Source organism: Ranitomeya imitator, chromosome 9 (genome assembly GCF_032444005.1).
Source record: "Ranitomeya imitator isolate aRanImi1 chromosome 9, aRanImi1.pri, whole genome shotgun sequence".
Classification (NCBI taxonomy): Eukaryota; Metazoa; Chordata; class Amphibia; order Anura; family Dendrobatidae; genus Ranitomeya; species Ranitomeya imitator.
In genome coordinates this window covers 38407898-38615328 of record NC_091290.1, presented here as the reverse complement: position 1 = coordinate 38615328, position 207431 = coordinate 38407898, and the positions used below count along the sequence as shown (strand labels likewise).

The following is a 207431-nucleotide window of genomic DNA, read 5'->3' as shown; positions in this document are numbered from 1 at the left end:
CATTCAAGGTTCAACTTGTTAAAGTTTTATGCTTTAATACAAAAAAAAGGTTCAGTGCTTACAGTAAGAAAAAGGTATAAAAATATGATAAAGACATAAAGGTATGCAAAACAGTATAAAATAAACAGGAGAAAACTTACAGAAACGTCTAACTTTGTAGTCTGCTTTCTGCTCCCTGAGGGGGGTGAATATGGAGTTGGTGGAACACATCAGTTTCCGAGGCTTCCCTCACATGTGAACACTATGTATACAGGTCTAATTTATAGCTTTACTCTGGAGGTCAGATTTTTAGACCAGCCCCTCAGGTTAATATTATAATTCATAGTTTTTGATTGGACCACGGCTGCTCCCCAATGAATATATTATTTGCTCTGCGATTCCCTGTGTAAAAGTTCTCACAGATAGATGGTGTCAGGCTGTAATTTACGTCTCTCTTCAAAGAGTTAGGAGGAGGTGTCAAATGTTTCCCTTTTTCTTGGTTCCCAGCACGACCTCCTGGTGAGAGTGGAGACAGTAGTCTGCCTTTTGTGAGGCCTGCAATTTCAGGACAGATGTTCAACTACTGCTAGTTACACACACAACCCTAGACATACGTCACTACACACATATACTTTCTTGACTGACTAATTTTTCAAATGAGGAAGTGGAATTTCTGTTGACTTTGTTACAATTTCTGCTTACCCATAACTTTCATTTTTAATGGATCCCTCTACCTACAATTCCAGGGCACTGTGATGGGGGCGGCTTGTGCGCCCTCGTATGCAAATGTCTTCCTGGGGCTGTGGGAGAGGGATCTATTCACGTCTGATCGGGGTTTGTCGATGGAGCGGGTCATATTTTGGACCCGCTACATCGAAAATATATTCCTGATCTGGCGTGGTACCCCATCCCAACTTGATTTTTTTTTCAGTCTTTGAATAAGAATGATTATAATATACATCTGTCTTAGACTGCCGTCACACTAGCAGTATTTGGTCGGTATTTTACATCAGTATTTGTAAGCCAAAACCAGGAGTGGGTGATAAATGCAGAAGTGGTAACGTGTTTCTATTATACTTTTCCTCCATTTGTTCCACTCCTGGTTTTGGCTTACAAAAGAGACCTGAATGGTCTTCTACTCTCTGATGCCTTCCGTAAGGATACCGCGGTTAACTCTGTTCTCCATGCCAGCTCCTCCCATCCACCACATGTAATTAATGCAGTACCAGTGGGTCAGTTCCTTCGAATTAGAAGGATATGTTCCAATCTGGCTGATTTTGAGTCCCATGCAATGGAAATGAAAGCAAGAGTTTTGGAAAGGGGATACAGCAAAAGAAGCATAAAAAAAGCATATAACCATGCTAGGAACATGGATCATCATCAACTCCTGTATACCTCCAATAAGAAAGCAGCTAATAACCAGGTAAGACTGATAACAACATACAACTCCCAATAAGGGAAGCTCTCTGAAAGTATAGCAAAACACTGGCCGATTTTATTGGCGGATCCAGTGTTAAAACAATATTTGTCCCAGAAGCCTTCACTTACTGCACGAAGATCTAAGAATTTGGGGGATTTATTAGTTAGAAGTCTTTATGTACCAAAAGAGCACCCCTAATTGTTCCCTTCAATTAGGCAACATCAAAGGTCTCTTTGGGGATGTGAACCATGTGGGAAGAGCGTGGCGTGCCCTAATTTAGATACAGCAACAGATTTTGTGTCTTCTGATGGTCGTTATTTTAAAATCACACACACACCATAACATGCACTACGAGTGCGGTTATTATGCCTACTGTACATGCACTATAAAATATATGTAGGCTTGACAACAAGAGCACTGAAAGTGCATGTTAGGGAACATATCAGATGTTCTGGCTGCAAAAGAGGAAGACAATTTGGAGTTATTAAAGAGTATTCCTAGACATTTCAAACAGCACCATGCTTGTGACCCTTCTGCTCTCCGGGTTAAGGCTAGGTTGACATTGCGTTAAGTACATACCGTTAAACGGATCCGTTAAACGCATGTACAGAAAAGAGACGAAATTCTTGAAAATTTGGCTTCACGTTAACGCACGTGACTGCGTTTATGTCATTCTGATGTCCGTTCGTGAAGCATCCGTTTGTCTGCGTTTGGCACTGTCAATAAAGTTTTGTTTTTTCTTTTGTCATCGTCGGGTGTGGGTGCATACACATTCTCCATTTTGAAAGCATTGAGTGAACTTCTGCTAGCAAGATGTTTGTGTCTGAGCTCGATAGATTTCGCTTGATGCAGTTGCGACTTCGGCAGAGAAAGCGTATTTCTCAAAGGAGATATTGGATCCATTAAGTGAATTTCTTACGGAATACATATGGTTCCTTTCACACCCTGTATGTCCAGCTTCGGGATCATCTCTTCAAATTCCAACGTTATCTACGGATGTCCATTGAGACCTTTGATGTTCTGCTCTCGCATGTGAAGGATGAGATACATCTTCAGCGCAGCACTTTCCGTGAAAGCATTTGTGGGGAGCAACGTTTAGTGGTGACTCTGAGGTAATAATCATTTTTTTTTAACATTCTTCTATTGACAAACACAAGATGTAATTTATCGTGGGGCATAATTATGTACATTTAGGCAATTGTATTATTCCATTTTAACTTGCCTTTTTGTTAGTTCTCCTTTAAAATCCTAACAATTATTTTTTTTTTTCTTTGTGATTGCCGACAGATATCTGGCTACCGGAGATTCATTTGCATCACTGCATTTTCAATTTAGATTTGGGAAGTCAACCATTTGCCAACTGGTTCGGGAAACTTGTGATGCCATTTGGAACAACTTGCAACCACTTGTGCTACCGTACCAACCCCGACAACAGAAATGTGGCTAGCGATTTCCCAACATTTTGAGGATGTGGCTAATTTCCCCAATTGCATTGGTGCTGTGAACGGCAAGCACATTCGTATTCAGAAACCAGCGCATAGTGGATCCCTATACTATATAAAAAATACTTTTCTATTGTATTGATGACTATTGCGGATGCTAGATACCGTTTTGTTGCTGTGGATATTGGTGCGTATGGCCGGACGAACGATTCCAGAGACTTCAGAGACTCCAACATGGGGAGATGTTTGTACAGCAACAACTTTAACATACCCTCAGCACAACCTCTTCCGGGGACCGAAGGCCCAAGTTTGCCTTATGTTTTAGTTGGGGATGAGGCGTTCCAACTCTGACAAAATCTCCTAAAGCTGTACTCAAGCCGTACTCTAAACTCCACAAGACGCATTTTTAATTATCGCTTGAGCCGGGCAAGACGTTATGTTGAGTGTGCCTTTGGTATTTTGACCTTAAAATGGCGAATCTTACTAACTTGTCTAGAAAATTACTAATTTAGTCTAGAAAAAAGACGACTGAGGGGCGATCTAATAACCATGTATAAGTATATAAGGGGACAATACAAATATCTCGCTGAGGATCTGTTTATACCAAGGACGGTGACGGGCACAAGGGGGCATTCTTTGCGTCTGGAGGAGAGAAGGTTTTTCCACCAACATAGAAGAGGATTCTTTACTGTTAGGGCAGTGAGAATCTGGAATTGCTTGCCTGAGGAGGTGGTGATGGCGAACTCAGTCGAGGGGTTCAAGAGAGGCCTGGATGTCTTCCTGGAGCAGAACAATATTGTATCATACAATTAGGTTCTGTAGAAGGACGTAGATCTGGGGATTTATTATGATGGAATATAGGCTGAACTGGATGGACAAATGTCTGTTTTCGGCCTTACTAACTATGTTACTATGTTACTATGTATGCATGCAACTGCAAACTGAAAATGTGGACCGTGTAGTGAAGGCATGCATCTGTCTGAACAATTTTGTTTCCAGACATGAACCCCAGGTGGTTGACCCAGATGACTGTGATTCGAACCTCATCAGCATAGATTCGACTGCTGTTCGGTCTACAGTTGAAATTATGAGGATTTGTGATCAATTTGCTAATTACTTCACACATGAAGGCCTTGTTCCATGGCAAGACATATACGTGTGAAAATGTTGAAGCCTGATGTTATTGGTGAATTGTGTGGGGAAATTTTTGTTTGAGTTTCCATAACCTTATTTATCTAGTGTAAAAAGTTAGTCATATTATCAAGTGTAAAAAGTTAGTCATACAAGAATATGAAATTTTAAAGTAACAGTGTACTATAAATCTTAGAAAACATTCCAACCTCAGTGCTGGTAGACATTTTAAACATATGATATCCCATAGGGATGAACAAAAACATACACAAAAAATTGGGTGAAATGAATATAAACACAAAAAATGTAAACGCTGTAATTGCAACAGGTTGGTGACAGTGAACAGTACTTATAGACTGTGATTTTGCGCGGGCTTATTGTCTGCCCAACTGTACGATGGACTGCTACATTGCCTCTGCTGTTCCATGCTCGGTTCACCCCGGCCTCTGTATTGTGGGTTGTAGGCAGGCATGTCCATGCTTCTTGTGCTCGAGGAAGTGGGTTCCTGGGGGCCCAAAAATTCCTCAACTAGGTCATTAAGTCTTTGCCTAAATATAATGTTTCTGTGTGCCGGGATATTTTGAACTACAGGCACATAGGACAAAAAGAGGAGCTTCCACTCATTGGCTGCATATACAGACTCACGGGATTGCAAGTCCGTAATTTCCCACCTCAGGTCTCTGTGTTCACTGCGACACATATCCTCTACCTGTTGGAGTCCATCGACAATTATGGCATCAGCTTCATCTTTTTGGGATGCTCGCTTGCGTCCACGCTGTGCTTGCAAACAGGCACTGACACCAGAAGCCACAGTACTTCTCTCCACAGATCATGGCTCGCTCATGCCAGACACATCTTCAGCACCCGTCTGCTGGCTTGGTTCCAGTGGAGATGGCTCCGGTTCCTCTGCCTCTCTAGGCGCAGCGGTACTGCATATCGTTCCTTAACAAAAAAAAAAGTTAATTACCGTATATACTCGAGTATAAGCCGAGATTTTCAGCCTAAATTTTTGGGCTGAAAGTGCCCCTCTCGGCTTATACTCGAGTCACGGTAGCGATGTGGTCGGCGGGTGAGGGGGAGAGGGCGCTGAGGTATACTTACCTAGTCCCAGCGATCCTCGCGCTGTCCCTGCCGTCCCACGGGCTTCTGTGCTACAGCTTCTTCCCCTCTTCAGCGGTCACGTGGGACCGCTCATTAGAGATATGAATAGGCGGCTCCACCTCCCATAGGGGCGGAGCCGCCTATTCATTTCTCTAATCAGCGGTGCCGGTGACCGCTGATAAAGAATCTGCGGCACCGAAGACCAGCTGTGACAGGAGGGGACAGCGCGAGGATCGCCAGGACTAGGTGAGTATGTTATATTCACCTGTCCACGTTCCAGCCGCCGGGCGTCGCTCCATCTTCCCGCCGTCTGCGCTCTGACTGTTCAGGTCAGAGGGCGCGATGACGCATATAGTGTGCGCGGCGCCCTCTGCCTGATCAGTCAGAGCAGAGAGACGCCGGGACCGGACGCTGGGAGCTGCAATCAAGAGAGGTGAGTATGTGTGTTTTTTTTTTTATTGCAGCAGCAGCGGCCATGGCACAGATTTATGTGGAGCTCTATGGGGAGACATGAACGGTGCAGAGCACAGTATGGGGCAGAGCTATGGAAGACATGAACGCTGCAGAGCACAGTATGGGGCAGAGCTATGGGAGACATGAACGCTGCAGAGCACTGTATGGGGCAGAGCTATGGGAGACATGAACGGTGCAGAGCACAGTATGGGGCAGAGCTATGGGAGACATGAACGCTGCAGAGCACAGTATGGGGCAGAGCTATGGGAGACATGAACGGTGCAGAGCACAGTATGGGGCAGAGCTATGGGAGACATGAACGCTGCAGAGCACTATATGGGGCAGAGCTATGGGAGACATGAACGCTGCAGAGCACAGTATGGGGCAGAGCTATGGGAGACATGAACGCTGCAGAGCACAGTATGGGGCAGAGCTATGGGAGACATGAACGCTGCAGAGCACAGTATGGGGCAGAGCTATGGGAGACATGAACGGTGCAGAGCACAGTATGGGGCAGAGCTATGGGAGACATGAACGGTGCAGAGCACAGTATGGGGCAGAGCTATGGGAGACATGAACGCTGCAGAGCACTATATGGGGCAGAGCTATGGGAGACATGAACGGTGCAGAGCACAGTATGGGGCAGAGCTATGGGAGACATGAACACTGCAGAGCACTATATGGGGCAGAGCTATGGGAGACATGAACGGTGCAGAGCACAGTATGGGGCAGAGCTATGGGAGACATGAACGCTGCAGAGCACTATATGGGGCAGAGCTATGGGAGACATGAACGGTGCAGAGCACAGTATGGGGCAGAGCTATGGGAGACATGAACGCTGCAGAGCACAGTATGGGGCAGAGCTATGGGAGACATGAACGCTGCAGAGCACTATATGGGGCAGAGCTATGGGAGACATGAACGGTGCAGAGCACAGTATGGGGCAGAGCTATGGGAGACATGAACGCTGCAGAGCACAGTATGGGGCAGAGCTATGGGAGACATGAACGCTGCAGAGCACTATATGGGGCAGAGCTATGGGAGACATGAACGGTGCAGAGCACAGTATGGGGCAGAGCTATGGGAGACATGAACGCTGCAGAGCACAGTATGGGGCAGAGCTATGGGAGACATGAACGCTGCAGAGCACTATATGGGGCAGAGCTATGGGAGACATGAACGGTGCAGAGCACAGTATGGGGCAGAGCTATGGGAGACATGAACGCTGCAGAGCACAGTATGGGGCAGAGCTATGGGAGACATGAACGCTGCAGAGCACAGTATGGCACAGCTATGGGGCAATATGAACAGTGCAGAGCACTATATGGCACAGCTATGGGGAAATAATGATCTATTTTTGTTTTTGAAATTCACCGGTAAATGCTGCATTTCCACCCTAGGCTTATACTCGAGTCAATAGGTTTTCCCAGTTTTTTGTGGCAAAATTAGGGGGGGTCGGCTTATACTCGGGTCGGCTTATACTCGAGTATATACGGTATTTTAATTTAAACTATTTTGTCTCGCACACCGAAATCTTTTTACTAACGAGCGCTGCGACAAAGTTTTTTGTAGAAAGAGCAATTGCTCATAATGCACATAAGGGTTGACCCGTTTGCCACCAGATCCACTGGGTGTGTTTTGGCTGTTGCGGAAGTCACGTACAAAGCGATCCCTAATCGATCTCCAACGGGTATGGACAGCATCGGCTTTAAAGTAAAAAAAAAAATTAGATAAATAGATGATAGATAGATAGTAGATAGAGTGGATAGATAGATAGATAGATAGATAGATAGATAGATAGATACTGGATAGATAGTAGATAGATAATTAGTGGATAGATAGATAGTAGATAAATAGTGGATATGTTTGATTAGTAGGTTTTTAGTAGATTTAAAAAAAAAAAATATTACAAAAATTGACTGTTTGCAATCTTTACATTTTGCAAGTTAACTTCAACAATATTTACCAATTTTTTTCTTAGAGGATGCCGACTTCTCCATATATCGTGGGCCAAAATGGCATATGATTTTATCCCACAACTTCCTGTTTTTCACTATGTCGTGGTGGGAGCTGTCGCTTTGGTCCCATATGGATGGATTGGCTTGCACTAGAGCAGGGGTGTCAAACTGCATTCCTCGAGGGCTGCAAACAGGTCATGTTTTCAGGATTTCCTTGTATTGCACAGGTGATAATTTAATCACCTGCACATAATGATTCCAGCACCTTGTGCAATGCTAAGGAAATCTTGAAAACACGGATGGTTTGAGGCCCTCGAGGAATGCAGTTTGACACCCCTGCACTAGAGTGATCAGCGTCTCGTTATGAATGTCCAAGGGCTCTTCGTCAACCACAATTCTTTTTTTTTTTTTTATTTGTGGGCGGCTTGGACTATGTAAGCACAAAACGTTATATTGAAAGGTTAAATTTCATTTGCATTTCACTGGATAGATAGATAGATAGATAGATAGATAGATAGATAGAAGATAACTAGTGGATAGATATATAGTAGATAAATAGTGGATAGATAGTAGATAAATAGTGGATATGTTTGATTAGTATGTTTTTAGTAGATTTATTAGCTTTTTTAATACTAAAAAAATAGATTTTTTAATTAAAAAAAAAAGGGAAATTTTTTTTGTGTCTAAAAGGAACATTAATAGCGTGATATTTACCACTGGGAGGTGTGGCGACAACAGGTGGCGTGGCTGTTTTTTTTTTCTTGTGTCCTCCTTGTTCAACAACCTATGGTGTAGTTATAAAAAAAAAAAAATTAACTATTCTTGTATCAATAAATTTATGCGTGAAAAAAACAAAATGTGTGCCATGTACCTTTGTCGCTTTTGCCTGTTTCTTGGGGGGGCCTAGCAGGTTCAGGCTCCTATTTGCAATAAAAACATGATTATACACGTGCTTACCTCAATACACTGGAGTGACACACAACATTATTGTGGCTTTTTAAAGTGCAAGCCTACCGATTGGGAGGAGAACACCGCAGACACGCTGCTGCTGCTGCTTGCCTCACTATCCGACATCTATGTGCAAACAAAACAATACATTTTTAGTACACACACATCCGACGTGCACTACACACTCCCATGATGTATACAGAGATATATAATATAATAATACATAGAATTATACTTACATTGCCTCTGATCACTTGCAAGACACTCACTGTGATGCAGGCGTCTTGAAAATGTGTTGTAGTGTCACTCCTCCTAAAAATGGCTGAAATCCTATTTCCTGTCACATGACCACATGGACCACCCTCAAACGCAATTCAATCGTATGGTTTTATTTGGAAATTTTGCATGATTTGCGTCTGGCTACGTTTGCAATAGCCTTCAATGGCAGAAGTAACGCTTCCGTTGGTCTTGCGTTAGCTCGACCGGACCCGAAAACGCTGCAAGCCGCGTTCCAAGGTCCATCATAAAAAAACGTAATGTGATAAACGCATGCCAGTTTTGGCATGCGTCACTGCGTCAGACAATGCAACTCTATGGGTGCGTTACAATGTCCGTTACATTGCGTTTTCACTACTTAAAAACGTGTCCGTTAGACGGACTCACCTAGCGCAATGTGAACTTAGCCTAAGGGAAAAGCCTCCAACTGAAACTGGCTGGGAGCTGTAGTGGGATGCAGGAGATTCTTCTGTTAATGGTTGACTTGGAAAACCCCTGTGCACGCTCTGTACACACTCATAGGAGATGAGGTTGGAATACTTAACAGGTTTATTTATAGAGGGGGATAAATGGTGAATACTGTAAGGGGAACAGCAAGTAACAGCAAAACAAATAGAATTACACAATCTACAAATACAGACACAAGATGGGCTTGGCTGTAAACTTGAATGCTAGGGATGGCGCTTCCCCTTTAAATCACAACAGGTACACTACTATCACTTAAACTACAAATGACTGCAGCAATGGAAACTACACAATCTAATGTTGGCGCTCAGTTGCCACAGATGTTGGCACCCTTGCAGAAACAGTGCACTTAATATAATAAAAACAAAATTCCCTCCATGACTTGTCCTATGTTAACTCCTCGTGCATGGAACCACAAGTCCCAGCAATGCTCCCTTATAGCTAGCTTTAATATACTGCCCAACAGTGTATTCACAAGTCCCAATAGTAGCTACTCCGTAATGTAGCAGTTTGGTCATCACACAGGGTTCCAGCCTGTGTCTTCAGCTGTGTCATCATACTGACTATATTAATTTCATTCAAAGTGTCAAAGATACGAATTAGGGGGGCGTGGCTATGTAGCTGAAGAGAGAGAACGCACCCTGGCAGAGCTCCCAATATCCTGACTGCATCCTGTCACTTAGACCCCTTTAAAGTGTGGTCTGCCTGCTGATTTGTGGCCCTTTGGACCCTGGAAGGTGTGCCGCTGCTGCGGGGAACGCTGCGAGGTCCGGATGGGATCTGAGCGCCGGAGGAGCTTGCAGGAGTGACGAGACCCATATAAGGCGGCGGCCATTTTTACAAGCATGCACTCTCATGAGATACAGAGCGGCGCCAGCTTCTATCGGTGCAGGGACTCCCCCCTGAGCCTTGGGAAGTCCCCAGTACTTGCGGGTGTGTGCGGCTGGGCTCCGGTGCGCCGGGAATTGGAGGAACTCGGTCAATGGTGCTGGTGTGAGGCGGCGGTCACTGTACAAGTGCGCGTTCTGACAGCAGGAGACGCGACGCTGATCATCATACTTGCAGCACTGTCTGGGAGGTGAGCACGCATCCTGTACTATATTGAGGGAACAGGCGGTGAGTGCTCTGGAAAATTGGGCCCCGCATTCCCCTATCTGGAAGACACCCGCCCTACCAGTGCTAGTAATTTGGAGGGCTTGGCCCCCCTCCTTGCTGTTGCCTCTGTGGGTGCTGTGGGCCCCACCTGGTGCATACAGCTCTAATATAGACTGAGTACTGCTGCATTTGCTACTATGTGCACATCACTCTTAGTGCTGCCTAATGATATCATATAAACAATTCTTACCAGCTCTGCTATCTCTATGATTGGAACTTGGCGCTATTTCATATTATAACTTTGGCTACTTTGTTGCCTCTCACTTCTGTTAGCTATGCAGCACTCCAAGGGATCAGGAACTGCTGATAGACTGAAAAAATACACCAGAGGTGACCCTTCGGATGGTGTGCGAACCCTTAGGAATACTCTCTTGCAGGCTCACCGTAAAGGCCGCCCTTCTGATAGTAATGAGGAGGGGGAACAAGAACTAAGGGTACCGTCACACAGTGACATTTTGATCGCTACGACGGCACGATTCGTGACGTTCCAGCGATATAGTTACGATCTCGCAGTGTCTGACACGCTCCTGCGATCAGGGACCCCGCTGAGAATCGTACGTTGTAGCAGATCGTTTGAAACTTTCTTTCGTCGTCAAGTGTCCCGCTGTGGCGGCATGATCGCATGGTGTAACAAAGGTGTGCACGATATTGTATACGATGTGCGCATAGTAACCAACGGCTTCTACATCGCACATACGTCATGAAATTATCGCTCCAGCGTCGTACATTGCAAAGTGTGACAGCAGTCTACGACGCTGGAGCGATATTGTTACGATGCTGGAGCGTCACGGATCGTGCTGTCGTAGCGATCAAAATGCCACTGTGCGACGGTACCCTAAGTTGGCAGGGACTGTTGTAAAAAATCCCAAGAATCACAAAAGTTTGTGTTAACATTAGAGTTGAGCGACCTTGACCTTTTTAGAGTCGAGCCGGGTTTCGCGAAACCCGACTATCTCAAAAGTCGGGTCGAGTGAAATCGGCCGATTATGACGTAAAGTCGGGATCGACCGAAACACGAAACCCAATGCAAGTCAATGGGGCAGCATAGTCGGCAGTGAGTGGGGGCCAGGAAAACACCTAGAGTGCCCATTTTAATGTCAAAACCATCCATTCTTCTTAATGAAGCTTGTCAATCGTAATTTACCTTATAATAATTGGAAGGCATTTGAAATTGGGGGTCATTTGGCTAAAGTTGTGGTGGGTAGGGCTGGTTCAAGTAATTAGTGGGCCCAGGAAATCTGGACCACGTCACGGCAGTGGAGCAGGGAGAGGTAAGTATTTCAACTTTGCAAATGCTGTGAACCTGAGCAAGCAGGGGGGGCCCACTCGTTGGCATTGGCACTGGCACAGGGCCCCTCAAAGTACAGCGGTGTGTTTGCACGGCGGGGGCGCCTCCCACCGGCAGCAACACTTTTGCGTACCATGAGAGGCCCTGTGCCAGTGACGTCGCCAACTAGTATTCCTCCCCCCACCTGATGAAGGAACCTGCACTTTCATCTGCACCTTCCTGTTTGTCCCCGTGTAAGGTGGTATGGTATGCGGGAAGGGGGACCTGACTTTCAGCAGGGTCACAATCTTGCAGTGTAGCATGCACGGGAAATGTTGCGTTATGGGTCAATGTACCAGCAGACTCATCTATCACTGGCTGGGCAATGGGCAGGATGAGGAGGAAACAGATATAGGCCCAAAGAATAAAGTGGGCTAAATGCAGTTCAAAATTGGTAACACAGGACTAATCAGGGGGCATTGCAGTGGAGGACAACTGGAATGAGAGGCTGACACAGAGAGTAGGCCCAAATCAGTAAGTAGTCGAAATGCAGTTCAAAATTGGCAACAGTAGTAAACAGGCGGCACAGCTTTGTTCAGTGGAGGAGAACAGCAAGGAGTGGCAGACACCGATAGTAGGCCCCAACCCAACTAGTAGGCCAAATGCAGTCTAACATTAACAACTACTTAACGAGCGCCTGAAAACGGAATTTCAGGACAGGAAACCAGGAGAACAGCAAGGAGCGGCAGACACCAATAGTAGGCCCCAAACCAACTAGTACGCCAAATGCAGTTGTTCCGTTTAACCACAATTTAATGAGAGCCTGAAGATAGAAGTTCAGGAAAGGCAACCTGGAGAACACCTTGGAGTGGAACACACCATCTCTCTACACCCCATACCCAATTTGTAGGTCTAATGCAGCGTAGTTTCCAACAACTACTAAACGAGAGCATGATGATCGAAGCATTGGCGAGGAAACCTGGGGAACACCTTGGAGTGGAACACACCATCTCTCTACACCCCATACCCAATTTGTAGGCCTAATGCAGCGTAGTTTCCAACAACTACTAAACGAGAGCATGATGATCGAAGCATTGGCGAGGAAACCTGGGGAACACCTTGGAGTGGAACACACCATCTCTCTACACCCCATACCCAAATTTCATTATCATAGTCCTAATTGGTATTGTGGCTCAAAAAGTCACTCCAAAGTATGCATAACAACCATAATCCTCTGTGAGGTATATCAAGCAGAGGATAAGAAGTGAAGAGAACAAAAAATAATAAACGTAAAATAACTATTTATTGATACAAAAAGTTAAAAGCAAGGGGGACACAAAAAATACATATCATAAAAAAGAAAACAAATGGGACCTCCAAGTGGTACCGGGGAGAGAAGAGCCAGTCCAATTTATAAAATGTTATATATGCCGCATGAAAAATGCCTCCTTCTCAGATGCGGGTTATTAATATTCTGTCAACTACACATGTTACTGTATAGATATGGCTAACTGACGTAACAGGGAAACATAAACAGCCTTATAGAGCCATCGTATACATAATGTGTATAGTAAATTAGCCCGAGAGCTGAGTAATAATAAGGGGTATTTTCAAGTACACAGGACCGCTGGTGCTTGATAAGCTACTCTAGAGGTTAATGTGAAAATCCCTATATACTAACAGCATCGGTGGTTGTTAAAGGTAGATGGCAATGAATAAAGTGGATGTTGTTACCTGTGCAGAGCCGCAGAGAAAGTAAGGGCAAGTGCCCTGTGCAGAGCCGAGGGAGAGATAGGGAACAATGTCCTGGAATCAGGCGGGCATGTACCGGTATGTGGCTGCGCTCTCCCGACGCCCGACGAGCGCCGTTTCGCAGAAATGCTTCTTCCGGGGGCGGGTACAGGGGTTCGGGAAAGATGGGTGTTTTATGGGGAGTGGAGCGTGCTGATAGGAGGATAGGAGCATGGAGGCAGGGCTGTCTTGGCCAATGTGAGCGCCGGCGTCAGGAGACGCCCCCTGTTGCCAAGGGGACCTCCGGAAAGGCGCTCCTGTGACACGCAGTGGAACGCACTGCGGTCACATGTTGGAGCGCTTCCGGAGGTCAGAGGGGGCTCTGTATCTCCCGACGCATGCGCATCCAGGCGTCAGACATAACCACAGCGCCGGGGCACAGGCGAAGAGAGGTATATGCGAGATATAGACGCCCATAAGAGGGCGAGCGGCACTATGTCCATAGTATAAAGGCCCATAGGAGGGCGGGCGGCACTACGTGCTATACTACGGTGGTGGGTCCGATCACTCCTAGGGATAGGAGAATGGCATAGAGGGAGGAGAAAGGAGTCACGAACGGAGGAGGCGGATACCGGGGTGTAACTAAATAAAAGATGGGCATGAAGGGGAAATTGTCAATGTGCCATGTTTAAATATAAGGAAACTCCTGTTAGGAGCAGAAGTGTCACAAGTTCAGAAGTGACAAGTGAAAATAATGGTGATGGTGACAAAGGGGAGGAAAATAGACTTGATAAAGTCCCATGACAAGGATCAGGGAGCATCTAGTACTATATATAGTGGTAATTATTTTACAATAGTAAGATTGGGGAAGGGGGAGTGGGGAGCATCTAGTACTATATATAGTGGTAATTATTTTACAATAGTAAGATTGGGGAAGGGGGAGTGGGGAGCATCTAGTACTATATATAGTGGTAATTATTTTACAATAGTAAGATTGGGGAAGGGGGAGTGGGGAGCATCTAGTACTATATATAGTGGTAATTATTTTACAATAGTAAGATTGGGGAAGGGGGAGTGGGAAGCATCTAGTACTATATATAGTGGTAATTATTTTACAATAGTAAGATTGGGGAAGGGGTCCCATTTGTTTTCTTTTTTATGATATGTATTTTTTGTGTCCCCCTTGCTTTTAACTTTTTGTATCAATAAATAGTTATTTTACGTTTATTATTTTTTGTTCTCTTCACTTCTTATCCTCTGCTTGATATACCTCACAGAGGATTATGGTTGTTACCCATACCCAATTTGTAGGCCTAATGCAGCGTAGTTTCCAACAACTACTAAACGAGAGCATGATGATCGAAGCATTGGCGAGGAAACCTGGGGAACACCTTGGAGTGGAACACACCATCTCTCTACAGTGGAACACACCATCTCTCTACACCCCATACCCAATTTGTAGGCCTAATGCAGCGTAGTTTCCAACAACTACTAAACGAGAGCCGGAAGATCGAAGCTCAGGAAAGGCAACCTGGAGAACACCTTGGAGTGGAACACACCATCTCTCTACACCCCATACCCAATTTGTAGGCCCAATGCAGCGTAGTTTCCAACAACTACTAAACGAGAGCCGGAAGATCGAAGCAATGGAGAGGAAACCTGGGGAACACCTTGGAGTGTAACACACCATCTCTCTACACCCCATACCCAATTTGTAGGCCTAATGCAGCGTAGTTTCCAACAACTACTAAACGAGAGCATGAAGATCGAAGCAATGGAGAGGAAACCTGGGGAACACCTTGGAGTGGAACACACCATCTCTCTACACCCCATACCCAATTTGTAGGCCTAATGCAGCGTAGTTTCCAACAACTACTAAACGAGAGCATGATGATCGAAGCATTGGCGAGGAAACCTGGGGAACACCTTGGAGTGGAACACACCATCTCTCTACAGTGGAACACACCATCTCTCTATACCCCATACCCAATTTGTAGGCCTAATGCAGCGTAGTTTCCAACAACTACTAAACGAGAGCCGGAAGATCGAAGCAATGGAGAGGAAACCTGGGGAACACCTTGGAGTGTAACACACCATCTCTCTACACCCCATACCCAATTTGTAGGCCTAATGCAGCGTAGTTTCCAACAACTACTAAACGAGAGCCGGAAGATCGAAGCAATGGAGAGGAAACCTGGGGAACACCTTGGAGTGTAACACACCATCTCTCTACACCCCATACCCAATTTGTAGGCCTAATGCAGCGTAGTTTCCAACAACTACTAAACGAGAGCCGGAAGATCGAAGCAATGGAGAGGAAACCTGGGGAACACCTTGGAGTGTAACACACCATCTCTCTACACCCCATACCCAATTTGTAGGCCTAATGCAGCGTAGTTTCCAACAACTACTAAACGAGAGCCGGAAGATCGAAGCAATGGAGAGGAAACCTGGGGAACACCTTGGAGTGTAACACACCATCTCTCTACACCCCATACCCAATTTGTAGGCCTAATGCAGCGTAGTTTCCAACAACTACTAAACGAGAGCATGATGATCGAAGCAATGGAGAGGAAACCTGGGGAACACCTTGGAGTGGAACACACCATCTCTCTACACCCCATACCCGATTTGTAGGCCTAATGCAGCGTAGTTTCCAACAACTACTAAACGGAGCCGGAAGATCGAAGCTCAGGAAAGGCAACCTGGGGAACACCTTGGAGTGGAACACACCATCTCTCTACACCCCATACCCAATTTGTAGGCCCAATGCAGCGTAGTTTCCAACAACTACTAAACGAGAGCCGGAAGATCGAAGCTCAGGAAAGGCAACCTGGGGAACACCTTGGAGTGTAACAAACCCTCTCTCTACACCACGGAAGGGCTGATTCTTAGGAAGGAAGGCTGTCGGAAAGAAGCAGGGCGCGTCCGAGGGTGATTATATTCTTATTAGGTATATACTCACCCTCGGACGCGCCCTGCTTCTTTATTTGTAATGAATGTTTATTTGCAATGTGGTTTTGACTTACTCTATTTTTTTGGTAAATAATGATTTTATTATTTTCATTGTTTTGCATCTTCTTGGCAATAATATAAAGAAGACGCGACAGGACAACACTCGGTGGATGCCATATCTGTGTTTAAAATTGAAAAAACCTTTCAGTTAACTACTTGCAGGAGAAAGTTATTGTAGCTGGTGGCCATTTTTAGTACTGTACCAGATTTTTGTTGTATGTGTTTGTTTTTAATGTTAAAATGTCTGCATTTGATATCTCTCCAGTATTTTCTTTTTTATAAGCAAAATACTTATTTTTATATTTTCTGATGTTGGTTCCAGGGGTACACGGGCAGCAGTGGTGTGGTCAGTGGAGGCCTAGTGGAAGGAGTGACCGCAGACAGGCATCGAAGGCCTAAAATAATAACACATGGCTGTAGGCAATTTTAAATTGGTTCCAGGGGTACACGGGCAGCAGTGGTGTGGTCAGTGGAGGCCTAGTGGAAGGAGTGACCGCAGACAGGCATCGAAGGCCTAAAATAATAACACATGGCTGTAGGCAATTTTAAATTGGTTCCAGGGGTACACGGGCAGCAGTGGTGTGGTCAGTGGAGGCCTAGTGGAAGGAGTGACCGCAGACAGGCATCGAAGGCCTAAAATAATAACACATGGCTGTAGGCAATTTTAAATTGGTTCCAGGGGTACACGGGCAGCAGTGGTGTGGTCAGTGGAGGCCTAGTGGAAGGAGTGACCGCAGACAGGCATCGAAGGCCTAAAATAATAACACATGGCTGTAGGCAATTTTAAATTGGTTCCAGGGGTACACGGGCAGCAGTGGTGTGGTCAGTGGAGGCCTAGTGGAAGGAGTGACCGCAGACAGGCATCGAAGGCCTAAAATAATAACACATGGCTGTAGGCAATTTTAAATTGGTTACAGGGGTACACGGGCAGCAGTGGTGTGGTCAGTGGAGGCCTAGTGGAAGGAGTCACCGCAGACAGGCATCGAAGGCCTAAAATAATAACACATGGCTGTAGGCAATTTTAAATTGGTTACAGGGGTACACGGGCAGCAGTGGTGTGGTCAGTGGAGGCCTAGTGGAAGGAGTGACCACAGACAGGCATCGAAGGCCTAACATAACAAAAATGTCAATACAATGGTATTGTCAGTGGCAGGCATTGAAGGATGTCAGCGCATAGACTAAACATTGGTGGAGCTGTGAGATAATTTTGCAAGTGGTAGAGCACTGTTTGAGCTGGGGTGGGGGGAAACTGTCTTGTGGCCGGCGGTACAGGCCCAGGGCCCCTCATATTACAACGGTGTGTCTGACGTTGGGTGCGCACCACCACCGCCAGAGACACTTTATTGTACTAGGCGGGACCCAGTGGCAGTGCCGTCGACCAAAAGCGGGCTCACCCACCTCTTCAGACAAACTGCACTCTCACGGGTGCTGTCGTCAAGTGTCGATACCACGGCCCCGTGTGGGGAGTTTGGCCATTTAGTGAGGTGTAAACATGTCGTATGCTGGACAATCAGGTGCAGAAAATTACGAGATTGGAAAAGGCATTCAGAATAGTCCACAGGCAAGACCTTTTCATAGGAAAGCTAGGTGTCAGCCGGGCAAGGTGGGGCAAAAGATTTCGAAATCCAGTTGTGGTTAATTTTAATGAAGGTTAGATCATCTACATTTTGGGTAGCCAGACGAGTCCTTTTTTCTGTTAGTATTGAACCTGCAGCACTGAATACTCTTTCTGATAGGACACTAGCTGCCGGGCAAGCAAGCTCCTGCAATGCATATTCTGCCAATTCTGGCCAGGTGTCTAATTTTGATGCCCAGTAATTAAATGGGAATGACGGTTGAGGGAGAACATCGATAAGGGATGAAAAATAGTTTGTAACCATACTGGACAAATGTTGTCTCCTGTCACTTTGAATTGATGCTGCAGTACCTGTCCTGTCTGCGGTCATAGCAAAATCACTCCACAACCTGGTCAGAAAACCCCTCTGGCCAACGCCACTTCTGATTTCTGCCCCTCTAACTCCTCTGGTCTGCTGGCCCCTGCAGCTCGTGTGAGAACGATCACGGGCGCTGTGTGCAGGGAATGCCAGAAGCAAACGGTCAACAAGAGTTGATTGTTTGGTTGCTAACATTAGTTCCAAGTTCTCATGTGGCATTATATTTTGCAATTTGCCTTTATAGCGAGGATCAAGGAGGCAGGCCAACCAGTAATCGTCATCATTCATCATTTTAGTTATGCGTGTGTCCCTTTTGAGGATACGTAAGGCATAATCCGCCATGTGGGCCAAAGTTCCAGTTCTCAAATCTGCGGTTGTGCTTGGTTGAGGGGCAGTTTCAGGCAAATCCACGTCACTTGTGTCCCTCAAAAAACCAGAACCCGGCCTTGCCGCGCCACCAATTTCCAGTGGCCCCGGAAAAGCTTCCTCATTAAAAATATAATCATCCCCATCATCCTCCTCCTCCTCTTCGCCCGCTACCTCGTCCTGTACACTGCCCTGGCCAGACAATGGCTGACTGTCATCAAGGCTTTCCTCTTCCTCAGCTGCAGACGCCTGATCCTTTATGTGCGTCAAACTTTGCATCAGCAGACGCATTAGGGGGATGCTCATGCTTATTATGGCGTTGTCTGCACTAACCAGCCGTGTGCATTCCTCAAAACACTGAAGGACTTGACACGTCTTGAATCTTCGACCACTGCACACCTGACAACTCCATGTCTGCCATCCTACTGCCTGCCCGTGTATGTGTATCCTCCCACAAAAACATAACAGCCCGCCTCTGTTCACACAGTCTCTGAAGCATGTGCAGTGTTGAGTTCCACCTTGTTGCAACGTCTATGATTAGGCGATGCTGGGGAAGGTTCAAAGAACGCTGATAGGTCTGCATACGGCTGGAGTGTACGGGCGAACGGCGGATATGTGAGCAAAGTCCACGCACTTTGAGGAGCAGGTCGGATAACCCCGGATAACTTTTCAGGAAGCACTGCACCACCAGGTTTAAGGTGTGAGCCAGGCAAGGAATGTGTTTCAGTTGGGAAAGGGAGATGGCAGCCATGAAATTCCTTCCGTTATCACTCACTACCTTGCCTGCCTCAAGATCTACAGTGCCCAGCCACGACTGCGTTTCTTTCTGCAAGAACTCGGACAGAACTTCCGCGGTGTGTCTGTTGTCGCCCAAACACTTCATAGCCAATACAGCCTGCTGACGTTTGCCAGTAGCTGCCCCATAATGGGAGACCTGGTGTGCAACAGTGGCAGCTGCGGATGGAGTGGTTGTGCGACTGCGGTCTGTGGATGAGCTCTCGCTTCTGCAGGAGGACGAAGAGGAGGAGGAGCGAACGGCTACAGCCAATTGTTTCCTAGACCGTGGGCTAGGCAGAACTGTCCCAAACTTGCTGTCCCCTATGGACCCTGCATCCACCACATTTACCCAGTGTGCCGTGATGGACACGTAACGTCCCTGGCCATGCCTACTGGTCCATGCATCTGTTGTCAGGTGCACCTTTGTGCTCACAGATTGCCTGAGTGCATGGACGATGCGCTCTTTAACATGCTGGTGGAGGGCTGGGATGGCTTTTCTGGAAAAAAAAGTGTCGACTGGGTAGCTCGTAGCGTGGTACAGCGTAGTCCATCAGGGCTTTGAAAGCTTCGCTTTCAACTAACCGGTAGGGCATCATCTCTAACGAGATTAGTCTAGCTATGTGTGCGTTCAAACCCTGTGTACGCGGATGCGAGGCTAAGTACTTCCTTTTTCTAACCATAGTCTCATGTAGGGTGAGCTGGACTGGAGAGCTGGAGATCGTGGAACTAGCGGGGGTGCCGGTGGACATGGCAGACTGAGAGACGGTGGGAGATGGTATTGTTGCCACCGGTGCCCTAGATGCAGTGTTTCCTACTACGAAACTGGTGATTCCCTGACCCTGACTGCTTTGGCCTGGCAAAGAAACCTGCACAGATACTGCAGGTGGTGCGGAAAATGGTGGCCCTACACTGCCGGAAGGGATGTTGCGTTGCTGACTAGCTTCATTGGCCGAGGGTGCTACAACCTTAAGGGACGTTTGGTAGTTAGTCCAGGCTTGCAAATGCATGGTGGTTAAATGTCTATGCATGCAACTTGTATTGAGACTTTTCAGATTCTGTCCTCTGCTTAAGGTAGTTGAACATTTTTGACAGATGACTTTGCGCTGATCAATTGGATGTTGTTTAAAAAAATGCCAGACTGCACTCTTTCTAGCATCGGATACCTTTTCAGGCATTGCAGACTGAGCTTTAACCGGATGGCCACGCTGTCCTCCAACAGGTTTTGGCTTTGCCACGCGTTTTGGGCAAGATACGGGCCCGGCAGATGGAACCTGTTGCGATGTTGATGCCTGCTGCGGCCCCTCCTCCTCTGCTTCAGAACTGCTGCCGCCTGCACCCTGTTCCCCCAATGGCTGCCAATCGGGGTCAAGAACTGGGTAATCTATTACCTCTTCTTGTAGCTCGTGTGCAACTTCGTCTGTGTCACCGTGTCGGTCGGTGGTATAGCGTTCGTGATGGGGCAACAGTCTCATCATGGTCTGATTCTTGATCAGCACCCTGCGACGGCAATGTTGTGGTCTGAGTCAAAGGACCAGCATAGTAGTCTGGCTGTGGCTGTGCATCAGTGCACTCCATGTCAGATTCAACTTGTAATGGGCATGGACTGTTAACTGCTTCACTTTCTAAGCCAGGGACGGTATGTGTAAAGAGCTCCATGGAGTAACCCGTTGTGTCGCCTGCTGCATTCTTCTCTGTTGTTGTTTTTGCTGAAGAGGACAAAGAAGCGACTTGTCCCTGACCGTGAACATCCACTAACGACGCGCTGCTTTGACATTTACCAGTTTCACGAGAGGAGGCAAAAGAGCTAGAGGCTGAGTCAGCAAGATAAGCCAAAACTTGCTCTTGCTGCTCCGGCTTTAAAAGCGGTTTTCCTACTCCCAGAAAAGGGAGCGTTCGAGGCCTTGTGTAGCCAGACGACGAACCTGGCTCCACAGCTCCAGACTTAGGTGCAATATTTTTTTTCCCACGACCAGCTGATGCTCCACCACTACCACTACCCTCATTACCAGCTGACAATGAACGCCCCCGGCCACGACCTCTTCCACCATACTTCCTCATTGTTTTAAAAACGTAAACAAACTAACGGTATTTGTTGCTGTCACACAAATTACACGGTGAGCTATAACTTCAGTATGATTTAGCTACCCCTTTACAGGTGAGTGAGACCACAACGAAAATCAGGCACAATGTTACACACTCTGTTGTTGGTGGCAACAAATGAGATGCCACACACGCAGGACTGTCACTGAAGCACAAATGTAAATATTAATCTCCCACTGATTTGATTTTTTTTTTTTTTTAAGGGAGACTTTAGGAAAAAAAAATAATAGAATAAAATGATTTTTTCAGGAAGAATTTAGAAACCAAATAAAATGATTTTTTCAGGGAGAATTTAGAAAACAAATAAAACAAAAAAAGGCTTTCTATGGCCCACTGAGTGAGAGATGACGCACACAGGAGTCAGGAGTGGCACACAAGCCCAGAGGCCAATATTTATCTCCCACTTTTTTTTTTTTGTTCCAGGGAAAATTTATAAACCCAATAAAAAAAAATAATAAATAGGCTTTCTATGGCCCACTATCTGAGAGACAGAGAAAGATGGCACGCTTAGGACTGGCACACAAGCCCAAAGGCCAATATTAATCTCCCTTTTTTTTTTTAAGGGAGAATTTATAAAACCAAAAAAAAATAAATAAATAGGCTTTCTATGGCCCACTATTTGTGAGAGAGATGGCACGCTCAGGACTGGCACACAAGCCCAGAGGCCAATATTAATCTCCCACTTTTTTTTTTTTTTTTCCAGGGAAAATTTATAAACCCAATAAAAAAATAAAAAAATAAATAGGCTTTCTAGGGCCCACTATCTGAGAGAGAGAGATGGCACGCTTAGGACTGGCACACAAGCCCAAAGGCCAATATTAATCTCCCACTGATTGATTTATTCAGGTAGAATTTAGAACCCAAATAAAGCAAAAAAAAAAAAAAAAAAAATGGGCTTTCTATGGCCCACTGAGTGAGTGATGATGCACACAGGAGTCAGGAGTGGCACACAAGCCCTGAGGCCAATATTTTTCTCCCACTGATTGATGTAGTGATTTTTTCAGGTAGATTTTAGAACCAAAATCAAGCAAAAAAATAAATAGGCTTTCTATGGCCCACTGAGTGAGAGATGACACAGACAGAGATGGCACTCTAGCAGAAATGTCAATCTTAATCTCCCACAAAAAAAAAAAAAAAAAAAAAAACAGGGAGTGTCCTTCAATTACTATCTCCCTGCAGTAATCTCAGCCAGGTATGGCAGGCAGCAATAAGGAGTGGACTGATGCACAAATTAAATAAAAAGTGTGTACAAACCAAAAAGATAGCTGTGCAGAAAGGAAGGAACAAGAGGATTTGTGCTTTGAAAAAAGCAGTTGGTTTGCACAGCGGCGTACACACAGCAATGCAGCTATCAGGGAGCCTTCTAGGGCAGCCCAATGAGCTACAGCGCTGAGGGGGAAGAAAAAAAAAAAATGTAGCTTCCACTGTCCCTGCACACCGAAGGTGGTGTTGGGCAGTGGAAATCGCTACAGCACAAGCGGTTTGGTGGTTAATGGACCCTGCCTAACGCTATCCCTGCTTCTGACGAAGCGGCAGCAACCTCTCCCTAAGCTCAGATCAGCAGCAGTAACATGGCGGTCGGCGGGAACTCCCCTTTATAGCCCCTGTGACGCCGCAGACAGCAAGCCAATCACTGCAATGCCCTTCTCTAAGATGGTGGGGACCAGGACCTATGTCATCAGGCTGCACACACTCTGCGTTTACCTTCATTGGCTGAGAAATGGCGCTTTTCGCGTCATTGAAACGTGACTTTGGCGCGAAAGTCGCGTACCGCATGGCCGACACCGCACAGGGGTCGGATCGGGTTTCATGAAACCCGACTTTGCCAAAAGTCGGCGACTTTTGAAAATGAACGACCCGTTTCGCTCAACCCTAGTTAACATATCTAACAATTTTACACAAAGTTTGAGAAATTGCTAATCTTGTGTAGAAAAACATTCATAAGTTTGGTAAAGAATGACAATTTGCAAGCTGATTAACACAAAAGTAAGAAACGCCTGACATCAAGATTGGAAAATTAGTGAGCAGAGACTTAACCTTCACATGTCAGTTCTGTTAATCCCCCACTATTCTATATAAACAATAGCATGAGTGACTTCGGTGGAAGACAATATCATGATACGTTGATCTGAAACGAACAGATTTTATTAACTATTCACAAAGTTAAGTCACTACTACATACCTGGTAAGTGTATCCAAGCATGGCTGAACAACAATGTCACACCAACTGTCTAATGATGCCAACCTGGAAATAAGCTCAAGGCTCACCACCATGGTCATGTGGAAGTTGATATATTGCCTTGTTGGAGACACAAGGCTGTTATATTTTCCCACAGCTGTAGACATTTACTTTAAGTAAACATATTAATGCTACAACAGAAGCATCCCCCAAAGAAAACATCAGTTTTATAAGTTTGTTCTTATATTTGAATCCTAAATAGATGAGTTCAATAACCCTTAAGATGGCAACAGCACATATATACAAAATTAATGAAAATATATAATTATTATTATTTTTTTTTTTTTTTTTAAAAAAAGCTCCCTTCTTGGCTGCACACATTAGAAGTCAATTTATAGTTCAGAGCTTTTTTTTTCTCCTCTTGTGCTCCATGAGATCCATCACTCCACATGATTTGTGCATTGTGCACTATAAAGAGCTCCCCTTCCCGCACCATGTTCAGTGCTGTTGCATTGAGAATGAATGAGTAGTTTCACAGGTCAGATGTTTAAATACTACAATTTCACTTCTACCCCATAAATAAACCCGCCCCATTCACAATTTGCCACAGGAAATGTATAAAATAATTCTTCATGAGAAGGCTGGCTCTGCATGATTTCCTAGAAGGGCAGGTGGAGCACGAGGGCTCTGCCGGGGAGCCGGGCGCACAAGAGGTGGAGGACGAGGTTGAAGTAGGCGTCCTGGCTGGAGTGGAGGTGGCTGACGATGCAGCGTGGGAGCTGATGGAAGAGCTGGACGCAGTAGTGGAGGAGGAAGCGACAACGTGGTGGCGGCAGTGGCAGCAGCAGGTGGCGCAGTTGTAGTTGGCATTACTGTCTGCGTGGTGGAAGAGACTGATGTGATTTGTACCTGTAGACAAATAATATGGAAATGTTATAAATTTATGCATTAATGAGTCCAATGACCAAGAATAACGGTTATTGTAACCAATATTACCAAATGTGTGGCAAACATTGATGCAATTCATTATCAACAACTTGCCATTTAAAGTTGATTTTGAGGAAATTCACTCTAATATTAGGTGTTAAGAATTAATACTTTTTTTGTTAACAGAGAAAGGGTGAAGTGCGTGCTCCAGATAAATTAAAGAGCGGAGCAAGCAAATCTTCGCTCAGTGGATCATTTTGGTCACTGACTTGCACAATGTACACTGTAATGGCTTGTCTAATTAAAGTAATATTTTGCATTAAGAAAAGTGGAAAAATAAAAATCACCAATTCTATGAAAGCCTCAATGTGAGTCTCAAAACTTGCACTGAGAATGTGACTCTGCAATTGCAGGCCTGTATGTTTTATTCTGAAGTTCTGCAGCATTTCGGAGCCTGCATACTTTAACATGTTGGCTGGGGATAGGCAAACCTGCCGATAGTACGAGGGCCTCCTGAAAGGTCGATGGAGAGAAGGATCCGGGCCTGTTAGATTTCCAACAGCTGATTCTTTTGTTTTCCAGGAGACGAGCCGCCACCAGAGGAGTCTGGCAGAAGAACACTCATACAGAACAGAAATACACTCAGCAGAGGCGAGCTTTCCTGGGTATACGAGAATCAAGGAAGATAGCCGTCACTCAACATTAGTTTTCTAGTCTATATGGAGTTCTTTAGATGACGAGGCACAGATGTATGTCTCTGCGGGCTTCTCCTAATTACAGATCAGTTTACAGATTCCCTTTAAATAAATAGATTTTTCCCTCTATCTGGTTTGTTAGCCATTTGTAATGATCAAACGTGCTTGGATAAAGTGTTATCAGAGCATGCTTGGGTGCTAACAGAGTGACTTCAGCGTGCTCAAAAACTATGGCGGGGGGCCTGCATGTCTCATGGATGTTCGACAGTCGCAACACATGCAAGGATTGGCTAACAAACAGGAAATCTCTGCATGTGTTGCAGCTGTCCAACATCGGTGAGACATGCAGCCACGGGGACTCGAACATATTTTTGGAACACGTCGAAGACACTTCGTACATAAGCATGCTCAGATAACACCTTATCCCAGCACATTCACTCATCTCTATTAAGTCACATTTTTCTAAAATAAAATACCTTATGGTTTTTGTTTTTTTTTACAAATTCAGTAAAAACAGATGTCTCTCAAGTCTCACCTCATCTTCCTCTTCAGTGACTGTCTGAGAGGAGCCGGTGTTCTTACTTGTGGAGTCCAATGGTGAATTCGATGGAGCGATGTCCTGTTCCGCTTCCCATTCCTGAAGTACTTCCTCCAAGTTAAAACGTCTACGATAACTTATGAAAAACGTCTTCACCTGGGCTGGAGTTTTATTACCCAGAACTTCTGCAATAGCCTGAAAATCCTTACCATATCGCCTTACAGCTAGAACAGCAACAAGAAACTATTCTCTATTTGCACATTGCAAGGTGGTCCCCTCCCCAGTTACAAGTCCAAAGCAGAGTCACCCTCCAACCATCTTACAGCACAAGTTACGTCACATTAATTTTACCCCTTCCCAGACTTGGACATACCTTGTACAGCGAGGAGCTGCTCGTCTGTGGTCCAGCGAGCGTTCAGTTTCATATTTAGCTATTGAAAAAAAAATGTTTAATGAGACCCAGTAAAGCGAAGAGAAAGAAGAGCTCAGATGTTGGGCTGTCTCACCTCTGGGGGTCTCAGGTCACTTATCCCTTCACTTATAGTTCCTTTTAAGCCACTGTTCAACTGCTTAATGTTCTGTACCTGAAAAGCAAACAAGGTAGTGGGTACTTGCATTTTACAATACTAATACAGGTGGCTGTAAAATCGAAAATTATTTCAACTGCAACACAATCTTATAGCATAGGATTTTAGCATGACCACGAATGTATGATCTCTGTGGAAAAAGCCAAGGCCGGGTCTCATCACTTCAGTCCAGCGGTGGACTGTATGCTATATGCAGGTTCTAATATTGCCACCTAGTGGTCACACGGGGCACAGCACACAGCCTGCAAACTAGCGTAGTTCTACATTTCAAGCAAGTTAGATTAAGCAAAATCATAACACAAACTCATCTAGGCTCCAATCGGTACCGCTTTATGAAAAAAATAAAAAAACAATGATTTTCTTTCCTACCTGTCGCTTAAGTGAGACAAGCTGTGTGTCCAGCTGACTCAGAGTGAGTGACGGCATTTCTGGACTAGCGCACACAGCAGAAATATCACTTTTAATCAGATGCATGCCTTTTGGTGGCCTCCGACGTGATCGTAATGGGTGATGTCGATACTGAGACACCACAGGCTCCTTTTTGAGTGGTCCAGGCTTTTCACTAGATACCGATTTCTGAGAGTCCTAAATTCCAGAAACAATGAAGAAGAGAAGTGAAAATTTTCATGGGAGAAAGTTAAGTGCTTAATAAAAAAATAAAAAAATGTCCCAGATGAACATAGTGTAAGTAATGGAGGACAAAGAGCATTATCTCACCTCCTTCTTAACGTCGGCAGCACCCACATCATTCTCATTAATTTTCTGAACCTCTTCAGCATCTTCATTACTGTGAAAAAGATGTTCAGTGTAACAACCCATTATTGTTCTAGAATATGCATGTCCACGTAGTATATTGCACAGCCCACGTAGTATATTGCCCAGTCACGTAGTATATTGCCCAGCCACGTAGTATATTGCCCAACCACATAGTATATTGCCCAGCCACGTAGTATATTGCCCAGCCACGTAGTATATTGCCCAGCCACGTAGTATATTGCCCAGCCACGTAGTATATTGCCCAGCCATAGTATATTGCACAGCAACGTAGTACAGCACAGAGCCACGTAGTATATTGCCCAGCCACGTAGTATATTGCACAGCCACGTAGTATATTGCACAGCCACGTAGTATATTGCACAGCCACGTAGTATATTGCACAGCCACGTAGTATATTGCACAGCCACGTAGTATATTGCACAGCCACGTAGTATATTGCACAGCAACGTAGTATATTGCCCAGCGACGTAGTATACAGCAGAGCCACGTAGTATACAGCACAGAGCCACGTAGTATACAGCACAGAGCCACGTAGTATACAGCACAGACCCGTAGTATATTGCCCAGCTACATAGTATACAGCACAGAGCCACGTAGTATACAGCACAGAACCACGTAGTATATTGCTCAGTCACGTAGTATATAGCACAGCCCACGCAGTATATAACAGTGGCCACGTAATATCTAGCACAGCCCATGGAGTATATCACACAGCCCACATAGTATATAACACTGCCTATGTAGTATACAGCACAGAGCCACGAGGTATGTAACACAGCCCACGTAGTATACAGCAGTGTGGGCACCATATCCCTGTTAAAAAAAATAATTAAAATAAAAAAAGTTATATACTCACCTCGTGGGGTCCAGTGAAGCTCCGGCGGAGTGGCTGCCGCCATCTTCCGTTCCCAGGAATCATTGCGAAATTACCCAGATGACTTGGTGGTCTCGCGAGGCCGCTAAGTCTTCTGGGTAATTTCACAATGCATCGCCGGGAACGGAAGATGGCGGCAGGCGCGAGCGGCTCAGCGGACAACGGAGGGTGAGTATAGCAGGTTTTTTGTTTTTTTTTTATTATTTTTAACATTACATTTTTTACTATTGATGCTGCATAAGCAGCATCAATAGTAAAAAGTTGGGGACACACAGGGTTAATAGCGGCGGTAATGGAGTACGTTACCCGTGGCATAACGCGGTCCGTTACCGCCGGCATTAACCCTGTGTTAGTGGTGACCGGAGGGGAGTATGCGGGCGCCGGGCACTGACTTCGGGGAGTAAGGAGCGGCCATTTTCTTCCGGACTGTGCCCGTCGCTGATTGGTCGTGGCTGTTTTGCGGCGACCAATCAGCGACTTGGATTTCCATGATAGACAAAGGCCGTGACCAATGAATATCCGTGACAGACAGAAGGACAGACGGAAGTGACCCTTAGGGTACCGTCACACAGTGGCACTTTTGTCGCTACAACGGTAAGATCCGTGACGTTCCAGCGATATCATTACGATATCGCTGTGTCTGACACGCAGCAGCGATCAGGGACCCTGCTGAGAATCGTACGTCGTATCACATCGTTTGGAACTTTCTTTCGTCGCTGGATCGGTGTGTGTGACACCGATCTAGCGATGCGTTCGCTTGTAACCAGGGTAAACATCGGGTTACTAAGTGCAGGACCGCGCTTAGTAACCCGATGTTTACCCTGGTTACCAGCGTAAAAAAAAAACAAACAGTACATACTTACATTCCGGTGTCTGTCCCTTGCCGTCTGCTTCCCGCACTCACTGACTGCCGGCCGTAAAGTGAAAGCACAGCACAGCGGTGACTCACCGCTGTGCTGGTGCTTTCACTTTACGGCCGGCAGTCAGTGAGTGCGGGAAGCAGACGGCAAGGGACCTGACGGACACCGGAATGTAAGTATGTAGTGTTTGTTTTTTTTTACATTTACGATGGTAACCAGGATAAACATCGGGTTACTAAGCGCGGCCCTGCGCTTAGTAACCCGATGTTTACCCTGGTTACCCGGGGACTTCGGCATCGTTGGTCGCTGGAGAGCTGTCTGTGTGATAGCTCTCCAGCGACCACACTACGACTTACCAACGATCACGGCCAGGTCGTATCGCTGGTCGTGATCATTGGTAAATCGTATAGTGTGACGGTACCCTTAGACAATTATATAGTAGATGAACCATTGTCTTCATATTCCCCTCCCGAATGACAATTACTCCTTTACAAGCCTCCTATGCCTGACAGCCCTATATGTTTCATTGCTCTTCTCCCATGGTTCTTTGTCTCACCCCTCCTCCCGCTTGCTTTGCAGTCTCCGGGCCTGCCGATCCATCACACTGGTTCTGCTTCGTGTCTTCTTCCATGAGTAGTAGTACTTCACCAGACTGGGGATGAGTTTATCTGGCAGCTGGAACAGTAATGGAGATACTTAGCAGGACTTCTGGCACATCAGGCTGAAGATCACCACTAAATAAATATGGCAGATATTGGGTTGTCTTTCAGCCAAAAATGTACATAAGTGTGGAAAATAGGTCTAATTTTGTGCCTTTTGCCATTTTATGGCCTAAAAGGGAAGCTTTCACCAGGTGTTTGCTATGCAATCAGAAGCATAATATAGGGCAAGAGAGCCTGATTCCATTGAAGAGTCACTTGCTGGACTGTTTGATGCAGTTTTGATAGAATCCCTGTTTTCTCTGCTGCTGATCCTACAGTGCTCTCAATGCTGAGCTCTGTATAACACCACCCCTTTATACACTGTGCAACTGCCAATCAGTCGTGAGGGCGGGGTTATACAGATTAGCCTGACTGGTTTACAAGTGAGCCCTAGTCCAGCAGTGATAATCTCCTGCTGATAAAATACCGATTTGTATTGAAACTATAACACAACCTGGAATAAGGCTCTCTTATCCTATACTATGCTGATCTCAAATAATAGGAAAAAAAACCTGCTGACAGATTCCCTTTAAAATCAAATATATTGGAAAATGTCTTACTAACCCCATCTGTCAAATCCCACCTACTTGTACTTTTTCACAAGTGGTAAAAGTTACAAACGATGGTGAAAATATTGCATCACACATAATTCGCTACTTTTTAATGTCATAAAAGGGTCTCAAACTGAATAATAAATCAGCACCTTAGTCCCATAATGCTTTGGTCCAGACATATCTCAAAGTTATGTGCATAGAGCCTGTAAGGTAAATTGTGCACATTTTCAACAGCAAATGTAATAAACATAAAACGTGCACAATGAAAATATGTAATACCTCGCCACAGCTCACAGCTGTGATTTGGTCAGAGAAGGACATTATTTTATTTTAACCTTCGTCAGGCTGCATAATTTTACAACATTAACAGGCTGCAGAGGTACAATTGTACCTTCATATATATTTTATTGAAATTTGGCCAATATATTCTGGACCAAAACTGCAGAGATGTCACGAAATTTCAGCCCTCTACGGCTTTTCGAAAAAAAAAGTTATTGCAATTTTAAAACGGAATAGTTACAATTGTACCTACTCAGCCGGACGAAGGTTAAACCATAAAAATAAATGCTATAAACAATTGTTTTCAACTAGTTGAGAAAGAGATCAGAAGTTGTGAATGGCGACGGACCAGGGGCCGATCGATAACCTCCCCACTCCCCATTTGCTGGCCAATATGATTAGCTCTCAGAGAGAAGCCCATTACCCGGCAGATGACCATGGCCTCTTTGTGGTGGGAGTATCACACACCGTTCACAACCACAGATCTTCTTCTGTCATATCAAAGTTAAAATTGCAGCGACAGATCTATGGTGCAAGTGTATAACTAGTAAGGTTACCATTTGCTGTATTCGCTGGAAACATTTTCCATGAAAACTGAACGCCTGTTCAAAAAGAACTTTATCCTCCACACTCCACTCATCAGGAAACGGTGTAAAATTTGCAAGGTCAGCGAGAGAGCGCTCAACGTCATGTTTGTGCCAGAGCAGCATACCGAGTGCCTGTTAGTGTGCGGGTGATAGAGAGGAGTAGGAGTGAGAAAAGAAGCATGGCAGAAAGAGTGAATGACAGACCGGCGAGAAGAGTAGGGAGAGTGAAGAATGGAGGAGGAGGAAAAGAAAATTTAAATTAAAAAAAGTGCATAAGAAGAGGAAATGATTATAAAAAAAAAAAAAAAAGACAGAATTAGTAAATGTGCAAAACAACTTGACAGGTGTTAAAGGGGATTCTTCAAGGATGAGAAACTGAGGATGCATCCCTGGGATGCAGTCAGACAGCTGTATAAATCAGACCACAGTGAACAGACAGGCTGACGGTTCTCCCGACCCGAGCGTGATTACGTCATGTATATCTGCAGATGTCATGCTTGGCGTGGGCGAACCGCTGGAGAATCCATGCACTCACTTCCAAACTCGGACTGATTTATATGGCCATCTGACTGCGCCACTATGATTCCTTCTGGGCCATTCTAAACTTCTACTTCTTAATCGTTCAGGAAATGCACATATATATTAGCAGCAATAGGCTAACTCAGACCCTATTTATTGTATTGATGCATCTAATGAGCGTGTGCAGAAGAGGGTGAGGAGGTGAGCTGTGACATCCCCTATTGTCATTGATTCGGTCAGCTGTGTATAGAAGCCTTACATATCATTGTAATCCCACCATTGAGGATAAAAACTGAATTTTCATAGTTCAAGTTCTACACAGACTGCATCTCTATAGTTCTTAATTTATGACATGACATATTTTCTTGACACTGCCAACAGCTTCTCTACTAACAAATATATGGAACAGTGATTCTACTTTTTTTTTTTTGGGGGGGGACAAGTATCTACTAAGATAAGAAGAGTTTTTAGAAAATAAAGGTCTCCATTACCTGCTCCACGTTGTAGCCATGCTTCTCCTTTGCCATTGAGATGTATTCATCCACTACAAAACAAAATGCAAGCGGGCGTAAAGAACACAATGTAGAGGATCGCTTCACCTTTAACTCATTCCCTTCCTTCTAATATGAGGACTGTTTTATGGCAAGTGTCACATATAATAGAAAAGCCAGATGATTGCTTTAAAATTAAAATAGACCACATAGATACAAATTTTGGTGTATCTTTGGTATCTTAATTCTGGAAATGCAACAAACAGATAAAGTCAAAACAAAAAAGGTATATTTTGGCAGTCAGTCAACGAGCCAGTCAAGGTTTCCATTATTCTGATGATAAGAATCTTACAGTTTGTTGTGTTATTCTTCCCATCAAAAGTAGGTATGATACTGAAGTGTCCCAAGCAGCAGAGGGAATAAAAGAAACAAAAGGCAAACTTACATTTGGCATCTGACACAAAATGATTTGGTGACCAAACCAACATCCCCTTCATCTCCAAGTTAATCTGTGCTGCACAATCTGTAGAGAAAAACAGAATTTCTGATAATGGATTTGAATGTTGCAGATTATAAAAATACAGTAACTGATATAATTAAATGTGCTATACAGCGCTTAATATTAAAGGGGTTGTCCACTACTAGGACAACCCCTTCTTGATCCAAATGTTTGGCCCCCATAAAATAATAAAGTTTACACTCAATTATTTAATATATTTCTAAGAGGAGTAACAGAGGAACGGCACAACGCAGGTCCAAAATGGATTTAATAAACCAGGGCTTTCTATGCCAAAGATGTTCTATGGTGCAAACTGCACCCAGCTGATCTACATAAGCCATCATTTGGTCCATAGCTCAACGTGCACTAAAGAGGACTCTTCTTGTGGAGGGGTGAGAGTGACTGACAGACGGGGCCTCGTGCCTTTGATTGAAGTGATACATCAAAATAGGTTTTCCAGAATTTAACATCACCTGAAATAGGATTTACCTGATTTAAACTCTGGAATCTGAGCCTGGTAATCAGAACCCACACGGATCATGCTGTCTAAAAGAGAAGGAAAAACATGAGACAAAATAAAAACTCAAACCAAAAATGCAAAATAATACAATATGCATTCATACTGGCCAATGTAATGAAATAGTAGCTACTGAAGGAATGGTTAGCTAAAAGTAAATGCAACACACGAGCCTAGATTCATCAAGACCGGCGTAGTTCACGGGCCGTGATGGGAGTCAGACGCGGTGTGCACCTCTTAACGTATCAGGAGCGTCTGACAGGTGGTGTGCACCTTGCCACAAATCTTACTCCAGTCCCTGACAAGTAAAATTTACAGTGTATAGAATGACGCAGCCCGTCATGGATTGTACAAGTTTTGGCGTCACGCCCTCGTATCACCCCGGCTCTGTGAAAATCTCAAAAGTCGCAAGAGTTTTGCATAACACTGCTTTTCGCAAAACTTTTGCAATTTTTCCAAGAGATTTGCAACTCAATTCTGGCGTAATCACTTGATTTATCAGGGCCAAAGTTTTTTTTTGTTTTTTTTTTTAAGAAAATGTATTGTACACAGTAACATATAAAGAGGAGGGCTGACTATCTAAAAAAAAAAAAAAAAAAACAATGACAAAAGCTATGCCCCATTTAACCCCTTCAAGACCCAGCCTATTTTGACCTTAAAGACCTTGCCGTTTTTTGCAATTCTGACCAGTGTCCCTTTATGAGGTAATAACTCAGGAACGCTTCAACGGATCCTAGCGGTTCTGAGATTGTTTTTTCGTGACATATTGGGCTTCATGTTAGTGGTAAATTTAGGTCAATAAATTCTGCATTTATTTGTGATAAACACGGAAATTTGGCGAAAATTTTGAAAATTTCGCAATTTTCACATTTTGAATTTTTATTCTGTTAAACCAGAGAGATATGTGACACAAAATAGTTAATAAATAACATTTCCCACATGTTTACTTTACATCAGCACAATTTTGGAAACAAAATTTTTTTTTGTTAGGAAGTTATAAGGGTTAAAATTCGACCAGCGATTTGTCATTTTTACAACGAAATTTACAAAACCATTTTTTTTAGGGACCACCTCACATTTGAAGTCAGTTTGAGGGGTCTATATGGCTGAAAATACCCAAAAGTGACACCATTCTAAAAACTGCACCCCTCAAGGTACTCAAAACCACATTCAAGAAGTTTATTAACCCTTCAGGTGCTTCACAGCAGCAGAAGCAACATGGAAGGAAAAAATGAACATTTAACTTTTTAGTCACAAAAATTATCTTTTAGCAACAATTTTTTTATTTTCCCAATGGTAAAAGGAGAAACTGAACCACGAAAGTTGTTGTCCAATTTGTCCTGAGTACGCTGATACCTCATATGTGGGGGTAAACCACTGTTTTGGCGCACGGCAGGGCTTGGAAGGGAAGGAGCGCCATTTGACTTTTTGAATCAAAAATTGGCTCCACTCTTTAGCGGACACCATGTCACGTTTGGAGAGCCCCCATGTGCCTAAAAATTGGAGCTCCCCCACAAGTGACCCCATTTTGGAAACTAGACGCCCCAAGGAACTTATCTAGATGCATAGTGAGCACTTTGAACCCCCAGGTGCTTCACAAATTGATCCGTAAAAATGAAAAAGTACTTTTTTTTTTACAAAAAAATTCTTTTAGCCTCAATTTTTTCATTTTCACATGGGCAACAGGATAAAATGGATCCTAAAATGTGTTGGGCAATTTCTCCTGAGTACACCAATACCTCACATGTGGAGGTAAACCACTGTTTGGGCACATGGTAAGGCTCGGAAGGGAAGGAGCGCCATTTGACTTTTTGAATGAAAAATTATTTCCATCGTTAGCGGACACCATGTCGCGTTTGGATAGCTCCTGTGTGCCTAAACATTGGCGCTCCCCCACAAGTGACCCCATTTTGGAAACTAGACCCCCCAAGGAACTAATTTAGATGCCTAGTGAGCACTTTAAACCCTCAGGTGCTTCACAAATTGATCTGTAAAAATGAAAAAGTAATTTTTTTTCACAAAAAAATTCTTTTCGCCTCAATTTTTTCATTTTCACATGGGCAGTAGGATAAAATGGATCATAAAATTTGTTGGGCAATTTCTCCCGAGTACGCCGATACCTCATATGTGGGGGTAAACCACTGTTTGGGCACTCGGCAGGGCTCGGAAGAGAAGGCGCGCCATTTGACTTTTTGAATGGAAAATTAGCTCCAATTGTTAGCGGACACCATGTCGCGTTTGGAGAGCCCCTGTGTGCCTAAACATTGGAGCTCCCGCACAAGTGACCCCATTTTGGAAACTAGACCCCCCAAGGAACTTATCTAGATGCATATTGAGCACTTTAAACCCCCAGGTGCTTCACAGAAGTTTATAACGCAGAGCCATGAAAATAAAAAATAATTTTTCTTTCCTCAAAAATGATTTTTTAGCCTGGAATTTCCTATTTTGCCAAGGATAATAGGAGAAATTGGACCCCAAATATTGTTGTCCAGTTTGTCCTGAGTACGCTGATACCCCATATGTGGGGGTAAACCACTGTTTGGGCGCACGGCAGGGCTCGGAAGGGATGGCACGCCATTTGGCTTTTTAAATGGAAAATTAGCTCCAATCATTAGCGGACACCATGTCACGTTTGGAGAGCCCCTGTGTGCCTAAACATTGGAGATCCCCCAGAAATGACACCATTTTAGAAACTAGACCCCCAAAGGAACTAATCTAGATGTGTGGTGAGGACTTTGAACCCCCAAGTGCTTCACAGAAGTTTATAACGCAGAGCCATGAAAATTAAAAAAAAAATTATTTTCTCAAAAATGATCTTTTAGCCTGCAATTTTTTATTTTCCCAAGGGTAACAGGAGAAATTTGACCCCAAAAGTTGTTGTCCAGTTTCTCCTGAGTACGCTGATACCCCATATGTGGGGGTAAATCACTGTTTGGGCACATGCCGGGGCTCGGAAGTGAAGTAGTGACGTTTTGAAATGCAGACTTTGATGGAATGCTCTGTGGGCGTCACGTTGCGTTTGCAGAGCCCCTGATGTGGCTTAACAGTAGAAACCCCCCACAAGTGACCCCATTTTGGAAACTAGACCCCCAAAGGAACTTATCTAGATGTGTGGTGAGCACTTTGAACCCCCAAGTGCTTCATAGAAGTTTATAATGCAGAGCCGTGAAAATAATAAATACGTTTTCTTTCCTCAAAAATAATTATTTAGCCCAGAATTTTTTAATTTTCCCAAGGGTAACAGGAGAAATTTGACCCCAATATTTGTTGTCCAGTTTCTCCTGAGTACGGTGATACCCCATATGTGGGGGTAAACTACTGTTTGGGCACATGCCGGGGCTTGGAATTGAAGTAGTGACGTTTTGAAATGCAGACTTTGATGGAATGCTCTGCGGGCGTCACGTTGCGTTTGCAGAGCCCCTGATGTGGCTAAACAGTAGAAACCCCCCACAAGTGACCCCATTTTGGAAACTAGACCCTGAAAGGAACTTATCTAGATGTGTGGTGAGCACTTTGAACCCCCAAGTGCTTCATAGAAGTTTATAATGCAGAGCCGTGAAAATAATAAATACGTTTTCTTTCCTCAAAAATAATTATTTAGCCCAGAATTTTTTATTTTCCCAAGGGTTACAGGAGAAATTGGACCCCAAAAGTTGTTGTCCAGTTTCTCCTGAGTACGCTGATACCCCATATGTGGGGGTAAACCACTGTTTGGGCACACGTCGGGGCTCAGAAGGGAAGTAGTGACTTTTGAAATGCAGACTTTGATGGAATGGTCTGCGGGTGTCGCGTTGCGTTTGCAGAGCCCCTGGTGTGCCTAAACAGTAGAAACCCCCCACAAGTGACCCCATTTTAGAAACTAGACCCCCCAAGGAACTTATCTAGATATGTGGTGAGCACTTTGAACCCCCAAGTGCTTCACAGACGTTTACAACGCAGAGCCGTGAAAATAAAAAATCATTTTTCTTTCCTCAAAAATTATGTTTTAGCAAGCATTTTTTTAGATTCACAAGGGTAACAGGAGAAATTGGACCCCAGTAATTGTTGCGCAGTTTGTCCTGAGTATGCTGGTACCCCATATGTGGGGGTAAACCACTGTTTGGGCACACGTCAGGGCTCGGAAGTGAGGGAGCACCATTTGACTTTTTGAATACGAGATTGGCTGGAATCAATGGTGGCGCCATGTTGCGTTTGGAGACCCCTGATGTGCCTAAACAGTGGTAACCCCTCAATTCTAACTCCAACACTAACCCCAACACACCCCTAACCCTAATCCCAACTGTAGCCATAATCCTAATCACAACCCTAACCCCAACACACCCCTAACCACAACACTAACCCCAACACACCCCTAACCCTAACCACAACCCTAATTCCAACCCTAACCCTAAGGCTATGTGCCCACGTTGCGGATTCGTGTGAGATATTTCCGCACCATTTTTGAAAAATCCGCGGGTAAAAGGCACTGTGTTTTACCTGCGGATTTTCCGCGGATTTCCAGTGTTTTTTGTGCGGATTTCACCTGCGGATTCCTATTGAGGAACAGGTGTAAAACGCTGCGGAATCCGCACAAAGAATTGACATGCTGCGGAAAATACAACGCAGGGTTCCCGCGCGGTATTTTCCGCACCATGGGCACAGCGGATTTGGTTTTTCATATGTTTACATGGTACTGTAAACCTGATGGAACACTGCTGCGAATCCGCAGCCAAATCCGCACCGTGTGCACATAGCCTAATTCTAAAGGTATGTGCACACGCTGCGGATCGGCAGCAGTTTCCCATGAGTTTACAGTTCAATGTAAACCTATGGGAAACAAAAATCGCTGTACACATGCTGCGGAAAAACTGCACGGAAACGCAGCGGTTTACATTCCGCAGCATGTCACTTCTTTGTGCGGATTCCGCAGCGGTTTTACAACTGCTCCAATAGAAAATCGCAATTGTAAAACCGCAGTGAAATGCGCAGAAAAAAACGCGGTAAATCCGCCATAAATCCGCAGCGGTTTAGCACTGCGGATTTATCAAATCCGCAGCGGAAAAATCCGCAGAGGACCAGAATACGTGTGCACATTCCTAACCCTAACCCTAGCCCTAACCCTAGCCCTAACCCTACCCCTAACCCTAACCCTAGCCCTAACCCTACCCCTAACCCTACCCCTAACCCTAGCCCTAACCCTAGCCCTAACCCTAGCCCTACCCCTACCCCTAACCCTAACCCTATTCTAACATTAGTGGGAAAAAAAAAATTTCTTTATTTTTTTATTGTCCCTACCTATGGGGGTGACAAAGGGGGGGGGGTCATTTATTATTTTTTTTATTTTGATCACTGAGATAGATTATATCTCAGTGATCAAAATGCACTTTGGAACGAATCTGCCGGCCGGCAGATTCGGCGGGCGCACTGCGCATGCGCCCGCCATTTTGGAAGATGGCGGCGCCCGGGAGAAGACGGACGGGACCACGGCTGGATCGGTAAGTATGATAGGGTGGGGGGGGACCACGGGGGGGGGGGGGGATCGGAGCACGGGGAGGGGAATCGGAGCGCGGGAGGGGTGGAACGGAGCGCGGGGGGCGTGGAACGGAGCACGGGGGGGCTGGAATGGAGCACGGGGGGGTGGAACGGAGCACGGGGGGGGTGGATCGGAGTGCAGGGGGGGTGATTGGAGCACGGGGGGGTGATTGGAGCACGGGGGGAGCGGACACGAGCACGGGGGGGAGCGGAGCACTGGACGGAGGGGAGCCGGAGCAGTGTACCGGCCAGATCGGGGGGGTGGGGGGGCGATCGGAGTGGTGGGGTGGGGGCACACTAGTATTTCCAGCCATGGCCGATGATATTTCAGCATCGGCCATGGCTGGATTGTAATATTTCACCCGTTATAATGGGTGAAATATTACAAATCGCTCTGATTGGCAGTTTCACTTTCAACAGCCAATCAGAGCGATCGTAGCCACGAGGGGGTGAAGCCACCCCCCCTGGGCTAAACTACCACTCCCCCTGTCCCTGCAGATCGGGTGAAATGGGAGTTAACCCTTTCACCCGGTCTGCAGGGACGCGATCTTTCCATGACGCCGCATAGGCGTCATGGGTCGGATTGGCACCGACTTTCATGACGCCTACGTGGCGTCAAAGGTCGGGAAGGGGTTAAATCCACAGATTTATTTCAGGAAATGCAGTAGATGCAATTTTACACCGATTTATAGTATTAAAAAAAGGTTTTTCAATTAGCATCCATAATATGTTGCTTGTATTAGCTCAAGGTAACATGTCCAAAAAAAAAATAAATCTTGTTTGTTACTTTCCAAGTAATACATGTTAGAGTATAACACAGATTTGGTAGGATGCTAGTCAGATTACCTCCTGGTTTGCATACATATTAAAATAAAATCATCAAAAAAAAACCTCATATCGTCAGGGACTGGTCGACCATCTAGGTATATAGTAGCCTCCCTACACTCCTCAACGGACTACATCAATGGAGAGAAGGATCAGGTACTGAGCTACCTGGCCGCAGCGCTCACTCACCTGCTCATTCAGAACACAAACACTTGGCCAACACATTCATTCACAAGTATGGTGAAGTCGGAAGAGAAAAGTTGGCCTGAAAAACTATTTTGGTTAATCGACATCTATGTATGGGCCTCTTTAGTCCACACAGACTATAGATTTCTGTAGAAGTACAACGCGAATCTGGCATAATGATTAGACTTGGAAATTGTTGAAGAAAGAAAAACAAAATAACATTCTCATCAGTAATGAGTTTCAGATTTGGTTTTATCTTAAAGGTTTGCATAAACCTTCCTACAAGTGATAGAGATATTGGTGGTATAAATGCCAGGGGCGAGGCAGACCAGTGAATTAAAAACAAAAAACTACTAAAGAGAATTAGCCAGGGTTCCAGAAAGGAATCTTTCTTGGCATTAGTGTAGTCCTAGAGAAATCGGTACCTGGTTTACATCCAATTCATGGTGGAAGAACAGAGGCGTTTTGAAGAATTTCTCAAAAGCATTAGTTGTGCTGCGAAATTTAAAATGATCCGATTTTTTTTTTTTTTTAAAAAGCACAAAACTAACTAAGTGATGGTAATTATGGTTTCTTAAATTTTCTGGTGCTGGATGAAGGAGATATTCCCATCTACATAGATGGGAATCTGATAATTCTTGTAAAAACGAGCACTTTTGAAAATGCACTGTTTACCACCATTTGCCTTGGAGATCGACCACCGTTACTGTTTAGCACTGGTGGCCAAACATACACAGGATTTACAATCTCTTTATTGTTGAGCTTGTAAGCTCTGTACTAAAGATGGCCAGGATCCCCAGAGAGCACAGTTCTCTCCTAATCTCGGCTAGCATCAGAGTGGTGTTTATAAGCTAGATGGCAGTAGTGGTCGGTCTCCAGGGGAACGAGCAGGAAACAAAACAAAAAAGGGTTACTATCTCAACCACACTCCTTCATGAACATATGTAGTCCTTTAAATGAATTTCCCAGTAAACCAATGACCTTGCGTGAATATCAGGCCCTATTTTCAGGACCCTTAATCCAGAGACTGAAGGGACTGCATAACTGCAGATTTTCTGTGCAGGGAGCTACAGCACAGACCCATTTACTTTCACTGAAAAAAAAAAAGTCAAGGGTTCACGTTGCAAAACAAGCAGTGTGGCCCCTTCAATCTCAATCTATGTGGATCCTGGCCGTCTGACTACCATATGGTATACCCCATTAATTATGTACCACACTGAACATAACTGTCATTGATGCCAAGTAATGGATTATTCACAACACCATGGGGCTAAGGTGGCCATCCACTTTACATTAAACGTTGCCCAAACCTGTCCACCAATCATTTATTGTGCATCCGACTCTCCCAGACAGTACATGACAGGTGAAAGAAAGATCAGTCGGACATATGTTTGGGGTCAGTGGTCATATCTGGTTGGCAAATAAACATTTAGCCGACAGTAATATAAACTATGCTAGCTTTAGACCTACGGTCCTTTACAGAAGTAAAAAACAAAAAAAAAATCTCAAAAGAAGTACATTCTAACATAACTTCTACATATACACCTATCATAAAGAAAACTCTAAGGTCAAGGTCATAGCAGAATGGAGTTTCCCATTACAAAAGTAGCCCCCGCTCTGGTGGACCTAGGGGGAATTTGTCACCAGGTTTTTCCTATGTAATCCAAAAGCAGAATAATGTAGGGATATAGATGCTGATTCCAGGGATGTATCACTTACTGATCTGCGTCTAAGTGTTCGTCTACAGTAGGCGTACATCTACTATATAATTGTCTAAGGGTCACTTCCGTCTGTATGTCTTTCTGTCACGGATATTCACTGGTCGCGGCCTCTGTCTGTCATGGAAATCCAAGTCGCTGATTGGTCGTGGCAAAACGCCCATGACCATTTCCATTTCCACGACCAATCAGCGACGGGCGCAGTCCGGCGGCAACATGGCCGCTCCTTCCTCCCCGCAGTCAGTGCCCGCTCCATACTCCCCTCCAGTCAGCGCTCACACAGGGTTAATGGCAGCGCTAATGGACCGCGTTATGCTGCGGTGTAACGCACTCCATTAATGCTGCTATTAACCCTGTGTGACCAACTTTTTTACTATTGATGCTGCCTATGCAGCATCAATAGTAAAAAGATCTAATGTTAAAAATAATTTAAAAAAATAAAAAATCATCATATACTCACCTTCCGGCGCCTTTCCCCGCTCCTCGCGACGCTCTGGTGACTGGTCCATGCATTGCGATCTCACGAGATGATGACGTAGCGGTCTCACGAGACCGCTACATCATCATCCCGCGAGACCGCAATGCACTCTTGAGACCGGAGTGCGCGAAGAGCGTCGGAAAACGCTTCCTGGATCCAGGGGCCAATGGAAGGTGAGTATATAACTATTTTTATTTTAATTCTTTTTTTTTTTTTTTACAGGGATAGGATGCCCACATTGCGATATACTACGCGCGCTGCGCAATGTACTATGCGCGCTGGGCAATATACTACGTGGCTGGGCAATATACTACGCGGGATGGGCAATATACTACGCGGGCTGGGCAATATACTACGCGGGCTGGGCAATATGCTACGCGGGCTGGGCAATATGCTACGCGGGCTGGGCAATATGCTACGTGGCTGGGCAATATGCTACGCGGCTGGGCAATATACTACGCGGCTGGGCAATATACTACGCGGCTGGGCAATATACTACGCGGCTGGGCAATATACTACGCGGCTGGGCAATATACTACGCGGCTGGGCAATATACTACGCGGCTGGGCAATATACTACGCGGCTGGGCAATATACTACGCGGCTGGGCAATATACTACGCGGCTGGGCAATATACTACGCGGCTGGGCAATATACTACGCGGCTGGGCAATATACTACGCGGCTGGGCAATATACTACGCGGCTGGGCAATATACTACGCGGCTGGGCAATATACTACGCGGCTGGGCAATATACTACGCGGCTGGGCAATATACTACGCGGCTGGGCAATATACTACGCGGCTGGGCAATATACTACGCGGCTGGGCAATATACTACGCGGCTGGGCAATATACTACATGGCTGGGCAATATACTACGTGGTTGGGCAATATACTGTACTACGTGACTGGGCAATATGCTACGTGGGCTGTGTAATATACTACGTGGACATGCATATTCTAGAATACCCGATGCGTTAGAATCAGGCCACCATCTAGTGTAAAATGATGCATGGCAGAGCGCATGTTTGCCATGTCGGCACCATCATAGTCTATGGCTCTGTCAACGCATTCCCCCGAATCCCGTTTTTCGGGGGGTTCGGACACAAGTCCCAACGGTGCCACACTGAACGGGTGCTAGAATGCAGTGTTAAAGCGATCTAAAACCAAAGGAAAGATGGAAAATACAGCAAAAAAACATAGAAAGGATACAAGAAAGGAAATGGTGACAAATATCTGTAAAGGAGCAACAATAGGAATTTTAGGAGCCAACTGACATTTAGAAGGTGGATTCTCATCCCTCCCCCTCCTAATGGGTTAAGAAACAAAAGCAATGCAAAACAAAGGGAAGAGAAAATGGAAACCAGCAAGAGGACGCATACATAAAACAGGATACGGCTATGGTACAACTGACAGTAGTTCCTTCTCAAAAAACATATCCCCTTTAGTAAAGGCATCAACATTATGTGATGGGAAATCAGCTCCTGCATGACATGTAGTCACTTTTAATAGAAGGTACCCACCTAAACCTTGGAAACAAGGAATATTTTACTAATACATTTATTATGCTATTCTGAGTTAAGTGGGGGGATTCTCTGTTCATAATCCTTATATCTCTGTTCAAAAGTAAATTCATCTCCTGCTGTGAAGGACAATTATATCAATGGGCATGGTGTGATGCTTAATTTCCCCTGTGGGGGTGCTGCAGGGAAAATGAACACTTCCATTGTATATTGTGAGCTCCTTCTAGAGGCAGCTAGGACTTATTTATCTATAGCTGTATGAAGCGAAGCAGGAGTTTCGGTACTCCATCCCATGTTATGGCTTATGTACATGACTAATAATTTGATGAGTGTTCTCTATGGATTTCACAGATAGCACTTGTTAGCATGATTTTCAGTGGGGTTGGGCACATGTCCGAGTCTTTCCTCCGACAGAGTGGTTCAAGGGAAAATGAAAAAATATGGGAGACAGCAGATTTTGATCCAAGTGTCCTTGCAAGATCAGCAGTGCAAGTCTATGTGTACATGAAAAAAAAAAATAAGATAAATTGTGTCGGACTTTTCTCTCCATGCCTGAGAAATGCAGATGCAAAAGAGGTTTTAATTTCAATGGGGTAAAAGGGGGGTGATTTTATCTTTATAATTTTTTTTTATATTTTTAAAAACTTTTTTTTTTTTTACTTTTGGCATGCTTCAAGGGACACTGTCACCTGAATTTGGAGGGAACAATCTTCAGCCATGGAGGCGGGGTTTTTGGGTTTTTGATTCACTCTTTCCTTACCCGCTGGCTGCATGCTGGCTGCAATATTGGATTGAAGTTTATTCTCTGTCCTCCATAGTACATGCCTGCACAAGGCAAGATTACCTTGTACAGGCGTGTACTACGGAGGACAGAGAATGAGCTTCAATCCAATATTGCAGCCAGCATGCAGCCAGCGGGTAAGGAAAGGGTGAATCAAAAACCCAAAAACCCCGCCTCCATGGCTAAAGATTGTTCCCTCCAAATTCAGGTGACAGTGTCCCTTTCAATAGTCTCCATGGGAGACTAGAAGCTGCCATAACGCGATCACCTCTGCTATATACAGACGATTATCAGATTGCCTGTATGTAGCAGAATTGCTGACTTGCTATGAGCGCCGACCACCGGGCGGCGCTCATAGCAATCCAGCAGTGACAACCATAGAGGTCTACTGGAGACCTCTGTGTGTCACGCCAACTCATTGGCGACTCGCGGTCATGTGACACGGGCACCATTGGGTGGGATTTCCTGTGCAGTTTTCCGGCACATGTTAGCTGTTTTGAACAGCTAACATGTGCCCGCAACAGCAACGGGTGGAAACATGAACCAACCATGACTGTTAACCTGTTAAATGGCGCTGTCAAACTCTGACAGTGGCATTCAACACGCGCTGCCGGCAACTGCGTAAAAAGTAAAAAGGTTATGGCTCTGGGAAGGAGAGCGAAAAACGAAAACACAAAAAAAAGGGCTGCATCTTGAAGGGGTTAATGGAAAAATTAAAAAAAGTTATGGCTCTGGGAAGAAGGGGACTAAAAAATAAAATTGCTAAACCAAAAATACCTCTGGTCGTTAAGGGGTTTAAAAAAATCAGTGCTTGTCAGTTTTAGAAACAAACTTGGAATATTATTATAAATAATATTAAAAAAAAAAAAAAAGGAAAAAGAGTGTTCATGTGATAGCTGTACCAAGACCAGAAAGACCCCACAGACATTATCAGGAATCAGACAGCTATCTAGTTCTGGGGCAGCCTCCCAAATCTCCCCCAACATGTTAGGGGAGATAAGAAACAGGCATCCTGAATGAAAACATCTGACCCTTTTTTTTTCTCCAAGATGATAAGCGACCACCAGGGGAACATGGCAGCAGCAAACGTTGCTCTCCCCATAGAGAACACATGAACACTTGGCCAAGCTGAACGTTCCTGTCTAAAGGTGAGGGAGAATTAGTGCACAAGACAAAACCGTAAAGATGAACTAGACAACTTTTAAATCATTGAAATAATGAGAAAATAAAATGCAACAACAGTACTAAATGTTCTGAGGGAAGATCAAGGCCTATGATTAAGAGGGTGTTTTCCCTGTAGATTTTGTTTAGAGAAAGATCCCCGCTGTAAAAAAAAAACAACCAAGATGATCACTGGATTTAGGCTATGTGCACACGTTGCAGATTTACTGTGGAACTGCAGCGCTTTTTGCCACGCAGAAACACTGCAGATCCACAAGTGATTTACAGTACAATGTAAATCAATGGGAAAAAAAATGCTGTGCTAATGGTGCGGAAAAGAAGTAGCATGTCACTTTTGTGCGGACCTGCAGCGTTTTTGTACCCATTCCATTATAGATATCCGCAGGGGTAAAAAAAGCATGAAATGGGCACAAAATCGTGTAAAATACGCATCAAATCCGCACCTGCATTTTCTGCCAAGAGATGCAGAATCCGCGCAAAAAATTCCAGAGGCTAATCCACAACGTGTGCACATAGCCTTAAAAACAGGATGTATCCCACCGCAGGAATCCCCAATGAAATTGCAGGGCCAACACAGAGGAAATCAGGTATCACCTGGTGTCTATTGACATCAATGTTAATTCTAGGTCCTCCAGATAAAGACACGGTAACATTTTGTCATCTTAAGGCCATTAGAAATGCACTCATTTATCTCTAAGAACAGGAGACTAAAGCAAAAATTGTTCAAAATCTGAATGCAAGATATGAGAAACGGGGACATGCAAGTTGCCATGGTCGTGTTTCAGATATTAGACCCTTAAAGAAAAAAGGGAGGATAAAATGGGAGATCTAATCGATCAGATCAGACAACGAGGTGGGGCCGAGACATGAAGCTGTGGAAAAGCAAAGCTTCTGCATCCGGTCTAAAAAAAAACAAAAAACTGTGCTACTGTATGTGCGGCAGTCAGAACACATTTCTTTGCCACCCTTCATTACGTATCGGCCATCGGCTTACATTGTACCTGTAGTATTGTGAGAGAAATTGAGGATGAACATATGGTGCAAAAGAGCAATAAAGAGTGGGAAGATAATACACTGCAAATAATGAGCCAGGTGCTGGAGAGGTACAGAGACAGGACCAAAAAATGAGAAGGCTGGGAGAAAGTGTCTAGACTGGTCACCAGCAGAAACGAACGAAGAACACACAACGTCAAGTAGTCATGGGGGTGGAGGCTAGCTGGCATCAACTCATGGGAGAGATCCACCCAGGAAGCTATGCAGACCCAAAGAGATCAGTAGATGTGTGATCTACAAGTACTTAAGAGACAGAGGTCATTGTAAGCAGAAAGATAAAGCAGAGAAAGTCCAGAGGGCAGGTGCTTCTAGAAAAGAGAATAGAAGACATGGAAATTAGATGGACCAAGCACTAAAGACACACAGGATATAGAGAATGAGGGATAGGAACATATTAGGAAGCAAGAAGAGCTATAATAGCCAGCATATACCATGGGCAGCTGCAAGCTAACAAAGCTCCAGTAAGGGGTTAATTAACTAACAAAGACCAGACAGATATAAAATATGGCCTGCAGGCTAATAAGGAACCATCCCAGCATACAGGGACTCCTAACAGTCACACAAGGAGCTTTATGTCTAACTCATCCCCAAAACAGTCCATATAATAATCCCCATCACAGCCTCGCACTGCATCACTTCCCATCATTAATTACACTGATGCATGGCACCAACTAACCCCATCACAAGGTAATCCTGCAATTGCAGCTCTCAAACCCTTCCCCTGCCAAACAGCAGCGGCGGCAGCGTTTAGCCATTGTCCTGCCAGAGCTGCACTCAGCCTTCATCTTATTGGAGACCTGTGTGGCTGCATTCAGTCCTTGTCCTACCAGAAAGCGGCCCCCCATCTCTCCTGCTAGATGGCGGTTAGGAATCCCCCCAAACACATTTCCTGCCAGGGAACAGCATGACAGTACTCATTCCTTCATTTTTCTCCCCAGAAAATTACATGTCAGCCCTTAATCTATTTCCTTCCAGGGGGTACCAGGCAAACCTTATCCTTTTCTACCTTTTGGGAAGCTATAGCCAAACCTAACCCATTTCCTTTAGAGAGCAGGAAAGCAGACGTTAACCCATTTTCTGCGAGGCGGCTGTAGGGAAACCCTCAATGGCTACCAGCGGGATTAACCCTTTCTGGCTATGTAGCCGTAAAGCAGCTGCTACTAAACCCATTGGAGCAGCACTGGGGCCCTGGACCCCTGCAGGGGCCTGTAAAGCAGCCATTAACCCATTCCCTCTCAGAGGGTGGACAGTCCTTAACCCTTCCCCTTCTTAAAGCTGGGGGTAAACCCATTCCCTTTAACGCCTTCCATGCCACAGTAATGCAAAGCAGACTTTAATCCTTTTAGTTCCAGGTAGCTCCAAGGAAATCCTTAACCCATTAATTACCAGAGCAGCCTTTTAGCAAGACAATAAGCCCTAAGACATGTCCATTTTTGAGAGATTCCTGAACCCTCACCCCTTGGCGCTTCATCCTCGCTGCTGTCCTCCTCGGAATTGCTTCCCATGCTGTCTGATTTGGCTCTGTTACGAGAGAGGATTGCGGTGGAGCCTGGAGACTTTTCCATCACCGAGGGCATTGCTGGCTCCTTCAACCCTTCAGTTCTTGCCAAGAATGCCAGATCACCTTGAAAATCCTCAAAAAAAAAACACACAAAAATAAACAATGAACAAAAGTTACAATGTAACAAAGTCTAGACCCCGGTCAGGCCATCACTTCACATGGAGCCCATTTATTGCTTTATATGGCCTCTTTTATTGGAGAGCAGAGTTGTAGGGTAAAGTATGGAGGACAGCGATGACCACGAATGGTAAATGCCTGTTACTCACAGTAGATACAAAGTTTTTTGTTTGGTTTTTTTTTCTTAAGTGGTTTAAAAACAAACAAACATAAAATGAGCGGAAATGATTGTATCCAGCGCAGGACGGGGAGAGCAATAGACCCTGATAACAAAGGACGCCGGTGACACGGCTTTTAGGTGAGGAATCGGGGGGATGTGAGAGTTCAGATCTCCGGAGAGGCGATCACATAGCAGCAGTGTTCTCTATACCTGGAGCTCTGCCTCCTGTGCGGCACACAGAAAAGTTTGCAGAGGCAATGTCTCCCCTGGAAGCCCCAGCTCAGTGCATGGGATGGATGGAGAAAGTGTCCCAGGAAGGGGAGTCCGGCGGGTCCCTGTGCCGCTCAGCCACAATGAGAGGCAGCCACACACAGCAGCAGCCTGCTCAGTATCAGGATCCGGCCCGCCGCCTCACTCCCGCGGAGGCATCCCTCCGCCGTGCACACTGCCCTGTCTCCCACCATGTGAGTGCACAGCTGCCGGCAGCATCACCCAGTGTGACCTCCCGCACCCCCCAGCACGCCAGGACCCTCTCTCCTCCTCCCCCTGCCATTCAGTCCCTTTCCTTCCAAACGCCTTTTTTTTAACACCACCTCCTCTATCCCTATTTTCCAGTGTCTGTTACTTTGTTTCTTCCATTATGTCGCTCATTGTGTAGGATCGGCCGACAACCCTCAGATCTGTCTATTCACACAAAGATATATTTCCTGAATGGACTTTTTTTTTTTTTTTTACAGAAAAGTAGTTCCCTTAATAGCGAATCAAACCCCTCCAGTTACCTGTAGAGGACATTAATAAAGGGTCATAACTTAAAAAAAAAGATAAAGCAAATTATCCCCTATACAAAGGATTGAGGATAACCATGGGCATAACTTGCGGTGTAGGGACCCCAGTGACAGATATCCAACGGGCTCTTCCCTGTCACAGATCTTTAATAGAACTGATCTCATATGGGCTAAAGGAAGCTTTTGGGGCCCCTTAGGATCCAGGGCCGGGTGAGACTGCAACCCCTGCACCCATTTTAGTTACATCCCTGGGGTCTGACTCCCAATGATCCTGAAAATGGAGCAGAGCTGCACATGCTCGACCTCCGTTCCATTCATTATGTATGGGACTGCTCTGCTATTTGGGTAGATAAGGGAAATGCGGTAGATAAAGTATATCCCAACATCAGCAAAGCATTTGATAAAGTATCTCATACTATCCTTATTGAAAAAATGACCCAGTACGAGCTACGGTTAGGTGGATTCATAACTGGCTCAGTGATCGTACTCAGAGTGGTAATAAATCGTTGCACATCCAATTGGAAGAGTGTTTCAAGTGGGGTACCACAAGGCTGTGTCCTGACCCCAGTGTTCAACATTTTAATTAAATGATCTAGATAAAGGAACAGAAGGTAAACTAATCAAATTTGCAGCCAATGCAAAGCTAGGATGGATAGATAACACTAGAGAAGACAAAGAATTCAGAAGGATCTAGATAAGCTTGAACAATGGGCAGCGACTATTAAGGTACCGTCACACTCAGCGACGCTGCAGCGATATCGGCTCGTTGTCTATATCGCTGGAGCATCGCTGTTTAGGTCGCTGTAGAGACGCCAACCACAGCAGCTCCAGAACGATGCAGGAGCGATCCAGTGACGTAACGGCGACTCACTTCTCGTTCTCGCTGGTTGTTAGCTCCATGTAAAACGTTTCTGGCGTCGTTGCTTTTGATATCAAACATGACGATACACGCCGACCTGGCGACGAAATAAAGTTCTGGACTTCTAGCTCCGACCAGCGATGGCACAGCGGGATCCAGATCGCTGCTGCGTGTCAAACACAACGTGATCGCTATCCAGGACGCTGCAACGTCACGGATCGTTGTCGTTCTCGTTGCAAAGTTGCTGAGTGTGACGGTACCTTTAAAATGGTATTTAACAAGGAGAAAAGCAAGACTCTACAAATGGAAAAGGAAAATTACATGAACAGAATGGGAAGATCAGAACTAAGAAACAGCACGTGTGAAAAAGACTTGGGCATACTAATAGATCACAAACTACACAAGTCTAGATCACGTGAAGTAACTATCCTCCCCTCTACTCCTCATCTGGACTTCTGTGTCCAGTTGTGTGCACATTTAAAAAAAAAAAAAAAAAAAACATTGAAAAACTGGAGCAAGTTCAGTGAAGGCCTACCAGAATGGTGAGCGGACTGCAAAGTATGTCCTATGAGAAACGGTCGCAGGATTATTATTATTTATTTATATAGCACCATTGATTCCATGGTGCTGTACATGAGAAGGGGTTACATACAAGTTACAGATATCACATACAGTAAACAAACTAACAATGACAGACTGATACAGAGGGGCAAGGACCCTGCCCTTGCGGGCTTACATTCTACAGGATTATGGGGAAGGAGACAGTAGGTTGAGGGTTGCAGGAGCTCCGGTGTTGGTGAGGCGGTAGCTCCGGTGTTGGTGAGGCGGTAGCTCCGGTGTTGGCGAGGCGGTAGCTTCGATAGTGATGAGGCGGCAGCGGGGTCAGTGCAGGCTGTAGTCTTTCCTGAAGAGGTGGGTTTTCAGGTTCCGTCTGAAGGATCCGACTGTGGTTGATAGTCGGACGTGTTGGGGCAAAGAATTCCAGAGGATGGGGGATATTCGGGAGAAGTCTTGGAGGCGATTGGATGAGGAGCAAATAAGTGTGGAGGAGAGAAGGAGGTCTTGGGAGGACCGGAGATTGCGTGAGGGAAGATATCGGGAGATTAGGTCAGAGATATATGGAGGAGACAGGTTATGGATGGCTTTGTGGGTCAGTATTAGTAATTTGAACTGGATACGCTGAGGGAATGGGAGCCAGTGAAGAGACTTGCAGAGGGGGGAAGCGGAGGAGTAGCGAGGAGAGAGATGGATTAGTCGGGCAGCAGGGTTAAGGATGGACTGGAGAGGTGCAAGGGTGTTAGCAGGGAGGCCACAGAAAAGGATGTTGCAGTAGTCAAGGCGGGAGATGATGAGGGCATGCACAAGCATTTTAGTAGATTGGGGGTTGAGGAAAGGACGGATCCTGGAGATATTTTTGAGCTGGAGGCGACAGGAGGTGGAAAGAGCTTAGATGTGTGGTTTGAAGGACAGGGCAGAGTCGAAGGTTACTCCGAGGCAGCGGACTTCTGGTACGGGGGAAGTGTGATGTCATTGACTGCGATAGATAGGTCAGGTAAGGAAGCTTTGTGGGATGGAGGAAAGATGATGAGTTCAGATTTGTCCACATTGAGTTTGAGGAAGCGAGAGGAGAAGAAGGAGGATATGGCTGATAGGCACTCTGGGATTCTAGACAGCAGAGCGGTGACGTCTGGGCCAGAGAGGTAGATCTGGGAATGTTTAGCTTGCAAAAAAAGAAGGCTAAGAGGAGACTTAATATCTGTCTCCAAAATTTGAAGGGATGTCACAGTGTAGAGGGATCATCCTTATTCTCATCTGCACAAGGAAACACGAGGAGCAATGGAATGAAACTGAAAGGGAGAAGATACAGATTAGATATTAGAAAAAAACTTTTTGACAGTGAGGCTGCCGTCACACGATCAGTATTTGGTCAGTATTTTACATCAGTATTCGTAAGCCAAAACCAGGAGTGGGAGATAAATGCAGAAATGGTGCATATGTGTCTATTGTACTTTTCCTCTATTTGTTCCACTCCTGGATTTGGCTTACAAATACTGATGTAAAATACTGATCAAATACTGCCAGTGTGACGGCAGCCTGAGGGTGATCAATGAGTGGAACAGGCTGCCATGAGAGGTGGTGAGTTCTCCTTCAATGGAAGTCTTCAAACAGAGGCTGGACAGACATCAGTCTTAGACGGTGTAGCGAATCCTGCATTGGGCAGGGGGGGTTGGACCCTGGAGGTCCCTTCCAACTCTAACATTCTTTTCTATGATTCTATTTTCGGCAGTCCCATAGACAAAGAATGGAGCAGAGTTCGACCATGCGCATCTTCACTCTATTCTCCGGAGAACTGGGGTTCCCAGCAGTCAGGTCCCTAGCACTAAGCTATCTAAGGAATAACCCTGGACAACCCCTTTTGAATGCCCCCAGTATGCAGAGGGAAAAAAAAAAAAAAAAAAAAAACACGTTTACCTCCTGGACTGGCGCTGCTGCTCTGACGGTACTGTGAAGGCTGCATCCTATCAGCTGCCGCGCTCACGTGACATTGTCACAAGATTACTGGGGGACACAGCGCTTGGAGAGGTGGAGTGGTGCTGGTGGAAGGCAAGTGTTTCTTTCTTACTTTATTTTTTTCTTATTTTAGACACAGGTGGCATTCAAAAATGGGATGTCCGGTAGTTTACAACCCCTTTAACAATAATGATAGCTTTAATAGTGATCATGCTCATTTAGGCCATGTTCACTTTTGCACAAATGCTGCAGGTTATTTTTTTTTTCTGCACCAACACACACTAGCAATGTGCTCTGATTATTATTATTTTTTTTTTTTTGCATTTTCCCTTTTTAAGCATTTTTGATGTGGACTTCACATAGCATTTTTAATACATTTTAGCACAGAAACGCTGGGATTGCAGTGATTGCATTTTTTTACATGCATTTTTTTCAGGTTCCCCATAGAAGCTTCGAGGTTTTTTTTTTGTTTTTGTTTTGTTTTTTTACAGAGGCACAATGAGATGAGCCTTCATGAAATTACATCCATTTTACACACACAAAAATAACAGTGGGGGTCAAAAAATGTGTTTTGGCCTGAAACATAGCATTGTTTGATAATGCTAGGTTCCAGGAGGGGAAGAAACTGTGTAAAGACATGCACATAGTATGGATAACCCCTTTAAGACTTCATTATCCCTATGACGATCTGTATTGCTAGGCTTGGCTTGCCTGCTGAGCTACTGCAGAGAAAGTGAAGCTTGCGATGGCATCCATAGAACTCATTTGAGATAGATAGATAGATAGATAGATAGATAGATAGATAGATAGATAGATAGATAGATAAATAATGGATGCATACAACATAATTTGGCGCCTCAATAATTACAGAACAGAAGGGTCTGGCAAAAATAACTCCTGAAATCAGATTTCCAAGTGCTAAATCTTCCAGGTCACAAATTCCCTTTTCTCCTTCACCAGACTTCTGTATGCTAGAGACCACAACATACCTCCATCTATAAGGCTATGTGCACACGATGTGGATTTGCTGCGGATCCGCAGCGGATTTTACCGCACAGAAACGCTGCAGATCCGCATTGTCATGTACAGTACAATGTTAGTTAATGGGGGAAAAAAAAAAGATGTGCAGACGGTGCCAAAAAAATCAGTGCGGAATTGCTGCGGATTTCAAAGAAGTGCATGTCACTTCTTTTGTGCGGATCTGCAGCGTTTCTGCACCCCTCCATGTTAAAAATCCGCAGTGACAAAATCCGCAGCAATTCCGCATAAAATCCGCGGCTGCGGAATATGCCAGGAGATGCGGATTTTGTGCAGAAAATTCTGCACCTCTTTTTCCTACATGTGCACATAGCCTAAGTGCTTATTCCTCCAGCACATTTGTGCCCCTATTAATAATCCATGTATAATAGTCCCATAATGTGCGCCCATCCCCCTTCCAGCATGCTTCCTTCCAGTATCCTGACCAGTTGTATCCCTATAATGAAATCTCCTTTTCCTGTTATTTTTCTATCCACACACTGATACAATGTATCATTTTTGTAGTTTTATTTTTTCCCCGCCAAAAGATTACTTATAAAGGTTCATTATGTAAGGATCCCCTACTTTATATCTATCCATCTAAAAAGATTCAGGGGCTTAGAGGGACTATTTTTTATCCTTCCAGTGAGGGGTTTTAACCCTTAAGGGTTCCTGCTTCACCGCTGGCCAGGCATCTTTTAAATTAACTCCTTCTCTTCCAGCGAGTCACTAATGCATGAGAGTTATTTAAATCCCAGCATTGGTGCCTAAATACAGAAATGAGATCAGTGCATGTGCCTATATGTGATTAGGTTGTGCAAGGGTTGACTTTATCAGACAGTAACAGGGTGTACACAGGGGGGATTCAGTACAGTGCCTGCAGCACCACCGCATGCAAAATGTGCATGGATCACAGAGGAAAGATGTGCTGCACACAGAGGGAGGGAGGGTCTGCCATGCTTCAGGATCTGTGGAGGTGTCAGATTGCATACTGAGGAAGTTGACACTGCTTTTAGGGGGAAAAAATAGGCCTTTTTTGGAGTATGGTAGCATACTAAATAAGCCATATTTTCAGCAATTTGAAAAAAATTTATACTATGTATTAAAACGAATGATGTAGATAATGTATAAGAAAGGGAAGAAGATGCCTCTTTAGAAATGGTGCCATTTCTGATACAAGTATTTACTACATACATCAGGAATTGTGATTCAACATCGTGCAGATTGTGACATTATTTGGAAGATCTAGATCGATTCCTCAGAGCCAGAATTGAAAGCATGAACATTCAGCATTGAACTCAGAAAAGAATGGGTATGTGCGAAGGCGTTTTTTGCCACCTTCCAGACTACCAAAACCTTGAGACAATTATAATGCTTTATTTAAATGTTCAACTATCGGCCAAAATCAGTATTGGACTCTTATATAAATGTTTCTAAATCAATCACTATCATTGCTATGATCGTAAATGGTGATCGAGGGGGAGAATCAGGATTTATTTTTCTTTTCTTGGAATAGGAACGGCAGAGATATTCCCCATGTGTAAAATGTCCAGCTTGGACTAATTAATGGTGAGCATCTGTATAATTGGGGGCTAAAATCGGTGACTGTAAGCCCAGCATGGACAGAAGGGAGGCACCTTTGTCTGGGGGTGGCTGAGCATGGATGTGGAGGAGCAGACGTGCATATTTTCATATTTCTAGTGGGGTAGACAGAGCTGAATCTCAAGAGAGGAAATAAAGACATGCAAAGAAGAAATTACTGTCATGCTAAGAGTCATATGAACGCGTTCATTATTGCTGGGCAGGGTTCTCTAAAAAAAAAAAAAAAAATTATATATATATATATATATATATATATATATATATATATATATATATATATATATATATATATATATATATATATATATATATATATATATATACTGATCACTAGGGCACAGACATGCCAGTTCAAAGACTAAAAGGCAATACAATCTGAAATGGACATGATATAGAAGCTATGGGCATAACGTTCATTGTACTCTTACATTGAAAAGTGGGTATAAGGGCTGCAAAAGTGATACTCTGCCATTGTATCAACAGACCCCATGGCATTGAGGGGGTTAATCAAAGGGTTGACTGACAACGGAGACATCCATTTCAGAGAGCGTACATGCTTACGACACGGATCCCATATATCCAGAAGGATGATATAAACGAGAATCATTAGAAGTCTAATACATATACATAACATAAACCGCAAGTTTTTCTTCTGCGAGACTACAGTACACCCAACAGAACTGGGACTACATAATAAGCATTTGTATGCTGGTCACTAACACTTACAGATTTTTTTTTTGCTTTACTAGGGCTAATATAACAGATTAAATTGGCCAATAATATAAAAAGACTTGTTCCTGGATGGAAGACCCCCATAATGATTCAATCACACACAAAGAAGCGGATGTATCAAATCTAGTGAACAGAAAAAGTGGAGTAGTTGTGCATGGCCTCCTATCACATCACTGCTTTTATTATCTAAAGAGCCACTGAAATATGGGAGGTGGACAACTACCCCAAATGTTCACACACCACAGTCATAATAACCATTGTCATAAAATTGGTAAAATGTTCTCAGGTCATGGATCTGATGAATATGAGGACTATCACACAGCAAATATCACTACCTTTACACATACTATTGGACATCGAACGCCTACAATAGTCCAAACGCAAAACACTAACAAAAAAACATGTATAAAATAATATTTCTTTATTGGAGTAGAAAAAGCATTGGCAAAAAGCACATTGGATGGTGAGATGGAACATGCACAGCTACACTGGACATATGTTAGGTTTGTATTGATTTTTTTTTATTACTTCTTTTATATATTTGCCATTTATGAGGTTTACTTTGTTGGATCTACTACTGATAGTTCACCTTTGATACTTTATACCTTCCTGGGCATTGACCCATTATGTATTACTGCTGGGGTCATACTATGGATGTTATCTCTATTGATGATTTCTTCTTGACACTTTGTGGGCAGTTGCTCTTTATGTACTGTTGCCGCCTGTAGCTTTGTTTAACTTGATACCAGATATATTTTGCACATTGCATTGTTTGTTACCTTTCAACACTTTGTGACGCTGTGTTCTACCACCCTTGGTTGTACTTAATTAAAAGGCTATTCCCCCTCCCCCCCCCCAAAAAAAAAGCTATCCCCTAAAGCAGGGCTGGGGAACCTCAGGCCCCAGGGCCATATACGGCCCTCGATGACCTTTTATCAGACCCCCGAGCAGATTCTCAGGGACCACATTCTTGGGCAGGGAGGTGTATTTTGATTACAACCAGCTCATTAATTTCTTCTTGTTCTGTTAACACACACACACACACACACACACACACTTCACTACTGAACACTGAAGGGCATGCAATGAAAGATTACGTCCTGAAACCAGTGCCAGAGTCAGGATGTACTATGTGGGCAGAGTTTATACGGCCCCCGAAGGATGGTATAAATATCCAAATGGCCCTTGACAGAAAAAAGATTCTCCACCCCTGCCCTAAAGGATAGGGGATAACGTGCGGAATAGTGAGGGTCCAGCTTCTAGGACCCACAGTGATCCCAAAAATAGGGCTCTGCAGCTCTATTTTGGATGGAGCGAAGGTGTTCATGCTGAACCTCCACGCCATTCATCGTCTATGCGACTACCCAAAACTTGTGCTTAGCTCTCTCAAACAGTCCAATTTGCAATGAATGAGGTGAAATCTGAGCATCTCCGCTCCATTCAGGATGGGGCTGCAATGCCCTGCAAAATTGGCTGTAATCAATGGTCGTGCCATGTCACGTTTTGAGATCCCCTGATGTACCTAAACAGTGAAAAAAACCCAATTCTAACTTCAACCCTAATCCCAACCCACCCCTAACCCCAACCCTATGTTTAGCCTAACTCTAATGGAAAAATGGAAATAAATAAAAAATTTTATTTTATTATTTACCTAACTAAGGGGGTGATAAAGGGGGGTTAGATTTATTATTTTGTTTTATTTTGATCACTGTGATATGGTCTATCACAGTGATCAAAATGAACCAATAGCAATCTGTCCTGAATGCTGCAGCCAGGATCATATTCCTCACCAACCGTTACACCGATGCCTCTACCCTGTGCCAGTCATTACACTGGCTACCCATCCACTCCAGAATCCAGTACAAAACTACTACCCTTATCCACAAAGCACTCCATGGCTCAGCACCACCCTACATCTCCTCCCTGGTATCAGTCTACCACCCTACCCGTGCCCTCCGCTCCGCTAATGACCTCAGGTTAGCATCCTCAATAATCAGAACCTCCCACTCCCGTCTCCAAGACTTTACACGTGCTGCGCCGATTCTTTGGAATTCACTACCTAGGTTTTGAGCGTACCCTAAAAACTCATTTGTTCAGACTGGCCTACCGCCTCAATGCATTAACCTAACGATCCCTGTGTGGCCTATTTATAAAAAAAAAAAAAAAAAAAAAAAGGTTCCTCGCATCATGTTCTCATACACTTTATGCAGTATTAGCCTTCTGTGTCTGTACTGCTACATACTTAGGCAGATAACTGGTTCATGCAGCTTTACATGAACACCTGAGCCTTACACTATGGCTGGTCCGAATAACTAAAGCAATTGTTATCATCCACCTCTCGTGTCTCCCCTTTTCCTCATAGTTTGTAAGCTTGCGAGCAGGGCCCTTACTCCTCCTGGTATCTGTATTGAACTATATTTCTGTTATGCTGTAATGTCTATTGTCTGTACAATTCCCGTCTATAATTTGTAAAGCGCTGCGGAATATGTTGGCGCTATATAAATAAAAATTATTATTATTATATATTATTATAATTATTATTATAAATGTCCTATTGTTGCCAGATGCCGACCGGCAGATTTCGGCGCGCACACTGCGCATGCACTTGCCATTTTCTGCGCAGAAGACGCCACCGTCGGCTGGGGGACGTCATGGGGAGATGTAGGAGGATCCAGGGACATCAGAGATACTGGGGGGGGGGGGAATTGGGGGACCCCATTTCGCTTTCCTCTGATGTGTGATCACATCAGAGGAGAAATTAAATGGGAAATCAGATTTTTTTTTTTTGCGGTCACCATTATTCTGTTAACAGTGATCACAACACTGGGGTCAGTAAAAACCGACCCGAAACATGTTCTCTGGGGTCTCAGCTACCCCTGGCAACCAAGATCAAGAAATAATTCCAATGCTGGGGGGCGCTATACACTTATTTCTTACGGCCATTAAAAAATGGCGCTGAGGCATAAGTACCCTTAACCCCTTCATGACCCAGCCTATTTTGACCTTAATGACCTGGCCGTTTTTTGCAATTCTGACCAGTGTCCCTTTATGAGGTAATAACTCGGGAACGCTTCAACGGATCCTAGCGGTTCGGAGACTTTTTTCGTGACATATTGGGCTTCATGTTAGTGGTAAATTTAGGTCAATAATTTTTGCGTTTATTTGTGAAAAAATGGAAATTTGGCTAAAATTTTGAACATTTTGCAATTTTCAAATTTTAAATTTTTATTCTGTTAAACCAGAGAGTTATGTGACACAAAATAGTTAACAAATAACATTTCCCACATGTCTACTTTACATCAGCACAATTTTGGAAACAAATTTTATTTTTGCTAGGAAGTTATAAGGGTTAAAATTTGACCAGCGATTTCTCATTTTTACAACGAAATTTACAAAACCATTTTTTTTAGGGACCACCTCACATTTGAAGTCAGTTTGAGGGGTCTGTATGGCTGAAAATACCCAAAAGTGACACCATTCTAAAAACTGCACCCCTCAAGGTACTCAAAACTACATTCAAGAAGTTTATTAACCCTTCAGGTACTTCACAGAAGCAGAAGCAACATGGAAGGAAAAAATGAACATTTAACTTTTTAGTCACAAAAATGATGTTTTAGCAACAATTTTTTTATTTTCCCAAGGGTAAAAACAGAAACTGAACCACGAAAGTTATTGTACAATTTGTCCTGAGTACGCCGATACCCCATATGTGGGGGAGTGGGAACCACTGTTTGGGCGCACGGCAGGGCTCGGAAGGGAAGGAGCGCCATTTGACTTTTTCAATGAAAAATTGGCTCCAATCTTTAGCGGACACCATGTCGCGCTTGGAGAGCCCCTGTGTACCTTAACATTGGAGCTCCTGTTATGATCTGGTGGTTTGGGAGCAACATGGAACGAGCTCAGAAGGAAGTGGTAACTGTACTGACCGCAGTCCATAAGCTCAACACAACACTAGAAGTAGCTGTGGGATGCTCCTAACTCTCCCTAGGCACTTCGTCACAGCCTAAGATCTAACTACCCCTAAAGATAGAAACAGGAAAGCTATCTTGCCTCAGAGAAAATCCCCAAAGGATAGATTAGCCCCCCACAAATAATGACAGAGAGGAGAGGGAAAAAGACATACACAGAATGAAACCAGGATGAGCACAGGAGGCCAGTCTAGCTTGATAGAAAGGACAGGATGGAATACTGTGCGGTCAGTATAAAACACTACAAAAAGTCCACACAGAATTTACAAAAATCTCCACACCTAACTAAAGGTGTGGAGGGTAAATCTGTTTCCCAGAGCTTCCAGCAACACAGAATAAATCCATACTGATAAGCTGGACAAACATTGAATGCACAGAACGGATAAGTCCACAATCTGTGGACAGAAAAGAGCAAGCAAGAACTTAGCTTTGCTGAACTGGTCAGGATAACAGGGAAATCCAAAGATGTGAATCCAACCAGGAACCATTTACAAGTGGCACTGGCTGAAGGAAAGAGCCAGGCATAAATAGCCGAGCAGAAAAGACAATCAGTGGAAGCAGCTGCTGACAGCTAAATCCAAGGAGCAGCCATACCACTTGAAACCACAAGAGGGAGCCCAAGAGCAAAACTCACAAAAGTGCCACTTACAACCACCGGAGGGAGCCCAAGAGCGGAATTCACAACAAGCTCCCCCACAAGTGACCCCATTTTGGAAACTAGACCCCCCAAGGAGCTTATCTAGATGCATAGTGAGCACTTTGAACCCCCAGGTGCGTCACAAATTGATCCGAAAAAAATTTCACAAAAAATTTAATTTAGCCTCAATTTGTTCATTTTCACATGGGGGCAACAGGATAAAATGGATCCTAAAATTTATTGGGCAATTTCTCCTGAGTATACTGATACCGCACTAGTGGGGGTAAACCACTGTTTGGGCACGCGGCAAGGCTCGGAAGGGAAGGAGCGCCATTTGACTTTTTGAATGAAAAATTAGCTCCAATTGTTAGCGGACACCATGTCACGTTTGGAGAGCCCCTGTGTGTCTAAACATTGGAGCTCCCCCACATGTGACCACATTTTGGAAACTAAACCTCCCATGCCGTGAAAATAAAAAATCATTTTTCTTTCCTCAAAAATTATGTTTTAGTAAGCAATTTTTTATATTCACAAGGGTAACAGGAGAAGTGGACCCCAACATTTGTTGCTCAGTTTGTCCTGAGTACGCCGATACCCCATATGTGGGGGGGGACCACTGTTTGGGCACACGTAGGGGCTCGGAAGGGAAGTAGTGACGTTTTGAAATGCAGACTTTGATGGAATGGTCTGCGGGCGTCACGTTGCATTTGCAGAGCCCCTGATGGTCCTAAACAGTAGAAACCCCCACATGTAACCCCATTTTGGAAACTAGATCCCCAAGGAACTTATCTTGATGTGTGGTGAGCACTTTCAACCCCCAAGTGCTTCACAGAAGTTTATAACGCAGAGCCGTGAAAATAAAAAAATTTTCTTTCCTCAAAAATTATGTTTTAGCAAGCAATTTTTTATTTTCGCAAGGGTAACAGGAGAAATTGGACCCCAATAATTGTTGCCCAGTTTGTCCTGAGTACGCTGGTACCCCATATGTGGGGGTAAACCACTGTTTGGGTGCACGTCAGGGCTCGGAAGGGAGGGAGCACCATTTGACTTTTTGAATGAAAGATTGGCTGGAATCAATGGTGGCGCCTTGTTGGAGACCCCTGATGTGCCTAAACAGTGGAAACCCCTCAATTCTAACTTCACTTACCCCAACACACCCCTAACCCTAATCCCAACTGTAGCCATAACCCTAATCACAACCGAAACCCCAACACACCCCTAACCACAACCCTAACCCCAATACACCCGTAACTCCAATCCCAACCCTAACCACAACTTTAACCCCAACACACCCCTAACCCTAACCACAAGCCTAATCTTAACCCTATTTCCAACCCTAGCCCTAATTCCAACCCTAACCCTAAGGCTATGTGCCCACTTTAAAAAACTAGAGAACATGGAGTACAAAAAGCACCAACCGATTGCAAAAGTAAAACAATCATTTTATTGATACATTAAGACATACAAAAGCAGCCCAATCAAAGGGCACAATACAATAAAGAGGAAAAATTATTATATAAAGGGAACCTACTAGCACAGCAGACTCTATGGATCAATAATGCAATACAGTGGGGCAAAAAAGTATTTAGTCAGTCAGCAATAGTGCAAGTTCCACCACTTAAAAAGATGAGAGGCGTCTGTAATTTGCATCATAGGTAGACCTCAACTATGGGAGACAAACTGAGAAAAAAAAATCCAGAAAATCACATTGTCTGTTTTTTTATCATTTTATTTGCATATTATGGTGGAAAATAAGTATTTGGTCAGAAACAAACAATCAAGATTTCTGGCTCTCACAGACCTGTAACTTCTTCTTTAAGAGTCTCCTCTTTCCTCCACTCATTACCTGTAGTAATGGCACCTGTTTAAACTTGTTATCAGTATAAAAATACACCTGTGCACACCCTCAAACAGTCTGACTCCAAACTCCACTATGGTGAAGACCAAAGAGCTGTCAAAGGACACCAGAAACAAAATTGTAGACCTGCACCAGGCTGGGAAGACTGAATCTGCAATAGCCAACCAGCTTGGAGTGAAGAAATCAACAGTGGGAGCAATAATTAGAAAATGGAAGACATAAGACCACTGATAATCTCCCTCGATCTGGGGCTCCACGCAAAATCCCACCCCGTGGGGTCAGAATGATCACACGAACGGTGAGCAAAAATCCCAGAACCACGCGGGGGGACCTAGTGAATGAACTGCAGAGAGCTGGGACCAATGTAACAAGGCCTACCATATGTAACACACTAAGCCACCATGGACTCAGATCCTGCAGTGCCAGACGTGTCCCACTGCTTAAGCCAGTACATGTCCGGGCCCGTCTGAGGTTTGCTAGAGAGCATTTGGATGATCCAGAGGAGTTTTGGGAGAATGTCCTATGGTCTGATGAAACCAAACTGGAACTGTTTGGTAGAAACACAACTTGTCGTGTTTGGAGGAAAAAGAATACCGAGCTGCATCCATCAAACACCATACCTACTGTAAAGCATGGTGGTGGAAACATCATGCTTTGGGGCTGTTTCTCTGCAAAGGGGCCAGGACGACTGATCCGGGTACATGAAAGAATGAATGGGGCCATGTATCGTGAGATTTTGAGTGCAAACCTCCTTCCATCAGCAAGGGCATTGAAGATGAAACGTGGCTGGGTCTTTCAACATGACAATGATCCAAAGCACACCACCAGGGCAACGAAGGAGTGGCTTCGTAAGAAGCATTTCAAGGTCCTGGAGTGGCCTAGCCAGTCTCCAGATCTCAACCCTATAGAAAACCTTTGGAGGGAGTTGAAAGTCCGTGTTGCCAAGCGAAAAGCCAAAAACATCACTGCTCTAGAGGAGATCTGCATGGAGGAATGGGCCAACATACCAACAGTGTGTGGCAACCTTGTGAAGACTTACAGAAAACGTTTGACCTCTGTCATTGTAATATATCCTTTGTTGGCAAAGTATTGAGATGAAATTTTGTTTCTGACCAAATACTTATTTTCCACCATAATATGCAAATAAAATGATAAAAAAACAGACAATGTGATTTTCTGGATTTTTTTTTCTCAGTTTGTCTCCCATAGTTGAGGTCTACCTATGATGTAAATTACAGATGCCTCTCATCTTTTTAAGTGGTGGAACTTGCACTATTGCTGACTGACTAAATACTTTTTTGCCCCACTGTATATGTAGGTGCAGCTAATCCGGAGTCTGGTGAGGAGGGGGGGAAAAGGTACAATCTACCTGGGTCTAACATCCAGGCTCTACGTATGAACATCTGCGGATGCTACCTTCATTACAAAGATCCCCACACCCCCCACACATCTAGACCGGATGCCATCACTCACCCATAGTGACAAGTGTCCTAGGTCCTCCTGCTGACCCCTTGACGCACGGCTCCGGCGCAGGCGTACTTTGCTCTGCCCTGTTGAGGGCAGAGGATAGTACTGCAGTGCGCAGGCGCCGGAAAGGTCAGAGGCCCGGCGCCTGTGCACTGCAGTACTTTGTCTGCCCTCAACAGGGCAGAGCAAAGTACGCCTGCGCCGGAGCCGTGGCTGAAGATCAGAAGAGGACGTCTTGTAATAAAGATGGGAGGCGCCGCAGCGGACCGGAGACGCCCGTTTGACCTGACCAGCAGCAGGACCGCCCCTGGGTGAGTAGAATATAACGTCTTTTTCTCCTCTTTGAGGTAACATCGGGGGCTTATCTACAGCATTACAGAATGCTGTAGATAAGCCCCTGATGCCGGTGGGCTTACCTCACCCGCGAATTTCGGGGTGACAGGTTCCCTTTAATAATGAAATACATGTACAGTAAACTACACACACTGTATTAATTGTATAGTCACTGACATCTATATATCTATGTATTCTATGTGTATTTACTGAATTGCTGGCTTTTCTACTATGAAGTGTGTGTGTGTGTGTGTGTGTGTGTGTGTGTGTGTGTGTGTGTGTGTGTGTGTGTATGTGCGTGTCATCTATATACACACACACACACACACGTGGTCAAAATTGTTGGTACCCCTCGTTTGACAGAAAAACCCACAATGCTCACAGAACTAACTTGAATCTGACAAAAGTAATAATAGATAAGAAATATATGAAGATGAACAAATGAAAGTTAGACATTGCTTTTTAACCATGCTTCCACAGAATTAAAAAAAAAATAAAAAAAACTCATGAAAAAGGCCTGGACAGAAATGGTGATACCCTTAACTTAATGTTGCACAATCTTTTGAGGCGATCACTGCAATCAAACGTTTCCTGTAACTGTCAATGAAACTTCTGCTCCTCTCGGCAGGTATTTTGCCCACTCCTCAAGAGCAAACTGCTCCAGTTGTCTCGTGTTTGAAGGTTGCCTTTTCCAGACGGCATGTTTCAGCTCTTTCCAAGGATTCTCAATAGGATTTAGGTCAGGGCTCATAGAAGGCCACTTCAGAATAGTCCAATGTTTTCCTCTTAGCCATTCTTGGGTGTTTTTAGCTGTGTGTTTTGGGTCATTATCCTGTTGCAAGACCCATGACCTGCGACTGAGACCAAGCTTTCTGACACTGGGCTGCACATTTCTCTCTAGAATCCCTTCATAGTCTTGAGATTTCATTGTATCCTGCACAAATTCTAGACACCCTTTGGCAGATGCAGCAAAGCAGCCCCAGAACATAACAGCCTCCTCCATGTTTCAAAATAGGGACAGTGTTCTTTTCTTGATATGCTTCATTTTTCCATCTGTGAACATAGAGCTGATGTGCATTGCCAAAAAGTTAAATTTTTGTCTCATCTGTCCATAGGACATTCTCCCAGAAGCTTTGTGGCTTGTCAACATGTAGTTTGGCAATTTCCAGTCTGACATTTTTAGGATTTTTTTTTTTTACAATGGTGTCCTCCTCGGTCGTCTCCCATGATGTCCACTTTGGCTCATACAACAACAGACAATGATGTTCCTTGAGCTTGAAGTTCACCTTTAATCTGTGTAGAAGTTTTTCTGGATTTTTGTTACCATTCTAAATATCGGTGTCTTTGATTTGTCATCAATTTTCCTCCTGCGGCCACGTCCAGTGAAGTTGGCTACAGTCCCATGGATCTTAAATTTCTGAATAATATGTGCAACTGTAGTCACAGGAACATCAAGCTGCTTGGAAATGGTTTTATAACTTTTACATTTAACACGTTTGTCTATAATTTTCTTTCTAATCTCCTGAGACAACTCTTTCCTTCGCCTCCTCTGGTCCATGTTGAGTGTGATACAAACCATGTCCCCAAACAGCACAGTGAGGATCTGTAGCCCTATATACAGGCCACTCACTGATTCCAAGATTGTAGACACCTGTGATGCTAGTTAGTGGACACACCTTGATTTAACATGTCCCTTTTGTCACATTTCCAGGGGTACCATCATTTCTATCCAGGTCTATTTCGTGAGTAATTTTTTTATTTTTATTTTTTTATTTTCTGTGGAAGTATGTTTTAAAAGTGATGTCTGACTTTCATTTGTTCATTTTCGTAGATCTATTATTTATTTTTACTTTTGTCAGATTCAAGTTATTTCTGTGACCATTGTGGGTTTTTCTGTCATTAACCGAGGGGTACCAACAATTTTCACCACGTGTATATCTACCTATCCTATGTGTATATAGCGATTATGTTTTCTATTCTAACCTGTCATGCTGTGATTTTACTGTACACGGCACATGAATTGCCGGCTTTTCCAAGAAGATTTGTGTGTAAAAATCGGACAGAACTCGCATGGTCAGAGTGCTGTGCTATTTTTTTTTTTTATAAATTTTTTTTTCTAGCACCCGTTGACTTTATTGCAGGATGCGATCCAATTTCCGATTACAATCGCAGAATGCCGTAAGTTTTTTCCAGTCCGATCGTGATCCTATCTGAACTGGAAAAAAAAACGCAGATGAACACACAATGATAGAATAACATTGGTGCGACTGCAATCTGATTTTTAATCGGATTGCATTTGTCCAGTTTCATCGCAAGTGGGAATGAGCTCTAAAATGCTCATTCATTGGTAAAATTATCTTTTGTGCTGCACAAAAGCTTATTGTTTTTGGTAGCACATTGTCTTGTATAAACAGGCATCGCATTGCTGAACAATGGCAACTTATGCGCAGTGAGCGATCTATTACCGATAGTATTTATTACCGATAGTTCAGTGAGCATCTGATGAGCGGGCTGCTTGTATAAACAGGCTATTAACCACCGACCAGCAAATGGATGATCAGAGGTTGTATAAATGGATATTTAGTCTATGTTCTCACAATGAGTATTTGATTTTGGAGATTTTCTGCAGCATTTGAGCACCTATCAGGTAAATTCTATTACTTGCATTTTTTTCATGCATTTTCAGGTTGCGATTTTTGTCTCTGCCATATCATGCATTTAAATAAAGCAGCTTTGTTGTTGATACATTGATATTTGGGCTTTGCCAAAACTTTATTAAAACAGTCATGTGCAGATTACATGCGTAATTGGTGCATTTCCACTGCGAAGTACACATATGAATTTTTATGTGTGGATTTTTCGCATCTAATGCAATTGTATGGGGAAAATCCAAATATAAAATTTGGCATACCCGCAAGAGAAATTGCCTTGTGTAATTCAAACACACACCGTAGTACAGTGGGCATGAGACTTCTATAAATCCCATCTACTTTGCTAGAACTATAAGACACTTTTTTTGTGCACAGAAAATATGCAGTGTCAAAAACCCATCATGGGGACATAACCTAAGTCACAAGGCTTTACTCACTATTTTACAGGTTGATTTGGGATGTCCCTCTTATATAGGTGTATATTAACATACTATTAGACAATCTAATCCCTAATAATGATCTGGCCATATGTAGTTGTGAAAAAAAAAAATATAGAAAACGGATATAAAATAGTTGAATTAATTTAGCATCAAACTAACAAATGATAGGAGATCATAACACAGCTCCGATATAGTGGTGGCTGGTACAGAAACAAGATCAGGCGCTCAAATACAGCCATGATTGGAAAGGTCTCATTCATAGAAAACAGGGTGGCCACCATAACGTCTTGAACATGCAGTTTGACATAATAGTGGCTAGCATGCAGACATGATCACAGACGCCAGAGAACCAGGCATAGGGGGATGGACTAACACACACTAAGGGCTCCTATGTACGTTAGTTATGTTTCTCGTAGGCAGAAAAAAAAATTCATCAGTGTTTTTGATCAGTACCATCAGTTTGCTCTGTTTTTCTTGTATGAAAAAAAAAAACAAAACACCGATGGTTGGTTTCTCCAGCTTCTCCTATCAAACAGTCTGTGAAAAACAAACAGCATATGGATGGCATCTGAGTGCGATCCATTGACTTGCGTTGGAGAGTTTGATCTGATACCAGGATCAATATCGAACAGGTCTCTGTGCTTTTATGGAAAAAAAAAAACAGCCATGTGAAATGCTGCATAGATGGTGGTTACGACATAGGTACGAATGTTATCTGTGAAAAACACATAGCATTAGTACAAAAGAAACGGACATCTGAGCTCTTGTACAGCAGTGGCTGGTATGGAGACATATCACTAATGCAGATTTATTTCAGAAGCTGATATGGATGATAGATTATAGATTATGCACAGATACAGTGGGTGGCAACAAACCCTGGTCACACACATAGATCTGCAGAAAAAAAAATATTGGAGTGGGTGGTAAAGAGACTCAGTGGGTAGACAACACTAAGGAAATAGCATTAAGGTATGTGCACACAGCGTTGAGGTTTTAAAGCAGAAGATGCTTCAGGAAAACGCCAGTGATGTTTTTCCTGAAGCAGATTTTTTACGTCTCCCATGGACTTGTTTTGCAGCAGTATATATATATATATTTTTTAGACTGCATGTATTAATAGTGAGCGGCTTAAAAGTGGAAGCTGGCAGAAGAATGGACTAGTCATTAGTGATGAGCTACCATCTTCGGGGTACTCGGGTACTTCTAGAGTATCGCTGGTGCTCGAGCGCCATGCTCAGTCTCTGCCTCGCATGATTTGCTGCGGTTAGACAGCCATTAATCATGTAGGAATTGCCTGCCATACAATATTGTAGCTATGTTGGCAACGGCATTACTGTGTATGGTAGGCAATCCCCGGGGACTAGAGAATGGCACTTGAGCACCCCGAAGACACTTGAGTGGCGAGCATGCTCGCTCTTCACTACTGGTTGTGTCTTACTATCTTTAGCAGATTTGGAAGTGTGCAACAGTTAAAAGAATTTCTAAAAACTGAACATATGCAGCGCCCCAGGGTCCTGGTCGTTGCAGTACTATCATTCTCCTCTAGGGGGGAGTGATGTTACGTCTGATGGCAATAAAGGAAATCTTCTTACCAGGTATCACAAACCATACACCACACTTCACACTCCAGTCCGCCAGGGGGAGCTTTGCTCCTATCTATTAGGGCACTCTTCACAATTAGGTAAAACTGGTGGGCTGGATATGAAGTTAGGCAGAAGCCGACTGGGCTTCACCCAGGCAGCACCTGTTAGGCAGACAGGGGAAAGGAGGAACATCTAAGAGCTGCAGACAGAGTGGTCCCTGACAGGGGTGGGATACTGTCAGAGGCCTAGATAGAAGGCCACGGAGCTGCGCCTGCCCAACGTGCGACAGCATCCTAAGAAAGGACTCGAAGAGAATTGTGTTGTAGCGGGTGAGAAATGAAGTCATAGCACAGGGGAGGAAACCAGAAGGAGTTCTGCCCTGTAAAAGGCTGCCTCCTTTCTGAGGCGCAGAAGGCTTTACTTCAGAGACTGGCAGGACAGTTAATTCCACGTTGGCTGCTCGACCTTATACCCAGGAGGCCCGGTGGCGACTTGTGGGGGCTGGGGTGTGATAGGGTCCCTGTAAAAAGCCTCAGGCCATCAGTCATACGGGTTTTTCCTATCCATCTGGGGGACAGAGAGAAAGACTTAACATCTAGAACACCAACAACAGTTGTGAGGAACTTACCAAGAAGCTCAGCAGGGAGGGACTACAACACTCAGGCGTTAGAGGAAGGCTACTGATTTCTACCTGGATAAGGGGACTCTGGAATTGCCTTCAAACCGGCCGGACTCTGCCAGCCCTGTGATCTGGTGCTCTGGACTGTGGACGCTGAAGCATTCAGTAAAAAGGTAAAGAGGCTGCAACCTTTTGTCCTCGTTCTTCACTGCACCTCACACCATCCACCATCTACACTATGGGAAGCCCTGGGGATACACTTCACCTGTGGGAAGGTATACCATCTAGCTGCTATAACATCACCCCAGCGGACCCCTAAGCAGCGTCGGTCACCCTGACCAAATACCACAGGTGGCATCACGAACATTTCCCTTTTAAAGACCTTTCCCCCTTTTATCAACGGACGCCCCTAGGGCCACGGACCGGGTCAGCCACCGTGACATCCCTCTGTGAACTGCAGGACCCGGTATGGAGTACCCCACGGCCCTACTGGGGGCGCTCCAAACTTTGGCGTCACGAACAGGATCTACTTAAGCCTGAAAATCGGGTCATGTGCGCCTAAGAACTGTGCCAGAATCGTATTTGAACGGTTTGTGCTTAAAGACTGTGTATTGCCATTTGCCGCCAAAATTCCCACCAAAACCACCGCCATTACAGCGCCACGAGGAGCGCAGGAGAAAAAGGGCGTGCCAACATGGGAGGAGACTACCAAAGTGGCACCAAAAGTGACGACCGCCCCCTCCGACTACTGCTACGAGATGACGACGTGCCCAGGAGCCAAGGAGCTCCGCCCCCAGAAAATAGAGGAACAGCGTGCGTGTGCTGCCGAAGACCCAGGAGCAGAGATGGCGACCAGCGGATACCTGGGCGACGACGAAGTGACCCAGAGCTGTCTCGAACCACTGGAGGCGAACCCGAACTCGCCACTGCTGGAGTATCCGGACTTCCTAGAGTCGCCGGCGGAGGAGCAGAGGCACCAACTCCCGGACACAGAGCCGACAGCAGTGAAGAAATGGAAGTCGGCCCTGTGCAGGAAGATTGCGCTGGAAGAATTGCGGTCCGGGCAGCAGCAGACTCCAGCATCATCAGCGGAACAGATCGACATTGGTGGAACCACATCAGACGCAGGTACAGAAAACGCCCCTGCCCCACCGACCGATCCTGCTCTTGCGACCGCTCTTCCCCGCCTGCCGATCCTGCTCCAGTGACCGCTCCCCGCCCAGACTGTGCCCAACCACCAGCCGCCGCTCCAGTCCCAACGACTCCCCGCGCCACTAAAGAGACACCATTCCCGCACCTAGTGAACGAGGGCATACCAGTAGATGTGAGCCCTGAGGGGGTGATCTTTCGCTGGGACGCCCCGAGAGACGGAGTGAGCGGTTCCTATATTGACAATACTCACCTGGGAGGAGTACAAACAATGCCTACTCACACTGGAAAAATTGAAAGGAAACGGAACAGATTGCCCAAAGTAAAGGCCCCTTCACATTTAGCGACGCTGCAGCGATACCGACAACGATCCGGATCGCTGCAGCGTCGCTGTTTGGTCGCTGGAGAGCTGTCACACAGACCGCTCTCCAGCGACCAACGATGCCGGTAACCAGGGTAAACATCGGGTAACTAAGCGCAGGGCCGCGCTTAGTAACCCGATGTTTACCCTGGTTACCATCCTAAAAGTAAAAAAAAACAAACAGTACATACTTACCTACCGCTGTCTGTCCTCCAGCGCTGCGCTCTGCTTCTCTGCTCTCCTTCTGTACTGTCTGTGAGCCGGAAAGCAGAGCGGTGACGTCACCGCTCTGCTTTCCGGCTCACAGCCAGTACAGGAGGAGTGCAGAGCACAGCGCTGGAGGACAGACAGCTGTAGGTAAGTATGTACTGTTTGTTTTTTTTTACTTTTAGCATGGTAACCAGGGTAAACATCGGGTTACTAAGTGCGGCCCTGCGCTTAGTTACCCGATGTTTACCCTGGTTACCAGTGAAGACATCGCTGGATCGGTGTCACACACGCCGATCCAGCGATGTCTCCAGGGAGTCCAGCGACGAAATAAAGTTCTGGACTTTATTCAGCGACCAACGATCTCCCAGCAGGGGCCGGATCGTTGGTCGCTGTCACACATAACGATTTCATTAACGATATCGTTGCTACGTCACAAATAGCAACGATATCGTTAACAATATCGTTATGTGTGAAGGTACCTTAAGGTGCAGAATCATAAAACCAAACGCTGCATTAAGAGCTCAGTGAAGCAAGGGACAGTATTAGCCTTTCACCCGAAAAGGGGTTGGGGCTTTATACAGGAGCCAGGACTGCAAACCAAAATCTTTGTTACTAGCTATAACGTGGAAGCCCAGTTCCGCGACGGACACCCTAACCGAAGCTTGTGCAGAGGGGACCATGTGACCTACACCCGCCATTGGAGTGAGCTAGGCTGGTACGCTAAGAACGTTAAGCGATGTGAACCTGCAGCCACGACTAAGGCTAACGACATTACCCCTCTAGTTTCTGAACTAGCGGGTCCTAACACTACTACCACTGGTGGGCTGGATAGGAAGTTAGGCAGAAGCTGACTGGGCTTCACCCAGGCAGCACCTGTCAGGCAGACAGGGGAAAGGAGGGACATCTAAGATCTGCAGACAGAGTGGTCCCTGACAGGGGTGGGATCCTGTCAGAGGCCTAGATAGAAGGCCACAGAGCTGCGCCTGCCCGACGTGCGGTGGCGACTTGTGGGGGCTGGGGTGTGATAGGGTCCCTGTAAAAAGCCTCAGGCCATCAGTCATACGGGTTGTTCCTATCCATCTGGGGGACAGAGAAAGAGTTAACATCTATAACACCAACAACAGTTGTGAGGACCTTACCAAGAAGCTCAGCAAGGAGGGACTACAACACTCAGGCGTTAGAGGAAGGCTACTGATTTCTACCTGGATAAGGGGACTCTGGAATTGCCTTCAGACCGCTGGACTCTGCCAGCCCTGTGATCTGGTGCTCTGGACTGTGGACGCTGAAGCATTCAGTAAAAAGGTAAAGAGGCGGCAACCTTTTGTCCTCGTTCTTCACTGCGCCTCAGACCATCCACCATCTACACTCTGGGAAGCCCTGGGGACACACTTCACCTGTGGGAAGGTATACCATCCAGCTGCCATAACATCACCCCAGCGGACCCCTAAGCAGCGCCGGTCACCCTGACCGAATACCACAGGTGGCATCACGAACATTTCCCCTTTAAAGACTTTTCCCTTCTTTTATCAACGGACGCCCCTAGGGCCACGGACCGGGTCAGCCACCGTGACATCCCCCTGTGAACTGCAGGACCCGGTACCGAGTACCCCACTGCCCTACTGGGGGCGCTCCACATATGCAGTCTCTTTTACATTGGAGTGCATGATGCTCATTCTTTTATGGGGGTTTCGGATCGCTTTTTCAATAGTATTCCAGGCTAAATTTGCCTGGAAAAGATGTGTGCACGTACCCTCAGTGGGCATTGCTCTTTATACAGTAAAAGCTGTGGTGGTGACACTAATCTTATCAATATTACCACTATGCTGGGTGCAATTCTTTTCCTCAAGAGAAATATGGCATAAATCAAAAAGGCATGATAAAATGTAGCTGTATAATGCTGAACACTTTTTTTGGTGCATTAGACCAAAAAGTGAATTTTGCGTTTGTCAATTTATCAGCACTTCAATTTGTGTGCGATTGAATAAGGTTATTTGAGGCTCAATAAATATGGAAAGGACAATGAACTCTGTTTGCTGCACAGTTACAGTTAGCTGCTACATGGTGACGTGTAGTGTGACATCGCATCTAAAGACCGTGAGGTCACATGCGTTTCATGATGTAAGTTACACACAACTTTGCCTTTATAGACTTTAAAAGGGAGTCGGTCACCCCCAAAATACAATTTAAACTGAGCACATACTTGTATGGAGGACTTGGCACCAATACAAATCATACCATATACTGTATGAATCTGAACCCCGTTTGTGCAATAAAATACTGTTTATGCCGTTATGCTGATCAGGGGGGCTCAGTGTACCCTTGGTAGAGCAATTTCAGTGCACCCAGTCCACCCCCACCAGTTTGGATACCCCCACCTCCCTCTCTAGTAATGGACAGTGTTGGCTTGCCTAGAGCCTGCACTGTCTGGGTAAGTGAGTGCAGCACCAGCTTTCTCCTGTCAAAGTTCCTACATTGGAGTGTGTGCTCACAGCTCTCCTCTCACTGCTGCGGATGCACACTACAGAGATATTCAAATTCAGGAGGCTACATGGTGCACTAGAGTTGCTGAGCCATGCCAAGGGTGCACTGTCACCATAATTCGCATATGGAAATAAAGAACATTTTTATGCACAGCAGAAAGACGCATTTATACAGTAAATGCATGATTTGTAGAATACTAAGTTCCCCATATATGTATGGGCTCAGTTTAAATTGAGTTTTGGGGCAACAGACTCCCTTTAATCCAAGTGACATGCGACTTGCATAAGACCCGTCTGCAGTTTGGCTGTTTTTCTTGTCTAAGGTATGCTGTTGTGTGACTCAAATCACCAGGTTGCTACAGACAAATGATGGCAGTTTGCAGTCTGTTGCCAAGGCAGATTATAATAGACTAGCTATTGAACCCGTTCTACGCCCGGGTGGCGAGCATTTATATTGGTATATGGTCTCCATCCTGTCATGTGCTGCTCCATCCTGCGTCCCCATCCTGTCATGTGCTGCTCCATCCTGCATCCCCATCCTGTCATGTGCTGCTCCATCCTGCGCCCCCGTTCTGTCATGTGCTGCTCCCATCCTGCGCCCCCGTTCTGTCATTTGCTGCTCCCATCCTGCACCCCCGTTCTGTCATGTGCTGCTCCCATCCTGCGCCCCCGTTCTGTCATTTGCTGCTCCCATCCTGCGCCCCCGTTCTGTCATGTGCTGCTCCCATCCTGCGCCCCCGTTCTGTCATGTGCTGCTCCCATCCTGCGCCCCCGTTCTGTCATGTGCTGCTCCCATCCTGCGGCACCGTTCTTTAATTTGCTGCTCCCATCCATATGCCCCATACGCTGCTCCATAAGATGCTCCATAGTATATGCCCCGTATCAGGTGGCGTAAGTAACAAATAGCTGTGGCATGAAGTGCCACAGCCTCATGCCACAGCAATTTGTTACTTGCGCCACCTGATTCCTTTCCGCCGCCATTTTCTTGGTGTTCCTGCTGGCGGAATCGGCGCCTGCGCAGTCCGCGCTTTCCGGCGCCATTTTCTTGAAGACACACTGCAGTGTGTCTTAAAGAAAATGGCGCCGGAAAGCGCGGACTGCGCAGGTGGCGATTCCGGCAGCAGGACCAAGAAAATGGCGGCGGAAAGGAATCAGGTGGCGTAAATAACAAATTGCTGTGGCATGAAGCGCCACAGCTTCATGCCACAGCAATTTGTTACTTACGCCATTCCTTTCTGCCCATTTTCTTCGTCCTCCTGCTGCCGGAATCTGCGCTTGTGCAGTCCGTGCTTTCCGGCGCCATTTTCTTGAAGACACACCTGCAGTGTGTCTTCAAGAAAATGGCGCCGGAAAGCGCGGACTGCGCAGGTGCCGATTCCGGCAGCAGGAATCGGCGCCTGCGCAGTCCGCGCTTTCCGGCGCCATTTTCTTGAAGACACACTCCGGCTCCTCTGCCTGTCACTGGTAAGTCAGAGGGCGGCGCCGGCATGCATTAAGCGCGTCATCGCGCCCTCTGAACTGTCACAGCAGAGGACCCAGGAGATGGAGCCGCACGCAGCGCTGGAACGGGGAAAGGTGAATATACTTACCCTCCTGGCGGTCCCTGACTCTCCGGTGGAGATCGCGGTATGTGTTCAGTGCTTACGCATACCGCGATCTCCTGGGAGCGTCACTCTGTGGGGGCCAGACTGCGCCGGCGCTTGCGCCCGCGCAGTCTATAAAGGCTTCGGACAGAGTGACGCTCCCAGCGTTATATTATAGATGACACCACGGTCAATAGGTGATGACAACTCGGATCCTCCTCTCGTCTCCTCTTCCACGTCACAGAGCATGCTCACAAGTTTCCTCATAATGAATCATTTTCCAACTGCTTACCGTAATGCAGAACTATATAGCAACTCAGAAAAGAAGGCTGCCTTCCACAGGACTTCCGTGCCATAGTTGAAAATCATGCAACTTCTAGAAGGTGCCAGAATAGAGAGATTTGGCTCCATCCACTGTGCTACTGGACAAGAACCTCTGCAGGAATCTCCTCTCCAAGCAACAAGTTGGGGAATTGGCCCAAGTCTAATAGAAAACATGTTGAGGGGGGGAGAGAATCACCAGCCACATGTCTTGGTTGACAAAAACCAACTCTCTAATGAATGACCCATGGTAAATCTTTCTGTGGAGCCCCTCTTATGTATACTTGAACTGTCCTCCCAGCTCTCCTCCTTCTTCCTCTTTGACCGGTTACAATCTGGCTTCTGACCGCATCATTACACCAAAAGTGCCCCAACTAAACTCACCAATGACCTACTAACCGACAAAGCCAAGTGACACAACTCTGTCCTCCTCCTGGACCTGTCCTCGGCCTTTGACACAGTGGATCATTCTTACTAAAGATTATTTCATCTCTTGGCATCACAGACTTAGCCCTCTCTTGGATCTCTTCATATCTAGCAGACCGGACATTCATCGTCTCTCAGGGTACCGTCACACACTGCCATTTCGATCGCTACGACGGTACGATTCGTTACGTTCCAGCGATATCGTTTCGATATCGCTGTGTCTGACACACAGCAGCGATCAGGGATCCTGCTGAGAATCGTACGTCGTAGCAGATCGTTTGGAACTTTCTTTCATCGCTGGATCTCCCGCTGCCATCGCTAGATCGATGTGTGTGACACCGATCTAGCGATGTGTTCGCTTGTAACCAGGGTAAACATCGGGTTACTAAGCGCAGGGCCGCGCTTAGTAACCCGATGTTTACCCTGGTTACAAGCGTAAAACTAAAAAAAAAAAAAACAGCACATACTTACATTCTGGTGTCCGTCAGGTCCCTTGCCGTCTGCTTCCCGCACTGTGACTGCCGGCCGTAAAGTGAAAGCAGAGCACAGCGGTGACGTGTGCTTTCACTTTCACTTTACGGCCGGCAGTCACTGAGTGCGGGAAGCAGAGACGGCAAGGGACCTGACGGACACCAGAATGTAAGTATGTGCTGTTTGTTTTTTTTTACGCTGGTAACCAGGGTAAACATCGGGTTACTAAGCGCGGTCCTGCGCTTAGTAACCCGATGTTTACCCTGGTTACCCGGGGACCTCGGCATCGTTGGTCGCTGGAGAGCTGTCTGTGTGACAGCTCCCCAGCGACCACACTACGATTTACCTACGATCACGGCCAGGTCGTATCGCTGGTCGTGATCGTAAGTAAATCGTATAGTGTGACGGTACCCTCACTCACAAACCACCTCCTCATCTCATCCCCAATCTGTAATTCTAGAACCCCTGCACTTCTCCATTTACACCTTAGACAGTTCATAGAGTCCCACGGGTTTCAGTAGCATCTCTATGCTGAAGACACACAGATCTACCTCTCTGGACCCGATATCACCCCCTTAATAACCAGAATCCCACATTGTCTGCCATTTCATCCTTCTCTGTTCGATATCTAAAACTTAGCATGGACAAAATTCATCATCTTTCCCCCATCTCACTCAATCTCCCCCCAACAGAACTATCAAAGTCAAGAGCTGCTCACTCGCCCTAGTCCCAAAAGCTCACTGCTCGGTGTAACCCTGGACTCTGCTCTCTCCTTCGAACCATATATCCAAGCCCTTTCAACCTCCTGCAGACTCCAACTCAAAAATATTTCCCAGATCTGTACATTCATTAACAAAGAATCTGCAAAAACATGAGTGCAATGCCCTCATCATCTTCCGCCTTCTACTGCAACCTCCTACTCTGCGGCCTCCCTTCTAACAATGTTGCACCCTTTCTATCTATCCTAAACTCTGCTGCTCGACTAATCCACCAGTCCCCCCACTAAACCCCAGCCTCTCCTCTCTGCCAATCTCTTGACTGGCTCCCCATTGCCCAGAGACTCCAGTTCAAAACCCTGACCATGGCATACAAAGCCATCCACAACCTGTCTCCTCCATACAGCTGAGACCTAGTCTCCCAGTGTTTCTCACAAAATTAGAATTTCATTAAAAAGTTAATTTAAGTTCTTCAATACAAAAAATGAAACACATTATATAGTCATTACAAACAGAGTGATCTATTTCAAGTGTTTATTTCTGTCAATGTTGATGATTATGGCTTACAGCCAATGAAAACCCAAAAGTCATTATCTCAGTAAATTAGAATACTTTAGAACACCAGCTTGAAAAAGGATTTTAAAGTCTGAAATGTTGACCTACTAAAAGAATGTTCAGTAAATGCACTCCATACTTGGTCGGGGATCCTTTTGCATCAATTACTGCATCAATGTGGTGTGGCATGGAGGTGATCAGCCTGTGGCAATGCTGAGGTGTTATGGAAGCCCAGGTTGCTTTGATAGCAGCCTTCAGCTCGTCTGCATTGTTGGGTCTGGTGTCTGACAATACTCCATAGAGTCTCTATAGGGTTAAGGTCAGGTGAGTTTGCTGGCCAATCAAGCACAGTGATTCTATTGTTTGTAAACCAGGTATTGGTACTTTTGGCAGTGTGGACAGGTGCCAAGTCCTGCTGGAGAATAAAGTTTCTATCTCCAAAAAGCTTGTCGGCAGAGGGAAGCATTAAGTGCTCTAAAACTTCGTGTTAGACGGCTGTGCTGACTTTGGTCTTGATAAAACACAGTGTACCTACACCAGCAGATGACATGGCTCCCCAAACCATCACTGATTGTGGAAACTTCACACTAGACCTCAGCAGCTTGGATTGTGACCTCTTCGCTCTTCTTCCAGTCTCTGGGACCTTGATTTCTAAATGAAATGCAAAATTTACTTTCATCTGAAAGCAATGCCTTGGACGACTGAGCAACAGTCCAGTTCTTTTTCTCCTTGGCCCAGGTAAGACGCTTCTGGCGTTGTCTATTGGTCATGAGTGGCTTGACAGAAGGAATGTGACACATGTAGACCAAGTCCTGGATACATCTGTGTGTGGTGGCTCTTGAAGCAATGACGCCAGCAGCAGTCCACTCCTTGCGAATCTACACCAAATTTTTGAATGGCCTTTTCTTAATTTTTTTTTCAAGACTGCAGTTATCCCGGTTGCTTGTGCACCTTTTTGTACCACACTATTTCCTTCTACTCAACTTTCCATTAACCCCTTAATCCCATATGACGTACTATCCCGTCAAGGTGACCTGGGACTTAATTCCCAGTGACAGGATAATACGTCATATGTGATCGGCTGCACTCACGGGGGGAGCGCGGCCGGGTGTCAGCTGACTATCACAGCTGGCATCCGGCACTATGTGCCAGGAGCGGTTGGGGCGAGGGTTAGGGCTTCAGTTAGGGTTGGGGATAAAGTTAGGGTTAGGGTTATGGCTGGGGCTAAAGTTAGGGTAAGGGCTGGGGCTAAAGTTACGGTAAGGGCTGGGGCTAAAGTTACGGTAAGGGCTGGGGCTAAAGTTACGGTAAGGGCTGGGGCTAAAGTTAAGGATAGGGCTACAGTTAGGGTTGGGGCTAAAATTAAAGTTAGAGTTAGGGCTGGGGCTAAAGTTAGGGTTAGGATTACATTTACGGTTTGGATTACATTTACGGTTGGGATTAGGGGTGTGTCAGGGTTAGGGTTATGATTGGGATTAGGGTTAGGGGTGTGTTTGGAATAGGGTTTCAGTTAGAATTGGGGGTTTCCACTGTTTAGGCACATCAGGGCTCTCCAAACGCAACATGGCGTCCGATCTCAATTCCAGCCGATTCTGCGTTAAAAAGGAAAACAGGGCGCCATCCCTTACGAGCTCTCCCGTGCGCCAAAACAGGGGTTTACCCCAACATATGGGGTATCAGCGTACTCAGGACAAACTGAACAACTATTGGGGTCCAATTTCTCTAGTTACCCTTGGGAAAAATAATTTTGGGGGGCTAAAAAAAAACATTTTTGTGGAAAAAAAATTATTTTTGTATTTTCACGGCTCTGCGTTATAAACTGTAGTGAAACACTTGGGGGTTCAAAGTTCTCAGAACACATCTAGATAAGTTCCTTGGGGGTCTAAGTTTTCAAAATGTGTCACTTGTGGGGAGTTTCTACTGTTTAGGTACATCAGGGGCTCTGGAAATGCAACGTGACGCCTGCAGACAATCCATCTAAGTCTGCATTCCAAATTCCCTTCCGAGCTCCGCCATGCGCCCAAACAGTGGTTCCCCCCCACATATGGGGTATCAGCGTACTCAGGACAAATTGGACAAATTTGTGGTCCAATTTCTCCTGTTACCCTTGGGAAAATACAAAACTGGGGGCTAAAAAATAATTTTTGTGGGAAAAAGATTTTTTATTTTCACGGCTCTGCGTTATAAACTGTAGTGAAACACTTGGGGGTTCAAAGGTGTCAAAACACATCTAGAAAAGTTCATTAGGGGGTCTACTTTCCAAAATGTTGTCACTTGTGGGGGGTTTCAATGTTTAGGCACATCAGTGGCTCTCCAAACGCAACATGGCGTCCCATCTCAATTCCAGTCAATTTTGCACTGAAAAGTCAAATGGCGCTCCTTCCCTTCTGAGCTCTGCCATGTGCCCAAAAAGTGGTTTACCCCCACATATGGGGTATCGACGTACTCAGAACAAATGGCACAACAACTTTTGGGGTCCAATTTCATCTCTTACCCATGGGAAAATAAAAAATTGGGGGCGAAAAGATCATATTTGTGAAAAAAATATGATTTTTTATTTTGACGGCTCTGCATTATAAACTTCTGTGAAGCACTTGGTAGGTCAAAGTGCTCACCACACATCTAGAAAAGTTCCTTAGGGTGTCTACTTTCCAAAATGGTGTCACTTGTGGTGGGTTTCAATATTTAGGCACATCAGGGGCTCTCCAAACGCAACATGGCGTCCCATCTCAATTCCAGTCAACTTTGCATTGAAAAGTCAAATGGCGCTCCTTCCCTTCTGAGCTCTGCCGTGCACCCAAACAGTGGTTTACCCCCACATATGGGATATCAGTGTACTCAGACCAAATTGTACAACAAATTTTGGGGTCCATTTTCTCCTTTTACCCTTGGTAAAATAGAACAAATTTGAGCTGAATTAAATTTTTGTGAAAAAAAGTTAAATGTTCATTTTTTTTTAAAGGGAACCTGTCACCCCGTTTTTTCAATATGAGATAAAAATACCGTTAAATAGGGCCTGAGCTGTGCTTTACAATAGTGTATTTTTTTGTCCCCTGATTCCCCACCTATGCTGCCGAAATACCTTACTAAAGTCGCCGTTTTCGCCTGTCAATCACGCTGGTCAAATGGTCAAATGGGCGTGGTTCTAGAATATGCATGTCCATGTAGTATATTGGCCAGCCACGTAGTATATTGGCCAGCCACGTAGTACCGTATATACTCGAGTATAAGCCGACCCGAGTATAAGTCGACGCCCCCTAATTTTGCCACAAAAAACTGGGAAAACTTAATGACTCGAGTATAAGCCTAGGGTGGGAAATGCAGCAGCTACCGGTAAATGTCGAAAGTAAAAATAGATACCAATAAAAGTAAAATTAATTGAGACATCAGTAGGTTAAGTGTTTGTGAATATCCATATTGAATCAGGAGCCCCATATAATGCTCCATAAAGTTTATGATGGCCCCCGTAAGATGCTCCATATTAAAATATGCCCCATATAATCCTGCATAAAGGTTAATAATGGCCCCATAAGATGCTCCATAGACACATTTGCCCAATATAATGCTGCACAAATGTTGATTATGGCCCCATAAGATGCTCCATAAAGATATTTGCCCCATATAGTGCTGCACAAACGTTATGGCCCCATAAGATACTCCATACAGACATTTGCCCCATGTAATGCTGCACAAACGTGAATTATGGCCCCATAAGATGCACCATACAGACACTTGCCCCATATAGTGCTGCCCAAACGTTATGGCCCCATAAGATGCTCCATACAGACAGTTGCCCCATTTGCTGTTGCGGCGATAAAAAAATAAATAAATTAAAAAAAAATCACATACTCACCTCTCGTTGCTCAGGCCCCCGGCACTTTCAATATTCACCTTTCCTCATTTCCTCATTCCGGTGCCGCTCCATCTTCAGCGTCTTCTGCACTGACGTTCAGGCAGAGGGCGCGCACTAACGATGTCACCGCGCCCTCTGACCTGAGCGTCACTGCAGAAGACGCATCCGGAACGGGGAGCAGGTGAATATCGCGCAGCGCAACGCTCCCCTCCCCGTTATACTCACCTGCTCCTGGCACGGTACCTGCAGGTCCCTGCTTCCCCGGCGCCACAGCTTCTTCCTGTACTGAGCGGTCACCGTTACCGCTCATTACAGTAATGAATATGCGGCTCCACCCCTATTACTCATTACAGTAATGAGTGGTACCATGTGACCGCTCAGTACAGGAAGAAGCTGGGGCGCCGGGGAGCCAGGGACCTGCATGTACCACGCCAGGAGCAGGTGAGTATAATTAGACAGCCCCTGCTCCCCCTCCCCTGCCGACCCCTGGGTATGACTAGAGTGTAAGCCGAGAGGGGGACTTTCAGCCCTAAAAAATGGGCTGAAAATATCGGCTTATATTCGAGTATATACGGTAATTGAGATCTATCAGTCTGGAAAAGGTTATAAAGCCATTTCTAAAGCTTTGGGACTCCAGCATACCACAGGGAGACATCCGCAAAATGGCAAAAACATGGAGCAGAGGTGGATCAGCATTACCCCAAGAGCGCAGCGACGATTCATTCAAGAGGTCACAAAACAACAACAACATCTAAAGAACTATAGGCCTCACTTCCCTCAGTTAACGTCAGTGCTCATGACTCCACCATAAGAAAGAGACTGGATAAAAATGGCCTGCATGGCAGAGTTCCAAGACTAAAACCACTGCTGAGCAATAAGAACATAAAGGCTCACCTCAGTTTTGCCAGAAAACATATTGATCCAAAACTTTTTTGGAGAATACTCTATGGGCTGATTCGACACAAAAGTTTCTCCTTTTGGAAGGTGTATGTCCCATTACAACGGTTTGTTTGTGTAAAAAACAAAAAAACAAAATCCCATGTGAAATCCACAGGGACAAAGAAGCATAAACACTGAAATAATTAAAAAAAATATATAACTTTAATTGTAATATTAAAAAACAATATTCAGCAAGGGAAATTTCCGTATTTACATATAGCCTGGAGCGACCACCAATACAAGTAAAGAATATACCTAGCAGCAATTTAAATTCCGCAACATGTACATATATATAAATCTTGAAATCATACCAAACAGCAACCTGCTAAAGCAATTCCACCCAGTGTATATAGCATAGTGCACAGATTTAGGGGGAACTGCAATAAATAGCCAGCTGTGGCCCAATGACTGCATTTAATAAAATCAGTTAACGGTTGCCCTATAGATAACTAGTATACTAGCTGCCAATAATATATATGGAAAAAAGGTTTTTCCTAAATACTTACATAACAACTGTCCTGGTTAGAGACGCTCCTTGGCTGCCCCGACAGCGCCGTTTCGCCTGACTGGCTTCTTCAGTGGGGGGCCCATTACACCTGGTGTAGAAGTAACAGCATTTCAGGAAATGAACATCATACAAACAGTAAAATATGTTGGTGGTAGTGTGATGGTCTGGGGCCATTTTGCTTTTTCAGGACCTGCAGGACTTGCTGTTGTAAATGGAAATACTGAAATAGAATGTCCGTCCATCTGTTCGTAACCTCAAGCTGAAGCACACTTTGGTTAAGCAGCAGGACAATGATCCAAAACACACCAGCAAGTCCACCTCTGAATGACTTAAGAAAACAAAATTAAGACTTTGGAGTGACCTAGTCACAGTCCTGACCGTGATCCAATTGAGATGTTGTGAAATTACCTTAAAAAGACAGTTCATGCTCGGAAACCCTCCAATGTGGCTGAATTACAACAATTCTGCATATATGAGTGGGCCAAAATTCCTCCAGAGCGTTGTAAGAGACTCATTGCCAGTTATCGCAAATGCTTGATTACAGTTGTTGCTGCTAAGGGCGGCTCAACCAGTTATTAGGTTTAGGGGCTATCACTTTTTCACACATGGATCTATAGGTTTGGATTTCTTTTTCCCTGAATAATAAAGACCTTCATTGAAAAACTGCATTTTGTGTTTACTTGTGTTATTTTTGGCTAATATTTAAATTTGTTTGGTGATCTGAAAAATGGAAGTGTGACAAACATGCAAAAGAAAAGGAAATCAGAAGGGGCCAAACACTTTCACACAACTGTACCACAGCTGGGGGGGATGGTTTGGAGGGGGGGGGGGATATACAGGTATTACAACATGTGATGGCAAATTATCCTTTGAAGTAAAGCAGGGTTTAAAATCAGGCAGGGAAATGGTTTATTCTCACAGAAAGAATCAGCTGCAGGGCCGGACTGGGATTAAAATTTAGCTCTGGCATTTGAAGTTACACAGGCCCACTTGTCGCATGGTGACTGTATAATATCTTTGTACGCTTGTAGGTTACAAGAAGTGAGGGGAGTGTAACACGACTATATAACAATTACAGCTGTATCCAGCATTACAGCTCAGTCCCCATAGAATGTAATACCGCACAGCCCCCATAGAATGTAATGCAGCCTGCCCCCATAGAATGTAATACAGCACAGGCCCTATAGAATGTAATGCAGCACAGCCCCATAGAATGTAATACAGCACAGGCCCCATAGAATGTAATACAGCACAGGCCCCATAAAATGTAATACAGCACAGGCCCCATAAAATGTAATACAGCACAGGCCCCATAAAATGTAATACAGCACAGGCCCCATAAAATGTAATACAGCACAGGCCCCATAAAATGTAATACAGCACAGGCCCCATAAAATGTAATACAGCACAGGCCCCATAAAATGTAATACAGCACAGGCCCCATAAAATGTAATACAGCACAGGCCCCATAAAATGTAATACAGCACAGCCCCCATAAAATGTAATACAGCACAGCCCCCATAGAATGTAATACAGCACAGCCCCCATAGAATGTATTGCAGCCAGCCCCCATAGAATGTATTGCAGCCAGCCCCAATAGAATGTAATGCAGCACAGTTCCCATAGAATGTAATGCAGCACAGCCCCATAGAATGTAATACAGCACAGGCACCATAAAATGTAATACAGCACAGGCCCCATAGAATGTAATGCAGCACAGCCCCATAAAATGTAATACAGCACAGGCACCATAAAATGTAATACAGCACAGGCCCCATAGAATGTAATGCAGCACAGCCCCATAGAATGTAATTCAGCACATCCCCATAGAATGTAATTCAGCCAGTCCCCATAGAATGTAATACAGCACAGCCCCCATAGAATGTAATACAGCACAGCCCCCATAGAATGTATTGCAGCCAGCCCCCATAGAATGTAATGCAGCACAGCCCCCATAGAATGTAATGCAGCCCCCCCCCCCCCCTCCCTCCAGTTATCACTCATTGATGTATATATAAGAAGAAAAAAAAACACTCTACTCACCTTTCCCCTTGCTGCTCCAGGCTCCGGTCTCCACAGCTGCAGTCTGCCCACCCGACACACAGCAGGTGCGCAATGATATGACGTCATCGCGCACCCGCAGTGTCAAGAGGCAGAGCAGGGAATGATGGGAGAGGGAGCGACAGCAGACGCGCTCTCCTCCATCATTGCATTCAACTGTACCGGCGTCATAGACCATCGGCATGTAAACAGAAACCAAGAGGGCTGCAGGAAGATTAAATAAAGAAGTATACAAAAGAGCAGTCTAAAGGCCCCCATACACATTAACCCCTTCATGACCCAGCCTATTTTGACCTTAAAGACCTTGCCGTTTTTTGCAATTCTGACCAGTGTCCCTTCATGAGGTAATAACTCAGGAACGCTTCAATGGATCTTAGCGGTTCTGAGATTGTTTTTTCGTGACATATTGGGCTTCATGTTAGTGGTAAATTTAGGTCAATAAATTCTGTGTTTATTTGTGATAAAAACGGAAATTTGGCGAAAATTTGGAAAATTTCGCAATTTTCACATTTTGAATTTTTATTCTGTTAAACCAGAGAGTTATGTGACACAAAATAGTTAATAAATAACATTTCCCACACGTCTACTTTACATCAGCACAATTTTGGAAACAAAATTTTTTTTTGCTAGGAAGTTATAAGGGTTAAAATTTGACCAGCGATTTCTCATTTTTACAACGAAATTTACAAAACCATTTTTTTTAGGGACCACCTCACATTTGAAGTCAGTTTGAGGGGTCTATATGGCTGAAAATACCCAAAAGTGACACCATTCTAAAAACTGCACCCCTCAAGGTGCACAAAACCACATTCAGGAAGTTTATTAACCCTTCAGGTGCTTCACAGCAGCAAAAGCAACATGGAAGGAAAAAATGAACATTTAACTTTTTAGTCACAAAAATGATTTTTCAGCAACAATTTTTTTATTTTCCCAATGGTAAAAGGAGAAACTGAACCACGTAAGTTGTTGTCCAATTTGTCCTGAGTACGCTGATACCTCATATGTGGGGGTAAACCACTGTTTGGGCGCACGGCAGGGCTTGGAAGGGAAGGAGCGCCATTTGACTTTTTGAATGAAAAATTGGCTGCACTCTTTAGCGGACACCATGTCACATTTGGAGAGCCCCCGTGTGCCTAAAAATTGGAGCTCCCCCACAAGTGACCCCATTTTGGAAACTAGACGCCCCAAGGAACTTATCTAGATGCATAGTGAGCCCTTTAAACCCCCAGGTGCTTCACAAATTGATCCGTAAAAATGAAAAAGTACTTTTTTTTCACAAAAAAAGTTTTTTAGCCTCAATTTTTTCATTTTCACATGGACAACAGGATAAAATGGATCCTAAAATTTGTTTGGCAATTTCTCCTGAGTACACCGATACTTCACATGTGGGGGTAAACCACTGTTTGGGCACATGGTAAGGCTCGGAAGGGAAGGAGCGCCATTTGACTTTTTGAATGAAAAATTATCTCCATCGTTAGCGGACACCATGTCGCGTTTGGAGAGACCCTGTGTGCTGAAACATTGGAGCTCCCCCACAAGTGACCCCATTTTGGAAACTGGACCCCCCAAGGAACTTATCTAGATGCCTAGTGAGCACTTTAAACCCTCAGGCGCTTCACAAATTGATCCGTAAAAATGAAAAAGTACTTTTTTTTCACAAAAAATTTATCTTCGCCTCAATTTTTTCATTTTCACATGGGCAACAGGATAAAATGGATCCTAAAATTTGTTGAGCAATTTCTCCCGAGTACGCCGATACCTCATATGTGGGGGTAAACCACTGTTTGGGCACACGGCAGGGCTCAGAAGGGAAGGCGCGCCTTTTAACTTTTTGAATGGAAAATTAGCTCCAATTGTTAGCGGACACCATGTCGCATTTGGAGAGCCCCTGTGTGCCTATGCAATGGAGCTCCCCCACAAGTGACCCCATTTTGGAAACTAGACCCCCCAAGGAACTTATCTAGATGCATACTGAGCACTTTAAACCCCCAGGTGCTTCACAGAAGTTTATAATGCAGAGCCATGAAAATAAAAAATAATTTTTCTTTTCTCAAAAATGATTTTTTAGCCTGGAATTTCCTATTTTGCCAATGGTAATAGGAGAAATTGGACCACAAATGTTGTTGTCCAGTTTGTCCTGAGTATGCAGATACCCCATATGTGGGGGTAAACCACTGTTTGGGCGCACGGCAGGGCTCAGAAGGGAAGGCACGCCATTTGGCTTTTTAAATGGAAAATTATCTCCAATCATTAGCGGACACCATGTCGCGTTTGGAGAGCCCCTGTGTGCCTAAACATTGGAGATCCCCCACAAATTACCCCATTTTGGAAACTAGACCCCCAAAGGAACTAATCTAGATGTGTAGTGAGCACTTTGAACCCTCAAGTGCTTCACAGAAGTTTATAACGCAGAGCCATGAAAATAAAAAAAAAAAATTATTTTCTCAAAAATGAATTTTAGCCCGCAATTTTTTATTTTCCCAAGGGTAACAGGAGAAATTTGACCCCAAAAGTTGTTGTCCAGTTTCTCCTGAGTACGCTGATACCCCATATGTGGGGGTAAACCACTGTTTAGGCACATGCTGGGGCTCGGAAGTGAAGTAGTGACGTTTTGAAATGCAGACTTTGATGGAATGCTCTGTGGGCGTCACATTGCGTTTGCAGAGCCCCTGATGTGGCTAAACAGTAGAAACCCCCCACAAGTGTCCCCATTTTGGAAACTAGACCCCGAAAGGAACTTATCTAGATGTGAGGTGAGCACTTTGAACCCCCAAGTGCTTCACAGAAGTTCATAACACAGAGCAGTGAAAATAATAAATACGTTTTCTTTCCTCAAAATAATTTTTTAGCCCAGAATTTTTTATTTTCCCAAGGGTTACAGGAGAAATTGGACCACAAAAGTTGTTGTCCAGTTTCTCCTGAGTACGCTGATACCCCATGTGTGGGGGTAAACCACTGTTTGGGCACACGTGGGGGCTCAGAAGGGAAGTAGTGACTTTTGAAATGCAGACTTTGATGGAATGGTCTGCGGGCGTCACGTTGCGTTTGCAGAGCCCCTGGTGTGCCTAAACAGTAGAAACCCCCCACAAGTGACCCCATTTTGGAAACTAGACCCCCAAAGGAACTTATCTAGATGTGTGGTGAGCACTTTCAACCCCCAAGTGCTTTACAGAAGTTTATAACGCAGAGCCGTGAAAATAATAAATACGTTTTCTTTCCTCAAAAATAATTTTTTAGCCCAGAATTTTTTATTTTCCCAAGGGTTACAGGAGAAATTGGACCCCAGTAATTGTTGCGCAGTTTGTCCTGAGTATGCTGGTACCCCATATGTGGGGGTAAACCACTGTTTGGGCACACGTCGGGGTTCGGAAGTGAGGGAGCACCATTTGAATTTTTGAATACAAGATTGGCTGGAATCAATGGTGGCGCCATGTTGCGTTTGGAGACCCCCTGAAGTGCCTAAACAGTGGAAACCCCTCAATTCTACCTCCAACACTAACCCCAACACACCCCTAACCCTAATCCCAACTGTAGCCATAACCCTAATCACAACCCTAACCCCAACACACCCCTAACCACAACCCTAACCCCAACACACCCCTAACCCTAACCACAACCCTAATTCCAACCCAACCCTAAGGCTATGTGCCAACGTTGCGGATTCGTATGAGATTTTTCAGCACCATTTTTGAAAAATCCGCGGGTAAAAGGCACTACGTTTTACCTGCGGATTTTCCGCGGATTTCCAGTGTTTTTTGTGCGGATTTCACCTGCGGATTCCTATTGAGGAACAGGTGTAAAACGCTGCGGAATCCGCACAAAGAATTGGCATGCTGCGGAAAATACAACGCAGCGTTCCCGTGCGGTATTTTCCGCACCATGGGCACAGCGGATTTGGTTTTCCATATGTTTACATGGTACTGTAAACCTGATGGAACACTGCTGCGGATCCTCAGCCAAATCCGCACCGTGTGCACATAGCCTAATTCTAAAGGTATGTGCACACGCTGCAGAAAATGCTGCGGATCCGCAGCAGTTTCCCATGAGTTTACAGTTCAATGTGAACCTATGGGAACCAAAAATCGCTGTACACATGCTGCGGAAAAACTGCACGGAAACGCAGCGGTTTACATTCCGCAGCATGTCACTTGTTTCTGCGGATTCCGCAGCGGTTTTACAACTGCTCCAATAGAAAATCGCAGTTGTAAAACCGCAGTGAAATGCGCAGAAAAACCGCGGTAAATCCACGATAAATCGGCAGCGGTTTAGCACTGTGGATTTTTCAAATCCGCTGCGGAAAAATCCGCATAGGACCAGAATATGTGTGCACATACCGAAACCCTAACCCTAACCCTACCCCTAACCCTACCCCTAACCCTACCCCTAACCCTAACCCTAGTTCTTACCCCAACCTTAGTGAAAAAAAAAAAAATTCTTTATTTTTTTTATTGTCCCTATCTATGGGGGTGACAAAGGGGGGGGGGGGGGTCATTTACTATTTTTTTTATTTTGATCACTGAGATATAACCTATCTCAGTGATCAAAATTCACTCTGGATTGAATCTGCCGGCCGGCAGATTCGGCGGGCGCACTGCACATGCGCCCGCCATTTTGGAAGATGGCGGCGCCCAGGAAAGAAGACGGACGGACCTCGGGCGGCCAGGTAAGTATAAGGGGGGGAGATCAGGGCACGGGGGGGGGGGCGTCGGAGCACGGGGGGTGGATCGGAGCATTGGGGGGGTGGATCGGAACACGGGAGGGAGGATTGGAGCACGGGGGAGGATTGGAGCACGGGGTGAGGGATCGCTGTGCGGTGGGGTGGATCGGAGCACGGGGGGGGTTTGATTGGAGCGCGGGGGGTGTGATTGGTGCACGGGGGAAGCGGACAGGAGGACGGGGGAGCGGAGCACAGGACGGAGGGGAGCGGACCACAGATCGGGGGGCTGGGGGGGCGATCGGAGGGGTGGGGTGGGTGCACATAAGTGTTTCCAGCCATGGCCGATGATATTGCAGCATCGGCCATGGCTGGATTGTAATATTTCACCAGTTTTTTAGGTGAAATATTACAAATCGCTCTGATTGGCAGTTTCACTTTCAACAGCCAATCAGAGCGATCGTAGCCACGAGGGGGTGAAGCCACCCCCCCTGGGCTAAACTACCACTCCCCCTGTCCCTGCAGATCGGGTGAAATGGGAGTTAACCCTTTCACCCGGCCTGCAGGGACGCGATCTTTCCATGACGCATATGCTGCGTCATGGGTCGGAATGGCACCGACTTTCATGACGCAGCGTATGCGTCAAAGGTCGGGAAGGGGTTAAACTCAAGTCATCTGAACACGTCGATAATGGCGGGATTTGTCACTTTAATGCGTATTGGGGGCTCACGACTCTCCATTGACAGATTAAGTTGCGGGACAGAAGCATTCGGTACATCGAACTTCTGACGACCAATATGGGAGAAAAGCCACACCCCAGAACGCCCCCATGTGTATGGGGAGCTTAAAGGAGCTTTCAATCTTTTTTTTTTTCATAGAAAAGTGTACTCCAAACAATTCACGTAACGTTAAATAGCAAAGCCAGACAGTTCTCACTCTCCATGACTCCAGCTCCCTACCACTACTCAGGGTCTCTGTATATTGGCTGCAGTGGAGCCATAAAAAAAAAAAAAATAAAAAAATAAAAAAATCAACAGCTCAGATCATCTCTGCAGCCAGTTATCAGCTCTGCCATGTTGGCATGCTACGGCCAAAGCAAAGACACCATAGCAGCATTGGAGAGCCAGGAGCTGGACCGGAAGTACCAACTGACTGGATTTGTTATTTTACATTACAGGAATCTTTTGGGGTCCACTCTACAAAAAGTGGAAAAACTTTTTACGATTATTGAGGCATATATTACCGTAAGTTTAGAGAATGGATATGATAGAAACAATTAACCATGGATAGTACAGAGAAACACTGGGGAAAGTGATGAAGTGGAAAGACTAAAAGGAGATAATAAAATGCTTAGGTGATAACACACTAGAAATAAATGAGAATTTGGAACCATGGTGGGGAAGTGATTTAAACCTAAACTTATGGCACGAGTTAGATAAATCAATAATAATAACGCCTAAAAAAAAAAAAAGAAAGAAAAAACGAACTACAGTCACTGCGTGGCAAGATAAAAGATTTACATTAAGTACTTGGGATAATTGATATAAGTGGTGCACCCCTGCACAACAAATGGAGATGGGGTGCAAAATCTGGTCAGTAAATGGAATGCTATAAACACAAAAGAAAAAAGACTCGACCAATGATGGTATGCACACCCATAAAATATGTGAAAATATCAAAAAATATTTAATTACACCTCAAAAAACATAAAGAATACACATATATACAACAGTAACGTATAGCATGCATCACAAAATGATATTAAACCTACAACATAATGCACAACTCAAAGAATCATGATAAACAGAATTTTATTAATCATAAAAATTGTCACATAACATATATAAAAGGGAAAACAAAAACCAGGTGGAAAAAAGTACGGAACGGCATGAACACTGAACAATGGTATACCATGAGCCCACATACCTAATGGAGACAGGAGACAGGCTTAAGGGGTGAGGCGAGAGCCCCACGCGTATCGCTGCGAACGCAGCTTCGTAAGTGTTCAGTGTTCATGCCGTTCCTTTGGAATATTTTTTCCTCTCTTTACTCCCCCCCATTTTTTCTTACATCTTGGCACCCATTGGGTTATTATTTGATTGCAGGGGAGTACCAGTGTATGCCTATTTGAGGCTCTCTGGCACATGCTTGTACCCCGCATTTCAACCTACTGAACAGCCGCACAGCCAGCTCTTCCCTCTCCTAGTGTATCCTCACCCACCCCCTGCAGACTGTGAGCCCTCGCGGGCAGGGTCCTCCCTCCTTATGTACTCGTGTGCCTTGTTATCTGCTCATGTTTAATGTATTTGTCTATATTTGCCCCGTATTCACATGTAAAGCGCCATGGAATAAATGGCGCTATAAAAATGTATAATAATAAATAATTTATATACCTATCCTGGTATTCTATCATCTTGGCTAAACAGCATGCTGATATAACACTTTATATTGTTATATACCAAACACTGAATTGCAGTAATTTTATTGCTAAATTATCTGTCAGTGCATGACTACGGGTTACGTATGCATTTGTTCGCCCTTTATATATTCATGTATGTCATATTGGACCGTTACATGTTTAGACAGGATACATCTTGTATATACAGTGGGGCAAAAAAGTATTTAGTCAGTCAGCAATAGTGCAAGTTCCACCACTTAAAAAGATGAGAGGCGTCTGTAATTTACATCATAGGTAGACCTCAACTATGGGAGACAAACTGAGAAAAAAAAATCCAGAAAATCACATTGTCTGTTTTTTTAACATTTTATTTGCATATTATGGTGGAAAATAAGTATTTGGTCAGAAACAAACAATCAAGATTTCTGGCTCTCACAGACCTGTAACTTCTTCTTTAAGAGTCTCCTCTTTCCTCCACTCATTACCTGTAGTAATGGCACCTGTTTAAACTTGTTATCAGTATAAAAAGACACCTGTGCACACCCTCAAACAGTCTGACTCCAAACTCCACTATGGTGAAGACCAAAGAGCTGTCAAAGGACACCAGAAACAAAATTGTAGCCCTGCACCAGGCTGGGAAGACTGAATCTGCAATAGCCAACCAGCTTGGAGTGAAGAAATCAACAGTGGGAGCAATAATTAGAAAATGGAAGACATAAAAGACCACTGATAATCTCCCTCGATCTGGGGCTCCACGCAAAATCCCACCCCGTGGGGTCAGAATGATCTCAAGAACGGTGAGCAAAAATCCCAGAACCACGCGGGGGGACCTAGTGAATGAACTGCAGAGAGCTGGGACCAATGTAACAAGGCCTACCATAAGTAACACACTACGCCACCATGGACTCAGATCCTGCAGTGCCAGACGTGTCCCACTGCTTAAGCCAGTACATGTCCGGGCCCGTCTGAAGTTTGCTAGAGAGCATTTGGATGATCCAGAGGAGTTTTGGGAGAATGTCCTATGGTCTGATGAAACCAAACTGGAACTGTTTGGTAGAAACACAACTTGTCGTGTTTGGAGGAAAAAGAATACTGAGTTGCATCCATCAAACACCATACCTACTGTAAAGCATGGTGGTGGAAACATCATGCTTTGGGGCTGTTTCTCTGCAAAGGGGCCAGGACGACTGATCCGGGTACATGAAAGAATGAATGGGGCCATGTATCGTGAGATTTTGAGTGCAAACCTCCTTCCATCAGCAAGGGCATTGAAGATGAAACGTGGCTGGGTCTTTCAACATGACAATGATCCAAAGCACACCGCCAGGGCAACGAAGGAGTGGCTTCGTAAGAAGCATTTCAAGGTCCTGGAGTGGCCTAGCCAGTCTCCAGATCTCAACCCTATAGAAAACCTTTGGAGGGAGTTGAAAGTCCGTGTTGCCAAGCGAAAAGCCAAAAACATCACTGCTCTAGAGGAGATCTGCATGGAGAAATGGGCCAACATACCAACAACAGTGTGTGGCAACCTTGTGAAGGCTTACAGAAAACGTTTGACCTCTGTCATTGCCAACAAAGGATATATTACAAAGTATTGAGATGAAATTTTGTTTCTGACCAAATACTTATTTTCCACCATAATATGCAAATAAATTGTTAAAAAAACAGACAATGTGATTTTCTGGATTTTTTTTTCTCAGTTTGTCTCCCATAGTTGAGGTCTACCTATGATGTAAATTACAGACGCCTCTCATCTTTTTAAGTGGTAGAACTTGCACTATTGCTGACTGACTAAATACTTTTTTGCCCCACTGTATATAGCACTTTATCCATGCAGTGTTATTTCATGGTTTTGTTTGTCATGTTTTTTGAGGTGTAATTAAACATTTTTTGATATTTTCACATATTTTATGGGTGTGCATACCATCATTGGTCGAGTCTTTTTTTCTTTTGTGTTTATTACATTAAGTACTGTCATGCAGAGTTAAGAGAAGGAAACAATACGGGTCATTCCCATTACTATAGGATATTGTTCTCTCGTCTTGTGTTTCTCCATAGCTCCCAAACTGCTCATAACACGTCTCATTTTCCCGGCTTTACTTATTCTCCTTTTCCCCTTTCTATTGGGGATTCCTCAGATTTCAGTCTCAGGTCCACTCTTCTCGTCTCTCTCCACAGCCTCAATTGGAAATATCATCTCCACACTAATTACTTCCAATTAAATACTTCTTCCCATGACATCACCCCACCATATGACAAAACACCAGTGATTGTCTGTCTATTGTCTCAACCATCATGTCCTCTCTCTATCTTAATTGAATCTTACAAAAAGTGAACTTTTGCCCTTTATTTTCTTTTCTAAACCTGGCATTTCCAGTTCAGTGTGTGGAAGCACAAAAAAAAAAATATACAAACACACACACACCTTCCCTTACCAGGGCACTGCAAGCTGGGTAGTGGTCCAAAATGTAATGTTGACATAAGATGGAATGCAAGAGAACACATTTTATTTAGGTGTAAATGCAACTTGTTTCCATAACAAGAACTGTGATTTTCATCCGGATGATCCCATTACCGCAGGTAGTCCTCGCAATGCAATCACCTTCACTAACATCTGCGACAGAACGGCTGGTTGTGCAGAGCTCCTGGACACCAGCGCAGTCCAGTAATAGGTGCCACCGATGCAACAAGACCGTTCATGACATTTCTCCCCTCCTAAATATTCCAACATCATTTGTAAGCGATATTATTGGGAAGTGGAAGGAGCCAAAGCAACTCCGCCATGAAGTGGAGGCCACGTAACATTACAGAAGAGTGGGATCACCAAGTGCAGAAAAGTCACCATCTCTCAAGAGATCCAACCCCTCAGGCATCAGCATAAAAACTGTGCGCCAGGAACGTCATGGTATATCAACTGAATACAAGCCTTAAATCACCAAGCGCAATGCCAAGCATCAGACGGAATGCTATAAACCAGCCACTGGGATCTGGAGCAGTGGGAAAGTGTTCTGTGGAGTGAAGGATCACACTTCTCTATCCAACAGGATAAAGTAACTTGCCTGACTACAAAATCTGGTGGAGGAGGGATAATGCTATGGACTTTTTTTTTCAGGGCTAGCCTACACCACTTAGTTCCAGTGAAGAGAAATCTTAAAGGGACACTGTCACCTGAATTTGGAGGGAACAATCTTCAGCCATGGAGGCGGGGTTTTGGGGTTTTTGATTCACCCTTTCCTTACCCGCTGGCTGCATGCTGGCTGCAATATTGAAGTTCATTCTCTGTCCTCCGTAGTACATGCCTGCACAAGGTGCAATCTTGTCTTGTGCAGGCGTGTACTATGGAGGACAGAGAATGAACTTCAATCCAATATTGCAGCCAGCATGCAGCCAGCGGGTAAGGAAAGGGTGAATCAAACACCCAAAAACCCCGCCTCCATGGCTGAAGATTGTTCCCTCCAAATTCAGGTGACAGTGTCCCTTTAATACATCAGCGCAAGACATTTTGAACAATCGTATTCTTCCAACTTTTGTGGGAACTGTTTGGTTATTTTCTGTTCCCCATGCACAAGTTTCATAGAGGCCATGGGGGGCGGGGAGGAGAACTTGCTGGCTCTGACCTCAACCCTATTCAACACCTTTGGAATAAACTAGAAACAATTGTGAGCCTGGCCCGCTCCCTAACATCAGAGTGTGACCTCACAAATTATCTTTTGGGTGACTGAGCAAAATATTTTGTACTTTTGCCCGTATATTGTATGTCTCCCATTATTTGGTCAGTGTAAAAGTGATGTTATGACACTGATGATTAAAGATCTATCTCCCACTCACCATCATTCCCCAGAGACACTGGAGGGGGAAGGGAGAAGAGGTGTGCAGTGGGAGGAGGTATAAAAAGATGCAGCCAGCAGACTAAAAATCTCCTCTGCAGAAGCAAAGCTATAGGCAGGGGAGGAAATCACAGAAACCTAGATAGGTGATGGGAGAAAAGAGGAGAATGTAAATAGATTGCAAGAATTCGTCAATATTCACATACCGGTACTTTTGGTGCAGATGCGTAATATGGTTGCCATAATCACTATATATAGATATATATATCTGCAATTTTTGCACATAGGCAAAGTATTTGATAATGGCTTTATATACATTTGTGAGAATAAATGGTATTACAGAGAAAGAGAAAAAAAAATACTGCACCTTACAGAGCCACCTTAATGCAGTAATCAATAGTGCCTATGAAAACATAATATAGAACTGCAAGAAATGTGTGCTGTTGACAGGGCCCTTCTTAGGCAAAGTGGGGCCCTAGGAAAAAGTTTAACCCCTTAATGACCGCCAATACGCCTTTTAACTGACCTGAGATATAAGAGAATAGCCTCCCCATACAGGTGACAATCCAGCATCTGTCAGTTTTACACTATAGCTGACAACTTGCTGTACCAGCCACGATCAGTATTTGCACCATCTAAATCTGTTTAACCCCTTAGATGCTGCTGTCAATAGTGACTACATCATTCTAAATGGTTAACAGAGCGTGGGGGCTTCTTCTTTGTCCCAATTGGTACCCTCATATCATGATTTTGTTGTCCTGATGTTTGCCATGGCAATTCATGGCCAAATAGCGGCCTTAGAGTCTGACGGCTATAGTAATCTGTTTAGAAGTTAGAGACATTTAGGTGGTAAAAATACACATTTTCATTTCTGTCATACCACTTTGCATTAATTCCTGTAACGCACCTGAAGGGTTAATAAACTACCTGACCGCAGTTTTTGATATGTCAGGGGGTGCTGTTTTTAAAATGGTATCACGTTTGTGGGTTTCCCAATATATGGGACCCCTAAAGTCACTTCAAACATGGATAAGTCCCTAAAAAAATAAATTTTGTAAATTTCTTTGAAAAAATGAAAAATTGCTGCTACATTTTTAAACCTCCTAAACTGCTAACAAAATAAAATAATATTTTACAAATGGTCCTGATGTAAAGCAGACATGTGGGAAATGTTATTTATTAATGGTTTGCTGTGGTATGACCATCTGGATTAAAGGGATAATCATTCAAATTTAGAAAATTGCTAATTTTTTAACATTTTTCTCAAATTTTTGATATTTTTTATAAATAAACACAAAAAATGTTGAACAAAATGTACCAATATCATAAAGTATAATGTGTCACGAAAAAACAATCTCAAAATCACTGGGATTTGTTGAAGCGTTGCAGAGTTATTACCACATAAAGTGACACTGGTCAGATTTCAAAAATTTGGCTCGGTCACTAAGGGGTTAAAATGGGGCCCCAAATGCTCACATATTGCACATCACACAGAAGCATTTCTGTTGTATTTACATGCGCTGATCTCAGGCCGCTAAACGAGTGTGATCAACAATATTGAAATCGTTCAACGCTTGTTTCCCGGCCTTTTTACGCCAACTGAGAAAGAATGATGGGAACAGAACAATCACTAAAGGTACCGTCACACTAAGCGACGCTGCAGCGATACCGACAACGATCCAGAGCGCTGCAGCGTCGCTGTTTGGTCGCTGGAGAGCTGTCACACAGACAGCTCTCCAGCGACCAACGAGGCCGGTAACCAGGGTAAACATCGGGTTACTAAGCGCAGGGCCGCGCTTAGTAACCCGATGTTTACCCTGGTTACCAGCGTAAAAGTAAAAAACAAACAAACACTACATACTTACCTTCCGCTGTCTGTCCCTCGGCGCTCTGCTTCCTGCACTGGCTGTGAGCACAGCGGCCAGAAAGCACAGCGGTGACGTCACCGCTCTGCTTTCCGGCCGCTGTGCTTATACAGGGCAGAGAAGCAGAGCGCCGAGGGACAGACAGCGGAAGGTAAGTATGTAGTGTTTGTTTTTTACGCTGGTAACCAGGGTAAACATCGGGTTACTAAGCGTGGCCCTGCGCTTAGTAACCCGATGTTTACCCTGGTTACCAGCTAAGACATCGCTGAATCAGCGTCACACACGCCAATTCAGCGATGTCAGCGGGACGTCCAGCGACGAAATAAAGTGCTGGACTTTCTGCAGCGACCAACGACATCACAGCAGAATTCTGATCGCTGCTGTGTGTCAAACTGAACGATATCGCTAGCCAGGACGCTGCAACGTCACGGATCGCTAGCGATATCGTTTAGTGTGACGGTACCTTAACAGATCAATCTGTCCCCATACAGTATCATGTTATCAGCAGAACATCTACAGGTGGTTACACCAGCGATGTGCTGCTGAGAACAAGGATTTTTGTTCCCAATAAACAATCACTCGATGAATGTGCAGCATTTTGCTTGCTTAGTATAATACACCCCATAGTCCTCCACACAGTATAAAGTGCACCACAGTCCTCCATATTGTAAAACTAGCTGTTTCCAGCCAGCTAACGCTTGGCACGATCATTGCTATCTAATTAACGCTGCTGGTGATTAAACTAAAGTAAATAATGACAACATTCAATAGCACTTACACAGGTGTTAACTTAAAATGAAGTTAATAACAATAATAATCATTAAAAATCTGAATAATACATTTTATTCACAGTGTAAAATCAAAAACAAACTGGATTCAGTAAGATGTGCGTATTTTATTCATTCCAGCATCTATACAAATTTCATATCGAAACATAAATTAAGTTAAAATTTCTCTGTAAACACAATCACATGTGTGGGGACGGAGCCTCGTGTGGTAATGTGTGGGGACGGAGCCTCGTGTGCTAATGTGTGGGGACGGAGCCTCGTGTGCTAATGTGTGGGGACGGAGCCTCGTGTGCTAATGTGTGGGGACGGAGCCTCGTGTGCTAATGTGTGGGGACGGAGCCTCGTGTGCTAATGTGTGGGGACGGAGCCTCGTGTGCTAATGTGTGGGGACGGAGCCTCGTGTGCTAATGTGTGGGGACGGAGCCTCGTGTGCTAATGTGTGGGGACGGAGCCTCGTGTGCTAATGTGGGGGGGCGGGATTATGTGTGATGTGGTGGGGGGGCGGGATCATGTGCGGTAATGGGGTTGGGGCGGGATTGTGCATGGTGATGTGGTGGGATTATGTGTGGAGATGTAGTGGGCGGGCGGGATTATGTGTGGTGATGGGGCAGGATTGTGTGGTGATGTGTTGGGGGCGGGATTGTGTGTGCTGTTTTTGGGGGGCGGGGTTATGTGTGGTGATGTGGTGGGGGCGGGATTATGTGTGGTGATGTGGTGGGGGGCAGGATTGTGTGTGGTGATGTGGTGCGGATTGTGTGTGGTATTGTGGTGGGGGCGGGATTGTGTGGTAATGGGGTGGGGTTGTGTGTGGTGATGGGTGGAGCTACTGTGCAGGGGGCGGGATTAGCGAGTAATCACGATGCCTCATATATATAGATGCACACCCCATACTCCTCCATATAATATAATGTGCCCCATAGTCCTCCACATAGTAGAATATACTCCCCATAGTCCTCAATATGGTATAATACACTCTCCATATATTAAAATACACTCCTCGGTCCTCCATATAGTATTATACACTCCTCAGGCCTCAATATAGTATAATACACTCATCAGTCCTCCATATAGTATTATACACTACCCATAGGCCTACATATAGTACAATACACTCCTCATAGTCCTCCATATAGTATATTATTATTATTATTATAATACATACACTCAGTCCTCCATATAGTATAATACACTCCTCATAGTCCTCCATATAGTATAATACACTCCTCACAGTCCTCCATATATTAAAATACACTGCTCAGTCCTTCATATAGTATAATACACTCATCAGTGTTCCATATAGTATAATGCACCACCATAGTCATCCAGGTAGTACAATTCACTTCCCATAGTATAATGCACCCCATAGTTCTTCATATAGTATAATGTATTCCCCATAGTCCTCGATACAGTATAATGCAGCCCACATATAGTATAATGCTGCCACCCCAGAGTATAATGCAGCCACCCCACAGAATATAATGTAGCCCCCTGAGTATAATGCAGCCCACCATACAATATAATGTAACTCCCATAGAATATAATGCAGCCCGCTCATATAGTATAATGCAGCTCCTCCATAGAATATATGGTAGCCCCCTCAGAGTATAATGAAGCCCCCTCAGAGTATAATGCAGCCCCTATAGGATATAATTCAGCCCACCATAGAATATAATATAGCCCCTCCATAGAATACAATGTAGCCCTCCTCAGATAGTATAATGCAGCCCCCCCATAGAATACAATGTAGCCCCCCCATAGAATATAAATGTAGGCCCCCATAGAATCTAATACAGCCCCCCCATGGAATATAATGTAGGCCCCTATAGAATCTAATACAGTCCCCCACAGAATATAATGTATATCCAGAAGATCATCTTAGTTTAAAAAAAAAATATTTATAAAGTCATGTATGTATGTTGGCACCCGTGAAAGGGTTACTGAAAATGAATGATTTTTCCCCAGAAAATTATAATTACACATGTTTAGTTATACATGTTTATTTCCTTTGTGTTTATTGTAACAGCACAAAATAGAAAAAAAGAAGACAAAATTGGGCATAATTTCAAACAAATTCCAAAAATGGGCCTGACAAAATTGTTGACACCTTTCCAAAATTGTAGGTAAACAACTTTGATTCAAGAATGTTAACACACCCTACATGCGATTAATAGCCCTCTGCAGGTACGGACTGGGGCTGAAATTCAGCCCTGGCATTTGAAATCACATAGGCCCATGCTGTCCCCATCTCCAAGCACCAGATGGAATATACAGTATTACTAATATTACCCTGGATAGGAGGAAATCAAGATTTACTACAAGACCAATATTTCTAATGATATCGGTGGCCTGGTGGGGTAAGTGACTGAGTCAGCGACTTGTGCTTTGTCACAACTCTTATGGGTGTCTTGAGAACACCGATTCTGTTAACAACGTTGCAGGCAAGGTGGCCCACAACCAGACTGATAGATTGTGAGCCCCAATGGGGACAGCAACAATAATGTGTGCAACCTGTAAAGCGCTGCGGAATATGTTAGCGCTATATAAAAAGATTATTATTTATAGAAAAATTATTTTTGCATTGCTTTATTCTGAGGACTATAACTTTTTAATTTTTTTCGCTGATGATGCTGTATGGCGGCTCGTTTTTTTGCGGGACAAGATGACGTTTTCAGCGGTACCATGGTTATTTATATCCGTCTTTTTGATCGCGTGCTATTCCACTTTTTGTTCGGCGGTAGGATAATAAAGCGTAGTTTTTTGCCTCTTTTTTTACGTTGTTCAATGAAGGGGTTAACTAGTGGGACAGTTTTATAGGTCGGGTCGTTACGGACGCGGCAATACTAAATATGTGTACTTTTATTGTTTTTTTATTTAGATAAAGGAATGTATTTATTGGAACAATATTTTTTTTTATTATTATTTATTTAGGATTTTTTTTTTTTTTTACACATGTAAATTTTTTATTTTTTACTTTACCCAGGGGGGACAGCAGTAAAAGTGACAGATCGCTGATCTGACACTTTGCTGTGCACCGTGTCAGATCAGCGATCTGACATGCACAGCAGGAAGGCTGATAAGCCACCTCCCTGCAGGACCCGGATGCAGCCCCGTGGCCATTTTGGATCCGGGGCCTGCAGGGAGAGGAAGGTAGGAGACCCTCGGAGCAACGCGATCGAATCAAGTTGCTCCGAGGGTCTCAGGGAAGCCCGCTCCCTGCGCGATGCTTCCCTATACCGCCAGAACACTGCAATCATGTTTGATCGCAGTGTGCCGGGGGTTAATGTGCTAGGGGTGGTCCGTGACTGCTCCTGGCACATAGTGCCGGATGTCAGCTGCGATAGTCAGCTGAAACCCGGCCGCAATCGGCCGTGCTCCCCCCCGTGAGCGCAGCTGATCGCGCTGGACGTACTATCCCGTCACTAGGAATTAAGTCCCAGGTCACCTTGACGGGATAGTACGTCCAATGGGATTAAGGGGTTAACACCCATCAGCCCCCAAGCCTGTTTGCACCTTCATGACCAGGCCAAATTTTACAATTCTGACCAGTGTCTCTTTAGTGGCAACTCTGCAACGCTTCAACGGATCCCACTAATTCAGAGTTTGTTTTTTCATGACATATTGTACTTTAGGATAGTGGTAACATTTCTTTGATATAACTTGTGTTTGTAAGAAAAAAAATGAAAATCTGGCAAAAATGTTGAAACCTTTCCCCATTTTCATTTTTTTATTTTTATGCCCTTAAAATCAGTCATGTCACACAAAATAGTTACTAAATAAAATTTCCAACATGTCTACGTTACATCAACACAATTTTTTCAACAATATTTTTTGTTAGGAAGTTAAGGATTAAAAGTTGACCAGCAATTTATAAGTTTTTCAACTAAATTTACAAAACAATTTTTTTTATAACGACCACATTAGATTTGAAGTGACTTTGAGGGGTCTATATTACCTCAAGGTGCTCAAAACCACACTCAAAGTTCATTAACCTTTCAGGTGTTTCACAGGAAGTTTTGAAAAAAAAAAAAACATTTTTCCCCTAAAAATGTTATTTTTGTACCGATTTATTTTATTTTTATAAGGTAACAGGAGAAATTGGAACCCAAAAACTTGTTGTGCAATTTCTCCCAAGTACGCAGATACTCCATATGTGGGGGAAAACTACTGCTTGGGCGCACAACAGGGCTAAATAAAAAAGGAGTGATGTTTTAGAAACCAAACTTTGATGGAATAGTCTACCGGTGTCATGTTGCGTTTGGAGAGCCTCTGATGTGTCTAAATAGTAGAAAACCTCCATATGTGACCCCGTTTTGGAAACTAGACCCCTCAAGGAATTTATGTAGATGTGTGGTGAGCATCTTGAACCCACAGGTGCTTCACAGAATTTTACAACGTTGTTCTGTGGAAATAAAAAAAAAAAACAACAAAGTTTTTTTTCCACCTAAAAATGTTGTTTTAGCCCCAATTTTTTTTATTTTCACAAGGATAGCAGGAGAAGATGGACCCGAAAATTTGTTGTGCAATTTCTGAGGATGCCAATACCCCATATGTGGTATAAAACTACTTTTGACGCACAGTGCACAGCTCAAGGGAAGAAGCACCATATTGGAGTTTAGATATTGCTGGATTGAATCACATTGGCAGAACCCATAAGGTGCCAGAACAGCAGAACCCCCCATATGAGATCCCATTTTACAAACTACACCTCTCATTTAATTCATCTAGGGGTGCAGTGATCATATTGACACCACAGGTGGGTCACAGTATTTTATAAAAACACCAAAAACAGGCAAAGATGCTTACCTGTCTAAATAGGCCTCAATACAAATGCTTGTGCATTTGTATTGAGGCCTATTTAGACAGGTAAGCATCTTTGACTGCTTTTGGTGTTTTTTCTTGAATGTGTCCTTTTTTGGTGTTTTTCACGGTATTTTATACCATTGGTCAGTGAAGACAAAAAATTACTGCCTTTTTAAACCATCAAAATTTTGTTTTAGACCCAGATTTTACATTATCACACTGGAAAATGGGTAAAAATTGCACCAAAATTTGTCCCATAATTTCTGCCGAATGTAGAAATAACCTAGATGTGGCTGCACAGTACTGCTTAGCCTTACAGTGAGACTCCGGAGGGAATGAGCGCTATTTGCCTCCTGGAGCGCAAATTTACCTAGAATAGTATGCAGACTCCATATACAGAGCCCCTAACTGCTAGACGAGCAGAATCCCCCTTTAAGTGACCCCATTTTGGAAATTATATCCCTACAGGTTGTCGTGAAGAGCAGAACAAAAATGATTACCTCAATGAACAAAAATAAAAAAAAAGAATTTGTGATAAATATTGACCTGTCCATTCAAGGACATTTTAGCTATAGTATGAAATCCTGTTTTTCTTGTCTGTGGAATTGCCTTTGTACTGTTTGTTGTGAAACTGCCGCCCACGAAACTGTTTTCTTTTCTTTCTTTCCTGTTTTGTCTCTTTGTTTAAACATGCAAAACTTGTATAACCACTAAACCTACTGAAACAACTATATAAAGAAGGGATAGCACCTTGAAGGCAGGCGTGCTTCAGAGACTTCCCAGTGATACACTATACAAGACGTGTCTTGTGTATTATTTCTGGTGATTCCCCACTTCCAAAGGCTGCTCCGACTGAGTGTGATCCCGACATTTCCTGGCGCCCGAACAGGGACCCGAGGTCTGTGTATTCCTTCAAGAACACCGGCAGAATACGAACGAAAAGAGAATCTGGGATAATGGACGGCAGATGAACAAAAACCTGGCCAGGTAAGAGACACTGTTAGATCTCTTATATCTGCCCTGCACTGTCCGTAAGATTTTCTGTGTCGTGTTCTTTAGCGGGTAGTTCTAGTAGAGGAGGATACCTATAGCTCGGGTTCTTGAACTATTTAGGAATTGATCACCTCACGGAGTACGGCATTGAATGAGAGTGAATGTGAATAGAAGGTGTGTGGAAGTTGGGAATAGCCCTATAAGCCGCCCAGGGGGTTGAAACAGAAGAAGTGACTGTCCCACTGGGCAACGTGGTTGCGTCCTTTCGGGGAGACCTCCGCGCCTATGTTCAATCTCTGATCCTGTCTTTGACAAAAACCTGGTGACGGATAAGTGTATGATAGTATGAGCCCAGGACAGATAAATTAGCCTGGGACAAGATACGTTGTATGTTCTTTTTCTTTTTCTGTCTGGTTGCATTTGTGTTTTTTGCTATAGGTGTAGGAATCAGGATTTTCTTACATCAACACAGTTTAAACATCCTAGCTCCTTAGGAAGAAGGCAACGAGGTATTCTCATACCCAAACGCCACCTAGGGCAAGAAAAAGACATCCTAGCTCCTTAGGAAGAAGGTAACGAGGTATTCTCATACCCAAACGCCACCTAGGGCAAGAAAGCTCAGGATAAGAAAATGGGGAATAAGCAAACAAAGTCGGAACCAGAAGAATTAGATATCTATACTATCATAAAGGAGAGAAGTGGTGAAGATGCCACTAAGGGGCTGAAAAAGATTTTTAGTAAGTTTGGAGTTACTAGGGCAGAAGCTTTTAGTAGAAAACTATGGGAAGGAATTCAGGAAAGGAAAAAAGGCATAATCAGAGACAAGAAATGGATAGATCAGATCCAAGCATTGATTGATGTCTCTAGGGTAGCAGAAAATGAGGGATGGACATATAATCAACAGAGTAAAAAGTGGTGTATTAGACCCACAGGCTGTGGAGAAAAACAAAATGTGGAATCTAAAAATACCCCACCCCCATACCTTAACCCACATGCCCCATCTTTTCTCCAAACACCACCTCAAAGTTTAGCAGGACCAGGAGGATGGGTATGTCCGCACTGTGGACAACAAAATCCAGACTGGAGAAATGATTGCCTAGCCTGTGGTACACCTAGACATGGCGCTGTACTTGCCCCTGTTAGGGTAGTACCAAGACCCTTTAGGGAACCTGGTGCTGACGGAGTAATGGGAACTAGATATCACCAAACTCGACAATATTTCCCTTGGTCCCCCGCTGAAGGCATGTCTCTCTTGCATAACGCACCAGATCCCACCCAGTGTCCAGTTAGATTTGCACAATATATACAGAAAATTATGCAGACTCACGCTGGAGTTTGGGCAGATGGAGAAGAATTATGTAGAATGAAAATGGCTCCTGGACTCTTCCAGGAGCTATTAGCAAATCTACAGGTACATAGGCCCCAAGCAGGAGATGGTGCCTTACAAACGATAGAATCAGGTACACAATTTGTAGATCACTTAATGGTTTTCATGAGGGAGAGACAGAGGCAGAGAGGAACAACGGGAGTGGTGGCTCAGAAATCTGGACAATCAGTAGACGAATATTATCTAAGTGTAGAAAATAATTTCAGAGATGAAGGCATGGATCTAACCGCTCCAGGAATGATGAGGTTAGTTACAAAAACCTTTATAGATGGATTGTCTCCAAAAGTGAAGGAAAAGCTTAAGGCCGCAACCCCTGATTGGAGAACCTTGGAAGACCCACACCTGGCTAGACAGAAAGCTGTAGGGATAGAAATGGACTTAAGAGAAAATTCTAAGCCAGTAAGAATTGCACAGGCTAATACTGGCTCTGCTAATCAAAAGTTTACTTGTCATTACTGTAAGAAGCCAGGACATTTCCAAAGGGAATGTAGGAAGAGAAAAGCAGATATAGATTCAGGAACCTTTGTACCCAAAAATAGGATAAATAACCCAGTGCCTGATCAAACAGACAGCTCAGAATGACTGAAAGTTATGCAGGTCTCTCTTCCTTCTAGAAGACCAATAATACAAGTTGAAGTTGAGGGTAAAAATGTACCTTTTCTGATAGATACGGGAGCAACATCCTCCATTTTAAATCAGGACTTTTTACCATATCCTGACAATATATCCTCAAAGGTTACATATGCAGAAGGGTATGATGGTAAAATTCAGGCGTTGCCCTTTACAAAACCTTTAAATGTGAGCTTTGGCCCTAAAACTTTTGTATCCAAATTTTTATTTGCTAAAGGTGCACCTACCTGCTTGTTGGGTACTGATGTCTTAAGTAAAATGCATGCAAACATCCATTTTAGAGAAGATGGCACAGTTATGCTGACCATCCCTGAAGATGCAGAAACTCTGGAACCATATGTTAGAATACAGGCAATGGAGGATTTTCCCGAAATTTACACTCAACAAGCAAAAATTGACTTGTCTCGGGTTCCTGACAGCCTATGGGCAAAAGGAGACACTGATGTAGGATTTTTATCAGTAGCTCCTATACTGTTAGAAACTGCCCCGGGAACCATATTACCTCAGCTTAGGCAATACCCCATCAGCGCCCAGCAAGAACAGGCGATTTCTCAACAAATTCAGGATTATGTGTTACAAGGTGTTTTGGTAGAAATCAGGTCACCCGCCAATACACCCTTATATCCTGTTAAAAAGAAAGTGTCCTCCAAAGAAACTATGGTGAAATATCGCATGGTGCACGACTTACGGGAAATCAATAAGGTTTTGGCACCGGTCACCCCTGTGGTACCGAATCCTCATACCTTACTGTCTCAAATTCCCAGCACTGCTGCATATTTTACGGTAATTGACTTATCAAACGCATTTTTTTCTGTGCCACTACATAAGAACTGTTGGCATTTGTTTGCCTTTACATTCAAGGGTAAACAATTAGCATGGACAAGATTGCCACAAGATTGCCACAAGGTATGGTACACTCACCAACTTTGTACTCTGAAGCAATGCAGACCGTGCTAAAAAATTTCATCCCAGAACCAGGAGTAGTCATTCTACAGTATGTAGATTACTGTTAATTTCTTAATTTTCCTAGCGCAAGAAGGCTGTAAAGTAAATAGACAGAAACTCCAGGCTTGTCAACAAACAGTCGTGTTTTTAGGTCACTGCATATCACAGGGCATCAGACACCTCACACCTCAACGTACGGAAGCCATCCGTAACATGCTTGAACCCAGGAATCACAAACAGCTGCGTGCTTTCCTAGGTATTGTTTCACACTGTAGACAGTGGATCATACATGCAAGTCAACTCATGCAGCCTTTATATGACTGTATTGCCAACACACCATATTCACTCAGTGAAGAGGCTAAACAGTCATTTTCCTCTTTGAAAACAGCACTGGTATCAGCTCCGGCTTTGGGACTCCCAGACTACACTAAACCTTTTCAATTGATGGCAGCTGAGATATCCTCACATGCTACAGGGGTGCTCACACAAAAACATGAACCAAACAGAGACCTGTGGCATACATATCAGCTCATCTGGACCCTGTAGCTAGAGCCGCACCTTCTTGTGTAAGAGTAGTAGCCGCAATTTCACTGTTATTAGATAAAGCTTCTGAGATTGTTCTTGATCACCCACTTCTAGTTCAGACCACTCATGATGTACATGGCATTCTTAACCAGGTCAAACCTAAACATATTTCAATGGCCAGACACCTCCGTCTCCAATGTTCCCTACTACTGCCGCCCAACATTTCCTTTGCCAGGATTCAGACTCTTAATCTCGCGTCTTTGCTCCCTTTAGAGTCTGAGGGGGGTACCATACCTGAGGAAACTGCACTCTCCAACTCCTTTGAAACTGCACTCTCCAACTCCTTTGACCCATCAAAGTCAATGCATGATTGTGTACAATTAATGGAACAAGAGACTTAGGGCTTATGTAATGTACGTGACAAGCCACTCTGTAATGCTACATTTGAACTTTTCATAGATAGCAGTAGATATGCAGATATGAATGGACAATTTCATACAGGTTATGCGGTAGTAACTCAGCATGAAGTGCTGAAAGCAGAACCTCTCCCTGCTAATCAGTCTGCACAAGAAGCAGAACTTACGGCATTAGTTGAAGCTCTAAAAATAGCCAAAGATCAGACAGCAAACATATACACTGATTCTAGATATGCACATGGCATTATTTTCGATTTTGGCGTAATATGGAGAGCCAGAGGTTATATGACTGCTTCAGGCCAACCTGTTAAACATGCCTCCCTCATTAGACAGATTCTGGAGGCAGCACAAGAAACTAAAGAAATAGCGGTGATAAAGGTAGCTGCACATGTGAGACTCGACACCGAGGAAGCCAGGGGTAACGATAAAGCCGATAAGGCAGCAAAACAGGCAGCACGTAAACCCTTACATCATGCCCACACACTAGATAGCTCTGAAGATGATGAGGAAAGATTGAAGGAAGCTCAGAAACAGGTAGACGACGAAGAACGAGGGCAGTGGCAGAAAAAAAGGGGCAGAAGATCAGCAAGGATTATGGAAAAAAGGAACTTTGTTGTGTTTACCCAGAGCCTGGTACCCCGCAGTGGCAAGTGACCTCCACCTACCCACGCATGTGTCGGCAAATGGTATGACGGTCAAGGTAAAAGAAAGGTGGTTGGCTCCAGGCTTTGGTAATTTTGCTCGGAACATGTGTGCTGCATGCGCTATATGCCTGGCACACAATCCAGGTCAGGCCATTAAAACCCCAACCAAGCATCATGTAAGACCACTGTATCCCTTTCAAAGACTCCAGATCGACTACATCCAACTTCCTAGGTACAATGGATACGAATATGTGCTTGTGTGTGTGGACATGTTCTCAGGGTGGCCAGAGGCTTATCCAGTTCGTAAAGCCTCGGCAAAAACTACTGCCATTAAAATAGCACATGAACTGATACCCCGTTACGGCATGCCTGAGGTGATCGAGTCAGATAGGGGTACCCATTTTACTGGGGAAATATTCCAGAATGTTATGAAAATGTTGGGAGTAGAAAACCAGTTTCACACTCCATATCATCCACAGAGTTCAGGTAAAGTGGAAAGATTAAATGGGACAATAAAATTAAAAATCCAGAAGGCCATGGCAGAAACAGGAAAGCCTTGGACCGAGTGTCTACCACTTGCCCTGTATTCCATCCGAAACACCCCAAGGGGGAAGGCTAAGCTGTCACCACATGAGATTCTTTTTGGTAGAGCAGCAAATTTGGGTTGTTATTTTCCACAACAACTGATGTTGAATACTGAGACTTTAACTGCTTATGTACAAGAATTACAAAAACGTTTAACTAAAGTGCATTCGCAAGTTTTTGCTTCCCTTCCAGATCCAGAAAATCTCGAAGGAGGCCACAAGTTGGAACCTGGTGATCAAGTCTACGTGAAAAGACACACCAGAAAGACTCTGGAACCGAGATTTGACGGACCTTTCCAAGTCCTGTTAACAACTCCAACAGCAGTCAAGCTTGAAGGAAAGGCATCATGGATACATGCAAGCCATTGCAAAAAAGCAGTATAAGACTCATGATATTGATGTTAATAATGTTAACCTCAACGGAGGCATGGGAAAGACTGAATTCTCTAGCCCCTTTGAACAATAGATTCGTACAACATCATAGAAAATTAGTGCATGACTTGTTAAATAATACGCAACCCCTGGCAGATTGTTGGATCTGTACCCATTCACCAGTATCAGCCACAAGTATACCTTTTCTAGCAGTTCCGTGTCAGCTGAAGAAATATTCGCTTGGCCTAATTGTTCAGACAACCTGGCCAACAACCAACCTGGCAATACTAGACTATGGAATACTACAATCGCCATACCAATTGTGGGATGGGTAGAATTTCCTTGGTGGCAGGGCAATCTTACAGGAAAAATAGACAACTTACAATATTTAGCATTCAAGGGAGGAAAATGGGTACCTAGGAATAAGACTGGATTAACTGATTTAGGACAGGTCCCCACTGAAAATCTACAGCTCAGTTTCAGTACAACCACCCCTTCCTCTGATGCTTTCAAACCTACAGTATTGGAAAGATACATACATAATAGAAAATGGGAACATTCTGAGTTGTTCCCCCAAGGTGATGCAAACAGTTGTACAAGTAAGCCGGGGAACCTGGTTTGTAATGAATCCAATGAGTATGTCAACGGAATGCATGTATGTGGGAATCCCGCAGCCGGGTACTGTAGCCCCTTGGGACAAAAACCCTCTTGGTGTATGCTTCAGAATGTATCTAGTTTTGTGGATTTGGCTCACAGATTGGTATTGCAGCACTCAGCTTTGTGGGATCTGCCTGAGGGTACATTTTGGATATGCGGAGAAGGAGCATATAAATGGCTTCCCGTAGGTATAAAGGGTACTTGTACATTAGGACGCCTAACCCCGGCTACTTTCATAATTTCAAATAAACAAGTGAATATGCAAGCCGTGCCCAAGCACACACTGTATAAAAGAGCTGCAGATAACTCACCACGTCCCTCAGGGAGGCCGCATATAGTACAAATGGGAATTCCCAACAAAATTGCTAGTACCATTTTTATTTATCCTATGTTAACACAAATGTGGGATAAATTAGTTAGAGCAACGGATTATCTAGATGATCAGATTTGGGATATATTGGACATATTAAATACTAGTATAGCTGTACAGAATCAGCTTATAATAGTCACTAACCAACATACCCTGGTATTGGATTACCTAACTGCCTCACAAGGGGGTATGTGTCAAATCATCGGACCCACCTGCTGTCATTATATAGACCCGAATAGTACTATGAGTATGAGATTTAAATTAAAAGACGTACAACGACTCAGGGATCAGTATGACAAAGACAATGACCAAAATAAGGATAGCTGGTGGTCAGATACCTTTTCTTTTCTTAACCCGGCCAATTGGTTCAGAGGGATCGGTGGGTGGGTTACCGGGATTATGCAAAGCCTAATACATACAGTTATGGTTATTGTAATTATATATGTATTATTCAAGGTTGTACTCAAGGGTATCTCGGTATGCACAAATAAATTTTGTGTAATGGATGCGAGAATATAAAGTTTTTTTTGTAATATCACAAAAAGAATGACTAAAATGATCGACAAGGTTTTGAATGGAATATGTCAAAGGGGGGATTGTGAAGAGCAGAACAAAAATGATTACCTCAATGAACAAAAATAAAAAAAAGAATTTGTGATAAATATTGACCTGTCCATTCAAGGACATTTTAGCTATAGTATGAAATCCTGTTTTTCTTGTCTGTGGAATTGCCTTTGTACTGTTTGTTGTGAAACTGCCGCCCACGAAACTGTTTTCTTTTCTTTTCTTTTCTTTTCTTTCTTTCCTGTTTTGTCTCGTTGTTTAAACATGCAAAACTTGTATAACCACTAAACCTACTGAAACAACTATATAAAGAAGGGATAGCACCTTGAAGGCAGGCGTGCTTCAGAGACTTCCCAGTGATACACTATACAAGACGTGTCTTGTGTATTATTTCTGGTGATTCCCCACTTCCAAAGGCTGCTCCGACTGAGTGTGATCCCGACATTGTAGTAACCATTTTGGCTACATGGGCGTTTTCCAGAAACAAGCAGAAGTGGAGGTTGGTGAGTGAAAATTGCAAACTGCCATTGTAGTGACCAGTACATTATGCCCAACTCATGCTTTTGGAGATATGCACCCATAAATTAGGCGGGCTCTCATCGCTACAGAAATGCCAAACATGTGGACGCCAAAAGTGGTTTAGGTACACTGTGGGGCTCAGAAGGGAGGGGGAACATTTGGATTTGGGAGCACAGAATTTGCTGGATTTCTTTTGGGGGTGAGGAGCAATTTTGCTTTTCCACAGCCTTTATACTACCAGTAACGTGGAAGCCTCTATATTTCCATTGACAGATGATGGACCTGAGAAGAGACTTGCTTTTTCGTGAATTTGAAGCTTATTTATTTTTTTAAGGAACATTTTACATGCTTGGGATCACATTTATCCGGTGCTCTATGCTGAGCACTTGCATTAGGGTTTCAATCTAAATCTCCAGCTAATGTGATTCAAATTAAACCACTGAGTGATCCATTCACTATAATGAGACAGCAGAGTTACTCCGGACTCCATCTGGCCTCTGTTCAGCATTGTCCTTTTCAGAGGTGCACAAAACTGTGGCGGACCACGCTTTTATGCACGCCTAAGAAGCCTGACACAGCCGGATCACAGGTCAGGCGGCATCAACAGTGCCTCCATCTGCCTCACTGCAGGTAATTTCCCTGAGCCATCCTACGATCTTTGGGAGGTAGAGTGAACAAATCAACAGCAGGTGAATAATTGGTTTTAATTTTTTTCGCCATTCCTCATGCGGTATAAGTGATTAGTCTATTTTATTCTTCGGGTCGGTGCGATTACAGTTATACCAGATTTATGTAGTTTTTTTTTTATGTTTGGCTGTTGTCAAACTAAATGATACTTTTGCAAAATGTTTTTGCATCGCCGTATTTTGAGAGCTATTTTTCCATATTTCTGACGACAGTCATGTGACAGCTTGTTCTTTGCCGGATGAGTTTATGTTTTTATTGGTACCATTTTTGGTCACATGATATTTTTTGATCAATTTCTATTCCAATTTTTGAGAGGCAGAATGAACAAACACTAGCAATTTAGAAATAATTTTTTTTGTTTTTCTATGCTGTTCAGTGTGGTAAAATTGTTAAGGCAGCTTTTTTCTTTGGGTCAGTACGATTACAGCGATACTACATTTATATATTTTTTCTGTGTTTTGGCGCTTTTACACAAAAACTATTTTATAGAAAAAAATATATTTTCTATAGTTTATCAGTGTTATTAATTGTTTCTTGACATTTTGTTTGTAATCTTTGTAATTGGAGGTGTAACACTAATGATGTCTCATTTTAACATCCTGAATGTCTGATACACATGCATATGAATACAAGACCCTTGCAGTGGATGATACCTTCCATGGAGGCAGAACATGTGACTGCTATTGGGTGTGGTAAATTTTTACTGCTCATTTTGTTTTTTTTTCTGTAATTACTTGCAATAAGCTTCCAGGGGAGGTGTCTGGAGGCAGCCAGGGCCTTAAACCTTCCCCAGGTTAAGTGTAGTCATAAGTCCAGGTCGCTAGCTACTTATGGGCTTTGGACGTATGGATACGTAATGGCAATTTTGTGCACACAGAGGCAGTGCACGCACAATGCAGGAGCTGTGCCCGCATTGCTCCCGGCACTCTAACCCCCTAAATTCTGCTTTCGGAAGAGATAGCAGCATTTAGCCTGATCGTTGCCATAGTGATCCGATGGCATCATGATGATATCCGGGTCACCAGGCACTAGCAAGTTAGTTCAATCATGCGCAATGCATGATCTAACTACCCTATAAACTTGAGTATAAGCCGAGATTTTCAGCCCAATTTTTTAGACTGAAAGTTCCCCTCTCGGCTTATACTAGAATCATGGTCAGCGGTGGGGTCGGCGGGTGAGGGGGAGAGACGACTGTAGCATACTTACCTGCTCCTGGCTCTGTCCCTGCACGTCCCATGGTCTCCAGGCGCCTGCAGCTCTTCCTCTGTTCAGCAGTCACGTGGTACCACTCATTAAAGTAATGAATATGAACTCCACTCCCATAGGGGTGAAGCCGCATATTCATTACTGTAATGAGCGGTACCAGTGACCGCTGAACAGAGGAAGAAGCTGCGGGCGCCTGAGATCATCTGTCCGGGAGAAACTGCCAGAGACCGCGCCAGGAGCAGGTGAGTATTTCATATTCACCTGTCCGCATTCCACCGTCGCCCCATCTTTCCTGTCCTCTGCAGTAACTGCTCAGGTCAGAGGGCGCGATGCCGTATTAGTGTGCGCGCCGCCCTCTGCCTGAACAGTCAAACCGGGGAGACGGGACCCTGAGGAGCAGCGGGCAGCATGAGAGGTGAGTATGTGATTTTTTTTTTTTAATTGCAGCAGCATTACATGAGGCATATTTTTATATGGAGCGTGTTATGGGGCCATAATGAACTGTATGGAGCATTATGTGTGGCACATTTTTATATGGAGCATCACATGTGGCACAGTTGTATGGAGCATCTTATGGGGCCATAATGAACTTGTAATGCAGCATTATATGTGGCATAGTTTTGTATGGAGCATCTTATGGGGCCCATCATGAACTGTATGGAGCATTATATGGGGCTCCTGATTAAATATGGTTTTTCAAAAACACTTAAACTATGGATGTCTTAATTAATTTTACTTTTATTGGTATCTATTTTTATTTTTGAAATTTACCAGTAGCTGCTGCATTTCCCAACCTAGGCTTATACTTGAGTCATTAAGTTTTCCCAGTTTTTTGTGGCAAAATTAGGGGGTCGGCTTATACTCGAGTATATACGGTAACTTGTGTCTGAAGGGCTGATAGTTCTAATGCATTTCAATGCTGGTGCATTACAATGCATTAGAACTGCGATCAGATTGCAGAAAGTGAAAGTCTCATAAAGGGAGTGAATATAAAAAAAAAAGATTCTTTTTTTAAAGTTAAAAATTGTAAAAATATATATTTTTTAAATCACCAAATAAAAAATAAATGTATAGTGCAAGAGGGACAACAGCACTGGTCAATAGTCTCATCAGCTGTCTGCAGGATGTGGCAGTCAAGACAGGCTCAACTACTTACAATGGGACTGGGAACTAGGCTTTCTTGCAACCAATTATTGTGGTTCAACAATGTGGTACAACAAAAAGATATATATATATATATATATCAGGTTAATAGTTTGCTGTTGCTTTGTAATTTACTAACCGGTGTGTTTAGTTGTAAGGCAAATAAGCTGGGCTGAACCCCATAATAGATGCATGTACACCCATCAGCCATAACATTCAAACTGGTAATGTGAATAGCAATTATTAAGGAGATGAATATATTAGGCATCAAGTGAACAGTCATGTATGGAGCTGATGAGTTGTAAACAGAACATAATTTGTAAGGCATAAGGATCTACACAACTTTGCTGGTGTAAAAATTGTGATGTTACATGACGGAGTCAGAATGTCACCAAAACACAGTGTCTTGAGTTTATGCAGTTGTTAGTACCTAACAAAAATAGTCATAAAGGGGAAAAAAGAGAACTGAATACCGTCATATGAACCCAGGGCTCACTAATGCAAGATTTAGTTAAAATAAAAAAAGGCTGATGTCAGCTATGTGCATCACAGCTTGTTGCATACAGGGTTGCATGTAGGGCACATTATAAGATGGGCAGTTTTAAATCTAGGTAAGATATTTTTTGTGTCCGTAATATAAAAACAATACAAATAGTAAAGGCAAAAAAAGGTCTCATAAAGGACTAAGAAGATTTACCATTCTTTTGTTTTAAACAAGAACTCTATGTTTTACAAAAGACCATCTGCTCTCTGAGTCATAACACATTACCAGCACAGATTGGGTTAAACAGACATCATTCAGGACTTTCATGGCCAGCTGTCCTGCCCTCTACCCCCATCTCTCTCCTGAGCTGTCCTTGTCCCAGCTACCCTGTAGGGACAGACAAACCAACCCTTCCCCCTACAGGAAACTCTAGTAATGTGGAGTCATACACTGAAAGTTAGCAGTTATGACACAAAACATTGGTACCTCATTGGATTGGTTATAAGAAGCAAGCCTCCTCCCAAAAAGGCATATAAATTGCACTCATAATTACAGTTACCTGACGCTTATTTATACATTTTCATCAGTGCACCCAATTCAAAGCCAGACACGTTACTGCCATCCGCAATCATCACTTTCCTCACTGGTACCACAGAATAAACCTTGCAGACAAACTATAAGGGGTATTAATACTGCTAAAATTGTCATCTGTCCCCACCCTGACACTCCATGATGGGCCTAAATGGCATCTATTTACAGCAGGGTGTTCACTCTGGGCACTTTCACATTGCCACCCGTCGGGGCCAAAGTCTGCACCCTCCTGCATATGCACAGATGGGGCCAGAGATTAGAATAGTACCGACAGAGTGAACATGTACTCTGCCATGCATCAATTTTAGGGGTATACATAGACACAGTATTACGTCTACATGTCCGCCTCCAGTAGGCTTTTTGGTTCCGCTTGGCCCTGTGTTGCCTCACACAGGTAATGCTCTGCAGAGACAACAACTGCTCTGCCTGCAAGACCAAAAAAAACTTGCACACCCAAACCTCTGCTTCATGGGTTTACTGTTGTGAATTCCGCTCTTGGGCTTCCTCCGGTGGTTGTAAGTGGCACTTTGTGACTTCTGCTCTTGGGCTCCCTCTTGTGGTTTCAAGTGGTATGGCTGCTCCTTGGAGTTAGCGGTCATCAGCTGCCTCCACTTATAATAATAATAATCTTTATTTTTATATAGCGCTAACATATTCCGCAGCGCTTTACAGTTTTGCACACATTATCATCACTGTCCCCGATGGGGCTCACATTCTAGAATCCCTATCAGTATGTCTTTGGAATGTGGGAGGAAACTGGAGTGCCCGGAGGAAACCCACGCAAACACGGAGAGAACATACAAACTCTTTTATCTTCTCTTCTGCTATGCTATTTAGGCCTGGCTCTTTCCTTCAGCCAGTGCCACTTGTAAATGGTTCCTGGTTGGATTCACATCTCTTTGGATTTCCCTGTTATCCTGACCAGTTCAGAAAAAAGCTAAGTTTTTGCTTGCTCTTTTCTGTCCATAGATTGTGGACTTATCCGTTCTGGGTTCTCTTTGTTTGTCCAGCTTATCAGTATGAATTAATTCTGTCTTGCTGGAAGCTCTGGGAAGCAGATTTACCCTCCACACCTTTAGTCAGGTGAGGAGATTTTTGTAAACTGCGTGGATTTTTGTAGTGTTTTATACTGACCGCACAGTATTCCATCCTGTCCTATCTATTTAGCTAGACTGGCCTCCTGTGCTCATCCTGGTTTCATTCTGTGTATGTCTTTTCCCTCTCCACTCACAGTCATTATTTTTGGGGGTTAATCTATCCTTTGGGAATTTTCTCTGAGGCAAGATAGCTTTCCTGCTTCTATCTTTAGGGGTAGTTAGCTCTTAGGCTGTGACGAGATGCCTAGGGAGAGTTAGGAGCATTCCACGGCTACTTCTAGTGTTGTGTTGAGCTTAGGGACTGCGGTCAGTACAGTTACCACGTCCTTCAGAGCTCGTTCCATGTTGCTCCTAAACCACCAGATCATAACAGTTTACACAATAACCTGTGGCTGTAGGCCACATGTAAAACCTGGCCAGGGGGAGGAAATGGACCAACCCCACTACCTTCCTGTAGTCAGTTTCAAAAATAAAAGCCCATGACAGATTTTCCTAAATCTGCCTTGAACAAATAGTTTGCCCAAAGCCAACACTCAGTTTTATTCTGCATTGCAGCCACAGCTATACTTGTGAATGCAATTAACTCCCATAGTCTTAATCTGCTTCTTTGCACATCCTGGGGGACACATAGCGACACTCGCATATAACACCGGTCACTGCCTCACATACCCCCCTCTGTTCAAACTTGTGGGGTTGAACATTTGTCACCATACAGGGGGCCCATGACAGGGCATCTGTATTTCCCTGTGACTTCCCTGCCCGATGTTCCACCAAGAAACTAAAGTTTTCTAAGGACAGGAACCATCTGGTGACCCGAGCATTCCTCTTTTTTGCGTTTCTCATCCAGACGAGAGGTGAATGGTCTGTTACTAAATGAAACTGACGCCTGAGCAAAGAGTAGCGTGGGGACTCCAAGGCCCACCTAATAGCCTCCTCCCCCATTCTCTGTTAGCTCGTCCACCCGGGGCATTGGATAAAGGTGAAACTTAGATACCTCATTCAACTTCCTGAAGTCATAACAAAAACGTAAAGATCGGTCTGGCTTTGGAATCCGCACAATGGGGCTAAGCTCGCTCACTCACTCCGGGACTCCTCGATGACTCCCAACTGAAGCATTTGCTTCACTTTAGCTGCGATGACTTGTCTCTGGGCTTCTGGCACCCAGTATGGCATCATCCGTACCCTTACCTGGGGCTCGGTGACTGTCATGCTGGATCACCGAGGTCCGCCCCGCCAGCTGAGAATACGTCTGTATTCTGTTGCACCAGAGCCCGCTCCTCCCGTCGCTGCTGTTTACTTAGAGCATCATAAATTTTAACCTTACCCCCAACAGTGTCCTTGGCCGCTGCCAGTGGGTTCCCCTGTGGTACGACCAGAATCGCCTCTGTGCCCAAACATTCCCAGTCCTTCCAGGCTTGTGGCATTTTGACATGGTATAATTGCTCGGGTTTCCTTTTTCCAGGTTGGTACACCCTATAATTTACTTCTACCTTCCCCCATATCTCATATGGCCTTTGCCACTTGGCCATGAGCTTACTCTCTGGGGTGGGCACTAGTACCAACACCCCGTCCCCTTCTTTAAAGGTCCTGACCGTGGCTCTTTCATTGTACATGCAGCTCTGCTCAGCCTAGGCATCCATCAGCTGCTCCTTTACAATGGGCCGTACTGCCGCAATCCAGGCCTGCATGCTTGCCACGTGCTCAATTAAGCTTCAATGCGGAGTAGGCTCCTGTTCCCATATCTCCTTAGCTACATCGAGCAGTCCCCTCGGATGACTGCCATACAAGAGCTCAAACGGGGAAAAACCTGTGGAACCCTGTGGTACCTCACAGATAGCGATCATCAGATGGGGCAACAATATGTTCCAATCCCTCCCATCCTTGGCGACCACCTTTTTGTGCATGGCTTTGAGGGTCTTATTAAACCTCTCCACCAACCCGTCGGTTTATGGATGGTACACTGACGTACGTAGCTGTTTAATCCAGAGCAGCATACATAGCTCCCTGGACACCTTGGACATAAGCCCAAGGCGACAAAACATTGCAAACAGCTCGATTAGCTTGGCCGAGGTGTGGCGAAGTGGTATCACCTCTGGGTACCACGTGGCGTAATCCACTACGACCAGAATATGTTGGTGGCCCCGGGCGGATTTCACCATGGGGCCTACCAGATCCATTGCTATCCGCTCAAATGGTACCACTATAATGGGAGAGGTAGCAACAGACTCCGGTTGTTGGCAGTGGTTGAGGATAGTTGGCACTCTGGACAAGTGTCAGAGTACCTCTGGACCTCCGCATAGACCCCAGGCCAAAAAAAAAAAAAAAAGCTGCAGAATGCATTCCTGAGTCTTTTTGGCCCCCAAGTGCCCTCCTAGCATGTGGGTGTAAGCCATGTCGAGCACCGCCTGACGGTAGGATTGGGCACCACCAGCTGTTCCACCACCTCTACCCGGACTTAATCCACCCGGTATAACAGCTCCCGGTGGATAGCCATGCGGGGAAAAAGTTTCAGCACCAGGTTGCTGAGCTACTCCATTAATTCCTCGTGCGTAGGCCAGGGTGGGACACTGGAGCTGAGCTGTACCGAGCTTACCAGGAGACACCTCCAGCTCAGGGATCGGTGGGGTCTCCCCGACCTTGCCTGCCAATACCTCTAGGGGAAACCTATCGGGGTGAGTGTCTGTCCCTAGGTGGGCAACCCCTACGGCAGGTATCCCTGACTTGGGATCTTCGGGTTCCACGCCTGGAATAACATTTACCTTGTGAGAGTTAACCCTAGTTTCCCACAGGGACCAGAACAGGGGCAAGTCTCTTCCCAACACAGTCCCATAGGAAAGGGTCTTCACCACTCCCACCACATGTTTAATGTCCCCACACGGTGTAGAAAAATTAACCTTCGCAGTCGGGCATTCTCCGAGCTCCCCATTTATGCACACCACCCCCACTTTATGTACAGTGGGGTTGTCCCCAGCAAGAAGGAACCCATGGACCAGAGTCACTAAGCTCCCAGTGTCCAAGAAAGCCTCCGTATAGTACCCGTTGACGATTACCTAGCACATTTGGGGCTCGCTGCCTTCATTGACTGTAGTTGCAGTGCACACGGGCGGGGCGCACATAGACACTCGGTGAATATACCTGCAGTCCATGGGTTCAGTCGTTAAGGGGCAGTTGGTAGCCACATGTCCGCCAACACTTAATAGCTGCGACACGAGGGGACTTTGGGGCCAATTTAGGGGACACAAGTCTGTTGTCACTCTCCTTTCGGGATACCCCCTCAGTACGGTCTCGGTCCGTAGAGAACAGGAAGGAAGAAATTGAAGCAAAAATAAAATCAGCTTCAATTACATGTGCTTCTTCGGAGGCAACAAATAGATTAAAGGATGTGGACAGGGCATCAGCCATGTGATTTTTTTCCTGAGAGGACGGTGAGGATGAAGTCAAACCACGAAGAGTGACCATCGAGCTTGATGGGGAATCAACCTACAGGCCGACTGACGATATCCAGATTTTTTTTTTATATTCCAATTAGATGGTAACTGGGACACTAACTTTCAAGCACATGCCATTCCTGAAGAACTAATTTTATTCTAAGAATTCACAATTACCTTTAGAATAATTCCGCTCTGCCGGAACAAAATTCTTGCAGAAAAACTGGCATAGAGGATTTCTCGATGTAGATGAATTTTGAGATGGAACTGCTTCTATAACAGGAAAGACATCCACTTCAAGAAGAACGGCCTGTCAACATCAGTAAGGTGTAGATCAGGAGAAGTGGAAAAACAAGCTTTAAACTGCTTTAAGATTTGAACAGTAGAATTCAACCATTAGAGCCCTTCAGAGTGAGGGCTGTAAACGAAGAACGAAGCTACCACTTGAGAATAATTTTTAATAAATTAGCAACAGATATTTGCAAAGACGAGGAATCTGTGAAGGACTTGGAGACCAGCAGGTTGTGGCCAAAGTAGCAGAAACTTTCTCTGGAACTATAAACAGACCTCCAGATGATAGGATATCTGATAAAGCCAAGAATCTGTAATTCATGACTCAAAAATACATTCTTCCAGCTTGGCATAAAGATGATTCTATCACAGTCTTTTCAAAACAAGCGAACATGAAGACTATGAAAATCCAGGGCCCTGGAGAAGAATAGGATTTCATCCAGATAGACGAATACATACTGATTCAGAACATTGTAGAATATTTAATTGATGAAATGCTGGAACACAGAACGGTGCATGTTGTACAAACTGAAAGGCATAACAAGATATTCATAATGGCAATCTTAAATGTAGAACATGGTCTTCCACTAGTCACTCATACGACCACCAGAAATTGTGGATCCATTTTTGGAGATAGTTCCAGAGCCAAAGATGGTAAATCCATCCCTATCAGGAAGTTTTAACATTGGCCCGACTAGATAGATAACCAAGAGTTGGTCATTGTTCTAGGTCAACATAACTTATATTCCACTAAATCAAGGGCAGTTCATGACAATACAACAACTCAATCTCTCTCACACACACACACACACACACACACACACACACACACACACACGTGTGTGAGAAAAGGAAGATATCCCAAAATAAAAAGTAAAAAAAAAGTACCATAGGGGACACCACAAAAAAAAAAAAAAAAAAACCCACACCAGAACACATATGCTACAATACAGGTGTATTGTGCCTATAACTACCCAGGGTAATGTATGTAATTAGGGGGATTCCAAGTGTCTTGAATACATATAAAATGGTCTAAATAAATACCAACATATGGCAAATACAAATTAGACACCGCCAAAACAATGAGAGAGAGAGAGAGCACAGTGGCTAATGGGTTAAACAATCCACCTCCATAAATTCTCCAAATGTTTTTAGGTTATTTACACGTGTCCAACCCTCTTATTCTTAGACCACATATGTTACCATCTGTCCCAAAACCTCACATGGTAGAATGCAATTACCTGGTGCAAGTGCTGGTGCCCGTGGTGTCCCCTCACCCCGACGCGCATTTCGCCTCCTGCTTCTTCCGGGGGCGTGAATAATTTATATATTTGTATGTGTTTTTACAACTGATTAATAATTATTATTTTACTTTTATTTTGGGATCTCTTCCTTTTCTCACACGTGTGTGTGTGTGTGTGTGTGTGTGTGTGTGTGTGTGTGTGTGTGTGTGTGTGTGTGTGTGATTGTTCTACGTCAATTGAGAAAACTGGATGGCATAAGGTTAGTTCTTTGTCAAAGCCAGAGCACGTAGTCGGTAGTTGAATGAACATTACCTGATTTGTCAAACACTCTACAGAAGTTAGTTGTCAAGTAGGATGGTAGAGAATCAACTATATGATTGTCTTGTCTTGTTCCCATAATGGTACAGCCAAATCCAAAGTGTCTATAGATAAAGAATAAATATATGCTACTTTCAAATCACACAGAAAAAAAAATGTTGGGGGCAAAGTTCAAATGGTTCCAATATGGTGTATTGGTTTGCAAAGGTCCAGCAGGCCATTGTATGTACTTTAAATGGACAGTAATAGGCAGATGTGGAGATGGTCTTCAAGAAAAATGTCCTGGATAAGAACGCAACTGTGGCAGTTGAGGAACTGAAGGTGTAATAGCAGTGATTTGAGGCAATGCGTCCATACAGGCTGAGAAGTCACGCACAGCCTGTAGAACCTCCCACTGGCTCACAGCAAATTACATATCCAGTTCAGTTACCTTTAACTCCTTGATATCCAAAAGCATTAGTATTGATGCCATTACAACTTTGGAATTATTATTTATATAGCACCATTGCTTCCATGGTGCTGTACATGAGGAGATGTTACATACAAATAATCACTTACAGTAAGCAAACTAACAATTACAGACTGATACAGAGGTGGCGAGGACCCTGCCCTTGCGGGCTTTCATTCTACAGGATGGTGGGGAAGGAGACAATAGGTTGAGGGTTGCAGGAGCTCCAGTGTTGGCGAGGCGGTAGCTTCAGTAGTGGTTAGGAGGAGGCAGCGGGGTCAGTGCAGGCTGTAGGCTTTCAGGTTCCGTCTGAAGGATCCGAATGTGGTTGATAGTCGGACGTGTTGGGGCAAAGAATTCCAGAGAATGGGGGGGATATTCGGGAGAAGTCTTGGAGGCAGTTGGGCGAGGAGCGAATAAGTGTGGAGTAGAGAAGGAGGTCTTGGGGAGGACTGGAGATTACGTGAGGGAAGATATCGGGAGATTAGTTCACAGATATATGGAGGAGACAGGTTGTGGATGGTTTTGTAAGTCAGTATTAGTAATTTGAACTGGATACGCTGAGGGAGTGGGAGCCAGTGAAAAGATTTGCAGAGGGGGGAAGCGGAGGAGTAGCGAGGAGAGAGATGAATTAGTCGGGCAGCAGAGTTAAGGATGGACTGGAGAGGTAAAAGTGTGTAAGCAGGGAGGCCACAGAAAAGGATGTTGCAGTAGTCAAGGCGGGAGATGAGGGCATGCACAAGCATTTTAGTAGATTGACGGTTGAGGAAAGGACGGATTCTGGAGATATTTTTGAGCTGGAGGCGACAGGAGGTGGAAAGAGCTTTGATGTGCTGTTTGAAGGACAGGACAGAGTCAAGGGTTACTCCGAGGCAGCGGACTTCCCGATACGGGGGAAAGCGAGATGTCGTTAATTGCGATAGATAGGTCAGGTAAGGAAGATCTATGGGATGGAGGAAAGATGACGAGTTCAGATTTGTCCACACTGAGTTTGAGGAAGCGAGAGAAGAAGGAGGATATGGCTGATAGACACTCCAGGATTATGGACAGCAGAGAGGTGATGTCTGGGCCAGAAAGGTAGATCTGAGTGTCATCAGCATAAAAGTGGTACTGGAATCCATGAGATTTTAGGAGTTGTCCCAGGCCAAGTGTATAGATTGAGAAGAGTAGGGGTCCTAGAACAGAGCCTTGGGGGACTCCAACAGAGGGAGGGTGGGATGAGGAGGTAGCGTGTGAGTGGGAGACGCTGAATGTGCGGTTGGAAAGGTATGAGGAGATCCAAGATAGGGCGAGGACTTTGATGCCAAAAGAGGAGAGGATCTGTAGTAGGAGGCAGTGGTCAACTGTGTCAAAAACAAAGGACAAGTCTAGAAGGAGGAGAACAGAGTATTGTCCGTTAGCTTTGGCTGTAAGTAGGTCGTTAGTGATTTTGGTCAGGGCTGTCTCAGTTGAGTGATGGGGGCGTAAACCAGATTGTAGATTGTGATTGTCAAAGAGCAAGTTAGATGAGTGGTGGGAGAAAGTTCAGCGTGGACATGCTGCTCCAGGAGTTTGGAAGCGAATGGGAGCAGCGATATTGGGCAATAGCTGGATCGAGGGTTGGCTTTTTAAGGATAGGTGTGATTGTGGTGTGTTTGAAAGCAGAAGGGAAGGTGCCAGAAGTTAGTGATAGGTTGAAGAGGTGGGTTAGGGATGGGATAAGAGTGGTGTTGAGGTTGGGGAAAAGGTGGGATGGGATGGGGTCGAGCGCACAGGTGGTGAGGTGCGCTTTGGAGAGGAGACAATTAAGCCCCACCTTCAGTGCGGTTGGATAGAGAGGTTATGGGGTTTGGGCATTGGTCTGGTATACAAAGGGGTTGTGGTGGTTGAAGAATGAAGACTTGCCTTGTTTGGTCGAACTTATTTTTAAAGTGTGTGGCAAAGTCCTCAGCAGAGATGAGGGAGGTTGGAGGGGGTAGTGGGGGGCGGAGGAGGAAGTTAAAGGTTTTGAATAACTTTTTGGGGTTGTAGGATAGGGAAGACATGAGGGTTGTGAAGTAAACCTGTTTAGCAGAGTCCATGGTCTTGCTATTCTAATATAGGCTCGTTGGTGAAGTGGATGTTCTAAGCTGTAGGTTTAGGTAAGCAGCACAGACCTAGTTGATTAACCAGCTGAGCAGATCTTGCCGGATGGCACATTAATTTATAGTGGGCACAGTCAGCAGGGTAGGCAAGTTGGGAGACAGGCAAGGCGGAGCTGGAAGTGCAAGATGAAGCAGAGTCAGGTGTGACATTACAACCGAGCACAGCAGATGATGCATAGGAATCTGATATCCAGCAGGGATGCAATTAATCACATGAATAACACAGAAGTATATGCAGTCTGGTAACAACTTGCAGCAGAGATGTGTTACCTTTATTGCAAAATTTGTAAGTATGAACAACACCTACAAAAAAAAAAAAAGCAGAATGTGCATGAAATTTCAGAAATCTCATTTTACTGGTACTGTAAAAAGCTGTTTTTTTGTCCACGGCAAAAACGTGTGTAAACAGGCGCTAAGGTGAGATTACATGACTCTAAGAAAATACATAGAAAAGAATGATTACGGTACTTCCTATTTAAGAATCAACAAAACACCTAATGTATCTTTACTCCACACAGTTTAAAACTAAATGGTATATTCTTTCAAAGTATTCTTTGGAACGAATATCTCTGATAACTACCATAGCTGCGAAGAAGTTGAAACTTGTACAAATCAGAAAGGCCATTACTCTGTAAAAAGTAAATTTCAAGCAATGCAAATAACATAAAAACTATCTTTGAAACTATGGTAAATCATTATTCAGATGAAAAAAAAGTCAGTTCCAGAGACATGGAAGACTATTTGAAAAAGGTTTATATTCTTGGAAGGTATATAAAAAAAAAAACTTTAGATCATCATCAACCTCTAAATCAAGGCCAATAAGAAGTGGATTTAAAGAGTAACTGTTTGAATTTGTCTGCCATAAATCAATAGTATACATGAAATAACACACATTGTCATAGATCTTATTAAAATATTCGGGCTTCTTTCTTTTCCTGAACCAATCATTTATTCTCAAAATTTTCAATTCACAGGTAAAATCTGTTTCCAGTGGAAACAGATTTTCCCATTAGTGTGGTAATAGTTTGTACTCAAAGTTAAAGGACTCATTTCAAAATTGCGGCAAAATGTCTGTCTGCCTCTCATTCCTTCTCTCCACCAAACTTTAAAAGCACAAACTGTCATTATCTCAGTAATGGGTAATTCTGTCTTCACTGAATACAGATTTTACAGCGTTTACTGAAAAAATTGAGAGAAAGATCAATCCAGGAGGTGAAAGAAGCACATTTCCCTGGTAACTTTGCTTCAAAGTTACTTATTTTGATGTGCACTTCTGATTAACGAGAAAAAAAATTGAACCGACGCTTACATTTTAAATATAACAACAGTCAATCTGCATATGTCTTCAGATATTATCTGAAATCAATTTTTGGACTCAAAGTTATTCTGTCAAGTAAGTACAATATTCACCTTTTTTTTTTTTTTTATTTATTTATTTTTTAAAAGGAACCTACAAGCAATAAGACAAATAAAAAAAAAAAAGCATACACAGAATGGTGGAAGATGAAAATATGAGACTACAAAAAAGGCAAATAAATTAGAAGATTCACTCAATATTGTTGTTGTCCAGTCTTCTATTGCTTTCCTTCGAACAAATAGAATTGCTATCTAAGGCAATGTGCGCACGTTGCGTATTTGGCTTGCAGAAATTTCTGCAAGGTATCTGCATCTCTTGGCAGAAAAACGCAGCTGAAAATACGTGTTTTTTTATGCATTTTTGTAAATCCATAGAGCTAAATATGATATTAATGACCTATAAAATAACGTCAATTATTTGAAATGCCACCAAAGGAGGTGCCTTAGTGATATTGAACACAACATTATATGGTGAATTTAGCTTATCAAATATTGGATAACAATAATACCCATCGTAAGTAAAAACAAAAAAAACAGTAGATTTTCAAGGATTATACACTAGAAAAACAGATTGGCGCACCTAGGGAGTGACTGAAAAAATGAAAATACACTGGCGTTTTACCAGTTAGGGCTTTGTGGCTGCAGGTGAAAGGAACAGGTTCTGTGCAAAACCTGTGCAATATAGTGGTTGCAACAATAAAGAATAAAAAGATTTTCAAGGATGTTTATACAGAATCCTATAAGAAGGCACTTCTCTGGGTAAACTCAACACAAAATAATTCAAGTATAACTCCAAAACTCCAGGCCACTTCCAAACTACACAAGAACATTTTTACACATCCATTGAGAATTATGAAAGCGGTGACAAGATCTCTTAATTATGACATCCAACTACAACCTTTTTTTCGACTAATTCCATTAGATTTAAAAAGGACAGTGGTGATGATGTACACAAAACCTATGGATTTTCCTGGCCTCCAGACTTCAATTGGATTACATGTGATGTTGAAGCACTTTATTCCTGTATCCACCCCCCATGATGTAGCAGTTATGGCTATAGAATTCAAGCTACAAAATTGTTGTCAGTACTCTGAAAATATGAAGCATTTTGTTAACAGTGCTATTCAGCATTTGTAGAAACTGAATTACTTTGCTTTCAATAATTACATTTACAAAAAGAAGACTCCCCAATGGGATTGAGGTTCTCCCCCTCCCTTGCAAATCTGGGTTGTTTGGTCGAAGGAAAATTTAATCTATATTGAGTTCAATCTTTAAATCATCCATTACTTGTTATGACCAATTTATTGACAATTTGTTGATTCCTCAGTGGAAGGGGGTTAGCATCATTTAGACTTATGTTTATTATTATCGTCATCATATTCCAAAAGTTATCTAAATCTTAAACTCACTTGGGCGATTAATAATTACATGACATCAAATCGATTCCTGTTGGGTAATTATTTTGATCCAGGAAAGCATAGACCAAAGATAGTATACAGTATATAGTCAACAATGTGTTAGTATCAATAATAGACTACAACTTGAGCGTAAAATGTGGATGCTGGCAAAAACATCCAATTTAATGAAAAGAAAAAAAAACCAGAAGGAATATTGCTTAGTGGCAGGAAAGAAAAAAAAAAATAAAAGACCCATACAAACAAGCAAACATTAACCTTTTCAATATAAATACAGAGAAATAACAAGATATTATCAGTGAGGGCAGAATGGTGGTTCAGGGGTTTCCACTGTTGCTTTGCAGCGCTGGGGTTCTGGGCTCAAATCTGCACATTGTAATGAGGTTACATGTCAAAACTAGAAAAACTAAAACTAGAAAATCTAATTGATAACTATTGGCAGGGCATTTTTTTACGAATTAGCAACATTTTAATATTGTAGGTAATCATAATTCATATGCAATTTAAAGAAGCACTCCTCCGAAAGTTTTTATCCTCTTAATACATTGCAGTCATCATATTATATAGCGCTGTGTACATACAATTGCTCATTTTTCTTTTTTACCCAGCTAATTCTTCTGTTTTCTCTGCTCTATGTAAAAATAGGAAGACTCTTGTCCATATATTCATTATTGCCCTCTTCAACTCCTGACCCAGCTGCTCATACATGAAGACCAACCTTAAAGCGAACCTGTCACCAGGTTTGGCCGTTATAAGATGTGGCCACCGCCTTTTCAGGGCTTATCTGCAGTATTCTATACTGCTCTAGATAAACCCCGATCTGACCTGAAAGATAAGAAATATAAGTTTTAATATACTCACCCGTAGGGCGGTCCGATCCGATGGGTGTCGCAGGTCTGGATCCGGCGCCTCCCATTTTCTTATGATCGCCGCCCTCCTGCTTGCTTCATGGCTCCCCAGCATCTGAGAGGCCCAGTGCCTGCGCACTGAAGTACTTCGCTCTGCCCTCAACAGTGCAGATAAGTACGCCTGCGCAGGAGCACGATGCCGGGGAGCCTGTGAAGCAAGGAGGGCAGCATCGCAAGAAGATGGAAGGCACCGGACCCGGACCTGTGACACCCATCGGATCAGACCGCCCATGGAATAATGGTTAGTTGGTGGATGGCCACCATATCCAAACAAAGGTGTGTGTCACAACTCTGTACGCTGAATACCCGGGGCAAGGCGCTCCTTCCCTGTCCCCAACGCTAAGGGCACCCTAGCTATCCCTGTTCCCTGTATCACTTCGGATGGTGAAGACACGGAGGCCACGTACCTTGCTGACCTCCGGAATTAGTCCTATATCTGTGCACCTCCCCACGCCGGGAAGTGAGGAGTAATAGTTTATGTTCATATACAAACCAGACTAACAAGGGAGGACGTACAGGGATAAATTTAAATACCAAACATACAAACATGCACTCACAGACAACAGAGAGGAACGCTCACTAGGGAGAAAAGCGCAGCAAACGAAATAGGGGAGGATGAGGAATTGCACACAGAAATGCATAAACTGTATGATAAGCACCACTAGCTAGAATGCAATTTAGAAATTATATAGAACTGTTAACTTTTAAAGGGACGCTATCATCAGGAAATAACCTATCATTTAAAATCAGGTTTTGTATTCAATCTATTTTTAGAATATGTTCTCTCCCACCCCAACCACACACACACACACACACACACACACACACAATCTGTTTTATGGATTACAGAAACATTTTGAAATTTTCACACTGGCCACTGGGGCTTCATTAGATTAGCTTAGTTTCAGGAAATTCACATGTAGATTACCCACAATGAAAAGACAATAAGCCTATTTTTGTATTGAAGCATCTAATGAGCATGTGCAAAGGTAATTGTAAAGAGAGTGGGAGCTGTGATATTACCTGTTTGGATTGTGGATCCTCTGTTAGCTGACTATAGAGGTGTTACCCTTACCTGTCATTATAAACCTACCCCTTATTATAAGCAGCCTGCTGAAAATGCTTCCTGAAGGACATGATGGAGTCTACAACAGCCACAGTGGCTACTGTGAAAATTACAAAATTAAATACTTTTTTTTTTTTTTTTAAATAAAGACCTATTAAGGTCAGTTAATAGTTTTTAAACTTTTCAAATTGAGGATTTTCAAGCACGTTCCAGACAAATAATAAGAACAGGTTATTGTCAACTTACAGTTGGGTTCTTCATTCTTACAATATACACCTTACAAGGACAGTCAGACCTGGAAGCAAGTGACAGGTATTAAGGTAGGTACACGCATATTTAAAAACAAATATTCAGCCAGTTTTATTGTGGCATTTTTCCTGACCTGTCATCTGTATGCAGGATGATTTTTTTGGTTTTTCTATAGCAGCAGCTATTCAAGACATTTTCCATTACTTGGACAACTTCTCATACCCCTCGCTTTTCCCTTCACTGTGCAATAGGCTTGTTATAATTCACTGGGTATTGGAGGGGCACCATCTAATATGTTTTGATACAATATAGTTGTTGGGAAGTATTCATGAAGGTTTGCTTTAATTGTCTGAGATAAAAGGGTGATCTAGCTTCCCCAGGTTTTAAAGGGAACTTGTAACCAGAAATAACGCTATTAACCAGCAGATATGGGGTTAATCTGCAGGTTAATTGCACACAGCCGAATGCAGTGGGGAGAAAATTAACTTTATTCTCCCAGCCAGCATTCTGTTTGTCACCTCTCTATAGTGGCACATGTAACCGTGCCCTCAGCCCTGACTGACACTCTCTTTGCATTGAGACACAGCTGTCAGTCAGGGGCAGGGCTGCCACCAGGAATTTCTGGCCCTATACTGGCAACATTTTCAGGCCCCCTTAAGACACTGCCCAGGTTCCACCCCAGATCCGCATTGCTTTTGGACGCGCGGAATTGAATCAAATCCGCAGTGTCGTGCACAACCAATGTTATTCTATGTGAAATGAAGAATTGTTGTGCACATGCTGCGGAAAAATCAGAGCAGATTTGCAGCGTTTTATTTTCTGAAGCATTTCAATTCTTTTTGTGGATCTGCAGTGTTTCTGCACCCATTGAGTCAGGCACATCTGCAGCAAAACCGCAGGTGTAAAAAAGATCTGCGGATTTGCTGCGGATGTGGGTGCGAGAAACGCTGCAGATCGGGAGGAAGAGTGTGTGGGCGGAGACTGTGTGTGTGGAGACTGTGTGTGTGCGGGGGGTCTGCGTTTATCTGTGTGTGTCTGCGGGGCTGTGTGTGCGGAGAAGATGTGCATGTCTGTGTGCGGGGGTCTGCGTGTATATGTGCGTGCGGGTCTGTGTGTGTGTGCGCGTCTGTGTAAGCAGCCATTGTCTGATGGGACTACTGCTCCCACCCGGCTATGAATGCTCACAGTGACAGCTAGCCGATGATAGGAAAGTAGTCCCATCAGACAAATCACCTGTAATGAAAACAATATAATAAACCAACCTATACTTACCTTTCCGCCGTAGTCCAGTTAATAACGAGTGTCCCATGACGATATCCCAGGTAGAACAGTGATCAGTGCTCTACAGGGCCTCCGTGATAAACTGAAAGGTGGAGGTAATCCTCTGTGATGTATCCCTCTGCCGGGAGAGAGGTCATCCGAGTTCATTCTCTCACTAGCAGCGCTGTGTGAGAAAATTCCCACACAGTATTGCCGTAAAGTGAGCCTGAACTCAGGTAACCTCTTCAGCAATGTACTGCAGGAGCCATTATCTCCTGTCAGTGCTTGGTGGGACGCCCTGTAGAGCAGTGACATCACCCGATGTCACTGTTTGATAGGGGAGATTGTCGTGGGACACTCATTATTAATTGGACTACGTCAGAACAGCTAGTATACTGTTGGTTTATTTTATTTTTTATTTTTTGCAGGTGAACGATGCCTTTGGGGAATTTGGCGTGGTCGTAAGTATAGTGAAATTAAGAATATTAACCCCCTAATCCCCAAGGGTGGTTTGCACTTTAATGACCAGGCCAATGTTTACAATTCTGACCACTGTTCCTTTATGAGGTTATAACTCTGGAACGCTTCAACAGATCCTGATGACTGACAATGTTTTCTCGTGACATATTGTACTTCATGATAGTGGTAAAATTTATTTGATATGACCTGCGCTTATTTGTGAAAAAAAAATGGAAATTTGGCAAAAATGTCGCAATTTTCCAATTTCGAATTTTTATGCCCTTAACTCACGGAGATATGTCACACAAAATACTTAAGTAACATTTCCAACATGTACTTTACATCAGCACAATTTTGGAACCCACGTTTTTTTTTTTGTTAGGGAGTTATAAGGGTTAAAAGTTGACCAGCAATTTCTCATTTTTACAACACCATTTTTTTTTTTTTTTCTTTAGGGACCACATCACATTTGAAGTCATTTTGAGGGGTCTACATGATAGAAAATAACCAAGTGTGACACCATTCTAAAAACTGCACCCCTCAAGGTACTCAAAACCACATTCAAGAAATTTATTAATCCTTCAGGTGTTTCACAGGAATTTTTGGAATGTTTAAAAAAAAAAACAAAAAAAAAAACGAACATTTAACTTTTTTCACAAAAAATTTACTTCAGCTCCAACTTATTTTACCAAGGGTAACAGGAGAAAATGGACCCCAAAAGTTGTTGTACAATTTGTCCTGAGTACGCCGATACCCCATATGTGGGGGTAAACCACTGTTTGGGCGCATGGTAGAGCATGGTTTGACTTTTCAATGCAAACTTGACTGGAATTGAGATGGGACACCATATTGCGTTTGGAGAGCCCCTGATGTGCCTAAACATTGAAACCCCCCACAAGTGACATCTAGATGTGTGGTGCGCACTTTGACCCACCAAGTGCTTCACATAAGTTTATAATGTTGAGCTGTAAAAATAAAAAATCATTTTTTCACAAAAATGATCTTTTTGCCCCCAATTTTTTTATTTTCCCAAGGGTAAGAGAAGAAATTGTACCCCAAAAGTTGTTGTGCCATTTGTTCTGAGTACGCCGATACCCCACATGTGGGGGTAAACCACTGTTTGGGTGCATGGTGGAGCTCGGAAGGGAAGGAGCGCAGTTACACTTTTCAATGCAAAATTGACTGGAATTGAGCTGGGACACCATGTCGCGTTTGGAGAGCCCCTGATGTGCCTAAACATTGAAACCCCCCACAAGTGACACCATTTTGGAAAGTAGACCCCATAAGGAACTTATCTAGATGTGTTGTGAAAGCTTTGAACCCCCAAGTGTTTCACTACAGTTTATAACGCAGAGCCGTGAAAATAAAAAAATCTTTTTTTTTTTCCACAAAAATTTTTTTTTAGCCCCCAAAATTTTATTTTCCCAAGGGTAACAAGAGAAATTGGACCCCAAAAGTTGTTGTCCAATTTGTCCTGAGTATGCTGATACCCCATATGTGGGGGGGAACCACCGTTTAGGCTCATGGCAGAGCTCAGAAGGGAAGGAGCGCCTTTTGGAATGCAGACTTAGATGGATTGGTCTGCAGGCGTCACATTGCATTTGCAGAGCCCCTGATGTACCCAAACAGTAGAAACCCCCCACAAGTGACCCCATATTGGAAACTAGACCCCAAGGAACTTATCTAGATGCTTTGTGAGAACTTTGAACCCTCAACAACTTTTGGGGTCTAGTTTCTCTTATTGCCCTTGGGAAAATACAAAACTGAGGGCTAAAAATAGAATTATTCTTACCGTTAATTCGGTTTCTAGGAACCTTCCACGACGGCATATGGAGGTTGTCTCTTTGCCCTAATGGGGAACAGGAAACACAAGAGAGGTTAAAAGCACCTCCCACTCGCCAGTGACTTATAACTGAAACCATAGCACCGGTTTACCTTCTGAGTCCCAGAATTAATCCAGGAAATATAGAGGGTGGGAAATTAGCGCCGTCGTGGAAGGTTCCTAGAAACCGAATTGACGGTAAGAATAATTCTATTTTCTCTAGTCACCTTCCACGACGGCATATGGAGGAATACCAACTAATTGGCACTAGGGAGGGACAACGGCCTGAAGAACCTTGCGGCCGAAGACTAAATCTCTATTGGATAATACATCCAACCTATAATGTTTGGAGAAGGTATGGAGTGACGACCACGTAGCTGCCCTGCAGATCTGCTCTGGAGATGCGCCTGCTCTCTCTGCCCAGGGGACCGACGTAGATCTAGTTGAATGGGCCTTGATTCCTACTGGAGGTAGTTTATTTTGAGCAAGGTAAGCTTCTGTTATGGCTTTTTTAATCCATGTAGCAATGGTACTCTTGGCTACCTTCTTCCCTTTATTTTGACCTGAGGAGTGGACAAAAAGGTTGTGATCAACTCTAAAGGCACGGGTTTGATCCAAGTAATGTAGCAGGATACGCCTAACATCGAGAGTATTAAATCTTCTTTCCTCAGAGTTTGCAGGATTATTGCAAAAGGTTGGTAACACTATTTCTTGAGAACGATGGAATTCAGAGACCACTTTTGGGAGGAAAGAGGGATCAAGACGGAGTATTATTGAGTCTTCTCTAACCAGTAGATAAGGTTATCTAATAGAGAAGGCCTGTAATTCACCCACTCTTCTAGCTGAAGTAATAGCTACCAAGAAAACCGTTTTGTAGGCGAGATTTTGTGGGGAACAGGTAGACAAAAGGTTCAAATGGTGGACCTGTAAGGCCTTGAAGCACAATATTGAGATCCCATGGAGGAACTATAACTTGCTTCCTAGGGTTTATTCTATTTGCTGAGGTCATGAAACTTAATCCAGCGATGTCCTGCTAGATCTTGATCAAAGATGGAACTGAGCGCAGAGACCTGGACCTTCAGAGTACTGGGTTTCAGACCAATTTCTAGGCCTCTTTGTAAAAAGTCTAATATCTTAGGTATATCTGGCATGAGAGGGTCTGGAGGATTAGGCAGACAAAAAGATGAACATTTTTTCAAAATTTTATTATAAATAGCATTTGTTACCGGTTTTCTGGATTTTTGTAGAATAGCTATAACAGGGTTTGATAACCCTTTCGCTCTCAGCACATTGGCTTCAGAAACCACGCCGCTAAATTCCATTTCTGAGGGTCTGAGTGAAGAACTGGGCCCTGAGAAAGGAGATTGACCTTTATCGGTAACATTACCGGTCCGTCCACCTGTAGTTGGATAATCAGGTTGAACCAACTTCTCTTGGGCCAAAATGGAGCAACTAAAATAGTCGGAGTCTTTTCTATCCGAATTTTCCGTAGCACCCTTGCAAGAATCGGGATGGGCGGAAATGCATAAGCCAGATGAAAGTGCCAATCTTGAAGTAAGGCGTCTACTTCTCTGGGATTTCCTCTTGGATCCAGGGAAAAAAATGTTTCTACTTTCACATTTTGGTGAGAAGCAAAAAGGTCGACCTCCGGGAGACCCCATCTGTTTACCAGTAAGTTGAATGTTTGCCGATCCAGACTCCATTCGCCTGGGTGAAAATCCTGTCGGCTCAGATAATCTGCCTGAAAATTGGCAGTACCTTTTAGGTGAGTTGCCGTCAGGGACAGTAAGTGTTTCTCGGCCCAGGCAAAAATTCGGGCAGAGATCTTATTTAGACTGGTGAATTTTGTACTGCCCTGATGTCTGATATGAGCCACCGTGGTCATGTTGTCCGAGTATATCTGGACATGTTGTCCAGAGAGCTGACGATTTGCTGCTAGGAGAGCTTCTTCCACAGCTTTGAGTTCTCGGAAGTTTGACGATCTCTCTCTGATTGACGGGTCCCAAAGACCCTGATAGGGAACATGATTTATCATGGCTCCCCAGCCCCTCTTGCTGGCATCTGATTTGATCGTGGTTAACAGGAATAGAATCCAACTCACACCCCTGCGAAGGTTTTCGGATTTCATCCACCACGTTAAGGCTGCTTTCACTCGACCTGGAGTGTGAATCCTTTTGTTTAAAGAGCCAGGACGACCATCCCAATTGTCTAGCACATGGGTCTGGAGAATTCTTGAGTGGGCTTGAGCCCAAGCCACCGACTGAATGCAGGCTGTCATGGAGCCTAATAGCGACATTCCTTCCCGGAGTGTGGGAGATCTCATCTCTTTGTATTTCTTGATCTTTACTACTAATGGTAGTCTGATCTTCTGGAAGGAAGGACATCTGTTTTTTCCCCGAGTCCAGAATTACTCCCAAAAACTTTCTGGTTTTTGAGGGTTGAAGCTGGGATTTCTTTATGTTCGGTATCCAGCCCAGAGACTTCAATATCTCTAATGTGGTTGACACATGAGATACCAGGGTCATTTTGGTGGGAGCCACTATCAGCAGATCGTCCAGATAGGGCACTATACAAACCCCTTGACTCCCAATGAATGACACTGCCTCCGCCATTATTTTGGAGAATACTCTCGGAGCTGATGAGATTCCGAAGGGAAGGACTCCAAACTGATAGTGCTCCACCTGATGATTCCCCTGAATCGCAAACCTGAGATATTTTTTGTGTCTCGGGTGAATAGGGATATGAAAATACGCATCCTTCAGGTCGATTGTCGCCATAAAGGCGTGCTGATCTATAAAAAGGAATGGCTGATTTTACAGACTCCATCTTGAATCTTCGATATTTTACATATTGATTCAGACCTTTTAGATTTATGATGATACGTACTTCCCCCGATGGTTTGGGTACCAGGAATAAACGGGAATAATGTCCCTGACCCCATTCTGATTGTGGAACTGGGGAGATCACATTTGATTTTAAAAGGTCTCTGAGACCCAATGTTAACAATTTGTGATCCCTCATTGAGGGGGTAGTAATCTTTAGACCCTGAGGGGGGGGGGGGAGAAGTTAACTCGATCAATAGGCCCTCCTTGATAACATTAAGGACCCAGTGGGAGCTGGTGATATTTTCCCACTGATCCACATATTTTGAGAGTCTTCCCCCCACCGGGTCGGAGTCATTGTTTATCTTGCTGGAATGACTGCTGCTGCTGCTGTTGTTGAGGGACGAAGATATTTTTCCCTCTGCCTTTAGCATAGCTCCACCTGCCGGTCTTGCCTTTACCCCTCTGCTGAGAGGGCTGAGACAGTGGGGCATGAAAAAAACGTTTCCTCGGTTGTTTTTGCTCCGGGAGCGCCTTTTTCTTGTCGGTCGCCTTATCCAAAATGTCGTCTAAAGCTGGACCAAACACAGTCTCCCTTAAAGGGGATGGCACATAACTTGGCCTTAGACGTGATGTCACCACTCAATAGTTTAAGCCAGAGAGCTCTTCTGGCAGAGTTAGAGAGCACTAAAGATCTGGCGGCAATTCTAACGGACTCCAGAGAAGCATCCGCCAGAAAACCAGTAGCCTTATGTAAGATAGGGAGAGAATCCAACATCTCACTTCTAGAGGTACCCTGAGAAATGTGCGATTCTAATTTCTCCAGCCAGCAGGAAAGGGTCCTCGCTACACAGGTAGAGGCGATATTTGCCTTGAGGACAGAAGAAGACTCCCCCAGGACTTCTTCAGGAGACTCTCAATCTTCCTGTCCATAGGGTCTTTTAACTGCGACGCATCCTCAAAGGGGAGTGCTGTTTTTTTGGCGACTCTGGCCACCTGCACATCCACCTTGGGAATGTCAAGTTTGACAAGGTCGCCTTCTAGAGGAAATCTATGTTTCATCTCAGAAGACATACTAAGGCGCTTTTCAGGGAGTTCCCACTCTTGCTCAATCATATTAATAACATTAGCATGAACTGGGAATCCTGCCTTTTTCTCCGATCTAAGACCACCAAACATATGATCCTGTATGGACTGTGGTACAGGTTCCTCTTCAAGCCCCATAGTGTTACGAACAGCAGACACCAGGTCCTTAATATAATCCGAGGAGAAGAGGTATTTCCTGACCTCAGCCTTAGGGGATGCTGGATCTTCCCAGCCAGCAGATGAAGAAACCGAGTGGTCTGAATCCGAATCAGATTCTACGACCTGAATCTTCCTCTTCTTAGCTGGGGAATGTGGTGGCGGAGGTGGGGGTGGAGGTGTAAAAGCTGCTAAGGAAGATTGTACCTCCTGTTTAACAAGAGAGCGTATCTCATCTAGAAGGGATGGTTGCTTGGCTTTAACTATCCTGTCAGTGCATGGCTGGCAGAGTTTTTTATCCCAGGTAGGAGGGAGCTTTGTAGAACAGACCGGACACTTCTTCCTAATAGTAGCTCTAGGGGCAGACTTTTCTCCCTGAAACAGAGGGAGAGAAGAATGAGGAGCTACCCCTAAGAAAAACTACCTCCCGGATCCAGACCCTGCATACTCACAGTAGCAGGGGCAGCGCTGGGCTCTGCAGATGCAGGGCACAAAGAACCATCCATACTGAAGAGATTATAGTCTTACCTTCAGTGGTGATTCAGCAGGCTTTTATGGAGTAGCTCTCCTAGCACCTGCCTCCAGCGGTAGGATTTCCCCTCCTCCTCCTCCAGGATCCACGTGTGGGACGCCATTAGCACCGACACCGCCGCCGTCGAAACCCGGAAGTGCCAGCTTCAGGGTGATACGAAAACCGGAAGTGATGCGCGCGCGACCGCTGACGTCACTTCCGGAACGCCGAACCGAGCAGCATGGAGGGAGGAAGCCGGGAAGCTTCAGAGAGGATCCCGGCTGGCGATTGGGGATCCCGGCCTGCTTTACCCTCGTGGGGGCGCAGGAAGGCCGGGAAGGGTCCCGAGGTACCTGCCAAGCAGGACGACGAGAGCAGCCCACGGAGAGGCACAAGGCGACCCCAGCTGCCCGGCTGAAAAACAGGTAAGACCTGAAAGAATGCCTGTAGTCACCGGCTACTACAGCATATAGGAACCTCTCCTTGTCCCATGGGGAACAGGAAAGACACTGGCGAGTGGGAGGTGCTTTTAACCTCTCTTGTGTTTCCTGTTCCCCATTAGGGCAAAGAGACAACCTCCATATGCCGTCGTGGAAGGGGACTAGAGAAAAATAATTTTTGTGGGAAAAAAATATTTTTTATTTTCACGGCTTCGTTATAAACTGTAGTGAAACACTACAGTTTATAATGAAGCCGTGAAAGTAAAAAATATTTTTTTTCCACAAAAATTATTTTTTAGCCCTCAGTTTTGTATTTACCCAAGGGCAATAAGAGAAATTGGACCCCAAAAGTTGTTGTCCAATTTGTCCTGAGTACGCTGATACCCCATATGTTAGGGTAAACCCCTGTTTGGGCGCACGGGAGAGCTCGGAAGGGAAGGAGCACTGTTTTACTTTTTCAATGCAGAATTGGCTGGAATTGAGATCGGACACCATGTCGCGTTTGGAGAGCCCCTGATGTGCCTAAATAGTGGAAGCCCCCAATTCTAACTGAAACCCTAATCCAAACACACCCCTAACCCTAATCCCAACTCTACCCATAACCCTAACCACACCCCTAACCCCAACAGACCCCTGACCCTAATCCCAACCCTAACTCCAACACACTCCTAACCCTAATCCCAACCATAACCCTAACCACACCCCTAACCTTAATCCCAACCATAAATGTAATCCAAACAGTAACTTTAGCCCCAACCCTAACTGTAGCCCTAACCCCAACCTAACCCTAGCCCCAACCCTAATGGGAAAATGGAAATAAATACATTTTTTTAATTTTATTATTTTTCCCTAACTAAGGGGGTCATGAAGGGGGGTTTGATTTACTTTTATAGCAGTTTTTTTTTTTTAGCGGATTTTTGTGATTGGCAGCTGTCACACACTAAAAGACGCTGTTTATTGCAAAAAATAGTTTTTGCGTCTCCACATTTTGAGCGCTATAATTTTTCAATAATTTGGTCCATAGAGTCATGAGAGGGCTTGTTTTTTGCGGGACGAGTTCACGTTTTTATTGGTACCATTTTCGGGCATGTGACTTTTTTTGTATCGCTTTTTATTCCAATTTCTGTGAGGCAGAATGACCAAAAACCAGCTATTCAAGAATTTCTTTTAGTTTTTTTTTTTGTGTGTTTTTTTTTTTTTTTGGGGGGGGGGGAGGGGAAGGGAGGGCTTTTATACTGTTCCACGTTTGGTAAAATTGATAAAGCAGTTTTATTCTTTGGGTCACTACGATTACAGCGATATCTCATTTATATAATTTTTTATGTTTTGGCGCTTTTATACTATAAAAACTATTTTATAGAAAAGATAAATATTTTTGCATCGCTTTACTCTGGGGACTAACTTTTTTTGCTGATGATACTGTAGGGCGGGTCGTTTTTTGCAGGACAAGATGACGTTTTCAGCGGTACCATGGTTATTTATATCCATCTTTTTGATCGTTTGTTATTCCACTTTTTGTTCGGCGGTATGATAAAGCGTTTTTTGCCTTTTTTTTTACGGTGATCACTGAAGGGGTTAACTAGTGGGAGAGTTTGAGGCTATGTGCACACGTTGCGGATTAGCCTTAGGATTTTCTGTTGCGGATTCTGCCTCTCCTGGCAGAAAACGCACCTGCGGATTTGTTGCGTTTGTGCGGTTCCGCAGTTTTTTTTGCGGATGTGCTGCGTTTTTTACCCCTGCGGATTTCTATAATGGAATGGGTACAAAAACGCTGCAGTTTCGCAAAAAAGAAGTGACATGCTACCTCTTTTAAACCGCAGCGTTTCCGCAGCGGATTTTCCGCAAAGTGTGCACAGCATTTTTTTTTCTCATTGATTTACATTGTACTGTAAATCAATTGCGGATCTGCAGCGTTTCTGCACCGCAAAAAACGCTGCGGATCCGCAGAGAAAGCGCTACGTGTGCACATACCCTTATAGGACGGGTCGTTACGGACGCGGTGATACTAAATATATGTACTTTTATTGTTTTGGTCTTTTTTAGATGAAGAAATGTATTTATGGGAGCTATATATATATATATATATATATATATATATATATTTTATTTTTATTTTTTTTTTAAATGTGCAAATATTTTTTTTTTCACTTTATAACATTGCCCCGGGGGGTGCAGAGCACTGTCCAAATATTAGAAAATAGCCGACAGCACAACTGATATAGGGATGCCCGTCCTAGTTCCACTGGACCCAAATGGAAAAGTACATACCACAGCAGAGTGAAGGACAGCATCCAATCCAGGTGAAGTATAAAAAGTCCTTTATTGTGCCATATGCAACGTTTCAACCATATAGGTCTTTTCCGAGCATGCTTAAAGACCTATATGGATGAAACGTTGCATTTGGCGCAATAAAGGACTTTTTATACTTCACCTGGATTGGATGCGGTCCTTCACTTTGCTGCGGACTGCAGAGCACTGTGTCAGATCAGCGATCTGACAGGCACTGCAGGGACGCTTGCAAGCCCTTTCTCTGAGCAGGAGCTTGCAAGCCACCCCCCTGCAGGACCCGGAAGCAGCCCCGTGGCCATATTGGATTCGAGGCCTGCAGGGAGGAGGTAGGAGACCCTCGGAGCAATGCAATCACATCACGTTGCTCCGAGGGCCTCAGGGAAGCACGCAGTGAGCCCCCTCCCTGCATGATGCTTCCCTATACCGCCGGAACACTGCGATCATCTTTGATCGCAGTGTGCCGGGGGTTAATGTGCCAGGAGCGGTCCGTGACCGCTCCTGGCACACAGTGCCGGATGTCAGCTGTGATAGTCAGCTGACACCCGGCCGCGCTGCCCCCATGAGAGCGGCCGATCGCATATGACGTACTATCCCGTTACTGGGAATTAAGTCCCAGGTCACCTCAACGGGATAGTACGTCATATGGGATTAAGGGGTTAAAATACTTTTTTCTGTGTCTTTAACGCTTTCACTACTATAGGATTAGTAATGGATAGATGTCTTATTGACGCCTCTCTAATACTAAGCCGGATTGATGTCACCTTACAATCAAAGGTGACATTAGCCCCTTATTACCCCATGTGCCACCACTACAGGGCAGTGGGAAGAGAAAGGCTAAGTTCCAGAACTGGCACATCTTACAGATGCGCCAATCCTGGGGCAGATGGGAGCTGGTATTTGTAGCCGGGGGGGGGGGGGGGGGGGGAGGGGCAATATCCATGGCCCCACTCTAGGCTTTGAATATCAGTCCGTAGCTGTCTGCATAGCCTTTCTGGCTATTAATTATAGGGGGACCCCACGTAATTTTTTTGGGGGGTCCCCCTATTTTAATAGCCACTAAAGACTAAACATACAGCTGTGGGCTGATATTCATAGCCTGGGAAGATCCATGGGTATTACCCTCTTTCTAAGCTATAAACATCGGCCCCCAGTCGCTGGCTTTCCCTCTCTGTCACAGAAAATTGCGCGGGAGCCCACAACATTTTTTTAATTTTAAATTAAACAGATATTGCGTTTAAGGGCAGGGTCACACTTGTGAAAAACTCCCACGAGTCTCACACCTCAATACCCGTCATTGTCGCCGGCACTTGGGATCGGAGTGTGCGGCTGCATGTATTTCTATGTAGATCAACACTCCGGTCCAAGTGCCGGCGGCAGTGCCGGGTACTGAGGTGCGAGACTCGTGTGAGTTTCTCACAAGTGTGACCCCAGCCTAACTCCAAGTGTGTGTGTGTGTGTGTGTCTTTATTTAACTCTATGTACCATTTTATTATGTTTATTACTAAACATTGGGCTTGGTATTATCCATCGATATATCTATCCATCTATCTATAGATCCATCTAGCCATCTATAGATCCATCTATCAATCTAGCCATCTATAGATCCATCTATCAATCTAGCCATCTATAGATCCATCTATCAATCTAGCCATCTATAGATCCATCTATCAATCTAGCCATCTATAGATCCATCTATCAATCTAGCCATCTATAGATCCATCTATCAATCTAGCCATCTGTAGATCCATCTATCAATCTAGCCATCTATAGATCCATCTATATATCCATCTATCAATCTAGCTATAGTATCATCTAACTATCATCTATCTATCCTGGACCATTTCTCTGCCTGGTTGCCACACTTTCTGTCCTCAGAACTACCAACCCTTATCCTGGAAGACTTCAACATCCCCATTAACAGCCCCACTTCCACATCTGCATCCCAGCTTCTATCACTAACCACTTCTCTAGGCCTCTCACAGTTCTCAACCTCTGAAACACACAAAGACGGTAACACCCCTGACCTGGTCTTTGTCCGGCTCTGTTCAATCTCCTACCTAGATAACTCGCCGCTTCCCCTCTCTGACCACAACATTCTCTCCTTCACACTCACAATTACTCGCCCACTCCAGCACACTCCTACCTACCACACATTCAGAAATCTACATGCTATTAACCCTCATACAATTTCAGACTCCCTACACTCATCATTGTCCCCAATCTCTTTTTCCTGTCCTGATCTGGCTGTACATCACTATGATGACACTTTTAGAAGCACCCTGGACCAAGTAGCGCCCCTCACCCTCAGAACCTCCAAACACTGAGTGAAACAGCCCTGGCTCACATCGAAAACCCGATTTCTCCAGCGATGCTCTGGGTGTGCTGAACGCTTATGGAGGAAAACTCGCACACCAGAAGACTTCATACACTTCAAATTTATGTTAAAGGGAATCTGTCACCCCATTTTTGGCCTATAAGCTGCGTCCACTTCCATCAGGGGCTTATCTACAGCATTCTGTAATGCTGCAGATAAGCCCCCGATGTAACCTGAAAGATAAGAAAAACAAACATAAGAAAAACAAGTTAGATTATGTTCACCCAGGGGCAGTCCCGGTGCGATCCAGTCCGATGGGCGTCGCGGTCTGGCGCCTCCCATCTTCATGCGATGACATCCTCTTCCTTGCATCCTGTTGTGGCTCCTGCGCAGGCGTACTTTATCTGCCCTGTTGAGGGCACAGCAAAGTACTGCAATGCGCAGGCGCCTGGAAAGGTCAGAGAGGCCCAGCGCCTGCGCACTGCAGTACTTTGCTCTGCCCTCAACAGGGCAGATAAAGTACACCTGCGCAGGAGCCGCAACAGGAAGCAAAGAAGAGGACATCATCGCATGAAGATGGGAGGCGCCGGACCGCAACGCCTATCAGACCGGACGGCACCAGAACCGCCCCTGGGTGAGTATGATCTAAGGCTACGTTCACATTAGCGTTTTGCGGGGCTGCGTCGGGCGCAGCCGCGGCGACGCATACGTCATGCGCCCCTATATTTAACATGGGGGGCGCATGGACATGCGTTGTGCTGCGTCTTGCGATGCATGCGTTTTTTTTTGCCGCAAGCGTAGAGCGCAGAGGACGCAGCAAGTTGCATTTTTTTTGCGTCCAAAATTCGGCAAAAAAGGACGCATGCGTCGCAAAACGCTGCGTTTTAGCGTGTGTTTTGTTGCGTTTTTGTTTGCGCTGTGCGTTGCGTCTCCGACGCAACATCACACAACGCAAATGTGAACGTAGCCTAACTTGTTTTTCTTATCTTTCAGGTTACATCGGGGGCTTATCTACACCATTAGACTTTCGACTAACCTCTGCACTATTCCGTACCGCCCACTCCCGACTACAAGACTTCTCCCGCACTGCGCCAATCCTCTGGAATGCTCTACCCCAAGATATTAGGACCATCCACAATTTGCATAGTTTTAGGCGCTCGCTCAAAACACATTTGTTCAGAGCGGCCTATCACGTTCCCTAATCAAAGTCCGTGTGTGTGTGTGTGTGTGTGTGTGTGTGTGTGTGTGTGTGTGTGTGTGTGTGTGTGTGTGTGTGTGTGTGTGTGTGTGTGTGTGGCCCATTCACTATCTCCATCTATTCCCCCACCCCCTGAAGATGGCTGTACCATCATTGTAAATACATCATTGTAAATACACACCTGTGTAGTTTGTATCTCCCCCACCTCATTGTAGATTGTAAGCTCTCACGAGCAGGGTCGTCTGATTTTGCTTTAATTATTGTATTGTTAACGTTGTTACTTATGACTGTTGTGTTTGAAACTGTTAAACCTGTAAAGCGCTGCGGAATATGTTGGTGCTATATAAAGATTATTATTATTTTTATTTATCTAATATCTATCTACCGATTTATCTACGATTTATCTAATATCTATCTATAGACGGCAACCCTGGGACCCCGCTTCACCGCAGCCACACCCCCCCCCCCCCCCGGTAAGCAATAAGACACATGGATTATAAGAAGCACCACCATTTTATTAAAAAAAAGTTTTTTTTCTCCTCAAAATTTGGGGTGCGTTATATTAACCGATGCGTCTTATAATCCGCAAAATATGGTAGGTTATGTTCATACTAGACGTTTTTTTAATGCCAATTTTACGCTGCATTTTACAGTAGCAGCAATGTCCATGAGACTTCAGAAATCTCACACACCTTGTTTTTTTTGTCATCCGTATTTTGTGCTTTCCTTTGTTTTTTGGACATAGAGCATGTCACTTCTTTCAAACACACCAAAAATGCAGGTATCAGGTTTTGCTGCGTTTTCTTGTGCCAAAACCTGATTCTAAGGAATAGGACTTTTTTTCAACAATAAACTTTATCAGCATGCACAAGAGACAAATCTAGCAAAACGGCAGGAAAAAAACACACACAAAAAAAAAATTCGAAAAAAAAAACATGCTTTTTTTTCTGCAGCTTCTTTCCTTCCAAGAGATCAGGTTTTGCTGCAGAAAAATAAATCCTAAATAGAAAAAGATTTTTTTTTTTGCACTAAACTTTATCAGTATGCACAAGAGACAAATGTAGCATGACAAAAACGTAGCAAAACACCACAAGAAAAAAAAATAGTCAAAACCTGCTTTATTCTGCAGCTTCTTACCTGCCAAGAGAGCAGGTTCTGCTGCAGGGAAAAAAAAAAAACACGCTGAAAAAACGTCCAGTGTTAACATAGCCTAAAGCTTCACTTTCTAGATAATATATACCATATATTTGTATTGTCATAAAAATGCATGCCTGTGTATGAATTAAGACAATTTATGGCTCCAATGGTCACTGTGCAGTAGTCTGCTGCCACCTAAAGGAGATGAGGTTTACCAAGCTATACGTAAATGACAAGGGACATTATATGGGAAACATGCGCAAACACTTAAAAATGCTTGTAATTCCTCCTTTTATAGCATTATCTACATCCTATTTAGCTTAATATTACAATAAAAAAACATTTTTTTCCCTAAGGCCCTATGCAGTTGCTAACTAACCTTTAACTCATCTTCCAAGAGCATGTTTTTGTTGATATAAGGGTATAAAAAGGAACACATTTTTCTATGGAATCTTTTACTTTACCATACAATGTAATGAAAAACAGGAAAAATATATTTATGGGGTGAAAGCAATTCTGCTACTGCTTTTTACAGTATTCACAGTGTGGTAATAATGGCAAGTTAACTCTGTTCTGGTGGTCAATAAAACTTATAAATGTTGGGGGAAATATAGCTATTTGATAACTGTTGTGTCATTTTTGGGGAGAGTAGGGGAGAGAGAACCAAAAATGGCAATTATTGCATTTTATTTATTTTATTAAAAATGTGGGGGGTTTTTTCATTTCTTTTTCCCTTTGGGAGCTTAAACCTGCAGTCACTTTTGATTGCTTTTTAACCTTCGTCAGGCTGCATAATTTTACAACGTTAACAGGCTGCAGAGGTACAATTGTACCTTCATATATATTTTATTGAAATTTGGCCAATATATTTTGGACCAAAACTGCAGCGATGTCACGAAATTTCAGCCCTCTACGGCTTTTCGGAAAAAAAAGTTATTGCAACTTTAAAACGGAATAGTTACAATTGTACCTACTCAGCCGGACGAAGGTTAAAGGGAACCTGTCAGCAGGATTGTGCACAGTAAGTCCTAATTCACACTTCCGTCTTTCTTTTTCCGCAACAATGCGTCGTTTTGTGAAAAAAAACAGATCCAGCAAATGTCTCTGCTGGATCCGTTTCTCATAGACTTGTATTAGCGACGGATTGTGATGGATGGCCTTCCGTTTCATCCGTCGTGTGCTGGATCCGTCGTAAAACCTCTGTCCGTCGAGCGGAGACAATGCACAGAGGAATGTTTTTTGTGTACGTCGGAAAATCGCTCATCGACGGATCCTGCGCTGTCCGCCGTTGGCTATAATGGAAGCATATGGACGCAGGATCCGTCTCTGACTGTCAAAAGCAGGAATCCAGCGACGGATGCCGTCTTTTGAAACTGAGCATGCGAGGAAGAATTTCCAGTCAGGGAAATTCTCTCTCGCTCTCTTTTTACTATTGATGCTGCCCATGCAGCATCAATAGTAAAAAGATATGTTAAAAATAATGAAAAAAAAAAAAAATCATGATATTCTTACCTTCCGGCGTCCCCTGCAGCCTTCCCGATGCTGCTGGCAGCTCCCGTTCCCAGTGATGCCTTGCGAAATGACCCAATGACGTAGCGGTCTCGTGAGAGCGATACGTCATCACAAGTCATTGTCTCGCAAGGCTTTACTGGGAACGGGAGCTGCCGGCAGCATCGCGAGCATTGGAAAGCCGCGGGAAGGCTGCACGGGACGCCGGTAGGTAACAATATCATGATTTTTTTTTTATTATTATTTTTAACATGGGTTGTGTTGTGTATGCGTTTTCGCAGCGGAAAAACGCGGCGGACGCATACACAACGTGTGCACATAGCCATTACGGATCCATAAAAAAAAAAAAAACAGACCCGGTGCATCCGTTTTTTGCAATCTGCACAGGATCCATCTTTCCAACATTTTGACGGATTGTGACTGTTTGTAAAAAACGGAAGTGTGAAAGAAGCCTAACCTACAATGTCAGTTTGGTGCAGTTATACTGAGCAAAATGATACCTGGGTGATGAAATCCGTCTTGTGGTTGTGTTTAATCTTTATTTTCCATTAATGAGATTCTTGCGCTCTGGGGCAGCCTGTAGGGGGGGTTTTATGTGGTGCTGATTACATATTCATCTGTATGGGTTATGACAGGTCACTGATCCCTCACTGATCTGCCCCCTATTTTACATAGTGAAAATTATACGTACTTAAGGAAAAAAAAATTAAAAAATTCAGCAGGCAGGCGCCGGAGCATGATCGCATGTATAATGGTTTTATTTGCTGATATAAATTTATATAGAAAAAAAAAATCGTCTCAAAATGGCATCAGCCTTGCTTGTGCAGTAGCATCTATCAGCGATCGATAGATTTGACCGTGCAGGCGTCTAAATCTTAAGAAAAGAAATGTCTCCACGAAGATGGTGACAGCAACGCCTGCACAGTAGCATCTATTGGATTGCAAATATGACAATGTAACGCATATTATGGATGCGATCCTGCTGCAGCCCAGGTGCCACCTGCCTGCTGAATGTGATTTTTTTTTCAGCAATACATATAATATTCAGTATGTAAAATAGGGGGCAGATCAGTGACCTGTCAGAAAGCCAGACTGATGAATAACTAATCAGATACCACATCCTCACAGCCTGCCAGAGCACAAAAAAGTCATTAACTGAAAATAAAGATTAAACAAGAACCACAAGACGGATTTCATCACCAGGTATCATTGTAATCGGTATAACTGCGCCAACCTGACTCTCTGTTGGTTACGGAGCACAATCCTGCTGACAGGTTCCCTTTAAGCCAGGGGTGTCAAACTGCATTCCTCGAGGGCTGCAAACAGGTCATGTTTTCAGGATTTCCTTGCATTGTACAGGTGATAATTTAATCACCTGCAGAGAATGATTCCAGCACCTTGTGCAATGCTAAGGAAATCTTGAAAACACGCATGGTTTGAGGCCCTCGAGGAATGCAGTTTGACACCCCTGGTTTAAGCAATGCCAATGTCTAACACCTTCAAAACATGGGCCTTCAAGAGGACCTGTCACTTGCCATGAACACCATATGTAATTTTTTTTTCACCTAGTGTAACTGCTGATGTTCTCCTGACTGCCATTATTTTTTGTTCCTGACATATGGACCAGTCTTCCCTGTATGTAAAATAAATCTAGTCTTTTTAGCTATCTGGGTGTGGCCTTTTAACCATCTCAAGTGTGGCTGACGGGAGTGGCTAACAAAAAAAAGTTTGAAAAAATATTTTGGGGTGGAAAACTAAAAAAAGAATTAGATGCCACCTGACAACACACAAATAAAGTAAAATCAAAATATGGAAAACCCATCCCCCCCCAGCCGCAGTTTGTGTTAAAAACAAACTTCGCTTAACTTCCCCCCTCCCCGGGTCCAACGCTGAGTCTCCTCCGCTGCTCCTCGGGTCTTATCGACCACAGCCCATTGCTGAACTCTGCCCAAGCCGACAGCACGAGCCCCTGCGCTCAGTGATTGGCTGCAGCGCTGTCTGTCGATGTGACGTCAGCGATGGAGACAATAACTGACACAGGGAGCAGCGGCGGAGACTCGGTGCCGGATCCAAGGAGGGCGAGTAAAATACAGGGTTCAGGTTTTTAGTTATGTTTTAATCAAAAGTGGTGACAGTTTACAAACCAGTAAAGCCCCTTTAAGCCACACCCCCTTGACAAGCGTGAAAACAAAAAAAAAGTGTCTATTTTTTCTGAATTATAAAACATGGTGCGCACACTCCAGAATTAGGGTGACTAATAATAAATCTGTCCCGTTGTCCCATTTTCTGAGAGTCTTTAAGACACGCCAGGTGAGTTGGCAAAAGACGGCCATGACAGACCCTTACTACACATTCTCCTTGGAACCGCCGCATATGACTCCTAGGGAATAATGCTCCACACATCCTTCACTAGTGCTAAAAAAGAAACAAATGGCCGCTTACATGTGGTGGTCAGCCGGCTGTACCTCACACAGTTACCTAGGTTACACCTCACCACTAGCTCCATGGAAACAGCACCCCAAAGTGGCGCTGCGCCAGCTGCCACCTCATAGTCGTATCACTCCATGATGTGACGTCACGCCCGACGCGTTCCCTCACCCAGACAAAGACTCAGACAGAGTGGGCGGGATCTCTCAGTTTCCCCGCCAACTGCTGACGAGGTTTGAAACGCAGACGCAGGTCACGCTCTGCGTTCCATTCAGCTTCGCTATGCCGCGAGCTACACAAGTGGGCGTGCTGGGTCTGGTGCGTGATGATATCATCACTGAGCCCCCTTACCCTGCTCTGCTCCCCCTCCAGCACCGAACCGAACCGGGATTGAGAGTCTTACGTCACCGGCTACGTCATGGGGGTGAGGAGGGAGGGGACATGGGCAATGGAAGAGGTTGGGGGTAGTTGTCTTGATTGTGGCAGATGGGCTTGGATGCCGGTATATAATGGGGGGCAGTAGATTGTGCCCCCGAGCACTGGCCGTGGCTTTTACTTGGGGTTATTGTCAGCCGGAGTGAGAGCGGCGGCGGCTGCTGTGGTCCCGGTGCAGGGATGTGTGTGTATAGAGGATGTGATCTATAGGGTCTGTATATAGAGGATGTGATCTATAGGGTCTGTACAGATATTGTGTATATAGAGGGTGTAATCTATAGGGTCTGTATATATAGTGTATATAGAGGATGTGATCTATGGTCTGTACACATAGTGTATATAGAGGATGTGATCTATAGGGTCTGTACAGATATTGTGTATATAGAGGGTGTAATCTATAGGGTCTGTATATATAGTGTATATAGAGGATGTGATCTATAGGGTCTGTATATAGAGGATGTGATCTATAGGGTCTGTATATAGAGGATGTGATCTATAGGGTCTGTACACATAGTGTATATAGAGGATGTGATCTATAGGGTCTGTACACATAGTGTATATAGAGGATGTGATCTATGGGTCTGTACACATAGTGTATATAGAGGATGTGATCTATAGGGTCTGTATATAGAGGATGTGATCTATAGGGTCTGTACACATAGTGTATATAGAGGCTGTGATCTATAGGGTCTGTACAGATATTGTGTATATAGAGGGTGTAATCTATAGGGTCTGTATATATAGTGTATATAGAGGATGTGATCTATAGGGTCTGTACAGATATTGTGTATATAGAGGGTGTAATCTATAGGTTCTGTATATATAGTGTATATAGAGGATGTGATCTATGGTCTGTACACATAGTGTATATAGAGGATGTGATCTATAGGGTCTGTACATATAGTGTATATAGAGGATGTGATCTATAGGGTCTGTACAGATATTGTGTATATAGAGGGTGTAATCTATAGGGTCTGTATATATAGTGTATATAGAGGATGTGATCTATGGTCTGTACACATAGTGTATATAGAGGATGTGATCTATAGGGTCTGTACAGATATTGTGTATATAGAGGATGTGATCTATAGGGTCTGTACATATAGTGTATATAGAGGGTGTAATCTATAGGGTCTGTACACATAGTGTATATAGAGGATGTGATCTATAGGGTCTGTACAGATATTGTGTATATAGAGGGTGTAATCTATAGGGTCTGTATATATAGTGTATATAGAGGATGTGATCTATAGGGTCTGTACAGATATTGTGTATATAGAGGGTGTAATCTATAGGGTCTGTATATATAGTGTATATAGAGGATGTGATCTATAGGGTCTGTACACATAGTGTATATAGAGGATGTGATCTATAGGGTCTGTACAGATATTGTGTATATAGAGGGTGTAATCTATAGGGTCTGTATATATAGTGTATATAGAGGATGTGATCTATGGTCTGTACACATAGTGTATATAGAGGATGTGATCTATAGGGTCTGTACATATAGTGTATATAGAGGATGTGATCTATAGGGTCTGTGTATATATAGTGTATATAGAGGATGTGATCTATAGGGTCTGTACACATAGTGTATATAGAGGATGTGATCTATAGGGTCTGTACACATAGTGTATATAGAGGATGTGATCTATAGGGTCTGTACACATAGTGTATATAGAGGATGTGATCTATAGGGTCTGTACAGATATTGTGTATATAGAGGGTGTAATCTATAGGGTCTGTATATGTAGTGTATATAGAGGATGTGATCTATGGTCTGTACACATAGTGTATATAGAGGATGTGATCTATAGGGTCTGTACAGATATTGTGTATATAGAGGGTGTAATCTATAGGGTCTGTATATATAGTGTATATAGAGGATGTGATCTATGGTCTGTACACATAGTGTATATAGAGGATGTGATCTATAGGGTCTGTACATATAGTGTATATAGAGGCTGTGATCTATAGGGTCTGTATATATAGTGTATATAGAGGATGTGATCTATAGGGTCTGTACACAGTGTATATAGAGGATGTGATCTATAGGGTCTGTACACATAGTGTATATAGAGGATGTGATCTATAGGGTCTGTACACATAGTGTATATAGAGGGTGTAATCTATAGGGTCTGTACACATAGTGTATATAGAGGATGTGATCTATAGGGTCTGTACACATAGTGTATATTGAGGATGTGATCTATAGGGTCTGTACACATAGTGTATATTGAGGATGTGATCTATAGGGTCTGTACATGTAGAGGATGTAATCCATAGGGTCTGTACACATAGTGTATATAGAGGATGTGATCTATGGTCTGTACACATAGTGTATATAGAGGATGTGATCTATAGGGTCTGTACACATAGTGTATATAGAGGATGTAATCTATGGTCTGTACACATAGTGTATATAGAGGATGTAATCCATAGGGTCTGTACACATAGTGTATATAGAGGATGTGATCTATAGGGTCTGTACACATAGTGTGTATAGAGGATGTGATCTATAGGGTCTGTACATATAGTGTATATAGAGGGTGTAATCTATAGGGTCTGTACACATAGTGTATATAGAGGATGTGATCTATAGGGTCTGTACATATAGTGTATATAGAGGGTGTAATCTATAGGGTCTGTATATATAGAGGATGTGATCCATTGGCTGTACACATAGTGTATATAGAGGATGTGATCTATAGGGTTTGTACATATAGAGGATGTAATCCATAGGGTCTGTGCACATAGTGTATATACAGGATGTGATCTATAGGGTCTGTACATATAGTGTATATAGAGGATGTGATCTATAGGGTCTGTACATATAGTGTATATAGAGGATGTAATCTATAGGGTCTGTACATATAGAGGATGTAATCCATAGGGTCTGTACACATAGTGTATATAGAGGATGTAATCCATAGGGTCTGTATATATAGAGGATGTGATCTATGGTCTGTACACATAGTGTATATAGAGGATGTGATCTATAGGGTCTGTACATATAGTGTGTATAGAGGATGTAATCTATAGGGTCTGTACACATAGTGTATATAGAGGATGTAATCTATAGGGTCTGTACATATAGTGTGTATAGAGGATGTAATCCATAGGGTCTGTACACATAGTGTATATAGAGGATGTAATCCATAGGGTCTGTATATATATAGAGGATGTGATCTATGGTCTGTACACATAGTGTATATAGAGGATGTGATCTATAGGGTCTGTACACATAGAGGATGTAATCTATAGGGTCTGTACACATAGTGTATATAGAGGATGTGATCTATAGGGTTTGTATATATAGAGGATGTGATCTATATAGTCAGTTCATATACACTGTGTGCAGAATTATTAGGCAAGTTGTAGTTTAGAGGATTGTTTTTATTATTGATCAACAACTATGTTCTCAATCAACCCAAAAGACTCATAAATATCAAAGCTTAATATTTTTGGAAGTTGGAGTGGGTTTTTTTTTAGATTTGGCTATCTTAGGAGGATATCTGTTTGTGCAGGTAACTGTTACTGTGCAGAATTATTAGGCAACTTAATAAAAAACAAATATATTCCCATCTCACTTGTTTATTTTCACCAGGTAAACCAATATAACTGCACAAAATTTAGAAATAAACATTTCTGACATGCAAAAACAAACCCCCCCAAAATGAGTGCCCAATATAGCCACCTTTCTTTATGATGACACTCAGCAGCCTCCATCCATAGATTCTGTCAGTTGCTTGATCTGTTTACGACCAACATTGCGTGCAGCGGCCACCACAGCCTCCCAGACACTGCTCCGAGAGGTGTACTGTTTTCCCTCCCTGTAGATCTCACATTTTATGAGGGACCACAGGTTCTCTATGGGGTTCAGATCAGGAGAACAAGGGGGCCATGTCATTATGTTTTCTTCTTTGAGACCTTTACTGGCCAGCCACGCTGTGGAGTAGTTGGAGGCATGTGATGGAGCATTGTCCTGCATGAAAATCATGATTACTGACTTCTTCTTGTACGACTGCTTGAAGTCTTCCAGAAACTGGCAGTAGGTCTGGGAGTTGAGCTTCACTCCATCCTCAACCCGAAAAGGTCCCACAAGTTCATCTTTGATGATCCCAGCCCATACCAGTCCCCCACCTCCACCTTGCTGGTGTCTGGGCCGGAGTGGAGCTCTCTGCCCTTTACTGATCCAGCCTCTGGCCCATCAAGAGTCACTCTCATTTCATCAGTCCATAAAACCTGTGAAAAGTCAGTCTTAAGATATTTCTTGGCCCAGTCTTGACGTTTTATTTCATGTTTCTTGTTCAAAGGTGGTCGTTTTTCAGCCTTCCTTACCTTGGCCATGTCCCTGAGTATCGCACACCTTGTGCTTTTTATTACTCCAGTAACGTTGCAGCTCTGAAATATGGCAAAACTGGTGGCAAATGGCATCTTGGCAGCTTCACGCTTGATTTTCCTCAATTCCTGGGCAGTTATTTTGCGCCTTTTTTGCACAACACACTTCTTGCGACCCTGTTGGCTATTTGCCATGAAACGCTTGATTGTTCGGTGATCACGCTTCAAAAGTTTGGCAATTTCAAGACTGCTGCATCCCTCTGCAAGACATATCACAATTTTGGACTTTTCAGAGTCCGTCAAATCTCTCTTCTGACCCATTTTGCCAAAGGAAAGGAAGTTGCCTAATAATTAAGCACACCTTATATAGGGTTTTGATGTCATTAAACAACACCCCTCCTCATTACAGAGATGCACATCACCTCATTTACTTAATTGGTAGTTGGCTCTCAAGCCTGAACAGCTTGGAGTAGGACAACATGTATAACAAGTATCATGTGATCCAAAAAACAACTTGCCTAATAATTCTGCACACAGTGTAGAGGATATAATCTATAGGGTCTGTACACACTGTATATAGGGAATGTAATCTATAGGGTCTCTACATGTAGAGTATGTAATCTATAGGGTCTGTACACTGTGTATAGCAGATGAAATCTATAGGTTCTGTACATATCGTGTGTGTATATAATCTATAGGGTCTGTACACAGTGTATATAGGGGATCTAATGTTTAGGGTCTGTACATATGGTGTGTGTATCTAATATATAGGGTCTGTACACATTGTGTAGTATCACCTCTATAAGGTGTGTATATAGGGGATCTAACATATGGTCTGCGTGTAGTGTATATATGTATAGGGTATGTAAATACAGTCTGTTTAGGGGATACAATATGCAGAGGATGTACATTTAGCTGATTTAATCTATAGGATCTGTAGATAGTATGTATAGGGTATGTAATAGGGTTTGTACATATAGTGTGTAGCGGAGCAAATCTACAAGGTCTGTACAAAGTGTGTATATAGGGAATCTAATGTATAGGGTCTGCATGTAGTGTTTGTATATAGGGATCTAATCTATAGGGTCTGCACATACAATGTCTATAGGGGATCTAAACTATAGGGTCTATATACACACCCTAAAAATTAGATCCCCTGTATACACACTGTGTACCAACCCTATCGATTACATCTTCAATACATACTATATACAGACCTAATAGATCCCCTATACACACTATATGTATATACACTATAGATTAGATCCCTATACACACTGCATGTACGGACCCTATAGATTAGATCTGTATATACACTACATGTAGACCCTATATATTAGATTCCCTGTATATACACTTTGTGCAGACCTTATAGATTTGTTCCACTACACACCCTTTTACATCCCCTACACACACTTTGCACAGATCCTATATATTAGATCCCCTATACGCACACTATAGAGTATATATTATACTTTTTTTTTCTACTTTGCAACACCAAGAAGGAAAATCATAAAATTATGGAAGTCGCAGTATGCAGACAGGTTACTGCTGTATACATGATGAAGAAATGGAAACGACATTTTCAATTTATTCAGTATCTTGTATAAGCGTCATGTGCAGAAATCCCCGCACTTACAGCCTTGGCCGCCATATATGCGGCTATCAATGGTCAGCTGAGGAATGTCCGGCTGTGGTGAATTCACTTGAGTACAGAAATCCTCAAGATCCGCTGCTGGCAGGAAAGTGTAGTCACCGACCAATGAGGTCCCAGATGTGCTCGATGGGAGACAAGTCTGGAGACGCTGCAGCCATGGGCGCACATTTAGGCCACTAACAAGATTGAGGAACAGACTCATGGAAGAAGAGCCGACAGCCAGTTTGAGCGTTGCAATCCTCCTCCGAGTTATACATTCTTCTGACTCTTCCCTAAAGGTACCGTCACACTAGACGATATCGCTAGCGATCCGTGATGTTGCAGCGTCCTGGCTAGCGATATCGTCCAGTGTGACAGGCAGCAGCGATCAGGCCTCTGCTGTGATGTCGCTGGTCGGGGAAGAAAGTCCAGAACTTTCTTTCGTCGCTGGATCTCCCGCTGACATCGCTGAATCGGCGTGTGTGACGCCGATTCAGCGATGTCTTCGCTGGTAACCAGGGTAAACATCGGGTTACTAAGCGCAGGGCCGAGCTTAGTAACTCGATGTTTACCCTGGTTACCATCCTAAAAGTAAAAAAAACAACCACTACATACTTACCTACCGCTGTCTGTCCCCGGCGCGCTCTGCTTCTCTGCACTCCTCCTGCACTGGCTGTGAGCACAGCTGCGGAAAGCAGAGCGGTGACGTCACCGCTCTGCTTTCCGGCTGACCGGCGCTCACAGCCAGTGCAGGAGGAGTGCAGAGAAGCAGAGCGCGCCGTGTTGTGAATTCTGTGGCAGAGCTCCCTCCTGTGGTCACAAGTGGTACTTCGGCTGATTCTCTCTGGGAGCTTCCGTTTGTGGAGGAAACTGGTACTGCTGCTTATGAGTTTCCTTCCTCAGGTGACTGGTGAGGTCGTTAGGTGCTTCTCTACTTAACCCCACCTAATGCTTTGATTCATGCTTCCTGTCAATGTTCCAGTGTTGGACTTGTGTTTCTCTGGATCATTCCTGTGGCCTGCTGCTCTGCATAGCTAAGTGCTTCTTTGCTATTTGTTGCTGTTTTTTCTGTCCAGCTTGTCTATTCGTTTTGCTGGAAGCTCTGGGACGCAAAGGGTGTACCTCCGTGCCGTTAGTTCGGTACGGAGGGTCTTTTTGCCCCTTTGCGTGGTTTTCTTTAGGGTTTTGTGTAGACCGCAAAGTTATCTTTCCTATCCTCGTTCTGTCTAGAATATCGGGCCTCACTTTGCTGAATCTATTTCATCCCTACTTTTCATCTTACTCACAGTCATTATATGTGGGGGGCTGCCTTTTCCTTTGGGGTATTTCTCTGAGGCAAGGTAGGCTTATTTTTTCTATCTTCAGGCTAGTTAGTTTCTCAGGCTGTGCCGAGTTGCATAGGTAGCGTTAGGCGCAATCCACGGCTGCCTCTAGTTGTGTTTGGAGAGGATCAGGGATTGCGGTCTGCAGAGTTCCCACGTCTCAGAGGTCGTTCTATTATTTTGGGTTATTGTCAGATCACTGTATGTGCTCTGACCTCCATGTCCATTGTGATACTGAATTGCCTTTCAGAACAGTACAGGAAGCCAAAAGTACTAATGATTCTCAATAGAGGGAAAAAAGAAGTTCTGAGACCATTTTTTTTCTTGGCTTTGTGTTTTGTCTTTTTTTTCCCCTAGACATTTGGGTGGTTCAGTACACAGGTGTAGCGATGGACATTAGAAGTCTGTCTTCATTTGTGGATCAGCTCTCGGCAAGAGTACAAAAGATTCAAGACACTATTGATCAGAAATCTATGTTAGAACCAAGAATTCCTATTCCTGATTTGTTTTTTGGAGATAGAACTAAGTTTCTGAGTTTCAAAAATAATTGTAAGTTATTTCTGGCCTTGAAACCTCGTTCCTCTGGTGATCCAGTTCAACAGGTTTTGATTATTATTTCTTTTTTGCGCGGCGACCCTCAGGACTGGGCATTTTCTCTTGCGCCAGGAGATCCTGCATTGAGTAATATCAATGCGTTTTTCCTGGCACTCGGATTGCTGTACGATGAGCCTAATTCAGTGGATCAGGCAGAAAAGAATTTGCTGGCTCTTTGTCAGGGTCAGGATGAGATAGAGGTATATTGCCAGAAATTTAGAAAATGGTCAGTGCTCACTCAATGGAATGAATCTGCGCTGGCAGCTATGTTCAGAAAGGGTCTCTCTGAAGCCCTTAAGGATGTCATGGTGGGATTTCCTATGCCTGCTGGTTTGAATGAGTCTATGTCTTTGGCTATTCAGATCGGTCGACGCTTGCGTGAGCGTAAATCTGTGCACCATTTGGCGGTATTACCTGAGCTTAAACCTGAGCCTATGCAGTGCGATAGGACTTTGACCAGAGTTGAACGGCAAGAACACAGACGTTTGAAGGGGCTGTGTTTCTACTGTGGTGATTCCACTCATGCCATCTCTGATTGTCCTAAGCGCACTAAGCGGTTCGCTAGGTCTGCCACCATTGGTACGGTACAGTCAAAATTTCTTCTGTCCGTTACCTTGATCTGCTCTTTGTCATCATATTCTGTCATGGCGATTGTGGATTCAGGCGCTGCTCTGAATTTGATGGACTTGGAATATGCTAAGCGTTGTGGGTTTTTCTTGGAGCCCTTGCAGTGTCCTATTCCATTGAGAGGTATTGATGCTACGCCTTTGGCCAAGAATAAGCCTCAATACTGGACCCAGCTGACCATGTGCATGGCTCCTGCACATCAGGAGGATATTCGCTTTCTGGTGTTGCATAATCTGCATGATGTGGTCGTGTTGGGGTTGCCATGGCTACAAGCCCATAATCCAGTATTAGATTGGAAATCCATGTCAGTGTCCAGCTGGGGTTGTCAGGGGGTACATGGTGATGTTCCATTTTTGTCAATTTCGTCATCCACCCCTTCTGAGGTTCCAGAGTTCTTGTCTGATTACCGGGATGTATTTGATGAGCCCAAGTCCGATGCCCTACCTTCGCATAGGGATTGTGATTGTGCTATCAATTTGATTCCTGGTGGTAAATTCCCAAAAGGTCGACTGTTTAATTTATCCGTGCCTGAGCACACCGCTATGCGCAGTTATGTGAAGGAATCCCTGGAGAAGGGGCATATTCGCCCGTCATCGTCGCCATTAGGAGCAGGGTTCTTTTTTGTAGCCAAAAAGGATGGTTCGCTGAGACCTTGTATAGATTATCGCCTTCTTAATAAGATCACTGTTAAATTTCAGTACCCCTTGCCTTTGTTATCTGATTTGTTTGCTCGGATTAAGGGGGCTAGTTGGTTCACCAAGATTGATCTTCGTGGTGCGTATAATCTGGTGCGAATCAGGCGAGGCGATGAATGGAAAACTGCATTTAATACGCCCGAGGGTCATTTTGAGTATCTAGTGATGCCATTCGGACTTGCCAATGCTCCATCAGTGTTTCAGTCCTTTATGCATGACATCTTCCGAGAGTACCTGGATAAATTCCTGATTGTGTACTTGGATGACATTTTGATCTTCTCGGATGATTGGGAGTCTCATGTGAAACAGGTCAGAACGGTTTTTCAGGTCCTGCGTGCTAACTCTTTGTTTGTGAAGGGATCAAAGTGTCTCTTTGGTGTGCAGAAGGTTTCATTTTTGGGGTTCATCTTTTCCCCTTCTAATATCGAGATGGATCCTGTTAAGGTCCAAGCCATCCATGATTGGACTCAGCCGACATCTCTGAAAAGTCTGCAAAAGTTCCTGGGCTTTGCTAATTTTTATCGTCGCTTCATCTGCAATTTTTCTAGTATTGCCAAACCATTGACCGATTTGACCAAGAAGGATGCTGATTTGGTCAATTGGTCTTCTGCTGCTGTGGAAGCTTTTCAAGAGTTGAAGCGTCGTTTTTCTTCTGCCCCTGTGTTGTGTCAACCAGATGTTTCTCTTCCGTTCCAGGTCGAGGTTGATGCTTCTGAGATTGGAGCAGGGGCTGTTTTGTCACAGAGAGGTTCTGATTGTTCAGTGATGAAACCATGCGCTTTTTTTTCCAGGAAGTTTTCGCCTGCTGAGCGTAATTATGATGTGGGCAACCGAGAGTTGCTGGCCATGAAGTGGGCATTCGAGGAGTGGCGTCATTGGCTTGAAGGAGCTAAGCATCGCGTGGTGGTATTGATTGATCATAAGAACCTGACTTATCTCGAGTCTGCTAAGCGTTTGAATCCTAGACAGGCTCGTTGGTCGCTGTTTTTCGCCCGTTTTGACTTTGTGATTTCGTACCTTCCGGGCTCTAAAAATGTGAAGGCGGATGCTCTGTCTAGGAGTTTTGTGCCCGACTCTCCGGGTTTATCTGAGCCGGCGGGTATCCTCAAGGAAGGAGTAATTGAGTCTGCCATCTCCCCTGATTTGCGGCGGGTGCTGCAAAAATTTCAGGCTAATAAACCTTATCGTTGTCCAGCGGAGAAACTGTTTGTCCCGGATAGGTGGAGAAATAAAGTGATCTCTGAGGTTCATTGTTCGGTGTTGGCTGGTCATCCTGGAATCTTTGGTACCAGAGAGTTAGTGGCTAGATCCTTTTGGTGGCCGTCTCTGTCGCGGGATGTGCGTTCTTTTGTGCAGTCCTGTGGGATTTGTGCTCGGGCTAAGCCTTGCTGTTCTCGTGCCAGTGGGTTGCTTTTGCCCTTGCCGGTCCCGAAGAGACCTTGGACACATATCTCTATGGATTTTATTTCAGATCTTCCCGTCTCTCAAAAGATGTCAGTCATTTGGGTGGTCTGTGATCGCTTTTCTAAGATGGTCCATCTGGTACCCTTGTCCAAGTTGCCTTCCTCCTCTGATTTGGTGCCATTGTTCTTCCAGCATGTGGTTCGTTTGCATGGCATTCCAGAGAATATCGTTTCTGACAGAGGTTCCCAGTTTGTTTCGAGGTTTTGGCGAGCCTTTTGTGGTAGGATGGGCATTGACTTGTCTTTTTCCTCGGCTTTTCATCCTCAGACTAATGGCCAGACCGAACGAACCAATCAGACCTTGGAAACCTATCTGAGATGCTTTGTTTCTGCCGATCAGGATGACTGGGTGTCCTTTTTGCCTTTGGCTGAGTTCGCCCTTAATAATCGGGCCAGCTCGGCTACCTTGGTTTCGCCGTTTTTCTGCAATTCTGGGTTCCATCCTCGTTTCTCTTCAGGACAGGTTGAGTCTTCGGACTGTCCTGGTGTGGATACTGTGGTGGACAGGTTGCAGCAGATTTGGACTCATGTAGTGGACAATTTGACTTTGTCCCAGGAGAAGGCTCAACGTTTCGCTAATCGCAGACGCCGTGTGGGTCCCCGACTTCGTGTTGAGGATCTGGTTTGGTTATCTTCTCGTCACATTCCTATGAAGGTTTCCTCTCCGAAGTTTAAACCTCGTTTCATTGGTCCTTATAGGATTTCTGAGGTTATTAATCCTGTGTCTTTTCGTCTGACCCTCCCAGATTCTTTTTTCATACATAATGTCTTCCATAGGTCATTGTTGCGGAGATACGTGGCACCTATGGTTCCATCTGTTGACCCTCCTGCCCCGGTTTTGGTGGAGGGGGAATTGGAGTATATTGTGGAGAAGATTTTGGATTCTCGTGTTTCAAGACGGAAACTCCAGTATCTGGTTAAATGGAAGGGTTATGCTCAGGAAGATAATTCCTGGGTTTTTGCCTCTGATGTCCATGCTCCCGATCTTGTTCGTGCCTTTCATGTGGCTCATCCTGGTCGGCCTGGGGGCTCTGGTGAGGGTTTGGTAACCCCTCCTCAAGGGGGGGGGTACTGTTGTGAATTCTGTGGCAGAGCTCCCTCCTGTGGTCACAAGTGGTACTTCGGCTGATTCTCTCTGGGAGCTTCCGTTTGTGGAGGAAACTGGTACTGCTGCTTCTGAGTTTCCTCCCTCAGGTGATCTGGTGAGGTCGTTAGGTGCTTCTCTACTAAACCCCACCTAATGCTTTGATTCATGCTTCCTGTCAATGTTCCAGTGTTGGACTTGTGTTTCTCTGGATCATTCCTGTGGCCTGCTGCTCTGCATAGCTAAGTGCTTCTTTGCTATTTGTTGCTATTTTTTCTGTCCAGCTTGTCTATTTGTTTTGCTGGAAGCTCTGGGACGCAAAGGGTGTACCTCCGTGCCGTTAGTTCGGTACGGAGGGTCTTTTTGCCCCTTTGCGTGGTTTTCTTTAGGGTTTTGTGTAGACCGCAAAGTTATCTTTCCTATCCTCGTTCTGTCTAGAATATCGGGCCTCACTTTGCTGAATCTATTTCATCCCTACGTTTGTCTTTTCATCTTACTCACAGTCATTATATGTGGGGGGCTGCCTTTTCCTTTGGGGTATTTCTCTGAGGCAAGGTAGGCTTATTTTTTCTATCTTCAGGCTAGTTAGATTCTCAGGCTGTGCCGAGTTGCATAGGTAGCGTTAGGCGCAATCCACGGCTGCCTCTAGTTGTGTTTGGAGAGGATCAGGGATTGCGGTCTGCAGAGTTCCCACGTCTCAGAGCTCGTTCTATTATTTTGGGTTATTGTCAGATCACTGTATGTGCTCTGACCTCCATGTCCATTGTGATACTGAATTGCCTTTCAGAACAGCGCCGGGGACAGACAGCGGTAGGTAAGTATGTAGTGGTTGTTTTTTTTTTACTTTTAGGATGGTAACCAGGGTAAACATCGGGTTACTAAGCGCGGCCCTGCGCTTAGTAACCCGATGTTTACCCTGGTTACCGGCATCGTTGGTCGCTGGAGAGCGGTCTGTGTGACAGCTCTCCAGCGACCAAACAGCGACGCTGCAGCGATCCGGATCGTTGTCGGTATCGCTGCAGCGTCGCTTAGTGTGACGGTACCTTAACGCCGAGCTGTTAGTGCAGCTGAAATGAAGACTAGAGGGGTCCGGCTACCGTACACCATAATCCTGGGAGTAGGACTGGTGTGACGTTCCCTCATGAAGAGCAAAAAGAAGGACTCTTCATAGGTGGCCTCCAGACCAAACACCCACAATAAGTGCATCCAAGATCAGAGTGGAACTCCTCACTGAAGAGGATAGACCTCCATTCCAGCCACTGTGGACAACGCCATCGGGCCACCATTAATAGCAGCTAAGGCTATAAGTGCCGGGAGTTTGAATAAATCAAGATGTTTTGAAAACTTTGTTTCCATTTTTTCCATCGTTTGTATATCAGTAACATGTCTATCCATCATGGGATTTCCATAATTCTAAGTTTTTTTTTCCTTTTTGGAGATATACTGAAAGTGCGTGTGGATATATAGATAATATTTTATATTATGCATATGGGATGTGTGTACACAGGAAATCTGTACTAAACAATTAGTAATAATTTTATTTCTATAGCGCCAACATATTCCGCAGCACTTTACATTTTAGAGAGGACTTGTACAGACAATAAAGACATTACAGAATAACAAGTAGCTAAAAATAATACATACGGTATTTTTTCCATTTACAAAATTCTTATTTTTGTTTCCATTTTCTGACGCCCTTAACTTTATTTTTCTATCTATGGACCTGTGTGAATGCTTGTATATTTGTTATTTTATTTATTTTACTTGCTGTTTTTATTGATACATTATTGGGGAACATACAAAGTTTTGATTGTGTGTGTGTGTTTTTTTTTAGTGTATTTTTTGGGCGTTAGTGCAGCGACGGAAAAATGACAGTTCAGGTGTTTAAATAATTTTCTGTTTGGTGTTTAACATTAATTTTTTTATAATCTGTGAATGTAATTATTTTATATTTTGATCTGACCAATATTTATTCTCCTTCATCTTTGTTTTCGAAATGCTGAATGGTGGATGATGCAAACTTTGGGATTTGTATTTCAGCATCGTGGTTACGTATGATCACTTTGCCAGGGAGGTGCAGCGAATGAAAGCTGGTTTGTTTAAATGATGCTGTCCGTGATTGATAGTGGTATAGTTATAAGGCCGGGACTTTTATACTGGTGGTCTATCCTTAGGCCTCATCAGATGTCCGATTATCACGTACAAGCTTTTTTTCTTTCTCGCGGATGGCACTCGTTCGTGTGCTGGCCTATGGGGCCTTTCACATCTCTGTGATTATTCTCTGACCTAGCAGTCTGCAGAAAGTTGTAGAGACATGTCAGATCAAAATTGGCAAGTCAATGGGTCTGTGAAAAAATCGGACCGCACTCAGATGCCATGCCAAAGGAGAAAGTGGAGAAACGTTTTTCTTTTTTCTCCACGTAGCTGCGCCACAATAAATTAGTGGGTGGAAGCGGTAAGAAACATCCAGAGGCCTCTCTAAGGCTACGTTCACATTTGCGGTGCGTCTGGCGCAACCGCGGCGACGCATGCATCATGCGCCCCTATATTTAACATGGGGGCGCATGGACATGCGTTGTCTTACGTTTTGTGACGCATGCATCTTTTCTGGCGCAAGCGTCCGGGCGCAGAGGATGCAGCAAGTTGCATTTTTTTGCGTCCAAAATCGGCCAGAAATGAACGCATGCATCACAAAACAATGCGTTTTTGCATGCGTTGTGCGTTGCGTCGCCGACGCAACGCACAACAACGCAAATGTGAACGTAGCCTAACTCGTGCGCGAGAAAAGTGATATCTAAATATTTTGATCCTCTGACGTTTTCATTTTTGTAAGTGTTTTAATTTTCTTTTGTTTGGGGGGTGTTATAAAGTGTGTATATGTACTTACTGTATTTCTCGCTTTGTAAGACACACTTTTTTTTCCCAAAATTTTTTGGGGGGGATAATGGGGGGGTGTCGTACAATGCGGATATACCACTTAGGCCTCTTTCACACTTCCGTCTTTCATCTCCCATCACAATCCGTCGAGTTTTGAGAAAACAGGATCCTGCAAATTTTTCTGTTTTTTCTCATAGACTTTTATTAGCGATGGATTGTGACGGATGGCCATCCGTTTCATCCGTCTTTCACTGGATCCGTCGGCAAAAAAACGGTCCGTCGGGCGGAGAAAACGTTCAGAGTAACAGGTTGGCTATAATAATCAAAATGTGGGGTGCGTCTTATAATCCGAAGCATCTTACAAAGCGAAAAATATGGAAATATGGTATATACTACCACTATTATACTTGGTCCATAATAGACTATTTTTTATTTTCAAAAGGTCTGATAAGTAGAGTTATAATATCAGTATTCAGGATCTCGTTATATCAGATCATTCACCTATCTTACTTTCTTTATCCGATATTTTCCTGAAAGGCACGGATATTTTATGGAAATTTCCAACTTATTTGACAAAAGACGAGAATTTTCAAAGGATTATTAAAAGATGGTGGCTTGAATTTAGTCTAAACGATAAGGAACATGAAGAGGATCCCCATTTATAATGGGGCCCATAAAAGCCGTATTAAGAGGCAGAATAATGGGATTTGTAAGAACTATAGAAAATAAAACACTAGCGGCTTTCAAAAAGGCAAGCAAAGAAACAAGACGCTCATATACAACCTACTTAAAATATCCCAATATAATGAATCGTGATAGGTGGGTGAAAGCAAAATTGTAATTTGATTTATGGTTGGAAGATTAAAGGGACAGCCGAAATCAGCTGAATTCTTTAAATATGTGAATGAGGCAGGATCAATTCTGGCTAAGATGGCCCATGGAAAGAGATTCATACAGCCTGAGGGACTCTGGTGGAAAACTACAAAATGACCCCCCAAAAATAAATGAAACTCTTAGCAAATTTTCCTCAACGCTTTATAAACAAGATAAAGCAGATGAAGATAGAGAGTGAATGTTTTCTAAATACACTGGCATTGCCTACCATAAATGTTTCAGATAAGGATTCACTTAAAGCACTGATAAAAGAGGAGGTGGTTAGGACAATACAAAATATTAAAAAACTAGATGGTGGCCCGATTCTAACGCATCGGGTATTCTAGAATATGCATGTCCACGTAGTATATTGCCCAGCCACGTAGTATATAGAAGAGCCACGTAGTATATTGCCCAACCACGTAGTATATTGCCCAGCCACGTAGTATATTGCCCAGCCACGTAGTATATTGCCCAGTCACGTAGTATATTGCCCAGCCACGTAGTATATTGCCCAGCCACGTAGTATATTGCCCAGCCACGTAGTATATTGCCCAGCCACGTAGTATATTGCCCAGCCACGTAGTACGGTGTATTGCCCAGCCACATAGTATATAGCAGAGCCACGTAGTATAATGCCCAGCGACCGAGTATATTGTCCAGCCACATAGTATATTGCCCAGCGACGTAGTATATTGCCCAGTGATGTAGTATATTGCCCAGCCACATAGTATATAGCAGAGCCGCGTAGTACGGTATATTGCCCAGTCACGTAGTATATTGCACAGCCACATTGTATATTGCCCAGCGACGTAGTATATTGCCCAGCCACATAGTATATAGCAGAGCCACATAGTGCCCAGCGACGGAGTATATTGCCCAGGCACGTAGTATATTGCCCAGCCACGTAGTATATTGCCCAGCACAGAGCCACGTAGTATAGAGACTTTAAAAAAATAAATAAACATATACTCAGCTTCCGAAGGCCCGTTGAAGTCCTGCTATACTCACCATCCGCCGCCTTTACCGCTCCTCGCGACGCTCCCGGGACGGCTCCATTGCAAGCGTCAGCTTCCGGTCCCAGGGCTGGTGTGAGCAGGACCTATGATGACGTCACGGTCACATGACCGTGATGTCACGGCAGGTCCTTGTCGCACACCAGCCCTGGGGCCGGAAGCTGCTGCTTGCAATGGAGCCGTCCCGGGAGCGTGGCGAGGAGCGGGAAAGGCGGCGGATGGTGAGTATAGCAGGTTTTTTGTTTTTTTTAATATTTTTAACATGACATATTTTTACTATTGATGCTGCATAGGCAGCATCAATAGTAAATAGTTGGGGACACACAGAGTTAATAGCCGCGGTAACGGAGCACGTTACACCGCGGGCCGTTACCGCTGCCATTAACCCTGTGTGAGCGGTGAGTGGAGGGGATTATGGAGCGGGCGCCGGGCAGTGAGTGGAGGGGAGTAGGGGAGGGACTAATCGGACTGTGGCTGTCGCTGATTGGTCGCGGCAGCCATGACAGGCAGCTGCCGAGACCAATCAGCGAATGAATAACCATGACAGAAGGACAGACAGACAGACGGAAGTGACCCTTAGACAATTATATAGTAGATAGCAGAGCCCGGGCTCTGATGGGTTCACGGGTGAGCTCTATAAATTATTAAATGAAGATCTTGCACAAACTTTGATACAAGTATTTAATCACACGTTACAAGAAAAGTCTCCTAAAATCAGGAAATCTGGCATACATGCAGTTGCTACATAAACATGGAAAAGATATAACAGATCCTGGTGTGTGTGTGTATATATATATATATATATATATATATATATATATATATATATATATATATATATATATATATATATATATATATATATACATACATATACTACGGCCCTTTTTTTTTACAAATCCTATGTGGTGTGGATAAGTGAGGGTAGTATATCTGCTAACCAATCAGTATTTTTGACAATCTTAATGTCTTGATTTATCGAAGATATAACATAGTAACATACATAGCAAGGCCAATAAGACATTTGTCCATCCAGTTCAGCCTACATTCTGTCAGAATAAATCCCAAGATCTACGTCCTTCTAAAGAAACTAATCACTGTAAGATACAATATTGTTCTGCTCCAGGAAGACATCCAGGCCTCTCTTGAACCCCTCGACTGAGTTCGCCATCACCACCTCCTCAGGCAAGCAATTCCAGATTCTCACTGCCCTAACAGTAAAGAATCCTCTTCTATGTTGGTGGAAAAACCTTTTCTCCTCCAGACGCAGAGAATTCCCCCTTGTGACCGTCACCTTCGTTGGTATAAACAGATACTCGGAGAGATATTTGCATTGTCCCCTTATATACTTATTAGATCGCCCCTCAGTCGTCTTTTTTCTAGACTAAATAATCTTAATTTTACCAATCTCTCTGGGTATTGTATTTCCCCCAACCCCTGTGTTAATTTTGTTGCCCTCCTTTGTACTCTCTCTAGTTCCATTATATCCTTCCTGAGCACCGGTGCCCAAAACTGTACACAGTTCTCCATGTGCGGTATAACCAGGGATTTGTACAGAGACAGTATAATGCTCTCATCATATGTATCCAGACCTCACTTCCGTCTGTCTGTCTGTCTGTCCTTCTGTCTGTCTGTCATTCGCTGATTGATCTCGGCAGCTGCCTGTCATGGCTGCCGCGACCAATCAGCGACGGGCACAGTCCGATTAGTCCCTCCCCTACTCCCCTGCACTCACTGCCCGGCGCCCGCTCCGTAATCCCCTCCACTCACCGCTCACACAGGGTTAATGGCAGCGGTAACGGCCCGCGGTGTAACGCGCTCCGTTACCGCTGCTATTAATCCTGTGTGTCCCCAACTATTTACTATTGATGCTGCCTATGCGGCATCAATAGTAAAAATAGGTCATGTTAAAAATAATAAAAAAAAAAACCTGCTATACTCACCCTTTGCCGCTCCTCGCCACGCTCCCGGGACCGCTCCATTGCAAGCGGCAGCTTCAGGGTCCCAGGGTTGGTGTGCGACAAGGACCTGCCGTGACATCACGGTCATGTGACCGCGACGTCATCATAGGTCCTGCTCACACCAGCCCTGGGACCGGAAGCAGCCGCTTGCAATGGAGCGGGTCCCGGGAGCGTGGCGAGCAGCGGGAAAGGCGGCGGATGGTGAGTATAGCAGGAATTCCAACGGGCATTCGGAAGGTGAGTATATGTTTTTTGTTTTTTTTAAGTCTCTATATTACGTGGCTCTGTGCTGGGCAATATACTACGTGCCTGGGCAAAATACTATGTGGCTGGGCAATATTCTCCGTCGCTGGGCATTATACTATGTGGCTGGGCAATATACTACGTGGCTCTGCAATATACTATGTGACTGGGCAATATACTATGTGACTGGGCAATATACTATGTGACTGGGCAATATACTACGTGACTGGGCAATATACTACGTGACTGTGCAATATACTACGTGGCTGGGCAATATACTACGTGACTGGGCAATATACTACGTGACTGTGCAATATACTACGTGGCTGGGCAATATACTACGTGGACATGCATATTCTAGAATACCCGATGCGTTAGAATCGGGCCACCATCTAGTATATATATATATATATATATATATATATATATATATATTATATATTTCTCTATGGGGTACTTCCGTCTGTTTGTCTGTCTGCAACGTAAATCCTGCGTGACCAATCAGCGACAGGCACAGTCCGGCTGCGAATTGGCTGCCCCCCTTCTCCCCTCCAGTCAGTGCCCCCTCCATACTCCCCTCCAGTTTAGCGCCAACATAGTGTTTTAGCAGTCCGTTAAACATACTGCGGCATAACGCGGTGTAACACAGTCCGTTAACGCTGCTATTAACCCTATAAGTGTGACCAACTTTTTACTATTGATGCTGCCTACATGATCACGGGTTATTGCTGCAAGGCATTACTGGGAAAGGAGCGTCACGAGGAGCATCGGTAAAGGCCTCGACTGGTTCCAGTGGCCGACGGAAGGTGAGTATATAACTATTTTTTATTTTAATTCTTTTTTTAACAGGGATATGGTGGCCACTTTGCTATATACTACGTGGGCTGTGTTATATACTGCGTGGCCTGTGCTATATACTACGTGGCCTGTGCTATATACTACGTGGGCTGTGCTATATACTACGTGGGCTGTGTTATATACTGCGTGGGGTGCGCTATATACTAAGGGGCTGTGCTATATGCTACGTGGCTGTGCTATATGCTACGTGGCTGTGCTATATGCTTCGTGGCTGTGCTATATGCTACGTGGCTGTGCTATATGCTACGTTCCTGTGCTATATGCTACGTGCCTGTGCTATATACTACGTGCCTGTGCTATATACTACGTGCCTGTGCTATATACTACGTGCCTGTGCTATATACTACGTGCCTGTGCTACATACTACGTGCCTGTGCTATATACTACGTGCCTGTGCTATATACTACGTGCCTGTGCTATATACTACGTGCCTGTGCTATATTATTATTATTATTATTATTTATTTATATAGCACCATTGATTCCATGGTGCTGTACATGAGAAGGGGTTACATACAAGTTACAAATATCACATACAGTAAACAACCTAACAATGACGGACTGATACAGAGGGGCGAGGACCCTGCCCTTGCGGGCTTACATTCTACAGGATTATGGGGAAGGAGACAGTAGGTTGAGGGTATATACTATATACTATGTGCCTGTGCTATATACTATGTGCCTGTGCTATATACTACGTGCCTGTGCTATATACTACGTGCCTGTGCTATATACTACGTGCCTGTGCTATATACTACGTGCCTGTGCTTATACTACGTGCCTGTGCTATATACTACGTGCCTGTGTTATATACTACGTAGCTGTGCTATATACTACGTGGGCTGTGATACTCTTTCGCCCGGGGCCCTCAAAAACCTGCAGCTGGCCCTGGCTTCAGTGATTGGTCGCGGCCGGCAAGACGTGAACAATCAGCGACAGGTGAAGTCCGGACGCGAATTGACGCGGGATTTGAACCAAGTTTCGCTAATTGGTCGCGCCCGGCCGCCCAAATCCTGTGTATTCATTGCATTATTCTGAAATCTTCATAAATAAACTACATGCATATTCTAGAACAGAGGTCCCCAACTCCAGTCCTCAAGGCCCACCAACAGGTAATGTTTTCAGGATTTCCTTAGTCTTGCCCAGGTAATAATTGCATCACCTGTGCAATGCAAAGGAAATCCTGAAAACATGACCTGTTGGTGGGCCTTGAGGACTGGAGTTGGGGACCTCTGTTCTAGAATACCCGATGCGTTAGAATCGGGCCACCATCTAGTCTTTAATATGAGAACGGTATTGGCAGTCTGAGGCTATGTGCACACATTGCGGATTTTGCTGCGGACCCGCAGCGGATTTGACGCTGCAGATTCGCAGCAGTTTTCCCTGAGTTTACAGTACCATGTAAACCTATGGAAAACAAAATCCGCAGTGCCAATGCTGCAGAAAAAAAACGCGCAGAAACGTAGCGTTGTTTATTCCGCAGCATGTCAATTCTTTGTGCGGATTCCACAGCATGCTCCATAATAGAAAACCGCAGGTGGCATCCACACAAAATCCACAAAAAAAACGTAGTAAATCCACAGTGCTGTTTATCTGCGGATTTACCAAAATCAGTGTGGAAAAATCCACACCACTTTCCGCAACGTGTGCACGTGGCCTGAGATGGGATAAAATGGAGGGGATAGAGCAGGAGATTAGTTTTACGATCACTCATTGGAGTTACAAAAAGGGACGAGACCGAGTTGTCCACTATCGCTTTTATTGCTTGATTTAGCCATCTAACCCTTCGCTCAACACTTGCTGGTCTCAAACTGTTTTTCGGGAGTAATTGTGGGAAGTACTGTAGTGTTATTATTTTTATCAGAGCCAGATAGTCACAATACAACAAGTCTTAGATGAACTCTCACATCTTGGATCTTTCTCAGGATATAAAGATGTAATTCTTTTGGTTATTAAATGTATTCTCAGACACTGGCCGGAAAAACAGACTCCAAAATTATCAGAAGTAACAGAGACACGGAAAACGCTGATGATACATGATAAATTAGAATCGGAAAAACTTAAGGAAAAAAAACAACAAAGCTTTTTCAGAGAGTGGAGAGCTTTGATTGAACACCGTTACACACAATCAGAACTATCTGGGTTGATGCGGGTGTTTAGATATATATCGTGGTAGAACTATGAAGAACTGCGAGGGACCTTGTGATTTCTGAGGTCTCGGAGGATAATATGGTTTTCGATAGGAAGTTAATGTGTTCCTTTTTTCTTTCTTGCATATTTGCAGTTAAAGAAATTGATTATCCTGAATGTATTCCTATGTAAAATTGTTAAGAACCGGACCTTCTGAAAAACATGACATGTAAATGCTTTTCAAATTTTTTCTGTTTTCGTCAAATTAAAAATTGTTTAACAAAAAATCTGAAAAAAATCTGAAATTTATAGAAATACGGTACTTCTAAATGATTTTGTTCCCTTTTCGTCCTCAGAGAAAATCTGTAAGGGCAAAAGAGAAAAAGCAAAAGCGCCAAGAGGAGCGCGCCGCCATGGCCGCTGTGTTCGCCAAGGTGCAAGCGGCCAATCAGGTAAGCTGCCTTTAGTCACAATTTTTTTTTATTCTTTATCTTCTTGCCTATCAACATTTTCTCACCTTTTGTTAATTTTATCCTTTGTTTTTTTTTCTCTCTGCAGCTTGGTGACCCTCTTGGAGCTTTTCCAGTCTTTAAAAAATTTGACAGAAACGGGTAGGTTGTAAGGAAGGATAACAAAATGTTTTCCTGTATTTAACCTGACATCTTTTTTTCTAACCCCTTGGTCGTTCTTTCCATTCTCAGGTTGAATTTGACTATACAGTGCTGCCGAGTAACCGACTTGGACCCCAAGACCATAGACTGGGCCTTTGAACTCACAAAGACAAATATGCAAATGCTGTAAGAATCTCTTTGTAATATCATAAAAAGGCTCCGTGGCCAGGGCACATAATTACGTTGTAAGTTCAGTCCATCCATAGCTGTTTTTGCCTCGCTCCTTGAGGATAAAGGTGTTATTCTTAAGATACGTTTCTTAACCCCTTTACCCCCAAGGGTGGTTTGCACATTATGGACCAGGCCAATTTTTACAATTCTGACCACTGTCCCTTTATGAGGTTATAACTCTGGAACGCTTCAACGGATCCCTGTGATTCTGACATTGTTTTCTCGTGACATATTGTACTTCATGATAGTGGTAAAATTTCTTTGATATTACCTGCGTTTATTTGTGAAAAAAACGTAAATATTGCGAAAATTTTGAAAATTTCGCAATTTTCCAACTTTGAGTTTTTATGCAATTAAATCACAGAGATATGTCACACAAAATACTTACTAAGTAACATTTCCCACATGTCTACTTTACATCAGCACAATTTTGGAACCAAAATTTTTTTTTGTTAGGGAGTTATAACGGTTAAAAGTTGACCAGCAATTTCTCATTTTTACAACACCATTTTATTTTAGGGACCACATCTCATTTGAAGTCATTTTGAGGGGTCTATATGATAAAAAATACCCAAGTGTGACACCATTCTAAAAACTGCACCCCTCAAGGTTCTCAAAACCAAATTCAAGAAGTTTATTAACCCTTCAGGTGTTTCACAGGAATTTTTGGAATGTTTAAATAAATATGAACATTTAACTTTTTTTCACAAAAAATTTACTGCAGCTCCAATTTGTTTTATTTTACCAAGGGTTACAGGAGAAAATGGACCCCAAACATTGTTGTACAATTTGTCCTGAGTACCCCGATACCCCATATGTGGAGGTAAACCACTGTTTGGGCGCATGACAGAGCTTGGAAGCGAAGGAGCGCCATTTGACTTTTTAATGCAAAATTGACTGGAATTGAGATGGGACGCCATGTTGCGTTTGGAGAGCCACTGATGTGCCTAAACATTGAAACCCCCCACAAGTGACACCATTTTGGAAAGTAGACCCCCTAAGGAACTTATCTAGATGTGTGGTGAGCACTTTGACCCACCAAGTGCTTCACAGAAGTTTAGAATGCAGAACCATAAAAATAAAAAATCATTTTTTTTTTTCACAAAAATTATCTTTTCGCCCCCAATTTTTTATTTTCCCAATGGTAAGAGAAGAAATTGGAACCAAAAATGGTTGTACAATTTGTCCTGAGTACGCTGATACCCCATATGTGGGGGTAAACCACTGTTTGGGCGCATGGGAGAGCTCGGAAGGGAAGGAACGCCGTTTGACTTTTCAATGCAAAATTCACAGGAATTGAGATGAGACGCCATGTTGCGTTTGGAGAGCCACTGATGTGCCTAAACATTGAAACCCCCCACAAGTGACACCATTTTGGAAAGTAGACCTCCTAAGGAACTTATCTAGATGTGTGGTGATCACTTTGACCCACCAAGAGCTTCACAGAAGTTTATAATGCAGGGCCGTAAAAATAAAACAAAAAATTTTTCCCACATAAATTATTTTTTTAGTCCCTAGTTTTGTATTTTCCCGAGGGTAACAGGAGAAATTGGACCCCAAAAGTTGTTGTGCAATTTGTCCTGAGTACGCTGATACCCCATATGTGGGGGGGAACCACCGTTTGGGCGCATGGGAGGGCTCGGAAGGGAAGGAGCGCCATTTGGAATGCAGACTTAGATGGAATGGTCTGCAGGCGTCACATTGCGTTTGCAGAGCCCCTAATGTACCTAAACAGTAGAAACCCCCCACAAGTGACCCCATATTGGAAACTAGACCCCCCCAAGGAACTTATCTAGATGTGTTGTGAGAACTTTGAGCCCCCAAGTGCTTCACTACAGTTTCTAACGCAGAGCCGTGAAAATAAAAATAAAAAATTCCCCCCCAAAATTATTTTTTAGCCCCCAGTTTTGTATTTTCCCGAGGGTAACAGGAGAAATTGGACCCCAAAAGTTGTTGTCCAATTTGTCCTGAGTGCGCTGATACCCCATATGTTGGGGTAAACTCCTGTTTGGACACACGGGAGAGCTCGGAAGGGAAGAAGCACTGTTTTACTTTTTCAACGAAGAATTGGCTGGAATTGAGATCGGACGCCATGTCGCGTTTGGAGAGCCCCTGATGTGCCTAAACAGTGGAAACCCCCCAATTATAACTGAAACCCTAATCCAAACACACCCCTAACCCTTATTCCAACGGTAACCCTAACCACACCTCTAACCCAGACACACCCCTAACCCTAATCCCAACCCTATTCCCAACCGCAAATGTAATCCAAACCCTAACCCTAACCCTAGCCCTAACCCTAATGGGAAAATGGAAATAAATACATTTTTTTAATTTTTTTATTTTTCCCTAACTAAGGGGGTGATGAAGGGGGGTTTGATTTACTTTTATAGCGGGTTTTTTAGCGGATTTTTATGATTGGCAGCCGTCACACACTGAAAGACGCTTTTTATTGCAAAAAATATTTTTTGCGTTACCACATTTTGAGAGCTATAATTTTTCCATATTTTGGTCCACAGAATCATGTGAGGTCTTGTTTTTTGCGGGACGAGTTGACGTTTTTATTGGTAACATTTTCGGGCACGTGACATTTTTTGATCGCTTTTTATTCCGATTTTTGTGAGGCAGAATTACCAAAAACCAGCTATTCATGAATTTCTTTTTGGGGAGGCGTTTATACCGTTCCGCGTTTGGTAAAATTGATAAAGCAGTTTTATTCTTCGGGTCAGTACGATTACAGCGACACCTCATTTATATCATTTTTTTAATGTTTTGGCGCTTTTATACGATAAAATCTATTTTATAGAAAAAATAATTATTTTTGCATCGCTTTATTCTGAGGACTATAACTTTTTTTATTTTTTTGCTGATGTTGCTGTATAGCGGCTCGTTTTTTGCGAGACAAGATGACGCTTTCAGCGGTACCATGGTTTTTTATATCCGTCTTTTTGATCGCGTGTTATTCCACTTTTTGTTTGGCGGTATGATAATAAAGCGTTGTTTTTTGTCTCGTTTTTTTTTCTTTTTTCTTACGGTGTTTACTGACGGGGTTAACTAGTGGGACAGTTTTATTGGTCGGGTCGTTACGGACGCGGCAATACTAAATATGTGTACTTTTATTGTTTTTTTTTTTATTTAGATAAAGAAATGTATTTATGGGAATAATATATATATTTTTTTCATTATTTAGGATTTTATTTTTTTTTTACACACTTGTAAAAAAAATTTTTAACTTTTTTACTTTGTCCCAGGGGGGGGGACAATACAGATCGGTGATCTGCCAGTTTGCACAGCACTCTGACAGATCACCGATCTGTCTCAGAGCGCTGCAGCATTACCAAGTGCCTGCTCTGAGCAGGCACTTGGTAAGGCACCTCCCTCCCTGCAGGACCCAGATCCGCGGCCATCTTGGATCCGGGACTTGCTGCAGGGAGGAAGGTAGGAGACCCCCGGAGCAACGCGATCACATCGCGTTGCTGCGGGGGTCTCAGGGAAGCCCGCAGGGAGCCCCCTCCCTGCGCGATGCTTCTCTGCACTGCCGGCACATCGCGATCATGTTTGATCGCGGTGTGCCGGGGGTTAATGTGCCGGGGGCGGTCCGTGACCGCTCCTGGCACATAGTGCCGGATGTCAGCTGCGATAAGCAGCTGACACCCGGCCGCGATCGGCCGCGCTCCCCCCGTGAGCGCGGCCGATCGCCTATGACGTACTATTCTGTCCTTGGGAAGTAGGGCCCGCCCCACATGGACGGAATAGTACGTCTAATGGCAGAAACGGGTTAAATGCGCATGTAAGGCCGGATTCGCACGTTCTACATTCACTGCCTGAGTTCGGCCCATGATGTCCAAGACAGCATCAGGTCCTTAATGTCAGGAGATCCGGGGCCAGTCTGGACATGGCGGTCCTTTCCGATCTTAAAAGAAACCCGTCACCAGGTTGTTGTTGTTGTTTTGTTTTTGTTTTTTTTATTCTTAGGGTCACCTGTCTGCTGTTTGTGGAAGATTTAGTGGGACTGTGAGACACTTTAAAATTAAGTTAAAAAAAATTACTTTTTTAACCTGTTATAAACCCTCTAGTCCAGGTTTAGACTTTTGTAAGAATCCTGCCTTTTTCTGCCTACAATGTCCTCTATTTGCAATAATTATTGGTAATGCAGTTGAGTTGCAATGTTGCGCCCTGTCATTAGTCCTGAAGGGAACCTCAGATGATGCCTCTGGAAGGAAAGCCGTTAACGTCTTCCTTTGATGTCTTTGTAGTTATGAACAAAGTGAATGGGGATGGAAAGAGAGAGAAAAACGAGAGGAGCTGACAGACGAACGTGCCTGGTATCTTATTGCCAGAGATGAGCTTAGCATGCCCGTTGCTTTTGTGCACTTCAGATTTGACGTGGAATGTGGAGATGAAGTGCTCTACTGGTAAGGAACATAAGGGTTGTCCGATATTTTTTTTTTTTTGTAGGGTCTCTTTTTTAAAATTAGTTCACAAGATGGTTTAATAGATGAGCTCACTTAAAGTAAATCAAATAGTCATGGCCAAAAGTGATGACACCCTTGAAATTGTTCCATAAAATGAAGTATTTCTCCCAGAAAATTACTGCAATCATAGATTTTGTTATACACATGTTTATTTTTTGGGGGGTGTCTTGAAACAACAGAAAAAAGGCAAACTGGACATAATTTCACACAAAATACCAAAAATGGGCTGGACAAAATTGTTGGCACCTTTCCAAAATTGTTGTTAAAATGAATAATCACACCGGAGACCAGATAAAAAGGGGAGAAGTGGACTCAATCTTTGCTTTGTGTGTGCATGGTGTGTCACAGAAAGCATGGTGAACTGAAAGGGGAGAAGAGAACAGTCTGATGACTTGAGAACCAAAATTCTTGAAACAATAATTAACAATCTCAAGGTCACAAGTCCATTTCCAGAGATCTTTATGTTCCTGCGCAACATAATCAACAAGTTTACAACCTTTAGCACTGTAGCTAATCTCCCTGGACGTGGATGGCAGAGAAAAATTGATGGAAGGTTGCAACGCAGGATAGTCCGGATCGTGGATAAGCAGCCCCAATGAAGGTCCAAAGAAATTCAATCTGTCCGGCAGGCTCAGGGTGCGCTGACACTGATGCACCCTATCTGTCAACATTTGAATGAAATGAAATGCTATGGCAGGAGACCCAGGAGGACCACACTGCTAACACAGAGATCTAGAAAAAAGCTGGACTGCGGTTTACCTAAATGTATGTGACTAAGCCAAAATCTTTCTGGGAAAACATCTTGTGAACAGATGAGACCAAGAAAAAGCTTTTTGTTAAAGCACATCATTCTACTGTTTACCAAAAAAGGAATGAAGCCTATAAGGTAAAGAACAAAGTACCTACAGTGAGACATGGTGGAGGTTCAAAGATGTTTTGGTGGTTGTTTTGTTGCCTCTGGCACTGGGTGCTTTGACTGTGTACAAGATATCTTGAAATCTGAAGGTTACCAAAGTATTTTGGATCACATTGTAGTGCCCTGTGTCAGAATACTGGCTTTGCTTCCTAGGTCATGGGTCTTCCAGCAGGACAATGCCCTCAAACATACTTCAAGAAGCACCCAGAAATGGATTGAAACTAAGCGCTGGAGAGTTCTGAAGTGGCAGCAATGAGTCCGGATCTAAATCCCATTGAACACCTGTGGAAAGGTCTGAAAATTTCTGTTGGGAGAAGAAGCCTTCAAATGTGAGACTGGAGCAGTTTGAAAAGGAAGAGTGGTACAAAATTCCAGTTGAGAGGTGTAAGAAGCTTGTAGATGGTTATAGGAAGCGATTGATTGCAGTTATTTATTCCAAAGGGTGTGCATCATATATTTAGTTTAGGGTGCCAACGATTTTGTCCAGCTCAATCTGGAGTTCTGTGTGAAATTATGTCCAATTTGCTTTTTTTTTTTGTGGTGTTCCAATACACACAGAGGAAATAAATATGTGTAATTGCACTAATTTTCTAGGAGAAATACTTCATTTTCTGGAACAATCTCAAGGGTGACAACATTTTCAGCCATGACTGTATATTTGGAAAAAAAGTTAAGTTTTTTGCTACACTGTTTGTATATACAGTTGAAACCAGAAGTTTCCATACACTATATAAAAAGACACATCTGCATGTTTTTCTCATTATCTGATATGAAATCAGAATAAACCTTTCCAGTTTTAGGTACTATTAGTATTATTTGCCTAATGTGAAATTAATGATAGAGAATGTACTAAGGCATTTTTATTACTTACTGCAAAGTCAAAAGTTGACATACATTTCATTAGTATTTGGTACCATTGCCCTTAAACTGAATGACTTGGGTCAAATTTTTGGGATTTCCTTCCACAAGCTTCTCACAATTGTTGGTCGGAATTTGGGCCTATTCCTCCTGACAAAACTGGTGTAACTGATTCAGATTTGTAGGTCATCTTGCTCGCAGCGGCCTTTTCAGGCTTTCACATAGATTTTCAATATAATTGAGATCAGAGCTTTGTGATGACCACTCCAAAGCATTGACTTTGTTATCCTTAAGCCACTTTGTTACCATTTTGGCAGTATGCTTCGGGTCATTGTCCATTTGAAAGAACCCTTTCCACCCAAGCTTTAACTTCCTGGCTGATGTCTTGAGATGTTGCTTCAGTATTGTCACATAATCTTCTTTTCTTGTGATGCCATCTATTTTGTGAACTGCACCAGTCTCTCCTGCACAAAAACAACCCCACAACATGATGCTGCCTCCACCATTTTTCACAGTTGGTATGGTGTTCTCAGGCTTCCAAGCTTCTCCCTTTTTCCTCCAAACATAACGATGGACATTATGCCCAAAAAGTTCAGTTTTAGTTTCATCAGACCACAGTTCATGTCTCCAAAATGAAGACCTGTGTTCCTGTGTGCATTTGCAAACATTAATCTGGCTTTTTTGTGTTTCTCTTGGAGTAATGGCTTCTTCCTGGCAGAGTGGCCTTTCAGCCCATGTTGGTACAGTACTCATTTCACTACGGATATTGACACAATCTTGCCAGTTGCCACCATCATCTTCACAAGGTCTTTTGCTTTTGTCCTTGGGTTGATATGCACACGTCGGACCAAAGCACGTTCATCTCTGGGACACAGAACCCATCTCCTTCCTGAACGGTATTGATGGCTCATCTTGTTTGTACTTACGTATAATTGTTTGTACAGATGAACGAGGCACCTTCAGGTATCTTGAAATTCTACCCAAGGATGAGCCAGACTTGTGCAAGACCGTAATACTCTTCCTGATAACTTGGCTGATTTCTTGAGACTTCCCCATGATGCTACACAAAGAAGCAGTGTGTTTCAGGTGTGCATTAAAATACATCCACTGGTGTGTCTCTAATTAACTCAGATGTTGCCAAAAAACAAACCAGAAGAAAATCAGAAGCTTCCAAACACATGACATCATCATAGGGAAAGTCCAGAATTCTTTAAAGGCATGGTAATCTTAAGGTACCGTTACACTAAACAATTTACCAACGATCACCACCAGCGATACAACCTGATCATTGGTAAGTCGTTGTGTGGTCGCTGGAGAGCTGTCACACAGACAGCTCTCTCCAGCGACCAACGATGCCGAAGTCCCCGGGTAACCAGGGTAAACATCGGGTTACTAAGCGCAGGGCCGCGCTTAGTAACCCGATGTTTACCCTGGTTACCATTGTAAAAGTAAAAAAAAAAAAAAACAGTACATACTCACATTCCGTTGTTTGTCACGTACCCCGGCGTCAGCTTCCCGCACTAACTGTGTCAGCGCCGGCCGTAAAGCAGAGCACAGTGGTGACGTCACCGCTGTGCTCTGCTTTACGGCCGCCGGCGAAAAAAAGGTCCTGATCATTCCCAGCGACCAACGATCTCCCAGCAGGGGCCTGATCGTTGGTCGCTGTCAAGCATAATGATTTTGTTAACGATATCATTGCTACGTCACAAAAAGCAACGATATCGTTAACGAAATCGTTATGTGTGAAGGTACCTTTAGTGTATGTAAACTTTTGACTTTGCAGTAAGCAATCACAGGTGTCAATCACCTGTAGCAGCATCGGCTGGGGGTGGAACCAGACTTGTGTAGACTTTGGCTATAGTTCTCAGATTTTCTAACTAAATATTCTGTAAAACACCACAGCATTTCAGAGAAAACAAAATACCTGGCTGCTCTGATTTATGCTGCTTGAAGCATAAATTAGATAACAGGTTCGCCATAAAGGGGTTGACTTTTTCATTGAAAAGGACATCATTTTCAGATCTTTAGTGGTCAGACACCTGGATCCCTAATGATTAGATGAAAAGTGCACCAATTTGAACACATGGAACATAGCTACAGAACATAGCACTACTCAATACATAGAGGCAGCTGCCAGGTGCCGCAGGACACCTTCTTTTTTTGTGTGCCTATAAATTGTATGACAGCATAACCTCTTTTTAACCCTGCTGTTCTGTTCGGTCTGGGGAGACCTATTTTGAACTTTGGTATTTTTTGGGGTGTTCAAGATGCGGTTCTGAAACTTGTGGTTGATTGACTTAAATGAGGATGGGTCGGTCGGCCATGGGTTTCAGAGCCGCATCTTGAATATTTTAAAGAATATTGAAGTTCAAAGTCGGTCATTTTTGACCAACAGAACAGCAGGGTTAAATGTTTCATGCAATTTTTCTTTTCCAGTTATGAGGTCCAGTTAGAAATCCGTGTCCGCAGGAAAGGAGTAGGAAAATTCCTGGTACAGATTTTGCAATTGATGGCAAATAGGTGAGTTTGATAGATAAGCACCTTTCCATAAATGTGCTTTATTCTCATACTGTACAGATATAGAAAGGAAAAAAAACTAACATTTGTTTACTTATTGTTTATCTATCTAATTTCTGTTTTGTTGAAACATAAATCGCTGCCAATGCGTCAATAGGAACACGGTGACTCCTTTCCACCTCTCAAAAGTATTGAATACTATTTCTAAAGTTTGAAGGGTTCTAGCAACAGTTAATTAAAAATTAAAATAACGGTTATTGTTTAATCAATCTAAAATAACGGTTATTGTTTAATCAATCAATAGTACATGTGAAAATAATATATATATATACACACACACACACACACACACACACACACACACACACACACACACACACACACACACACACACTAGATGGTGACCCGATTCTAACGCATCGGGTATTCTAGAGTTTGCATGTCCACGTAGTATATTGCACAGCCCACGCAGTATATTGCCCAGCCACGTAGTATATTGCCCAGCCACGTAGTATATTGCCCAGCCACGTAGTATATTGCCCAGCCACGTAGTATATTGCCCAGCCACGTAGTATATTGCCCAGTTACGTAGTATATTGCCCAGTTACATAGTATATTGCCCAGTGACGTAGTATATTGCCCAGCAACGTATGTCACAGGTTAAAAAATAAACATATACTCACCTTCCGAGGGAGCCCTTGTAGTCATGTCGCCTGTGTGTGCAGTGCACTTGGCAGCTTCCGGTCCCAGGGTTGGTAGCACATGACCGTGACGTCAAGGCAGGTCCTTCTCACGCAGACGTGCAGGACCTGTGATGAGGTCGCGGTCACATGACTGTGACGTCATGGTAGGTCCTTGTCGCATACCATCCTTGCCACCGGAACTTGCTGCTTGCATGGAGCGGTTACCGGAGCGTCGCGAGGAGCAGAAAAGGCGGCGGAAGGTGAGTATATAATGATTTTTTATTTTTAACATTAGATCCTTTTACTATTGACGCTGCATAGGCAGCATCAATAGTAAAAACTTGGTCACACAGGGTTAATAGCGGCAGTAACGGAGTGAGTTACCCGCAGCATAACGCGGTCCGTTACCGCTGGCATTAACCCTGTGTGAGCGGTGACTGCGGGGAGTATGGAGCGGGCGCCGGGCACTGACTGCAGGGGAGTAGGGAGGGACTAATCGGACTGTTGCCGTCGCTGATTGGTCGCGACAGCCATGACAGGCAGCTGGCGAGACCAATCAGCAACTTGGATTCCATGACAGACAGAGGCCGCGACCAATGAATATCCGTGACAGACAGAATGATGGAAGTGACCCTTAGACAATTATATAGTAGATATACAGCCAAAAGTTTGGACACACCTTCTCATTTAAAGATTTTTCTGTATTTTCATGACTATGAAAATTGTACATTCACACTGAAGGCATCAAAACTATGAATTAACACATGTGGAATTATATACTTAACAAAAAAGTGTGAAACAACTGAAATTATGTCTTATATTCTAGGTTCTTCAAAGTAGCCACCTTTTGCTTTGATGACTGCTTTGCACACTCCTGGCATTCTCTTGATGAGCTTCAAGAGGTAGTCACCAGGAATGGTTTTCACTTCACAGGTGTGCCCTGTCAGGTATTATAAGTGGGATTTCTTGCCTTCTAAATGGTGTTGGGACCATCAGTTGTGTTGTGCAGAAGTCTGGTGGATACACAGCTGATAGTCCTACTGAATAGACTGTTAGAATTTGTACTATGGCAAGAAAAAAGCAGCTAAGTTAAGAAAAACGAGTGGCCATCATTACTTTAAGAAATAAATGTCAGTCAGTCCGAAAAATTGGGAAATCTTTGAAAGTGTCCCCAAGTGCAGTGGCAAAAACCATCAAGCGCTACAAAAGAAACTGGCTCACATGAGGACCGCCCCAGGAAAGGAAGACCAAGAGTCACCTCTGCTTCTGAGGATAAGTTTATCCGAGTCACCAGCCTCAGAAATCGCAGGTTAACAGCAGCTCAGATTAGAGACCAGGTCAATGCCACACAGAGGTCTAGCAGCAGACACATCTCTACAACAACTGTTAAGAGGAGACTTTGTGCAGCAGGCCTTCATGGTAAGAGCTGCTAGGAAACCACTGTTAAGGACAGGCGACAAGCAGAAGAGACTTGTTTGGGCTAAAGAACACAAGGAATGGACATTAGACCAGTGGAAATCTGTGCTTTGGTCTATTTTGGTCTAAATTTGAGATCTTTAGTTTCAACCAACCGTGTCTTTGTGCGACACAGAAAAGGTGAACGGATGGACTCTACATGCCTGGTTCCCACCGTGAAGCATGGAGGAGGAGGTGTGATGGTGTGGGGGTGCTTTGCTGGTGACAGTGTTGGGGATTTATTCAAAATTGAAGGCATACTGAACCATCATGGCTACCACAGCATCTTGCAGTGGCATGCTATTCCATCCGGTTTGCGTTTAGTTGGACCATCATTTATTTTTCAACAGGTCAATGTCCCCAAACACACCTCCAGGCTGTGTAAGGGCTATTTGACCAAGAAGGAGAGTGATGGGGTGCTACACCAGATGACCTGGCCTCCATAGTCACCAGACCTGAACCCAATCGAGATGGTTTGGGGTGAGCTGGACTGCAGAGTGAAGGCAAAAGGGCCAACAAGTGCTAAGCATCTCTGGGAACTCCTTCAAGATTGTTGGAAGACCATCCCTGATGACTAGCTCTTGAAGCTCATCAAGAGAATGCCAAGAGTGTGCAAAGCAGTCATCAAAGCAAAAGGTGGCTACTTTGAAGAACCTAGAATATAAGATATAATTTCAGTTGTTTCACACTTTTTCTCTAGTCACCTTCCACGACAGCATAGCATAGGAGGATGTCTCCATTCCCTTATGGGGGACAGGAAGCACAAGAGGTTAAAAGGCTCTTCCTACCTTCCATTCACCAGTGTCTTTCCTGTCCCCCATGGGGCATGGAGAGATTTTCGTATGCTGCGTGGCCGGCGACTGCAGTGTACCTGGTTTTTCCTGCCAGGCAGTGTTGGTCGTGGGCTCTGCCTTCCTCCTCATTCTGCTGCTCCCGTCTCCCTGGGATTCGGGACCTTCCTGGCCCACCTGCGCCTCTGTTGGGGTAAAGAGGGCCAGTGGTCCCCAGCGGTGGCCTCCATGAGCTCACCGCCTTTTCCTCTCCTGCTGCGGTGTTCGGCATCCTGGAAGTGACGTCATCGCTGCGCGCGCGTCACTTCTGGTCCTGTGTTCCACTTGCTTGAACGCATACACTTCCTGGATTTTCTGCCTCCTACGGCCTCCGGACCTCTGACGCCGCAGAGAGCACGCCGTTCCACATTGAGGCCTGCTCTAGGACTCGGGGAGGAGGAGGGGAACATGCTTCAGCTGCGCTGGGGGCTGGGGTTTTTTCTATATAAACCAGCCTGAAGACACTTCCAGGTAAGACTAGTCCCTCTCAGATTGGATGGTGCTTCCTGCCCAGCGCTGCCCCTGCTCCAGTAAGCCTGTTGCGGGGTGGGTCCGAGCCCAGAGATAGTAAGGGCCCTCCTGTTTTCTTTCTCCACTCTCCCTTTTTCAGGGAGACAAGTCTGCCCAGAAAATCTTGGCCAAAAAGACATCAAAATGCGCAATCTGAAGCTTCCCTCTCTATGGGAGAAGAAGCTGTGTCAGGGGGTGTACGGATAAAGTTGCAGAGCCGAACAGCCTTCTCTCCTTGATGAAATCCGTGCCCTAGTCGAGCATGAAGTACAATCCTCTCTAGCCGCCTTCAATCCTCCACCTCCGCTGCAGGGTCCATCTCCTTCTGAAAAAAGGAAAATACAATTTGAGGACTCGGGCACTGAGTCTGATCACTCTTATTGATCCTCTTCGGAGAGATGGGGTGAATCTTCGACTTCTAAATTTGCGGAAGCGAGAAAATATTTTTTCTCTTCTGATTATATTGATGAGCTAGTAATGGCTGTACGTAACACAATGGGGTTACAGGAGGAATCTGTTCCTCAATCTATGCAGGATGAAATGTTTGGAGGATTGAAATCGGAGATACATATGGGGTTCCCGGTACATAAAAACATCCTAGATTTAATATCTCAGGAGTGGGAGCTCCCAAGGAAACGCCTATCCACCGCCTCTGAAATGAAACACAGGTTTCCCTTAGTAGCGGGTTCTCCTTCATGGGATATACCTAAAGTAGACATTCAGGTGGCGAGAGTAGCAAAGAAAACCTCTCTCCCACTTGAGGACTCCTCACAGTTGAGGGATCCTTTAGATAGAAAAATGGATAATTTATTGAAGAAGTCATGGGAAACATCCACCTCCGGGTTAAAATCCAATATTGCTGCTACCTCTGTTGCCAGAGCCCTCTCTCGATGGATGGATGAGCTGGAGAAACATATTTCTCAGGGTACCTCGAGAGGGGAACTATTGGATTCTCTTCCCATGCTCCAAAAGGCCTCAGCTTTTTTAGCGGACGCCTCTATGGAGTCTATTAGAATTGCGGCCAGATCCTTAGTCCAATCTAGTTCTGCCCGTAGAGCCCTCTGGCTCAAGATGTGGAGTGGCGACATTACTTCAAAAATTAAGCTGTGCTCAATTCCTTTTACGGGCGATATATCTTTTTGGTCCCGCTCTATATGAAATTCTGGAAAAGGCCACAGATAGAAAAAATGCCCTTCCAGAACAAAAGCCGGTCAGAAAACGTTTTTTTCATGCCTCCCAATCTAATAACCCTCAAACAAGAGGTAAAGGGAAAACCGGGAGATGGAGCTATGCTAAGGGCAAAGGAAAAATATCCTCATTCCCCAGCAGCAGGACAAATTACTCCGTCCCGGTGGGGGGGGGAGGCTCTCAAATTTCATCCAACATTGGTTGGCCGTTACCAATTGTCAGTGGGTTCTCAATGTTATTCAAGAGGGCCTTCTCATAGAATTCATATTACCCCCCCCCCCCCCTTCCCCTCGGAATCTGAGAATTACCTCCTTGACATCCAGGGGAGCACATACAATGATGATGACAGGCCTTGAGGATCTCTTAAAATCAAATGCAATCTCCCCAGTACCCCCCGAGGAATGGGGTTCAGGCCATTACTCTCGTCTCGTCCTGGTAAAGAAACCATCAGGGGAGGCGCTAGTCATAATAAATCTAAAAGATCTCAATCGTCATATTCTATACCGCAGATTCAAAATGGAATCGGTGAAATCTGCTATTCCCCTGATAGGTCAAAAAAATTTTATGACAACCATCGACCTAAAGGATACGTACTTTCTCGTGCCGATTCATCCCTGGCACAAGAAATATCTCAGATTTGCAATACAGTACAACCAACAAGTGAGTCACTTCCAATTCAACGTGCTCCCTTTCGGCATTTCTTCAGCGCCGAGAGTATTCTCCAGGATAATGGCAGAGGCGGTGTCGCATATCCGGAGACAGGGAGTCTGTATTGTCCCTTATCTGGATGATCTGCTACTTATAGCCCCCTCGGCTTAGACTCTCAGCAATCATGTTTCAAAAACTCTCGACATTCGCAGAACCTTGGGGAGGCTCCCAAATCTGAGGAAGTCCCAGCTACAACCTTCCAAATCAAGGAGGTTTCTGGGGGTGCTGTTAGACTCAGTGAAACAGAAATCGTTTCTCCCGGAAGATCATCGCCGGGCTATAATAGAAAAGGTTATAGATCTCAGAGAAGACAGATCTCCAACTCTACGGAAAAGCATGTCGGTCCTAGGCTCCATGACGGCCTGTATTCAGTCGGTGTCCTGGGCTCAGGCCCATTCCAGAGTCCTTCAAACCCACATTCTCGCAAACTGGGACTGACATCTCTAAACAAAAGAGTACACACTCTGAGGCGCGTGTAGGCATCCCTAACGTGGTTGTTGAACCCCAGGAATATCCGCAGGGGTGTGAGCTGGTCCCAATCCCCCCTTGTAACAATTACAGTCGACGCCAGCAAACGTGGCTGGAGGGCCATAATATTTCATACTCCTTTCCAGGTACACTGGAATCAGGCAACAAGCGCCAGGTCCTCCAACTTCAGTGAGATGAAAGCAGTGGAGGAGGCTCTCCTAGCCGCAGACAGCCTAATATCGGGAAGTCATGTCAAAGTTTATTCAGACAACACGACTACTGTTGCTCACCTCAGGCACCAGGGGAGCTCAAGGTTCAACAGCCTAAGAAGCATCTCAAACAGAATATTCTGTTGGGCCGAAAAGCACCTTCTCTCCCTCACAGCCGTCCACTTAAGGGGTCTTCCAACCTGTAGGCGGATTTCCTGAGTCGCCAGGACATTAAACCAGGAGAATGGAGCCTGAACAAAAGAGTCTTCAGGATGTTGGTAGACAGATGGGGTCTGCCAGAAGTCGATTTTGTTCGCCTCAAACCAAAATACTCAGGTCCAAACCTTTTTTTTCCCTGAATCCCAGGGACAATTCCAAAGGAGTGGATGCTCTTTTCCAGCCATGGAATTTCCGATTAGCCGACGCCTTCCCGCCAATCCCAATATTGGCGAAAACCCTTCGGAAGATCCGAGAGGAACAGTTGCCAACCATCCTAGTGGCTCCAGCATGGCCGAAAAGAAGCTGGTTTCATCTGATCATCGAACTACAGATCTGCCAGCTGAAGCCGATCTTCTCCTTCCGGGGCCCTTCCAACATCAGAATCTCCAAAAGTTGAACCTAGCGGCCTCGTTACTGAGGCCTAGGTCCTAAGTGCTAAAGGGCTGTAGGATGCTGTAATTTCTACTTTTTGCAAAGTTCCAGGAAGCCTGTTACTAATGCAATATACAGTAAAGTGTGGAAAACATTCTCGTCTTTCTGTCTACCTAATAATCCAGATCCACTCCATCCAAATATATTGCAAATATTGGACTTCCTTCAGTGTGGGTCAGAGTTAGGCCTTAGACCCAGCACACTAAAGGTTCAGTTTTTTGCTCTAAGCGCTGTTTTTGACAAGGACCTGGCCAACCACCGTTGGATCAGAAGATTTATGGTATCAGCTCTAAGATCGCAGCCCAGGAAACAACCCATGGTACCCTCATGGGACTTAAATCTAGTCCTCAGGGGGGGCTCACACAAGCACCATTCGAGTCCTTGACTTCCTGTTCTTCTCAATCCCTGTCATACAAGGCTTCCTTTCTGGTAGCGATTACCACAGCAAGATGTGTGGGGGAGCTGCAAGCCTTATCGGTTAGAGAACCCTATTACAGGTCCTTCTCAAAAAATTTGCATATAGTGTTAAATTTCATTATTTACCATAATGTAATGATTACAATTAAACTTTCATATATTATAGATTCATTATCCACCAACTGAAATTTGTCAGGTCTTTTATTGTTTTAATACTGATGATTTTGGCATACAACTCCTGATAACCCAAAAAACCTGCCTCAATAAATTAGCATATCAAGAAAAGGTTCTCTAAACGACCTATTACCCTAATCTTCTGAATCAACTAATTAACTCTAAACACATGCAAAATATACCTGAGGCTTTTATAAACTCCCTGCCTGGTTCATTACTCAAAACCCCCATCATGGGTAAGACTAGCGACCTGACAGATGTCAAGAAGGCCATCATTGACACCCTCAAGCAAGAGGGTAAGACCCAGAAAGAAATTTCTCAACAAATAGGCTGTTCCCAGAGTGCTGTATCAAGGCACGTCAATGGTAAGTCTGTTGGAAGGAAACAATGTGGCAGAAAACGCTGTACAACGAGAAGAGGAGACCGGACCCTGAGGAAGATTGTGGAGAAGGACCGATTCCAGACCTTGGGGAACCTGAGGAAGCAGTGGACTGAGTCTGGTGTGGAAACATCCAGAGCCACCGTGCACAGGCGTGTGCAGGAAATGGGCTACAGGTGCCGCATTCCCCAGGTAAAGCCACTTTTGAACCATAAACAGCGGCAGAGGCGCCTGACCTGGGCTACAGAGAAGCAGCACTGGACTGTTGCTAAGTGGTCCCAAGTACTTTTTTCTGATGAAAGCAAATTTTGCATGTCATTCGGAAATCAAGGTGCCAGAGTCTGGAGGAAGACTGGGGAGAAGGAAATGCCAGAATGCCTGAAGTCCAGTGTCAAGTACCCACAGTCCGTGATGGTGTGGGGTGCCATGTCAGCTGCTGGTGTTGGTCCACTGTGTTTCATCAAGGGCAGGGTCAATACAGCTAGCTATCAGGAGATTTTGGAGCACTTCATGCTTCCATCGGCTGAAATGCTTTATGGAGATGAAGATTTCATTTTTCAGCACGACCTGGCACCTGCTCACAGTGCCAAAACCACTGGTAAATGGTTTACTGACCATGGTATTACTGTGCTCAATTGGCCTGCCAACTCTCCTGACCTGAACCCCATAGAGAATCTGTGGGATATTGTGAAGAGAAAGTTGAGAGACGCAAGACCCAACACTCTGGATGAGCTTAAGGCCGCTATTGAAGCATCCTGGGCCTCCATAACATCTCAGCAGTGTCACAGGCTGATTACCTCCATGCCACGCCGCATTGAAGCAGTCATTTCTGCCAAAGGATTCCCGACCAAGTATTGAGTGCATAACTGAACATTATTATTTGTTGGTTTTTTTGTTTGTTATTAAAAAACACTTTTATTTGATTGGATGGGTGAAATATGCTAATTTATTGAGACAGGTTTTTTGGGTTATCAGGAGTTGTATGCCAAAATCATCAGTATTAAAACAATAAAAGACCTGACAAATTTCAGTTGGTGGATAATGAATCTATAATATATGAAAGTTTAATTGTAATCATTACATTATGGTAAATAATGAAATTTAACACTATATGCTAATTTTTTGAGAAGGACCTGTAATTACAGATGACTCTATAATTCTCCGTCTTGATCCATCTTTTCTGCCGAAAGTGGTGTCTGATTTTCACCGTTCACGGAACATTATTCTTCCTTCCTTCTGCCAGAATCCGGCAAACCCAAAAGAAGAAGAGTTCCATACTCTTGATGTTAAACAAACTATTCTACACTACCTTGAACAAACTAGCTCTTTCAGAGTTGATCAAAACTTGTTTGTCCATCTGTCAGGTCAGAATAAGGGGAGGAAGGTGGCAAAAAGTACTATATCTAGTTGGATCAAGAGGGCCATAAATGAAACCTATCTGGCGCTGAACTTGACACCTCCAATCGGGGTCAAGGCCCACTCTACAAGATCTACTTCAGTTTCATGGGCAGAAAAAGCAGGCGCTTCCATCGAGCAGATCTGCAGGGCCGCAACATGGTCTTCACCTCATACCTTTACCAAACACTACAGATTGGGCTTATTGACCAATAGGGATCTAGTCTTTGGCCGGAAAGTTCTCCAAGCCATTATCCCCCCCTAGTGCAGAATTGATTGGTACTCCTCCTATGCTGTCGTGGAAGGTGACTAGAGAAAATAGAATTAGACTTACCGGTAATTCAGTTTCTAGGAACCTTCCACGACAGCACTAATTGCTTCCCTTTCCTTGGATAAATCCTGGGTTTAATAAGGTAGCTAGTGCTATGGTATCCGTTATAAGTCACTGGCGAATGGGAGGTAGGAGGGGCCTTTAACCTCTTGTGCTTCCTGTCCCTCATTAGGGAATGGAGACCTCCTCCTATGCCTTGCTGTCGTGGAAGGTTCCTAGAAACCGAATTACCAGTAAGTCTAATTCTATTTTTGTTAAGTATATAATTCCACATGTGTTAATTCATAGTTTTGATGCCTTCAGTGTGAATGTACAATTTTCATAGTCATGAGTATACAGAAAAAATCTTTAAGTGAGAGGATGTGTCCAAAATTTTAGTCTGTACTGTGTGTATGTGTGTATATATATATATATATATATATATATATATATATATATATATCAAAGCTTCTATTGAAGAATACGCACCTCGATGTATACCTCCAGTGGAAGCCACAATATAGCGCTATGTTTTCAATCTCCCCCTGCTTTGTCTCCTATAGGCACAATATATGAGACAGAACAGCCTCCCAGATTTCCATCTTCCTATTGTCCCTTGTCATCTGCAGCCATTGAATGTAACAAGGCATAAAAGACCTGTTGCTTGCTCACAGCTATTGTGACCTATAGGGAAAGGTTTTGGCTGCATGCTAAAAGAAGGTTTTTTTTTAGTGCATGTTCACACTAGTCCAGGTAACAAAGGGACAGTGTGAATTTGGACAGCGGCTCCTTTTCCTGTTATCACTGTTTCTGGACCCCCAGCCATAATCCTCACTGCAGTGCGATTCTCACTTCTCTTGTTTCTTGCTTTCTACTCTCTATAAAAAATAATTAAATAAAGGAATGAATCCATTTTTATTTGCAGCACACAAATGAAGAAAGTTGTCCTCACAGTCTTTAAACACAATCACGGTGCTTACCAGTTCTTCAGAGATGCTTTACAGTAAGTCTGATGTCTTTCCGTTGCTCACCTCCCACCATCTGACGTGCATTTTGGAATTTATTTATTTTTTCTTTTTAATTCCTACGTTTATAGGTTCGAAATAGACGAGACTTCTCCCAGTGTATCGGGCTGCTGTGGTGATGACTGCACATACGAGATTCTGAGCCGCAGAACAAAGTTTGGAGATGCCCCCCATTCACATTCAGCACAGTGTGCTGGCTGCTGCCATTGAACGAAGGGGGTGGATTGACACCTGAGGACTGTGGAGGATCCTAATGGACAAAATGATTGTCTTTTATCTAATTTTTTTTGTTTGTTTGTTTTTTTTTGTATTTTTTTTATGTATTTTTTTTTTTTTTTTTTTTTTTAAACCTGGTGATGTTTAATGCAACACTATTGTGGACATGCGTGTAACTCATGTCTCTATTAGTCCTTTTAACGGTAAATAAATTCCTGTTTGACTTCAAAACGCCCTGATTGATTTTCATTTTATGTGACGGCATTTGTTTTTTAAAATTCTTTTAAAGGGTGTTCTCGCATTGTGTTTTTTTTTTTTGCCGAGTTATTAGAGCAAAAGCGACAAGGAATTCCAAAGACTGAAAGTTTTAGTGGGAGGGTTTCAGGTTGCAGAACTCCAGGCCACGATTCACCATTACATTTCTGCCAGTTTTTCTCTTTTTTTTTTTTTTTTGCCTGACTATCTCTCAATTGGTGAATTTGTTGCAAATCAGAAAATCACTAAACGATTTGTGCCTTTTTTTTTTTTCCAGGTTTAATTTTTGGGGTTTTATTTCTGATGTTTTAGACCTGATTCATGAAATGCCACATGTCTACTCCAGTCCCTTTGGCAAGGTCTTGATGCTCCTATAAGAAGATCAATCTTGTGCAAGCCTAGATAGGTCCACCATGGTCTTATCCGCTGTTATCTTGATACTATCAACCCATCAGGTTGCTGGGTCTTCTTCTTATTCCTTCTATTCTTCAGACCATGATGTCCTTCTCCGGTGATTGCTCTCTTTGTTTGAGGTGTCAAAAATAGGAAAGTCGTGACTTGATGATCCTGACTTTGAGTGACAGCACTAAAAACTAGCAAAAATTATTATAGGCAGGAAAAAAACTACCGTATTTGGGACTCTATACAAAATTCTTTAATTAAATGCAGTGTTTTGATGATTTTGGTACCCAAAAAAATAAACCGCCAGTGAAAACCACAAGTCAAAAAAGAAAAATTATATTTATACGGAAAAAAAAAAGCAAATGATGAATCGGGGACTTTAGTGTGAACACATCCTAAAGCGGTTGTCTTTCTTTTTTGTTTTGTCTTGAGAGCTGATGATACTTGGTAACTATTTGGCATGGGTATCATTTATTTTTTCGTTCTGGAATAATGATAATGTTATACTGACGTATTTTGTGTGATATTTGTTCCCTGTTTTATAGTGCAAGCGTATTCTGCAGCACTTTACAATTTGGAGGGTGCATGTACAAACCATATCAGACATTAGAGTATCGCATAATTCAATAATTAAAGAAGAGGAGCGGATACTGTAGAGCATCAGAATTCAGACCTAAAAGTTAGAACAAACACTGATCATTGTGGCTGTAACCAATAGTTGTGATTCTATGGAGATAGAATACAAAGTCTTCTTACACATTAGATAATTCTAAGCGATCTTTGTATATATCATACACCATACACACCACTGAAGGCCCCTACAATCTATACTGCCCCTGAGCATGTGCCATGTTAGGACATAATGCCTCCTCCATTCAGCAGAGTCGTCTAAGTTATATCTGTACCCCGGATGTTGACCAGGACTTTGATTGTTCAGGTCCAGGACATTATCATTACTAGATAGGACCATGGCCTCTGCTACAGCAGGCAAGGAGTCCTTCTCTACCGATATCCCTGGAATAAACCCACCAATCCTGTCATATCTCGCTATGAATTTACCATCTTTGCATTTGACTGAAGGCTGAGCATTTTCCCTTTTTTTTTTTTTTTTGCATCTGTACCCTATTACAGTGTGAAGGATGTCGACAACAACAAAAAAAATATTCTGCTCTCTTCATATTTGTTTTTGCAAACTGCCGAATTTGAGGTGGCAGTGGATTCGTGGTTTTGTACATACTGTTAAAACATGCATTTTTGTATGCATAGATCAAATCTAGATCTCCTGTGACACTAAAGTTATAGGGCCTGGATGCATTCCTTTATAATTATAATATTATAAATTATGGGCACTAGATTCTGGGATGGGACATTGATCCATGGACGAGGAGTCGGGAAGGAGGAATATTTCTGCTAATATGTGGCAATTGGTCTGTGCTCTCAGAGTTTAGTTTTTGGAGAAAAAACTTCAAATCCTGCTCCAAAATTTTTTGAGTTTTCTGCTCCGAGAATACAACAACAACAACAACAAAAAACAACTCTGCGTGCACTTAGCCTTAGGGTGTTTTTTTTTTTTTTTTGCATTCTTTTGGATCAACACGTTGGGGTATAGGTTGAACTTGACGGATTTATGTCTTCGGTCAGCCTTATCTTAGATGCTAGTACTGTACCATGTAGCATGGGTGGCGCCAAAAATGCTTATTTGAACTCAGCTGAAGAGCACTATTGCTCATAAGAACCATCTTACCCATCAGGTATTTTCCTGTGCATGATGGATGCCCAACTGCGTCCAATATCGGCTACCCAATCACTTGCCTGGCAGCCATTTTTTTTTTTTCCCCTAAGGCAGTTAACCTGTTGCCCTTAATTTGCTGATAGGATTTTCAATGTTACTACTCAATAATATTGTTGGATAATCATTGAAAACCCCCAAAGTTTTATTATCTTTATTTAGCCCAGTTTTTTTTATCTCTTTCACAATCTGAAGTATGAATGACAAACAAAAAAATATTCAAAAGGTTTAGTTTATTATTTGTAGGAATAGGAGATGATCTCTGTAATTGCTAGAGAAATAGCAAAATATAATTCGGTGGGTAGTGAATTTAGAAGCACTTCCTGTGCACAATGGATGGGCCGGCCTCATCGTATTCCTGCTTGCTGATCCACATCTGTTGGAAGGTGGAGAGAGAAGCCAGGATGGAACCTCCTATCCAGACAGAGTATTTACGCTCAGGTGGTGCAATGATCTGCGGGAAAGAAAATGACCAAGGATTATTCATCATTGCAAAAGAAAAAAACATGAACAAATTAGCACAAAAGTTTCAACTACATGTACCTTTTACTAAGGTGCCTTTTGATATTTAAAGGGAACCTGTCAATCGATTCATGCCGCCCGTGCATGATTACAGCCAGGTATGTTTTTCTCTGAAGCGCCAGCGCATTGTTTGTACATCGGAAGAGACCTATCAATCACCTGGAGCAGCTAAGGACTAGTTTTATCTATACCTTTGGTCCATGGCCAGATCTTTAAATTAGTTTTCTCTGAAAGCCTGCAGCATTTCAGAAAAAAAAAAAACAACATACCTGGCTCCATTAATGAAGCTGGGCTCTGATTTATGCTCCCCGCGGTTTGGATAGCATAAATCAACTGACTGGTTCCATAAAGTTTTTTCAGTATTCACTCACAAAAATTTCAACAGTAACTAAACTTTATTTTTTTTTCTTCCTTAAATACCCAGATCCAGGTCTACAAAAAATCTAAAAGTTGACTTTGTAACTGTGCTTGCTCATAATACAAAACTCTTAAAAAAAAAAAAAAAAGTTGACCAAATTTTATTGCGTAGCACTTGTGATCATAAATGAAAGCACATGCTGGTGAGTAGACGATGCTCATTTGCACCGATGCGTTCCTTTTCTTTCCCCCTGCATTAAATATGATACACGTGTGGATTTAATGTTTACCTTGATCTTCATGGTGCTGGGTGCCAAGGCTGTGATTTCCTTCTGCATACGGTCAGCAATACCAGGGTACATGGTGGTACCACCGGAGAGTACATTGTTGGCGTAAAGGTCCTTGCGGATGTCAATATCGCACTTCATGATGGAGTTGTAGGTGGTTTCATGGATACCTGCAGATTCCATTCCTAGGGTGGAACATAACGCAGTCGTGTGAGATCAAATAATATTACACCAAATTAGATGCAGATGCGATGAACGTAATTGTCCTCTTACCAATGAAGGATGGCTGGAAGAGGGTTTCTGGGCAACGGAACCTTTCATTTCCAATGGTGATAACCTGTCCGTCTGGAAGTTCATAGCTCTTCTCCAAAGAGGAGGAGGATGCAGCTGTTGCCATCTCATTCTCAAAGTCCAAAGCTACGTATGCCAGCTTTTCCTTGATGTCACGGACAATTTCACGTTCAGCTTTAAGAGGACAATTTAAGCGTGATTAAAGTGCGAAACGCCAGAAATGAAGATGTTCATATTAGGCAGTCGATACTTTTATTTAAAAAAAAAAAAAAAAGTTATAAAATACTTTGAAAATTAATTATACATTATTATTTCCTGTCTATTGGATTCTCAAGTTAGCAGTCCTTACCAGTTGTGACAAAAGAGTAGCCTCTCTCAGTCAGGATCTTCATGAGGTAGTCAGTCAGGTCACGGCCAGCCAGGTCCAGACGCTGGATGGCATGGGGCAGGGCATAACCTTCATAGATTGGTACGTTGTGGGTGACACCATCTCCAGAGTCCAGCACAATACCTGTCGAGATGTTTTAAGATTGTTATTATGGGTATATAGATAAATACATACATGAAATTGCACAATTATGTCTTAGAAACATTCGTCTTAAGTGGCTTTTAGGATTGCTACCCCTCAAGAAGTGGCGCTGGCGTTCTAGTCCTCTTCCTCTAGCAAGAGGATATTTACATATTTAAATGACATGAGAAGCATTGAATGGCCTATAAGTCTCCGCACACCAGCTCGACACTCTCCACAAGTAAGAAAATTCCCGCCTTACATCTCCTGGTTAGATGCTTCTCAAATCAGAACTACTTTTGCACTACTTTTTTTTTTTAATAAGTGACATAGCGAGGGTTGATATTGACGTTTAGGATTGCTACATCCCCAATAGATGGCACTAGAGTTCTAGTCCTCTTCCTCTCTGAAGGGGCTATTTGCATAAATGCTAAATTATCATACAATTCTATGTCCATATTTCGGTTCTTACCTGTGGTACGGCCAGAGGCGTACAGAGACAGCACAGCCTGGATGGCAACATACATTGCAGGGACGTTGAAGGTCTCAAACATGATCTGTGTCATCTTTTCACGGTTGGCTTTGGGGTTCAGGGGAGCCTCAGTAAGCAGGGTGGGGTGTTCCTCTGGGGCTACACGAAGTTCATTGTAGAAGGTGTGGTGCCAGATCTTTTCCATGTCATCCCAGTTGGTGATGATACCATGTTCAATGGGGTATTTAAGGGTCAGGATACCTCTTTTGCTTTGAGCTTCATCCCCAACATAGGAGTCTTTTTGACCCATACCAACCATGACACCCTGGAGAGGAAATAAATGTAGTTGAGACGAATATCACAATGCAGATATGAGCTGCCATTTAACTATTTGCACTAATGAGTGGTAAATAACCAGAAACACGTCTGCAAAATGGAATTGATTTGGGTTGTTTTTTTTTATCCTAAATCATGTAAACCCCTTTAATGGATCGATATTGACTTTTCTGATTGCTACTTCCAATAGGTGGCACAAGAGGTCTTAACCTCTTCTCTGAAGGGGATACTTGTACATGTAATAGTGGCTACAGGTTTTTTTTTTTTTTTTTTTTTAATAAAAAAATCTGATTTTTTTTCGCCAAAAAATACACTTTCGGGTTGAGACATTAAAAAAATTATGAGAAAAAAACCCTGAAAGTTGGAATTTGTTTCTATATTATTTGTTTTGTGCAAATTGATGGTAATTCAGTGCAGATATATACAATTCCAGGCTTTGATGACCAAAATTAACATGTATGTCCACATTGAACACCATTATTCGAGGGAAGCCTAGAACTAGTGTAATTTATTTCAATTTTCCCTCTATTGTTATAACATGCATGTTTCCAATAGGTTACAACTTTAATGGGGAAATAGTGCTTATGATATAATAGTAGATTATCCCCAAGCATCAATTAAAAAAATAAATATATATATATATATATAATGGAACTTTTTATTTGTTTTGTATTCACTTTATGGATACAATATATCGCAAATGGATAATGTGAGAAATAAAGCTAAAGGTTTGAAAATATTACCTGGTGACGAGGACGTCCAACAATGGAGGGGAACACAGCACGGGGAGCATCATCACCGGCAAAGCCAGCCTTCACAAGTCCTGAACCGTTGTCGCACACCAAGGCGGTGGTCTCGTCGTCGTCACACATGGTGGAGTCTGGAGAGAGGCTATTAAGGGAGCAGAGAATGAGAATACACTTAAGTAAGAGCTTAAGTAACAGTAGAGGCTTTGATAGTTCTATTTCGCCTTCGCCTGGCGGCTGCACCTGTCCTCCCTCTTGTCCCATCTGCTCCTTTTACACCAGTTGTCCCTTTACGTCTTAACTCAGCTGTCCTTCTCAGGATGTTAAATTGGAAGTTTGGCAAGAGGGGATATATTTAACTCCTTAAATTTTTACCCTGCATTACTAACATTTTCAGCCAGTGGGATAAGGTCCTAATCATTAGCAAAAGTTTATGTACATGATATGCAATTTGCAAGGAATTCTATATTTTTCTTGCCTACTACAGAGGCATTTTTTAAGACTAGCTAGAATAAGGCCAGTGTTAGGTTTAGGGAAAATAATATGTGGTTCTTGGGTTGGTAAGTGATTTAATGGAGTCATTAATATTTATAAAATGCAATTATTTTGGGGATTATGTTGACTTTTGCGGCTTGCTACAGATAATGTAAAGGGAGACTGCACAGAAGATGCTCTGCAGATCGTATGTATTAGCCATTAGCCTGGCTTCTAGTTCACGCTTTACAGAATTTAGTTGTTGGAAGAACATAGGTTTACATATTTATCTGTATCTATTATTCAGAACATGTATCATTAGGACCTTGATCATATCGGGCAGCTTTGCTAGACACCGACTGTCAGCAAAAACAGAATGGCTCTTGAGAGAGTATTTTATATAGGAATATATGATTCCTTTTTTAAGATATTATATTGGCAAAAAAAATTACAAATTGCACCAATGGTTATGACTTGAAAAATTTTTTTTTTAAAAAGTGGGAAATGATACATTGATGGGCATAAAAAGGAAGCCTTAAATTTGCTGGTGTGGATGTTAAGGGATTCCTAATAATAGGGATAATAAAGGGTCTTCAAGTAAGGGATTTCTAATATCTTAATAGGAAGTGATTTTTAATAATTTGATAAGGCATAATCTGTTATGAATAATATTGGATTCCTAATAATATGTTAGGGATAATAAGAAACCTCTAATAAGGAATATCTGATTAACTGACCAGGATCGTTTATAATGGATTAATTGATATACTGATAGGTATCATGATTCCTATAAGTCTAATAGGGATTATAAAGGATTCCTAATAATCTGACGGGGATTATAAAGGATTCCTAATATATCAATAAGGATTATAAGGGATTAATTGATATGCTGATAGGGATATTAAGGGATTCCTAATAATTTGTTAGGGATTATAAGGAATTCCTAATAATCTCATAGGGATATTAAGGGATTTCTAATAATTTGTAAGGGATTCCTAATAATCTGTTAAGGATTATAAATGATTTCTAACAATCTGATAGAGATAATAAGGGATTCCTGATAGTCTGGATAATCTGTTAGGATAATATGAGGTTGTTAATATGTTAGGGACGGTAAGGGATTCATAATAATTTTATAGGAATAAAAGGGATTCCTAAGAATCTGATAGGAATTATAAGGAATATTGCTAGTGATAAGGGATTCCAAATAATCTGATGGGGATTGTAAATAATTATAAGGAATATTGCTAGTGATAATAAGGGGTTCCAAATAATCTGATGGGGATTATAAAGAATTATAAGGAATATTGCTAGTGATAATAAGGGGCTCCAAATAATCTGATGGGGATTATAAAGAATTATAAGGAATATTGCTAGTGATAATAAGGGGTTCCAAATAATCTGATGGGGATTATAAAGAATTATAAGGAATATTGCTAGTGATAATAAGGGGTTCCAAATAATCTGATCGGGATTATAAAGAATTATAAGGAATATTGCTAGTGATAAGGGATTCCAAATAATCTGATGGGGATTATAAAGAATTATAAGGAATATTGCTAGTGATAATAAGGGGTTCCAAATAATCTGATGGGGATTATAAAGAATTATAAGGAATATTGCTAGTGATAAGGGATTCCAAATAATCTGATGGGGATTATAAATAATTATAAGGAATATTGCTAGTGATAAGGGATTCCAAATAATCTGATGGGGATTATAAAGAATTATAAGGAATATTGCTAGTGATAAGGGATTCCAAATAATCTGATGGGGATTATAATGGACATTGCTAGGGATAGTAGGGGATGCTTTGCAGTGCTTTCTATGAAAGGTTGGATGGTGCTGTACAGGACTTACCTAGCTGCAGCAGTGAGAGCGGAGGTGTAGCTGTGAGCTGGCAAGTGCTGTCCGCAGACATGTATTTATATTGGTAGCCCCCTGTAGTGGTGATCAGGGAAATCCCACACTCACTTAGCTCCATATTTGGAGAGAAGCCAGGACTGGCCAGGCCAGCCTTGTGAGGGTCCAAGCTGGGGGTCTGAGTACAGACCATATATAGAGGGGGTCTCCCTCCCCCAAGGCCTCTATAGAGCTCACCCTTACACATGGCTATTCCTGGATATAGAACCCGAGAGGCTTTACTTAGAAAGTGCTGTGTGTGTATAGATAGATTTCTTAAGGCAGAGATATTGACAGATTTGGAAATATCATTAACGGATCTACCGATAAAGAAACATATTTTAGAATTATAATTTGCACAGCTGCAGCGTAATTAGCAGTAAGGATCCCGCATAGATATTGTATCTGTGCGGACAGCTGTACGTTATAACGTCTCATGAAGGCTTCGGCGGGCTCAGTATCAAACTACCAAGAAACATGTAACACCACATCAACATTTACCGGGCCGCGCTATAAAGCTCGCTGCAAGGCACATATTACATGACAAACTACGGGCCGAGATTCACAATATCATGTTTGTACACATTAAACCTATAGAGCAAGTCTAATAATATTCGTGGTACAACCTAATAGCGCAGAATTGTTTTCTGATGAGGACTTGTTTGCAGAACAAGTTGCATTTCCAATTTGATCATTTATGACCATTTTTTCCGAATTCGGAATAGTCGTGCGCCTCTTAATGAATAGGCCGCTTCCCACACCTGTGCGCCACTTTTGCATAGTCCTGTTTTATTAGTATGATGGATTGCACCCGACCACATTACAATATCAGTTATGGATAGATGATGTTTAGCTTGGGTTTTTCCTTGGAATATTATTTCTATTATTAGTTTTTTAAGCACTGTTTTTGCATCTTTTTCTAAGTCCCAAAACGCGATCTTTTGATTGTACATGTAATACAATGCAATGTCTTACTATAAGGGCTTGTGCACACCACCATATTTTACCTCCAAGTGCAATAGAACCAATGGTAGTCTATGGAATGCAATTGCACTTGGATCAATGTTAGTCTATGGGGCCACGTACATGTCCGATTTTTTTCTTCCAACTGGGTTAGTCACAAGGAAAAAAAAAAAGGCAGCGGGTCCAAGTTTTATCTGACAATCGAATCATTGGCCTGCACTCAGATGACATCTGAGTGTAGTCCGGTTTCCACACACTGACACAATGGAGAAGATGGAGAAATTATAACAATGTGAATTAATCAGTGTTAGAGCAGGTGCAGATGACAGTATTTTCGGTCCAAATTCGATCCGACAAAATATCGGATTGCGCTCGGACCGATGTTATTCTATGGGGCTGTGCACATTTCTGATTTTTTTTTTCCTTGGACTGAGTCTGCCCCTAACATCAACAGGTGGAATCGCGATCCACCAGCGGCTGTTAATATGTTAAATGCCATTGTCATTCTCTGACAGCAGCATTTAATTTGCACTTAACAAATCGCGCCCATCAGCTAAAGCCCTGCTATGTATAGCACAAGCGATCGATAATCACACCTTCAAGTCTCCTAAGGAGACTATTGAAGCAAGTAAAAAAAAAAATATTTAAAAAAAATATTTAAAACATTTTAAAAATATAAAAGTCACCTGCCTTTTACCAATTCAAAATAACAATTAAAAAATGTAAAAATACGCATATTTGGTATCGCGCTGAGATACGCCCGATCTATCAAAATATAAACAAAATTAATCTGATCGGTAAACAGCGCAACAAGAAAAAAAATCAAAACCCCAAAATTATATTTTTTGGGTCTCCGCAACATTGCAATAACAGGTCGATCAAAACATTGTTTCAACCCCAAAATGGTATCAGTAAAAACAGCAGCTTGTCCTCACCCATCCCCACATCCAGAAAAACGGAGACGCTATAGGTCTCAGAAAATGTTGCTTTTTCATCTTTCTGCACAGCTGCTGCATAGTTAAAACAAAAAAAAATTCTATTGCTAAATGTGATACAGCACACCATATTCCACCTTGTCATTTAGTGGCAGTGAAATTGTTCTGTGTGCAGAGCTGTTCCGCAGTAAAACAAAATATATTTCTTGCAGTTGCTAACATGATTCAGCACGCCATATCTCACCTCGTCATTTAGTGGCAGTGAAATTCATCTGGCATCAGTCGAACATCCCTTCGGTGGATATTAGCTACTCACAATTGGCACCTTTACAAAATCCAACTGTTGCAGCATCTCAACGAGGATGACCCAGATCGGTGCGCTGAATTTGCAGAATGGGCCAAACAAAAATTAGAACAGGACCCTCTGTTTACACAGAATATTATGTTCAGTGATGAGGTAAACTTTTCAGTGGGCCATTTATATGGATACACCTAAATAACATTGGAATGGTGACAGTTTTCTTGCGTAGGGTGTCTTGCATTGAAATCTGCTGCATTGACCCATGTACTGCGTTCACCAGACATCAACACAATTTCTATCCGCTCCTCGTGTTAACCTCTGTGACATGTCAATGGCTGTAAACAAAGAGAAACTTGTAAATAACTCCTGAAAGAATAAAGTTATGTTAAAACTAAGCACACCATTGTTTTTCTTGTGAAATTCTCAATAAGTTTTATGTGTCACACGACCCTCTTCCCATTGGAAAAAATAAAGTTGGATCCAAAATGGCCAACTTCAAAATGGCCGCCATGGTTACCACCCATCTTGAAAAGTTTTCCCCCTCCCTTACACTAATGTGCCACATACAGGAAGTTGATATCACCAACCATTCCCATTTTATTTAGGTGTATCCATATACATGGCCCACCCTGTGTGTGTATATATATATATATATATATATATATATATATATATATATATAATCGGCTAAGGGGTACTTCCGTCTCTTTGTAACTTCCGTCTGTCTGTTTGTCTGTAACGGAAATCCCGGGCCTTTCAGCGACAGGCTTAGTCCGGACGCGAATTGGCCCCTCCCTACTCCCCTGCAGTCAGTGCCCCCTCTTTACTCCCCTGCAGTCAGTGCCAGTGTGTCGCCCCATCCCAGACCAACTTTTTACTATTGATGCTGCCTATGCAGCATCAATAGTAAAAAGATATAATGTTAAAGATAATAAAAAATTGTGCTATTCTTGTAGATTGTGAGCCCTCGCGGGCAGGTCCTCTTTCCTCAGGGTCCTCTCTCCTCCTGTACTAGTTGTGACTTGTATTGTTCAAGATTATTGTACCTGTTTTTATTATGTATACCCCTCCTCACATGTAAAGCGCCATGTAATAAATGGTGCTATAATAATAAATAATAATAATTCTCACCTTCCGACGTCCACCGATGCGCGCGATGCGGCCGCCAGCTTCCGTTCCCAGAGATGCATTGCGAAATTACCCAGAAGACCACTAAGTCATCATGGTAATTTCGCAGTGCATCTCTGGGAACGAAAGCTGGCGGCTGCATCACACTCGTCGGGACAGCTTCAGGTGGACGACCAAGGGTGAATATATAACTATTTTTTATTTTTTTGACAGGGATATGGTGCCCACACTGCTATATACTACTTGGGCTGTGTTATATACTGCGTGAGCTGTGTTATATACTGCATGGGCTGTGTTATATACTATGTGGGCTGTGCTATATACTATGTGGGCTGTGTTATATACTGTGTGGCTGCTATATACTAAGTGGGCTGTGTTATATACTACGTGGGCTGTGTTATATATTGCGTGGCCTGTTCTATATATTAAGTGGGCTGTGTTATATACTGCCTGGCTGCTATATACTACGTGGGCAGTGTTATATTCTGTGTGGCCTGTGTTATATACTACATGGGCTGTGTTATATAGTACATGGGCTCTGCTATATATTACGTGGGCTATGTTATATACTGCCTGGCTGCTATATACTATGTGGGCAGTGTTATATACTACGTGGCCTGTTATATAGTACGTGGGCTGTGCTATATATTCTGTGGGATGTGTTATATACTGCCTGGCTGCTATTTACTACGTGGGCAGTGTTATATACTGCGTGGACTGTGCTATATAATACGTGGGCTGTGCTATATACTATGTGGCTGCTATATACTACGTGGCTGTCTGTGTTACGTGGGCTGTGCTATATACTATGTGGCTGCTATATACTATGTGGCTGCTATATACTACGTGGCTGTGTGTTATGATCTGGTGGTTAGAACAAATAGTGGACCTGGTAGTTAGAGCACCAGAAAAGACCTGATAGCACATTAATACAGGACAAGCTCTGGGAAGTGGAACCTCTGCTGACCGCAATCCCTAATCCTATCACGTACACTAGAAATAGCCGTGGAGCGCTCCTATCATGACCTAGGCGCCTCGTCACAGCCTCAGAACTAGCTAGCCCTAGAGATTGGAAAAATAAGCCTATCTTGCCTCAGAGAAAATACCCCAAAGGAAAAGGCAGCCCCCCACATATATTGACTGTGAGTAAGATGAAATCACAAACACAGAGATGAAATAGATTTAGCAAAGAGAGGCCCGACTTACTAAACAGACAGAAGATAGGAAAGGTCACTTTGCAGTCAGCACAAAACCCTAAATAAGCCACACAGAGAGTGCAGGGAAAAATACCTTCCGCACCGACTAACGGAGCGGAGGCGCCCCTCTGCGTCCCAGAGCTTCCAGCAAGCAAGGCAAAATTCACATAAGCATGCTGGACAGAAAAAATAGCAAACAAGAAAAAAGCAAAGCGAAACTTAGCTTATGCTGGAGAAAACAGGTAAGCAGGAAGATCCAGGAGCGAACTAGACCAATGCTACAACATTGACAGCTGGCATCGGACAAGGATCCAAGTGGAGTTAAATAGAGCAGCCCACTAACGAATTAGCCTCGTCACCTGTGGAAGGAAACTCAGAAACACCCACAGGCATCAGAGAAAGTCCATGGACAGAACCAGCCGAAGTACCATTCATGACCACAGGAGGGAGCCCGAAAACAGAATTCACAACAGTACCCACCCCTTGAGGAGGGGTCACCGAACCCTCACCAGAGCCCCCAGGCCGACCAGGATGAGCCAAATGAAAGGCACAAACCAGATCGGCAGCATGAACATCAGAGGCAAAAACCCAGGAATTATCCTCCTGACCATAACCCTTCCACTTGACCAAGTACTGGAGTTTCCGTCTCGAAATACGAGAATCCAAAATCTTCTCCACCACATACTCCAACTCCCACTCAACCAACACCGGAGCAGGAGGGTCAACGGATGGAACCACAGACGCCACGTATCTCCGCAACAACGACCTATGGAACACATTATGGATGGCAAAAGAATCTGGAAGGGCCAAACGAAATGACACAGGATTGATAACCTCAGAAATTTTATACGGACCAATGAAACGAGGCTTAAACTTAGGAGAGGAAACCTTCATAGGAACATAACGAGACGACAACCAAACTAAATCCCCAACACGAAGTCGGGGACCCACACAGCGCCGGCGGTTAGCAAAACGTTGAGCCTTCTCCTGGGACAATGTCAAATTGTCCACCACATGAGTCCAAATCTGCTGCAACCTATTCACCACAGTATCTACACCAGGACAGTCTGAAGACTCAACCTGCCCTGAAGAGAAACGAGGATGGAAACCAGAATTGCAGAAAAACGGCGAAACCAAAGTAGCCGAGCTGGCCCGATTATTAAGGGCAAACTCAGCCAACGGCAAAAAGGACACCCAATCATCCTGATCAGCAGAAACAAAGCATCTCAGATATGTTTCCAACGTCTGATTAGTTCGTTCGGTTTGGCCATTTGTCTGAGGATAGAAAGCCGAGGAAAAAGACAAATCAATGCCCATCCTAGCACAAAAGGATCGCTAAAACCTCGAAACAAACTGAGAACCTCTGTCCGAAACGATGTTCTCCGGAATGCCATGTAAACGAACCACATGCTGGAAAAACAGTGGCACCAAATCAGAGGAGGAAGGCAATTTAGACAAGGTACCAAATGGACCATCTTAGAAAAGCGATCACAAACCACCCAAATGACCGACATCTTTTGAGAGACGGGGAGATCCGAAATAAAATCCATAGAAATATGCGTCCAGGGCCTCTTCGGGACCGGCAAGGGCAAAAGCAACCCACTAGCACGAGAACAGCAGGGCTTAGCCCGAGCACAAGTCCCACAGGACTGCACAAAAGAACGCACATCCCGTGACAAAGAAGGCCACCAAAAGGATCTAGCCACCAAATCTCTGGTACCAAAGATTCCAGGATGCCCAGCCAACACCGAACAATGAAGCTCAGAGATAAGTTTGCTAGTCCATTTATCAGGGACAAACGGTTTCTCTGCTGGGCAACGGTCAGGTCTATCAGCCTGAAATTTTTGCAGCACCCGCTGCAAATCAGGGGAGATGGCAAGATGGCAGACAAAATTATCCCCTCTTTGAGAATACCTGCCGGCTCAGAAACACCCGGAGAGTCAGGCACAAAACTCCTTGACAGGGCATCAGCCTTCACATTCTTAGAGCCCGGAAGGTACGAAACCACAAAATCAAAACGGGAGAAAAATAACACCCATCGAGCCTGTCTCGGATTCAACCATTTGGCAGACTCAAGATAAGTCACATTTTTGTGATCTGTCAAGACCACCACGCGATGCTTGGCTCCTTCAAGCCAATGACGCCACTCCTCGAATGCCCACTTCATGGCCAACAATTCTCGATTACCAACATCATAATTGCGCTCAGCAGGCGAAAACTTTCTAGAAAAGAAAGCACATGGCTTCATTCCCGAGCCATCAGAACTTCTTTGCGACAAAACAGCCCCTGCTCCAATCTCAGAGGCATCAACCTCAACCTGAAACGGGAGCGAAACATCTGGCTGGCACAACACAGGGGCAGAAGAAAAACGACGCTTCATTTCCTGAAAAGCATCCACGGCCGCAGAAGACCAATTGACCACATCAGCACCCTTCTTGGTCAAATCAGTCAACGGTTTAGCAACACTAGAAAAATTAGCGATGAAGCGACGATAAAAATTAGCAAAGCCCAGGAACTTTTGCAGGCTCTTCACAGATGTCGGCTGAGTCCAATCATGAATGGCCTGGACTTTAACAGGGTCCATCTCGACAGTAGAAGGGGAAAAAATGAACCCCAAAAATGAAACCTTCTGAACTCCAAAGAGAAACTTTGACCCCTTCACAAACAAGGAATTAGCATGAAGGACCTGGAACACCATCCTGACCTGCTTCACATGAGACTCCCAATCATCCGAAAAGACCAAAATATCATCCAAATACACAATCAGGAATTTATCCAGGTACTCTCGGAAGATGTCATGCATAAAGGACTGAAATACTGATGGAGCATTGGAAAGCCCGAATGGCATCACCAGGTACTCAAAATGGCCCTCGGGT

The 207431-nt window shown here is 43.8% G+C and overlaps 3 protein-coding genes and 1 long non-coding RNA gene across 11 annotated transcripts; 1 reads left to right on the top strand and 3 right to left on the bottom strand.

The window, feature by feature from the left end:
- Positions 1 to 7983: 7983 nt before the first annotated feature.
- On the bottom strand, positions 7984 to 8672 carry LOC138648845 (uncharacterized). The gene is made up of 3 exons (XR_011315198.1): positions 8499 to 8672; positions 8356 to 8404; positions 7984 to 8268 (listed from the first exon to the last, which is right to left on the bottom strand). It is a non-coding gene; the product is annotated as an uncharacterized lncRNA (long non-coding RNA).
- Positions 8673 to 23645: 14973 nt separating this feature from the next.
- On the bottom strand, positions 23646 to 149505 carry RCOR2 (REST corepressor 2). Of its 7 annotated transcripts, XM_069740074.1 has the most exons (16): positions 149327 to 149484; positions 129879 to 129927; positions 122311 to 122420; positions 82830 to 82919; positions 47816 to 47993; positions 33075 to 33131; positions 32532 to 32609; positions 32087 to 32139; positions 31047 to 31208; positions 29512 to 29630; positions 27162 to 27231; positions 26814 to 27029; positions 26364 to 26441; positions 26231 to 26288; positions 25855 to 26081; positions 23646 to 24606 (listed from the first exon to the last, which is right to left on the bottom strand). In XM_069740074.1, exons 5-16 carry the CDS (start codon positions 47934 to 47936, stop codon positions 24328 to 24330), a joined length of 1518 nt encoding a protein of 505 aa, XP_069596175.1. In that variant the 5' UTR covers positions 47937 to 47993; positions 82830 to 82919; positions 122311 to 122420; positions 129879 to 129927; positions 149327 to 149484; the 3' UTR covers positions 23646 to 24327. The 7 variants fall into 7 exon arrangements, with proteins under 7 accessions (XP_069596175.1, XP_069596173.1, XP_069596172.1 ...); XM_069740072.1 differs by lacking the exon at positions 122311 to 122420 and having other exon boundaries at positions 149327 to 149505; XM_069740071.1 differs by lacking the exons at positions 82830 to 82919; positions 122311 to 122420 and having other exon boundaries at positions 25855 to 26042; positions 149327 to 149485.
- A 95-nt stretch (positions 149506 to 149600) lies between these two features.
- NAA40 (N-alpha-acetyltransferase 40, NatD catalytic subunit) lies at positions 149601 to 191922 on the top strand. Of its 2 annotated transcripts, XM_069738659.1 has the most exons (9): positions 149623 to 149735; positions 171620 to 171694; positions 171822 to 171917; positions 172024 to 172076; positions 172167 to 172262; positions 176564 to 176722; positions 180993 to 181076; positions 191376 to 191453; positions 191547 to 191922. In XM_069738659.1, the coding sequence occupies exons 3-9, from the start codon at positions 171879 to 171881 to the stop codon at positions 191683 to 191685; spliced, it is 648 nt and encodes a 215-aa protein (XP_069594760.1). In that variant the 5' UTR covers positions 149623 to 149735; positions 171620 to 171694; positions 171822 to 171878; the 3' UTR covers positions 191686 to 191922. The 2 variants fall into 2 exon arrangements, with proteins under 2 accessions (XP_069594759.1, XP_069594760.1); XM_069738658.1 differs by lacking the exon at positions 171620 to 171694 and having other exon boundaries at positions 149601 to 149735.
- Positions 191923 to 194353: 2431 nt separating this feature from the next.
- Positions 194354 to 200049, bottom strand: LOC138648571 (actin, alpha skeletal muscle 3). The gene is made up of 7 exons (XM_069738350.1): positions 199991 to 200049; positions 197654 to 197801; positions 196575 to 196899; positions 195944 to 196105; positions 195577 to 195768; positions 195307 to 195488; positions 194354 to 194591 (listed from the first exon to the last, which is right to left on the bottom strand). The coding sequence occupies exons 2-7, from the start codon at positions 197780 to 197782 to the stop codon at positions 194448 to 194450; spliced, it is 1134 nt and encodes a 377-aa protein (XP_069594451.1). The 5' UTR covers positions 197783 to 197801; positions 199991 to 200049; the 3' UTR covers positions 194354 to 194447.
- Positions 200050 to 207431: the final 7382 nt, after the last annotated feature.

Bases quoted from the DNA above. Each gene is read 5' to 3' on its own strand.
- LOC138648571 (XM_069738350.1), bottom strand. From the start codon at position 197,782: ATGTGTGACGACGACGAGACCACCGCCTTGGTGTGCGACAACGGTTCA. The intron at 196,900-197,653 runs GTAATATTTTCA...TTTCCTCTCCAG, and splicing joins TTGGACGTCCTCGTCACCAG to GGTGTCATGGTTGGTATGGG. The intron at 195,489-195,576 runs GTAAGAGGACAA...GTTCCACCCTAG, and splicing joins CTTCCAGCCATCCTTCATTG to GAATGGAATCTGCAGGTATC.
- NAA40 (XM_069738658.1), top strand. The intron at 176,723-180,992 runs GTAAGGAACATA...TTTCTTTTCCAG, and splicing joins GGAGATGAAGTGCTCTACTG to TTATGAGGTCCAGTTAGAAA. The intron at 181,077-191,375 runs GTGAGTTTGATA...TTTTATTTGCAG, and splicing joins TTGCAATTGATGGCAAATAG to CACACAAATGAAGAAAGTTG.
- RCOR2 (XM_069740070.1), bottom strand. The intron at 27,232-29,511 runs GTGAGACAAAGA...TCTTTTTCACAG, and splicing joins CAAAGCAAGCGGGAGGAGGG to TAATGAAGATGCTGAAGAGG. The intron at 26,289-26,363 runs GTGAGACAGCCC...TTTTTTCAATAG, and splicing joins GTGACCTGAGACCCCCAGAG to CTAAATATGAAACTGAACGC.